At 39.9% G+C, this 205195-nt stretch overlaps 1 protein-coding gene across 3 annotated transcripts; it reads right to left on the reverse strand.

Moving 5' to 3' along the window:
* Positions 1–1740: 1740 nt before the first annotated feature.
* On the reverse strand, positions 1741–203327 carry NR3C2 (nuclear receptor subfamily 3 group C member 2). 3 transcript variants are annotated; one of them, XM_085222172.1, is made up of 9 exons: positions 202654–203327; positions 197861–199622; positions 90145–90284; positions 56984–57100; positions 34272–34610; positions 33721–33865; positions 18088–18218; positions 14106–14263; positions 1741–5409 (listed from the first exon to the last, which is right to left on the reverse strand). In XM_085222172.1, exons 2-9 carry the CDS (start codon positions 199618–199620, stop codon positions 5254–5256), a joined length of 2946 nt encoding a protein of 981 aa, XP_085078298.1. In that variant the 5' UTR covers positions 199621–199622; positions 202654–203327; the 3' UTR covers positions 1741–5253. The 3 variants fall into 3 exon arrangements, with proteins under 3 accessions (XP_085078298.1, XP_085078297.1, XP_010707848.1); XM_085222171.1 differs by lacking the exon at positions 202654–203327 and adding an exon at positions 201618–201807; XM_010709546.4 differs by lacking the exon at positions 202654–203327 and having other exon boundaries at positions 197861–199635.
* Between the last annotated feature and the right edge of the window lie 1868 nt (positions 203328–205195).

The raw sequence follows: 205195 nt of genomic DNA on the forward strand, positions 1-205195 counted from the left end.
GGACTGAAGTCTAACATGTGCTTGCGGAATAATTGATGGAAAAGCTGAGCCTCCAGCCCACTTGGGCTAAGTAGGAATGTGCAGTATGTATTACTCAGTGGCCGGCATTCGGCTCTACTCCTTGCTGAGCGGCACTTTCACTTTGCTGTTCTCCCTGGGGCTTTCAGGCTGTTGAGTGTTGTTAACCATTGTCCTCCCTGATGGTCACGGCAGGTTTCCTGCTGGTGCCCAGTCCTTCACTGCGTTAAGAGAAAAATCTCACAACTGATTTATCTGCCCTGTAATGAAAACAAGCAGTTCTGCTACATTGCTTACAACTTTTGCTAGCTGAGCCTTTGTAATTCATTGCGTCATAGAAAAGTCTCGGGGAGAAATTTCAATTTCATTGTTCTGTTCCTTCATTTCTTTCTTTTAAGCATTTCACAATTCTTACCTGGTTTTGAATTGAATGAGCAAATTCCATCCACTGCTGACAGGGTTTATGGCAGCCTGTAAATGTACCAAAGCTGTGTACAGGGTAATTGGGAAGCCTTCCTTGGAGTCACACCTTGTTGGTTCAATATACCTCAGGCAAAGTTCTCTCCAGCAGAATTCATTCACATGCCTTCATCTGCACTTGCAGTAACCACAGGTAAGCAACAAATAATAAATCTAATTCTATTGATATCTGTAGTTAAAAGGTAGTTTTAACACTTTGCCGGATGGCATGTTTTACCTATCAAACATCTTTGAAATGAAAGGGTATTTTTCACTATTTTCTATCTTAGCAATACTACTGTATTTAACATGAAGTCCTGTTCCCTGTAGATACCTCAGAGAAAGCAGTGTCCCAGCTTGAGGCCAGAGAAAAAGTTTTGTTTTGTTTTTAAGTAGCGATAGCATTTTCTTATTTCTAGAACTGCATATGACAGATACATCTGCTTCCAAGCAGATGGGCAATTTTTCTGACAATTCAGCAAACAGAAGGCAGGTGCAAGGATTTTTGGCAATAGAAAGTTTGCACGACTTGTTACTATTAAAAGAAACAAAAAGCAAAGTGCAGTTAAATGGTGGTCTTGCATCGCAGCCCGAGCTTCATGCTGAGCTCTGTGATAAATATTTAGGGGAGCACAGAACAAACCAGCATAGCAAGAGCTGTTTCCCCTTCTGCATTTCTTAGCATAATTGGAAGAGGCTCAACTCTTGAGAAGGCTGTTTATTAACTTGAGAAAGCTTATGTATGTAGAACAGTGACTCCCTATTTCCACAAAGGAAAAAAACAACTGATCAGTGGGGACAGCAGCCCTAGGATAGCTCAAGCTGGACGCCGGGTTCACTCAGCTATTGAAGGTTGCGGGGTCTGCTTTGTTGAGCAGGATGTGGTTGGTGTCAGCGTCACCACTTCTTCCTCGGGAAACACAAAGACCCCAATTAATTAAGGGAACCAAACTCCTCAAAGTTGAGCATTTCTTATTATACCCTGAGCACAGCCACAGTCTGGCTGAAATAGACAGAGCTGGACAAACGCAAATCGCTAGGTGGATGAAGACAGATGTTAGATTGCACTGTTAGTTACTGTGTTGTTTGATACTGTTTCCAAATGCGCAGAAGCTTCTTTCTAAGGTTACCACTGCACCAGCAGCTATCTGAGATTCAAATGCAAGAAGTACTTGCAATCAAACCAGTTTAATTCATGTACATTTGTACAATTTGTATTAAAAAAAAGAAAGAAAAAAAAATAGGTACTTGCAGACATTAACATAAAGACCAAACAATATTTTCTATTTATTTAAAAAGCTTTAAACATACAGAAGCAAACCCCTAATTATAAATGCATCATTATGCATAGATGTTACTGTTTACACCATACTGCTGGCTGCTTGTATTTTTCCATCCAGGAATCTAGTTAAACTCCAAGAGTGCTTATACATTCCTCTGAGCTTCCTGGCCTCAGAACTGCTTGCTATCTTATCAAGTCATTGACCTCCAGCTGAAAACATTGCTCTAAAAAAAGAAAGTCAAATCTTTAATAAACAATTAAAAGTGCATTAACTGTAGAATTGTTTAATTTCATAAATGCTTAAACAAGTCAGTGAAAAACACCACCCTGTGAATTAGCTTTTTGCATTATTGATTGTAAAGTATCGTTTTAATAAGATTTTGCTACTGCAAACTTTAGTCTATTTTATTTTGTGCAACCTGTTGGTTGCATGGTGTGTAGTATTCCTGAAATACCCACTGCAGTACATTGACACTATTTTACATTTTTAACTGCGTATACAATGCTCTTGCTGTATATCCCCGTCCCTTCTTACAACAAAATAATTTAGCTCAGTGAACAGAAGCCCACTCTTAAAGGATGTTTTCGTTTGTCTTGTATTTTGCAGGAGACAAATGCCTATTTCATTCTAAACAAATTCAAAATAACATAACTTCGTGGTAGCTAAAAACCAAAGGTTTTGTTTTCTGCTGTACGCAGGTTTAGATAAGAAAAAAAAGTGATGGCTATTCTGCTTGTGTCCTCGATAAGAGAATACTGCCTCTTACAACATCTATATCCAATTGTATCTATTACTGCAATGAGCTCTAGCAAAAAAATAATAATCAATGAATGGTTTCATAAACAACAGGTGATTAAAGTAAAGGATTTATTATAATCTGCTTACAGTTGTTTGCAAAGACAGACATACGTTTTTGCATAAAGATATAAATTGCTCTTTAAAACTAATTTAGTGTGTTTAATTATATGAAGTTTCTGTGAATTATGAATTGTACCAAACCAAGATTAAAAGTAATAAGGTACAAAAATAGGAGCAAACAGACAACAATTTGGACTGGGACAGGCATTTAACAGTGAAGTGTAGAATATGGCTTTGCTATTTTAATCAAGCAAAGTTACTCTGAGACAGAAAAGGAGGCAGTAACTTTGTTAATATAAAAAGCTGCTGCAGACTGTATTCACCCAGAACCTGGCTTTGAAATTTTCTATTTTAGACTCAAAAAATTAATTAAAAAAAAAAAAAAAAAGGTGAAAAGATGGATGTATGACTGTTTCTTTACTGTAAACAACCAGTCTGCATGCTGTGTATCTCACGCTGGAAGTTTGGCTTTCATATTGCTGTGCAGGTCAGTATTTAAAGATCTGCCTATGAATTAGACTTCCAAAATGCAAATAATATATGTATGTATATATTTATATATAAAAAACCTCTCTGAATACAGTCTTTACAGGTTACCCATTGCATAAGGCAGGTGTCATTTAAAAAGACAAGTAGCACTGACTGTCTTCAGTGCACCAAAGCACACCTCAAAATTTGGAATCAGAAAGGGTACGTAACTCCTATTGGACCACTGTTTCAAAGAAATGCTACATTCTGACTGGTCAAGGGACAAATCATAGCTCAAAAACATCAGTGTCACCCAGAGAGAACACTACAGATTAGGACTCAGAAAAAACTATTCTATTTAAATTAGCATATGGTAACAACAGTTGAGCCTCAGAAAAGTTCATCTGTCCTCTATTCTACACCAAAATTTTGTATTCATTTATAAATTGTGAAATATAGTGTAAATCACCTCAAAAAGGTTTTGTTCACAGTCTCGTTCTAGAGAAAATTTTTGAGACAAAATCAGACCGAGCTGAACTTGTAGCGTCAACAGTTTTCTTTTCCGTGTGTTCTGATTATTACAAAAATTCATACAAAATTAAACGCGCTTTGAGTTTACCACTAAAAATTCTACTCTGCTAATCTGCCCATATCAATACCTTGCCATCCCTCTTGCTGGTACTTACTGTCATGATCTGCATGTTCCCTTCCTCATAATCAGAAATCGTTCTCCTCAATCTGAAATAATAATCTGACCTTCAAAGATGTTTCATATATCCGGTATTCGAAGGGAAAAAAAAAAACCAACACAATTTGGGAAACATTAATTAAAAATAGGAAAATCATTTAACGGCTTATCTGCCTCTCCTCCCCTGGGAGACAAAGGGAGTAGGGGGCAGGAACTCACGCTATCATTATGCTGGCAAAAGCTTTGGAGAGACTGTAATTTGTCTTGTTAAATGAAACCTTCGTAAGTGGCAAACACAAAAAAGTGTTGTTTCGTACAGAAACATGAAGCAGGATTTCCAAGATGTGCTCATCACGTACACTTGCAAGCGAGACAAAAGAGAGAAAAATATGGAGGAAAATAGAAAGGCTTAAATACAACTGAAAAGGTTAAGTGTGGTTATTTACAACAGATACTATAGGATGGTAAATTAGATATGATGCTAAAAAAGGCACAGCTTTCCCTTTCTTAAATACACTGTAAACGGTTCATTATGCATGCAGAACATTTCACTTTACAAAAAAATTACCTTGTTTGTTTAGACAAAGATAGTACTTAAATAGTCTCCAGCAAAATAGAGTTCTTTCAAAAATACTTTCCCATTCATCCTATTAACCATTAAAGATTTGTTTGTCTCATTTACAAAAGTTCCTTACACCTTATTTCAGGTCCTTCACAATTTATACATACAGCAATGTACAGTACAGCAAAAGACTGCAAAAAATTATTTGTAAAGCCAGCACAATAGATACTATAAATTGATACCAGGGCATTTGTTTTCACATCTTATCCTTCTTAATTAAATAGTAAATGGACACTTAACACAGTGTATATCATCTAGGGTGGGATAACATGGGATAACAAATGCCACAGGTGGGGATAACAGAGTATTCCACACCAAATGTTCTGTTATTACTTTACACAGTAGGGTTTTTTTTTTTTTGTGTGTGTGTATATATGTATATATATAGAGTTTTTGTTTGTTTTTTTTTTTTTTTTACAAGAAAAGAATATTAATGCCCCATATTGACTTTACGTTTTATGTGCAAACCAAGGGTAAGCTTTAAAAAGTTCTCATTAGTTCTTGAACCCTTTTAAAACAAGCAAACGATACCAGAAACTACATGGCATATTTAAAACTCCATCTGTTAAAATATCAAAATCAAAGAGTTATTGACTAGATATGGCTTTTCATCCAGAGGAACAGGAACATTTTCTAAGTGTTTTAGGGTTATGGGGTAATTTCCAAACATCTAGGTCTTGCCAAATCCAGGTCAACCGTTCTCCATTCCCCAAACCCTTCATATGATTTTAGACTATTCAGAGACTGCAGAACAAGTGTAAATAGCATGTTTAAAATATGGTTTCTTGGGTCCTTCATGGGTGTGGAATAACACAGGGAAACTTAAGGCAAAGTTCTTCCGTTTAAGACATGTTCTATCACTTCCTGTGAAAGTACAGGGGCTTGGCATTCCCAGATTCCACCTTTGGTAGCTGGTCACTGATGATTTCCACCAGCATGGCTGGAAACTCTACTTTCAGTGCCTGAGACTCTCGGAAGGTGTAGAAACAGAATTCCAATAAGTCACTAACAAGCTGAAATACAGAAAGAAACAAATTTTAGGAAAAGTGCAGAGAATTTTGTATCCAAACAAGAGCTTGTTGACAATGAGAGATTATTACTAAGAAAACAGTATCTTACTCTGACTTGGATAGTCCATTTGCAAGCAACGAAGCGACAGGCAAATAAAAGTTCTCAAATCTCCAAGTGCTGCTTCACTGTTCAATTAAACAGCATTACCACCGCCGAGCTCATTTTTCAACACTATTACACTTTTCATTTCACTAAGAGGTAACTGGCCACTATGAAAACTGTTGGTGCTCCACACGTCTATGAAAGTAAAGGCTTCTGCCCCCAGGGAAAAGATCAGCCATATCCTACAGTATCTTTACATCCCTGCTGAACGTGGAGGTGTTGAGCTGATAAAACATTTGTATTCATGTGTCAATACCTTTGTGATACACGCACACACCAGCCACACTTTTTGTTTTCTTCTCATTAAGCTTCCAGAGGCACCATTTAGCTAAGTATTAGTTCTTTTCAAAAATAAAGTTCTCTATTTTTGGTAACAGCGCACTAAGCACAATGTGTAGAATGTGAAAGATGAGATAAAAATTTCTAAGGAGTCCCACAATGACAGAAAAAGAAATTTATATGATACCTCAAGTACCGAGTTACTCAATATAGGACCACCACAGATCCCATGTGCACCTTATGCTCAGCAGCAGCAATCCTTTAGCTGGCAAAAGTTTTCATCGATGAAATCCTATCACAGTTCTCCCACCTGGCAAAGGGCTGCAAGTTAAAATCCTAAATGGCAGACAGATACCATCAGCTTTCTGAATTTTGGAGAAAAAAACAGTACATGTCTTAAAAGCACCAATAAATTTAGTCTGGATTCTATCTTGTCTTAAGTTTTGTTCTTTTCATTTGTCAGCTGCTGAGCTTCATTTTGCTGTGTACCTTATAGGAAATGGACCACACTACATGAATTACAGCTTTTTTTATCTGTCTCCACACAAAATTGCAGGCTGTTTACAAAGTCAAAAATTATGCGCATTCAACTTTGGTGTCTTCTGTCTTTACAAAAGATTTACACATTTCTCCTTGTGCCGTTATCAAATACAAGTTTGTTGTTCCAGTTCTCAACACAGAGAGTTGTACTCTTCAGTAAGGGCTCAGCTAAAGAGGCAGGAAATAGAAGGGTACTCCAGCAAGACTGAAAAATAACCTCATACAGGCAATGTTGGACAGCCCTCCTGCAGCACTATACTATACCAGACATTTTCAGGACTTTCACAGCTGTTCTTGCAAACATATAAGCAATTTATGAACACTGAGGAAACGCTGGGATCACTGAGACACATAACTTGTTGCTGTTGAGCACTATGACAGTCTGTTTGCCGTTGCTTAGTTCATTCCTGATCATCTGGCATGTCATGAGGTAATGCTAATTAATTAAAACAGATGCATGCTAAAGAAGTAGTGTAGACAGAATTTGGTTTTCAAGGAAAAAATGCTCATGTTCAAAACTTTAACTTCGGCCATTAGGAGGAGATTGTTCCTGCCTACGCCATACACAGAAAACATGTTATGACGTTGGCTCTTGGCAAACAGACACCATCCTACTGCCTCTGTCATCAAACAGCAGCAAATCAGCAAGCCAACCCTTACAAACCAAGCCCTGCCTGGACACCAAACACAAGTACTCGCACACTGCTGAATGGAAGAGAGGGCTGGGACATCTCTGCCAGCCCTTGCCACCCAACTGACCATGTCATACTAGTGACTCACTGCTGCAAAATTTAAGCTAATTCCTGCCTCATTATGCCAATCTTACAGTTTTATTGTTTTGCTATTTTTTTTTTAAAGTAATGACTTCAAATGCAGTGAACTAGGTATCACAGAAAAATATACTCAAACTATTAATTCTGTCTTCATAGCTAGCTTTTAGTCATATTAAGTATACATAAGTATGTGGACATGTAGAATAAAGAGGAACTGAAAAATATGAATATTCATGAAAAGAGCGTAATCTATTCTATACAATAAATGAGGTAACAGTCGAGTAGGAAAAGCAAGAGGTGATCACGGCTGCTGTCATAACACAGCACATCATAAGTGCCACCACTCATGCCAAGGGAGAAGAAAAGTTAAATTTACCCAGCAAGTAAAAAAATATCATCCAGAACTCTAAAACTACTTGGTTTTGGAGCCTTAATATGTTCTATACCAAGTCAGTGCTCTCAAATGTTTGGCTCTCTTATTCCTTTCTTAAGCCAAGTTACCAACTTCAACATATTCAACAACAATCAGTCACTGTAATATAGCAACAGCATTCAGAGCTTAGAGTTGAAACGCACATACCACATGTGTAATAAGGACCACTGCACTAACATTAAATAACTAGCTTTAAAAGCTGCATTGTTAGGGGCCCTAGTTCTAGTATTTTTTGTGTGTGTGTGTATATATATATATATATATGTATATATATATGTATATTTTTAACAAAGGAATCGACATAGGAGAATCAGAAGCACTAAAATGTGAACAATATGGTAAGGTCAGCTAGCGAAGGCTGCAGAAATAACTGATGGGAGGGAGAAGGAAGGCTGAGAACTAAGCAGTGAGCAGTGCTCTTCTCTACACATGGTTCACACGTGCTCAAATGCTTCCCAGTGGCCTTGCACAAAGGAATGAGAAATTCAGGTTCCATAGGCACTGTTAGTTTAGAAACCTGAGTCCTGCTTCTGCAACCCAAGCAGCATTCATCTGATATTACAGCACACCAGTTCACTTGATTTATAAGTGGTAAGTAAATTAGCTAGACCTTTGGATTAGAAGAGAAACTCCCTCTCCAGTAAGGAAATTAAAAGCTTGCTTTCTTTTTGAAGATACAAGCTCTGTCCTTGTGGTGACAGTGATTGATACACCACAGGCTACAAGTGATCTCTAAATGAGAAAGATAACACATCTCCATGTTTGCCTCAAGATTTTTCTCCACCAAACAGACTGCTGGATAGAATTCTGCAGGCAGGGATGTCCTGTGGTCTGGAACCCTTCACCACGTCAGTCCGTAACTGCTCATCCTTCTCTCATCACTGCCCGCAGAGCTGCATTTAAACATTCTCAAGGCTACCGCCCTCCTAGTAGTCCTCAGATTTTGTCTTAATCAATCTTTACATCTGTATGCTGTATTAAACGCCTCTGGGAAAGAGGACGAATAATCAAACTTCATTTTCTGTTATTAGGGTGGGTTTTTTCATTAAATGGACTTTTTCTACCCATTCTGCTCTTCATAATTAGAAAAATGAATCTCTTAATGAAGTCTCTGAAGTTAATACAGTTACCATGACCTCTGAGCACTGATAATTTTTTTGACAGCAAAAAGCATCGCTTTCAGTTTGGCAATCACAGCACGCCTGGTGCTGCCAGAAGTGCCTGGAGCGGTCTCTCTCGTGCAGGGCTGCATGCTCCTGTGCTAAGCTAGTTATCTCACGTGGGAATCTCCCATGACCTGTGTGCGTGGTGTGGAAGTCCACGGACACTGCTCTGTCAGAAGCACGTTTGTAATGAAGCCTCCTGATCAGCAATTAAGGCAGCAGTAGGGTAACAATGCAACACCAAGTAACATTTTGTTACTGTTAAGTTGCAGCTATCACCGACAAAACCTCAGCATTCTCACACCACAATGACAGTCCAAAAACTTTCTTTTTTAACTTAATGGAATGAGTCTGTGCCTGTTTCTTATGGAGCTGGAGTGGTTGCGTTGGCAGGAGGCAGCTCCCTTACATGCAGTATATACTCTACCTCAGAACCACCATGAAAAATGATCACGAACCAAGTCTCAGCTATTCCATTACAACCATAGCCCCTTTTGCTTCCAGTTCTATGAAATTCCCAGGATGCAACTCAGCGATTCTCCTGAGGGCTTCAGCAAGCTGAACACGGCACTCCAGGATGGCTCAGGCAGATTCTCAGAGGTACATGCGGCCTCAGTGGCTATCTCCTGGATGCTCTGTTCCTTCCCTATGAAATCTGGGACTGTAAATACAAAGACTGAAGTTTCCCACAGAACACAGGGGAAAAGAGGCAAGGAAAGAAGATTCTGAATCCAGCCATGCTGTGCATTTACCTCATGGCAGCATGGAGTGAAAGACAGATAGGAAGCATATGGATTAGGCACAAAAGCATCTAACCAGTGCAAACAGTGAACCCAGTTCTGCCTGGACAGGTGCATTTATCTCACTTAGGAACTGCACTCATTCCACCCCTCCTTCCATAAACATATGCACACAGAAACCACAGCACTGCAGGTAGCCTAGATCTTGACAGCTGGACATGCCACGGAGGAACCTGAGTTGAACTCTGTGTACTCAGAGGATGCATGCAAACTCAGAGGCACACACCACTGAAGTATCCTTAGCCCTTGGCCAGGATAAGCATTGGGCAAGGCCTGCCTTGTCCTGTTGGGAATGGGGAGCTCTGCTGTCCTCCAACAAACACCTTGTACCGTAACAGAGGATACCCAACCACAGCAAAGGGAGCAAGATGAGCTTTAAAGCAGCCCACTGTCTGCATCAGGGAGCTGGGATCTGATTTCTCACTTCACAGACACGTATTAACTACTACATGCGCATTGCTGTAGTTTCTGCAGTGGCTGCAGAAGGATGAGGGGTTAATATTGCCTCTCTGTGCACACTGAAATGCCTCTCCACAGAATTTGGGTGCTGGGAATACACAGCTCACCAGCAGTGGGATACAGCCTTGGCGCATCAAGAGCAGCAGTGAGTGCACCCAGAGGTGCTGGCAACAGCTGAGGGGCCCATCTGCTGCTCTGCATTTGCAGAATCGAGTACATGCAGAAAAACACTTGCATCCACTGCAGCGTGCCTTGCAGATCTGCCCCTGGAGGAGTTGTGCCTTCTTCCCACTGTCAGCTTTTTCAGCGAGTGTAATCCTGGCTCTCTCAGCCCACGGAAAGATCCACCTCAGCTATAAAGTATTCCCTTCAGGAACCATAAAAAATTAATTATTCAGCAGCATGAGCCTTAAAGAATTTATTTTTGTTTGGCAGAAAATATCAACAAGCAAATGACAGAGCAGCGCACTGCCTTGCCAAGACAAGGGGAAGGTTCACATTAGGGTTTAATGTCATGGCATCAAAACAAAAGCCCTCTTAACTCAAAATCTGTTTAGTATCAGCCAGATTGAAACCAAACTCAGCTTTTGTTGTGCAAAGCTCCTAACCATACCCTAAGCTCTGTATATGAAATGAGGCTTGCCATACGAGATACAGTGCTTCCTGCCAAAGCCAACAGGAGATGCTGAGGAGGCTCCAAATGAAGTTTTTGATACCATGTGCAGCACATCTGTTTCTAATATTCCTGTGTGCCGTTCGCCCAATTACACAGCACTGTTCACCTATGACCAGGCACCACATATACCTGTGACTGACATGCCCAGGCCAATCTCTGGGCACGAGCCTGAACCAATTTCCCTTCTGGGCACACGTGGGCTGTCCCTGTGACATGGTGGCTCTCAGCATGTAATGCTGTCATGAGACGAGGAAAGCAGGCTAGACTTGAGACAAAAAATATAGCCCCTACACCAAGGAAAATCTGTGGATCGTATTGCTTCCCACAATGCTCCTAGAAGCTACCCATGCTGCCATGCAAAGACATGGCAAGCAGCTCACCTCCACTGTCTCACTGAGGCAGAGGAGGGGCACACCACATCACTGTGCTGACAGTCTACAAGCACCGGCTGCTGTTGCTGCAGCCACCACTTCCATGCAGCACCACGCAGACACAGAGCGCTGCTGCAGCACACAGTGACCCATGGGCACGGACCCGCGTTTGCCTTGTCTGCTAGGGATGGATTTCCATCTCTTAGCTTTCTGGGTTGTGCTTGGTGCTCAGAGGCTTTATGGATTGTTAAGTAAAGCTGCTGATTTTTCCAAATAGTTCAAGTGCCTACCTGGCCTTCTTGAAAATTCTCCTTTTTCCCCACCTCGGCACTTTCTTACCTGCACATATGTTGTTCACTCTGTGGCTGAATGATTTAGAACACAGAGCGATGTAAAACCATACTGTTTTTTGTTGTTGTTGTTGTTGTTGTTGTTTTTTTCTTCCTCACGTTATATAAGCTAAGCAGCCTGTAACCTGATATTCCCACATGGTTTATATCATGTAGCCCTCAGAAAGCCTATTTAAAAATCAGGTCGATAAAAGGAAGCATGAAGGTGCAAAGCAGCAATATTCCTTTATTCCTGGCTGCCATGCTCAGGTAAAGTGAACTCCACAATGGCGAGAAGCTGCTCTGCTCTGATGCAAAAGCTGGAGGCAGCACAGGGACTGAATAATCATCAACTGTACACAAATCCCTTTGGGCTTGTGCTGTAAATGCCATTGCTGTAGCTACGGCAGCATACAAACAGGGAACTTCAGCTCCAGTTAGACTGCTCAGCACCAAATATACTCTGATCCTCTAAAATTATAATGGAGTAAGTTAAAAATACACAGGTGGCAGCTGAAAAAGTGTTCCTCACAAGGAAAGAACTGAGCAGAAAATTTGCATTTCCGTGGATGGAGCAGAGAAATCCTGCACTACCTGAGAGTGGGGGTAAAGGAGCAGCTCTCAGGTCTCATTAATATTATCACCATTCTGCATTTGTTCCGATGGATTTCAAAAACTGAAAACCGAAAAAAATCCATTTTAAACCAGAAAAAAAAGCAAGTGTCTTTGCTGAACATCTTAGATAACACCTCTGAAAGGAAGCGCTGTACAAGTGGTCTTTGAGGAGGGGAATGCCAGCAATATGACTTTCTTTATGAAGTCTCCTTTCATAACAAATGGCTCTATTAAATGAAAAGTGACATAAAAATAGCTTAATTAAAAATGAAATAAAACATAAGAGCAGTCTGAGGGAGCTCCTCCTCTGGTTAGCTCAGCTTCCAGTGGTTAGTGCTGTGTTTTGGAAAATGTTTGTAGGATACTGTGGCATTCCCAGCAAGCGTGATCCTGCCACCCGGCCAGTCAAACCATGCAAACACATCCACTTAAAAACCACTGATAGTGTCGGTTCTCCAAAGGGTCAGAAAACCATCTAAACACAGGGGTTTGTGAGTTGTCCTGAGGTTCAGAAGTGAACATCTTGCGAATGATTTTATCGCCCACCCCCTTTTTTTCCACTAAAACACTACAACTTCCTTTGCTGGCACGGAGCAAGTGAAACCTGATCTCCAAAGAATGAGCTGTTACTGCAGTACTAATAATACTCTCCCTGCCTCCCACTAAGATTTTCAATGTTTTAATGAACAACAGAACAATATTTGAAAAATAATTCCATATGTACATTCTGTAAACAGACCTCGGGCTCTTATACAGATTTGACCTGAAGTGCACTGTACTGTACTGTCTCCACAAAACTGAAATTTAAGTCAAGTACAAAGAAGTACATTTAAATTCAGGCTCTGAAAGCAAGAGTTATAGTTTCTTTGTGCAGCACGTTTACCTTCCTGCCCGCCTAGGGTGAAATAGGACAGTTTTCATCTTCCCTGCAGTTTACCAGTTGGTACTGGGAGGTCATCCCTGAGTGCTACTGTGTTCCAGCCCTGCCTGTGGGATAACACCTCCATAGCACCCAAACCTGGCAAAACTCACTCTTTGACCTCAGGAGCCCTCAGTCATTTGCTGACCATGACAGCTTCAGAGAGAAGGGGTGCAAGCCCGGCAAGACCCAGTGCCCTGAGCAACTGTGGGGTACTGGAAACCCCCAGGCTGGGGAGAGCATCACGGCTGGTCCACCTATATCCTCACAGGGGGTCTCACCTGAGAGAGACCGTGGGATGTGAGAGCTGCAATCAGCAGTGAAGGGTATGAGCTGTATCCCTGCCTTGGGATTCTGCCATGGAGAGCGTACAGGTACAGCCCTACTGCTGCTCAGAGGGCCAAAACTGCTGCGTTTACCACTTCATCAGCCAGAACCAGCTTATTTATTCCCAGCCCGATGTTACAGACACCTGCTCTGAAATCATGAGCTGCTCCTGTGCACCAGGCACTCACCACAACCCTTCTGAGTTGTTTGGAGTTGAGCCACCCACAGCCTGGGCGTTTTGTGATTAAATACTTTTATTTTCCTACCGTCATCCATGACATCTCGCCCCTGATGCACACAAAACAAGCACTGGAGGGAGACAGGATAGAAAGAACAACCTAACAACATAGCAAATTTTATACTTTAAAAAACCCAGTTAAAGCTTCAAATAACCAAAATGGTTCCAAAGTCTTAAAAAGTCAAAAATAAACTTAAAAAAAAAAACAAAAAACACCCACCTGTAAAAGATCAGCAAATCAATTCATCATTTATCAGCAGATGCCCTGCATGGTGTATGTGCACTGCAGCTAACCGAGGACCACAGCTAACATCATTTTTGCAGTTGAAGAACCTCTGATCTTAAAGGAATCACTGGAGAACACACTACCATTTAAAAGAGGAGAAGGCAGCAGAACCCAGCCCTTAATGACTTACGTTCTCACATTTTACTTGACAACTGACCTTGAATTAGTCTGTTAACAACTTTTCCCGGACATTTCTTTAAAAATGTGCTGTGATTTCTTTTCTATTTTTTTTTCTTCCTATGAATTAGCATAATTAAAAACTACAAGTTTACCTTAACGGAGAGAATTTTACTCAACTTGTCTGCACTCCTTGAGGAGTTATACTTACATCATGCATGGAGTCAAGAAGTTTAGTCAGTTGGTAGAATCTCTGCCAGCTTTGCCCAGAGTTACTTGGACATTTAGTTACCATCTTCTTTAGTTCTTTAATGTAATTTGCCCTCATTTCTTCAAATGCAGCTTGGCTTTTGAGACCATCCTTGGGAACTGTCATTAAAAAGACAGTCTTACATTAATATTAACTGCATTGCTTAATTCTTCTGTTGTGCATACTTAAAAAGTTACACTAGTCAATGGATGAAAGAATTAAAACTTTTAAGAAACATCCACAATTTTACAGACAATGCTATAGAATCAATCAGCACACAGATTTTCAAGTGATTCAAGCGGCCTCTCTTCCTCTCCAGATCCGCAAGTGCAGACCATATGGCTGAGGCAGAGGACAAAATACCATCTCACAAATACGACACATACTACCCTCGTGCTGAAACTGTTTTTAATACAAACCCAACCACACACACACCGAGAAAGGCAGATGTATCATGAATACTTCTTTAGAATCTGAAGATGTGATTTATCATTCCTGAATGATTTCCCACACTTCAGAGAGGAGAAGAAATATAGAATTACAGCTGTGATGTGCAGAAATGCTAAAAAGTGGCATCAAGTAACATCTAACATTTCTTTGAACGATACTGAGCATCTGCAAAACACCTAGAACAGAGGGTCTTTATTCCATGTGTAACAAGACTCTTTCCCAAATAGGCATTCTGATCCAGGGTTTGACCAAAGCACAGTTGCAGCCTTTAATGAAAGCATTTCTACTGTCCTATCGAAGTTGTCATCTGCCAAAGGAATCATTTCACAAATGGGCTAAAAGTGGAGTTTTGACATGTTCTACTGCAGCTGACTTCAACAATGCTAATTACAAAAGCAAATACAAAGTTTCTTTACAGGCTGTAAGTACTTCTGCACTCTAGTGAGCTCTGCAAAGAAACAGGAATTACTTACTGATCAGGTCTCTGGGAAACTCCTGAAGAGGTTATTAACAATATCACACAAAATGTTTTCATGTTTTAATAACTGGATTGATTGATTATCGCTTAACCGTCAGGTATTTCTATATTTTAAATGTTAGTCTACAGAAGAAAAACAAAATACTACACTGCACAGGATTGAGCTTATTTTCTAAGCGAGTTGGAAAGCTATGTCAGTAAGTTGAATGTGAAGTTACTTATTAAAAAAGAAAAAGGGGTGATCTTCCAATGTAGCTTACTCTGATTTAACGTCTTGACAGAAATTGTCTTGTTCATCCATCCCCTTGTCTTTGAAATCCTGTAAACTGCCTTCTACCTCAGTGTAATCACTTAATAAGCACATAACAACCACCTAAAGTGCTCAAGCACAGACCTTAAGAAAAAGCACTTGTTATCTTCTATCACCAGAATCAACCAGAGCAATTTTGTAATGGAAAACAAGGAGGACTTCTGCCACCATGTGAGCAGCAAGAACTTGGGACCACCAAGTGCTCCAAGGGGGCACGAGAAGGAATCTTTGGAAGCAGACTAGGAGGTAAGAGCTCCAACCTGCCTACCACTTGGTAAATACTGCTCTTTTCTATTTAAATTTTAAATTGTAGATGCCAAATATTTCCATCACTCAGCTGACAGAAAAAATAAACTGTCTGAAACAGATGTGCCAATTCAGTTAAAGCCAAATGAATATAGGGACATCAGTCAAGATGAGTAAAGCTATTAGAGCATACTGTGGCCCCTGCATAAAATGCACAGGCTTTATAGTTCCTTTACCCCAGTTCTGTCTTCCTAAGCTCTGCTTAAGCCACACTTTTTTGGTCTCCTAGTACGTATTTTAGTGTTCTGTCTGAAAATTATTATACCGTCACCCCAGCCAGATTATTAAGACAGAAAGAGAGACCACAAATAAAAAGAACTGAAGCAAAACATGAAATTCTGGAGGTTTGCCCAGTGTTTCTGATTCTACTTATTACACGCAGCAAAGCTTTTGGCAAGTTCCCAAAATCTATGGTCTGTGGAAAGCAAAAAAACAATTGAGTTGTAATGTGTGGTTTCTTCCACATGTAAATGGAGTGAAACTTCCTTGATGTGGTCATCACGAAAGTTTCAAAATAACTTGCACTCCACTCATTACAGGGTTCAATAAAGAACTTAAATGAAAATGAACCTGGTGTTTTCTGCCGTAATGTTGTATCAAGGTGCAAACATTGGAAACTAGGTTTGCTGCTCTTCCAATGACACTTTCTAGGTTTTACCACTGTGTTCATTTCCTTTTTCTTCTCTCTTTCCCTCAACATAAGTATCTTGATTCTCCCAAAACACATTAATTTTAGTAGGTATTCTAGTGACCATGGTGTGCATTTCAAAGGGACTCAGCTAGCTGGAGTTAACTGGTGAGGCTGATCTCACCTAGCAGAGATATAATACGCACATAATATTAAAAATACCAATCTTAAAGAAAGGATGTCACATTTTTAGAATGTCTTTCGGCTCTTTTTCTAAATTTTCTCCCTTTCTAGCGTTGGTTAAAATGTAGGAGGACCACCTTGCCCATCTAGACATGCTCTGAAGAACAGTCTGAGAACTAAATCCCCCAAGCACAAAACGCTGCTAGCTGCTTCCTGAAAGACTGCAAGGTCCTCATGATCCCACTTTCCCCAGCAGAGAATCCCCTCAACTCTTCAGGGGAGCTGGAGGCCAGACCCTGTCTCTCTCCTGCAGGCACTGCCCCACTCCTGAGAGCTGGACGACTTCAGCAGGAGGGAAGGAGGAAGCGAGACAGCCAAGCCCAAAAACTTACAGCCCTGGGAAGTTTCTGTTAGATCCAAATCCCTTCCAGCAGGGATGAGAACTGCAGCTTCATGTCCTCTTTCATAGGCAAGAACTCTAATGTGCTACTGGCTGGGCGGGGTGGGTGAGTTCAGAAGGAAGGGCACTGCAGACAGAGTGCAAGTGTCTGTCCTACCACCATACCTGGAAGGGCTGTCAATGGCCTTGACTGGATGCTGCAAATCCCTTTTGTAGGCACCCTACCTGGCCTGCAGCAACCGTGCCTGTGCCACTGCTGGGGATTCAGCAAACTCCTGGGAGTCCTAACCAGCTGTTGACAGCACTCCCTGGGGCAGGCCTCCTGCTGCTTGCAACTGAAAGCAAGGAGCAGCCCCCTTGGATCTCCTGCTTCTTCCTTCCTCAGTCAGGGCCACATCCAACCCCTTTTTGCCAGGGCATTCCTGTCTGGTGAGTTCACTGAAGTGACATCACGAGTGTTCATTAATCAGACTGATTCATTATCTCACTGAGAGGTCACCGAGTGAATCTCACAAAAAAAAAACATGAACATACATAGAAAAGTTTGTTTACAGGTATATGGCTTTTTCATCAAGACTGATAGGAAAGCACAAACTGCCTCTGCATTTATACAATTGTACTGGGACAGGAAAATTTTCAGTAGTTTTAGCAGGAGAATATCAACTGATCTGCTAATTGGTACATAGTGCTATAATGAACACTGAGGTTTTCTATCTTAAAAAACAACACAAAGCATGACACAAGAGAAAAATAAAGTTTCCATTGTCAATTATTAAACTTTCAGAGTACTGCAAAAGGGCTTACTGTGCTCAGTTGGGTGCATCTTTTGATCTCGGAGGTACTGTTAAGTCACCCAAACCAGTGGCTTTCAGCATTGAGTCAGGGTTTATCTCAAATCCCCAGAGTGCAAGACAATGCAGTAGTTGCATTTTCTTGGCATGCCTGACTGACTCCAGCTGTTACTAAACTGAGAGAGGGACCAAAGCCCCTTGCCCTACCACTTAATCTGAAGTATCGAGACAACTCCCATGGTAATGGAAAGTGAGACCTACTGATAAATCCTATAACATACAAAGAGGCTTTTCCAGGTCGACTGGAAATAGTTGGGCTCTTTTGTTTTACCAGTTCAAATCACTGCACCTATTTGCAATTTAGAATATTTTCCATGTACCCATGAATTTAACTTACCTGTACTCAGCAGCAGCAAAACTTTCATGATGGTGTACTCCTCAAAGCTGAGCTGCAAGCGAACGAACTGCAGACTGATCTGATGCATCCCCTGGCACAGTTCAAACATTGCAGACTGGCGCATCCGTTCCCTGGAGCGAGAAAAAAAAAACCCAGAGGATAAGCACATGAGGACACAAAGGGTGCAAGGCAGTCTGAGCAGTAGGAAAGTGAGACGCAACCTGGAAATCAAACACAGAGGTCAGTGAGAGAAACTGCAGCTGCCAAGCTCAGGTTGGGTGAGGGAGCTGAGGATGTGGCCGGGATCCTACCATCTCCAGAGAGATGCCCTGTCTCCCTGCTCTCCACTGGCAGAAAAGCCACCACGTGCAGCTGAAAGGTGTCTGAATCATCAGTGTTTATTCAGCTCCACCATGGCAGCTAACATCGTGACTCTCATCATCCCAAGTAATGCAGCCCTGCAAAGACATAGCTGGCAGGTCTGGAGAGTGAGAAAGTGCTTTAACAAAAAGCATAGCACAATGTTTGACTTCATGTTATTGCCTTCACGTGCACTGAGGAGTTTGAAGTCAAAAAATCAATGGGGACAGCCAGTGCATCAGGCAGAAGCACTCATACAATCTTTCCCAAGCAATCTCCATTTCCAAATCTCCATATCTTTTCCTGAAAATACAAAAGGTCTAGCTTTAAGGACACGTAGGAAGAACAAGGGAAAATGATTTTCCAGCCACTGAAGATCTTGTTAATGTGCAACACTGGACCTCCTAGTGGGAACTATTAGGCAAAATTATTGCTGTGGTTTCATGTTCCAACTCTAAAGTGTATTAAAAATTGTGTATGATTTTCCCAAAATAATCATCTGAGATAGCCCATAGTGAAGGAGTGCATAATAAGATTGTTCATTAATACAGATTTTTGAATGTCACTTGTAAAATACTAAAAATGCATGAGTTGTTCTCAGTTCACTTTTCTTCCTTCCCATACACTTTAATACATTTAGCCTCAGATTCTCTGTTCTCACAAGCAGCCCCAGGCTAACCTATCCAGAACAAGCTGCAGGCAGAATTTGTGGGTTTTTTTTTTTTTTGCTGCTCTTTTAAACATGCTATCCCAAACCACAGAAGTTAAAGCAGAGTCACTGTGAATTGCCTGTCTCATTCTGAAAGTAAGATATATATGTGGGTATTTAGATGAGGTGCTATAATTGCTCAGAGACCGCTACTTTTTTTTATTATTTTAAATGCTCAACAACAATTGTCTGTATTTCTTCAAACACTTTTTCACATAATTGAGGAACTGGATCAAGTTCAGCTAATTATTTTAACCAAGCAACAGGCTTTTCAAATATACAAATTGGCCAGTGAATGAGAAGAATCATACTGTGTGCAAACAAAGACTTACGTAATCTTCCTGGTGTTCTATTTCACCACTGCCAGAGCAGATTTTATTTTCCTCCTCCATACCAATAAAACGGACTCCCCATTGTTATATGGGCTCTACACTTCTCCCCTGCTCCACCCTTGTCTTGGGACTAAGAACTTCCAGATTTTTTTTTTTTCTTCAATAGTAGTAGTAAATGTCTTGTTTGTTTATTTTTATTATCCATCACGGACTGCAGGGAAGTAAACAAATAGAAGAAAATAACCTTTGAATGTTGACTAGAATACCACTCGGTTGGGCCTTTCAGCAGAGTAGTGACTGCAGCTGCTTCCACAGAGCACTGGAGGCAACGAGGGGTTGCCTGTTCCACAGGCAACACTTGCACTCTTAACACCACTGCTTGCTCTGAAAACAGGTGAGACTCCGAAAGACCCCAGAGGACAATTTCTCTCCTCCTGCTCCCCTCACTCAGCTCGAAATAACGGAATCCTGCTCTAGGATGGAGATGCTGTGCCTCTTGACTGGCACTGAAGTTGAAAGGCAAAAGCTAGAGGGACTGTATTTTATGAGTACGTAAAAATTTACACCTCAGAAGTCTATCAAATAGCAGGACTCAAAGAAAGACCAGTGCAATATGTTCATTATTACCTCCCTGGGGCACAAAAGACAGTCTCCTCAGGCTGAGAACATCATGCAGTTTTCAGCACCACTGCCTGCGTTTGACCTCCACAGACACAGGAAGTGCCAGAGCTTTCATCTGATACCACAAGCCACATAGCAAATAAAATGAAACATTTTGAGGTTTTGTCTCAGGTTTCGTATGCTTTCACTAAACAGTGTGGCAAAACACTCTCTGTGGCAGCTAACCTAGAAGTCTCCTGACTCAAGACCTTCTTTTCTCCTGCTTTGTAGATTTCGTGACATTTTACATTTGATCACAGAAGTTCTTCTGTGTGATGGTTTTGCTTTCATGGATGATGACAGCCTAAATAGAAGAATTTTAGTATATGTCAGTTTTTGCTTGTATTTTAACTATTTATTCCTTTATCTACTTGAAATGCCTGATGATATTTTATCAGATAGGTAAAATGATATACAGCACTAGTTACAAAGCAGATTGATTCAGTGTACAACAAAGCAGGAATTTTAAATTAGTTTCCTTCCTGAAAATCAGTTGATTTATTATTTATTTAGAAGTTATTGCTAACTACAAATTATGCCAGTTTATGACTGTTTAATATAAGATAAGCATTTTATGGGAGTTTACAGTATTCATCTTTGCACTAGATTTTAATACACACACTGTAAAATAAGAGAATGCAGAGCTATTGGAAAATTCAGATGCTAACATCAAGTGTCCTAATACAGTGAGAATAACAACAAAAGCCACAGGAACAGTTCATTTATTGAAATTGGTAGGTAACACTCAATTCAGGGCTTGCTGATATAACATGAGCCAAGCTATTTCTTCCTTACTCAATGCCTTATCTAAGAATAAAGACCACCACAGATGCCATTATAGCCATAGGGAGAAAGCGAGGTAGAGTTCCATGCTGCCCAATTTTAATATATACATATATATTAATATATATACACACATATATATATATATACACACACACACATTTACTTATTTAAGGAAAAAAAATAACAAAAACAGATCTATGTCTTACACAGAATATTCACTCCTTGACATAGAAAACCAAGAGTGTGAAGATCTGGAATATAATGGCATGTATCTTTATGGGAATATTTAAGAAGGTAAGTACATTTAAGTAATAAAAGGCATGGAACCAAAGCTCTGAACCTGCTGTGTGGCTACTCATTCAAAAGTGGTGTCATTAGCTCAGTTTAGCTTAATCCTCCTTCATAATAATATGATTTAAACTTTACACCTTTAGTTAATCCATCTTAAGTTCCCTGAGTGTCTCCTTACAGGCTTAACGTAATGCCAGGATCACATCCTGCCTGACCCCTCCTGAGACCTCAGCAGTGGAGGCAGTGAGAGTGGCCAAGCACAACCACAGCAATTCCCCTCATCTACTGCAATTTCAACCTGCCTGTGTAGAGCTTCTTTCACCATCAATCTCCTTTACTAACTGGTCACTAAGTAACTTACCACGTCCCTGCTGGAAACAGAGAGCAGCATCCTTCCCTTCCTTTCCATTGGAGGAAGATAGGGCAGGTGCCACGACTGCTGAAATCCCAACAGCACGGCAAGGGCCTTGGCAGAAGAGCAGGGTGCTGCTGTTGTTGGGTTTCTCTCAGTGAACCGCAGCAAATACACTTTTACCTAATCAAGAAAGTGCTAGATACTTGCCTCAATATCTTCCCATTCTATCCTGTCCTAAGCCCATGCCATCAAGGTACCAGCTCAACACGTAAGCCTGTTTCATCCTCAGCATCTACTCAGAAAGAGTTGAAGACGTGAAGGAGAACATAGCAAACCAACCCAGCACTCCTTCTGTTCCCCTATTCCATGCAAGCAGCTGCACTTTTACATAGAGGTAAATGACGAGGTAAATGACTCGAGCAGCTGGCACACAAACAGGACAGGTGCCCCAAATGACCACAGGATGAGTCACTCAGCTTCAGCAGAGACACAGGCTTTGAGCAGTCACACTGAAGGAACTCACAGGTTTACTCAAGCATCCTAAATACTAAACTAGCCACATCTCATCTTCACAGAAACCCAACAGCCACAGCAAGACTTGTACAGCATGCCGGTAGTTGCACAGACAGAACTTGTCATGAATAAATACATTTTAATTTATGAAATCATAAAGTTGAGTACTGTAAAGCTCATTAGGTATGGAGACTGTAACTCTGTAACCAAACAGAGAAACCCGCACATCAAAAAATATTCACTCAAAGGCGAAACACAGCCCCAAAGCAAACCATGTTTTATAGACTTTCTCACCGATACTATTCAAAGCCACTGCACGTCTTCCCAGTCAGGGAAAGAAGAAAGGGGAACCTGTGGTGCGTTTTGAAGATTCATCTGTGCCCAAGTGGCATGCTGATAAAGCTGAGAAAAACTGGACAAAGACAGCCTTTTCCACAGCACCTCAAAGGACACACAGGCATCTGAGCCAGTCCCTTGGCCTTTGCAGCTCAGAAAAGACTTAGGAAAAGACCTTGTATCGCTTGTAGCAAAGAAACACTTTTATGTCAAAGACAAACTTCGCACTTCCTGATTTTACTTTTATTCCCTGTAACAACTGTTTCCAATTTTTATAATCAACAGTCTTTTCTTGCTAGCCTAAAATCTACTCATTTCAAAGTCGTACATCACCCAAAATGGATTCACACAGTAACAAAAGCAAGCAAACAAACAAACAAAAGAAATCCAAGAAGAAAATCTGCCAAAAGCTTAGAAGTCGAAACAAGTTTGGAAACATCAGAAAACAAGGTATACTTTCCACTATGCCAGAAGGAGTTTGGCAGAGAGGAGTGAAACATCATCATACACCCTTCTGGCAAGGCAGCCAAACTGCAGATTAGAGGGAAAAAGACCAGGAATATGATATCACAGTCACTCATTCAGCTGCTCAAGACATCTGATCAGAAATGCCTGTGGCCTGAATCATCTTACCTGCTCTAGAAGGGGTTCACTTCTCCGGAAAAAGTTTTGAGATTCTTGGGTTAAGATGAAAAGAAGCTTATTATTATAACAGCAACTTACTCTTTCTTGATGGACAATTTTACTTCAACTTCATCACGAGATATAGTGGAAAAACATGACACTACATAGCAAAAACTGAACCTATTCTTCAATGTAAAGGGAATATCACTGCACTGCTTTGTGTGTGGTAACACTGAGGAAAAAAAACAACTGTGCATCATTGTGCTCGATTGACTGTGCCCAGACACCTGTTTCCCATCTTGAGGCCATTATAAATGCAACCAAAGTCAGCAGTGCTGGAACAGCATCATTAAGTTACTGCACTGATCAAAATCCAAGACAAAACACATGCAGAATTCAGACAAAATTCAATCATGAATTTTCATTCGGAACTTATTCAGCATTTTCCAGCCTCTGCTCATTCTGCAAGCCCCAGCAGGAAGAGAGGAAAACACATTTCCTTCAACATACTGCCTTCAACCCTTAAAGCTTTAGAGCCTTCCTTTCAAGAAGGAAAAAGTACGTTACCTTGCATCAATGGCAAACGCAGGCACCAACCCTCTCAAAATTAATGGTATTTCTGTCATCAGTTTTAACTACAGAGAAATTTGGGGTATGCCCATTTTCCCTCTAACTTTGGCAGTTAACCAAAAAAAAAAACAACCCCACAAACACCGAGCACCCCAACTTAGGCACCACGACGAGAAGTCACTCTCACCTAAACAGTAAGGGATGGGAAATTCAACTACTCCCCTGCAGGTGGCTAAACTGGCTATGGATAAATGTAGGCTGGGAATTGGGTGGTTCAACCAGGGAAGCACTAGCCTACAGGCAGCATAAAGGTGACTTAGTCAGCCAACCGTCCTTCCTACTGCCTTACACAAGCTGAGGTGAATTCTAGCCAGGTTACAACATCACAGCCCCTGGCTGATGGCTCTGTTTTGCTGCTGGAAACCACTATCTCCTGCCAGGTCCGTGGGAAAAAATGGAAACAGAAAGTGCCATTACCTCAGTCCCTAGTGACAACAGCCTGTGTTTTCAGCATGCTCCTCTACCTTCCCAGGTACTTCGACTGATACCACTCAAGCGCCTTGTGCAGCTTTTGCCCATGTACACATTTCTTCACACAGAGGTAGGCAAATGCCCTCTCATCTCTCCTGCCACATGTATCTGAGGAGAACCATTATGCTGAACACTGGTGGACAAGGAAGCTTACCTTAAGTTATAACAGCTCTAAAGACATGGCTAGCCAGGCACATCAACTTGCCATTTTTTAAATTGAAAAGAGCCCTCCTGACATTCCTGGAGAATGAGACCCCATGTAACTGACACTAAGAAGTTTACAGATGCTTTAAAGTTTCCAGCTAAGCCTTGCAAGTATATGCCCAACTTGCAAAGGAACTGGCAATAGCTTCATTTGCAACAATTACTGCAAAGGAAGAGCTTCAACCCCCCAGACAGTAACAGAAAACTCATGTTAAAATCTAACCTAATAATCACCATACAATTCCAAGCACATTAACAGCAAAAGAAGCCCCAAGTATCTGCTGCAATTAACAGTTAATTATGTAGTTAATAGAACGCTGATACCAAATACTCTCTTTTGGTTTGCATCTGCATTCTGAAAGATGCAAATCACAATTTAAATGAGCAAATACATAATTATGCCTTTACCAAAATTCTTTTTAAATACTTCATTCAATAATAAACGATGATAACGTACACGACAATAAATATTCCTTTAAAGTTCATCAGAGAAAGTTATCGTTAGGCAGAAATGGAACTAATTGGGTATCATTTTATACACATTATGCAAGGGATTGTTGTCATTTGCAGTGGTTCATCAGCAAAATTGCTATTATACTCCACATGCTGCAACAGTTCTCCTCTTGTACCAAAAACGCCTCAGAAATCAAGACTTTGCTCAAGCTGTCATGCAAAGCCTAGCACTCAGAAGAAGTCAGCCAAGACATGTCTTCCTCTCATACCAGTTTATACAATCTACTTCCGAAGTTTCCCTTTCATCTGGAAGATAAATATTTAACTCCACTGGGAAAGTGATGAAGGGAAGTACTATGAATGTGAAAGGCATTTAGAGATACCACAGAACAACTCACCAACTCACAGAAAGATTAAAGCAGCATCACGTTCAAACATAAATTTGAAAGGGACAAACCTCCTCTTTATCCTAACCCTTCGTGCCAAGGACCTCGAGGGAAGTGGAAAGAGACATCCTCCCAAAAGCCCTCTGGATGTCCTGGAGTCATGCAGAGACAAGACTGAGAGAGAGCATAATTATGCCAAGTTAAATGTAAAATCATTGGGCAAATCTTTGCGCTAAAGTCATAAAAACTAATAATCAAACCCTTTCAAATGCATCACAAGCTGGAAACCTGCCAGAACATCCACTGAGCCATGAGATGATCAGATGAAAATGAAGTATTTGAGAAAGATCAGGGCATAGCAGAAAAGTTAAATAAAACCTTTGCATCAGTGCTCTCCATAAAGGAGTCCAGGGAGGCTCTGCACTTGCCTCCTTTTTCAGCAAGTGAGAGAATTAGTTTCAGACTGAAGCGTGCATAGAACAAAGGCTAGGAAAAAAATACAGTAAAATGAATAGTAATAAATCATCAAGACCAGATGGCATCCATCCACAAGTTGTAAAGTAACTTTAATAGAGAAGCGCTGTACTACTAACCGTGATGCACAGCTTATTGCTTAAATTGCCCTTATAAAAAGCATGCAAGGTGACAAATGTGACTGATTTCTTAAAATGGGCTTTGGAGTAGGGAGAGAGCACTCAAGAGAGCAGAGGCTAGAATCACAGAATTAGAATCACAGAATGGCTTGGGTTGGAAGGGACCTCAAGGAACATCAAGCTACAACAACCCCCCTGCCACATGCAGGGCTGCCAACCTCCATATCTAACACTAGACCAGGCTGCCCAAGACCCCATCCAACCTGCCTATGAACACCTTCAGGGATGGGGCATCCACAACCTCTCTGGGCAGCCTGTTCCACCATCTCACCATCCCCTCTGTAAAGAACTTCCCCAGTATCTAACCTAAATCTTCCCTCCTTCAACTTAAAGCCATTTCCCCTTGTCCTGTCATTATCTACCATTGTGAAGAGTTGATTTCCCTCCTGTTTGTAGGCTCCCTTTAGGTACTGGAAGGTTGCAATGAGGTCACTCCGCAGCCTTCTTTTCTCCGGGCTAAACAAGCCCAGCTCCCTCAGCCTGTCTTCACAGGGGGGGCTCTCCAGCCTTCTGACCATCTCTGTGGTCTTACTCTGGACCCTCTCCAACAGCTCTCTGTCTTTCTTGTATTGAGAGCCCCAGACCTAGATACAGTACTCCAGATGGGGGCTTGGAAGGCAGAATAGAGAGGAACAATCACCTCTTTTGTCCCTGCTGGAAATGGGAAGGCTAAGAAGTATTATTCCTGTATCTAGCAAAATGACTGAAGAAGGAACATTAGCAAGTAAATAAATATGCTATAATAGAAGCAAGTCAATGCAGCTTTGATAAAGAGAGGTCACGTCTTACTCATCTGCATGAGCTCTGACAACAGCACAAGGGTGCCCGGCTTGGTGCAAGCAACGCCTGCTTGATGGGAATGCTTTGCACACGCCAGGCCTAGCTGCATCCCACATCCATATGGGATAAGAACAAAGCATGAACCAGCCCTCTCCTCCCTTCTCTTCTTTGCCCTGGTTTCCACAGAAAGGAAACTGGGGCATGCAGCTTGGGCACAAGCTGCAGTACCTACTGTCTGCCAGCGTGCCGGCACAAGGAATGACGGGTCTAGGACCTCCTGCACACTGTGCTCTGCAGCAGGAGGCAACTGGGATGCAGACAGGGCAGAGCTGGATTTTAAAGCTATTAAAGAGATCTCCTGAAAGCTCTTAAAGAGAGCTTAGGGGTAAGGAGGACGGCTCTTCATGGATTATTGGCAGCTTAAAAATAGAAGTCAGAGGATAATAACAAATGGATGTTTCTCAAAAGTACTGGAGGCTACCAGGCAAGTATTGCAGAGCTCTGCACTGAAGCTTGTGCTGTGAACTGTACTCATACATCATATGAAAAAAAAAAATCAGATCAGTGCAAGTGACAGAGTTTGCTGATGACTCCAGACAATGAAATCAGGAACTGCCCGTGAAAGACTGCAGAAAAATCTTGCAAAATGTGAGGCTGGCTGACAGAATTGAAGGTGAAAATCATTAATTGCAAGACAATGCAGAAAGTATGATCAGCTCTCACTATACATATAATAATTGGCTGTAATTAACAAACATCACACAATAAAGAGAGACCTAGGCGTAATTTGGAGCAGGTTTTTTCAGCTTCCGTCCTTTGAAAATTCTTGCTTGGTGTTTATTAGTGGTCAAAACGAAAGCAATGGGTGAGAGAAGAAGAACTGAAAGCAAACAGAAATCATAATTTTGCCACCACATAAATCCAATGCATTCTGAATTATGTGTCATTCTGGTCTGTTTCCAAAATTAACACAGGGGCTAAGCAAAACCACTGCAGGGGAAGATGAACATGGCCAGGAGTAGCAAGCAACTGACACACAAAGGGAGATTAAACTGACTAGCTGATTCTTCTACTTGTAGAATAACCAACAGGATCTGACGGAGATCTATAAATGATAAATGGCATACACGGGATGAAAGGAAATATATCCATATTTCCACAAACACAAGAATGAAGTGGTACTCCATTAAATTATCAAGTATCTGCTTTAAAAACATCTCTAACAAACAAATATGCGTAAGTAAATTGCAGAAGTGATTGTCACAGAACACTTCATGTGCTGGAGTTATAAATTCAGAAAGGCATTAGAGGAATTCACAGGAGATACAGAAGGCTTATGAAGCACAACTGAATGCAGTCTCTCATTCAGAAAGTACCTAAGCCACTAACTGCTGGAACGAGCAAATGAAAAAATATTTTATCCCTGTCCTGATCCCACACCTTCTTTGCAACTGGCCTGTTAAGAGCATGAGAAACTGCGCTAGAAGGACCTTCCTTCGGTCTGTTTTTCATTCCCACGGATCTCTTAAAATCACCTGACAGATTAGACTGTATGAGTGAAGCATTTTTGTTCTAAATAATATACGTAAGCAGAAAACGTACACTAAGTAATATCATGCATGTGCCTGCTGACCTTTTAACAAGACCTGTGGCACATACTTTACCAGCGAAGAACGAACACGGACAACTCATACCAACAATCGCTGCAGCAATACTAATTAAAAATGAGGGATTTGGAGACTGCTAGATCAGAAAGATTACAAAAATCGACCTAAATTTAGACAGGATTAACAAGAGTGCAAAAAAGACCAAAATCAGTACCATTAGAGTTAACAGCCATCATCCTGCAAAATGAGAAAACTTATCTTTTACATAATAATAAAAGTTATTGGCTCTCTCACCATACACAGATGACCTGAAGAATCATCCCCCTGGAGGTATGTAGGGTTAAAAACCCCCGCAGCTCTTAGACATACAGGTTATTTTATTAGATTTCTCTTCCTGGTGTGACTACAGAAATTGGAACACCTGAAAGATTTAAGGGCTTTGGCGCTGAAAGGTCACAGAGAGACAGCTGTATCCTTGCTCTGCGTTACGCAACACCAAATCCTAGCCGTCAGCTTCCACAAGAATATTATGAGAGGAATCTAATGAGAAGACAACATGCTATTTACTAATGAAATAGCTATTCAGCCAAGCTACACCTGCATTTCCAATTTAAGTCTACGACTTCCCTCAACCTTACAAAATCCTCTGCCTGTCCACATCCCAAGACAACAGCAGTGCCAGATCTTCACAGAATCCCCACATCCTAAAGCTGCTTTTCTGCCCCTCTCTCCCTCATTTGCTATACATCAATGCTCTCATTTGAAATATATATTCTCTATTTTTTCCTCTGCTGCTAGCATCAACCTCTCTCTGCTTTTAAATTTTTAAACTTCACAGTTGGGGGAATTACCAAAGGCATGGCATGAAAGAGCCCTCCAATATCATATTTTTATTTTATCGAAAGTTACATTTCCTGCATTAAATGAAGGATTTATATTGTTTTGTAATAGACTTTGTTAGTTTGTTAAAGTGCATTACATACACAGCTCTCAGTTACATAAACTGGGTTATTTAAAATATCTGGAGTTGATGTTTTAATTTTACAATTAAAGTAGCCATTAGTAACACAATTGCCCCAAATGACATTAATAAAAGAAATGACAGTCATTTATCAGCTTAAAATCCATAACATGAAATTTTTCCTTATTATTTACAAGTACCAGACAATATATCAACCAGTGTACTTTGCTCTTAATATTTTTAATTATTATTCAATAGGCTGCTGGCTCTACTAATTTTTTTTTTATTGTTAAGGATTGAGACAAGTCTCAATTCCATATCATTTCAGAGAGGAACTGGGGGGAAAGACAGAGCTGATCTAAATGTTCATAAAAACTGCTTTCAATTTTTAGATTTGATTTTTTCAAATTCACTTCATGCAGTGCACTGCACTATTTTTAATTAGGCAAGGATTGAAGTCCTTGAGACATGTAAAAAATCTCTATAAAAATCTTATGATGGTTACAACAAAGTAAAACGGATAGAAAATTCAGAACCTGCACACTTAGGCACTTGTGAGTTATTCCTGGGCTGCAAATGACAAACCAAGAAAAATCAAAGGAGGAAGAAAACACACAACATTAATCATTCAGTGCATTTGCAAAATACTGTAGAAATATTGATGCTGCACTTCAATGTACTAAAATGTTTCCTCATGATGTTTCAGTGTTACTGTACTCTTTCGATTACAACTACTGTGCTATGAAGGAAGCGGGTTAAAAGCCTACATACTGTAACTTACACAGAACCACAGAATTGCAGGGGTTGGAAAGGACTTCAAGAGGTTGCGGAGTCCAACCCCCCCTGCAGGTACCCTACAATAGGTCGCACAGATAGGTGTCCAGACAGGTCTTGAATATTTCCATATGAAACTCCACAACCTTTCTGGGCAACCTGCTCCAGTGCTCCATCACCCTTATCATAAAGAAGTACTTTCACATGTTTGTATGGACCATCCTACGTTCTGGTTTTAGGCCATTCTCCATTCTCCTTTTCCTACATATCACTGAGAAGAACCTGGCCTCATCCATTTGCCTCCCACCTCCCCTTAGATATTTATAAATACTGATCAGATCCTCCCTCAGTCTTCTTTTCCCCAAGCTGAAAAGACCCAAGTTACACAGCCTTTCCTCATTGGGGAGATGCTCCAGGCCCTTTATCATCTTTCTGGCCCTCCACTGGATTCCTTCTAGGAGATCACATTTTTTTGAACTGGGGAGCCTAGAACTGGATACAGTATTTTAAATGTGGCCTCATCAATGCAAAGTAGAGGTGGATGATCACTTCCCTCAACCTGCTGGCCACTCTCGTTTTAATTCACCCCATAATACCACTGGCCACAAATGCACACTGCTGGCTCATGGCCACCCTGTTGTCCGCAAGAACACCCAGGTCCTTCTCCGCACAGACAACATACACATAGTTTGTCATTTCTGCAGTGACATGCAGAGTGACTGGCTGGTTGTGCGGCCATTTTCTTATCCTCAGTTCACAACTTGGCATATACTTAAGCTCAGTTAAAGCAATGGAACGCATGCTTGATCCACGAAGACCAACAGTACACTTAATTAGACATATAACTAAATGTGGGTGGCCAAGTATTCCCAGCCTTGCATACTCCTAGCAGAAAGTCAAACTATGTATTTACTAGAAGGTATTTTACTCTGTATTTACACAATCAGAGGTGCTTTAATGCCTATGTGCAGCATAGGTTTTCATTTATTATTCGTCTTGTTTACAGGCCTTCGGAATAAGAAATAAAACAATATCATATATCATGGCCTTCCAGAAGCATTACGACTTCCTCTTATTCACAGCAGTTGAGAGTAAACGGAAAATTCATTTAATGCAAAACAAAGCAACATAATTCTGCTAATGCCAACCTCTACTTTCACTCATTCTTAACTGCTCATTGAAGAAAAATGTTGAACCCTCTGGGCAGCATACTGGCAAGGGCCCCTACTAATTACTTCTTGCCCAAGGACAGGAAACGACCTCTCCAGACAAAATATGAAGAAATATCAAGAAAATCTTGGCCTGGCGTTAATAGAACATGACTTTCTCAAGCCAGCAAAAGGAAAAGTCATTTTCAAGCATCTCCTTTTCATTTTATATGGACTAATCTATCTCTTAAAGTGCCAAAGGGAATAAAAAATTTTTAAAGTTACATCGAATGAACCTTTGTGAAGTTTGATAAACCTCATGCCATAGAAATGAAAGCCTGTGTTTTTAAGTACATACATTTCCAAGTTCGCAGTACTCAAAAAATAAAGGCAGAATCAGGATTCAGCGATTCTGGAGAAAAGTTTCAAACCAGTACAGTTCCATAAACAGGAATAGATGTAAAATGAAGCATTAAGGTTAAACTCTACTACAGACAGACACACAAGGGAAATGCTATAAGAAAAATGAAGCAACCTGCTTTCTGATGTAGTGATACTGAAGATGCAACAATACTAAATGAAGCAAGGGCACTGAAAAATCTACTGCACTAGAACTGTACTGGAATTACATCATTAACTGCTTATGCTTTTGGTCCCGCTTGTTTGAGTAACAGTTCTTAGATTTAATCGTGTTTTACAGTTTGCTTGATTCAATCTCAATTTTTTTCACTTGAGATATTAACCAGACAAAATGACCTTCATTTCCATACACAAACATTGATATGTATATATAATTTAATACTACACCAGACTTTTTTTCTGAATCTTCAGTCTTCCAGAACTGTTTATTATGTTTTGTTCTTACCCAAAAGTTTTTTATGCTGTAATGTATTGGTTGATTTGTACAATTTGAGTAATTCACCTCTGAGATCTTATGTCAAAATTGGGAAAGAGTTGCTTTTACTAAACCAAAAATCACAGAGTAATTTATGTTGAGACCTTTGGAGGTCTCCACAGCAGGGCTAACACGAAAGCTAGAGCTTGCTGCTCAGGGCCCAGTCAAGGTTAGTACATCTCCAAAATGAGATTCCGGAGCCTGTGAGCACCTGCACTGCTATCTCAACATTCCATTATGAAATTTCTTTCTTTCTGTCCTTTTCCCAACTAGATCCTCATCTTCGCCTCAAAATAATTTCTGCATGCACTGGCTTCAAGACTTGCAGCACAAAATTCACGAGTAGTCCTGAATTCTGGAAGCCGCTTCTAACTGCAGCATCAAGACTGCTAGCAATTCATGTATACTTACATTTGCCAGTTAGACTGATTGCCCTGTCCAATAAATTTTGACCCCCTTGACTGACTTATTTCAGATGAGGGAAAGTTACTTCTGTGTTCAAACTTATAGGTCTGCATTTGAATTACATTCATTACAGTTCATGTTTTCAGTTAGCTTTAGCAACAGACGCTTTTTCAGTGGTAACTCTTTAATGTCCCGAGTCATAGTGGAGGTACTTTCAACAAGGAAAATGGCCAGCAGTTCACTTTCAATCACATGCGGTGAATCACCAGATTCTTCTCTCAGGGGGAAGAAAAAAACAGCCCACAAATGATCCTCCTTTCATACTGCTCATGCTTTGGGACCAGATCTCATATGCATTATTTAGGAATCCTTAAATCAAATTAAAAATACTAAGATGACAGTGACAAAGCATCTTTTCCAAGAAAAAAGCTTTTAAGCATTTCAGAAGATTTCAGGAGATTGGGTGCTAAGTTACTTTTTGTTAATTCTTCTCCCATTTTTTTTTTCCTTCTGTTTTTATTCCACCTTCAGAAGCATCCATATCCTATTGATTACCTCTCATTTTTACCTCCAGAAAAAAATACTTTCTGAGATAAGTACATGACATGACCACAGTTTGCTTGTGTATTCAAGTTTTGACTTCGCTGGCTTGGAATAAACACCAGGCGAATGGAACAGAAATCAAATTATACTCCTCAAAGGCAAAGCACTAAAACACAAATTTAAAACACGAAGGAATATACATATGCAGAAGGAATGGTTCCTTGGTTGATCCTTCTTTTTCTCTAAACGCATCATAAAAAAGTTATGCTTCATTACTGAAAAAACATTTTTGCTTCTTTCATGATTGCAAAGAAGGGTAATTAAAGACTGTCAAGAACACACATTGAACAGCTGTATATTCTTAACAAAAGCACTATTATATGACTGCTCTTAAGAAAAAAAAAAAAAAAAACAAACAACAGCAAAAAACCTGGCAATTTACATGTTCACATTTCCTAGAAGTCATATACTTCTCCAAGCTCCAGTAGATACCAAAAAGTGCTTCTTTATAAATCTCAGTTGTGAATCAGTTATATATCAAGCCAGCAGCTTGTTCCCAATTTGTGAACACATCCACATACACAAGGAGAAATGGATGGCAGTAGCAAAGCTTCACTATGTGAAAACTGAGGCACAGAAAAATGTTTCTAGCTACTTCTCAAACTGGGATTAGCTGAAATTTTCTTAGACTGAAAACCAAATAAAGACAGAGTAATCCTTCCAGCTTGAACTGAAAAGGACCATTAAGAATACTTACTCATCAAAAATCAAGTCTGGAGCAAAGTAGAGGAACTGGCTGTTTGTATGTTTATATGATCTCCAACTCAAGGCAAATGATGACAGACACATCCACGAATACTGAATTAAAGTAATTTGGTCCTCGAGAGGCAAGTTTCTAAATCCTAGAGAACAAAACAGAAAATGCACAAGAGCTATGTTGTGCCCTTCAAGGGTTGGCAAATACATCACTCATTATTTTTCTGGTATTATGGTCAAGAACAAGAGCAACACTCCCAAAAAGTACATTTCTGAAGAAGCAAAACCATAATTTTTTATTCTAGTGACAAAACATGTTTTCTTCTGCAGAGGCTATTATTCAAAATGAAAGCTTTTTAAATATCTATCACAAACACATGAAACAAACATGACACAAATCAAAAAACAACCATCTTCTATCAGGCATTCATCCTGCTTCCCTTATGAGCATTTTCAACTCAGCCCATAGTTGAAAGATGCAATGAATCAGGCAAATAGTTGATATATCTAGAAGGCTGACCAGAAATTTCACCAAATGCCTCATGATCCTACCTGGAAGTATCTTTGCCCACTTTACCACCTGAATCATCTGCTTGCCGGCCAGGCGGTTTAAGGTGGAAAGCAGGTACTCGGCTGTGTCTGGTTTTGAGCTGTCGTATCCTGCGTACACGATCTCTGGTTCAATGCTTTCAAGGATCTTAACAGGAGAGGGAGTAAGTGCTGGTGAGATGGCAGACATGTGGGGGACAAGTGCTGTGTTTACAGGGGGCTCAGTTACTGGAGCAATGTACGTCGTCCCTTCCTCAGGGCTTTGGGGTGGCGGCTGCTGCCGCTGCTGTGGCTGTTCCTCGTGCATCCCTTTCAATTTGCCCAGTTTTTTGGACTTCCGGGCTGTGAAGACAAAAAGCACAAAAACCAAGTCAGTAGAGGAAAGCGTGAAAAGCTGGCATAAGCCTGGCTTTACAGAAAATCAAAGCAGAAGTAGCATCATAAAACTTCGCAAGTGAAACAAACGCTGAAATCACCAGGACCCTAAGAAATACTTTGCCTGCAGCACTGTTAGAGTGGGAAAATGAACAGAAAAAACATTTAAGTTCAAATTTTGTTGCTTCAGTGTGCATCTACAAGCATCAGTGTCCAGTAATTTGCGTTTCTATGTCTCTATACAGACCTGCATAAAACATCTTAGTTCCAGCAGCAGGTGCCTGCAGGTAAGCATTTCAGTTTATTTGTACTATAGTTTAGATGGATCACTTATCACCTACAGGTTTGTAATTCATGTTCTGCACTGCATTTTGTAATGAAAAGAATCCTCTCTGGCAATGCCTAAAATTAGCAGACCTGAAGCCTTTCTAAGCTTGTGAGTCCTTGTACACACCCTGACTGTGCCTCAACTCGAAAGGCAATCAATCCACTCTGAACAGCCTAATCTATTCAAATCCCCTTGGGTTTGCTGCTTTGATCCTTCCTTAAGAGCCTCCTCCTCTCCCAGTGAGTTCTGAAAAAATACTATGAATAGGTACCCAGTTAGGCAAAAAACACTAAGCCTCACATAACACTTCTCCCTCACGTCTATCAGCTCTTGGTGATCAGCTTTCCTCCATTCTATTTATTTTTTGCTTTAATGCTAACCTCCCTACTTTCTTTTACTAAATGTTCTTGGATGACAAGAACACTAGAGTGCTTTCACTCCTCACAGAGAAGCCAGCCGTACTCTGTGGGATTCATTCCCAACATTGCCATGTGAAGGATGGATATTTAAGTAGGTAGTAAGCCCTGCTCGCACACCAGCAAAATTAGCCTACAGTGTGCTGAAAGAACGGGAAATAGAAAGCAAGAAGATTAAGTAAACAAACACACAAAACACCAAGGAGCACAAAGAAAGCCCATCCTTTCTTGCAGTAGCTCATTACTATTCTCAATTTTTGAGCTCTAAGCAGTGTTTTCCACTGATACCTGAACATGGAGAAATAAACTATTTATTCATTTTGTGTTCCAAACTCAAGTTTTAAGGTTAAAAATCTGTCTAAGTAAAGCTGTATTTCAACACAATGTTCCTCTCCTGTTCAGTGTACAATATATCCAGAGGAGGCAGTGCAGGCTTGTTTCCTGTCATCTACCCTGTTCCAGTTACTCCTTCTATCTGCAACTGATGTCAATTGCAGGATCTAAGCTCACTTTAGTGGCATTGCATTACACGGGAACAAAGTCCCTTTTTGACTTAGGCTAGTTTTGCATGCCCAGACTTCACCTGTGGAGAAACTAAAGCTGGTAGTGGAGTTACACACTGAGGAACAGGAATCTTTTATCTCTGCTCCCATGTCGAATGGGAGAAAACAGAGAAGGTGCTCAGCATGGAAGCACAGCCCAGAGTCCTGTGATTGCGTGATGCCTTAAAACCAGTATGGGTCAGATACATCATTTCCACAATGAACACAGTGCAAAGTAGAGGCAAAATAGCAATCTCAAATTTAAAACCCTACGTAAAGCATCAGTTAGCTGAAAGCTTCCCCTGTGCTCTGCTACACATACAGATTGACTGAATGTGAGGCAATGACTGGAAAAAGTAAAATAATCTTTACAAACAACAAGCTAAATGTAAATATTCACAGTTCTTTCAGAGCAGCTTCTCTCAAATCTATTCTTTTCTGATATGTCTGTACACATCTAAAACTCTTGTCTTTACTCGTATCTCCTTCCAGTTATAACATCGCTTTTTCTGCCATCAGTAAGTTCATCTGTAAGTGTACAAGAGATCCACAGAACTGCCTCAGTACTCTTTTAAAAACTCTTAAAATCTAGAACTTGAGAAAAATCTCCTGAACAGATGTGCTGCCTTTGTCCTGAGACTACTACTGGCGATGGGGCCAAGTAGTGCTTGCCTGTTTCCTTGAAACTAGGGCTGCCTGCCCAGACCCACAGGCTGTGGACACACTGCAAGGCAGGATACAGCTGCCAGCACTCAGAACAACATGCGTCCCAATGCAACAACAGCCTGCTGCTGCCAGCACTTCCTTACGGCACAGTACCTTGACCCCTCAGGATCTTGGGATAAGCTAGCTCCAGGAGCAAACTTGTTTGTTAGGGAAATCCCAGGAGATTGTGACATAAAATAGCAGTGGTACCACTCACATGCAACATCTCAAAGGTCAAATAGGCACTCTTGGACTATCGTCTTAAAAACTCATAATTCACTGCTATCACAGTACATATTGAACGTAGCAGGAAGGGCAAAATCTGAGCATCAGATTGGTGTCATTTCCATCAGCCACAAAATAAAGCTTCTCCTGACTGATTGCTGCATCAACAATGCCAGGAGATCTGCGGAGAACGTCAGAGATCTTTGTGCAACATTTCTAACTTCCTCTTTGGAGAGTCAAACACCATTTCATTAACTCATTTGCAGCACGAATTTCTGTTTTCAATCATCTCCTCATTTCTCTGTGCCTGCAAATATCCAGACCAACTGATGCAGGTTAAATTTTTTAATAAAAGGATGAGATAGGCAAATAAAAAATGTGCTGGCATTAATAAAATTTAAAATTATGTTGTCCAACTATCACAGATACTGTACAAAAACTTCCTAATTACCAGAAGTATTAGCATGGATTACATGGAGAAACACAGGAGTTGCCATAGTTGGAGGTAATACGGAAGATGTGAGACAAATGTTAGTCAGGAGAGGTTTCACTGCAATGGATTCTGTTTCAAGAGACAGACAAATAAGCTGACCCTTCAACCTCCCTTCCAATACTATTTCTTACTTTTCTTTTACTAAGCAAAAATGCTCATTCAGACAACAAAGCACAACTGAAGGATATTTTTCATCCTCTGGTGCCCCAAGTTACATGGATGCTGGCACTCATTCTTCAAGATGCAATTTCTGTTCTTAGTGTCCAAAAAGCCATTTTACAAAGCTGCAGCTGATCAGACATTTTGTTAAAAAAGCTTTTTACTTACTCTGCAAAATAAAGTGGAGGGCGTTACGGAAAGGCAGTGCAGACAACTGTTAAATTTAATTCTGAAAAGTAAGTGAAAATGCTGTTTTTCCCCATTTGGAGCAGTTGCACCTACAGGATGACGTACTGGTGAGATCACCGCGAGCATTAAATATAGTTCACATTTATTTTGGAAAGGCAAAGCTGAACTTCCGCATTTTTCAAAAAAAAAAAAAAGAAAATAAAAATAAAAAAATAAATAAATAAAAATAAAAAAGATCCCCAAAGCGAAGCAAGAACGGCCAAGTTCAGCAGAACATTGGATGATGAGTTGCCAGAGCTATCAGTCACTGAAAAGAGAGTTTGAAAATAAGCCTGGAGGAATGGATAGAGATTAATGCTTGCTGCTGTTATTCATTAAATTTTATCAGGCATTGGTTTTTTTTTGTTATCAAAATAGAACTAAAAATAAAGAACTCTACATATCTTTCATGTTTGCAGAGACCAAAAATGCATTCTTACCATAACACTACCAGAATAAGAAATCAATTGCTTTAACAACTCTATCAGGTACCTAGAGATACCTCATCACATATTTTTAATAACATAATTCCGCATGTTCTATTCACTGAAATCTTCATTAAGAGAATAGAGAAATAGCATTCTTCCATGTATAATACTGGCATAAAAATGTGTTTTAGTTTCATTTTGTTCTGTTATAATGCCTTTAAAATGAAGCTGAGAAAAACATTACTGCTTGACAGTCATGTTTACAGTGAAGAAAACTGTATTTTTCATTTGGCTTCATGCCAGCGCTCTAGCTCAACTGGTTTGGTAACTCCCACAGAAACCAACAACTAACGATTAAATACAAGCACAGAGAAGTACATACTTCGAGCCTGTCTTTTAGAAGTGTTTTGCATGTTTGCTCTCTAATTGGAAAACCAACCACAAAACCACCTCCGAATCTGTGAGAACAAGCCAAACTTAGCAGAATACCCATGTGGAAATGTTGGCAAAGCCACACGGTCACCATGCAGACCAGGGGGCAGGGCAAGTAAGAGGCTTTCAGGCCTCAGACGAAGCCTAACAAGCACTAAGGATGAGGACAGGACCATCACCAAGATGGTAGCACCGTCACGAGTTTCTTGCCCCTCCTGCTCTGTGCTATTGCAGCCAAGATATCATATTACAATCCCTGTATTTTTAAATAACTGAAGATTGGGTAAGAGCTGAAGAAAAACAAATAGTGAAAGATGCACTGCAGGTATACCTGAAGTTAACACACAAAACATCTACCATGTTTTCTGTTAAGTATTTTAGGAGGTCTTGCACACTGCAGTAAAAACAAATATTGAAATAAGGTGAAGTAGCTGAAAAGTTGTAAAGTTGCACTTTGAACCGGCATGCCCAACAGACCTCCCCCATAGCTCTAGCAATAAATCATACAACAGAGAATAAACAACACATCTGACTAAGTCTGTTTCCCTGGAAGAGACAGACAAAAGTTGGGCAGCCCTTTGCCCAACAAGTTCAAAGGACAGCCTTCAAGCTCTATAAAACTACATATTGTTCTACGTGCTTGAAGATCTCAGCAAGAGCAACCTTCACAAACAAGCACAGCTGCTTATAGCCCTCAGCAAAAAGACTGGACTTCACCGTTTGAGAGCAGCTAGTGACTGGAGAATAGGGTGGACTATATTTGGACAATGGACTCCTCAGAACTAATGCTTCCTCTGTTAGACTGCTGGCAGAAAGCCACAACTGGGAGCCCTCTGGTTTTATAATTGCAAGTTTTCACGTGATCTGCTACGCAAGCTGGATCCAGAGGGGACTGATCTATATTCCACCCATTCCCAAGGAGTAAACATGAAGTAAACACAGCCTCAAAACTGGGAACTATTTTTCATAGGCTCAAAATCAGTAATTTTCATCAGCATTATTGTTAAAGAAATGGGGTCCAAAATGCCAAAGAACAAAATGCTATCAATAGTAGACAAAAGAGCGCATAAATATTATGATTCAGTGCCGCAATTTTGTAACACAGTAATATCTAACTTGCAGAATTGTATTATTGTTTAACTTCAGCATACAAACAATCCAAAATGATCCTGCAGTTAATTCAAACTCGCATTCAGTGCTCCAAAGAAAATCAGAAGTTCATAAAACTATCTAAACTTTTGTGTAGGTATATGTGAATTGCAATGCTTGCAATTGATAATGTCCAGAAATACGAATTTTTCTTTAAAATATGATGTTCAGAGCTTGCCTGTTGCCTACCAAAATCAACAATTTATATTCACATATAGGTCTATCAGAGCCGGGACTCATCAGGACTGATCCTGATTCAACAGATCTTAATTTCACCCATGCCGCAGAATATATTTGAGTAAGTGATATCAAGTGCACATTATACAAACATAGGCTATCTCTGGTAGAACGCAGAGAATACTAGCAAAAGAAAATGAGAAACCAAACAGACATAAAAGAACATAGCACAGGAAAAGATAATGGTTTAAAAAAAAAAAAAAAGGCAGTAGGTAAAGGAGAAGAAGAAAAAAGAGCCATTTCAGTAATAGATTCAAAAGACAACTGGAAAAAAAAATAAAAATCACATGCACTTCAAACAACGTAAGAGATGCTGCAATAGAAACACACTTTAAATATCAACAAAAACCTCCTCCCCATTCAAGCTCATCTATGACTGCCTTTGAGCCTACGCTGCATGCCTTGCCAGCAGTACCTGCATTTCAAACACCTGAACTCCTCCACCCAGGTCCCATCCTCACTTGCTAAAGCTCTGCACCTGAGCTACAACCACTGCCTCCTTCCAGCCTTAAAACTTGTCAACTTTGCTCCTTAGATCCTCCACAAAGAGCCTCAGAGCTTTCCTGCATACCCCTCCTCTGCTGCCTGCAGATGTGACCTAGGGCACCTCACTGTGCCAGCCACTGAAGGACTGAACTGCTGAGTCTCCCCTTGATGCAAACACAATAGCCTTTAGGTAGACCTTCCTAAGTCCTCAACAATCAGATATGTTTTCTCACTTCCTTCCAATTTTGCATAGATAAATGCTCCATCATATTGCCACTTTTTTCTCCTTCGAACCTGTCCATCATGTTTGCCTGGTGTCTCCGTCTCACTTGCTTCAGTGAGCTGACATCTGTTCTAATTAGCTATTTTACTGCTACCACAAACAGTGCATCCCTTCCCCCAGTCTGTTCTTGACATACACGAAAATTTTGAGCTATCTTGGTACAGACACTTCTTTCACTTAAGTGTCTAGCACAATGGGTATAAGATTTTGCTGAGAAATTTCTAGATAATAATATAGACATTTTACATATATACACACACACAGAATAAAGTGAAAAGCAATAAAGCAAGTGAAATCTTAGAGCATTAGTCCTACAAAGTGCATTCAGGCATGCACCTTTTACTCTTCAGGAAATGCAGAAGGAGACAGGAAAGACAGGATCCTAATGCTCCCTTAAACTCATTATCGACTTTGGGAAGTGTACTGCAATTATTCAATTAGACCTGTGGTAGGTGAAGAACCTCCAAACATGAACCTGGGTGTTGTCCTAAACATAAGCAGAAGTCCTGGGTACAAATCTTTGAGATGCATATGCCCAAGCAGACTCACCAGTTCAACTGGACAGATCAAGAACAGAAAGTTAATGGAAAACAACAACACTGGCAAGGGACAAGTTTTACAGGAACTTAAAAGAACACAAAATTACTTAAATTTATCAATGTGTGACAGTGCCACAAGGACATTACACTTGCAAAGCAGTGGCCCTCCAAGAGTGGTTTCTGCAGTAGCATTTGGGATGCACTGTATAGACCATACAGTTCATCTAAATACACAAAGAAAGACCACAGCTGGAGAAAAACAAAATAATCATCCCACCTTTTACCTTTTAAAAACTAATACTGTCAGCTCTGTCCCCAAGGAGACAGAAAGTGATAGAAAACTTTATCACTTGATGCGAGCCTGAGGTATCACAGGTAGTAATTTTAATTTAATTAAAAAAGCAATGAAAATTTCCTTTTTTTTTTTTTTTTTACTCTCTATCAGTAAAGCAAACTTTTAGCAGAGAATAAGATCACAGCCGATGACTAAATTCAGCAGAATGAAGTGGTAAGCATAATGGAAATAATGACATAGTTTGGCACTGCCAACATCATTAGCAACTGCTTACTAATTAATAAGTAACACTTGAATCTGTCAGGATTGGACGGCTTAAAGACAAGGAATAAACATGCATGAAGTCTGATCTATGGACATGTCACGTTTTCTTTCCTTTTGGCCAGACCCTGCAAACATCCAAGCACATCTACAAATGCCAGTCTCTCTCTCATACACCCAAAGGAAGGCATGGTACAGGACAACGAGAAAGTTCCTAAAGTATATTTTAATCTACATAAATGCACACTTTCATAATCGTGTTCATTAAACATATTCTGAATGTTTATTCTAGTTTGATCTAAACTACAAATAAAACTGATTATAGCTTAATGAAAATGTATGCCGCCCCAAAAGTAATGCTTCCTATTTATTGCCATGGAAACTACAATAGATACAAAGAGCACAACAACACTAACTGATAGAGCAAATTCTCAGCTACAAAATACTATTTTTCAACACAGTCACCACCATTAGCTAGGCATTTTTGCCAGTGATGAACAAGAGCCTGCATGCTGTGTTTGTAAAAATCTGCACCAGCAGAGGTGACCCACCCTTTCACAGCTGCTACAATTATATCACTGTTAGGAAAACGTTGTCCATGCAGTCCATTTTTCATTGGCCTGAACAGATGGAAATCAGATGGTACCAAATATGGACTATACACTGGGTGTGGCAGCTCAGCCAAGACTGGCAAAATGCTTGGTCTTCAAACTGGTAGGGGGTTTGATGTAGCCATGTTTCAAGAGAAAGGTTGTCTTGTTTGATCTGAGTTTCAGCCTTCAGTTTAGTCCAAGTTATGATGTGGCAGTCAGAGTTGAGGTTTGTCTGGGTTCCAGGAAATCCAGAAGGATCACTACTTTCCTATCCCTAATGACACTGCACATCACTTTACAAACTGAGGGCTGCATCTTGAACTTTTTCTTTGATGGGAAATTCACGTGTTGACACTCCAGGGACTGCCCTTTTGACTTCAGCTCATAGTGGTAACACCGTGTCTTGTTACTGATAACAATGTAATCCAGGAAACTGTCACCTTCCGCCTCATATTCAAACCGACCTGACAAACATGCATGCAGTACTCTTTCTGTTCCTTTGTGGGCATTTGTGGGACCAGGCACAAACTTTGTGATATTCCAGTGGTGTCACCACAGTTTACAATGCATTAAATCAGATATTCAGCTCCTTACAGAGTTCTCTGGTCATAACCTGCTGATGAGCCAATCAAGACACTCTTCATTTTGCAGTTGTGCATGGCCATCCAGAACGTGGCTTGTCTTTCACACTGCTCTCGCCACTGCTGAAATGCACCACTCACCACTTCACTGTGCTCACATCCACTGTTTCATCTCCGTAAACGTTCAGCAAGCGTTAACAACTGTCAATGAGTGCAATTTTTTTCTACATGAAGGAATGCACTGACGCACCTTTGACAAAATGGTATCTGAAGAGCATTTGAAGCAGACTGCCCCACTGCTGACATCTGCCAGAGCAATAAAATGTAATGGAATACTGGCTGGAAGATTCAACTTCTACTGCCATGCCACCACCATCCACTCTGTTGCTGTGGGCCCATATAATAAAATAAGAGTCATTGCTTTTGGACAAGCTCTTGTACTTACTGCTTTTTACCTTGCTCTCTTATAAAACAATTTCAGAAATGCTTGCATTTTGCTTTGTATGGAACAGATTCCAATATACAGTGCAGTGCAACGCTGCTCCAATACAGCACTGCAGAGCACAGATACAAAGTATGTGAAGCAGTTTATCCACTTGCTACTTGCTTTGAGCAGCATCAACTACACTTTGCTGATGCACTGTGCTATTAATCTCCAACAGTGGGAATTCCACAGTACCCTCCATCTTTCTCCAATATTTAATTACTCAATTTTTCCCCAAAAACTCTTGGATCATTCTTTTTCTGTAGCAAAGTTGATTTCTCTTTATTGTTCCCACAGTGGCCATAAAGAGCAACTTATCTTTCCTGTCTCCCTTTTTATACCATTTTTTTGAACTGCAAAACTGGTATCACATCTTTCCTAAAATGCTTCTGTCTTCTACACTAAAAAAAATGAAGTTTTTTCAACTCTTCCTTACAGATCCACATAAGCTTCTTATCCTTGTTCTTCCTTGGCTTCGGAGAAGCAGTTTACTCCAGTGAGAATGCAGAAGCCCTGTGGAAATATCTTGAGAGACAAGACAGTTGGGCAATCACCAAGCACAAGAAATTTAGCAAGTGTTGCGTGCTACATTTGGGATGGGGCAACACTGCATGTATATACAGACTGAGGAACAAGAGCCTGGAGAGCAGACACATGGAAAGGTACCTGGAAGATCTGTTTGACAGCAAGTTGAACGTGAGTCAACAGCGTGCCATGGCAGCCAGAAAAGCCAACCCCACACACTGGGGTGCACCAGGCCAGGCATTCTGCTCTGTGCAGCCTCACCTCGAGCACTATGCAGTTCTGGGCACCGCAAAATAAGGACATAAAGCTATTAGAGAGTATCCAAAGGAAGACTATGAGTAAGGTAAAGGGTCTAAAGAGCACACTGTATGAGGAACAGCTGAGGTCCCCTGGCTTGTTGAGCCCTAAGTAGAGGCTGAGGAGAGGCCTGATGGCAGCCTAAAGCTCCTTAGAGGGAGCAGAGAACCAGTGCTGGGCTCTACTCTGGTAACAGCGATGCAGCCGGAAGGAACGGCATGGAACTGCGCCAGGGGAGGATCTGGTTAAGGTTAGGAGAAGGTTCTTCAACAGAGGGTGGTGGACATGAGATGGGCACCCCAGCCCCAAGCTGTCCAAGTTCAAGGGGCGTGTGCACAATACTCTTAGAGACACGGGTTTGAATACTGAGTGGCCCTACGTGAAGCCAGGAGTTGGACTCAATGATACTTGTAAGTCCCTTTCATCACTTGTTATGTGATCGTATGATTCTAAATTTCAAGAAACAGGATTCAGTTTTGATGGAAGTGAAACCTTTTAAATGTAAAGCTCTGTAAAAAACTCAAGCAGATTATTAATGGGAACAGAAGAGACTCCCAAACTGGAAATCTTAAAAAGAGACCTTGACCAGCAGTACTGAAAGTTATCAGGCCCACACTTGCCAGGTTTGATGAAAATGGAGTGATATCTTCATATCAAATTAGATTTGCTTACATTTGCAATAATTTAACTTTATTGGCTCGTATTTAATGTTATGCAACCACAGCGCTTTCTTTTCAGCAGTTCCCAAAACAGCTGCTTTGAGCTATTTCATAACTACACACCTGAGATTTCCATTCTCAGTGTAACCCTCTGCACTTTACTGAAAATGACATCACGTTGATTTCAGGGGTACTGAAAATACTTCCAAATTCTGACTCTGTTTACAGAGGAGAAACTCCAAATCTGCAATTTCATGTTTACTTTGTATTTTGTTATCCAAGTAATTACGGAAACCAGAACTGACCCTCAATAAGACCTTACTTTAGATGCGCTTCCAGCATGCCAGTAAACCATTCACAGTTGCTTTCAGAGAACACTATTTCAAATAATTATGTGCGTACAAATGAGAATTCCTCTCAAAGTTTAATGAGAATTCTGCATTTCCTCTAGAAATGCAGAGAAAATGAAGAGAAATGCAGGCTAGAGAAACTGAGCAGTGAAATACAAATATCTACAAGGAGGTGGCACTTTGTTACAGCGTTTGCATGCATCCTGTGGAAGAGACACACATTCCTCAGTGGCTCAATGCTTTCCGCATGCTGGATTCAGGATTGTGGATCCACACCCACAGAGATGTGCTTGCAGGAATGGCCTTTGGAGCACTAATGAAAGAAGCAGCTTTGCAAAGACAGCACAGAAGCTATCATAGGTTCCTCTTAGAAAAAATAAACTGAAAGCCCAGATCAAATCTTTCAAGCTTCAAGGTTTGACTTAATGATGAAGCTCGGGTTATGTACTTGTCTGATGAGCAGGACAGTGATGTTGCTCCCAGCCATCAAGAAGGAAAAGCACAAGGGAAGCTTTAGGAAGAGACAGGAGGAATTAATCCCTTCTTAAGACATGCTGAGCTACAGGGTATGCATTCATGAAGAGATAATGGAGGAAAGTGACAAAAGAAAGCTGAGTTCCAAAGTGCATGTTACAGGAATATTTAGGTTGTCAGGGAAAATGTCTAACACATTTGCTTGTTTCGCAGCAATCCTCAAAGTGATAATTAATTGAAAAATAACAGTTTCATGGGGGTACTCCTCCCCGTGTGGGAACAACTTTTACCAAATGCCAATTAGTGGTTTCCTGTTAAAATCAAATCAAGCTGGTTTTGAAAAAACTTTTTAATGAGAAATGGCTGAAGTACGAAAATTTCCCCCACGTATATTTCAGATAAAATCCCAAACTGACATAATACAGTCACACAGCTAATGCTTTGGTATATTAAACTCCTTTTTTGTGCTTCTTCATTAATTTCAAAAGAAATGTATATACTAAACATTTAAGTCAATCGATAAACAAAGCCTTAAAAAAGCTTAGAAAAGAAAACTATAATTTTGATTAAAGCCTATCTTAATTAGTCCTTTTCAAATGCTCCAATAACTCATATTTTATTATTATTCACTCTCAAATGGATGGCAAATTCAATGATTTTTCAGCTAAGCAGTGTCTACTAAATGCATCACTAGTTTTGACTACTCATCAAATGTATTTACAGACTAGCAGCAGAACGCCAACAAAGAATGCAAAGAGCAGGTCACCTACAATTCCAGCACTTGACATCTCCAACTCTAAAACACCTCCAGCAACAATGCAGTAGCAGCTTGTGCTGCTGGCATTCCTAATAATTTGGTTAAAAACTAAGTTAGGGAAACTTTGAAGAACAGATTTTGAAACCTTCCACTGTACAAGACTGAATGCTCTTGGCTATGAAAGCTAGTTTCTGCCTTGTGCCAAGTGACAACCCCTCTCCCAAGACACCCATTCTCATCCAACCTTCTGCAAGCGTTCCTTGTCTAAGTCTTCTCTCCTTCTTTTTACTTGGGTTAATACCCAATGCTAAGCCTGTTCTGTGATTTATGCGCTCTTCATTCTGATTATAACACTAGGCCATCTTGATTACCTCTGATAAAATCATAAAGACATTTACTGTGTGTCAAATACCCAGTTTGCATCTACACTGAAGACACAGCCACTCAGTTTTTCAAAATCATCAATAAGTAAACGCTTCCGCAGTACCTCTTCATTCTATATTTAAGTGCTCATGCTTCCACTTATTGCTAAAGAGCAAGTCCTATTTTGAATTCTTCCTTTCTGTCCTTACAATATTATTACTGGAACCCAATTTGGTAAGTGCCACACTTCCCTTTGCGCTCAGTACTTTGCTACAACCACACCACCACTAGTATTTTTCCCAAGTAACAAAACTTTTGAGATGCATCTCCTCATCTGCATAATTTCTGTATCCTTTGTTTTCATCAACTCTGGTTTCTCTCAAGTGACTTTATTTCTAATACATTCTACTGCAGTTGGTCTGTCCTTCATCCTCTAGAAACCATTTGCCTTGCTTACCAGAACAGCAACACTATCTGTGAAATATACGCTGGCTGTTTATCTTCTGCAGTTTTTCATCATCCAGTTCATGATTAGTCATTAAAAAAATAGTAATAATAACCATGCTAATCTCCTGCTTTGATAAATCACCCTAAACATTATTAAAATACCCCATATGTACTACTTTGTGATATAAACCACCCGTCAGCAAAAACAACTCTGTAATATTAACCATATATGCAATCTGGATCACAAGACCTGAATATCACTCTTTCCAGTACAACAAAGGCATGGCTTTGAAGGCACAAGGATCACCTCAAATCAGCATCTCCTTGTTTGTACTGATAGATTGCCTTACCAAGGATGGATTGTTCTCCTGAACTCATGTCTCAGGATGTTTTCCTTTTCTTGCACCTCTTGCTGGGATGTTATCCAGGGAAGCTTTCTATTACTAAAACATTATTGCATTAGAAGAAGGTGGAGATAGCAAAGAGCTACCCAAGCTTACACCATGAGCACACAATCACCCACATCAGTTTGCAGGAAGCTGGGTGGTACTGGGTGGTTCACAAACACCCTGGCTGATGCTGCTACTTGGATTTCCTTCATTGAACTCCACCTTCTTGCCACCTGTGTACTGCTAAGTCTTAAATTTGCTCAATTGTTCCTTCAAAACCTGCTGTGCATTGTTCCTTTTATTAATACTAACTCCACAGTCCGCTTTTTGAGATAGGTAGCCTTGTCACTTCTCACACTTACTTCAGCAAAACACAGACACTAAAAATTGAAAGACACGCACTTAGAAAAAAAAAGAAGGCAACATGATTCAAAACAAAACACAGGCCACTAAGGTAGTTCTGATGCAAAATACATATGTGAGAACAAGGAGAAAGAACAACAAGTTCACGTGCTAAGGCACAATCTGCAACTGAATATTTTTTCCTTGTGACATTACCAGAGTAAACACAGCTCAGAGTCAAGTTAAAACCTGTGAAGTGCCAAAGTAGCAGACAAGCAAAAAATCCCAACACATCAGAAAAGAGCACGTGATACGCAGAGTTGCATCACTGCTTCTTCAAAATGTACTGCCACACAGAAGACAGAGATACAGGATTGCTCGTTCAGTTAAGATCACTGATGTCAAAATCCTAAATGTCTTTTTGTCACGTGGAAGTAACATTTTCATATTTCTTTGATTTTGCAGACAAATTGCAGACTTATATCCCCTTACCTAGTATTAAACATAGTCTGGAACAAAACAGACTAGGGGACAAATGTAAAACCATTTTCTTGTTCAGACCAGAACCAACTGCAGCTATATCACTTCTGACAAATGCTAACCTTAACTAATCTCTAAGATGTCTAGTGATAGACCTCACATCTTCCCCAGATCAACTATGCTAGGTTTTGATTTCCTCACTTCAATCTTTCTGGCTGCTTGCTACTTCTTGCTTTGCCGTTCACAGACACAGAAAGAAATCACCTCCTCCTCTTCTTCAGAAATGCATCACATTTTAGAAGACACCTCTAACCTCCAGAATTCTCTTCATGTCTTCCTCCAGTCTTTCTTTGAACCAAGCATTACCAAGCAACATTCAACCTGTTTCCTCCAGACAGGTTTTTAAGACTGCTAATCACACTCATTGTTTTACTCTAGGCTCTTCCAAACCAGCCCACAACATTCCTGCAGGCAACTAGTGAGGGTTTTAACAAAAACTGCTTATCAGCACAGGAAGCCAACTATAATATGTCCAAAGTCGTGTCAGAAACGGCAAGTCAAACCTTCGTATATTCTTACTCAGGTGGAAACTCTCTGAAGCAATAGCTAAGCCAAAGCTAAAAGGACAAGTTCCTCTTGCTTCTACAGCTTTCTGCACTGAAAGGGAAGTGAGTAACGGAAACACAACACCACAGACCGCAGAGAGAGGTTTCAGAAGGGCTCTGGTGATAACCAGCAGCTCTGGAAAGAGGAAGGGGAGACATGGGCATACTTCATAGCCTGGACTACTGTTTCACTGTGGGGAACAGTGAAAAGGAAATGGACTCAGAACACTGTGGAAGGAAACACAGTAATTTGGTGATTCAGGAAAAAACAAAACGACAAAAGCTGCGTGTCAAGAATTTTGGAAACACCAAGTGATTCTGGCCTGCTATGGCATGATGAGACAAAGCAGTGAACAAAGGTGTAATGAGCCTGCTTGTTTTTATGCATCTTCATGAGCAAAAAAGCCACCAACAACCCAGCAACTCATTTCAGGATCCTTGGGAGAACTGCTTGTTAAATTTACATGCCCCACAAGGCAGAGAAATGCTGCACAGACATGAAAAGGGAGGTAAACTTCAGTCCTGGGGAACTGGGAGGCCACATATGTCATCTACCCTGGGATTGTCCCAGAGGTGAATGATGGAGCCCTAACAACAGATAGGAAAGTTTAACAGCTCAAGGGCACTACAGATAGGATCCACATAAAAGTGCCAACCATTGCTTAGCAGAAATTTTCTGTTTATAACCAAATCCAAAGCATACAGTATGGTCAGCAAGGGACAAAGCACCCTCTGAGCTCAGACAGCAAGAGCTGCATGCTACTGAAACCAGACAAAACATTGGAGAGCCTGCATGCACAGTGTCGCCGCATGATGCCGGGCAGGCTGGGGCACGTAATCCCAGCAGGAAACTTGAAAAGTTGCAACTCCTTTGCAAAGCTGGCAACCCAAGCTGTTGTGCCATGAATGGCAGGATGGAACATCTAGCAGATGAAACAGGGAAGTCTGGAGTTCAGCTGGTCCTTGCCAAAAGCCTGAAAGGCTGTTCCTGGAGAAAAGACAAACGAAGCTGGCAGCTGGACGCGAGTCAGAAGGCAGAGCTGAAACTAGCGAAACTTGAAAAAACAAAGAACCTGAATTATGAATCTGATTAAGGATCACTGCGTATGAGTCGCGGTGTTTTTGGACTGCTGCAGTGCGCCTTCTTGAGCTGACGTCATGTTTGAAATAAAATTGTCAGCAAAAACGTGAAGTGCAAGGGCAGAATTTCAATACCAGTTTTTAATCAATACCCAGGAGATTACTAGCCCTCTTCAAAATTCTGCACTTTTTTCATTATTCCCAAATAGTTTCTTAATAGCTTTTTCAAGTGACTGTTCAGATAGTTATCTAAACTATTCCTGTGGATGGCTCAGATGAAACGTTAGTGCGTCACAGCAGGAGCACAGCAAGAGCACTATTTTGTACCAGAACAGAAACAGAAGTAGGAAAAGTTAATTCCCAAACAAATTAGTTCCTAGAGAAACCTGAAGAAGACAACTGAATTTATTTCGTTCTTATTTTTGTTTACTAACTTCACCAAGCGCAGAGTGGAGAGGTGATGTAGCAACGGCACTGCCTTAAGCAGAACTGGCACTTCGTCAAAATGAAGGATTCCTCTTCTAAGGAGACTCTAACATGGACTCCCTGCAGCAACTTGGGTTTCCCTATTGATCCATCTTGTCAGTACAACAAAAATTTACAAAACCTAACAAAATTACAGCACAAGGCACCATGGTTCCTCCCATGTTCTGTTATTGACTTGGCCTCGATACACCATATACTGCAAAAGAAGCAGGCATAAATGGCACATCATAAATTGATGGATTTGTATCCAACACAAATGCTTCCTTAAATTCTAACACCTAAAAAAAAAAAAAGAATGTTCTCTGAAACAACACTAATGATATCTGAAACAAGAGTAGGTACCACAACTAGGCTGACCAGCTATAATCAAAGCAAAACTGACAGGAGGTTTTGCTTTACAAAAACCACAGACAACTTCATTAAACTGCTGTATATGCTATATTGGTGAAACTCAAAGAAGAACTGACACAAATCCAGCTAAGAAAAAAAATTGCCGTGTTTCTCTAAAAAGAAAATGCTACATAATAAACACAAATAAAAATGTAGTTAAAGTTAACTGGCATTTAAAAATGGTTAAAATGAAATATAAAAGTAAACCATATATGTACCCAAAATTCCTTTGCAGTTTCTTATGCACGTTATGTTTTCCTTTCAGATTTATGAAATCTTGGCTAGTAGTAAATTGCTAGACATTTTTAAATAAAACCTCTGTTTTCTACATCACCAAGAGGTGCTGTATTTAAGAGTTTCTTAGTTTCCAGTTGTTTTTTTAATACTTCTGTTCTTTTCCTTTTTTTTCTTATTTCTTTCTTTTTCTTGAAAAGATTTAAAAAATTACAATATGTACACATAAGCTAAAGTAACCGAAAATAGTACCACAATTTTAAATCATTACTAGTATGAGTTATTAAACAGAAAATGGAAAACTGGGCAAAAAGGTGAAGTGCTGTCTCTTAGTACCAATTCATTTAATCTATTTTTCAGATTACTGAAATACTTTAATGTATAAAAAAGGAGATGTGCAAGCACACACAGCATCTTGTACGTGAAGTCTTACATATGTAAATGTATGCAAAACCAAGACTCGCATTTCACAAACAGTTTCTGCAGACTGAGTGATGAACTATGCAATTTGCAAGGTGAAATCTATTTTATTTCCCTACAATATCTGAAGGGTACTTCAGCAAGCTGCTGCTTACTGTTGTGGGAAAGAACAGCTGATAAGCCTCAGAATGCTCTATACAGGAGCTGAAGCAGGAAAGGATCAGAACCCTACACCCCACAGCCTTCTAAGGACCTTTTTTTTGCCCTCTAAGCATATGACATATCATACAGCATAAGAGGGACCTTCAGTACTCACAAAGCAGCAGTGCAGATGCTTGGTCACCGAGTCGCACCACAGGAGCAATGACTAACCTATCAGTGAGACGTCGTGGTGGCAGAAGCCCCCTCAAGCCGCCCCAAACCAAACACGTCCCTTCTGTAGGATTCAGCACAGAGCACAGCATGCAGCAAGAGTGAGACCTGGAGGGTCTAAGCCACCCTGGCTGAAATGCAGCACCCCAGGCACTGCCACAAGCCTCTAGCTGCATGCAACTGATGGTGTACGGGGCACTGAGCACCTGCGTGTGGCTAAGGGTACTGCGTGTGACCCCCTACTACTGCCATGCAACGGGTACAACAAAAGAACAGCAGCATGAGGTGGAAGGAGAATGAAAACGTCCTGTGTGGAAGTGAGAGACTCGACAAATCTGATTGCTGGAAGAAACTTCACAACTCATGAAGTCATTCTAGTCCATAATTAACTGAAAATTAATTAAGAATCTTCAAAAGAGCATAAACCAAAAATGGGCCAGCATACCTTCATATTGCAGTTGCTCACTCTGAATCTCTTCCAATAATTAAGTCTAGCATATGGTACCGGAGGTTTTTTGTTCTTTTTTTTTTTTTTTTTTCTCTTTTAAACACAACAAACAAACTGTGATTCCCAAAAAAGTTGTAGAGTCCTGCTTGCTGAAGGGCTATGTCTGTCTGCAGTGCACAGGCACACTTTCTAGAAACAAGGAGGATGAGTTAATTTGATATTTGGCAACTTTAGCTTTGCAGAAATTACAGGTTGCAGATGCTTCTTGTAAAATTAAAATAAAAATGGAGAAAAGAATGTAATTAGGTAAATTAGTTACTGGCTTGATGAATAATTCTCTGAAGTCTATTAGAGGATGAGAGCAATGAGAACTCTAGAATTTTTCAACAAACAAAAGAAGGTAAACAATAAAACTGCAACATTAATTTTGTTGAGCATTCATGAAAAAGTGTAGATGTATTTCTGAATTACAAGCATTTCTGTAAAAGGTGCTTAAAGTATGGCATGCTGCCACACATCAAAATGTTTTTTTTTTTTTTTTTTCCCAAGAAAAAATTGTCAGCATGCTGGGAAGTCAAAGATAACTGATCAAAACAAATGAGTATTTTGACACAGCCAATGGAAGAAAGAGCATTTAAAAAAAAATATATGAAAAAGAATATAATAAAAAAAAAAAAAACCAACCCAAAACACAGAGAACAGTAGATTAATCATGGACTGAGCAAAAATGTGTTGCAGGAAGCATGGAAAAATCCTTCTTATCTCCTGTTTCCACTACAGAAATCAGTATCTTCACAGTAATAGTACAATCAGAAGTTTTCACATTACAAATGCGAGGTCCAGAGGGGCAGCCTCTGCATAGAAAGGGAGGGATACAAAAAAAAGTCAACTTCTTTTCCAGTCACATGGGAGACAGAATCTTGTTATCTACAGCAACATTTCTTCCACATCAACTGTTGTGCCTTCTTTCTTGTTCTTTTCAAGTGAGTGAATAAGTTGTTATAATTAAGTTCAAGTAGAAAATAAACATCCATACCTTCAGCAACTTGCCCAGTCTTCAGCCTTAAGCCCTTCTGCATATCTTGCTATCTTTCCCATGAACTAAACACATAAGTATCTTCAATGCAATTTGTTTTTTCTGTTTACCTTTGCTTCCATTTGGAGGGTGAGAGCTTAAATTACATCTACAGCATGAAGAGCACAGAACCGTGCAGTGTGACTCAGCTATAGAGAGTACTGTGCTGAAAATGGGATTTAAACTAAACTGCATTTATAAATTCATTTTCCTCCAGCTCAGAATGCTTAAGAAAATACTTGAGCATTTTGCTTGTAAGTCCAAGGTAGAAAAAGGTATAAGTCGAAAAGTATATATATTTCCACTTTCCTTTTTCATGATGAACTCCATCATCTCAGAAACCCCTGTAACAGGACACAGAAGTTCCCAAAATTAAGTCTGAGATGCTACGTTGCTCTTCTGAAGATGTCCAATGCAAAGTTTGCTACTGGAAAAGCTTAAATCCATTGGCTGCTGAGGCTGCTATGATTTCCTGCAAGACTTGGGACATCTCAGAGACTGAAAGCTCTCTTAGTATAGTTTGGCAGCCACTGGGATCTTCTGAATGGTAAATACTGTCTCCAGGCTGCAGGCACCTTAATTCTGTCAGTCTTCCCCACTGTCTCCAAATCACCTTTCTCTACTGGACCATGCACAAGGCACTATACTGCATCTTATATCCACAGCTGTTTCCGTACTATCTGCTGCAGTGATGGAAAGACTGTTTTATAACTCTTAGTTTCTTTGTATGGCATAAAGGAATTGAATCAGGAACAAAAATTTCATCAAGAAATTTCATTGAGACTTAGAGGTCTTGATGAACAAAAAACTGGACATGAGCCAGCACTGTGCTCGTGCAGCCTGAAAGGCCAGTGGTATCTTGGGCTGCATCAAAAAAAGGCTGAGTAGCAGGGAGAAGCAGGTGATGGTTCCCCTCTTCTCTGCCCTTGTGAGGCGCCATCTGGAGTGTTGCATCCAGGCCTGGGGCCCCAGTGCAAGACGGATGTGGAGCTGTTGGAACAAGGTTTAGAGAAGAGCCACAAAGATGATCAAAGGGCAGGAGCACCTCTCCTACTGATGAAAGGTTGAGGGAGTTGGGACTGTTTAGCTGGGATAAGTGAAGGCTCCAGGGAGACCCCACTGCGATCTTCCCATTCTTGAAAGGAGCTTACAAGCAGGAGGGGGGCTGACTTCTTATAAAGGTAGACAGTGACAGGACGAAGGCAAATGGATATAACCAGAAAGAAGGGAGGCTTAGGTTAGATGTTAGGAATGGATTCTTCACTCAGAGGGTGGTGAAGCACTGGAACAAGCTGCCCCGAGAAGCAGTCGATGCCCCATCCCTGTAAGTGTTTCAGGCCAGGCTTGAGAGGTTCCTGGTCAGTCTGATCTAGTGGCTGGCAAACCTGCTCTCAGCAGGGGGGTTGGAACTAGATGATCTTCCAACACAAGCCATTCTGTGATCTTTTTCTAAGAGAGGAAAATCACCAGAACAGCTCAACTGCATGCCTCTACAACTGTATTGTAGATGTAGGCTCTGCCTTCTAGGTCATTAAACAAAGATCACTATTTGCAAGCAAATTCCAGTAGATTACCAAAATCTAACACAAAAGAAGACTTTTCAGTGCATTCCTTAAGTACAGCACTCTGCTGAGTGGAAACAGGACTCCTAGCTAAGTTTACCCCCAATCCTGTTTTTTTTTTTTTGTTTGTTTGTTTTTGTTTTTTTGTAGATGACTATGTGTGAACACAGTTTGAAGCACATCAGGAAAAGTCAGAGATGCACTCGTAACACCAGAGACAAATCACAAGTTCCTATAGAAGATTATCAAGAAGGATGGTAGTCCTATACCTTGCTAGAATACAACGCACATATGCTTGTCAAAGAAGGCATGCTTGCAGAAGCTCTGTTTGCACTGTGCAGGATGAAGCAATAGAAAAGCTCATGAACTGCATGAATACTGCAGCACAATTTTTAGCAATCCAGAAATCTGGGCTTCCTGCTCCACACACTTTTAGACTAGGAGCTCCCTTCTTTGAAGAAAAGAAGTTGCTGCTACCAGTGAGCCCCTGATTCATCAAACAAAGCTGATGGTCTGCTTCCCTTGCTAGATTCAACAGAGTAGACCAAAATCAGGGGAGATGTCAGCTCCCAGTACACCATGATTTGTTCCCGTTTTCTTCAGGGAAAGAGAAACAAGGAGCGTAGGAGTTAATGCAGCCTGTCAAAATTGCAAGAAGATGTGAAAAAGGTCCTAACGGGGAAAAAAAAGTGAGGTCACTCTCCCAGAAAAGTGAGGAATGTTGTCCTTGAGCATTCTGCCAGGCAGTAGGGCAGAAAAGGATGGCGAGATAGAAAACGTATCAGGCAGCAGACAGGAACCTGGAGTTTGCACAGATCTTATTAACGACAAGCAGCTAAATGTGTCTGTAGAACTAAACTACCAGGAAAAGGAGTCCAGGTAGATAAAAAAACAAATTGAGATAGAGGAAATAATTCGTAGGAAATATGTGACCACGTTACGATTTTCTGGAACAGTGAAAACATTTAAAGAAAAGAGTCACTCCCTGCATCAGGGAAAAGACCTGTAGCAGTACCAAAAGCCCCAGTTGTAGACACTATGATAAACCTGAGAGCTGGGGGGAAGAAGTGATTTATAATACAATTTGCTCAGGGAGATGACTCGTAACATGGTACTTACTGAAGCACAGCCAGAATTATGTAGATGTTGTAATTGAAGAATTAAAACAATGACAAAGCTATTATAAGTTGTGTTAAAATACAGTTTTTAAAACACTTTTGATAATTATTAAGAAAAGTTTTTGCCTTTTTGTTCTATGAATAACAGAGTAACATCATCAAAATAATTGCATATACATACAGTTGCAGAAATAGATCAATATAAATGTTAAATAAGCAACAACAAAAAGCTAAGAGATTTCACTGTGTGTACATTTGCTTTTCATGATGGCATAGAAACATTTTTCAGTAGTCTACAGAATGCTTATTACAAAAAAAATTATGCAAGCTTTGAAGCCTTAACACTTTTACCTATATGAGATTCCAGGAAAATTACTGTCATCATAAAACACCCACTTTCCTTTTTTCTGAGCCATAAAATACATATCTCCAAAAGCTGATTTAGAATGACAATAGAGTTTATTAGCTATTAAGCACTTCTTCAGGATAATTCCACCTTAAACTTTTGAGATTGCGCAGCTGCCAGAACTATAAAAAGGCTGCACATTTCCAATATTTTTGCCTAATCAAATTAAGAGACCAAACTATTAATATTCTACTTACCTCCTAGATTCATTCCAGCTTGCAGACATTTCTGTAATCGACAGGCTGGGCAGTTCTTCCTCCGAATCTTATCAATTATGCAGTCATTCCTTCCCGCACACAGATAATTATGCTGTCCTGAATGAACCAAAACCAAAATGCATTATTAGACTATGTATTTAAATAATTCCAATTTCTTTTCCTCTCATTTTGCAGTCATTTTGGGTTTTCACTAATGCAAAAATTCCCAATCCCATTCTTCAACCTTCCCAATAACCTTGGTAATTTGCCACAAGCCTTACTAGGAGCTTTTCTTCTTTTTAATTTAGGAAAACAGGACTTCACTTGCTTATTTTTTTTTTCCTTTTGTCCAGGCCACAAATGATTGATATGAGATTTTTTCAAATATCCTTACATGCACAGGTATCACAAATCAGCCAAACAACTCTTAGTTTTGGTACAAAACCAAGGGCTAGTCTCAATGCTAAAGAAGTTCATAACCTGACGCAGGAATGAAAAGTAGAGGTAAAGTTTCCGAACATATTCCGTATTTCTTTAAGCAGCTCAATGAGTAGTTGATTTCTGATTAAATACCTTATATATTACAGAATTCTGAAGGTTAATCAAGGCAAGCTTAAATCAAAATAGGTTACTTCAGTTCCGTAAAGCCCAAAGAAGCACTCATGAAGAGACAGCAGGGATACAACACACAGCATTTAGAAGAAAGGAAATACATGGGCAAGAAGGAAAACAGGTTGGCATTTTATAAACTTGAAGATTCAAGTTTTGCTTTATGGTATGAATGTAGGTAGAGCCATCGGATGTGGTTTTTCAGACAAGGGCACTACCATGTGGACTTCTCAAATAAGGTGCTTGAACAGGGTGTGGGAGAAAGGAAGCCTCAAGGGGTTAGTTCAGCATGACAGAGAATGGAAAAGATTTGTTGAGCTGCCTGAATCCAGGGGTGGCTGCCAGGACCTAGGGAGGCCACAGTCAGTTTGTAAGAGATAGGGCAAAAAGCCATACAAAGGGTTTCCAAAGTAAAGACAAAAGGAAAGGACACAGCTCACAGAAGTACAATGCCGCAGGGTTTGCCAGCATCCAAAATTTGAGAAGTGCAATGTAAAATACAACAGTATGCTGCAGCTTTACATAGATGGCACTGTAAGAACTACCAAGCCTCAGGGAGAGGCATTTAAGAAAAAAGCAAGAAACTCATTACTCTGTAAACTAAATGCAAGTTGGTAACAATGATGTCTGAAACAAAAGAGAAAGGAAAAAAAAAAAAAATAGGACTGCAACTGCAATAACACCAACTGACAGCTAAGCAGAAAGACTCCTGAGCTGTCTGCCAATGAAGGAGATGAAACACAAAGAAAACCAGTAGTGGATAACCAACATTAGCGTCGATACCAAAAACTGGTGCAAGCAATGGAGGCTGAGAGGGTAAGAAACACCTGGCAAGGCCCAAAAGCGGAGCTGTGATTCGATGCTTAGGCAGCTGGGGAGTACAATGGGAGCAAAAGTGCAGGAAAGGTACTGCTGCAGCTCTGTTCTCAAGAATGGAACAGAGTTGCAGCAGAACAAGAGGTCTAAGATATTCTGCCAAGACATTTTTCACAATGCACAGATGCCTCCTCAGGAAAAGTCAAAGAGAATATTCATGAGACACAGGAGACCTGGCTTCTATTTTGAGTTCTTCCAGAAGTTTGCCTTAAATCTTCAGGATAAGTCATTTTGTATCTCCATATCTGACTTTCTTCGACCCTCAGCCAACATTATCCATTCAGACATAGAACTGAAGTTTGGGCTGTTTCTTGCATCTCTGCAGTGAGCATGTCACACGATTGCTTCGATCCTATTTGAGTAAGCAGCGTGTTACTGCTACACCACAAAGATACTGTCATCTAGTTAATGCTGTGGAGGTCTAACCACTAAGCAGAGTGGCAAACGACAGTTTTTATTGAGGGATTTTACATACCACCGTGACCCTGCAGAGTAAGAACAGAAGTTGAGCAAGAGAATTTGTGAAGTTCATAAAGTTATGCCAGACAAGTTCAGCATGACCGATATCATCGTGACAGCATCAACGTGCACGAGCTGATCTTTAATAAGGCCTTCTAAAAACAATAAAAAGATTAAATTCTCAGCTAATCACAGAATGAAAACCTATTTATCACAAACTGTTAAATGTATGGAGTGATCTGTGCAAAAAACAGATTCATCTCTTGTGTATGTACTTAATTCCTATTTGCATTTTTGCTCAGTACTGAACACATCTAAAGAAGCAGCAGCATGAAAGTGAAATTGAAGTAGAAAACAGCAGTGTTTAAAATAATGACGTACTGACTGGAGGTGGTTATACACCTTTACAAACATTGGTATCTGGACTTTTATGCTATTTTTCGTGGAGAGAAGGGAAGAATTGGTATTTTCTGCAGTGAATCCAAGTACGATTGTTCAGTGCTCATACAATGTCCTTTGTACATCACAGTACTGCAATACCATTTTTAGTCTTTCACAGGCGGGTGCAGGCTATTAATAAAAGTCAGCTTTAATGCTGTGAAATGAACCCCATTGCAGAACATCCCTGAAGGCAGTTTGTTCTATGAAACTGTACACCCATAAAGTCAATATTTTTCAGTACCACTTTCAGAAGCAAATGACTTTAATAGAAAGAGGTTAACATTTATGTACTCCAGCATAATCACTTGGGCCACATTTGTAAATATTGTAGAGACTTTTTTTTTATCCGATCGCTGTCAAACAGTGACTCCATAAGAAATTCTCCTACTGCAGCAGAGTACTTACATGTCAACCCCACAAATGATTTAGGTAGCTTGAAATTATTACTTTATAGCCTATCACAGAATCATAGAATTGCTCAGGTTGGAAAGAACTTTAAAGATCACTGAGTCCAACCACAACCTAACCGTACTACCCTAACTCTAATAATTCTTCACTAGATCATGTCCCTGTGCACCACATCCAAATGGTTTTTAAACACATCCAGGGATGGTGACTCAACCACCTCCCTGGGGAGCCTATTCCAGTGCTTAACAACCCTTTCTGTAAAGAAGTAAAGAGCTATCAAATAGTTCCGGAAAGCATAACTTAGTAAAGGTTCACCATTTTTTCTATCGTGCATCTCCAAATACTAACATATGGTACAAAATCTGTAAGTAGTTCCAGTAAGCAAGGGAGAAGTTTTCTATTTAGCAAATGTCTACTGTAAATCAAAGAGATTGTCAAGTTTTTCTTTCTTAAAAAAAAAAAAAAATCAAATAACCATGGCCATCTTAAAACTTACATTTATTAAAATAACTTGAAAACTTAAACAACAGAAGAAATCAGCACTTGGGTAGATTTTCTATATATAGTGTAGCTACCAAAAAAAAAATGTTCAGTTGCAAATCTGCTGTATCATCTATTACGAGACAAGTGACACATCTGAAATTAAACTGATTTTGTAAAGTAAGTTAGTAATGCAAAGACTCTCATAATGAATCAGACTCCTCCATTAGTGTAGCATGATCCTCACTGATGCCCCTGAACTTCAAAATCAACCCAAAAACCTATACATCTGAGACTGATGTGACTCTCAGCACCTCTGGAGCTTTTCAGATCTCAATGAGGTGATGGAGATCATCCTGCAAGGAGGCTTGCAGTGGTTAGACCTCTAACATTTTCAAGAAGCATATCTGTGCTTAGCTTAACCCAGTTTTTCTTTTTATCCAGTTTAATCACCTGCAAGTGGGCTGGAAAGTGACAGAGTGGATATCAGATACTCATCTCATATATGGTAATGCATTAAGATGAAAGTAATTTTTATATATGCCCTTATTAAGTGCATTTATACAATGTAATTCCTGTTCCATCTATAATACAGAATAACAAAGGATGCCAGGAAAGTTTTCTGCTCAAAATAAATAATTAATACATACTACAGTGCTACATACTAGGAGGCTATAAAACTCTGTCATAGCTACGGCTGAGCTAAAAGAGTATTTGAGTTTGCACTTTTCATACATCACAGAATGACACATATTGAAGTACGCACAAAAATACTTAATAAGGGAGAGAACTGAAAAGCAGTTAAAAACTCTTTAATCCTCTAAATTTATAAGATTATGAAATAAAACAAAACGGATGCGCTCATAAAATCTTTCTTATTTTCTTGAACAAGCAAAGTTCAGCAGGAAAAGCGGGAAGGAAAAAAAACATTTCTTATCTGGCCAATGAGTTACTGCCCAAATAAGGTTGCAGCAGAAATCTGCAGCATCAGTTGTGCCATTTCCCATTCCAAAACTCCAGCACAACGACTGCCCGACCAGCCCCAGAGCCTGACGCGCTCAGCTGTGCTCGTGTCCATGGGCTGAGCTCTTCGTGATACTTTAAGGCACTCAAGTCTGCAGTAGGAAGGAGTCTAGATATTTCTTGCCAGTAATATTTCTGTTACCGCCTAAGGCAAAAGTAGAAAATTACAGAACTCTGTGAAATATTCCACATTCTCTCTCCATTTTATTTTATTTTTTAAATTTTTTTGTAAAGTCTAAATTAGGAGCTCGCTTGTTGAAGAAGCAACTACTATGATCAAGTGTTAAACATTGGAAAAAAAAAAAAGAAAGAAAGAAAGAAAAGGAAAGGAAAGGAAGATGAAAGAAAACAGTGCTGGAAGAGGATCCAAAGCCTGTTTAATTCAAGGCCATTCATGGAAGCAAGATAAGGCTAGCTTCATAGTTCAGGCAGATTTTTTTTTTCCACCCATCTAAATTTGCCAACAAACCTTCTGAGGAAAGGTTTCCTGCAGCTTCCCTACACAGCATTTGATCAGGCCAGTGCCTGGCTAGCCTTTAGGGTGTAATTTTTTTCCCTTCACATTTTACACGATGAGGAATATTTTGCAACAGAAAGAGATTTTAGCACTCCCCACAAGATACACGGCGTAATAGTCTGCCACCTTCCTTACAACAATCTCATGCTTATCGAAAAATGCATGTTCCACATCTCTTTGCTAGACTAAACAAATTCAGTTCTCTCAATCTTCCCTCACAGGTCATGTTTCCTAAATCTGTCACCATTTTTCTTATTCTTCCCTGCTTTCTTTCGTACATGCAGCACCCAAAACCGGACACATTTTTCTTGCTAAGTTCCACCGCTGCTAAGCACAATGAAATGGTTACTTCCCGCACCTTGCACATTGCATTCTGCTAACACAATCCTGCACCCAATCTGTCTTCTGGCAATTGCCTGGCATTGTTGACTCATGCTTGTGGTGCTCTGCTCTGACACCCAGTGCTTTCCTGCAGCCCCACTGTGTGCTTCTACATGTGGAGCCGGCACTCCCGTCCCCAGATGGGGCCACGCAGCCATGCAGCATCCACAAGTCTCACCGGCACAGACTCTGAGACAGCAGTGAGCTCTGGGGTCCAAAACAAAGATGTGATTGAGAAAGCCTTGCAAAAGGAGAGGAATGTGAGAAAATAAGAGCTGCAGCTAAGGAGCAAATAAAGCAGAACAAGCTTTAAAAAAACCCTCAACTTTTAAAATAGCATCTCACTGGAGCATATCAAAATGCATGTGAAATTCACAAACTTTCCTTCTCTCTGCAAAAAGAGAATTAATATGTTAACTCATAAAACTGTGGGCGGAGCTGCCTGCTCCTACAGACAATAGCCCAGCCAAGCCTCCTTGGATGCTGGAGAGGCCAGCATTCACCTGCAGCCCCACTGGCTGGAGCTGCATGTCAGTGCTCTGACCCCTTCAGAGTCCCCAGGCGAGCAGCAGGGCCTGCCTCTCCCCACATTCCCCACGTGGGAAGTGCATCACCACGACAACAGTGATGCACATCAAAGTCCCATGGCTGAGAGTGCTGACCAGCACCTGCTGAGTAGGTGCAGGGATGTTGTTACCTGTCTTCCTTAGCACAAGGGAGGGGAAGAGAAAAAAAAATCAGGGTTTTATGGCTCTACACCACAACCTGTACAGAATCAGGAGACCTATTTCTTGTTCAGTTCCGTCCTTCCCCTCCGCCCACCAGCTCCCTGATGGCACAAGCATGGCCACTGCAGCCACTGCCAGGGGCTGCAGTTTTCCCCTACCGCAGGAAACACAAGTAAAACCTGCTGCAGAACATCAGCAGGAGGAAGAGATGCCTCTCACCTCAGCCAGAGTTGTCCACAGTACACAGAACTCTGGGCTGGGATTGCTTGCTTGCTGCTGTAGCCCTTATGAAGGGGGCTGCCTTCTATAACACATTCTGCTCACCCCAGCCACCCCCTCTGCACTTTCTGAGGTACATGACAGGCTCTTTTCACCCAGCTCTGGGACCCTCACATATTTTATGAAACTGATGTTACCACCATAAGCCTCATATGCTCTTCTAATTAATACAAATAAACATTTTCTATCTTTTTATAGACCAGAATATAAATAGAACTACTGCTAAAAGAATCGTTTCCCACATGCAAAAAAAGGATTTTCTATTTCACAGGAGTTATGTTTCACCTTCAGGAAACAAACTGCATGTAATATCTAAGGATTTTATTTCACAATCTGACATACAAACTCTCAAATCAGCATGTTCAGTAAGATAAGATGAATCTCTTCAAAATCTCAGTTTTCATACAGCCTCTATTCCTTGCAATTAAAAAAAAAAAAAAAGCCAAACGCTAGTCAACAGAAATCAGAACTGCATTCTCATTTAAAAGGTCCATTTGTTACACAGTTGAGGGGTTGGGTTGTTTTTTTTTTTTTTTTTAGCAGTTGACAACTGCCCAGCAACAGCAGCCTATGTTTGCAGTCACTATTTTAGGCTGCATCACATGTCAATTACATAACCTTGTTTTACTGCTCTTGAACTGGTTCGAACAACCTGGGAAGCAGATCAGGGCCGTCGCTCCTGAGCTACAAGCCTGGAGCAAATGCAGCCCCCCCCCCACTGCAGCCATGGCACTGCCAGTGCAGGGACACACTGCCCATTAACCAGCCCACCCCAATCATCATAAACTAACAAGGCTGGGTCATCACGCTTTATGAGTAATGTGGAATCAGCTTACAAATGCCACAAATGAGGCGCAGAACTAGGTATGAATATTGCCTCTTCGTTTTATACAGCAAACGCTCAGTTTGTATTTTAGATAATCAATCTAAGGGTTTGAAAAATGTGGTCCCACTTTCACATCATCTCCTCTGCCACTCCACAGCCCTACTCACCCGGCCCTACCAATCCCAGACCATGGGATTTCCAGCTGCAGGTAAAGGTCCTATCTGCCAAGCACTCAAGACAGTATTCATCTAGTACTATAATTATTACAGGGAGCACCTATTGCATAGGTATAATCTAAATCTTTCTCTGAAGCAAGAATTTCTAGGCTTCCTTCCATTAAAGACTTAATTTGTTCTGATGTTTGGAAAACTATTCTCCACATTTAGGGTATTTCTGGCTTGCTTCTCATCTTGATCACCTCCAGCTAGTTCCAGATCCCAAAGCATCGTTTGATTTCTTTAGTATTTTACATTAATGGATCAACTCGTCTAAGATTGTTATGCTTTTCTAATTCTACTTTCTTTCTACTTCCTCCCACCACTTTTTTCTTTCCTTCAGTAAAATTTAGTTTTTTACCTGGCCTTCTTCCTTCTACTTCCATTTTCAGGGCTCTACCCCTCTCGTTTTACATTTTTTTTTCCCGTCTTTATTTTTTTATTTTTTTATTTTATTTCCTTGCAAATGCATCACTTCCTCCGTTTAGCCAGTACTATTATCTCATCAGGCACTTTTACACCTCTTTCCAAGGTTGCAACTCATTCTGCACACCCAAACAAAGCACTATAACACCAGCTGGGATGTGGATAAAAGCACAGTCTCAACAGCATTGTTCTCTATAGGGTCTACAGAGCCCAGCTAGGGTTCTTAACTTCCACAACACACATTTTTCCTAAATTTCCACAAGCATTAGACTTTGTGTTTAACTGTTATTTCTCTTTAATGTATCATACGTGCTACCAACTGAAATACATGCTAGTAATTCTTCCCAGATATCCCAAAGAAAGAGCTAGAGGATGTTCTCAGGGATTACATTACGATCAAACACTCTGTGCATGAACTAGCGCATTTCCTTCCAAAAACTGAAGTCTGAAGGCAGAGGTGAAGTACCAGTGCCTCCACCATTGGTGACTGTGCATTTAAAGCCAATTCCCTTTCTTTCTGAAAGCGGAGCAGGGAGTGCTGCATCCCCTCTAGCTCTTATACAGTATCACAGTTGCCTACCATTAATAACTACATACAAATGCCTACTTGAAATCTCTTTGCTCAGGATTAAGCCATCAGTGAATAGCTAATACAACAGCTCAGGAAATACAATACGTGAAAGTTTTCATATTGCCATATGACTGTTCTCACTGTACACATCAAAGAGCGCAGATTGCAGTGATCTACCCACTTCAGTATAGCCACAGCCTGCTGCTGGAAACCTGCTTTCACCATGGACTAAGACCAGGTTAACAAAAACAATTGGTGCAGTCTGGTGATCCTGGCAAAAGATATGAGAAGATATAAAAAATTGTTCTCACTCACTATTTTAAGCAGAGCGAAAGGGCACCAATGAGAGGGATCAAGGAGAGAGGAAATTTGGCAAGGGAGCATGCGATGTAGCCTAAAAGAGGCCACTGTGCTCTGCAGTAGAAACCATCCAGCAGGGATGAAACCAATTAACAACAGTCAGTCAAGGGAGCAAGAAAATATACATAAATATCTAATATTTGAGACACGTGCCTTTTCTTCCATCATGCTCAAAACATGCTGCACAATTCTGAAAAGCTTCTCAAAGACTGTACCTGGGGGATCCAGCTGTCCTATTACCCAGGGCACTGAACCACCAGTACAAGATACACTCCAAGCTGGAACCTGGAGAAAACCTGAGCTGAAACCATCCCTGGGGCTCCAGCTGCAGTGTCCCACTTTCATCTCCAAAACAGAGGTAGAATTTGCACCAGGCAAACAGTTGGTCAAGGAGGGCAGCTGGGGCCTCCTGAAGCTTGGAGCAGCTAACATAGCTCTTGGTTCAGTATGCTGAAGTTTAAATCTAGCCTTGACTATGTGGTAATTCTCATGTAGTCAAAGGAATGTTGAATCATACTAAATTGCACAGAAAAGGAAGAGGAGAAAATAAATTTCAGGGGACAACGATCTGATTTTCGCAAAGCATTTCAGATTCAGTGAAATCACACTGAATTGGAAATATGGTTAGGATGAAAACCAATGAAAAACATCTACAAACACCTAAATAATCTGTTAGAGAGCTAAATGATTTTTTTCTGTTTTGAAGCCAGTTTTCTGTTCAATTGTTTTTTATCTTAACTTCCATTGAACACAGTAAGACAAAGAGTCAGAATTAGAGCTCTGAATGATATTGTTTTGACAAACTCAGATATCTAATGTTTTACAGTATTTTCTTCTGCAGCAACTTCCAAATTTTTCTTCTTGGTTTAAATTTTAAATGCAGGCCGATTTTGAAGTCTATGAATTGTGTTATCTACAGAGCAGTATGCATGATAGATTTACAAGAGATCATGTTGCACGCATGATGCTTACTTCTGCTTTCCCATGCTAAAAATCTGATAAGGCATTCTTAACATAGCACAAAATGTAAAGCACTTTACTGGAAAATTTCAATATACAAGACATGTTCCAGAAGGACTGCAAATATTTCTTGCATTATGTTTATTTGAAAATATTTGTGATATAAGCATATACGTAGCAGAAGCTTGTTAGACAAATGGAGAGATTATACTTCAGACTACTCAGCCTGCCCTGCCATCCAGCTGATATACTCAGGCACGTGCCCAACCATGCTCATAAATTATCATTTGAAACAAGCAAACTAAGAAAGAAATTGTACTCTTGCAGGACAGAAGGGGAAATCAAGGTGCACAGTGTTAATACTGGGTTTGTCAATTCCATTTTGTAATTTGCAGTGCTAGGCAGACACACTCAATATGATTCATGGTATTTCTTTAAGGTACAGAAAAGCAGATATCTTGTTTTGCACAGTAAAACTTTTTCCAACTCTTGATGTCAATAAAAATGCTGTTAACTTTTTATTTATTTCATTAGTAACTCTTAGTTTTTTGTTTTTTTTTTTTCCAAATAATTTGAACTTCAAGCCTGTATGTTCTTGCACGTTCAGCAGATTATAAATTTTATTCTGTGTGAATGACACATTATCTTCAAAGCATATTTTTCTCTTCCCTTTTTCATTTCTCTCTTACAGTTTACTACAGCTCAGATTGAAAATATGCTAACCCCATAAAACTGAATATTATTAGGAATAATAGCATCAATTTAAAAATATGATCTGCACATATGTTGACATATTTTCCTCTGGAATTCTGGTCACTAGTAACTTTTTTTTTTTGAAGGATGCAAAAAATACAATCACAACAGAAACTTTTAGCAGAATCTCAAGATCCTGCTCAAGTGAACTTAGTCCATTTTTCACTTCTGAAATATGTAAATGTGTATCTGTTTAGGTTCTTCATTTATCTATGCATGTATTTATTACAACCAGGAATCTCAGCTCAGTGCTCTTCCAGGTAAATCTGAAGAAACAATCGGAAGGAAGATGAGGGATATCAGAAGATCTCTTGATTTTAATGAGATTCTCAAACACACTTGTTGTTAAAATACTGTAATAACTTAAAATAAGTTAAAGTAGGTTAAAAGGGTATTACACTGATCACAATACCTGTTTTAATCTTAACAGACATGACTAGGTCTCTGCAAGCCCCTCCTGAAAACACTGCAGGATTTCCGTGCTACTGTACTGGACAGCCATGAGTCCAATGCCTCCTTCCCCTGAATTTAGGTCAAGCTTGCCGAGCAGCCTTGTCTACAGTCATCATTCACAACTCCTGAAAAGCAGCTTCTGAATGGATCATGGCAATCCTCCCATGCCCCTGGAAACTGCTGCTTCACCCTCTGCTTATTCATCCCAATGCAAGAGGCTGAGCAAGAATAATTCATCAGCAAACACACAGACAAAGCTTTGCTTTGCAGTTATCCCAAACTTTAGCACAGCTGCCTTCATCTTGCTGGTGATGTTCTCAGTCTCATTCAGCCAGGAATGCTGGATTTGAGCCCCTCAGCCAGGGCAACCAGAGACATTTCACTCAGGAATCATCCCAGGACTTAAACAGCTAACAACATGGATAGCTCGTGCTGTGTCATTTTCAATGCCTATAAAGTCATCACTGGGTGTTAATGAAAAAAGTCATCTATTAAAGCATACCAAATTTTTCAGACAAATTGCATACCTCCTAGCATAGGACTTAAAAGGGATCATGCCTTTCCTGCACAATAAGAAAATGGATATTTAGCTAAAGACAAGTACACCATTTCAGCCTGAAAGACAGTGGCCACTGAAAACAAAACTGACAAAACAGACCTAGAACAACCAGAAAAAAGTCATCCCAGGGCATAATTACAGCGTCACCAAGGCATAAACTGAATTATTTCATTCTACTTTCAAAGATCATTCTGCCTAATTGACATAATTACTGTTGCAAAATTTGTTTTGCTTAGTAAAAACTGAAGACCAATTATGATTTAATTTATATCCAAGAATTCACCCCTGAATTAGGGTAGCTGCTCCTTCATGGTATATATTCTCATTCCTTGCATTCATATTTAAGAAAAATAAAATAAAACTCCTCAGTATATTCACATTTAACCTCACACAAAACATGTCTAAATGCAGACTTCTTCAGTCCTAATTCAATTTTCATAATTAAAATTCTGGGAGTACTAAGCAGATTGAATTAATTTTAGTTTCTTGCAAGCAGCTATTTAATAAAAACTCACGTGAACTAAAATGTCATTGCTTACAAGAAGAGTACGAATGGCATGAACATCCTCTGGGTTAACCTTAATGAAATACAGCAATTTTCTTATTACAATGAGATAAAGGTTCGATTTTGCCAAAATCAAATCTCTTTTCAGCAATAACCATATTATCAAGCCCATAAGTGAGATCAACAGAGCAAATGGACGATATAGGGTGGTGGTCACTTAGTACAAAGCCTTTGTGCAGCCTTATCTCAGTTTCACTTGTCTGACAATGTATTTTTATATGTACTAAGTGGTAGGTTTCACTACTGGCATCAAAAGCAGTTGCTGAATCTTTGAAGAACGATAATAACTGAAGGCAAAACTCCACTTGTCTAGAGCATGCATTAAAAGTAAAGGTGATAAAATATGAAATTAAAACAAAATTGGAAGTTCTGAAAAGGTCACTATCATCAAAAATCTGATCTACTTTCTACTCATGTGAGATTTCAGTATAATATAGTCCACCCCAATTTCTAGTTTCAAGTGCACAGTCCAGTCCTCTACTTTTTCTAACACATCCTGAGTTTCCTAGCTCCATTTTGCCATCTTTGGAAGTAACTTCGAAACTGACAAGAAGCAGAGCAGGCAGTCTTCCTGAGAAGGTATGCCTGCGCCTGAAAACACACAAAGATAAAAATGAAAATTAAAAGCAGATGCACTTTATAAACTGAAAGTTTTTTCCACTTCGATAAGTGCATAATAATGAAGTGTGGCACCATGTTTCATACAACGTCTTTATCCAGTCCTATTTATTTTCACTCCAAAGCAGCACAATGATTTCAAATTTGGAGCACAGAAAAAAGTCACAGGCAGAAGTAATTAAGGAATTACGTTGAGAGATTGATCATTGTCAAGTTTTGGGGTTTTCCAAGAGGAAAACTGACTTTTGGCTACCAGGAGACCTGAGTTAAAGCAGTTCTAATAAAAGATCAAGTAAAGAAGTGAACTAGTTTTTGAAACAAAATAGATGCTAAAAAAAAGATAACTTGAGGATGACTTAAGCCTGCCATGACTACTCTTCTAAGTCTGGAGAAGTTGGTAGAGAAAAATTCTTTTCACCAAATGTTACCAGGGAACACTCATTTTTCCAGACAGCATCTATGCCTTGGTCTTGATTTTACCTCACAAGGTACATAACCCAACAAACACAGTAAGAGAATAAAACTGGTAATGTCTTAGAAGCATGGGAAGCATGAGTTCAAGGAAGACACAGGAAAGTGTATGCTCCTGTAAAGTGGAGCATGTTGGTGATGTTTAGGAGAGCCCATAATTAGCTGACGCCTCCACTGCGGTTCTCCAGCCACTGAGAGACGTGCACCATCAACCCCATGGCTTTCTTAGACTGCTCTAAGGCCCATGCTTTCTCCTATGTTGAGAGCTTTTGGTAATGCAGAGCTGAAATTATCTCAAGAATACAAAATCATTTGTAAATGTAAAATACAAGCTTAAGGCTCTGAAGAATAGGAATGACAGCGCTTAATCTCTAATTTGTCCAAGTGTAATTGTCTGCACAAAGAAAAAGGGGAGACAGGGCCACAAGTGTAAAAAAAATCTGCTATTTCTCTGCAGAAAAAAGTAGTGCTGGTTGGCAGTTCCCTCCGGGCACAGCATCTTCTTTCTGCTCCTAGGAGCACTGGCACCCCTGTTCCTTCCAAGGTTATAGTCCCTGAAGATGTTGAGCCAGCCAGCAGCTCAGGCATGCTTACTTCAGAGGGTGATATACACAGATATGGAAATACTGTTAGCGATGCAGTCATGCAAAAAATGTATTTTATTTATTCGCCAATGAACAATGCCCTGTTCATTTTATCCCCTACATTTCTCATCCACTAAACTCTAATTCCTCACCTGAAAAAAAAGTATTTATATATTAAGCAAGAAATTGAAAATCCAGTTAATTGTTATTACTTGGCAAGGTTTACTTGATGAGAAGACTCTAAATCAGCTCTGCCATTAAAAATTTCTACAGCCAGTTCCTCCTGAGGATAAGACACCACCAAATGCTAATAGTTTATCACGCTGAGAAGATATTCTGTGGAGTATCAGAGGGAGTTGTGCTTATTTTGATCTCTTCACTGGAAGTAGGATGAAAGAAGGAGGAATTATCAATGTAAGCATGGATAAAGAAATAATACAAAAGGATATAGAGAAATTAGAAGCAAAGACAGGAAACAAGCAATAAAATTGCAGTTAGAAAAATGTTACTGCGTGTACCCAGGGAATAATTTAAAATAAACAGTAAACAATAAAGCAGAATTTGGAAAGCAGTAATGTCAAGAGACGTCTTGATAACAGGACAATTGAGATGTAAGAAGTAACATAGCATAGGAGGATCTAAACACCAGTTATGTCTCTGGTTCCTTCTGCAGGAGAATTACACAACATGGTAGGTTGGCACAGCAGAGCTGCCTTTATGTATTTCTTCAGCAGCCACACCTGGAATACTGTATGCAGTTCAGGCACTTCATTACTGGAAGATATAAACAAACTGGAGGAAGTCCAGAGAAGTGGAACGGAAATGATTAGAAGCTGGAGGGAGTGATTTACTGAGAAAATCTAAAGTAGTCCTTTATCCATCTATAACTTTTCTTATAATTAAAGACGGGAAATGATAACGGCCTAGTTCAAGTCTTCAGTCACATGCCATAACACTATGCCTTCGGCACTTAAGCATGTGCCTAGTTTTAAGAATAAAGAGCACGCGAAGATTTTGACCTCTTGTAGAGAATAAGATTAAGCAAAGGAAAAGAAAAAAAAAAATGAGGTTACATCCTCCCAAGAATGAATTATGCCTAGCAACTACTATAAAAGAAAGAGGTTGTATTACTTGTGATTTTGTTTTATTACTAATAATGGAAAGACTTATTCACATGTACAAAGTTTATTTTTCTGCAAGATAACTGGACTTTGCAAAATGAACAGTTATTCACATATGTCTTAGCAGCCTTTGTCCCCACTGTGTAGGTAGCATCAAGTCATCCTGTCAAGGATTAAGGTAAAGGACATAACAAGTAAGCAAATCCTTTTTCCCCACACCATGTAAATGACTTGGAACGGTTCCGGAAAATGAAGAACGATATCCCAGCAGGAAAGAAACTGGATTCTCCTAGCTCTTCACACACTGACATTGCTGGGAAGTGATTTTTAGAAAGGCAACATTTTATATAACTGTAGAGCTGTCAGCAGGGCTCTACTAAAAGACACTTTAAAAGTCATGTAGACACTGTCAGAGGCTGATCGAGGGAACGGTGATTACCATCCACACAGGTTTTGCATGCAATCTCTACAAAAACACCCCAGGCCCCAGCTGCAGGAAGCCTGAAAACAAGCTCTATTAGATGCAGCTTGCTATCTAACTCCCAGACAACACGCTAGGTCAACAGGAATGCCTGGGCACATAGGATTCCCTAGCCCCTGAATTTACAGGCTCAACCTTCTGCAAGTGGGATCTCAAGAGAACCATGTGCCGTCCCAAATCCAGTCCTCTTCACCCTGAGCACAAGCTTAACATCATTTCTTGTTGGTGCCTCAAATAATCAAATGTTAGGGTTCCAGTCCAGACAAATACTCCTGACAGATTTTACCTCATAGCTAGGAGAAAAACGGTGGAACCTGGAGACCTGGAACAAGACAGAAGTCTACACTGTTTACTGGGAAGTCGACATTTATTACTAAAATTATTAGATATGCAAATCCAAATGGAATGCTGTCTGAGGCTTTTGTTGACGCAAGCTTTGTTACAATTTCTGCAATATTTTCGTAATTCAACATTTACCTGGAACCTACATTTAGATTTATGAGAATGAGATAAGAACTGGCACAAAGTCAACGGCTCTCAGCCTCAGTGCCTTCATTTTATATTACTATTTTTATGGACTTTCAGCAGTGCAGTTTTAAAGGTTTGGCAGAAGGTAAAATGACTGCATGGTTGAACATTGCTTTCGCTACTTGTAAGGTGGTATCTATGAGCCTGAGAGCCCTACTCCAGGGACTTTTTTTTTTTTCTTTTCCTTTTCTTTGTATAGTATATGTCAAAATGAATCTGCAAATTGGATGAAATCTGCCAAAAAACAGATTATCATCAGTGGGTCTTGTAGGACTACATATAGTTAAGGTTGCCTGACACTTCTCATTTTAAGACCTCATTTTCTGTTGCTTATAACTTTACCACACAGTAACAGTTAGGGTTGAGATTTTCAAGGCTGGATGTCTGCCTCGGGCTGAATTTTATTTTGTGAGTGTAAGAAAGTATCAGCAAGAAGTACCAAGCTCAGTGCAAACTAAGTTCGTGAATAAGGGTAGAGAGAAACATGTTGGTTTTTCCCCAGTGTTACATTTGTCAAAGACATATTTAAGAAGCTCAAGAGCCTTCACACTTTGAGACAGGCCCTTTGAAGCATCACTACTCTGATACCACAGATGTGCCTTTTGCCATCTCATACATTATCACTTAAAATTAAAATGGATCACAGTATAAAGCACTGAAAAGTTGCAGTTTGTACGTGATATGATTCTCAAAGGTTCTGGCAAAGACAGTCTGCCAACCTCCAAAGTTTCCTTCTGCAAAGAGCACGATCAGGGCAGAAGGTCTGCGCAGAGCTTGTGCTCCAGCTCTCTCTACTAGGCAATGCCTTGACATGGGGACTCTGCACAGAAAACCTCCGTCGTGCTCCCAGGTACATGGCAAAGAAAGCTCAGAGGGAAGGGTAACAAGGCACAGGTTGGAAAAGCAAAGAGAGAAGAGAGTCACTAGGAGCTTGAAGAGTAATGAGGACAAGAGTTCAGGGAGTTAGTAGATTTAAAAGGAGAGAGGCTCGTCAAAAACTGTGGCCAGCAGAGGGATGGAAGGAGGCACAGGCAGTGGGACAGCGGAGAATGGCCAGGAGAGCCTGACAGCACAGAAGCTGACGACTAAAAGACAAGTTTAAAGGGAGGGGGGAAAAAGGTACAGAGGCATGTGCTGGCCAGAAACCAAAGGGGCAGGGAACACAGATGGTTGGTAACCAGACAAGGAGAAGCAGGGGAGAAGAAAATTACTTGGGGGCAGAAAGTCAAGCATATCTCTCCCTCTACACTGTTAAAGAGAAACCCAGAAATGCCTGGCCTGCTTGTGCAAGGGGCAGCTTCTGCCTACCTTGGTGTGGGTGCCCAGTGGCCAACCAGGAAACCATGTTGGCTGCTAGCATGACTTCCTCGTGTGGAGCTCACAATTCTCAGAAAGGACAGGGACTCCTGCATCATTACAGAAATGTTTTGTCTGGGGTGCTCCAATAAGGCAGCCATACATCACAGCTCCCTTATGTCTGTAACTACATGCTCCTAAAACAGACTGTGCTAAACCCAACAATGCCCTCCCACACATACAATTAGATTGACTTAATTAGCTAACTGGTTCAGTGGTTTTGGCTGTTTCGGCTGGGTACACCTGTGACACAGACTGATCTACGCAGATGAACGTTAAGATAAGCATTCATGCTCTGTGGTAGAAAGGACATATGTTGCTGCCCCAGAACTGGGGGCAGACAGACATTTTTCTGAACCATGGTGGGTTTCACACAAGCTGCAAGAGAGGTTCTCACTGCTTGACCTGGAATTGCTGACCTCTGCCTCTCCTTGTTAGTAGGAAGTGGTCAGTTCACCCTATAATTGAGCCATAAAGCATGACAGAGAGATGGGATTAATGCACTGCTCACAAATACAATCAGGCACGAGGAGAAAACCACAGCAGCAGGCTTCTGGCACTTGTAAATGGCCATTAGTTTTAGTTGTGCAAAATGAAATTAACCCAGCTAATCAAGCACTGAGAAACCATAGTTCTGCTGAGGGCAAAGGGTTCCCAGCAAACAGAAGGTACAATATTGCTTACGCGCCATTAAAAAAAAGGGTAAGAATAAATAAATAAATAAATAAATAAATCTGACCAAACAGTGAATAAACACAGTATCTGCAGTGCATATATTAAGAGAGAAAAAGTTCATATCTTAAAGAAAGGGAAGCAACAGATTGACTTCAGTCAACACCAAGTTTATGAGCAGTCTACTAAAACATGCCACAAAATAGCTGTTGCACTGCTGCAGATGACACTATCCCCCAAATTCTTTTTGACTGCCCTCTTTTGGAGACAGGTTTTCTATTTTTACCCCTTCGCAGATCCAGCCACATGGCTCCCTGTGTCCCTCAGACTGAATTTTGGCAGTGCCTGGCTTATCACACATATTCCTCACATTCTCAGATGGGTTTGCTATTTGTAAACCTTTCTCCTGCTAGACCCTTCAAGCCAGAAAGCTGAGGAAACGTGCAGAGAAAATGGTAAAAAGCGTAAGAGAAAAACACAAGCAAAACACACAATGCCAGCACCTTCTGTGATGGTTCAAACACAGGAGCTTTTCTGAACAAGAATTCTCCACTTACTTTAAACCTAATCTTCCTTTATCGGCCTCATCAAATCTCACTTTAAGAAGTCACTTCCATCTCCAGGAGAAACAAGGGAGATTGGAGAAACATTTTCCTGCAGCCTGTTCTGTGCCCCCTTTCTGGATTACAGGAGGCTAATCTCCTTTCTCTAGCTTTAGTTGACATCTTAGTTTGTCCCACATCTGCGTGGAAATAGTTCAACATTAAGTATATCCCTCACTTCCTCAATTGACAAACAACCTTCATTTTAAGTGATGCCTTCCTGGAATTCACATATGTACTGATTTTAGATTACGGATTTAAGATCTCTACTGTACTCTTCAGCACTGTCTTTACCTACTGAATCTAAGCAGGCACTTTTCCTTGTAAAAACACAGAGCATTTTCTTTCTTGGTGGCTTACTGTTCTTGCATGATGAATATTTTACTGAAGACTTCAAGTATGGAAAGAATGGTGACAGTAACAAATATTACCATCAATTCTTAGTAGAGTGGCAATTAAAAATATAATAAGTGAGACAACAGCAATATCCAGAGCTGAAATGAAAGTCAAACCATAACCATGATGTTATCCTTTGGTTCTCTATTTCAACATTTTCTAACTCCATGGAAAAGAGGATGCTGAAGTAAGCATCTCCAAACACTGTACAAAAACCCTATTCTGTCTTATCACAAAACTATATGAGCATATACTAGTACATACATTTTGCTTATGCTTTTACGTTCTTCACTTTTTCTTACCCTTTCCATGAATGATATTTTATTATTACACAGTCAGAGATCTCCTTGCCATATTTCCTGTTCCGGCTATGAATGAATTATTAACGTGGAATAATCGGTGGGCATTCTTTCTAGACTTCTTTCATGGGAGTGGATTATTATTATTATTATTTTTTTTTTGGTGCACAATAGCAGTGCAAGAAGAAGAGATGCAGCTCAGAATTATCAGTATCTTCCAACATCCTAGTTTATATTATAAAGTTGTATGCAATGCTGTTGCATGAAAATATTCTCAGAACTGTATGTGCCACACATATCTACCATATTTGACAGATTGCCTGCTGCCCTACATTCAGCACAGAGTACCTGCATGATGACACTGCAGAAGTATGAGAATATTAAATATCATTTCTAGTTCCTAAGGCTCTATAAAACACTTGAATATCTGGAATTCAGCTACCTGACAGTATGTACCTTGTATACAGACAAATCAATCTGCAGTGTTGGATAGTTTCATTCAGGAATATGATGCCATTGTGGCAGGGATAATGCCTTACTGTTACTTGAAAAACTGTAATAAATATCTTCAAATAGGGTAGTATCTTTTTAAAATTTTATAAATAGTTTAGCATGCTAATACACACAACCTAAGGAGCACTTATTCATATCATTATCATTCTGTTGTATTAGAGAAAATTAGCACCTATCACATAATTTCAATCAGTATTGTTAAGGATGGAATTTGCATGCATGATATGGTGTATAGGCTAACGTAAGTCCATTTCCTAAGTCCATGTGGTAAAATGGATGAATAAATAATTGAATGCTTAGCACCAAATATATAATTACTTGTAGGAAAAAAAAATAGAGCACAAGTCTGTGAAAATGCATATAATAATACTCATCTACAGATAAACACAGACAAAAAATCCCCTTTCTGAAATGGAATAATATAGTTAGGTTCTTAAAATGTTTATAAAAAACTTTCATAAAAGCCTGAGTTTTGAAAGGACAGAACCATTGCAATTCCTCCTGATAGTCATCAGGTTTAAATTACAACGGTTGTCCCAGCTCAATGAAGAAAAAGCTTAGCTGAGCACTTAGCAGAGCATACAAAAGGTCTGTAAACCTTCAAACTGCTGTTTAAATTGTTCCTGTTAGAAGAAGTTACAGCTCTGTTCCTCTGATCTGTTCCCCCACACCATATCATACAGCAACATTATCGTTTTTAATATCATCCATCACCCTGCTCTGTAATAAGCAGTGCTGTTCTGATGTTGCAAGAGCTGTTTGCCATATGTCTACTTCTAGCACAGCTTTCCATCCCAATACATGCGTTGCATTATTTATTTGTTACGTGTAAAGAAATAAGGGAGTGGGTTTTGCAACACTTAAATACAAAACATCAAGTCCAGTTCTGTTTTGTACTAAAAACGCAACATCAATCAATTTTGAGATGAAGTAAAATGAATAGCTAGATACAAATGAGAAAACTACACTCTTGTTCTCGTGCTTGGGAATAGACTGACTGCAAATGATTGGAAATGAGTGGATATAGATTTCAGGAAGAATCAGAAAGAACTGCAGGCAAAATAAAAGGTAGAAATCTGATACAAGTGCATTAATGCTGATTTTTATGTATATACATATATTACATTGTAAGAATCCACAAAATTCTGTTTCTAAAAACAGTCATAAATTCACAAGTAACTACTCTTGTTGCAAGAACAGTACCAAATGCTTCAAAGAATCCTAATTTTTCCTCTAATCCAATCTTATACTCTTTTTCTGCTTTGTGGACATCAGGCTATGTTTTAAACCAATGCATCTGCCTTCATATTGCAGAGGTTATTTCCATTTTGGTGTTTTTTTCTCCCCCTCTGACTTTAAAATCAGCCTACATTCTACTTGTAAAATAAATTTCAAGAATATAACCTTCCCACGTTTATCTTCTAAAGCATTTATTTAGTACTCAATTACTTTAGATACTCTTCTGCAGGAAAGAGTTTTTGAACAGCTTGAATAAACATAAAAACCTACCGCCTAAATCAGTAATTTCATTATACTTTTCTGCTCTTATTACTCATCAGCTGGCACACCATTGAAGAAAATCCGTATATATATATTTTTTTTTAAATCAGAAAAAAATAATCTGTTAGGAGACATGAGTTACTCTTGAGACTCAGAATATCACTCAAATTTGATAAAGCCATTGGTTATTTCCTCTCTTTTGCATGCGCTTAATAATCAGCAGCATGAACCAGTTCATCCAATCCATACAGAAGTCTGAGCTCCTATTACAGTTATCCAGGGTAACACTGCTCTCCTGCACTCTTTTCTTCTGGGTTGAGATTACTTATTTTTCCACAACTAGTCTGTAATGTCCATCAACAAAAAGCGAGACAATTTGGCAAAGCAGAAAACCTTCAGTCAGGGACATTTTCTAGATAAGAATCAAATAATTCCAAAGCAGATTCTTTAACTTTGAAAAGCAACAGTGGAGGGAAAGTCTAGAACAAGGCAGGCTTACTCTGCAAGGACTATGATCATCCTAAGGAACATTTTAAGAATTCGGACATCACAGACTGCACACACAAGTGTGAAGAGAATTTGCTGATATCATTAAGAGGTGATTCTTGATTAAATTTGACAGATGATGACAATCAAATGATGCTCGCAAGGAATGGAAGGGTACAAATATCATTTCTGTCTTCTGCAGCTCTTTTTTTATGGTGAGTGTGACCAAACAGTATATAGATGGTCCAGAAGGATTATGGCGTCTTAATCCTGAAAGACACACAAGACTCAAATAGACACAAAGCAGAGCCACCTGCCCTGAGCAGCAGATTTGGACCAAAGAGTCTCCAGTGTTATTGTCCAAACTTAGCGATTCCACGATTATTTAAGAATGCTCTCTAATCTGCAAAATGTTAATCCACACAAAATGCTGCTCATTTCATAAACTTTAGCACGGACTGTGAAAGTCCCAACAGCATGTAGTGATCGAGGGCCACCTTCTATATCAAATAAACACGACACCCAGCATTTAAGGATAACTTACACCAGAAAAAGAGAATACCCTGTACAGCTTCTAAAAACAAAAATGATACTGTGAAGCATCTGCAACATATTCAGAAAAGATCATACACTGACCACATCATACTACCACGTTTCAGTAATTTGTGCAAGCAGCTTATACAATGTCAAGGTTCGAACTGAAATTCTAAGCATGATAGGATATACTGTATGAACCAAGAAGATAAGGAAGGATTAATCTTGAGGAACCCTAATAAACTCCCTCTAATGAAAGTTTCAGTATGTACTAGAGAACCTGGATTATATCTTCCCAAAATCACTTCCTTCAAGCAGTTTTGCACAGTTCCTAAAAGCCTGAGGCAACTTGCCACTATTAAGCTGCACACAGCTTTCCCCAGAAAGAACCACCATCACTGACCCTTCTTGCACAAGATCACCATATAAGAACCTCACTCAGGCCACAATGCTAAAAGGGCAAGAAATTCCAGACTTCTGAACTCTCCAGAACATGGATTTCAATTGCCAGAATAAATCAATAGAAGCTTCTAAGTATATTATGCCTTATGTTAACATCATTAAGTTCCCCTCCCTTACAAGACCTCCAGCTTATCCTGTGGACAATGTGAATGATGATTTAGGATGACTATGAACCACTAAGTTAAAAAGCCTGCTGCACTTACAATACATGTTCATTTGCTACCAAAAGGAAAATAAAGTACATAAGGGATTACAAGAGAGAGATGAGAGGAAGTCGATACTTCAGGCAGTTGAATGGTGCCCTGGAGAACTGGACTGCATCTCCTTCTATGCCATAGATTTTATAATAATAAGCAAGAAAACCATTAATTATATCATCCTTGTTTCCTGAATATCCAACTTGAGTTCCAGAGTCTGATTTGCAACAGTTTAAGCAATCACAGCTGCAAGTAAAATCAATGGGAATTGCACTTTGGACATATTAAGTGCTATAAAATGCCAAGTACTTCTGCCCCCTGTGGTCCTAGATATCATAAATCAGGAACACCAGATCAGTGGTTACGTATGGGCTTAATCTGTATCTCAACTCCTTGACTGTAAAACAGAAGTAATAACCAAACATCTCATCTGGCATTGCAAGGACAAATAAAACAATGTTTGTAAAGCACCTGGTTATCGAAGCACTTTCTATGGTGATGAGCACCAGAGAAAAGCACTGTAAGAAATGAGTAATTAAGTCTTCTCAGCAAGGGATGAATACCAAGCAGCAGTGAAGGCACAAGACTATACATTGAGCAATGAGAAGAATACAAAATATTGAAAAGCTGCTCATTAATTGAATGCTATCCAATCTGTTCAATACGCAAAGCACAGGTCTCGTTGAAAACGTTGTATGTGATCATGTCATTAAGGCTGACTTAGAAAGCATTACATATGGTGCAGATGAACAAAGATGAACAAAGACCACGCATGCTACCAGTATTCATTATTCTCACATTTAGTTGCAATTTCGTAACCTTGGTTATTGCTTTTTTTTTTTTCTTCTCCCGACACATTTTTTAAAAGATTATTAAAAAAATTAAGTGGCTCAAAATGCAGAAATCCACCATTAAACCTCATATAAAAACCCACACAGAGCAGAAGGAAGTGGTAGTAGAGGACAGAGCAACCTCCTGGAACTCTGGCATACCAAAACCTGACACAGGAGGAGAAAGGGTCTGCCCTTAGCTCCCAGCCTCATTCAATCAGCAATTGAAGAACAGCAAAGACAGGGGAACTCCTATCAAATCCTGTGTGTATAAAACACCTTCAGTAACCCAGCTCATGCACCATGTTTATTAACACATGCGTCACAACGGAAAGAGAATACACAGGAACTACTAGTCCAGAATTTCAAAGTTCTACTTATTTTCCTTCTTCGTACCATGGACTTTAGGCTTTAACTACACCTACTCTGCAGACACAAGCATAATTGCAGGTGATGCACCCACTAGGTCACACACCAGCTACTTCAAAGGTTGCACAAAGCTCTGCAACTCTGCAGCAAGTTCAGAGCTTCCTATTACAGAGCAGGTAGCTCTCAGCATTCTTTCTCCAGAAGACTGAATGCAAGACTGCTCATTTATGCCTGCTCTTCTAGGAGGGACAAGGTGATGCAAAAGCCTCACATCATGATCCCCCCTTGGATCCCATCTTTCCTAGGTGGAAGCAACCCATCTGCCTCACATTCTTTTTCTAGAATGCTGTGTTTGGCAACTCATTAAAGACAGGACCAAACAATTGCATAGATTAAAGCCAGCTAATAATTCTGTCTTACAGAATTTTGTCTCAAACGATAAACAGCTATGGACTTCAAAGCTGACCACAAGCCATTACGGTTTCTAAAAATCTGACAAAACTGCCTCAGACTAAGTCCATACTTCAAACTCAGGAGAGGCACTCCTGATCTTCAACAGACTAAAACTGTGCTGTAAAAAAAAAAGGCTGAAATGCTGGCTTCTTTTAAGGCAGTGGGAGACTTGCCATTACCTTTTCCCACTCTATTTATATCCAAGATTCTAACAGATGCCTTGTTCCCTCTGTCTATATCAGACAGATCTGTACGTACATTTTATTTCATTTTTTGTCTGGAAATTGTTTCCTCAGCCTCTTACTTAGAATGGGATCAGGAGATACAAAGAGATATTTTCTCTCACTATATGCATTATATATTTTGTGGTTTTATTTGTTTTGAATTTCTTTTAGCCACAACACTGTCAAATTCCTTATTTCTAAGATTACATTTCTGTAGGTACACTTTGCAGAATTATCCCTCCTTTTGACTCTTATCTACTAAACATGATCCTGGTAGACTTCCTTCAGGCTCTACAAAATTTCTGAACTTTAAGAGTTGCAGAAGAAAAGTACTATTTGCTACTGAAAGTGCAAATTTTAACATTGCTTTGAAGGCCTGACAGGTATCCCTTAAGAAGCACTACTGTAGCTGTAAGGAGCTAACGCATCTGATTTATATTTTATATGCTTTATGGTGTTCGACACAGAGAATCCTATACGCTTATTTACATCCCACTGCAAATTCCAATTTGACCAGTTTGTTATACATTCACAGTTGTATTGTACTTGGGGTTGCAAGAACCAGCAGTACAATATCTAAGTCAGACCAATCATAGTTCAATGACAGATTTCCCAAGAGTCAGACTCTCTCAGGAGAGAATTACGAGCAAATATCACCCAGCATGAGGGCACTTCATGAGGTCCACAGGTACCTGCAGAAGCCAATCTGGATAGCACAGCTATTTCAGAAGGACTTGTGAGCTTGTTTGTAAATCAAAAATAAGAAATGCCATCTCAGGAGACAGATGTTCATCTGCTGCTACAACTAAAAACCAACTGTCTCATGCAGGATCTGAGCATCTCATGCCAGTTCTTGTGAACTGGAGTCCTGTATCCCAGTTAGAACGTGGGTATCCATTATCATTACAAGTAGAATATCCTTAAACATATTAATTGGTTCATCCTTTCCTTTACTATTCCCATTTCCTTAAGTTGGATCAATTCTAGCCTTATCAGGACACAACAGAAACTAGAAGAGGCTTGTTGGTTTTTGGCTTACCCAGACTACCAAAGATCATATTATACTATTAGTTACTTCTCTTACACACCGTTTCAAAGCAGGTACTTCAATCCCACCATCTCCATTCAGGAGAATGTCCCTAAATGTACCTCTTTTTGATAGTTTGCAGCCTTCTCAAAATATCAAACCAGACAATGTCAATTTTACCCATTTGCTGTTATTTCAGTACAGATCTTAGTTCAAAATAAATTCTTCTCCCTCTGACTTGTGAAATATTTATAGACCGCAATCATGTCCCAACTCAGACTCTTTTTGGGTAAGCTAAAATAAGCTAGAAGCATTTAGTCACCTGACTTAAGATAAATTTTTATTCCCCCGATCATTTCAGAAGCTCTCCTGATGTGTTTTATCTGACTCTGAAGCAAACTGTTTAATGTGCTGCTGACCAGAAGAATACATAGTGCTCCATCATTCATACAATGATGACGTGAATATTACAAAATGCAGATTTTGAACAAATGTGCTACAGAAATGGCTCAGCTGTCTTGAGACTACTACCTGCATGACTATTTCCAAGCAGAACCCTGTCTACCTTCCCCATACAATACACAGTAGAAATCAATATATATATATATATACATATATATATATTTTTTTTTAAGAAAAGGAAGCTGAAGTATTCAAGAAGGCAAGAAATGCATTGAAGTATTCAGGCTAATGGCTATGACATTTGATCTTTCGCTAGTCAAAATATTTCTGGTTATATTAAGTCAGCATGCCTTCACAGAGCTGTCCCACCTCACTCTTAGGGAAGACTCTGATCTGTGAGAATGTTACCTTCCGATATGTTAAAATAAACAATAAATAATTAATACTCTTACTCAGTTCCTTATTACATGGTAAGAATGCAAAAATTCCCTCTCTCCTATGAAAATACAGAAATTTAAGTGTTTGAAAGACTTCCTGATGTTTGGATTTGTGACAGAAGGCCATTACCTAAGATAAATCAGTCTTGCCATGGCAAATGTTTTCTGTTTACTGAAGATTCTGCCCATGGAGGCTTGTCATAACCTCCTGAACGTTATCTTATAGATGAAACAGTCCAGAGATCAGTATTCATAAAACAAAGAATAGAGGACAAATGAAATAGTGGAGGGCTAAAAAAGTTGCAAGCACATTTCCTTGCATTGTGCAAGCATTTTTCAATGCTAGACAGCAGCTGATATTTAAAATTTTCATCCATCTCCTTGCTTCTCCTTCTCTACAGCAAAAAAGAATTTTTGGAAAAGAGTTCAGTGCAGATTTTTTAGCATTCCTTGTTGTAAAATATTTTTTCAAAACATTTAAGAAGCCATTAACCATCTTGCAGTTCTTTGTGGCACTACACCTGTTAACCTCACTGTTTTAAAACCAGGACGCTGTATCACCTAGATGGTTCCCAAACCTCTCATCTTTCTGAAATGCTACTGGAATATGCTTGCTCTCTTGCCATAATGCTCCCCATTCAAAATATCTCCAGCACTTATTTTTCAGCTCCAATCAGCCTGTCACACAGCCTGCAAATTCTGAGAACCAAAACGAAAGCATTTCTTCCCATTCTGCCTGTCCCTGATTTTCAAATATTCCACTATTACGCATGCTCCATCCTTAACTAATCTTTCCATTTTTTTTTTTTCCTGGTCACACTTCCCGCTGCTTGCTTTTTGCCCCTTTGTGGGGTCCCAATGCAAAAATTTTTAGTTCTTTTCTTTTACCAACATTCTTAACTCAGAGTTTTTAGTTACTAAAGCCAACCAAAGGAGTAGGAAATCATATTCCACTTCACTGAGCAATACTGCCTGCCAGAGTGAAAAACAGTACAAGTCCTTCTGATATCTACGAAAGGATGGAAGGCTAGTGGCAGCTTCAAACCTATGACAATTATTTAAATTCTGTTTTACACCTATTAAGCATAGTATAAGTAGAGAAGTAGCTGCTACATGAATTTGACCAGCTCACTTGCCCTCAGCAGATCACCCATCTGCTTGCTCTTCACCTAATAGTTTCGTTTGATAGGTTGTAAAACAGAATCTTGCAACAGGTCAGGAACGGAGTCAACTTCAAATCCCACTTAGAAATTACTATGAAAACATATGGACATCTATACTGAGTGATGTTGAATTTAGAGAGGTCACTGACCTTATGAAAGTGGATAAAAAGGAAAATTGCAGGCTGTGATGGAAAAACACTGACTTCATTACAGTGAATGAACAGAAGAGCGGAGAGTGAAGAACTGTATGTATAATTAATTCTAGTGACACAAACCTACAAAATTCATGAGATCGCTGTAAAATAGTGTGGAAAATATCTTTTTACAATGTATCAAATTCAGCTTCTACAGCATAAAAATATTCTTCTTCTTATGATCAATAAGAAAGCCTTTCCTATTCACCAGAAATATTGTATAAATCTTTAAGTTCTGCTAATTAAGCAAATTATTGAAGAGCTATGCATTCTCTCATTCCAGATTGGATGGGGCCCTGGGCAGCCTGGTCTAGTATTAAATGGGGAGGTTGGTGGCCCTGCATGAAGCAGGGGGGTTGGAGATTCATGATCCTTGAAATCCCTTCCAACCCTGGCAATTCTTTGATTCTGTGACATTTTTTCCACCTTGAATCAAATCAGAAATTTTAGAAGATGCACAGAGTGTGTTCAGGGTCTTCTACTTGGAAACATTGAGCTTTGGGAAGTTCTTTCATGCACAGTGAATGGAAGAACCAAAGAAAGACTACCTGTTTTTGTAAAAAACGTATTTACCATAATCTATCACTTTCTTTCTTGTGTGACCTTCTGGAAACAGAAACTATGGAGTATTCCCCAAACAAACAAAAAATATACATATATAAAAATCCTTGGGATATTACACATCTGACCCACTGCTAAATGGCTGCACAGTACCTTCGCTTGCCAAAGAACAAAAATAATCTACCACTGAATTTTTAGGCTGTTCACAGCTGAGTCTGTATAAGCTGCTGGATCACAGTGCTTGTAGCAGAAAAGACCAGACTCAGTAAATGCTACAGCACTCAGAGCTACCCCAGGGGACCACTGGGCTGCACCTTGGATCCTGTGGCCCCCATCATTTTGTACTGGACTTTCAAAGCAGCTTGGCACAAAGGGAGATGAATACCACTTCTTTTCTGTAAACTCTAGCTTTGAGGCGATCTCAGTTTCCACAGCTGTGCAGTCTTTACAGACTGCTGCATACAAAATTTCATCCTTCCCCCTGTGGAAACAAAGTCTTGCCTAACCTGCTGTTCAAATACAGGATGAAGGGAGGGTCTCTGAGTTGCTACACTGCTTGCTGAGGCAGTGCTCACTACAGTCAGCTGGCATTCAAATAAGATAGCATCAGATTAGACTTGAAAAAAATTCCTTTAGCCAATTTTCTCCTTCCTTTAAATAGACAAATGATAAGTGATCAAGTGAAAAACAAATGGAATCCTAGAAAATTCTGTAGCCATGATAACGTTTCTCCCTCTGAGGTGGGAAGAGATCTACTTTTCTGACCTCAAACAGCAGAACTAGCTCTAAGGCAAACCTGCTGGACAAGAAAATCTGAAAACAACTGAGGATCATATCACTGTATTTTAAAAAAAGACAAGCTTATTATTTGTTAATTTTTCCACTTTATTTTAAATAGCCAAAAGTCTCATAGCAAATATGCAAAGTAACTGGAAGAGAGCAGTCCTTCTTTGCTGTAGCCTTCATCACTATTAGGAGATGAAAAATGCCTTCCTTTTTTCTTATATCCAAGCCAAAAGAAGAATGAAAGATTAACCTTAGCAACTTAAGAAGCAATATAATTTTGATTTAGGACAGATTACCTCATACTTGTCTGGAACTTGAACAAATGAAGACTGAAAATCGCGTGAGCAGCTGTGATTTCTGACATCAAGCCTTTTACTCTCCTTAGAGAAAGCTGGTTCAGTGGAAAATTAGAAGAGAAGACCGCCAGGTGCTTTAGGCTCCCTCACAGTAGAGTATATATTCAGCAAATAACTCCAATAATGAATATAAATTCAAGCTTAAATAATTATGATAGCCCATATCTTTAATGTAGAAAATCATACTATATAGTTACCCCATATATAAAAATGTACTGTAAGTACAAATGTCTCAACTTTCACAACAACACAACTTATCAGTATTTTTATTATAAGTAAGGGGTTTTACTATATGTAAAGCAGATCAAATTTATGTTAATGACACAGTCACATTTCTTCGTACCAGGCTCCTGTTCATCAAGTCAGTCAGTAAAAAAAAGTCATCACTAAGTGATACCAAAAGTTTGTTCTTCCATAATTTACGTCCCCCTAATGAATTCCATCTGAAATTTGGAATCTTAATCAACAATCTTTTTTTTTTTTTTGGCTACAGATTTTCTTCTCTTACATCGATTGAGCATTTTCTTCTTCCCAAATAAGACCCACTGGGAATGTGACTACCAGAAGTACAACTGGAAATGTGAGCTCTAGTCTCTTTGTTGCTGTGGACTTCCTTGTTTTTTATTTCAAGGCAGTTGTTTTTGTTTTGATTATCCTTTTTTTCTGTCACAACCCCTCTCTTTCATAGTATTTCCACAGAGCACAAAGCAATTGGTACACAAGAGCTGTTCAAAGCAAACTCAAAACACTCTAGCAATTCCAGCTGAGACCAGAAAAACTGGATGGTTTTCCACAACCACTTTCTCCAAAGGTTCCTTCTGTTTCCATACTTCTTTTTGACATTTTTTGTCTCCCAGCTTGTTCTTCCATTTGAACACCAGTTGGTCACCGCCATAATTTCCAACCCACTATATCATTTGAATGCAACTTTTAGATCAAATCTAGATAATTAGAAAAAAAAAAAATATGCCTGTTTGTACACACATATGAATGTAAAATCTGTAGAAAAGTACTCAAAAGTTTTAGTATGATTTTAGGGAAATGATGAATGAAACTTGAGGGATCTCTCCTGTTAAATCTCTTAGAGAAGAACAATTCATTTTTACTCAAATAAATTAGCCACTGTATTTGTAAATCCCCTCCCAAAATTGTTTCTATGTTCACAATGGTAGCATTACTGTTTTCTTTGTAATTAAGGCAAGGATACAGACACTTAAGTAAAGAATACACTTGTAGCCCAGAGCTGAGATAGATATGCCCAAGATCTATTCTTCAGGTAGTGTTTTCACCTTGAATTATACTGTGCACTGAATTAACACCGTTTTGAAATTATTCTCACAAACATCTGATACAACAAAGAAATTATCATAAATACTTCAATTGTAATAAGAACCCTCAAGATGAGTGATTTCATTGGTTGTGCACTCAACCAAAGAATTTAGGATGACTACCAACCATTTGCTTTGCTACAAACCTACCCACACAAATTTGTACTCGCACGGATAGTTTCAGGATGTTTACAGCCAAAATACATACTATGTTTTTTGCTACGACCTACTCTGGCTATTACTGTACTATGCACTTTTATATAAACAAATAAAGCACAAGCCAAACTTTCACTGTTTGCATAACATTACTGGTAGCAGCAAGAGCTCACAATCATGTGCATACCAAGCAGGAGCCTAGACAATGTTCTGACACCACATGTAAGAACCCGTATGTTAATGTAATCACTCTAAAAATAGTTCTTATGATAATTCAAAAACCACCATCTTTACTGTTCAGAACAACCCTGTGGTCTTTTTTTTTTAAGCTCTTTTTGCGTAATTGGCAAACTTTCAGTTATTACTGGTAACTACATTTTTTAAATATGTTTTATGCCTGTTTCCAGATCGATTACTTCCTAATAATCTTGGCTTTTTCATCTTGAAGATGAAAGCTTGCTGCTTTGTTGACTCCTAAAGGAAATCCTCCATAATTTTTCATAAATTTCTGTGAAACAGGATCTAATTATGACAGAAAAGACATCAAAAGTGAAGATATGGTAAATGCAGATACACAATACCTATAAATTACAATGACTTAAGACAAGGAAAAAAGTTCTCTTGGAAGGTGGGGAAGGAGAAGGAAGATAATAAGAGGTGCTACCAGTTCACACAGTAGATGTGTGCACATGCTAAAAAAGGCCACCGCCACCTCAAGAGTAACAACAAAAAGCCCTCATGGTTTAGATTTCATCAACAAGGCCAGCTCAGACTTGGATGTACAAATGTCTATGCGTGATGTTATGTGGAAGTATATGGGGGGGTGTACTGAAGTGCTACAAAAAGGAGCTGAAACCTCAAAGTCGGGGAATGAAGGCAACTACTGCACAACAATAAGAGAAGAACTTAGCAGAAGTGAGGAAATCTTTTCCAGGTTGTTACAGCTTTGGGAAGCTTAATTCAATTAAATTGGCAGTTTTTGATGATAGACAGATAAACAGATTGATACAGAGATATTACATGAGGTATTGACTTCAATGATGCACAAGCTCTCAAGGTCAACTTGAGAAGCTATATCTTTATAGCCACCAGTAGCAGACTGAGTGGCCACAGGAGATATTAATCACATAACACACTGCCTCACTCTTCTCAGGGTACAAACTGGACACCCGTTTAAGGGATTATTTTCTTCCAAGTTTTTCTTTACCAAAATAAATCAGTAAGTAAATGCAGCTTGTTTCATCAGTGGTTATAAGAACACCCCACTGGTAATGATTTATTTTGCATGCCATGAATCAGGTACTAAAAACTTACTTCATATCACTTGAGGCAGTTGCTTACTAAGTCTTTCAAGATCAAACATACCCTAACAACCCAAGCCACTGAGACGCAGCACCTACCAAAGATCCTGCAGCAATCTGAATGATACTAACTTCTTTCTAGCAAGATATACAGGAAAGATGAGCTATACCATAAACAGTATAAAATAAGGAAATGTCAGTTGAGCACTCTTATGATGGCAAAGCTATCAAAACACAGACCGTATGAAAATCCTAGTCTTTAATGAAGAAAAAGAGCATTACAATATCAAAGAAATGCACAGTGATCAATTTATGCACCCTCATCAATCTTTCACAGTACTGTAAAGCCATTTTTCTTTCGCTAAAATACAGATGACGCACTACTGTGCCCAAAGACCTGAAGGTAGCTGCAAAGCAGACAACTGACCTAAGTAAGTTGTACTGTCATATAAGATGTCAAAATGATGAGACAACCTTACTCAACCTCCAGTACAGAAGCAGCACTATGCTTACAACAACTGTATTCACATCCAATTGAAATTACTAACAGCACCTTGGAAAGCTGGAGGAGCTGAAGTCTAATTCAGTAGTAGCATAAGGTACAGCAGTGCATTCTTTTTAAAAAAAGAAAAGGTTCCAATAAGAATGACAACCTAGAACCTTCCACTTAAATTTTATAATGCGTAATTGGAAGCCATTCAACAAAGGTGTTTTCACTTTTTTTTCCAGATTAACAGAACTTTACCAACAGGAGAAAACAGATGAAAAACATGTGTGCATGTACCTATTACTACATTTTTAAAAAAATGCACAAATTCCACCTTGTCTTTTTCGCTGATATTTTTTCTTTGTTTTGTATTCTTACCTTCTACTGCTCTCTTGAAGAAAACTTTACAGCTGCCACATGTAACTACCCCGTAATGACATCCAGATGCCTCATCTCCACATACCAAACACACTTTGGAAGGCCTCGAAGAACCAGATGATACACTTCTCAATGAAGAGCTAGAGAAAAACAAAGCAAAACAAAAGTTATGAATATTTCAAATCACACTGGCCACAACACAAAGTTCAATTAAGAATTTATAACAGGTATATTGCTCAAGGCACCTAACAATTAGGAAACCACTACTCTTTCTGGCATTGCCTTGTTCAACATATGTGTTGCTTTAATTAGTAGAAGAAATATTTTATTGTCCTCTTTAAAACACTTATAATGTATCAATGTTAATGCGAGAAATTACCACAAGGGCAGACGAATTTATTGGTAGCAGATGACTAAAACTGAAAATAAACAAACAAACCACTCTGGCAGTGTCCAGAAAACTATAAATTCCCTGGATTTTTCTGTTTTTTTTTAATTTTTTTATTTTTGTCTCAAGCCCTTACAGGCAAAGTACACCTGTAATAAAGCTGCTAAGACCATTTCATGAAACCATACAGCACAGTGGTAACTTCTCTTCCCTTATTCATGGGCCCGCCTATCACTAGAGTGGCCCTTGAGTTTATAACTTTTCCGTAATTTTCTATAATGTTTCTATAATTTCTGTAATTGAACAGCTTGCTTCCAAGAATAGTGAATTTGAAGCCTTTTTGCATTCAGCAAATGTAGAATATTCTTTTATATTACAGTAAGTGCCAGGAGAGCAGCCCAAATATTTTAGAAAACATTCTGAAGTTTTGCAGGTTGATGCATCTTGCAAACTCAACCTCAACTTAAAACATAGGGTATTTTATGTTGCTGGTTTTTTGTTGCTGTTGTTGTTGTTTTAGGTTTTTGGTTTTTTTTTTTTTTTGAACCGTGACTTTCAGAATATCTCTTTAATTAGTATTTTCTATTGACAGCTCTAAAAGACAGTGCTCTTCAAAAACCAACCCCATTTCATAACGCAGAGAGTCTCCTCCCTCCCTTCTTCCCTGGGGAACTGGAAATGCCACCCTGATGTATAATTGGCACGTTCAGTGAAACGCGTCAGATAGCACAGGAGGAGAGAGCTTTGGATCCCACCCACACCTGCAAAGGACCGGGGACAATCTTCCCCTTGATACTGTCTCCCTTCTCCAGGTAAACATGACCACTTGCATGTCTTCACACCTTATCTCTCTGAATCCTGTCAAGCAACTACAAAAACAACCCTGGAAAACTTTACAGCAGTGGTGAAACAGTCTGATAGTTCAAAATACAAATCAGAAGCTATTTGTCAGTCAGGTATTGGGCAACAAAGTTCACAGGTACGCTTAATTCAAATGTAAGATAAGCAGCTGATTAAGAAATTCCAGGGATGCACTCCTTGCCTTTTGCAGTCTGTATCTTCCTTTAAAGAGGTACACAGAGGCCAAATGATTTATCCAGGGGCATGGCAGGAATGTCACTCCAGATCAAGGACCACGAGTCCCCTTGCCTGCAGCTTCGCTGCAACATTCAAACTAAACATCTTTTTAAGTGGTAACGTTCAGATGTTAACCAAAAATGTTCCCAATAATATTCCTGTTCTTGTCTACTCGCTAGTCTGTTAGATTTAATAGTTTTATTCCCTGTGCTATTTATACTTTCATTACATAACGTAACACTGCTTGATAATTGCTGGGTGATGGCATTAGCTCATCTGCCAGTGAGACAAAAGAAAGCCTCCCCAGACCTAAGTCAGAAAGTTTGATTTGCTCAAGTCACAGACAGGCACGGATATGCACACTGGGTGAGCAGAGCTGTAAGGTAGCTACTTTGGGATTTACCAAGACTATGCTGCTATTCAGCACTGCATTTCAGCTCTGCACTTCGATTTGTTCAGGAAATGAATGCGACTAGGGTAGAAACCTCTTTTTCCCTGCATCACATTGCAGACTGTGTGAAAAAAAAAATTAAAAAAAAAAAATCAAGCTTCTCATTAAACAATTTCTTCAGAAGGTGTCTGCTTTCTAGAGAAAATGTCAGCAACCTGAAAAATTACCGAGTTGAAAATTCATGTTTTGCTTTCTCACTGCAAACTGCAGTATTTTGTCTGAAAAAGGAAACATTTCAGTTCTGACACACCACCAAAAATGTCTCAGGGCATTTGTAATTTCGGTGCCGCATGTCCCCATTTCTTCACAAGACACAGAAATTCTCCTACTGTACGACTACTGTAGTGCATAGTCTTTCTACACTGAGAAAGGTCACTGTACTTTTTTAATATCTAAAAAGGTAATTCTGGTAGAGAACTCTTACTGTGCTGAAATGGAGGATCTCACAGCAGTGTGTACATACAGACACGGCTGTGTACATACACAGAGATATGCTCTTTTTAGTTGAAAATAAATTGTCATGCAGCATTTGCAGAAGGTGGGAGAGCCTTTTTTAGATATTAACTACCCTTTAAAATTCCACTTACATGAATTAGTGGGTTAAAAAAAAAGCTGGTAACGACACATTGAGACACTGTTTGATCCATAACTATTATTAAATGCCCACCTAAACTGTTATCTTTAGCATATTTTATACAGTGCTTATCAAGATAAAGGGCTTGAACAGAGCTAAATGGCAAACGTAGAGCTTGAATGCAAAGCATGTATTCAGCTATTCAGCCATAGCAGCACAGGCGGAAGCGTAACATTCTGGAATAAAATTTAATTAATTCCCATACATCCTTTTAATCAGATTAAAAGTGGAACAGGTTAAAACATAAATGAGATATTTTCATTTTTTAATAACGGTATCCAACATGGAGCAATTCTCAAATACTCTGCTCCAAAGAAACGCTGATATTAGCTGTTGGTACTTAAATCTCCTCCAATTTGTGTCAGTTTAAGCTGTGATTGCCTTTTAATGTTTTGCTTGTTTGGTTTTAAGATGACCTATGTTCTCTTTCACCTACGCTACACTAAAGTACTTTCTAATTTAAAATGCTGTTACGTTACTTCATACAGGAGTTATAGTGGTGCTCGTCCACACCTGCAAATAATAAAATGCCAAGTTCCAAAAATATGCTCAAATCATATTGCTAAGCTTCAAATTAATCCATTCCCTCCATGGGAATTCTGCTCTCTACAAGGGATGAATGGATGGCTACATCTTTTCTTCATAAATCTTTTTTACATTCACACCGTCATTCCTTTCTTAGAAACTTGACCATGGTGAATAAGATTTGTATCAAGGCCAGTTTGGTGAACAAACTTCTCTGTCCTCAATTCGAGACCAGATATCCAGCTTGTATGACACAAACACACTTGATCTATTCATTACTTGCAGTAAACCAACTAGTTACTTCATCAGTATAATTACATAACCTATACGTATAGGCAGAAACACTACAGTAAAATACTCCCCTCTTTGAAAAAGCTTCTTTCATGCGTGTTGTTTTCAGTTAAACACTTCCCTTTTCATTATTTTTGCCACTGAAACATCCCATAAATTTTTATTAAATAATCCTAACCTAAATTGGTATTTGGGAAAAATACTGTTACTGGGAATAACAATAAAATCTAAATTTTGATTATACCAAATACACAAATTAATTCAGTTCGAATTTTTTTTTTAGTGTACTCAGTCTGATTCGTAGCACCATATCAAAAGCTTAGTTAAACTTCCGATCACTCTGGTAGTATACTATTCTCTTGTTTAAAACATTACAACAGTTGGTCCCAATAAGAAAAGATGCTATAAATTCAGACCACATAAAACCTGACTCCTTGGACAGCAATTCGCTCAGTGCCAAACATCTATTTCAAAGACACCCTAAACCTAACAATATCCATAGGCCACAGCAGCAGGATAGAGTCTTAAAATGCTTAGTACAAGTGAAAACACTGCTTTTACACATTTGCAGAAGTCCAAACTAGAGCAACAAGTATTGCTCTGTTATCCACAGGTTTTTTGTTTTTGTTTTTTTTTAAAGTTTTGGACAGTGGGTTAAATACTGACCTGGAATTTTTCTGTGGACAGCAATCTACTTTCAACCTTCTAACTGAAAGTACAAGAAAGACAGGATGAGATGCCACAGAGATTGGCTACTCATCATTGCTTTTATAAGCCAGTGGTTTTCAGTCTTATTAAAGGTTATCATTTTCATGCCTCTGTCACATTTCCAATGTAAAGAAAAATAAATAAACAAGAAAACATCCATACTACAGGATGCAAAGAGAAATGATCTAACACAGCATACATATTTTATCACAGCAACATTACAGCCAGGGGCAGCATGGAGCAGTTTAACAATGTCAAATGTATCTTCTAAATGATTTGTAAAATTGTCGCTTAGATGGCTCCACTCACATTTGTCACATTGTAGGGTGTGTGATGAGGAATAAGCCTGATTTATTAACCTCAACAGTGCAAATGTTGGCAGTTAAATACTGACCTTGACCAGCCATTGCCATCAAATTCATTTGTGCTTCCATAAGTTGCTTTTAGTAATAGTTATATGGAGAATTAATTAGAAATAACAGATTTTGTAAAGAAGAGTCAATAAACCCACAGATAATCCAGCGTTTTAAAAGCTGATTACATAGGTTATTATGCTTCTCAAACCAGATGTCATACAGGAGCACCTTTCTGATGATAAAACAACACACTTCAAAGAAGCACAAGGCACATATGAATCCTAAAGTTGTTCGTTCTAAATACTTTCATTAATATGAGAGCTGGATGAGTCCTCTTTAAATTCCAAATAATTGACTTTTTCATGCAGAAGTTTCCCCATTGTAAAAAAATCAGAAGGAATCTGGTTTCCTCAATAAATACATTATGAAAAAGTAAAGGTAAAAAGTTGAGATTGGCAACAGGGTTTATTTGGTTTGCTGAAAACGTGGGAGGAAGAATAACCAGGAGCTGCCACAAGATGCACAAACTGTCATGACCTCCAGCAGTGGCATGTACCATTTCCCTGATCTCGCTCCACGCCGCTAGTTTTATTGTCAATGCTGAGGTCTTACTCATGTAAGTTCTGCCTCGTGCAGCCCAACTTTCTTAAAAAGTTTCACTGCAGGACTGTACTCTGGTTCTCTACTCTAACTACACGCATAAAGCAGATTAGCAGACTGGAAAATGGTATTTCTTAAATGTCAGACTACATAAACCAATCTTCTTGTCAGCAGACCAAGAAGGCATAGAGATGTGAAAAGGTAGAGAGATGAAGTGATTGGATTTTAGGAGGGGAAGGCAGTCACATGAGACTCCTGAATGCAGAGTTAAAGAAGCAATGCTGAAACCGTATCAAAAAAAAGCCTCAGAAACAAGACTCAGAGCAACATTTACCCTCTAACGCTTGGCACAGGGGCACACGAATTGCCAAATAACCTAGCAGCACATTCTGTTGACTGAGTTTCCTGGGGCTTTATCCCACTCCTACAAAGATGAAGACAGACATAACAGAAGCGGCTATGTTTCCTTGACTAAAACAATCGGACCTGGACTATGACCTCTACCAACCCCAACACCTAAAGGCTTAAAATTAACCTTAAAGCCTTAGCTTTTAAAAACAAAAACAAATATCCTTTAAGAATCAGAGATCTAAATATTTTAGGAAAGCTAACTGTATTTTAGTGTATTTGAGGGATGACACAGGCACCAACTTAGTATCTGAGCCGGTGTATGCTTATTCTGCCATGTGAAGTACTCTATCAGTCTGTAAGTAATGTGAGCAGCTAGGGAAAGACTTTTCTTTAAATGTTTTCTCTTTACTAGAATAACAGAACATAACAGAAATATTTCTCCACTCCAGTGAAGTATTCAGGAAATGCAATTAAGGAAAAAAAAAAACAACAACGTGTAATCTAGTACCTTCTAGTCCCATAAATCTGTTACTGCAGAAACATCCCAGAATTCAGAATCTTGAGCTTTTGTATGGATTATCATTTATGCACATTTGCTTTGGTTTAGTTAATGATGAAGAACTCATGCTATCCTTTGCTGTTTGCTATAAATAAAAAAAAAGTAATCAGTATCTTACCAAAATAAATGCATTTTGTCACCCATGGACCGGAAGATGTCTTTTTAAGAAACATTTTTAAAAATACCTTCAGCAGACAAATGCAGTAGCTGTTATGCTACACTTAATTTAACAGTTAGTTTCAATCTCCTTTCTCTCCACAATTTCAATTTTCAACTGCTTAAATTCAAATACTGCAGCACTAATACCAAAGTATACATTTAAACAAAAATTAAGCCAGCATTTATACTTTTTATTCCCCACTTTAAACACTTACTATGATGAAACACGTAGAGAAAAACGTAGAGGAAAAGCACATGCTGTTAAGAAAGATCTATGAGATCATATGGTTTCTTTCCTCAGCAGCTGCAGCTTTCACATCAAGTTACTTTATTTAGCAATGCTTAAGGATCATATACAGCACTTTTATACCTGGATATTAATTACGCTAAGAAGTGAGCTCTGATGTACAGTGATAGAAGAAAAGGCTCCGCCCTCAAGCTCCCCAAGTCTAAGAAAAGTTACTTATTATTTAAAAAGAAACATTTAAATTGCAATATTTATTCTGAAGACAGAAGCTGATGGGCTGTCTTTGCTGTAGCCACCAGTAAATAGGTTCCTGTATTTATTTTAACCTTAAGGTATGTGTTGATTTTACAGAACGAAGCAAGTATACTAAGCTCCTTCAGCTTCCATTTCCCTTAGTGGACGTTGATAGCAGAACCCAGCATTTTCCCGAATCCAGCTGTAAGCCTTGACTTTTCCTTGACCTTCTCCACCAGAATCTTTTGGTAGCGGCTACAGTCTGCTATCACATTTTTACCTTAAAGTTATCCATTGTCTACACAAAAATAAAAACTAAACCATCAATAAAGGTGTGTTATGATGGCCTGAAACTGGTAGCGCTTATCTCCTAGGGGAATAAATGTGCTTCCAGCCCACTAACCCAGAGAAGCATAACGTCCTGCATATAGTCTTCTGAAAGGCACTTCTCCTCAGCTACTGCCGTAGTGTAACAAAATCTTATGTCCCAAAGAGAAATAAGATTCACTAGTTCTGCAGTTTTTTTAGTATATAAATATAGTTATCAGTTGAAAATGAATGGTTGATGTATGTAGGAAGTTTACTACTAAGAGCTTTGGAACTCACAGAGCAACAGTAAGCTTAGCAACACATTTGCTCTAACTTATCATATTAGGCCCACTTATAGAATTAGTGCAGTTTAAATGCATGCAGTGTTGGTTATTTTTCTGTTGATAATAAATTGCAATGTGCTGTATGGAAAGATAAGGCAGAAATACTTTATCTGGAACATAATCTAGTTAATTATTGCAAATCTAGGGGGAGAAGGGTGGAGGAGGGAGCAAGCAGGGGATATTTAACTCTCTCTTTGCCTCCACCAGCTTACCTGTTGTGACTAAAGAGAAAAGGGCAGCTTTGAAAAGCCCATTTTGCCTAGCACCACTGAAAAAAATATTTCAGCTCATTATGCATCCTGATCACTGCTGTAGGAGAGCACAGTAGTGTTTACTTAGTGAGGCTCTGCTGCCTTCTTGGTTCAACAGTTTGTGAACTGCACAAAATGCAATGATTTGAGGGAGTTCCTCCTGCTCTTGGTCACACCGATGGAAGAACATTGCTGTAAGGCATTACTGGTAAGACATGACAGTTATGCTCTTCTACTGAGGACTCTTAAGACAAAAAAAGGAATGGAGAGTACTCTTACAAGTCCAATGCAAGGAGATGCTACCAGTAACAAGAATATCTCCCTCTTCATGAAGTCTCCCATTTACAAAATGAAGCTCACTTCTTTTTTTGCATATCCTTCCTTCAGAGTCTAACCAAGCAATTCCCACAAACGCTTTCCTTGGCCTGGAAACCTTATTAAATGAAATCCTTATTAAAGCAATCTGAAATGGCATTAAAGAGCAAAGTACTGACCATTTTCAACCTAAAGAAATGTCATTCTGTCGCCAAGCCAGAAATCTGACTGATGTGCCTGCCAAGGGCTTGGCACTGCAACTCCTAAAAGAACACAAGTCCTAAAAAATTTTATCAGAAAAATTAGTCTAAAACAAAAACAGCGTGGTCCAATCAGATCAACTTTCCTATTAGAAGCTACGTGCTTTACCTTCTAAGTGCACACTACATTTATTGAGAGAGTCACCACAGCATTAATGCCCTAGTCAGACAATAAAAATAAAGTTTATAAAAGAGTTCCATATTGAAATAAAAGAGAAAAATTAAAATACTTCAGAATAGCAAAAAGTAAACTGAACTGCCATCCCAGACTAATGGGGATTAAAATACCACAAGAGAAAAACCTCCAGAGCAACCATGAAGCCATAGGGAAAAAATGCACCAAAGCACAAAAAGGGTTACCATGGGAACAAAGGCTATTTTCCAACTTGTCAAATAAAAGCCCCAGTATGGCAGACCTTTACTCATAAGAGCAATTCTGCAGGCTTCTAAAGGCAACATGTATAATTATTACACGAGCTGAAAGACGTTAATGGGGGGTGGGAGGATTTTGCCCTTTCAACTCCCTTTTGCCCCCACATCCAACAAGACAAAATTAGTATGTATGTCAAAAGCGTATTGGCATTCAGTGCCTGTGTGCGTTATAGTGTAATTCCACACAGGAACAGAAAACAGAGGTACGAAATCTTGCACGGTAATCTAAATTTTATAACACGACCTAGGGGAAATGAAAGGCACCAGGCAGCTCACAGCACTGTTTAGTATGAATTAACACACAGAACCAAGTAAAAGGACTGAAGCCCAAAACCATACCAGAGGAGATCCTGACATGACCGGCCTTCACGTGCCCTATGTGGATTTGTCAAAGGAAGGCTGGGAAAAGATAAAGCCCTCTGAAGACAATCTTACTAATTGAAAGGTAATAATCCTCAATACGGTTCTGCTCGATGCTTTATGTTTTACTGGAAGCAGCCAGCATGGCACCTGCTTCAGGCATTACAGTAAAAGCAGAACTCCAACTTTACCACCGTCTCTGATTAACAGGTGCTTTAAGTCATATTATTTTGAAATAGATTCTGCCATATCTAAAAACACTGTTTGAAATAATGAAGGCTTCATTTTATCAAATTATTTTTCTATTTTAAGAAATTCAAGCTGTTCAACGCTTGAATGCATGTAATTCTTATTTGATAAAAGAAATGCAATGGCTTGCAGTTAGGAAACGACACAGCTGTAGGGGTAGTTTCTACCTTCCTAGTCCTGTAACCGCAATAAAGCATCTTCTCTTGCTACGTAAACGTGAAAAAGCCAGGGTGATTTCGCCTTCTGCCTCCTTTACTATTCTCCCCTTGACACTTCTGCAGGCTTTTGCTAACTTTTGACAGTGCAAAGAATTTGGAGGAAAGTACAATCATTATGGGGAGAAGAGCATGCCTGCATCGTAGGGAATACAAGGCAGGCATCTAGGGGACTCACACCTGTCAGCTTCTTTCCTTTCTTCTTCCCAACTCCAAAAGGTAAGTTGGACAACTTCAAGAGAAAGAGAAGCTGTGAGCCACTCATCTTTCTAGGACCATCCACTCTTCACTGTGCTCACTTGCAGAAGAGCTTGTTTTGAAATGGATGTAGAGAAAAAGATGCTTTAAACTTAACACCATCACCAGCTGGAAAGACATCTGGGACAACAGTATAGCTAAAGCACCTGACATCATATTCCAGCATGCATGTAACCTGCCTGTAAATGCACAAACTATGCTCATGCAGTACAGCCTTACAGTGATTCAGTTTTTAACTTTACATACCTTGGATTCATATGGACTTGTAACTTTTTTAGACACGGGAATGGCTCACGTCAAGAAGCGACATCAGAGCTCAGACTTCTGAGTAGAAGTACTACTCGATATTGGAAGATACAGGTTACAGTTACTAAGTACACAGCTAACTTTCAAGAATCCTTTTAAAATCCTCAATAATTACACAACAGGAAATCTCTGTTCCCATTAAACTGAGTAAGAATTCTATTGATAGTAGAGGCAGCAGAAAAAAAAATAATCAATTCCAAACGTAGTTTTAAAATATTCCCCAGTAGAAGTGCTTTCAATTCCCCATTTTCACAGCAAGAGTAAGAGCTGACATGTAATACAGTTACACTGTATTAAATAACTGTAGTTTTTACTTTTAAATCAATTAAAATATCCCTCCATTATATGTCAAAGTGACAAGTAATAGCCTGCTGAGTGCCATGGAAAATTTTGGTCAAATAGCAGATGAGGGTTGCAATCACTGACTGATACCTAAAGCAAAGACTTTTGGTAATTCTCCCACAAGCAATCGCAAATGCTGACAAAGTTCAAATTTGTCTTGACAGGATTGTCAAGGCAAACTAGAAATGTTCCCAATTGCAAGTCAAAGAATTCATTTTTATTCAACTGAAATTCATTCTACTGCTCCCATACTAATGATACGCAACACTGTACCGACCTATCTCTCTGGCTGAAAAGCTGAAACTCATACAGCAAAGATTAAAAGAAAATGGTAGTGTTAAACAAAACAGAGACCAAGGAAGTTATGCTCTGCAACAAACACAACCACAGTTTGTTTCTTAAATCCTCTGTTGTATATTGCCAAAGCTCTCTACCAGTACATAGTAGGTCTCGATTTCAGAAGGCAGTTTACATTTAACTTCAGTGGGAATTATAGTTTCTACAATAATTAAAAATACCACCATTACTCCCTTCTCAAGAAAACTATGTTTAACTGTTTATGTACAGAAACACGTTACTGTAGAGGCAAACTGACAGTTGAGTGCTTGTAATCATGTGTTTATGCATGAATTTACAGAATTTACATAGTAATCAAGGTATACAGCAGATGGAGCAGCATTACTCCCTAAGCCATCACCCCTCAGATCCTACTCACAGAGCCTACATGTGACACAGGCTTTCCATTCTCTATAGCAAGGACTGCAGTATTCAATTCATTGTTGAACTACAGCATCACATAGACACAACAGGTTCCACACAGAGCGCAATTAAAACCAAGCAGAAAGAACCTGACGACACACATTCTTTGCTTCATTAAGCATTTTCTGCCTGTTCTCAAACAATCTTTTTTTTTTTTTCCTCCTTCCCCTGCAGCCACTGAAATAGTTTCTGCTATGAACAGGTGTACAATGTGCAGAATAAGCACATACGAAAGAAAGAAGACAACTCAACAAAGAACTTCACAGTTTCAAACATAGCAGCAATAGCAATACAGGAAAACTTTATAACGTTGCTGAAGGAGCCCAGAATCCCCTACTGCAATCCCTCTGCACCCCGTTCCCATCCATGCAGTTCCTGGTTCAAGAGCCCACAGCTCTGCACTGCTCGCAAAGCGTTACAAGACTTAAAATGATTCCTTGCTTACATATCTGCTTTCCATATTCCCAATTAACATACACAAAAGATAGTCAGCGCTAAGCTCCAAAGTGTATAAAAATGGTTATACTATGCTTTTTTAACAAAAGATTAGCTGTTATTTGTGAAATCAGTGAGTAGTGAAACAGTTTCCTAAAACTTCCTCCTTCATGTCTAGTATCTGCAATGCTTAGTAGGAGAAAAATGCACATAGTACTTTTTTCTCTTTATTTTTTTTAGCAAGGACTCTAACTGGACACTTACTGCAATGGAAGGTATAAAAGATAACCACCCGAACTGGAACAGGTAGTAGCTATCCACTGTCAAATCTAGATTAACTTGGATGTCAATCAAAGCTTTTTAGGTGGTGAATGTGTAGACAGCCCAGTTACATAAAACTGGATTTCCTTAGGAAGCTAACCTCTGCCTCAGGTTGTGCTGGACCCACTGTTGTGGTCAACAACTTGCAAGAAAAAGGAGCCAAAAAAGCTATAATCCCTTTTAAGCTTTGGTCCCTCACACATACTCGTTTATTCAAAAAGCGTTATTTCTGCCATTGAAGTACACAGCCCCGCAGCATCTACCCTCCACACATCCATGCAGGCAGAGACCCAAAGCCTGAAGTCTCTCAAGCCTCACATCAGTTAGATCAGTTCATGCAGGCACTGATACTCCTCTCTTCAAAGCCAGCAGAAGACTGTGGTCCAAATGGATCAGGTACAAAGCCAAACACTGCTTTGTTTCAAATATATATTTCAAATTAAAATAGCTAAAGCAAATTAGCTATTTCCTCTAAAATGGTTGTACACAAGAGAGCAGGCCAGTCACACTGTACATTAGAAGTGTCACTATCAATTACTTTTACACATCTTAGAAAGTCTTTTGCATACCTCTGGCAAGAGGAGTTCCCATTTCAATGACAAATTAAGTCATATTATTCAGTGTAGGAAGAGTTAGCATTTTATGACTTCAGTTGGCAAGATGTTAATCCCATTTTTGCAGCACATTAACAGTTACAGATAGCCCATCTGATTTCACTTATTTTTTATTTGGTTGTTTTCCCTGGGTAATTCATTTTGGTTTTGCATATACCTATATAAGTCTGACTATTGAATCTGCGAAACTTCACCACAGTAGACAGCAGATCCTTCTACAGCTGTCTTCTTTCGTGTGGTTTTAGACTCCATATGTGGATGATCACTGAAGACACACTTGCAGCATTTCTTGAGCTTGCACCAGGAAATGAATCCATGCAAAGTGGCTTTAGGCATCACACTGTCCACCCTGTGAAAATCTGCATCAGTGCTTTTGCACCTACAGAAACTACATTTCTAACCTGAGTATTTTTTTTACCTTTAAGAATGCCATACCTAAAACCTTTTCTAGGCCTTTTATACTAGCAAGAGAACACTCTAAGGCTGCCCAAGAGGAACTGAGTAGTGTTTGGAAGAAACAAGGCTGTTACCCAAATTTCATAGTCACACAGAAGAATGTTAATAAAAGTAAATTCACACCAAGCATTTGTTTGAAGTTCAGCATTTTTTTTTTTTTCATTTCAGAAACTGCTTTAATCTCAGAAATGCTGCTCTGCCTTTTGTTATCCCCTCTCATGACTGAGTTGTCAAGCACAGCATCCAGACAACTTCATGCAGAAATCATCTACAAACAGCAAGCTCGTGCTGCTCACATTCATGTTTTCCTCAAAGAGGCTGAAGCAGAGCCTCAGTTTTCCTTACAGAAAAATCAGCTTAGCTTAGCAGAATGATGAGGGGAGTGGATCCACTCTTGGCTCTCAGACAATGGGGAATCAACTTGCAGGCCCTGGTAGAAAGCAAGTTGCAGGTTATCAGACCTTTGATTTGATGCAAAAATTGCTGAAAGATGAAAGTTTCACCAATCTCACAGCATCACAGGCAGTTTCTCGTCACAGACTCTAGACATGCCATGAAGCAACTCTGGCTACGTGATACCAAGGCTGATCGGGGTGGAGATGAAGCTCTGCTCTGTGGCCTTCTGACCACCAAAAGCTCTGATGTTCTCCCTCAACTGAAAACACCTGCCAGAGCTGCCAATTCATGAGTCTACCCAAACAGCTCAGGTTTTGTTTTAAGCTTAAAGAAACCCTTAATATTATAGTATTACAGGCTTTGGTTTATTTAACAGAGATGATACACAGGCCTTCATTCAAATTTCCTTGGCCATAAGATTCCATTAACTGTTCGTCAAGCAAAACAAACCACTGTGTCTTCTGGCCCTGTGTCCAAAAGTAGAAGTTCCTTTTTCCCTTCAAAAAGCAACAGATGACTTCCAAAGTGTGAGCTGTAACCTTCTTGTAGAGTTGAAAGTGTGAATCCTTGAATTTCTTGGTGACCATAAGCAGCTGTGCCTTTGAGAGGCCAGGTAGTGCTCTCTGCCTAAACATTCCAGCAGAAGCATCACGAGTTCCTACTGCCCCTCTCTGTGCTAGTTACAGCACAGACACAAGTTTTCATGCCAGATGCTCTTGGGTAGGCAGCTGGAGAACTTCATTTAATGCTTGGGCAGAGATACCAGATGGGCATTTCAATAAACTGGAGAGATGCGTAAGCTAATGATTTAGGATTTACATGTGGTTGGCTCTCAATGTTTCACCATCTTGATTGTGGACTCCTGCAACACCACCACAGAATTTAAAGCGACAGACTTGTACTAAGCTGTCACAGAAGCCTGAGTAAGTTCTTGTGCCTTTTCCTGCCATCAGTGACAGTTTAAACCGATTGCGCATCCCCTACATTTCTGCATGAACTGGTCTTGCAGTCACAGCACATTCATTGTGGCCACGGCCAAAGCACAACTGACGAACTCCTACCATGCACCCACAAACATCAGCCCCATGGGCTGCCTGTAGCCACTTGGGACAACTCCTAGAACCGCTGATCCCAAGTGGCAGGAGGGGTTGTAACAATTAAATAAAAACGCACTGAAAGTGTAGAATAAAAAGAGCTATCACAAATACTGTAGATACTAGTTCGTATCTACTCAAATAAATAATAGCATTGGCTGAGACTCAGCTTCTCAGAGAATCACAGAATGGCCCAGGTTGGAAGGGACCTCAAGGATCATGAATCTCCAATCCCCCTGCCACATGCAGGGCCACCAACCTCCCCACTTAATACTAGACCAGGCTGCCCAGGGCCCCATCCAATCTTGAACACCTCCAGGGAGGGGGCATCCACAACTGCTCTGGGCAGCCGGTTCCTTCTCAAGGCATTCACTAGCTACCTTTAAGGTACTATGATTGCATGAAAAAAGAAATCATGATGTGAAAAGAGTCTAAGAAGTTTATGAATGAATATTGATAAACTGCTGATGGTGATGTGCTGCACTTATTCTTAGAGCATGAGGTCACAATTCAAAATTATGAAATTGCTGAAATAATATTTTTGAAGTTTCATCTTTCCCTTATGCATAAAAATCTCTGCAAAGCCTGCAAAATGCTAACCTCAAATGTAAGGACATTATGCTACTTTAATAAATTACACAGAAGGCTTGACTTGTGATCAAGAAAATATTAAGGATCAGGCTATTGTACTTCACATTATTTCTTTACTAAACCTGAAGAGTCTTAATTAAAAACAGAGTAATTCAATTCACTACCACATAATTGACAGAACACAACAAATGTATTTCGGTTCCAATGCTGTGGAAGAGATGACCGGGATAAACTATAAACTGAACAGCTGAAATACAAACAAGGCAAAATAAACATACAAATCAAAGGCTTTAACACAGTAACTTAAAACCACATTTATTTTGTTATCATGTCCTACAGAAATCTGGATTACTTTGGATACTTCTGTTTTAAGCAAATAAGCCCCAGATTTATACTTCATCAGAATAAGATTGGAAAGCCTGTAGGTAACTCCCATCCCTCTTCAAAATCTGACATGTTGTTCCTAATAAAGCTGCCGTGCACCTGTGGGCACGATTGAGAAGCTCTCCATGAAGACGGTTACTCAAGTGCACAAGTATGGTTATCCTTCTCGTTAACTATTTATGAATTGTTCCACTGCTACAGAAAATGTGCACTGCTATCAGAAAAGAACAGCTCATTAGAAACCAGCCTGTTAAGGTATTTTTAAATTTAACAGTGCAATTTCAATAGACAGACATTATTTTTTAAGCAGAAAATGAACAGAAGCGTTTCACTCTGGAGTCGAGCGTTCTAAAATTTTAATGAAGTAAGTATTTAAGGCTGTATTATAGGAAACAACGCCTTATTGACAGAAATGAAGCTAGAATAGTCCTGTAGATCTTTTCAATCTCTTATTGCTGTGATTATGTACCCAACACATGCATATCCTTTCCACTTGCTTTTCCTACAGTAACGGGGTGCAATCTGAAGGCTGGGAGAGAAACACAACTGGATACTGCACATCAAGTGGCCAGAACGTCTGCCAAAACCCTCCTATACATCCAGAATACTGTGGGGAATAAGTTGGTACTTGAAATTTGAATTCCACCTCCCCTCTTCCTTTTTTCCCACTTTTCCCGAATGAAGGAAAAAACACATTATTTAAGACAAAATGATTTTCCACTGATTGCACTAAGCAGATTGCTAAATAAGTGGGCAGGAGGGGGGGAAGGGGAAAGGGGGCGACAAGGGCAGGTTGCAAACATATTCTGAATCATCTTTATTAGCAAGCCAGTGCTCTTGACTATTTACTGATAATATAAAAATTACAGGGACTAATTTTCTATTACTTGTAGCCCTCAAGTATTTAAAGAAATTTCCATCTGTGAGTAAAACAATCACTTTTCCTTGAAGCAGTTTTGCACAAGTTCTTTATGAGAAGCATCTAAAAAAACATCTTATCTGATGCTGTACTCAGTGACATTTTGGACAAAGCATAAAAACATTTCATAACAAAATTATCAGATTGATGAGCAACAACAAAGCACTACCTGTCAAATGGTTACTGAACCTCACCTTCTAAATTCTTGTTTCACATGCATGCAGTTCTGTTAGTCCAAATGAGCCTGTTGCTTAAAATACTACTGCATCCCACACACTTGTTCCTGGAAGATAGTGCAACAGAGCCCATCTGAAACACCGTCTGGCATGCTTACCTGTCTCAAGCCCTCACTTCACTCTGCAGCATTCTCTCCTGCTGGGCGTTCATCAGAACAACATTTCCTTGCAACAGAGCACGTGATTAATTATGATCTACATGAGGATAGATTACCCAAGAACCTTGTAAGCACAAAACCTTATTATAAAATCACCAATAGTCAGATATTCATGTTTATCAGTCACACTTGATCTTCACATTTCCCCACTCACATGTCCACCTCTTTGAGAATGACTCTAGAGATCCAATTCTCCTCCAGCCTTCCATACATTCAGGCAGTTAGTCCAGCAGCCCTTCTTTCTCTCTTTACCTGCCTTCTTTTCTCGATGCCCTCACACAGAATGCCACCTAAAATTGAATCGATGTGCAAGAATAGGAAAGATTCAGCCCAATATAAGAACCAACGTATAATGTTTTTAGCTGATGCCTGTTGCTCATTCCTATCCTGTTGGGGCCAATCTGCTTCAAACCTATCTCTGATTAGATGCAGAAACACAGCTCTGAGCTGCTATGGGGTTTCATGGAAGGCTGCTGCCAGCTTGAGAAGCAAAGGTAACTGATGAGAGGACAGCTGAGCTGTGTAAAGAAGGAAAAGCCTCCTCCACCTCCCATCACATATCACACTAATTCAGGAGGAGTGCCTAGAAATACAGGAACAATGAAATAGAGAATAGATAATAGAGACTTCTACTAAAAGAAAATTCACTCTCTTATGGTTTTCTCAGTACAACAAAACTAGTGCTAAGATATGCCATAAACTCCCTAACATGTTACCAGATGGTTTATTTATATAGTTATTCTCTCCCCGTATTTTCAGATAACTTCCCCCCTTCTAACCTTTTTCCTTTCAGATGAAGGCAATTGCTTCACATTTTATGCACCACAAAGGCAGAATGAGTATCAGTGTTTAACAATGACTCCCTCCAAACTCTTGAGAAAGGGGAACTGCAAAATGGGGAAGACAGGAACTGGGAGCATATTTACTCCCAGCTTGTCACTTCACAAAAACATGGAGGGGAAAGGGAAAAAGAGAAAGTCTAATTTAGTGGTCTGAATGCTATACTGGAAGCTCTACAGGCTTCCAAAGCAACTTCTAATGAAAGTTTTGTGCATATGCAAGTCTGTTCACGGAAAGGTAACATATGCTTATACTCATTTATCCTTTATACAATGAGTACTTCACAAAATTTGTATGGTCTCTCTTTTTCTTTTTTTTTTTTTTTTTCCTCCTTAACAGTGAGATTCACAGATCCGCAAGGATGCTGAATACTAAATCTGTAAAAGTTCATGACAGTTTATGGCAAAACTCCTATTGAGTTTGGACTAAATTTATTTGGTGCAATTCCAAACGCATGTTGGAAGTGCACAGATGGGGCTGTTGGCTTCATAGTCTACAGGAAGTGGGAGAGACCATTGGTGCCCTACTGAGACCCCTGTGTACAGATCAGCAACGGTGCTACCCTGACACACACAGTGCTTCTTCAAGTGCTAAAATCTGAATGTCTCTGCTCAGCTGAGAAAGGGACCAAATGTCCCACACAAAAGTTGAAAAGCAGTTCAATTACTGCTTGCAAATTTTATTGTAAATCTGTGTATGAATTGGAAGACATAAAAAAGCCATTCTCTTTACTGGAGTTTTACTAGTTTTATAACTAATTTTTAGACTATTTGAGCAGAATTAACAGATTGCATATTATCTGTTGCTCTGTTTCCTTCTCCCTGTCTTCGTGGCTAAGAAGCCACTTCTCTCTGTACTCTTCAGTCAACATTCATTAATCACTTTATATTGAGCTGTCCTTTCTGCAACGTTATACCATAATGCAAGTTTTATACTTCACTATGTTAAAGAGAGTAGAAGAATTGCACACAGTTTTTACTTCTAAGCTTTTACTTCAAGAGGTTTTCCCTTGTGACTGCCTTAGTTTGTATTCCCTTCCTTATTTCCTCAACCTTTTATCTTAAGATTCAGAGGTTTTTCTCCTACTTTTCTGCATGTTAAACACACATTTAGGATTCAAGCGGCTCAGATGTCAGGTATGCAAACTATTTTTCCTTTAAGACCAGAACTGGCACATTAATCTATTCCAAAGATAAATGTATTTGTAGCGGAGACTCACCTTCAAGTTTTGTTCCCCTCCATTAGCAATGGCAATGTGATGATGTCAAGATACGGTGAAATTAAAACTACTGTATTCAATGGATTAAAAAAATGCTTTGCTATAGTGTGTTATCCTGAAGTCTGAATATGCTACATTCTCATATTTTTTTTTTCTGAAGAATTCCACAGATTTAATCTAGAATTCTTCATAGTGTAATATGCGCAACAGGTAACCTGGCACCAATTCTTCCCATCAGTCAGAAATCATACACACAATGCTTGCACCGAAGTGGGAAAAAAAAATAAAAATGTCTTGGGTGTTTGTGGTACCCAAAAATAATATGAAGCATTTTATCCTGGACTTTTATTCAAACTAAAGTGTCTGTGTAATCATCCATAATTCAGAACTAGCACCTGTTGAGCTTGTGTTAATAACTTGATACTTAAGTAAAAAGAACTCTTCACAGCTAGAGCTGGCAAAAGTGTCCTGTACTTGCAAAGTGCTACACTGATGGAACTCAAACTGGTTTCAGTCAATTATACCAATGCTTTTGTTTTCAATTAAAAAAAAAAAAGAAAAAGAAAAAGATTCTCAATGCAGACTAACCAAAAGTTAAAGATCAAAGATATGCACAGAAAAATTAGGACACCAGTTTTCTGAAAAGTGAGAATGAACTCCTGCCCTCTACTATTTTTTCCTTTTTCTAAATACATGCATTTTTAAAATCCCAACAGAGTACCCCAAAAACTCATCTGCTCACCATGGTGGGCACTGTTTGTCATGCAACCAGGCAACAGTATTTCTACGGATGCACAATATTCAATACAGTGTCAGTTCTTCTCCATTCACATCTTTAAATGTTAAAAGCAAATGTGTTGACGTATGCATGCCTCAAAAGAACAGCTTGGATAGTCAGCCATTGTTTTATTTGGGAATGAAGGCTGACAGCTCAGTTTTTTGACACAAATCAAGGTCAGAATTCTGCACACTCATATACTAAAAAGCAGTACGCAGATTCAGAAAACTAGATAAATGAGTTCTGATGTCACCACGACAACCTTGTTTTCATTATGCTAAAATACAGCTTATTGGCTACAGAGCACTTAGATTAATTACCACACATTGCAGCAAAGACTGAACATTCTGAAGAATTGTTAGACAGATTTTCCAAGTGCTTTTCATATGCAATGAGGAAGGCAAGGTAAGTTTTAATGTAATTTCTAATCACAAATTGAAGTAATTTCAAGCCTGCTGTGAATTACAGCAATTTATAACGCCGTCCCAGAAGTACAGGAGCCCAGGCTGGAAGTAGGCACCAGGATGGCTTTATATTATCAGCCACATGGGTTGTGAAATGGTTCCAGTGCCTGGGCTATCATGCTCAGACTTAAAAATGCATGACTGAAATAAATACCATTATGATTATTAACACAATAAATAAATATGTATAGAAAAGATACGTACAGTACTGTTTTATTCTAGGTATCAATTCAGTTAGAAAAATATAGAAAAATATATATTTTTTTTAAAAAAGGACTTAAGGAGACAGTTGGGACACAGCACTATTTCCTTTCTAGTATTCATTTCCTTGGAGACAGATAGCGGACACAATCAACTAGAACATAATTCTACTCTATTTATAAATTTAATTATTCTCTTTCAGAATAATATAAAAAAAATAATCACATTAATTGGTTATAAAATATATGTCTGTTTCCTTCCTCTATTTCTTAATCCTCTATCTCGAGGTAGAATGCCATGACATCAAACACAGAGATAGCACCAAAATGTTACTTCAAGATTGCAGACGTCTATTTGCATGGAAACGATTATGCTACGACTATGGGAAGAATTAATCTTCCCAAGACACGTGTCAGGGAGCTGGATTACCTCACCAAATATTAAAACAAAAATAATTAAAAAATAATATTTTGTAAAAAATCAATAGGGTCTCACACTGGCTGTTTCAAAGATGATGGCATTAAGAGAAGAATCAACAAGGAAGAATGTTGGAGAAGTCAAAGAAGGTTTTCCTATTTAAGAGGAGATACCACAGGATCAGCCCTCAACCCTCAGGACCAACTCATTCAAAAAAAGTAGAAAAAAAGTCAGAAAGCATACACTTATTCTATATCACCTATTATTCTGCCCCAGTCAATGTATTTCTCGCAAAACCTGAAACAAAGAACACATTCAGTGGCAAACACAGCCCAGATGCTGTAAGAAAGCCACCTCATTTGGCCCCTCCCTGACAAGTTCCTGGACAGACAGAAAGTAAAACCAGAAAGCCAAAGCAATTGCAGGTTGGAGAATGGTTCTGCCTCATGAAGCACTTGCGAATTCTGAAGGAAATATGCTCTTCTGTGTCCAAACATGCATCATTCTTGCCTTTGAGATTGATTTAGTTAAAAAGAGAAAGAGAATCCCAAGTCATTTATTCTGTAACCATACTAGAAATTATTTACATATATACATTTACATATATAATCAGAAGCTAAAGGAGTTGACAATCTCATGTGTACCCACTAACATTTGCAACTTGTAATAATTCATAAAAGATAATTCAATAAAAGTTTGGTTACAACTAAGCTGAATATTTCATACAGCATTAAACACCAAAGATTTCACATTTATGGGACCATTAGCACTAGCAAGCCCAAAGCCTGCTTATTACAAGAGGAAAGTGAGCTGATGATGAAAAGCCAAAAATTTATACAAAAAACTTCTGATAGAAGAAGGAAAAGTACAAAGGAATACGAAAAATCAGTTTCATTGAATTTGGCAAGCTGAGAGTATTAACATCTTGCTCTGATAGTCTTAAATAAGATCTGAGTCTCATTGAGATCAATTATAAAGTTTCTACTGATTTTAACATGGGCTGAAAATTCACTTCAAATTCCTACAGTAAGCCAGACCAGCTGCTGACCTGAGTTACAAAGAATCCTATAATATAGGCAATTCACAGAACATTTAGCTGCAAAGCCAGAGAACGAGCCTCAGCATCATTCAGTCAAGCAGTTAGGAGGTACGTGAGCTACAGACAGAAGTTTTCTGTGTGATCCAAGCACGGAGCTTCCTCTACACCTTTTGGCTATCTAGGAAAGCTATCTCCAACAAATATAGGGCTGCTTCTTCATCCCTTTGCACAACCTCAACTGGAGGGTGTCCACACAAAACAACGTTTTTGCAATAAAAAAGAACTCAACAAATCAAGCTTCAAAACATTAAATGTTAGTGAACTATGCAAAGCTGTCAAGATAAAGGGAAGACAAGAAAAGATTAATACGACGTGGTTAGGGTTTTTTCTTGCTTTGTTTTGTTGTAGTTGAATTTTCAGTTACACTCCCTCTTCCATGTGATCTTTTTTTTCTGTTCTAGACTTGGAAAATGAAAATAAAACCAAAACCAAATCAAGCCTGAATCAGCTTCAGGATACAGGTTTCTCCAAAGCACAAACTTCAATGCAACTTGAAGCTAGAGAATAGTTAAGCTGTGATAAGAACTTAAAGTACAAAGAGTGGTAATAACTGTATATCTAGGCAGTGAATGAATAAAGGCCAGGGAATGTTTTATGCTATCTATTCCACACCCCTCAAGGGCATGGCAGCTTGCATTAGAGGAGCATTAGAGGACAGTGGCAAAGCAAGCACTTGCAGCATGCCAAAGTTTGGACATGAACTGCATGTAAACACTTGTATGTTTGTATACATATGTATGTATCCACACAGAGATACATCACCAAATAAACAGTCACTGAACATACAGGCTGTCATCACTAGAAGGTAAAGGCAATTGGTGCTCAGATGCCACCAACAACTCACCAAGGTGGTCCTACTGCCTGAGAATTAAGTAATGCTAGTGGAACAACACAGATTGTATTACAGTCACCCCTGCTGAATAGGCAGTCCCTGCAGTTGCCCTGTGCAGCTGACTGCCCTCCTGTGGGCAGTGTACAATACATTAGGGTCAACTGAAAAGGCTGCAAAGGGAAAGAAACAACCTCCAGGAAAACTAACATCTGGTATGCGTTCAGGATGGATACTGCTACAACGGCAGAATACCACTGGCCTCAGAGCCAAAAGTGGTGCCTCTTCAACCTGGGGAAAATCCATCTAACCAACTCCCTAACAGCACTGTTTGCATGCACTCGCTAGAGGTTTGTGGTATTCGCAACAGCATTCTTCTTCACATTTTATCTAACTGTTCAAACTGTAGATGGGAGTTGAACAAAGTTCATACTTCTCCCTTCCTCCCTCTGTACAGTTGCTCATTCTTCTGTTGTGAACTTTTGCACCTGATTATAGACTAAGAACATGTGTCGCTGCTGCAAGTAATGGAAAGGAAAGGCAGGTCCCAACCCAAACACAAAGGGATCAGGATGCAAGGAGTGCACTCAAAAGTAGTGCTGCAAGGACAAGGTGAGAATATGCCAACTGAGGCAAAGGCCAGAGACAGAAGGACTACTGGGAAGAGTAGAAAAAGGGCTGCAGTAATGTGGGTCAAAATACAGAGTTACCTAGACCCGAGTATGGAATTAGACACAGAGGCGAAGACTCCAGGACAGCGTGCATGTCTTCTTGTGCTTTACTACTTCAAACTTCTTTCTGCAGTGAGCCATTTAAAAATAGACCTTGTTCCTTTTGCTAAGGTTCAACAAGCTACATGCATGTCAATGCTGCTCTGTGAAATGGAATTTATTTCTACCACCCTTTTAAGAGATCCCAGAAGCATTTGTATATTTTTGTAATTGTGTGCATTTTTCTGTACTACAACTCTGACTCCTGTGCAGGAGGAGCAAAATACTGGAATAGAACCATTTCAGTTGGAGGGGACTTAAAAGATCATTGAGTCCAACTGTAGCAGCAACGGAGGAACAGCAAATTCAAGTCTATCCTACAACTGAGACATATGTAATTATGGAGGAGACCATGCGTTCCTCACTTCAGGAACCTGAACAGAGCCATTTAGTTTGGATAAAAAAAAAAATGATTTGAGTTGAAAAAGTAGTGTCAGTACGTAGAACTGAATTTAACCTATCGCATGCTATATATCAGATTTTTTTTTCATAAAAACACACACTTTTGCCAAAGCTTTCTCAAACTATGTGGAGTTTAAAAGGATTTGCAGCTTGCTTGCAACACCCCATGTTGTTGAAATTATTCTGGACTGCAGTTTCTTTCGTTCTTACTCATATGTTAAAGGAGAGGCAAAAACAGAGCAGGCCAAAATAAATATGCTGTCTACCATGGAGGCAGGGCTAGGCCCCTGAACATCAGAGCACGCAAACTCTGTGCATCCATACGATCTGCCCTCAAACAGGCACGCTTACAAGGTGGTTGTTCATTTCCACAGATGTGGCAACATTCGCTACAAAGAAATACAGAAGGGCGATGGAAGTGGGAGGAGAAAGACTGCTACTGCCTTCCAAAGAAAATTCAGCTTGTTCATTTCCCCTATCCTCTTGAAAGTTCAAAAGCACACTTAGTGCTTTGTAAGGACAAGGCGGCCTCTTCTATCTGTTAAATCCATCAATACAGACCTTGTAAAAAAGACTCTAATGCGTTAATGCCAAGACTTTATACATATAGAATTTTTAAAATCTTTTAAATACTTACAAGATTCCCCACTGGACCTCTGGGTCTGTACCTTCAGAATTATGAAATATAAAATTAAGTTCACAATCTAGTATTTTTGTCATGGGAATGATTCTCAAGTTCCTAGGCTTAGCAGATGGTCGATAACAGATTTCACTATTTCCTGTTTTTCCCCCATTTTCTTGGATTTCAGCAACAGAATAGATCTTTTCCTGAGCAATCTGTTCAGTTTGATTGCGTGCCTTTTCTGAATCATATCCAGTACTTATTTGTCTTTTGTAGTCTCCCCCCCATCACGTCCCTTATCTGAACACTGAAAGTTTTCTCTGTGGTTTGTAGTTGCTGGACAAAAATAAAAGCAAATCTCAGATGATGTGAGTAAAATGCACGTTAGCTGTTCTGTTGCTTTTCTCAAGTTGTTTTTATTACATAAATAACTCCCAACAAGTCACAAACACGTACTCTTTAACCTGTAGTTTTGTTTTCGCATTATCATAATTCACTTCCCTTGGTCTTGGCTCCACCACATTTTCCAGCTTTAGGATTCCTCTGCAGAATCACTACTAATTATCTTCATATGCACACGTGCCACTGCAGAGAGTGCCCTGTTCCTACGTAACTAATTTCAAAAAGTCTTAAATTCAGAACAAACCTACCCACTTGTCTTGAAACCACCTCCACCCCCTAGACAGAGGACTGACATGTTTTTCCCCATCTTTCACAATTCTCACTTGACGTCAAGTATGTCTCCACTCCATGGTTCACTTCTGCTGTTCTGTACTACACAATCTAAACGTGGTAGAGCAAAATACATTCAGCAGATTTATAGAAGGTTTGAATTGCTCTCAAGAACAGAGTCATATGCTGGCCTCCCTGCTGCCATAAAGGGAAATACTTAGAGCGAAGAAGAGAGGAAAATCCCAGGTTTGCTAGCTCTTTAAGCCAGTGCCATAAATCAAGAGTTACATAAGTTTTTTTCCTCCTAAAAATACATCCTTAGCTTGAAATATAATTATTAAGACTGAAAAATTGAAGTGATGTTTCCATGGCTCTACCAGCTCTCAGGATGAAACATGGAGGCTCTCACAAGAAAGCTACTCTTGGGAAGCAGGAAGGGAACACAAGCAGCAGTGTACCACTATGAAGAGCCAACTACCATACAAACCAGTACTCTGGCCCCTACGTGAAATCCTGCTAGGATAGAAGTCACCCCGTGGGAGGTTTTAGCCTCCCTGGGTTGGCATGAGCAGCACACACAGCCCCAGATAAAGTGCAAGAAGGTGACAATGCCAATCCTGCAGTCAGGTTTCTTCCAGTTGTCTTCCAAGGAAGGCATCATCTCCCTGACTGCCAGTGGCTGATGAAAGCTGGTGGCAGCCCACGTGCAGAAGGTTCTTTGTGGCTAATTCAGGCTGCTGGCAGACCACCTGGGAAGGGGTGCAGCTCCAAACGACAAGGGGGCACCATGCTACTTCATGCCCAACCCAGTCACTGTAAGACCCAACCCTGCCAGGTCACACAAGAGCCTGAACACTGCCTGGAACTGGCAAGGCCAGCCTCCAGCAGCACAAAGCTGGACCTCCTTCATCTACAGCACGGCAGAAATCTTGAGGGTCTGTTTCTTGGATCAGGAGAGCTGTAATCTTTTTATAACTAGTTAAATGATGTCATACGCTCATTAGCTTTCCAGGCTCTATTTGGAAGGTAATTTTTTTTCTTCTCTTGATCTCTTTTTTTTTTTTTTTTTCCTCCTTGACTGCTTAGTTTTTATTCAGCACAAGTGCTCTGCTCTGAAAATTCTGCCAAAGGTTTTCTACATTCTCTCTCTGCACAGCCCTTCAACTGCACTGCAGAAAAATAGGACTCATATACACACATTCAACCTTATTCCTCAAATATCTTTACAAGTTCCCTCTTTATAATTCAAGTTGCTACTGGAAAAAAATAAGTTGATAATCTACCCAGAAATACAATTCTGCATGTTCCTGCACTCAGCCAAAAACCACAGAATTTACTGCTACAGCAAATAGAAGTAAAATGTACGAAAAGAATCCATCATTTTTTCCTCCATCTATGCTAGGTCATCGCAGCAATCCAGAAAAAGAAATCTTCTGAATCAAAACTTTAGCACTGGATTCAGCTAAGTTGCTTCAAAACATACGTAGTTTCTACTCACACAGCAAAAATTAGAAGCGATTACAAAATGAGATAGAACCTACCTTATTCAGTCTGGGATTAAAAGTATTAATCTTAAGTAGGAAGCATAGAAAGAAAATAAGAACAACTACTGGTCCACTTGAAAATTCTATTTAACCTTTTAATGGGATGGCTGTAAGGTTGTCCAGTATGGCCATTTGAAGTGCTTTATTCTATAGTTTCCAAGTTGCATTTAGACATAACAGGACACAAACAAACTCTGATGTTTTTTACAATGAATTGATTTGTCCCAACAGTGTTAAAATATCCCTGAATTTTTATTTATTTATTTATTTTAAATAAACAAAGCAGCTATTTCTCTCACTGAGAAGTAAGAGATTCAATGACAAGTCTGAGCTTCACCTTTTCCCTTTTTTGTACCAGAACTAAAGGAAACAGTGACCGCTTTTTTGGTACAGCACTGAAGTTCTTTCACGCTCAGCAGTCCTGGCTGTAAGACTGGATGAGACTCCATGGTTTGACTGGTCCTCCAGCTTATATGGTAACCCCCTGCCTACATTGAGGAATCCTGCTTTCACAAAGGCGTTTTTGTATGGTGTAACAGCATCCCAAGTCTTTGTTTTTCACATCTTCATTACGGTAGTAATATCCCACTAAAACATGCAGTGCAGTGGATTATCCTCTCCACACAAAAGGATCAGAATCACGCGTAGGCACTAGATACCTAATTACAGAAGTGGGACGATGCCCAGCTGTACTGTCAGAAACATAAGATCATGTATTTAGACGTTCTTGACTTTTAGCTGTTGACCTAAGCTTGGGCAGTTAACGGCTAACAAGCATCCTCTAGCACAACTGATTTGTGTTCCCCTTGAGACAGCATTAATTCAACACCTTAACTTATTTTTTCCTCTCTACTTTAGCGTCATATTTTCTGCTTGCCATTCTACCAATGGCTTCACTGAAACCTTAGTCTGGTAGAGTTTACAGGCAAACATTTTATTTTAGCTGCTTCGCATTTACTTTCTTTTCTGACAAACATTCTCAAAATATACTATTTCTCAGGTTTTAATATTTCCCAGTAAAGGTTACCTACATTTGTAAATGAAATAAGCCTCCAAAGAAACATGAAGCCTCTGTCCTCAATCTGGGACTGAATCAAAGAACCACATCTACAGATTTTGGCACATCACAAAGGCCAGCCACAACTCCTAAAGCTTTGTCAGTACAAATGAAAGAACCATTTTAGGAATTACCACAGTTAATATTTTGTTACTTCCTCAAATTAAAGTTTCATCCCCTGGAACTTCTGCCTCCAAAGAAGCTTAGCAATAAAGACTTTTTTTTGGAGATTACCTAAAAGCATACATTTGCAACTGTTTCAACTGTTACTGACCCAAGCAAGGATTTTTTTTTATTCTGTTCTCCACTGAATAAAAAAAACATATCTGTGAATCACACAGGAATTACTTACACAGCTAGATGCATTTTTTTCCTCCTGTCTCCCCCCGCCAGATGCAAATATATAACGTACCAGGGTTTGAAATCAGAATGAAAAACCATTGCAGGAAACAAGTTTTCAGACAGTGAATTCTGAACAGATGGTTTTCTAGTTCATACAAATAACTGTGCTCATATGTCTTAAGAGATATGCAGCAATATACATTATGCTCACGAAAAGATGCAGTAAAAGATTCTATCACTTGACTGACTAAATTAACTCATGTCTGAGATTTGTTTACAAGCACTCAAACATTATTAACAATTGAAAATTAACAATGGCAGTATATGAGCAGCACTATCTGAATTTTTAGTTTTCCACACAGGATGGAACTCTCAGCAGCAGAAACCTCTCTTTGCTTCAAACATAAGTACTCTCACTTCCTATTTGGCACAGACTTTTATTCTTCATGTTATGTTTATGTTAAAAATATACTAGAAATTGGATAAAACAATTGTAAGAAATGAACAGGAACACAAGATATGAAGAAGGAAAATGTGGAAGCAGTAACGTACTGCAAAAGCCTCGCCAAAATAATTCAATTCTCTATCAAAACTAAGAAAGCCCATAGATCTGGTGTGTATAAAAAGCTGCATTACCTCATTCAGAAGCAATGAAAGCAAGAACAAATTTGAGAGAAAGCAACTCTCCTTTCTTAGCAAACTTAATGAACTTCCACCGTGGACATCCATCACTCACTGCACAGACATGAAACAGCCAAGTCTGCCTGGGCAATGAGCAGTCCAAACAGCATGGGATACATGCTGCTTCATCTTTACAGTAGGTTTTAAACGAAGGGCAGCAAGGAAGTTCCTTTCTGAACAAGGGAAACGACTATGGCCAATAATACATTTCAAGGCAAACAGCTCATACAGCAGACTAATTATATACACGTGACCTCTGTATCTTGGAAGTGTCAGGATTTCTGTTAGATTCAGACAAGCAACATTATACTCTGCTTTTTAGAAGTCAAAAGCTATTTCCTGAACTATTAAAAGCAAATATTTATGCTTCTTTGGGAAAGTCTCTGCAATAATCTGGAAAAAAAATAAATAAATAATAATCAAAACTGAATTCATGAATAAACTACAGTTCCTGAAGAGGCTCATTCCTCTTCCCTTCTTCAACTAGTTTTTATGATCAGATTTGTAACAGGATGATTTGGCATTTTTTAGTATAAAATATTATAATCATCTCCTTCTTTCTATCATCCACCACTATCACCTTGATAGTGATGAGAGACCATCACTTTGGAGACTACTCTATCATAAGAGCCACATTTGAAAATCTGTACCAGATAAAATGAAGGTCATCCAAACAGGAACAATGTCATTTAGACTTCTCAATCTTTACAGAGAGCACATAAATTGTGTCTTAAGTATAAGAAAAATGTATTGAAAACCAAGATTGCATGAGAAGTGCTTTAAGTCAGTGTGATTTGGGATAAAATTAGTAAGAATAGTATCTCTGCCAACTGCTATAAAATGATGATGCAATAATTTTACCCTTTCAAGTTTGCACACGCATGGAAGTGATTAAAATGTTTCTTTTTAAAAAATTAAAAATGAAAACCGCAACAGAGGATATCAAAAAACTTAAGGGTAGGCATGGAAAAAAGCAATACAAATGCAATCACTTATAGCTCATAGATGAAGAGAAGGAGTGAGGTCTACTGCCTTTCTTTACTGAAATCCATAGTCAAATATTTCATGTTGAAGTACAACATGCATTTTCTGCATGCATCTCCAATATCACGAAGTCCCTCAAGTACCCAGTAAGTTGCCTAGCCTGAAGGACAACATCCTGAAGACAACAACTGTGGTATCACCAATGCACGTGACACACAAAACAACACTGTAAGAAGTGTCAGAACTCTCCCTTCCCCATACATTCCCCAATCATTTACACACCAGACACAAGAACGTGGCTAAAAGAGAAAACCAAATGAAAATCCTTGCTTTAGAGAAGTTCTGATACAAACAACATTACTGACACACAGTGGGACAACTCACATGCTCAAAGAACTTCTGAAGATATCGGTTCTATCTTTCCTGAACAGATTATGAGATACGTGCAGTATTTTATGTGAAACTTGAATTTCTGTTTAGCAGATGTGAATGAGTCAATTCCTTGATTTCACACTTAGACAGATCAGCCTGCTAACTAACTTCATGCAGCAAAGAGGGGGTACTGAGAATGAAATTACATTCATCTGACTGACAACTTTGTAGCCTCCCATATAAAGATACTACAGGGAGAGGTAAGTTGGGAAGAGGCTGCCAATAAACTCACTGGTGATAACATCCCTTCAGTACTTGTAGTTCTGCAGCTACACATGCCCAGACAATGCGAAACCACTCAATCCTAATAACACATTTCCCCCTTTAATGCAGGTATAATGGTCAGCCTAGGAAAACCCTCCAGAACTTGTGAGGCTTTCTCCAGCACCATGCTCATGGCAGCAGTGCCAGGGCTCAAGCAAGAGATGAAGAACCAGCTTGAGATTAGCTACACAGGGACTCCAACCCACATCTCTGCTCTGCAAAATAAAGCTTCTGGACTTCGGGTAAAAGCCCATCATCATCTAGAAACAAACAACAGGCCATGCAGAAAAATGAAGGATATCCAGGATAATGAATTGGAAATTCATTAGGAAAAATAAAGACGCTGGCCAATTTTCCCCACGTGATACAGTTTATGACCAATACAGGCAACAAGATTAAGCCCAAGAAAATCTTAAAAGCAGGGAACAAAAGTTATCTGCTCGGTAACTTTATTAACAACCTCGCACAGAAGAAATACTCAACAAAAAGCAGCAGATTACTTAGATTCAAAATGAGAGGTTTGCTTCATGGGAGGGTGATTAATAATTTCCAGCCCATTGGTTGTTTAAACATCCTTCTAATTTACATCTATTAGGGATATGCATATTTAGATTAGCAAGACTGAGTAGGCTGTAACAAGCTCATTTTCAGGAATTTGATTGAATGAGAGATCTTTAAAAACTATGTTCTTCAGGCCAGAAGTTCTGGAAAAAGCCATTGAAAGCAAAGAAATGTACTGAAACCCTTTCAGACTGTTGGGAAGACAAGCCTCAAAATACATACACACCATTACCAACATAGGCTGAGCTGTACTGACAAAAGGTCACATGCAACATGGAGGTGAAATTTCTGCTCTTTTTTTTTCTTCTTATTCTTGAAGATATAAAGTTAGACTACATGTATATAAACCACTAGAAAACAGACTGCAAAAAGTCTGCCATCTCAGTGAGAGGCTGCAGGTGAGAAAGTGGTGTTGCATCTGGCTCTGCACCAGTCAGTTCCATGCCTGATATACTGTATTTACTTCCAAATCACTAATGCTCTTCTGAAGACTTCATCAGCAATGAATTTCAAGACTGGCAAAGGGATAAGCAGTAGTATGGCAGAGCCTGGGACTGGTAAGCCCATTCAGCAAACGCCTTTTTAAAAAAAACTGCCTTTTGAAGCTTATCTGGAAAAAATTTCAAGCCTATGGGACAATCTCTCCTGTAATGCTATACTGCTTTTTCTAGAGTGGCTACATTGGGATGAAGCACACGTGCAGATTAATGAGAACGTACCACAAACTGCAGGATAACATAAACCAAGATGGCCCTAAATGAATTGATTTTCAGTATTGTGTTATGAAGTGATTGAAAGCAAACTAATCTTCAATACACACGTGGAAGATACCTTAGATAAAGAAGTTATGTTTCATACAAACATCCAGCACTGAGTTCAGTTAAGACCTACTTAAGTCCTGCTTCAAATGCCTTCCGCTGGCAAACTGAAGTTCACCATCTTGCTTCAGAAAGTTGAATTCTGCTGGGCTTATAACACTGTTTAATACCACTGAGGCAATAGAAATCTTTAAAAGTTCACACTATACTACTGTCCCCTCATGACTTTTACTCGATTCCCCAAATTGTCACAACAATTCTTTATAGCAACTGCTGAGGCAGTTGTTTCATTGAAAAATGTATGGTGTACGTGCAACAGCTCTTCTCGCTGAACAACAGGCATTTCATGCAGTTGTGCTCAGAACAGTCACTAGCTTGCAACCATGCCTGTCAGCCACTCATATCCATATGCAAATCCCTACTTTGTAAGCATCTTACAGAAAATGGAATCAATAGACAAATATTATCCCATTAGGATAGATCGTTAAGCAGGAGTCCCCAAGCTTTTCACAACAGCTTTTCCTTTCCTCCACAGCGTATCAATAGCTGCTGCAAACTGCAGTGGGTTAATATCCTTCACTGCCTGCTTGAGATCTGCTGGTGTTAGCAAATCAGTAAGGTACTTGCAGCCAGTGCATAGCTATTGCTGTAGAAGGAATATTCAACCGTTAACCTTCAATTTAAAACTAACACTTTCTCAAAATAAAGCACATTCATATGCATTCAAATGTAATACAGTCTCAAAAAAGTTTCACTTAAGGAAAAAAACACTTTGAACTCGGTTTCCTGAGTGCAGCACAAATGACATCACTCAACTCTACGTGGTTGTTCAACCTTTTGGCTTGACTCCTATGCAAGGAGTAAAGAGGAATTGCCTCGGGCTGCATATTCCTAGGTTGCTCCAAAAGAAATGCCTCCTGTTATTTCCATGGAAACTACAGCCAATACAAAGCTCACAATAACACTATATGGTCTAGCAAATCCTCAGCTACAAAACACTATTTTTGAACATAGTAAAAATGCATAGCTAATACTGGTGACTACTGATGAACAAGGGCCTACATGCCTTGCTTGTAAAAATGTGCACCAGTGGAGTTAACCACTGTACCACTACTGAAATGCACCATCCACCACCTCACCATGCACACATTTGTTTGGTCTCCATAAACATTCTGAAAACCTCAATGAATGTCCATGGGTGCTTTTTTTTAATTCCCCGCATGAAGAAATTTAGTGACACTAGTGAGATATTTGACGTTGTTTTTGTGAAACCAGTGGATCAATGTTTGATGGCAGGTTGCAATTCTTAGTGAGTTCTCAAGGTGATCATCCGAGATTTTTCATGAAGCTTTACTATTCCTGCGCTTCACTCTTGAAAACGCTTGTTCACAAATGTATGTACTGCCAAAAAGTGAATACATACCTTTCTCAGGTAAGAAAGGTTTTATAAAAAAGTCTCATTAACAGATACAATCAAATTCTTAGTTGAATATCTGATTGATACACATTCCATTCAAAAATCCACAGGTAACTTATTTTTTTTGACTGAAAATGGAGTAGCAAATATACAAAAAAAAAAAATTGATGATTTTATTCACAATCTTGAAAACTCTTCTCAAATTCCCTTATCAAAACAGAAAGCCTGGCTGCTTATTTTTCACTCTTCATGACTGCATTTAGCCAGCGTATCAAAATGCATATAATTATTTGTCACCACTTCTTTTGGCATTGCACTACACTTTCCCCATGCCCCACAGACAGCGTTAGTAGCACACTGACATTTGGTTGTTGCTGACTGATGGGTGTGCACCCAGAGCTGGGCCAGCCTGCATGCTAGAACTGAGCTGCCACCATGATGGTGTGGGGCCACATTGCTGCCTGCACTACTAGATTGAGAAAAATAACACTCCCAGATAAACCTTCTCTTGTCTTCTGGTTGGCCAACGCCACTCCAGGACACTGAATGACTCTCACATAAAGAAATTTGCTCATCTTGTGCCAGGTACTGGTGAAATGCAAAGAAATTGAGCAGCAGGGAAGCACGTCTGGGCTCGGCCAGTATGACAAAAGAGCAGAGGGCTACACAGATGTAGTTCAGGATAAGGTTCTCCAGAACCTGCATTTCCAATGAAGCAGCACAAATTGCAGGAAGGAAACCTGACTTTTTAACCTCCAAATCAGATCACAGCAAGTGAAAAAATGAAATAGGGGAAAAAAAAACAAAAAACAAACAAACAAAAACCAACTAGCTTAAGTTAGTGGAAGCAAAATGAAATAAACAACAAACATTGTGCAGTTTTTCTGGTCATTTCAGAAGATAGATTACACTGGATTTTCATAGTGTTTCCATCCTTTTACGAAGTAAGACTTAAAAAAAAAAACCCTTAAGTGTTAAAGCTAGCCTACAACATAACAACAAAGCTCTTGGAGCACGTAAAGCATGATCTACAGTTGGCACTGCACCAGAAGGGGCACAGGGTGGGAAGCCCAGGCCACGAGCAAGCAGCCAGCCAGGCCATTGTGGGGCAATGGCCTCTGCTTTGGTCTTGTGCAGTGCAGATGAGAACATACCCATGAGTTTAAAACGCTAAAAATTCTGGTTTGAAACAGTGAGAATCCCTGGCCTTCACCTTAAATTACATCTTTGCTCAGTAATCTGCAAGTTACATCACCACTGAGCTCCGAGTCATGATGCCGACAGGTCATCTCAGGTAACAGCAGCAACAGAAAAAGAAGATAGACATGTTTCTCTTTTTGTGTGTGAGTCTTTGTTTTTTTAGAGGAAAATGCATAAACGTTCACAAAAAGGTTTCAGTTTGGACACTTTATTTGAAAGCGGTCTTTTATACAATAAGCATTCCCATTGTTTAAAATTAAAAAAGTTTTTTGAAAAGTTACTAGTTGTACCTTTTCATTTGTCATCTTCAGCCACTGAGTCTGGGAATGGAGAAATATAGGTCACTTAGATATGTCTCAATGGCTTAAGGAGAACTTACTGTAGGAAAGATCAGAATGATGAAAATGTCTCTCAAAAGTACAGAGGCATTTAAGGAGATCAATCATTAAATGAGAGAATTGTTATTTTGATATATACCATAAATAATTTACATTCAAATCCTTCTATTGAGATCTGGTCTAAACGTTATACTGCTTCAAGCCTAAGTTATTCCTTATTGCACAATATAAGAAGTCTTGAACATTTGCTGTAGGTATACATTTTGTTATTTATGAGAAATTCAATTGATTGGTATTCTGCCTAACCACTGTACACATGAGATATATTGACACAGCACCTTGGGAAGCTGAGAAAGCTCAGGACAGCAGTGATGCTCTCCTCAGAGCCATAAAAATCTTTTAAGTAAAACAAGTCTAAGTTTCGGCTGTGCCAGCAAATATGCTCCAGAGATGCATGGTTAGCAGAAGCAGACACGTCCCAAAGCACCACCCTAAAACTTCAGAGGTTACAGCTGCCCGCCTGCTTAGCAGGGTGATTACACAGCTCTTATGCCAGCCAGATATGGGAAACAAATCCTCACTATTAACTAAGATAATTAATATATTATCTACTCCTTTAATATACTTAACATTAGCATTAACCAAGATTGCAAAAGACACTTCCCCAGTCTTACAGCATTTCTCAATCAGCTTTCACCAGCACTTCAACCTTACCCCAGAGCACCTACTCCTTGCACAGCCCTTCAACTCCAATGGTAGGGGTCCCAGCTGAAGCAGGTAGTTTATATGGAAAATCTTGCTCAGATTTCAGAACAGAGACCTTGCAAATAATGGATGACGAAACAAGACATTGCACAATGTCAGCCATTGCTTTGTGGCACCCTCTTGGATTTCTGCAGTAGTTTTAGTGAAAGAATTGCAGCAACTTACAAGGGTTTGTCAGAATCTGGATTGCAAGTGACTGCACCACTATGAATAGCACTCAACAGACACACAACAGCTATGTCTGCAACTCAGTTGAATTCTCCATTAGTTTCTCCATTTGGAATTACAAATTCTCCATTTTTAAACTTAATTAAAAAGCATCAAATGAAGGTGTCAACCAATTTCTAGCCTACTTCAAAGTTTTGTTTTTAGTAGTATAAAATTCAAAAGTTTGAGAGCTATTAAGGAGCATTTAAAGCATCTATTTCCACATACAGATAGACAACAATATCTGTAAAAAAATATTATCCAGGGATTTACTGCTTTCTACACTTAAAGAAAATGGCCTATGAACCCACGAAAAAGACAAAAGCACCAGAATGTATATGTATACACACACACACAACCACAATTCTTTACTAACCAGGTTGTCAAGTAGCTCCCATCATCCTGAGTCTTAATCCTTATATATTCTAAAGAAGTGCACAATTATACTTTACCAGATCCAGTTCTGTAAATCTTAGAATCCTTCTGAGACAAACAAATTGAAAAAAATAAACAAAGATGCAGATGATAACTTGGGTAAAAAAAAATTTACTCAACATAGCAGGAAAAGCAGCTCCAAACTATGTGCCTCGAACCCATCTGCCCTGGTAAATTTACGGGAAAAACTGAAGGAAACAAAGTTTGATTAATTAAAAATGTTAAAAGATAAGAAAGGCAAAGTACTAACCATCCTCACTATAAACAAAGTAACAAAAAGGCATGTTAAATTGTACTGTAACAAGAAAAAAATGTATCAATTATCATTAAAATAGTGAAATTGCTGCTAATAATTAAAAAAAAAAATTGAGATGTACTGCAGAAATTTTTGTTCTGTATATGAAAAGTCAGATAACACTTACTAACATTTCACTACTTAAGATTGCTCGGTCCAAATCACTACTAATAAAAGTAACAAAAAAGCACTGAAGGGCTTTAATTAAGGTTAATAACATTCCTTTTCCCTAAGTCCTGTAACACTCATGAAGCTCCAAAATCCTGGAAATAGAACCGGAATGTGGCAATACATAAAATGAGTAACTGGGGAGATTAACTTTATGATAGCCTGTCACCTAGATATTGAGCCCATACAACTAATGAAAAGTAGGTTTTAGAATTTTATTAATAAAGACTTCAATTAATAAGCATCAAGTAATTTAAAGCAATTAATATCAAACAAGCTTCATGGAAAGTAAGTCTGTCAAACTAATTAGTTTTTTTGACAGAGCTTTGGTTTTTTATTTGTTTTTAGTTGCTAAGACAAGCATTGATGAGATCTGCTACTTCTGTACAGAATTTGACTCAGTTCTGCACAGTATCTCGATTAACAAACTAGAAAGATTAAGAAAACATCAGCAAACAGAGCAGGGTAGGAAGCAGACTGGAAGATGATGGGTGAGCCTGAGCACTGCAAAGGAGGCCAGTGGGCCTGTTTCTAGAGGTCTGTATAGAACTGGTCATTGGCCTAATCTTAATGCAAGAAATCAAAAAAGGAAAAAAAAAACCAAAACAATTAATTCCTAAGCTAATAGTTAGGCAAGGCAATAGGAAGCATTACCTGTTAAGAGACTGAATCAGACAGATCCAGGCATCTCGTGGACCTTTCCATTTGGATGTAATGAAATGTACAACTTTAGGAATAGAAAATAAGAGAAACTAGAAGACCAGGACAAAGAAATCAACAGTGTGAGAGAGCACTTGTCTCACTGCAGCAACTGAGATCACAGTCAAAATACCTAGTCCTGATATGGCATCTACAGTTGAAACACTTATTACCAAAGAAAGGACTATAATTTGGAAGGAGGCCACAACTATAATGAAGCACAGGGATGAGGCTTTCCACCCAGTGCTCAGTCTATCTCAGCACCAAAGCAGCTTTGTCTTTCCCCAAGTACCCACGAAAGGAGGTTAACTTTGATTACATAGGTTTTTTGCTTTTTTATGTGTAGCAAAAATCAGCGTCTTGAAAGTGGGAAATAACGCAGAGTAAAATTGAACCAATTCTAGCTTTCCTTCAAAACGCTTGTGACAAGATGCTTCTTGTATGCTCATATAATCATAACCAAGGTGAGCATAGCTACTACAGCCTTTTCTCTGCAGGTTTTTTGTTGTTGTTCTTCATTTTCTTGACTACAGTGCTCAAGTTTTGCCTAAAAAACACAATTTACAAAAAAAGCTGAATATAAAACCGAAGAACAATTCTTTTTTGCTTCTGCAACCTCATGCAACTGCTATTCTCATTTTCATAATTTCCTCCCAGCATACCTCAAAAGAAAACACTGCCTGAATTTAATATTAAATACCCAACTGGATCATCAGAAAAAAAAAAACTTAAAAAAAATTCTTCCTCCTCTGTTCATTTTGTCTTGCATCTTGACTTTCACATCTCCCTGAGAAGTAATCTTCCTGATGGATAAAGCTTGCTTACACTTTAGTATCCAGTAAGACAAATAGTACCATCCTATAATCTTGCTCTTGCAATGATTTTAAGGCCTCTGTCCCTCAGAGAGCATTTGGAAATAGAGATATAATTTCTTCAGTTGTAAACCTTCTATCTCTTCTCTGCTCTCTTCCCCAGTAAGTAAAATCAAAGCCCAAACGTAACAGGAGGATGGGGGTGCTGGACATAAAAACAAAGCCAAAAATGGACTTTCACAATTTACCTAACTCGTGATTTTCAAGCAGCAAGATGCTGACGTTCAACCAAGAAGATTAAACACTGAAGCAAAACTAACAGAAACTGAAAAGAAGAAGTGGTCAGAACTAAGGCAGAAATTATACGGCAAAGATTCAGAAGAAGCTCAAGGAACCTGTATATAAAATTACTGCATGGAGGTTAAAACAAAGCAAATGAGACCCTCTGGTTTTGTAACTCTATGCTCACTACCTTGTATGTAAGTGTACGTCTGTCTTTCTGTAATTTTGAGTGCCAAAAGCATAACTAAATACCAATACAAATAGTAGCAAATTATACACTGTCAGGGTGTCTAAGCAGTATAATAGAGCCCCCGCTAACACACAACCTGCTCAGACTTTTGCTTTATTATTATTCTTCATTATGCATATTTTTGAAGTTAAAAATCTCAAGTAATAACAGAATTGGTTTTAACGCATTAAAAAAAACAAACATGCATCATAGGTATGCTCATGACACTTACAGCAATCCTGTGTATAACACTTTTCTAACACGAAATGATACCTTGGAAAAGGAGGTCTAAGTACTCTTCAGTCATCTTGAGAACTACTGCAGGAAGTAGAAATATAAAAGATTTCTTTCTTTCCTGCACAGTGAATTGTACACAGTAAAGCCCACTCAACCTTTTCACACTTTTATTTCAAGGCGGAAGTGAAACTAAATCATAATGCCAAAAATAATTATAACTTCACATCCTTTGGCTAAACCTACAGGTGCTATAGAAACATACTGACATTACCATTTCAACAAGCACTTGCATTATGCATAGGCAATTATTTTTGAAGGAGAGCAAATCAAAAAGTTAAATGAGAGGAGTAAATCATCAATGGCTACCCCAAGTTACTGCCTTTTTTCAAGATCTCAAAAGCTCTGTTCTTTCACATGTTACTTAGCCTTTTAAGATACTCTTATTTATACCTTCCATTAATTTGCAAAGAAGCTAAATGGAGTTGAACATACAAAAGTCAGTCCTTCGAAACAGAACTAACTTGCAGAAAGTAGAATTCCGGCATTGGTGATTGTAAGAGAATAAATAGAGGGGTAACGAGCACAGAAAGCAGAAACTTTCTGAAGATACAAAAGCTGACATAAATTAATAAATTATTATTTAAATTAATAATAAAAGGCCAAGGACAAACTGGAGATAAGCTGTAGAATAATTATTTGTGAAGGTAACCTACCCCCCCTTTTTTTTTTTTGGTATCAATAAGGCACCAGGAGAGATTCAGACTGATTGTTAAGAATCCAAAAGAGTGGTCAAGCACTGGAACGGGCTGCCAAGGTGGTGCAGTCACCAACCCCGGAGGTGTTCAAGGAACCTTTAGATGTTGTGTTGAGAGACATGGCTTAGTGAGAAGTACTGGTAATAAGACTGAATGATCTCGTAGATCTTTACCAACCTTGGTGATTCTATGACGCTAAGGAACACAGACTTTCTGTCAGATGAAACAAAAGCTTGAATAAAATACCTGTGCCTTCAGAGATGTCACAACAAAAATAACTTTCAACATGGAAATAAAAGCAATTGCATGTTTTGTTTCCATTTTTAATCCTTCTCTTTGTTTTGGCTTTGATGAAGACTGCTGCTCTGCTGCTGGCCTATTAAGTAAATAAAAAAAAGTCAATCCTGAATTCATTACTCAAAAATTCATGCTTTTTTCTTCAAAACTTCCTTTGTAACATGGAACAAATGCAGAAGCTCTCCAACTTCAGCCAGTATTAAGTGATAAGCCTTATTAGTACTGAACTACCATTTCAGTTATCCTACAACTATTCTCATGATCAGAAAGCCATGGAGATACACTCTCTGCAGGGGCAAAAGTATCACTTCTAATTGCTATCCACTTGGCCTCCCAATCATAATTACACCTTGCAGCTAGCAGTACCAAGCACAAAGACCGTAAGTGGAAACATGAGTTGGACCTGGCCAGGTCCCACCTGCGGTTCCACTGAGCCCAGGCAGCACCAGGGGATGCAGCAGGAGGTCCCCAGGGGACTGAAACACTGCAAGGAACTGCAGAAGCATGGGGAAGTAGAGGGACCATGATTTGATTCATCATCTTTAGAGATGACCTTCCTGCAATACCCAAAAGCTTAATGCCTGACTCTTGTCCTCAGCATTGTATAAACATCCCTATGCAACATGTTTCTACACCCTGCATGCATAACAATGCACTTCTATTACACAATTGTAATAAAATTTCACCCCTCGTGCCAGGCTGTTTTTTTGTTTGTTTGTTTTTTGTTTTGCTGATACTGCTACTGGAATCCCCTAAGGATGATAAAAAGACAGACAAAGACTTTGTGTGTTACTCCAGCTTTCACTTAACCTTTTTGAATTCAATGACTCAGCAGCAGGATTAACTTCCCTCAGCAGAAAAGTAGGGTCCTTGAGAAATTTCAGCCACTCCACACCAAGGGAGTTGTGGTGCTAGTAAGCCATAGAAAGAAGCAAAAAACTAATGCTGCTTGTTGGCAAGTCCTGCCAAGGTCACTCTCTGGGAAGCAGAATAGCAAAGCAGTGTAGGCTCACAGTATCCTGACGGCCCTCAAGAGCAGGACAGTCCCCACAGGGTAGTCAAGATACAGGAAACAGGAGGCTCAGTGCCCCCAGATGCAAGCATATCTGCCTGGCTTTGCACACTGGTAGCAGCACCAAACAAGTCTGGCCAGGAGGCTCTTCCCTTGCACCCACACTGAATCCAAGCAACCACCGTGTCCCACAACAGGAGTACATCAGTGCCATTCTGGAAGCCTTCAACCCCCATGCTGACACAGCAGACCCGGCTTGTCCAACAGAGCTCCACTGCTCCCACTGAGCAGCAGCAGCAAAACCCTTAGGCCCTGGCTTTGGCACTATAACATGCACTTAAAGCAATGACTCAAATCAAAATTTTTAAAAAGCCTTAGGGCTCCAAATGAAAGTTTAACTTACTTTCACCTGCAGTTTTTCCTATTGGATTTGAAGTTGTTTTTAAAATGCCAGGTATAAAACAAAAAGTAATCAAGAAGCCCAGGAGCTCTGCAGCAGACATTCAGAAACAGTTTGTCAGACACGAATGTGAAAGATGTTTTTCCAAACTTTGAGCAGAAAAATGATAAAAAGTGGTTGTAATCCAGAAACACATCCAAGAAAGCTGGTCTCATCCTGGATGCTCTCACACCTCCAGCAGATACAGGCCCACCCCTGCAGGTTAACATAAGGAGCAAGCAATATCTGATCAGTTTCCAATAGTCCAAAAATAGACGTAGTGATCAGATCTTTTTTAGCTACATTCCTTCTGCAGCACTATGGACTGTTCTGCTCAAAATCATTTTGTAGGACATAGGCAGCAAACGAGACTACAACTCCTTGCCCAAACCCCAGTTTAGCACCCATGTAGGGCCAGGTTTCTTAAGGATTACAACTGTCCAAAGACACTGAGCTCATAATTTTAACATACCACTGCCTCTGCTTAAAGTCGAGAAAGAAAAGTTAAAAAAAAAAAAAAAAAAAGGAAAAAAAAGGAAAATTACTTAAGATATTGTGAGTCAACTGACAAACACGGTAATTGTACATGCACACTCTTTAACTTAAGTGACCCTGCTTTTGCCAGGGGCTAATAACGCACATACAATTACCACAAATAGCTGATGAACTGTAACTTGTTTGTGCATCTGAAACAGTGGGTGTTTCTGGAAATCCTATCATATGTGGAATTACATGCTCAGGCACTTTAATTACTTTTTCAACCCTAGTAATACTCACCTGTTTTCTCCCACTCTTGGACAGCAGTGATAAGGTCCTGTGACCTATACTACTTCCACATGCTCCATCACCCAGAGAAGTCCACAAGCACTACCAAGAAGCAGCATCAGCTGCATCTGAATCTCATGAGCCAAGCAGCCCCCAAATGCCCTCATCATATCAATTTGTTAGAATCAGTAGCACGCTTCTGAGAAGTGCACTGTATTCTCACGGTACAGGCTCCTGCAGACCCTTAAAAGAAATATGTTTGTTTCTCCTGGTCAGGCTACAAGACTAAAAGCTCCTCAAAGTCCCATGCTCTTGTATTAGTAACCAGGCTTTCTCATCTAATTACACTTACGAACATTCCTCCCTCTGCTTTCATACCAGTTTCTGGCTGGCTGCTTTCCAGAGCACACCAAGTTTTGTTTCAGCAAAGTCCAGGCAGGATTCCCAGTACCACGTTAGACACTTACCCTTTAGCTCTATATCACTATGAGAAGCAAGGCTGGGACCACAAATGCAGGAAAAACAGATTAGAGATGGAAGATACTACACATTATATATGCTAACAGTCCCCAAAGCGTTCCTGTACATTCACACATGATTTTTTCCACTATTAAATCTAAAAATACTGCAATGAGAAAAAAAATCTTTTGCCATTTTAAGAACTGACCTCTAGCCAGGAGGACAGGACTAAACACTCACCCAGACGTAAGACATATCACATGCAACACCACCAGCTCTAGCCAAGTTGCCTTTGCAAGTTTTCACAGTGATTTAAAGCCCTGAATAGGTGTCACGCACTTTTTAAGCCCTTTATTATAAACTGTGTCAAGAGACAAATGTTACTCCATGACTCCAGTTCTATCTAGACTGTCTACCGAGACGCTCTGCAATAGCTGCACTGACACGTCAGCTGTCGCAGGATGGACTCACGGAGAACAACTGGATGGGCTGACTCGCAGCCCCAACACAATTTATTGAATTGATGACAGGTTGTAGTGAAACAAACAGTTATCAATTTAAACCCCTGAGAAGCAGCACCATCCTTCAAACAACAAAGAGAAGCAACTATCAACTAAATTCCTGGTGTAAAAATCTTTTAAACTAGTGTGCTGCTTTCAATGTAATATTCCAAATGATGAGGATTATTAACTGCTTTGATGAGTCAAAAACCTGCAGATGCCAACGGGTTCCTTGTTTTTGGCTTAGGGAGAACTTTTTGGATCTATTGCAACATAGTATAAATCATATTTACAAACTGAAAGATGGGAGTAGTCTCATATGTCACATTGTAATGATTTACAGATACTTAACATATTTGTGCTTTTTAAAGTATGTCATTAAGTGTCTCAGCTCTGAGTAAGAAATACAAAGAGACAGATAACATACCAAAGAGCATATTTCTCTTTATTTCCACTTTAAGTGCCGGACATACAGAGTAGATATTCTCATTCATCTCCACATTAGTAGCTTTTCCTGGGTTTTCAATCTCCCTTTTTTCAACATGCCAGGATACAATTAAAAAAACAAACACTACATTTACAGCTACCTCAACCAGTATAGTAGTGGTACTGTAGGAGGGATGTTACACAAAGCTGTGAGCAGCCTGAGCAGTGTGAGATTAATTTCCTTGCATAAAAATCATGCTTTTAGATTCACACATTCTTTGCATAAGGATGCATGCAAGGAACACGTGAATTTAAAAAAAAAAACAACAAAAAACAAAAACACAAGATATCAAATGGCACCTCCAAACTGTCATCACCAATGGAAAGCGGAAAGAACATTCAAGGTTACTCTGTGCAGATCACAAAGAAATAGTAGCTTCAATGAAAATTCTGACTTGAAGAAGAATTTGCACTCTCTGCAGGTACTGCCCTGAGGCCGCCTGCACTCCCCAGGCAGCTCAGCTTGCAGTGACTTGCTCTAAGCCAAGACAGACCCGCATTTCTTGCCTAGTGTCAGCTCATTGCAGTAGATCCAGCAATGGAATGGCTCTTGCCAGCAAGGCACATATGATAACTGAGCTGCTCCTCACCAGCATGCAAAACAGATAAAGGGAAGAAATTAAAAAGGAAAATGAAAGACCCAGTTGATGATCAGTGTTTAACATTTAGGCACTGGGGATGTAACAAATCAAAATTCACCAAGCTGAGTGACACAGCTAAAGGGAAGGGATGCCATCCAGAGGAACCTGGACAGGCTTGAGAGGTGGGCTCATGCCAACCTCATGAAGTTCAACAAGGCCAAGTGCAAGGTACTGCACCTGGGTCAGGGCAATCCCAAGCACAAATACAGGCTAGGAGGAAAATGGCTTGACTACAGCCATGAAGAGAAGGATGTGAGGATATCGATCAGTGAAAGAGTTAACATGAGCCAGCAATGTGCACTTGCAGCCCAAAAGACCAACTGTACCCTGGATTTCAACAAGAGAAGTGTGGCCAGCAGACTAAGAGAGGTGATTCTGCTCCTCTACTCTGCCCTCATGAGACCCCACCTGGAGTACTGCGTCCAGTTCTGGGGCCCCCAGTACAAGAAGGACACGGAGCTGTTGGAGCCAGTCCAGACAAGGGCCACAATAATGATCATATAGCTGGAGCACCTCCCCTAAGAGAACAGGCTGAAAAGTCAAGGCTCTTCAGCCTGGAGCAAAGACGGCTCTGGGAGGACCTTATAGTAGACTTCCAGTTCCTGAAGGGAGGCCTACCGGAAAGCTAGGGAGGGACTTTTTATAAGAGCACATAGTGACAGGACAAAGGGAAATGGCTTTAAACTGGAAGAAGGTAGATTTACGCTAGGTGCTAGGAAGAAATTCTTTACTGTGAGAGTGGCGAGACACGGGAACAGGTTCCAGATGTCCCCTCCCTGGAAGCATTCAAGGACAGACTTTGAACAACCTGGTCCAGTGGGAGGTGCCTCTGCCTATAGCAGTGGGGCTGGAACAACATAATCTTCAAGGCTTCTTCCAACCCAAACCATTCTATGAAATGCAAAGACTAACAGGTATGGGTGATGGCAGATGCATCTTATTAGTCATCATACACAGCTACAGAGGATTTAAAATTAAAGGGAGGCATAGCACACATGTGGTATGAGAGTTGGAAAAAAAAGACACCATCACAGATGTGCCACAGAGGCCCCAACATCACAATTCAAGTATCTCTTCTTCTGAAACATCAGTAACCAAGAACTTCTCCTGGTATACCTGTGAGTAAATCAGGAGGACCAGGACTGTTCTTACTCCAAACCCACTGCCCTCAGTCAGCCTGGGGCTGATGTAGTGGCGGGAACGACACAAAATGGAGGAAAGAGCACAGCAGCACAGACAGAATGCAATAACTGCAGCTGTTTCCATTATTTAATCACAGCTCGAAAAACCTGAAGTGATTTGGGAAAGTTTTACACAGATAGATGAAAGTCTTTTTGCTACATGAGGTGTCCATGCTAACAATTAAGTATGCTTATGTTTCATCATTTAAAACTTTCAACAGATTTTAACAGAAAATCATAAGGTATCTCTAATTCAAAAAAATACAAGTTAAAAATTTCATTATTGAAAAAGCTGGTAGAGAACAATAAAGAGGTTTTTTTCTTCTGTCAAGTTACCAGAATACACCGACTTTCAAGTGCTATTTGTAATACAGTACAGCCTGAGGCCCCCAAGTGAACTCTGTGCTATATTATGCCACATTTGATTTTGATTTTCTATCTAAGAGCTTATTTATAAAAAAAAATTCTCTTACCATTCTGTATCTTGAACTCCCAACCAAAATAAAATGCTAACATAAAAGTACAGAAGTACAAAGCAGTTCAGCAGGCAGGGAGCAAGCCTCACGCTACCATTCAGCACTGCAGACCCAGGGGCAATTTCTTTCACCTTTTGCTTAGCTTCCCCATAGCATTTGCTGGGTTGATCAATGCATGAATGTACTCATTCCTTAAACTGCTAAAAAAAAAAACCAAAAAAACCATAAAGGCAATGTAATACTGGAAGAAGGGAAAGGTCTTCTGAAAGGAGACCACACTATCTTCCACCTCAGGGGAACAACAGCCACCTTAGCGAGGGTGGGCTTGCTGTAACTCTCCATACAGACCAGGTGTTTCAACAACTGTGCTCAGCATGCCCAACTCTGACTAAAAATCCCAAATCATCTCAACGTTTTCTTTCAGAAATCAAGCCACTAACCTGATTCCAGCTCTCCGTCACTCAACTACACCACAGGTACCTGTTTCGCTCCGAGGCCCTGGGAACACTGCTCCTTCTTCAGGAGCTGAAGTAACTGATCTCATGGCCACCTTCCTCCCACCTGCAGTGGGCAATCAGGCAGGCTTGGCCCACCCCTCCCAGGGCACACAGACACTGCAGCAAGGCATTGAGGACGTGTCTGCAGTGCCTTCAAGTTGAAGGAAAAGCCCACTGTGGAGAAGTGAAGGACGCCCATGAACATGCTCCAGGAAAAAGTTATCTGATGGAGAATGTAGGCTAAAATCACAAAATATTACATTTAAGTGGTTTCATTAGTTGCACAATGTTGCATATAAATGAAAAAAGACAGTAATTAAGAGCCTAAATTAGGCTTAATTTCTAATTATGAGTATGTATTTACCACCTGAGCATTAGACATGAAATTTTTTAACCAGCAGTAATCTGTTATTTTGAGACCTTTTTTTTCTTCTCCAGTTAATAAATACAAAGATTGAAGCACATTAACCCTGAAGTTGTCCAACCACTGAAATACAATTTCTCATAATAAAGCTATCTGGGGATGTAAAATACATTCACATCAGAGAATCTGAATGACAGTTTTTAAAAATGAATTAATGAACTTTGAGATAACCCAGTTGCATTAGCAGAGAGGTTGAAAATGAGTTAGTGAGTATGATAATCTTAAAAAAAAAAAAAAAAAAAAAAAAAGAATGTCTTCAGCTTTATTTACAAGAAAAAATAGGTGAAAATTTAGTTTGGAATGTTTCCAAATTATTCTAAATTTAAAACTAAATAAGTACAGCTGAATTTACTTACTTACTCTCTCTGCCTACATCACCACTGAGGTTTTTATCATTTCCTGCCTCCATTCATACAACTTATTTCTTTCAGTTTGTCCCTCAGCCCCAGTGACTTAAAACCTTAAGGACTGAGCTTTCATCCTTCCAGAGAATAATACAATGTAACTGCCATAATTATGTCACTTTGACACAGTAAATGTCTGAATCCCATTTATATTTAGCATCCTGTTTTTTTCAAAAACTCCTCTTGGCCCCACTCCACCCTGACTCTAATCTCGTGTCCATCATCCAATTACTGCCCACTCATGCATTCCTCACCATCCCATCCTCATGATCACGCAGCTGGGGTTGCCCTTCAGCCTGTGCTGCCTCATCTCTCTGGAATTCCCTTTCTCCAGCCTGCTTCTCTTCTCAATTCTTACTTTTATGAGTGAGTTTACAGTCACCCTAAATTCCATGAACCTCTTCTTTTTCCATTATTTACTGCTTTTATTATCTATTGGTTTCTATCCTACTCTTAATGAAATTATCACTGACTACAATAAACTTTTTCACTTTTGATTTTCATTTCTATTTTCCTTTATCCCATTGCTGATTTTTTAATTATTTATTTATTTATTTTTTGCCTCCAAGGTAGTTTTCACACGTCTTTATATTACACTTACATTAACCTGATGTCCACATTTTGCAACACTGTATACCATACCAAATTCAGTAATTTCAAACATATTCCCCTAACACTGAATCAGACACTCTGATATCATATCACAATGGTAGGACAACGATGCTCTTAATAATACCACTGTATTGCTCCATTCTCACTCTAATTCTTCTGCTGCTGAGCCCATATGAGAAGAGTACTCCATGCTGCCAAGTTGTCCTTGCTGCTTAGCTCTCTACTTTTACCAATAAAAAAAAAAAAAAAAAAAAAAAAAAAATCCAAAGGATTTGCAGAAACCACCTTGACACTTTTTTTTCCCCAACAACTACTACATTCTGTAAAGCACAGAGATCCCACAGTAAGCAGACAAGGGCAGCTAAATACAAAGCAGAGCAACGAAAAGCTTGCAGTTAGTCTCAGAGGCATACAAGGTGAATCTCTGACTGGAAGAAAAAGGAAGATGTTCTTTGCTTAAATTTTCTTCACTACACAACTTATTTAGAATGTAATGATTACAGTTTTCTATAGAGTGCTTGCGATAGGAGATGAACCTTCCCTGGCTTCTTATACGCTTATTATGAATTCTTTTTACTTATAGCTTGTTGAACTCTACACTCAAAAGAAAGAACCATTCCGTTAGCTGTTGCCCCTTCTGTTTCATAAAACCAAGATTGAAGCAACTAAGTGTCCCCTCTTTAGTATTGTTAGAATAGAATCAATTTTGGTATTTGTCTTTAGAAGACTGAATAACCTTTCAAAATCAAGCAGCTTTTCATTAGTGCATATTGAATAGGCACATTAGTGAGTAAGATGAAAAATGTTGAATTCATTTCTTCTATACCTCCTAAACCTTCAGCACACTCTGTGCTTTTTTGGTCATTTTCTTCTCTTTTTATTGAAGTGACTCCTGTAGCCGTGAGCTTAATTGGCATCACTTAAAGTAGTCGGGGAAATTTCATACAGCTAAAGTGAACATGTTACTATTGTATCTGATTGAGATCTAAATAAATTCCACATTCAGCCCCATGAAATAAGAGAGGCAAGATCTGAACGTGTACTAGGAGAAAAAGAAAAACAGTATTCTACATACTATTAAAGTAATAGATAAAAACAGATTCCCTTCCGTGTGACCCCTTGCTATACTTCACACAACAGTAATTTTCTGGCTAATTTTCCTTAGGCAAATTAAGCCTTAGATAGCTACCAGATAAATAAAACTTACTTCTGCGTGGAATATTATCTTAATTTATAAGATGTGTAAGAGAAACAGAGTTACATGACATGCAAATATTAAAGTCAAAGAGCATGGCTATGTAATAAAATCAGCAACATTTCTTCATACTTGCTCATTAGTGTTTTGTTCTGTTTATTTTAATCAAGACACCATTTGCCTTCTGTAGGTCCTCACAACATAAAGAAAACAAAAATATTCATTAAGGATCTTCCACAAATTAAACATTATTATAGGGATATATGAACAGTATCATCATGGTTTCGCTGACAGAATTCTTCAAAATGCCCTCTTACAATCTGGGACACCCTCTCAGGGTCTATCAAATGCTTGTATGATTTCCTGTGCACTACTTAGTCTGCACTAAAATCACAGTAAGTGAAGGCATTCGTGTCCTGCAAAAGGCCTCTGCTGTAACTTGTGACAAATGTACAAACACACCAGCCAGTAAGGCATGTTGAGCCTAGAAGGATCTCCTTAGCTGAAGCATGGTGAACTTGACAAAAAGGCAGGGAAAATACATGGCTGGCATCTGTCCCAAGGGTGTAATTGCCATATTTTAATCAAACCAGGAACTTTAATCTTTCAAACACTACATATCTTTTTCATTACTGCATTATCACCAAAGTTAAGGAAGCCACAAAACTACAGAATGAGTACAATGAATTTGAAACCCTAAATAACTGCACTGTTTGCTAAGTCCTAAAATCACTGCATGCTTTAAGTGTAAACACACTGCTTCCAGCTACACATATATCTTCATACTAAAAATCAAAATGTTTCATCTATCTTAAATATCCTTAACTTTGAATTTGCTCCTCGTATTACAAGAAATAGCAGTTGCATACAGAAAATTCATCACTGCCTATTTATCAAAGTTCCCCAAAGAGTCCAAGCTACCATCCGTTTGTACCCATGATTTCTAACTTATAACATACAAGGAAGTGAGAACTCATCTAGAAATAACCTATTTATTCAACTTGCACAGACACTCTCTTTTTCCCATGGAAGACTGTAGGAAAGCTTTGCTCATCCTAATATCAATTCAAGTAACTGGTCAAGTTTTGAAAGCACTTCAGGTTCTTGAACAGACAAAGAGACTGCTGCAAAAAGAATATAAACTGTAATGGGTAAGAGAAAAAAACTGCTACCTAACACCTTGCAATACAGTTTACATGGCTTGAATTCCTCTATTGTGTAACAGTTAAATGAGTTACCAGGAATGTTATTCTACATTACACTGTACTACTTACCATGCTCTTTCTTCCCATCTGAGCCACGCTTTCAAAATTACATTGAACACAGTGCCTTCAGGACTGTCAAATGCTGGGGAAGGATGGCATAGCCTAGAGGAATCTGAAGGAGCAGGCAAGAACTGGGAGCACAACTCATATCTCCTGACCCCAGACTTCCTTGAAATTTTTATTACCTCACTTTCTCTCTTCACATTGCCTCAGCATTCTTTTATTGTACACTGTAAAATAGTCTGATGATAATTATTATATTGCTAGACTACTTACGTCATCATTTCTTTTACTAACCTACCTCATTTTCAGATACGTTAAAGTGGACTGGAAGAATTTGCTTTGTGCTTGCATTCCTAACAGTAGTTTACAGGATCTATCGAGGCTGCAAAAATATACGTAAGGACAGAATTGGTCCAAAATGTTTAAACTGGCTCCTATGAGATATTATTAAAATTACTGTTTGCATTTTTTCCGGTATGGAACTTAACATGAGCCGAAAAGTTGCATAAGCTTGATTAATCTATTAACCTAGCCAGTCCTCCTTAAATTGCTTCTTCAATTCATCTGATATTAGCAGGGTTTTTTTTGTTGTTGTTGCTGTTGGGTTTTTTTTTTATAATTTATTTCTTATATGTACCTAATCACCAGCAATTAGATAAGGAATGTTAGATTAGGGACACTATGAAGTAAAAGCCATTAAAAAGGTCTTTGTTTTCAGACAGAGAAGGTAAAAGCATTCCTTGATGCAATAAAAAGTGAGTATTTACATACTATACCCTAATTAAGATTTTTTTTTCTTTATTTCTATTGGCTGCCCTGGAAGAGCCATAAACATTTAGTAAAATAATCTCAATTTATACTGCTTTGTTCTATGCCTTCAAGTACTGTACATGGCTGTACTCCAGATCAAGTAGTTGTCCTCAAATGACTTCCAATGAGTCCTGCCAGATTCTGTGGTTCAGAAGTAATTTAAAGGCAGAAAGCTGTAGCAAATGAGACCTAATGGAAAACAGAGAATGCTTTACTTCATCTTAACTGTTTGCAGAAGAGAAATGGAAAACCACAAAGAAAGAAAGGAAAAAGAAAAGGAAGTGCCAAAATGTTCTATTTTTCTCTACCAATGAAGCTAATGAATCACCAACATCATTATATAGCATCTACTTGCATTTTATTAGTTTGTGAAATTTACGATAAAAACTTGAAATAGAAAAAATACTGCCATTGTGGAACCATAACTTCACTTTTTAAACGTTTTTTTTCCCCACTTTTCTTTTTCCTCTTCCTTTAACAATCGTGTGCTTTTTTTTCAGTTTCAATCACCTGCATTGAATAAACTAATTCTACTTGTTGGAGCAGAAAACATCAACCACTGGTTGTTAAATGCAGCCAATTGTTTGCAGTTCCAGCAGATGGTTCTCCTCTGTTGGCCAACAGAAACTTCATGGTGCTTTTCCTAATTTTTCTCAAGAGATACAGAAATTCTTTATTTAGAAAGCAATCACTCCTGCAAAACAGTGCCTCCCCTGTGCGGTCTATTTTCAGTTAGCCACGCTTTTTTTCCCCCTCCTTTTCTAAGTACACTGACAACATCAAATAAAAATAGCCTGACATCAGACCTGATCTAAAGCCATCAGGTGTAACAACAAGTCTTTTCATTCCTGCCATGTATCCTGAGCTTCCCTTCCTTTAGCCTAATTAACCCCAAAACATGCACTCTCAGCTGTCTGGGGAAAGGGTGGAGTCAGTGTATTCACTGTCCCCACAGGTGTTTCTAAGATGTGTGGATGCGGCACTAAGTGACATGGCTTACTGAAAGGATTTAGTAGGTCAGGCTGATGGTTGCACTGATGATCTTAAAGGTCTTTTCCAGCCTAGACGGTTCCATGATTCTATTCATATTCTGTCCGTTACTCGGGGCACTGATGTGGTGTGGCTAGGCCTGGCGGAACTATCAAAAACATCTGTTTTCCAAAGAGCCTAAGTCCCATGGAAATCAATGGCACACTTCTTGACCACAGAAGGTCTTAAAACCAAGTCCTAAAACCTAAAACTGGTTCACACATACTAAGTAACAAACAACAACAAAACACAAAAAGCCAAACAACAAAATATGTGTACTTATGTCCAATTAATGACTGGATTTCCCTTAGGTTCCTGTAAGTTTTCCTGCGTTCTCTCACGGCAGCACACAAAACAAGAAATACTCATGGTGAATTGTCTTCCCTCACTACACTCAGGCCAAACAAGGTGGGATAAGTTCATTTTAAATCCATGCTAGGCAAAATGCTATACCCAATCCTGACCTGTTCTAAAGACTGGAAATAGGATGGGATGATGGTCTTTCCTAACACAGCTTCTAGAGAGCCTCCATAGTGTGTAACGAATCACCACCGCTGTGCTCCATCTCCGTCCCAGCTTTTCCCATGAAGTTTTCACTAACATCGTTAGAAAATAAAATCGATTACTTATTTACAGAATGCTTAAACACATTTTTTTCAACCTTCCCCAAATAATTATTTCTTGGGATGAATGCAAGCATAACAGTTTTCAAACTGAAAAGAATTCATCTGGCAAAGTATAAAGAAAAACAGTTACAGAGCTATTAAAAACACAGTTGAACAACATATGCCTCAAACACACAGGAATACACAAGCATTTTAATAACAACTTAAAAGCAAGATATTATCTAGCTGAGCTACTTCTGCTTGCCAAATGAAGTTTTTGTAGGGTATCTTTTACGACTTCTTGTGACGCAGCTTTTAAGGATAACTGTGAATTATGACTTATTCAAGGTTCTGGTGTAACATGCACGATTTGGGAGAATGTACTGTTTAAAAAGAAGACTGTTTTATATGTTGCATTTAAGTTACTGATGCACACATCAAAACAGTAGCTCTATGCTCAGCTAAAGCAGATGAACTAAAGTGTAATGTTTCCAGTTATCTATCTTGCTGATGATTTGGTAGTTTATTAAACCCTTCGTAAGATTTTAGGCAGCTAATATCTTTTATGTTATTTATGTCTGATCAACCATGGAAAACCTACGCAATCCCTGTAGACAAACAAAGGAACCAAATGATGACAGAATAATTTTCTGAAGTATGATAAAGATCTTGGGGCTGATGATTTAAAGGCTACTAGTAGCCAAGAACAGTAGCCTGATGAACTCCTACAGTTCAAAGTAAGTCATAGTCAGAACTAGCTGTTCCAGTAATTCTCAATACTAAGCGTAGAGCATGATTTAGTTACACTGATCCTTAACATACAGGAAGGGTTCTGTTCAGAAGAGAGTAAGCCCTACTTCAAGAGGCTCAGTCCTGAAGAAGATACTGCAATAGCTATAATTTGGTTAACTGAACTAAGAGAAGTAGAAAGGAAAATTATGTATTTTCAAGAAAGCAAGCTACGTAGCTTCTCTCCTCAACCTTAATGAGAATGCAGTTCTCAAATCTTCTGGGGAAAGGGAAAAAAGCCACGCTCCTTAGTATTCCCCTATGAACTGGGGCTCCTCTTCTGTCCCAGTTTCTGCTTCAAGGTAGATGGACACATACGCTCTAAGCTTCTGAGAAGAAAGGCTCCCAATTCAAAATAATCTTTGGTAATGTTTTCATTTGAAAGTCCTTGTTAATGCTTCCAAGGCTCTTTTGTTGATACTGCTCTGTGGGTTCCTAGTGTGAGGATGCTCTTTAGAGAATGGGAAGCACAACTGCAAGTGGAACAAGAAAGGATCCTCAGCACTATAAAAAAGAAGGTGTGCCACCAGAAAATTGCTGAAGGATTCAATGGTGCAGAAAAGGAGGAAAACTAAAACACCCAGGAACACATCTCAAACTTCTTTAGGAATTGCAGAATCATGTCTTTTCAAAAGTAAATAACAAAAAAGCATTTTATTTAAATACAACTTTTCTCCATATTACTATATGAAAGCAATTGGTACTTCCAAACAATGTGACAGAGATCAAAACACAGACAACAGGAAATACATTGTAGGCAGCAAAACTGAGTCTCCCTGCTGACACTGAGACCAAGAATCAACTGTTAAAATGTATTGCTGTATAGTAGCATGATGTCGACAGTCCTCTCACACCGTCACAACGAAGACTTCTGCAAAAAGGCACATGTAGGTGCTCATCTTTACATAGATATACGCACAAATACATTCATTTCTGTATAAAACAAACATGAAGGGAAAGCAAAACAACAGTCATACCACAAAACTGACAACAATTCTTGGCTAGATGGTTGCTGGAATACATCTGTCAAAGAGAGAAGTCAGATAAAATCAGAAGGCTGAGCTTCTCTCACAGTCCAAGCCTGGTGGTTTAATCGTGCCAAGGTCATTTTCTCTTAATAGAGCTCATTTTTTAAGTATGCATCAATTGCTCCATAAATAGACTTCTAGTAACAGATAAAAATGCAGAAACACCACTGTAAGTGTTAGAGCTGCTAATGAAATCCATTCAGGTTCTGTGGTGTTACAGGTGCTTACTGCAGGTCAGGCTCTGATTGGCTGGCATGGGACTGATGGGTGCGCAGCTCCCTCCCTGCTCTAGCACTGCATGCAGCAGTGTGATCCCAGACCTGAAGCTGGTCACACACCCCTACCATCCCTCTGCCCTGTCACAGGACACAAACATCACGGTCTGGAGACGTTTGGTAAAAGGTAACCTTCTGAAGAGATGCACTCTTTTATACAAAGCAAATGAAGCACAAATTTCCATTATTCCACTAGCTGGATACTTCTAGTTGGATACTTTTGCTTTATTTTAAAAATTTTGGTAAAAATACAGTAGCTCTCAGTCAAAAGTAGTGGGCAAAGACATGAAGATATTTGGTCTCAGTGGAAAGAGTAGTTTTTACAGCTTTTAAAATGAATTTAATTCAGTTAAGCCCTTTAAATATATATATATATCTCTGCAAATATTGTCAACTCAGTGACCTATCTGCAAAACAGTAAAGCTGAAATTCTGAATTCCACCAAACATGTGATTGTCAGTACTATGCAACTGCTATAGAGACTCGAGGATTTCATACAGTTGTCACAAAAAAAGAAAACAAGAAAGAAAAAAAACAACAAAACAAACAAAAAACACAGCACACACTTGAAATATTTACCAAACTGATCACCTTCGCACTAACATATTTCGTCAGACAACACCACTAACAAGAAGCATCCCAACAACAAAATCCTATTAACTGTAACCAAAGAGTTATATTTGGATGCTGCAAATATACTACTAACAACAGCCACCTTACTGTTGCTTTTTCCTACTGTGATGTAGCAAACAAAGAGAAAATAGAGAACGTATTGTTTTTGTTTGACAAAATCTTGCACACTGCCATAATATGTAGAGAAATTCCATTAAATTAGTTTGCCATAAACTCCTTAACACTCAAGCAAGATTTTATCAGCAGTGAAAGCAGTGTTTATAGATGTCAATCTCAAATTTACGTAGCTTGTTGAAATGGAGAAAAGATGAAGGTCATAATCAGCTAATTTGTTTATCATGAACTCTTACTTTCTCTTTACAGATATGATTATCATTCAATAAATGGAAAAGCTCTAACTAAGCAACATGATATTTATCTGAAATATTGTCATAATAATAATGAACACTAATATCTCACATTTAAAGTTATTTTACTTTTATCAATAGCTTAACAGCCTAATTCTCTACATTCTAACACGTATTTATCAAATTTATTTACACAAATGCAAATATTATTTGTCTCAAGGGCTCCTAATGTAATCAGCCTTCCAATCACTCAGTACAGATGTTAACAATAAAATTTGAATGGATTAGCACATCAGCATAAAAACCTATGAGACTTTTAGCAAACAGTTTCTACTTTTATTTTCATTGTGTGATTGATAAAACACTGCTATCTGTACAGCAGATCTACTTTGAAATCCAACCAAAATAACTCCACAGTTTTTTTAAGCTACTTCTGAAGTTCACTAAGATTAATACTAGTTGAAGTTAACACTGCATGTTTATTTATATTTCTATGCTGCCAGAGAAATGCATTTAAATATTGCCTCAGAAAAGGTTTACAGCATTCAGCATCTACTGCAAACCAAATTCACTTGGAAACACTGATGTGGCAGACTTGAAACCACAAAAATACATGCATTATGACTCATCAGGGCTGTTTTCCTAAATGTTTGTAAAAACAAATAGGTAAAAGTCCTCCAAAACTAAAACAAGCTGGTACTTATCTGTTTCTAAAACATCAATATTAACTAATTCTAAAATGTTACCAGTAATTAATGCTTCCAATAAGGACACAGATGAAGCTGGGCATTCTGTGAAGCATAATCTTTACATTAAGGTCCTAATCCTAAAGTTCATTTCAGACAGGCAACTGCACTTAGACCCCATTAATTGATTAAGAATTATTCACATGCTTTAAGTTACAAATGTGTTTAACTACGTATCGAATTAAGACCAGACTGGGGTAAACTATTAATCAAATTCAATAGCAACTCATGGTTTCCCAATTAAGTTAATGTTGATATTAAAACACCCATTTCATACAGAGATTAATCTAGCCATCCATCTAAAACAAAGCCAAATAGATTGGGAGGCACAAAGACTGATGCAGCTCCTCATGGGAAATGAACAATCAAATACACATTGGTTAGACGGTTTAACATGGTCCTACAACACCAGGCCTCTTAGGCTGTATTTTCAGGTTTTGTTATACACAGCATTAGCTAGATTAATAAGAACATTTATGCGGATCAGATGCCTAGTTATTAATAAGCCCATCTAGTCTGCATATGTACTTATAAAAAGTTAGACCAGGAAATCACTGTCATCTGCAACTACTGACCTTGAAAATCTAGATGCTGTGGTTTCATTCTGAATACAGTGGTGATGAAAATGGCTGCGGAAGCAACATGGAATGGCAGAGTGAAGAAGTTCAGCTACCTGAACTGGGCACATACTGAGCAATATACTCCAGAAAAAATATATATATATTGTCTTGTTATTGTCTTAAGTTTCTCCTTCTCATGTGGAAAAAAAAAAGTTTAATCATGTTAACAAAAATAGTTAGCATGCCCACATTAAAACATATTTCACAGCTAGTGCTTAACAAGTTCTTAATTGATACTTTCTAATCCATGGTGCAGAAGAGGGAACTGTCCTACCTGTGATTAACTCACCAGACGCTCCCAGGACAGTCTGCGAATGTGACTCATCTTTTGCTCTATGACACATGGATCACACTAAAACTTGCACTATCTTCCTCCTGGTCCAAGAACACACCTGGACAAAGCCACTCTACATGTCTGTAAGTCGCTTTCCTCTGGTTTGGGTATATACAACTAGGAATGGAGCACCTACTTATTCCCTCTTCCTGGCACAGAGGAGCTGCCCCATCCATTACTGGTTGAATTGTGCAACCACCATGTAATAGCAGATTATTTCATTTATTGGTTTTGTCCAACTTGCTGTATTTTGTCGTGTAGCTATCATTTTTTCAGAAAAAGCAAAAGAAGAATTATGACCAATGTGAGGCAGATCACAATGTTTTGGGAGCCTGGGTACAGAACCTTCCTAAAGGCTGCCATCAGCCCGAAACTGCAGTCCTTAATTTCAAAGTTAAGAGGCTCCTACTAAATGCATCATGGCAGTGGCATACTTTAAATGAAGGAAAACACCTTCTCATGGTGACTTGCCATTTTAAGTTCCCTACATCTGTTGTGCTAGAGGCTTGTAATGGAATACAGTGTCAAGATATTAAAGAGAAAAGAATCCTTATTTCAATATAAAATATTAGCACTGGAGTTTCAGGAATACTGCTATGGATACGCATGTTCTGTTACTCCTATAAATGCAAATTTTTGTCTAAATATAAAATAACTAATTTGAAAGTCAACAACTTGACCTATTATAACATGTCCTCTTTCTCCTTATTATTAATAGATTGCTTTGTAATTCTTATTTATGGTATTTTAAAAAAAATCTTTTATACAACTGATTTATTAATTAACAATTTGTTCTATTTTCTCCTTAAGCCATGAAAATAAATTCAAGAATGTGATCTTCATATTCAAACAAGTCTTTATTGGTGAGGTATGTGCTTTACAAATAGATTTACTATAATTTTTAGTGTGTGCATTCTCACATACTCGCTGTTGAAGGCAGTGGTATTATATTCTGCCACTAAGCGTAATTGTGAGTTGTAATTTCTTGGCCCATTTGCAATAATTAAACACAGGGTTAACAATGTCTAAGAAAATGCGGATGCCCCCACCTGCCTCCCATCAAGGCTTGAGAAACAAACAAACTTTACTACCAATTCTATGTCACATCTCAAGGGATTAGGCAGAGAAAACAGCACGAAAAATGAAAATACTTCACGAGTATTTGAATCACACTTTAGAAAACAAATTAGCAATACTAGCCAGAGTAGACCTATCTGTATGCTTATCAAATGTCATACTATTCTGTATTTTATATCCATGATCATATTTTTGAATTAAGTATTTAACACAGCACAAACCAAAACACATTAAGGTGTCTTGCTTTCTACACATTTCTATTGATAAATACACATGAAGGGCATATCTTAAGCTCGCCCTTCCAAAATGCGTGCTTCCTTTGAAAGATTAAAATAAAACAACTAAAAACTAAGCTAACACACATTGGTTTTGGGGTTTTTTTTGAGTTTTTTTTTTTTCTTCAGATTTTGAAGACTGACCTCCAATTTCTTCCTACTATGAGTTTGCATAGAACTTAACAGCTGGGACTCAGATTTAGCCAAGGAGCATTATTATTTTGCCAGCACCTTCTCCTGTGATGGTATATTGAACTTTTATGGCTTTCATCACAGCTGCAAGTAACACTGAACATTATTTAGAAGAGGTGAAGACTCAACTATAGCAAAACCTGAACTACAAATAAACGGATGTACACTGAAATAACTCGTATGAAACCTAAAAATGGTGGTCGGTCCTTTATTTGTCAAAACATTTTTTCAACTTCAGCTTCTGCCATGAAAAGATCAGTCTCCAAGTAAATCTTATACACCCTCTGCTATATGGAAAAAAAAAAAAGTCAGATTCTATTAAAAAGGCTTGTACTGAAATCAGAAAGAGTAAAACTGCATTTTTCTTCATATTAAGTTCAAGACTAGCTCTTTCCATTTTCTCATTGTCAAAGGATATCTGAGATCATATAATGTAAAAACAACCCATGAACCAACATGTTATATCTTCAAGCACAAAAAAATTAATGACAGAATTCATTAACTTCACTAATCATTATGTGCAGTTCTTTTTCTCAAAAACTTGAACAGTTCTTACATTCACAATACTTGTTGTGAAAATACAACAGCTGAAATAATAGTTTTTCATATTTTGTTGTAAAAAGGTGGTGGTTCACAATTGAAGAACACAAATACTTTGTTACTCAAAACAGCAGTATTTCTGATAATCTTGACTGTGCACCATTTTTATGCATTTTTATTTTGTAATTTTAATGTTTAATAGGATAAAGAAGGAATATGATAAACTAATCCAAAATGAATTCATTATTAAGATCAACGTTTTTGTCAATATTATGGACTTTTAAAACTTAATTCTAATTCCACTGAAACAAAAAATTGTACAAATGTTGCTTAAAAGTTATAAGATACCTATTTTATGTGCATGGCAGTATTACATAATATATTTCTCCCTTTATTTGATGAACTAGACTGTTTATTCTTTACTGTGAAATGCATTACTGTCCAGACATGCAGAGATGGGATTAGGAAAGCCAAGGCACTGAACTCTGCAAGGGATGTTAAAAACAAGAAGAGATTCTATAGGCACGTGAATTGGAAGAGACAGGCTAAAGAGAGTGCACCTCCTCTGCTAAATGAGAAAGGAGAACTGGCTACAACAGTTATGGAGAAGGCTGAGGTACTCAATGAGTTCAATGAGTACTTTGCTTCTTTGCTTTAGTCTTCACTGGCGGCCAGGATTCTCCTATTTCTCACATCCTTGAACCTCCTGGTGAGAACTAGGGGGAGCAAACTCCCCCTCATTCTAAGTGCAGAGCAAGTTTGAGACTGCCTCATGAGTCTGAATGTAGACAATGCCGTAGGGGTGAACAACATACAACCCAGGGTCCCTAGGGAGATGGCTAACAAGACTGTTGAGCTGCCCTCCATCATATTTGAAAAGTCATGGCTGTTAAAGTCCCTGGGGACTGGAAAAGGGAAACATCACTCTCATTTCCAAGAAAGGGAGAGGAAAGGGCCCAGGGACAGCAAGCCTTACCTCTGCACGTGGAAAGATCACAGAACAGATCTTCTTGAAAGACATGAGGGATGAGCAGGTGATCTGAGACAGACAGCAAGATCACCAAACGACAGGCCTGACCAATCTGGTGGCCTTCTATGATGGAGCAACAGCATCAATGACAAAGGGAAAGCAAATGATGTCATCTACCTGGACTTCTGCAAGGCCTTTGATATGGTCCCCCACTACACCCTTATCACTAATTGGAGAAAGATGGATTTGAAGGATAAACTACTCAGTGGATAAGGAATTGCTTGAAAGGTCACAGTCAAAGCCACTGCAATCAATGGCTCTATATCCAGCTGGTGATGAGTGGTGTCCCACAAGGGTCTGTCTTGGGACTGGAACTCTTTAACATTCTAATCAATGACACAGATGATGAGATTGAGTACACTCTCAGCAAGTTTACTGATAACATGAAGCTGAGTGGTGTAGTTGATGCAGCAGAAGGATGGGAAGACATCCAACAGGACTTGATAAACTCAAAAGGTGAGCCCATGTGAACCTAATGAGGTTCAACAAAGCAAAGTGCAAGATTTTGTACCTGAGTCAGGGTAATCCCAGGTATGTACACAAACTGGGAGAACTACTTGAGAGTAGCCTTGTTGAGAAGGACTTAGGGCTCCTGGAAGACGAAAAACTTAACACAAGCCAGCAGTGCGCTTTTGCAGCCTGGAAGGCCAACAGTATCCCGGCTGCATTAGAGAGAGGTGGCCAGCAGAGCAAGGGAGGCGATCGTCCCTCTCTACTCTCCCCTCGTGAGGTCCCACCTGGAATATTGTGTCCAGATCTGGAGCCTCTCAATATAGGAAAAATGTTGACCTTTTGGATCAGGTCCAGAGAAGGGCCACAAAGATACTCAGAAGGCTGGAGCACCGCTCTTATGAAGACAGGAACAACTGTGCTTGCTCAATCTAGAGAAAAGGCTGAGGAAAGACCTCATTACTGCCTTGAAGTATTTAAAGTGAGATTATAAACAGGAGGAAAAACAACTTTTTATGTGGGTAGATAACAACAGGACAAGGGGGAGTAGTTTTAAACTAAAAAAAGGAAAATTTAGATTAGATGACAAAAAAAGTTTTTCCACTGAGAGAGCAGTGAAGTGTTGGAACAGGCTGCTCAGAAAAATTGTGGACGCTCTGTCCCTGGAGGTGTTCAAGGTTGCATGGGCCCCTGGGCAACTCAGTCTAGTACATGACTTAGTGGTTGGCAACTCCGTCTGCAGCAGGGGGGCTGGAACTTGATGATCATTAAAGTCCCTTCCAACTCAAGCCACTCTGTGATTCCATGCTCATCATTTAAAATGTACATTAGCAAAATTGGAACAAAAATATGTATGAATATATTAAGAATATGAATCACACTAAAAAAAAGTTTTAAAACAGCACAAAAAACCTCCAACCTACAGCATTCAAAATAGTTTTGTTTTGTTTTTTGAAAACTTCAAGGCAAAACACAGTTCCTAACTGCTCTCCATAAATGAAATGAAAAATAAATGCGTGAAAACAAAATTGAAGTCCCTAAGGTAAAAAATAAAACTTGTATTTGTGGGAAGTATCACTTTCATAGCAAAGTTTCATTTTTCTCTTCGAAATTTACATCCTGAAGTACAACAAACCTAGCAGAAACATACCCAATAAACTTTCAGAGTTCTGTGCATCTTGTCTTTCACTGACTCATCAAAGAATAAACTCTAGGAGGAAATACACATTCCTGGAAAATGAGTAAAGTAAAAAACCGTATTTTAAAAGTTTCAAACCTCTTACTATGTAGAGTAAGGCGCAATTAAGCTTTATTTCTACTGGCTGTTATCTAATTTAGTTCTCTTTTTTTCATCTTCCAAGTCATCCTTCTCTCACTGGCAAGTCTTTATTGAATATCTACTGTGACACTGAGTTTCAAACTAACATGGACAGAATATTTGGACAAACAGATGGAAAATGGCCTTCCTACATATTTGAACATATTATCTTTTCAATAAAGTCATTAAAGTTTTTTCACTAATGCCAAGTGTACACCAATATGGTGGCAGACAGGTAACAGTCAAAACTCTGCTATTTTCCTTTCCAAATCGAAACGCTTCTGATGTCCTTTCCCCAGTTATAACACTTGCCAGTGACAATACAAACTTGCTTCACAAAAGTGGGTTACCTTCCTCCCCTAGCTAGAAACAGTAAGACCAGATGGGATCTTTCAGGTAATCAACCCTGACCTGTCAGCCCTTCTATAAAACCAGATAAAACTATACCTTCAAAAACATCAAGTCTTCTGCCTCCCTGCCTACCGTGAGGCTACATTAAAGCCTTAACAGTTACAAAACAACTGACAAACTTTTGCTCTTCCATTATGCAACAGCCCTTTCTACCCTTAGCATCGATCTTAAGAAGTCATATGAGAAACTACAGACTTCTGCCCAACAGCTTTGTAATTAATCATATGACAGGCTCCTCTGCTCATTTGTCAAACTGCATCACCTGAGAACAGCCCCCTCTTGCTGCTTCCATTGATAAAATTATAAGTAATTACAGAAATGTAGTCAGATAGAAACCTGGGTATTGTAGTCAGATAGAAACCTGGGTATTGAGACTGCTATAATAAATAACAGGCAGCATAAGGAGAGCATTACTTACACCTGCATTTCTTGGGTATTTCAAGGTAGTGGATGATGACAAAAGGTAGGCTTCATTAACCTGCTCATTTAGTTACACGGTAAGTGTATTTGTAAGGAGCGAAAAAGGACAATCTACTAAATCCATAAAGATAACTTTAGGTTTCCACCAAAGTGCTGAAGCAACATTATTTATGTAGCCTGTGAAATGGCTCTTCAGCTGCTCAACTCTCAAGAATCCACCTGTGCTTTGTAGCCTGACTCTGCTAACACATCCATCCATAATGACTACCTTAAACTATGGTGTCCCCTCAAACGAGAAGCATCATGTAAGGCTTACAGTTAGCATACGCTGACATTGGATTTACCACCTGATAAAAGCAAAGCCATTTACAGACTTCTGTAATGTGAAACATGTTAAAAAAATAACACTGAAAACCAGTATTCATTTTCAGAAAGAGCAGCAAAATTGCAGTAGTCATATTACCAGTTTCATACAGTCAGGTTAATAGAGTACACTGCCAACAAAGCAATCGGGAGAGACGTTGTTCCTAAAAGCCACTATTTCCAAACTAACACTAAACTATTTGGAAACTAATATCTCTCCTTACATTGGTATCTGCCTGAAGTTTCTATTCTATTCATACTTAAGTTTCCAAGAGCCATATGGCCACATGCTACTGATAATATCTAGTAGCAATAAAGAGAAACCCTACCGGTCTTATAAACTGTGTGGAGGAAGACTGGACAGTAAGAAAATGGATCACAATCAAATCTTTCCATCAGTTGCCAGAGAGCAGCAAAATACAGACTTAAACTGTATACTAGCACATCTGAATCTACTTCACATCTTGAGTGAAGAAGCTCTGTGTGGAAACAAATTTGGCACTTAGTTTTCAAGGAGCAGCAGCAGAATTCCAGACTCAGTTCATTAGTACATGACAAGGATGCAAAAGCGAAGCTGTGCTGGTTGTAGATACAAAACAGTGCAAGATGCCAACCCGACAGTCACACCATCAAAACTCTAAGGAAAAACAACAGGATGAGAACCACATCCTACACAGAATAGGCTGTGACTGAGCAAACCTCTCTGGAGATAGGATGCCAAGCCCCACTGCTGAAAAGATTATGGTACTTAGAAACTAAAAAGGAAGAGAAGGGATTTGCTCTTGATAATGAATGCCTGCACTGAAATGAGAAATAGAGGCACCAGCAAAGTACCTTCTGGCAGCACCTCTCTACTTCCGTGCGTTATAGATAGAGTCAACAACAGCTGCACTGCTGGCCTGCATGCCTTTAGTTCAAAACTCCATCAGTGCAACAAACACTAACCTTTAACATTCAACATAAACATATATGTGTTACACACAGGGTTAAATCAATCTCTGTCCATTCTGGTATGGGGACAGGGATAAAACCAAGAAAATCCCTCCTGCCCCAAACAAAAAGCTCACGGGTACCTGTAAATTCCTCTAAATCTGTATGTTGTGATTCACTTTTTGCTAAGCTCAGACTCAAACAAGTATTACTGTTTCTTAGCAGTGATGAAAAAGTGTCATGCAAGATCCTCTTTTACTGGAATGCTACTTTTATGAAACATACAACAGTTTTAGTGCACCTTGTGTTATGCATAATCAAATACAAACACCACTCACAAACTTTTTCCTCCCCTTTGGTTAAATGCTGTGCCTGAGCTTCACTGCTCAGAAAATGTCCGAAGTTAGGAAATGAACAATGAATGTATAATTAGTGAAATTAAAAAACTCAATTCTCTTAAAAAGATAAAAGCAAAATCTTTCAAATAAATGAAGGTCTCATTTGGTTAATTATCAAATTCACTCTGTGTTTGATACTAAAAATTTTGCTATACCAAGAAACATTCTAGGTGAGTATTCATGTGTGAGCAGTGATTAGCTAAGAGTTTCAGACAGGCTGGTGGGCTGAAAGATGAGATCATCAACTTGAGTTCCTCAGCTCATTACCTTTGCCACTATCCAAACCATTAAGTCGCAACTGGAAATGTATACCATTCGTAATATAAAGGAGTTGCACTTGAGATTACTTGAAAATGACAGAAGACAGAAAAACAATGGATCTACGGACCATTTGCTCACTGCTGAGTTATGAATATGAGACAATTTAAAAAAAAAATAGTAATAATCCCATCACAATTCAAGTACTCCAACCAGAAAAAAAAAAAAAGAAATAAAATCACATACAGAATTAGCAAAATATTAAGACTGAAGGTAGCATGGAGCAGTTTAGAATCATTCAAAGTCCTGCAGTCTTGCATGCTTTGGCTTCATTTCATGTCTGATTTTTTTCCATGACTAATAGTAAATTCTACACAGCACGATAGCCAGCGCCAAACAGATCACACCATGGCCACAGTCTCATTTTGCCTTTCTAATGAAACGTAGAAGTAATTAACCATTAACATTGATACGGTGCAGAAATTACAAGTACCTATTAACTAAACAGAAAATAAAACATTCAATTAGTCTCTGAGACTTCAAATAGCTGTGCAGATCTACAAGCATCTCCTGAAAGACCAGCACTACTCTTGTAAAGGCTGGTAAATATATTCATTTAGGCACAGTGCGCAAATACCCTCCCTTAGATCCACTGATGAGAAATGTGCTATTCTATGCCAAATGACCCCAGTAGTGCAACAGGTAACTTCAGTTTCTGAAACAGATGTCTCTTGAGTCCAGTCCTCATCCCTTCCCAGGTGACTAGGTTGGGTGCCTATTGTTCCCCTAACTGCCCTTCATGTCAAAGAACTCCTGCACTGCTCCTTTATTCATCATGAAGACCATACCAGGAATAGTGTCAACTCTCATAGAATCACAGAATTGTAGGGGTTGGAAGGGACCTCTAGAGATCATCGAGAACAACCCCCCTGCCAAAGCAGGTTCCCTACACCAGGTCGCACAGGTAGGCGTCCAGGCGAGACTTGAATGTCTCCAGAGAAGCAGACTCCACAACCTCCCTGGGCAGCCTGTTCCAGTGCTCCGTCACCCTCACCGTGAAGAAGTTCTTACGCACATTCGTGCGAAACTTCCTGTGCTGCAGCTTATGTCCGTTTCCCCTCGTCCTGTCTCCACGTACCACTGAAAAGAGACTGGCCTCACCCCTATGGCCGCCACACCTCAGATATTTATAAACCTGGATCAGGTCCCCTCTCAGTCTTCTTTTCTCAAGGCTAAACAGACCCAGTTCACTTAGCCTTTCTTCATAGGGGAGATGCTCCAGGCCCTTCACCATCTTTGTGGCCCTCCGCTGGACTCTTTCCAAGAGATCCCTGTCTTTTTTGTACTGGGGAGCCCAGAACTGGACACAGTACTCCAGATGAGGCCTTACCAGGGCAGAGTAGAGGGGGAGGATCACCTCCCTCGACCTGCTGGACACGCTCTTCTTAATGCGCTCCAGAATGCCATTGGCCTTTTTGGCCACGAGGGCACACTGCTGGCTCATGGCCAACCTGTCGTCCACCAGGACGCCCAGGTCCCTCTCTGCAGAGCTCCTCTCCAGCAGCTCATCCCCCAGCCTGTATTGGTGCATGCAATTATTCCTCCCTAGGTGTAAGACCCTACACCTGCTTTTGTTGAACCTCATCCAGTTTCTTACTGCCCAGCTCTCCAGCCTGTCCAGGTCTCGCTGAATGGCAGCACAGTCTTCAGGCGTATCAGCCAATCCTCCCAACTTCGTATCATCAGCAAACTTGCTCTTCCCTTTCCCTCTTCCCTTTCCCTATTCCCATGAATAATTTTATAGATAATAATGCACTTACCATCCTCCTCCACTCAGGGCGCTTGAAAAATCTAAAACCTTAGCAGCTCTTGACTTTCACTCTAAATGCTACATTTACGGAGTTTATCAGAGCCAATGGAGAGCCACATGCTGTTCCTGTAGGCCCTCTGCTCTTTTACTGAGACATCTAATTCCAAGCTCCGCACAGTGCCCATCTCCATGCACACTGGTTGGGAACAGATGGCGTTGCCTGACAAATTCTAGTGGCTTTGCTGAAGTTCACTCTGTCTTGCCCAGTCCTTTCTCCGAGATTTCAATTTAGAAAACTATCTTCTGCTACACTCTTCTGCTCTAGGTTGGTCACAAACCTCCCTTTTTTTCAGCTCACAGTTTCCTCAGTAGCCTCCTCTACCTGAACTAATAAGCAGTTCAAAATCATTTATTTTCCCTCCCTTTCTGTCCATATCCATTGCTTTAACATAGAGGACATACTAGAACTGCAGTTCTGCGAGGGCTTGCCCCAGACTCCCATGAGACATTCCCCCTTGCCTTTCTGCTGGTACCTGTTATTTGGAGATGACTTAGAGCCAAGGACTTGGACTGCATCCTGCTTTCCTGCAATTTATCATCACTAACTTACCAGCAGCGTGTGAAATTATGGTATATAACATGGCAACTCATTTTACCTCATCCCTTTGAGAAACAAAGCTTGCAGGTATCTATAAATCTGTCTCCTTACAGACACCACGACCTCAGCCTTCATATATCCCACTTCACCCTCAGATAGGGGAGTTCACAATATCCCCCTCTTCCTGCAACTTCTAGGATTCTTTCTTGGATAGTCATTCACAATCCAAACACCCTTATTCTCCTCTTAACTCACCACTGCTTACAGGGAGGTCTATTACCAAGTCTCTCAGCAAAGGGCATGTTACCAATATTACAGAAAATAAGAGATGTGTTAACACCGGAATAGGACTAAGACAGCCTGAGTTCATTTCCTAACTTGATAAGCTTCATACTCGAAATGGAACAAATCACTGCAACTTCTAGCACCGCAATTCTTAGCCTACAAAATCTACTTTTTTTTCCCCCCCCCATTTCCAAGGAACATACAATAATTAAAAAAAAAAAAAAAAAAAAAAAATCACTTTTTTGGCCAGGTCACTCAGATATTAATGTAGGTCACAAAATACGTAGATAAGAATTGATTATGAAAAGCAGGAAGTGAAAACAGTCCATATGTAGCTAATATTGCTACTGAAGCCTATACTTCTGCACTTCCTGCCATTGTGACTATAATTATGAAATGCTAATGTTACAGTAAGATAACTGCCATGTTTAGTTTCCTAGTTGTCTTTAAAGGAAATATTAAGGAGACTAAAAAACAACACACACACACACAAAACAGCTACAGCAATAAAAATAATAATGAGAACACGCAATTCAGGTTTTGCATGTTCCTTCAACTCATCAGTGACTTCTGGAAAGACGTTCACTCACAGACTTCCCTGAGTTCTGCTCTGGATCCTTGCTACCGGAAGCTCAACAGCACAGAAAGTTGATGAAACACCCCGAAGTTGCCACCAAGTCTATCCAGTTTTTTCCTGGAATAAACCAAACTATCCTGTTTGAAAAGAAAATATGGCAGAGACCTGGCCCAGAATTTGTACAGAGCAGAAAAGTTACTGCAGGGAAGAAGGAGAAAAAAAAAAATAAAAAAATAAAAAAAGAGAGAAAACAAAGAAGAGAAAACAAAAAGCAAAAACCCTCCTTCTTCCCCCCCCCCCCCACTAAATACCCACCACAAACAAAACAAAAAACTGTATCAATAAAAACAATAAATAAATCAATCCCTATGTACACGTATATTTTTGCTTACGTGCTTGTCATGGAAAAGGTTAGGTAGATGATCCTCTGGCTGGAAACATCAGTGACAGAAATCACTGGAGATAAGCAAGCAAAATGAAAGGTTATTGCAAGTGTGAGATGGTGTTCCCTCAAGCTCTGCAGGAACTCACGTATGCATAGATGAGCTATTACAGTTCACGTTAATCCTATTTAAACTGATCTCTGTAGCAGGAAAAATGAGAGATAGCAAACAATATCAATTTCTTAATAAGTCTCCCAGAGGGATCCACAGAACTACACAACAATTAATTTGGTGTACACATTGAACAAATTGATAGGAACTGCTAGGAAGAACTGAATTCTTTAAATAATGAGCTAGATGCAACATGAGCCAGATTCAAAGCAGCATTTGTAGAATTGCCTCATAAATCTATCAGCATTGCTGGCTAATCAATGTATGTGAAGACAAGCATGATCAATAAATAAATCTGATCACCAAACAAGCAAATAACAGTGTGGAAATAAAAGACAGTATCACACATTCAAGTTTCTTAATGAAAGCTGGTCAACATTGGTGTTCCGCAGGAGTTTTGATGGTACATATTTGAATAAATGGATTGGAAAAGACGGAAGAAAGCTGGACAGAAAAAGTCTGCTGTTGGTATTAAAGTTACAGTAATACAAACAAAAGTTGATGGATATAACTGTGAACAATCTCAGATAAGAAGGGACTAGATAGTAAAAGCAGAAGACAAATCAGTGTTGACAGGTAACAGAACTGCAGGGAGTGGTGGTCAGGATGGGTGGGAAGGAAAACAACCCTAATGCTATGTTTACAATACAGGCTGTGGATGAGCTTTCACCACTAGAGAACTGTATGCACTTTAAAGGGCCATATTTGTGAAAACATCAGTGTTTCAACAGCAGTTGAAATATCAAAAACTGTTTGAAATCATCAGGACCACAGAACACCACAAAACACAGCACCGTGATAGCATGTAACCAACAGACACTGTATGCTACATTATTTATTTTGCACGCAGTACTCCAGACTCAAACTAAGATATTACAGAACTAGGAATGGCAGAGAGGAGCAAGGATGATCAAAGGCATGAAAAGGCTCCTGTATGAGGAACTAAATAGACATGGATATTTCCAACCTGGAAGACAAGTGATCAAGGTGGTATCAAAGCAATCTTTGATAAACAGAGCAGTGTAACAGCAGTGGATAAGGACTCATTTGTCTCATACAAGAACAAAGAAGCATCAAATGAAATTATCAGGTAGTAAATTCAAAACAAAAGCAAGCACTTCTAACACGTATATTGTTCCGCTGCAGAACTTGCTGCACAGGATATTGTGAATGATAAAAGCGCATATGGATTTTAAAGCAATCAGAAAAACTAATGGAAGAAAAAAATCTATCAAGGGTTATAAAACCCAAGATATCATCTCTGTTTCAGGAAGTTTGTGAAATGCAGATTGCTGAAAGCTGGGAAAATATACTGGGAAAGCACTACCATGTACATGCCTTTTACAGATTTCCCTAGACATATGCTGCTGGTCACTGGCAGAGATTGGATGGGCTGGGACAACAGCAGCATGGTGCTTTAGGAGTCAATGCCAAGGGCAAAACACAAGGTTTTGGGGGCCCAGGATCCACATTTCACTGAGTTATTTTCACCTTCGGTTCAAGCCAGTGTGGGCATTACCAAGGCCAAAACATCTTTTGTTGTAGCATCACTCCAAAAGCAGCCTATTTCTGCACAGAGAGTTCGCTCTGCAAGGCATGCACATCAGCAGGAAGCTGTGGCAATGAGCAGGTCTGCTGCAGCAGAGGTATATGAGAAACTTCACTGAAATTCTCCCATCACAACAGCACGATTCTTACAACATACTTAATCAGTATTGTAGTTAAATAGTAGTATTAACATTGCTTATTTTTTTCATGGCAAATGCTACTTCTGTGACAGTATACTCTCTTTAATATAAAGGCACCTTATAAATGAGATGACAAGCTGATTTTGCAGGCTTTATACCTGCTCAAAGCATACTCTCCTAAAATGAGCAACACACTAAGCAAACAAACAAGTAAAAAAAATCCACTAAGGGAAGCCTCAAAACGCATCTGATCCTGACTTTTGTTATTTAATTTTCCATCTCAAATTATGTAACATGGAAAGCCTCAACCGAGCATTGAATGAAATGTCTTCACATGTATGAAAAGCCTTTTGATTTACCCTGAATTCTTAATTCCACCAACTTAATCTTTCGTAGAAGTCTTTTCGAAAGTAGACCACTACTTCCTTAAACAAAAGGTTATGAGTTTGTTTTTGAAGTCCAGTAACACTTTTGACCTTGACAGAGAATGCAAAATTGAAAGCAAAAGTCACTACAGAAACTTCCAAAAGATTACCATGAAAGAGCTGAATTCTTGAGTTACCTGCAACCTAATTCAAAAGAGCAAGTCCCATCCCAAAAACCTTTGTGCAGGGTGCTTATTACAATGTATTAAGTAAAGTTCTGCATAACAGGACCCAATGGCAGGAGAACTGCTTTTTTTTCTGAATCAGAAACTAACAATACAGGACCAGAATTTTCCCTTCAGAAAACCAAACAACTATTAAGGTACTTTAAAAAAGAGGTGTAAATACATATCAGTCTTGCTTCATTTAAACTGGATCTGGGAAAGAAATAAAATTTTTCCTCATCTTGGTCTGTCTTGTATGGACTAAAATAAAATTAACTGCCCCATGGAAAAGCCTTGTAAAGAAAACACATAGATCCTATTTATTCATCCATTTTTCATCTTGCTAGAGAAAGAAAAGAACAGGCAATTTCGTCAGTGTCAGACGGTAAAAGAAATGTAACAATCACCATTCTTCAACCCTGTTGACTATATTTACTGTACTGAAGATGAAACAGTATCTACCAATTCACAAAATTATTGGACTTTTTGATTACTGTAATTAAAAAACATTACATTCCATCAACAATCATCCATAGTGCCAAGCCATGTGTGTAGTCTTCCAAAACAACATAGAAGGAGAATGAAAACTTCACTGTAAGATCCTCCCCATGTTTACCAAGCTCAGTGGAAAGAGTTTTATGTTTGCCAATAGAAAAATGCTGAGAATGGATCTTGTCTTTCCTGTATCTGGCAATAAAGCTTATCTTCCACTTAGGGTCCACATTTTACCCAACAACTAATGCCTGTCAAATATATGAATGGTCTTTAAAACAGGAACTGGAATGCATAAATCACCTTCCTCCATGGATGGAATGAGCCTCCGTCTTTGCCTGAGATAAACAAAGGTTGACCAGGTCCAAAAAGATTTCCATAAAGTGTACTGAGTGTGCACTTGCTTTAGTATTGACTCTAGCCCCTGGACACTCACCTATGAAAAGATGTTTGAATACTGTAAAGCAAAAGCTTGACTTTATAACTGGACCTTGGGTCCCAATTACTCTGCAACAGTTCTTACTGTAGTGTAGATAGGTAACATATTGACATCCATTCCCTCCTATATGTTTGTGTGGAATCCAATCCAATGGACACGATAATTGGACATGAGCAACTCTCAGAAAAACAAAAACAAAAATTAACTGTTAGCAGACAGAAGGAACAAGGATTTACACACTGACAACAAAAACCCAGAAAACAGAACTACCTCTATTGTGTCTATTGTGTCATCTAGAATCTGGCAGGAAACTAATCCATCATTTTAGATCTCATTTTTATCCTTCTGCCCTCAAGTCCTACCTGCGTTCTACAAAAAATTCCTATTCTGTTTATGTTTTCCACCTAGGCTTGCAGTCTTCACTCTTTTTCCATGACATTCCTATACAGCTTCAAAGCTAGGACAAGAAGGACAGCAGAGACTCACTGGCATTCGTTATTAGCTCACCTGCTCTGAAGGCAGCTCATGCACAGCCAGTACCTGTGCTCGATGCATATACTTGAACAGTGTTAGTGTACAACAAAAAAGCGGGTTTTACACATAATTAAACATAGTCACACCTATAATAAACATAATAATCAACTAATATCTTTGCCACTTAAGTGTCAGAAAGTGAACATCACACTGAAGAAAAGAACTCCCAAATTATTTAAAGATTTCAAGCCATTGCAACCATACATGCTGCTCCTTTTCGCAGGGAAAAAAATTGTTACATTGTTTGCAACACAAGCAAACATCACTGAGCTTTGATAGATTCCTTTAGCCAATGTATCTGGCACCATTTTATTAAATAACTTTTGTGACTATCTTCCAAAAGTAGTTACATTACTTTGCACTAAGAACACTGAAACATTTTTTATGAATGACATTACCAACAACAATAAATTTCCGTTTCTGTGCAAAAGTCAGAAAAATGTTCACCTCTATATGATTTAAAGAAACTTAATTAATGGTATTTGATACCAATTGTCAGATGGGATGTTACCCAATCCTGACAAAACGATGTAGATACTAGTATGTTTCCCCACCCAGAATTAAGCACAGAATAGCACTTAGGGTACAGAACAGTCTCCCAGGGATGCCTCTAATAGTTCAGGATGACTTAACTCAAGCCAAATTCTTCATAGCCAGGGAAGAATTTGTTAAGACACTGGGTCATGAGAGGCTAACAGCACTGCAGCACACCTACTAAACCTTAATGCAATAAAGAAAATCCCCTACCCACCGTCATGCCACAGGTGTGGTGGCAGGGCCAATGAGGAGAGAGAAGTGAGGGAGCTGAAGAGGACCTGAGCTCGTCTCTGCCCAAAGCAAAGCCGAGCTCAGGAAAGGGAAGAAGGAGCCAGCTAGGACTGTGGTTGGTCTGACTCCTGTTACAAAGGAGAAAAGGGGATGTGACCTGGCAAAAGCAGCAAAATAGAGAATGCAATGCTACGCAGCCTTGCCGGGGGGATAAAACAGGCAGCAGCTTATGCTGTGATCTGTGGGGAGAAAGAAAGAGACACACCTTGTCAGGCCAAGGAGCTAGGGAACAAAGGTGGAAGACCTGCTGGGAAGGACAAATGCATTCATACTGAAGGGAAGGAGGAAAAAGCTTTTTTCTCCACTCTTCCTCCAACATACGTGGTTTTATAATTCAGAAATAATCCTTGTTAGGATGAGAAAAAGAGCAAGATGCCAGCGCTACTTTTTGTTTTCAGGAGGGGCAGACACTTAAATGGTCAGTCTTGCTACCAATCTGGACACGAGCCATTGCTGGGGATTTTACTAGTAATTCTCACTGACGTTAATTCACAGACTGGCTCCCTGATCAGAAAAGGTCCTGCTCTGGTCTGACCCATAACGAGGATCCTCGGGCGGAGGGTTCATCTGACTCATGATAATTGCCTTACTGGCATATCGGATAAAGGGCAGCCTCTGAGGCACCGGGGCTACATTCAGGCACAGAACCTGCAAGCACAAAGGAAAGTCGTTACTGTAAGGACTGAGACTGTCAGTAAGAAGCAAGTGATAAAGCAGTCTTCTGCTTCTTCCAAATATATATTTAAAGCAAGTAAGAAGCCTAGCTTTTCAGATCCCTGTAAGAAATACCTGCATGTGCTGAGTGCAATATACTGTTCTTTGTTAAGCAAGTCACTGTAGTATTTGTATCAAACACTTATTCCTGTGTTTAAAAATGCATGCTGAAATTTGCTAACTATTCAAGATAATCTGCTCAAAGTATCGAAGAAGAAAATGTTCCTAGGTGACACAGACACCCTGTAACTCAAACTCTATAGAGATATTTCTTTATTTTCCTCCAAAAAATGAGGATATTATTGTCACTTCCACTTAAAATAAACAATCACATTTACCAAAGACAAAATCAGTTTGTAAATCATGAGTGAAAATAAAATCATCAGCAAGTTGTTCTCCTTCTAATGTCAGAGATGCTTAAAGAATGAATTCTAGTTTTCCATGCAGGACGCTCCACTGAAAGGGCAGCAAATCCAAAATGGTGCTCTGGATAACTGTGAGTCCCATCCAGCAATCTTAAAATGGCAGCAAATTTGAGATAGCTTTACAGTTCCAAGACAAAATAAAAAGTCAGAATGAGGGAAGATCTCTGGGGGCTAACACTGAGATAGAAGGCTATTTTCTGACCCATGCTTTTGCAAGGGAGCCTTTTACATTACTGTAAATATATATATATATAATACTCAATTGCTGAGAAAAAAAAATGCTGCTACTATTTGGATCATCTCTCAAATTTATTAACCTTAGAACAGTTCAATTATTCTTTATTTTTTATTTACAAGTTATCTATGAAAATATCTATAAAAACGTGTCATTGCTTTCATATTTCTAAGACTTACTTGAGGAATCAAGACTTGTCCCACAGAGTTTGAAAAAAACAATCGTAACTAAAGAAAGGAAGGAACTAAAGGAAGGAAACTTGTAAACTACTAAACTTCCTGCATAAATACTTTCTGTATCCCTCACTGGGGCATTGCAAACTGGGAATTAAGCCTCAGATGTGCTCTGCTTCTACAAGAACGTATTCCAAACATTCAAGTTAATGCAGTTTTTCAATCTTTCTTTCACATGAATCGTTAATGTGAATACTTATACCAAAATCATTAAGTATCACTGCACTGTCTCTCAAACATTCACAAATTCATCTTTACCATACTGCCATCTTTTAAGGGAACAAGATTATCTCCATTTTATGGATGAGTAACTCGGGAAAATAAAAGTGACGACTTAACCAAATTATTTCAAGAAACCTGGCAGATCTCAAAACCAAATCCGGATTTTTCCAGTCACAATCCGTCACTTTAAAAACAAAAATATTCCTTTTAATTTCCAGAAGCCTTAACTTCCAATTAGCCATAATTATATTTGTAGAAGGTAAAAAATATAAATCCATGTTTTCTTTCAAAAAATGCTTTGAGCAGAGCTGTGCCTACATGACCTAGACGGTACAGTACGCTCTATACTTCGTCAAGTCAGAAACAGATATATGTTGGTATTAACAAATGTTTGATAGATTTTAAGGAAAATAGACAGACTTTTGAATGAAACACTGTACATTTAGGGGTTTAAAACGGTAGGCTGCATTTTCACATTTAATCTGTATTTAACAACAGCAGTAATTTATAAGATTCATTTGACCTGTGTATCATTAATGTAGGTAAGTATTTTTCTCCATGTAAGTCATTAAAATGTGCACAATCTATATATCTTCATAATTACTTAACTTAAGCAAGGACAACTTTGCCAATAATTTAGCAATGCGATTGTCAGAAAAGCAATAATGTTAATTATCTTTCCAACATGAAAGCAAAGCAGCTTTAAAGGCACGTCTTGCGTTTGAAAAGCAGCAGAAGGAACTCCACACTCCTCTACCATTTTTACACATAAGAGCAAAACAAAAAAAACTCAGCAGCTACTTCAAGAAGCTTAGTTATATGAATAAGAAAATACTTACAAGCAGAGGCTGGGGTACACTTTACAAAAAAAGCATTTTCTAGAGACAAAGTACTCATTATTAACAGGAGTTTGGAAGAAATGGGGAGGAAGTACATCTAAGGATCAAATCAGCAGCAGCCCTGTGGATTATTTTAAACTGCGCACGATGGATGCATTCTGCTCTGTCCTCATTTCAAACTCTGCACAGACTTTTCACTGCTATAATCTGTTCCAGATGAAGCAACTAATATTTCCAGTTCCACCAAAAAGAAATGGGAAAAGGAGGCAAAAGAAAAACAAACTGATAACTCTTTGTTATTCAACGATTAATCAATATGAAACCTTCACTCAACATTTAACTTTCTCTTATTTACTGAACTCTTTAATACAGAAGGGAAAGTAAATAAAGGGAAGAACGGCAATTCTTGATTTCTTGCCAGTTTACAGTATTAAAAAAAGAATCTGTGCCGCGGCTTGGCAGCCGGCCATATTTACAGTAAGCTATCTACTGTTTCACCCGGCAGGAAGGACAAAGGATTCAGTGTGGGGCTGCTGCTTTTCTCTGTGTCAAGCGTACCCTTCAAAACAGAGCACAGGAATATTAAACTGCGTGCAATTAAGACTGTATTTCTCATGGTTTCTTTCGGTGGATGTTTTTAAAAGCCCTTGAGCGTGTTCAGAAAGAAAGCACAGAGAGAAAATGGACGTGTTAGAGTCACAGCGTTAACATTTTAACTTATTAAATCAAGTTGCTCCAGCAGAAATATAAGGTACTAGGTTAAGTACTTCAGTTCATATTTCTATTTGTTCGTGACACGACTGCACACACCCTGTTTCTCACTGGTTAGAGCTGTAGGGAAGCCAGCACCCACTTATACAGGAAGGCTTCAACAAGAGTGTGGGGATTTGTACTCCCTCCCTCACCCCCCCGGCCCATGTCTTCCAGGGGCTCATTTCTAAGGCTTAATACTATATGGAGGCAGTGGTTTGTCAGCAAGTCGCAATGAGAAAATCTGAAATCTGTATTGACTAAGGCTACGTTTCTTTGTGCATTTCTGTACTGCACACTACAGATGGGTGTTGTGCAAAATTCCCACACCTTCATCACTCGAAACCATCTGACCCAGCGGTAGGAGGCAGGAAGGAAAGAGGAGCAGGAGGAGGGGGGAACTCAGCACTAGGGAGAAAAGGAAGGACAGAGTAAAAGAAAGCAACAAGAGAGAAACAGAGTAGGCTGGAGTTAACAGAGCCAAAAGGAAGTGAAAGAAAGCATGAATGAAGAGGAAACAAGTTGTTAAAAGACAAAGAAAATAGCACGCATATTTAAATAGAGAGAATATGGAGGAGAGTCAAAGATCAGCAACTAAGTTCAGCCTGAGTGATCCTTCCATAATTGAAAGAAAACGAAAATAAATAAAAACAACAATAAAATAAAAATAAAAATAAAAGGAACGCCAACATATCAATATAAAGCTTACATCCAGATGATTTGTTTTCATTTTATTATGTAGTCATGCAACCTACTGGGGACTTCTGACTGTTTCTACCCTGCCTAGGTTATGTTGCAAGCAAGCTATTAACTGCAGAGGCTTCAGAACATCTTCTCAAATAATTATTCTTTCAGAAAAGGCTTCTCTTTTTTTCCAAACTACTGTACTTTTTGACTTTTTATCCTTTACATCCAATTTTCAAAAATTCAACACTTTCAGATTTATATTTGACAGTGTTCAAGCAGTTAAACTTTGATACACTGCAGCCACTCGAGTCTTAAACTGTATTTTCAACTTACATACAAGAGAACGGTGGGATTTGTACCTTCCCACTGAACAAGCAGCTTTTGCTTCCAGTCCTGGAAGTCCTTGAAACATTCAATTTTCCCTCCCTTAAGTAAGTAAAATTGTCCAGAGTAACTACCACAAGTCAGTAACAGCCATGTTTAAATGACCTTCGCATCTGACTGAACTTTCCACGCAGAATCTCATTTTTCAGTGAAACCAGTGAAGGCTGTGCTTATACATGCAGCTTGCCTAGACTCAACAAGATCCTAAGATCACTGACATGCATCTTGCTTTACAAAGTCCTTTACTTTGGCAAATCTAGCACGCTTCCCTTTCACACAAAAAAAGAATTAGGAAACTAACAGGAAAACTGCTTTAATATGGAGCATATCATATGCCCAATTCCCTCCCAGACCGCACAGGCAGACAATAATTAAGAAATATTCCAGAACAAACAATCCCTGGCAAGGGTAAAGTCCAAGCACCACTTTCCCCAAAAGGATTTCTGAGCAGAGAACCAGACCCGCCTGGCTCTGCATTGTCCTGGGGCAGACGCAGTGAGATCAGACACGAGTGCGCATGGGCTGCGGATTCATTTCTGCTTCTAGTCTGCTGCTCAGCCCAGCAAAACCATTCCTGTCTCCATGACTGTGTTCACAAAACCGGAAAAAACAAGATAGCTTCCTTCCTGGAAGTATCATGTAAACAAAATATCTGAGGTTTTCAGATGTTCCATACCAATTTACAAGCACAGCTTTCAGAGGAGGTCAGTTATCACCTTTCTGATCATCATCTATTCCATAGCTTACAGCACAAATTTGAGCTTGTTTACACACTCTTGGGAGAATTTTTCTCCAAAACGAAGTTATCGACACTGTGATAACAAATTTATTGAAAATAAAAATCAAGAGGTAGTAATTGCTTTAAAAAGCATTATTCCCTATTTCTGTCTCATGTTTTCCTAAGGTCCCACAAATACTTTAACTTGAGGTACAAAATGCAGCAAGCCATGGTTGCTTTCACAAGATACGAGGGGGAAAAAAAAAGTCAACCTACGAAGAGAATTAAAGCAGTAACAAATTGTTAAGCTCAGCAGAAGCACTCCTGTATTTATTTTTTAAATGAGATAATAGAGCGTAGGAGAGAAAGAAAAATCAAGAGTAAAAGTTACACTTCCTACTTAAATTCTAAACATAAATGGAAGATTTGATTACAAGTTCTGATTATACCTAAATAAAGTAAAAGCATCAAAAATAAAAAGCACACGCATTAAGAGTTTGCAACAACTAGCTCCAACTGCAAAACTCTGAAGCACCCACCAACTTGAAGGAATGCAGATATGTGACTACCATTTGCAAAAAAAAGTGTTAACTTCAGCACTGGAAATATTTATCTTTCCTAATCTGATTCTCCTCCCTAACAATTATAAAGCAATTACAGGAGATTGGAACATATTTCTAGGCAGAATTTTTACATATTTTGATTATCGGATCCAATTACTAGTTTCCCTCACTGCTGAAATGAAAAATAAAATAAATCTTGCAAAGACTTCTTTTTAAAAATTAATTCTTCTCACACAGCGCTTCAGCATCTTCAACAAAGAAAGGAATTCACTGGAGCTCTGATCCAAAACATAACAGAAGTTAACAGCCTACTTCCAGTTAACTTCAGTGCACTTCTGACCAGGCTGTCAGAAAGCTGCCCTGTGTAGCCTTGAGAACTGTGCAGTAATTCATGGAAACACGTGGAACTGGAGGGTTTTTTTTAGGGTTTTTTTTTTTTTTTTTTTTCCTCTTGCTAGTCTTTTCAAGGTCAAGATTCTTTAAAATGCCACCAGCTGGAGTAACACATTATTGTTTAAACCAACAAATGACCTACAAAACGCACGCCTAATCTTGAAAGCCTGCAATTTTCATTAACCTGCAACAGGTTAAGCACTTCTCTTTTTGCCAGAGACTTTTGCCAATTAAATGAAAGTGAAACATTTTTTTAACAGACAAAACCTGAAGATTTTTGTTCTATCAAAATTTCAAGCACTCTGTATTCTCTATGGAAGAAGACTTCAACTTCTTAAGCTTTCTATCTATACTTTGAAACATAAAAAAAAACCTGTGTTAACAAAAGTTGGTTTTAAAAAAAGTTCCTCTAACCTGATAATCTTTGTTCATAGCATTCCAAAAAGAAATGTTTGAATTCATTTTAAAAATAGGATCTGGAAAACCTACAGAATTTGCACACTATCACAAAACTGCTATTCCACAGTACAGTTGCTAGCACAGAGCAGCTTAATTATACTACAGACAACTATTAAACAACAAAAATACATTTCTTAAAGCATCGCATCTTTTACTACATCACCAAATATTTCCATTCATTAGGTAATTTTTGAAACGCCATTGATTTCACTTTAGGTAATTAATTGCTTTCAGTAGAATTTTCCATGTTTTTAGTTAAACATACTCACCAGGTTCTCAATCTAATTTAAGTCTATGAATATGTTGCACAGTACCTGCAGCAACTACATAAAGTAGTTCTGTTATTTAAAAACTCTTGTGCATTATCAACATTTTAATGCAATAGCTGCCACGTCTTCTTGTCACTGAAGCTTCAAAAGCCCTTCCAAATGGAGGTCAAGCTCCAGTTGGGTCTGTGGAGGAAGAGCAGGCCTGCCCAAAGCCATCCATCTCCCTGTGGGGAAGGAGAGAGCTCCTGCTCTCACCTGGACCTTGCTGCCTGCCAGCATCCAGTGCAGTGCAGAAAATAATGGGGTTTAAACAAACAAAACAAAACAAAACAAAAAAAAAAAAAAAAAGAAGAAGAAGAAGAAATAAAGAAATAAAGCAGCAGTGGGAGCATCACCATCCAACACAATTTCCACATCTTGGAGAGGAAGGATGTCAAGCGCACAGGACAGACACTCAGCTCTACTGCTATGAAAAAAAAAAAAAAATAACTCAAACATTTGTTGCAGCCGTTTACTCTCAGAGACCCTTGCTCCTCGTCTCCTCCTCATATCCCCTTTCCAAAGAGTATCCTCCTGGACCTGACACTGCTCCCCACAGCTGCATAGCTCACACAGACGGCGCAGCTCTTCTGGGCCAGCAGCCATGCGCTGCATTTCTCTGTCTGGAAAGGCCCCTAAGAAAATACTGACCCCAACCATATTCCTCACTGATTGCCTCTGGCACGAAAAGCAAAACATGTTGGAAACGCGTTGCCAATCGAGTGGAGCATACTTCCACCCTGAGGAGAGGTCGAGGCGCTGACACCAGGACACTCAGCTGGCCAGGGACGGGGCTCAGCAGTGTGGGAGACTGCAGCACTAGGGGACCCCACAGGACGCCGACCAGAGCCGGCATCTCAAAGCCACCGGACGCCATTTCCAGCAGGAGCAAGTACTGACAACAGGAGGTTTTGTGTGGTCTCCTCGCCAGGCTGGCTCCTCCTGGAGCATGTGGGCATTATTCCAGCTACGGGAGGCAAATGGCCCTGAAGGCAGGGACAGTGTCATTCCCCTACACATCTCTTCTCCTGTGATTGTGGTGAAGATGCTCGGGGACCTGTGGCCAAAGCACAGGATGCAGGCCTGACTATTGCCCAGCTAAAGGAGGTTGGCTGAGGTAGGAATGAGCCCAACCGATTAAAAAAAATAAGCTATCCCATATCATAGGGCTCTCTCAAGCACCCCCGCTGCCAAGAGAGATGTATTTCATCTTGGCATCAAGCCAGCCTTCAGACATCCCATTTCAATTCCTGATACTTACGGCATTTGCTCTACCTACAATCACTTTAACACTACAAGCAAGGCAGGGGAAAAAAAAAAAAAAAAAATCATTCAATCATTGACCTTGTGCAAACACCCGAGGTTCAAAAAAAAACAAAAAAAAAAAAAAAAGGGTATGCAAGCAATGGGGAATCGGCAATTTTGTGAAGAATTTGCTGTGCAGGCTACTTGCACACTGGAGAAATTCAAGTACGTGCTCTGCGCTCCAGAGAGGCAGTGGTTCCTTCCCTTGTCATGCTGCATTTTGTCTTTGATTTATTAGAAGAAAGCACTATTGGATTACACAAACAAGGAACAAATACATACTGAAAAAAGTTTAAAATGCTACAGTTCATAGACACACACAGATACTGGATATATATATATATATACACACATATGTACACACGTCTGCACGTACGTATGTAAGTAAACACTAAGATAGTTAATTTCACTTTACAAGCACAAGCAATAAACTGTTTGCAAAAACCAGTAAAAGGGGATTATGGTTACATCCTCTCTAAAAAATTTCTATTCCCTTGTTAGACTGCAGCCACAAATTAAGCTAATTCCTCATTAAGAGAACGTGGGGACAGAGCTCCAAGGGTGGGTGGTAAGGAACCACAAAGCTTGCAAGACAAATATAAGGGAAAACTGTCCTACAATGCCACAGGCAGAGAACATTTTCTAAATTACATTTAGTAAACCAGATAGTGTGTAACAGGCCCAACTGACAAATTTCTTCCCGTTATATGAATACTTTAATGCAAATTAATTGTACTGTGCTAAATCACAGTTCTAATTTAGCAATATTTTTTGCAGCATTTGAGAAATAAATGCAAAACAGAAGAGAATGTCAATGCCATAAAACTGTGAACAATTTCACATGTAAAGTGCATATTGTACATGTCAGTAGGACGTATCTGCAATTGTTGACTGCTTTCTGAAGTCTCAGATGACATTTACTGTATTTTGGGTTTAATTTTTTAAGTTTTTTTTTTTAAATAATAATTTTACTTTTGCCTCTGAATAAATTCAGCAACATGGAATTTCATAGCTATAAAGCGTGCTTGAAGTTAAGCAACAATTAGATCCATCCAAGTTCTCTACTATATAAGAACTCAGAATGAATTATTATCTTTATGCTTCTGGATTGTTTCAGTAATATATTTCCTGCAAGTAATAAAGTATCTGGCAGTGTATTTAAATTCTCCATTCTAGTAGGACTTGATTAACAGCGCTTCCTCTTAAGGAGTTAATACTATTTTTAATCCAACGATAGCTTTGATAATTATCATCATTAGTTCTAATCTACTGTTTTGCAGAGAATATAACATGGTAAGACAATGCCTAATTTTCCCTAAGCTCTGAAACCACATTCCTGGTGATTCCTTCAGTTCATCATCGTTACGGATGCTGTGCAATGCAGTATCTTTCTCACTCGATTTGAAGAAGTACATTTCCAGAATATGTTATTCAAACACTTGATTAATTTGTGTTCAAAGTCACAAGTGTCTTCGAAGTCAGCATTTGGCTTCTTCTAAGGTAAATGTTCTCAAAAGAATATTTTTTTGATGGACTCAGACATCCTCGTTTGAGCGTAACAACAAATAATAGATAGAGCATATTGATATCATTGCCAGTGTTAATCTCTCCTTTGTCAAAGACCCCTGTAATTAACTGTGCTCACTTTGATAAGCCTTATTTCATCTTCAAATCCTGTCAATAATTTTGATTGTCAAAAGAATTAGTTCCCCTTCTGGACATAAAGAAGTTCAAAATGTCTATTTAACCTTTCTGACATACACTTAAGTGAGAAATAACTAAACAAAAGGCAGCTTAATAAAATGTACATGTTCAGACCAATTTCTTTTACAGCTACATTGGAAAACTCCAGCTGTGCTTCTCACCTGTGGCCCATGTCCCATACACTCACTCAAACACTGTTTGCTCCAAGAAGATTTTAAAAAGGGGCAGGACAGGAGTAGCTACTCCAACTTTGGGCAAGCAGAGGGGCCCACCACTGCCAGGGGAATCATTGGCTAGTTTGAGGGTTTATTTTCTCCATGTTCATGCTGCTGAATACACATCTGTGGTGCAATAGCCACACTGGCAGACTACTCTAGGTCCCCCTGACGAACACCACGTCACCAAGCTGCATTGTTCCCTCAGTCACCTCAGAGGCTTACATCATTATTCCAAAGATAACGAGCTAATGTTAAAACATGTGATGGGTACCATCACAAGGCTTCTGGAATGGTCTGAAGTAATATTTGAGGGAAAATGTTATAACTTTTCTTTCACTCAGATCAGGGCAAGCTGGAGAGCTGGGCAGAAAGGAACATTATGAGGTTAATGGAGTGCAAGCATAGTCTTACATCAGTACAGGTTAGGGGATGACCTGCTGGAAAGGAACTCTGTGAAGAAGAACAAGGGTGTTCTGGTGGATTACAGGTTGAGTCAGCAGTGTGTCTTCGTGGCAAACAAGGCCAACTGTATCCTGGGACGCATTAAAAAGAGTGTAGCCATAAGGTAGAAGGAGGATCTTCCACCTCTACTGTGCCCTGGGGAGGCCAGAATACTGCATCCAGTTCTGGGCTTCTCAGTCAAAAAAAGACAGGGAAGATTAATATCAGGAATCCAGCAGAGGGTGACAAAGATGATTAGGGGCCCGGAGCATTCCCTTGCGAGGAAAGGGAGAGATCTGGATTTGCTCAGCCTGGAGAAAAGACGGCTGAAAGGGGATCTTTTATCAACACTTAGAAATATCTAAAGGACAGGAGTCAAGTGAATGTTGCCAGGCACTTTTCAATAACATTCAGTGACAGAACAAAGGGCAATGGGAACAAGCCAGAACACAAAAAGTGACAGATGGACAAAAGAAAAAAGTATTTTACTGTGAGAGTTACACCACACTGGAACAAGCTGCCCAGAGAGGCTGTGGAATTTCTTTGTCTGGAGATACTAAAAACCCACCTGGATGCTTTCCTGTATAATCTACTGTTCTGCCATTTATTGACTTGGAAAGGGAGCTCCCTACAGAATGCAGCATTCACTCACGAGCATGAGTGACAGATTTGATGCTGCTATCTCTTTGCAAGGAAACAGAAAATGACAGGCTGGATTTTCAATCATAGAAGACTAAAGGAAAAATATTTTTTAGTGAAAATTACTGGATCTACAGATTAATCTAGGACAAATTAATGCAATTCACAGAAATGACTTTTTTTTTTTAAATATCAATTCCACAAACTAGAGCTATCCATGCAGCTCAATAAGAGGACACATCAGACCCAAAGAAATTGGGACAGCTGGGCCAGCACACTCTGCTCCCTGCCAGGGCTCTTCCCTGACGTGCAATAGCCCGAACACAAGCACGTGCCTGGTGAAGGCCCACCAAGGGAAACCCTGCCTAGAGGCAGCGATGCATCTTCTGCAGCTGCCTTCCCATCCTGGAGCCCTCTCTCTCTCTCCCCTGCTAGTTGCTGGCTCTCATCCCTCTTATCTGTCCATCAGAGTACATGCTCTGCTCATGGCCCTTCCTCATTTCCTTCCACCCTTTCCTTAGGAACTTGCTGACCAGATCCAGGAGTCACTCTGCAGACTGCTAGCAAGAGGTGAGCTGCATCTCGGAGCCTCTACTCCACATCCATGCATCTGCAGGCTTTTCTCTTTGGATTGTAAGCAGTGCAAGGTAGAATTTACCGTAAGAATTATTTATAGACTTCCTGTGAGTGACTGCCTATAGCACAGATTAGCACAAGACAATAGCTTTGCTCATCTCCCATCAGCAACAATGTGAGCAATAAACATTTCAATCAGCAATTTGTACAAACAACTGATCACATATATCTTAAACCAGACAAATAACAATGGCAAGTAAGCTTAAGGGAAAGAAGCAATACTCTGGCTTGTTCCTCTGCACCACCGTTCAAATCTGAGCAGGCGTATCTACTGTCTGACAAAAAGCTGAGTAATAATACATCCACATGGAGAAAATTTCAACTAAAACTTTCAAACTTAAATCCTAACAGTATTTGCTATTTGCCCAATACATATTTTTAGTACCTACCTATGCAAACACTAAAATAGTAAAACGGAGTTACAGTATAAAACCAGCAAAATTTAGTAACACTTAATGCCTTGAATAGAGGTCCCAGAGCCTCAGACACCACAGAGGTTCCCTTCAGCAGGGGGGAGCCTACAGGCTCCTATGTAGATGCTTTCATGAACCAAGCAAACGAGAAAAGCCGTTGTTTGTTCTTGGTATATACAAATATTACCAGGAGCCAAAAAATCATACCAAGACTTTACAGTAATACTCTTTTTTTTTTTAATTACAAATCAAAACCTGCCACAAACATCTCACAGAAAAAACTGCTGACATTTGCTACTGTACTACCTATGGCACTGTCTGCAAGATTACAGCAGAATTGCTCTTTTAAGATACGATCTAAAAATAATAATAATCACTAAATACGGAGAACAAATTCTAAGAAAACAAACTCTTACTACATCAGCATTCTATAATATTAGGAAACTATTTGCATCATGCGGCTTGTGCTAAAATGCTTAATGATCTCATCCTTACCATAACAAATTATCTGCCAGAAAAAGACCTTGAAGGTCAACACTGGCAACAATTAAAAAGTAATGAAAAACATTCATCCCTTAGGCAGAGTTACAATTTCTAAGTTTGAAGCAATGTGCTGTATATTTTATTAGACATCATTTGTTAAATTATTCATTGGAGCTCCTCTTATGCTCCATACAGCCAACTCACATAGTTAGGATTTCCATTTGAATGCTATTATCAACTCAAGGACACATCTCGTCTAAACTTTGACTTTTGTTTGTGTTTTCCAAAACATAAATTATGTTCATGAACTAATGGCTCTGTCACGCATATTATTTTCAATTCTGTTCATGCTATCTTCATCCTGGGACGCCACCCACCATCTCTCTCTACATTCATCTACTCCAGCATACACAAGATTTTGACCAACTGCATCCCTTTCTTAGCCAACCAGAGTAATTTTTATTCCCACCTCATTTGCAGTAGCGACTCACTCTAGCAGAGTATTTCCTTAAATAAACTCACAGAGTTCAATTAAGGAGATAGCACCATGAAATAACTTTTATGCTGTAACTGGCATTTAATTACACTTCCTGAATCCCTAACAAGTAAATAAAATCATTCCTGAGGTTTAATGGAGAAGCATGGAGTCATAAGGACAAGCTTAGATTGGTGTTATCTACAGTTCTTAATTTACCCTTCTACGGGATCATATACATTTATGTCCTGCTACGTACTTGCAGCAAACACAAGAGAAGTTACCTAGCATAATTCATTGAGGCTCCTTTACTATCTTCGGTCAACAACTTGAGATAAATTCCACATTTAAAATTTCCTTAGTGGAAGTACTTATGTGAACTGTACTGAAATGGTGGAAAAGAACAGCAATAATACAGAACAACAGATCTAGTAAGATCTAATTTTTGCTCTGTATAAAGCCATTTTGGAAATGGAAAATGACATGAAAATTGAAGTTAACTATCTTTCCACCTTTCTCGTCCACCTTTCAAAAACACACTCTGGTTATCAATGAAAGTTTGTTACCTACAATGCCAAGACTTAGACAAGTTAAAAAAATGGAAGACTTTATGGCAGCAATGAGACGAGGAGGAAAAGACTATATATTGAAAATGCATGTTAATTTTCATGTACTTTGAGTTTATAACACACAGTAACTTAGAAAAAAAATATAATCAAAACGAGCATGCATTTTCATATCATGAATAGTCAAACTCTATCTTTTACTTTCAGTAGTTATGATTTGGCTAAATCAAATCTAGCAACTCCTAAAAGAAAAAGACAACGCTACTCTCTAACAGACCTTGATAGGAGCGAAAACACACTTTGATCACCAAGGAAAAGATCAAAAATTACCATGCAAAAAACTTTCTACTATCACTCCAGCTTCATTTTGTGACACTTTCACTATCGCCGGGAAAGGGCCAAGTAGAACTGTTTATATAATGGGAAAAATTATTTGCAAATATTACTAGAGTAACTTTATATAAATAAAGCTGGAGGTAAAAACAATCTTATCCAATTCTAACTTACAACTAAGTCTTAGGATTAAACAAATTTTGGCTTTCTGATCTAACTAGGTCTCCTTATTTGGACACAGAGGTTGTTGTCACCACCTTAAAACTTCCATTTGCCACGTCTGGGAGAACGCCAGGCTAACAGAGACAGAAATGGAGCACTAATCCTGGAGCTCTTTTGCAGAAAGGGATATTGAGGGGATGAACTCCCAGACCAACCCTGCCAACAAGATAGATAGGAACGTCTCTCAAAGACATACACACATTTCAGAGTGGAACCTCTTGGTAAATAATCACATTTTTGTACACAGAACTTTTTGTTGACTGTAAAGGCTTGGAGAAACTACAGTTTTAAGGCTGGTGGGAGACTTCTGTTTGCTTTACTAGTAGAGAACATTCTAGGTCTGAAACACACTGCAGAAGCGTGCGGAAATTAGCTGCAGTTAGATCATGCCAAAACTATTTAATTGCATCTCATCCTCCTTTCTAATGGGTGATGGTAGATGGGACACACTGAGAACACTGAGGACACAAAATCCAGCAAAATGCCCCAAGGAGATCTCATAGACTTTTTGGTGAATTAGTGTGCTCTGCCGATGCTGCTGCTAAAACAATTAAATGTACAGAAGCTTTGCTGCAGAGAAAGTATTTCAAAGCCTTCCTGATGAGACCAGAAAATCTGGACAGACCTGTTCTTTGTTGGTTTTATTAAAAGCCCATCAGGATGTTAATCCAACAGTGAAACTTGAAGAAACACATGCAGGAACACATACAATCTTAACTGGAGATGACAACACAGGGACAGCATTCACAAAGGTTGTACTTGGCCAAGAGTCCCTTTGCATTCCTCCTTCACACAGTAGAAGACACAGGCTCCTCCTGAGAGCAATTCTCATCACAATTAAAATTCTGCTACAAACAGCCCTCTTTTCCTCCTTCCCTCTACTGTTCTGAAAGAGATCAGCTCCCCTATAATAAAAATAGATTTTTGAATAGTTCCTGCTGGCTTCTTTCAGGTGCACTTCTCTTTCAGGTGCACTTGTCATTCAGGTGACAGAGCCCACACTGAGCCTCTCCAGCAAACGCTCTTCCTCTAAATACAGAGGCTGCGAATGGCTCCTTGGCTGAACAACACATAATGGCAGCAGAGTTGGCACTCAAGGGCTTCTGCCCAATTTCTGAAATTCTGATCCCCATCTGGGTTGAAGAATGCAAGAATACTTGGGCACAGGAACTCTACAGCAGTGTCAAAAATCAAATGGCAGTCAATCACAACTGCTTTTAATAGGGGGGAGGAAGAGTGAAATCCACACAAAGAGACAGGGATGAGAAGTAGATTTCCAGGGTATAGATTATGAACTTGCTAGTGAGAATGCACCATCTACTTCTAAATTTCCTGCAGGACTGCTAAGTGGTAGGCATTTGAAAATGGAACCAGAAAACAACCACCCTTCACAGCGCAATTTTAACACCTCTTCCTCATTTCCCCAAATGGAAGATTTTGACTTCTTTGAAGCAAACTTCAACCATTTCCACCTTGTCTTTTAGCTTCCTCTCTGCAATTGTCTTAGTTGCAAATCTCACGTAACTGCTGGATCTTCAGGACTCATACAAGCAGTGATGCTCTCCAAGCTCCCAAGATAAACTGACAACTGACAGCCACATACAACTTGCTTTTTTGCAGTCTACCAAACTTGCTTTACATTTGTGTTGGTGTTTAAAGCCGTTTAAACACTCCAGAGTAGGTCACTGAAAACAGGAAAATATTTACTGAATTAGGTACAGGGGAACACCAATGCTAAAAATACCACTGACAGTACACTTGTTTTTGTTATTAATCACTAACTACCAGAGTTTTAATTTCTTGTCTGGTTTAACTGCTGAAGAGGTAGATACATGAAACCAGTTCCTTTAATATTTGCATTACAGGCAGCAGGACTTTGTGAGAAATGAAACCTTTCTGCATATCCACCTAACTACTGCAACAGTTTTAAATGAACAAATGCTGAAAAACGACAAACAAGCTATATAAGCTACAGCATCCTAAAACTGCTTTAAAACTTTCTGTTAACATTAACAAAATCATAGAAATACGGACAAAAATACTGTTACCCACAGAAGCCAGTAGTAGGAGTTTTTCATAATGTAGCTTTCACAAATGAAGTGAAGAGCTGATTTGATCTAGTACACCACAGTAATTTGCTGCGCAGCTTCAGGAAACTGCTACAAATAGCATTACAGCCAAAACTCAATTGTTGCTGAAACACATTCAGTAGAATGGAAAATATAGAGACATAAAATACAGTAATTGTCTCTCAACCTACATTATATATTATGTTTCCAAATTATATAGTATTATATTCTCGAGTTTTTAATATAGTCTCCCATTGAGGAATTGACAACACAAGAGACTTCTGACCTTTTTTTCTCTGGATACCTAAACAATATACCGCACAGACTTATTTGGTTTATAAGACGCTAGCCTTTTATTACATCCCAAGGGACAGAATCTGTTTTAAAAAAAAAAACACCGCATGTAGCTATGCATAAAACAGCTAATGCAAAGTGCTTTCCTTGCTATGCTATTTCTCCCCCGAATCACAATTTTCTCCTATATAGCAACACTTATGTAGTTTATGAATTTACATGCGTCTGAAAGACAAAAATTGGACTTCCAGCAATAGAAAATCCGTATGGAACACCCTAATAAAATAACAGACAATACAAGCTATGATCCTGCACACCCACTGATTTGTACTTAATGGATTCAACGCTCAGTGCTGCTGTCTCTTGAAAGGTTTGACCCGAGCAACGGACAAAATAACTTATCAAGCTTTCTATTCCCCAGACATTGCAGAAAGTATTTCATGGATTTGTTCCAAATTTAGGAGGATGTTAAAAACCACACAGCCACCAGATAAGTAATTTGTGGGGCAGCTAAATCAAAAGCTAGGCAGATCCTTTAAAAGAGGCCTTTCGGGGATTTTGATTTGATAATGTCTGTACCTCTATAATTAATCACATAATAACGAAGGATTCAAGGCATCACAGTCATCATTCGGAAGTGTGAAAAGATGCATGCTCTGCATGACACGAATCAAAGTGTCAGAACAAGACAGGAAAGAGAGCGTAATATAAAACAGCTGATGTTGATGTACGTTAGAAAAATTGAAAACTTCCAACCTGCAGAGGTTTAAGCAAAGCATTTTTATATCGTCAATCCCACTGACTCTAACAGGACCACCATCAAAAAGCCATCAGGTCTCCAACTGAGGGAAGATCAAATCCTCAGTCTAAAGGTACAAATCTGAAACTTTGAGCAGACACTATTTCAGAAATACAGATTACAAAGCACTGTTCAATTCAGAACCATTGCTTTTGGGAAGGCTAGGGCAGGTAGTGGTATATGACATATTTTGAATGTACTACTTTGAAAAGAAGCAAAACATCCATTGCCACGGAACTTATTCACAATCATCATTTTAGAGCTACTTTAGGACTCTGTTCTGAGCTCACTCAAAAACCAATTTACAAATAGGTTTGCATAACCTAAATCATAAAGTGGCACAGTGAACATTTAACACAAATTTTGAGCTGCTTCCTCAAACAAAATGAATATTTCAGTAATGATCTGAAATGTAAAGTGATCTGAAAAAGAAATAAAATCTTAATAAGTTGCTTATCTTCCTTTTCCAATACTTGGTGTTTTGACAAACGGATTTGATGAAATATTCCTGAAGCCTTAATGACACTCATAGTTGATACTGTTTTGAAGGCTTTTTTCCTATTTTTTTGTTTTTTGTTTTTTTCTCCCCCAAACTTGGTGCATTATTTCAAATTAAATCTACCTTGGCTGTATGTAAGTTTATTTTCCCCTCTTCCTGCTACAGACGAGCTGTTCCTTAACATTTCTCCAAGGCAACACACATAGCCAGAATGAATTAGAGTTTTAGTTCTCACAGCCATCCTCTGGTGAAATACCTAGTGAAATGCTGGCCTAAAGGAAAGCAAGTAGAGAATGGTCATCAATTCAAACGGATATGAATTTCAACCCTATGACAGACTTTTCTCTTTTTTCATTCAAATGTTTTTTTTGTTTGGTTTGATTTGTTTTTTGTTTTGGTTTGGTTTTTTTTTTTGTTTTGTTTTTTTGGAGGGGGAGAGGAGGAGGGAGATTTTTTTCCCACATGTTAATGAGATAAAATAGATGTTTTTTTTTTTCCACAGAAAGATGGTGACAGGACAAAGGGAAATGATTTTAAACTAAAGGAGGCGATATTAAAATTAGACATCGGGAAAGAATTCTTTACACAGAGGGTGGTGAGATGATGGAACAGATTGCCGAGAGAGGTTGTAGATTCCCCATCCCTTAGAGGGGCTTAAGGCCAGGTTGGATGGGGTTCTGGACAGCCTGATCTGGTGAGGAGCAACCCTGCCCACAGCAGGAGGTTGTAAGTGGGTGATCTTAAAGGTACTTTCCAACCCAAACCATTCTATGAGCCTATGATTCTCCAACATTTCACCCAGTTGTCTTCAAGGACTGTCAATAACAAGATATTTTTCAGTATTTCCTTAAAAGCTAAATGCTTCTTTTGTTGTGCCTAAAGAAAGTTCTACTTATTGCTTGCCCATTTACCTCACTCATGAATGTCTGAAATTATTCTACTGTTATTAATATTTAATCAATAAAAAAATTGGACAGCTGAGGACATCAGTTACTGCAAGATCCTACTCCTAAAAAAAAAAAAACAACAACAAAATGTTAATACCAGTTTGATTTTTTTTTAATCTACTATTTATGGAAATCTCATAGAAGCAATTAAGCAACTCTCTAGTACGCCATGTCTACAGACAGTAGGAAAGCCTACGAAGAGCTGACAACGCTCTATCCCTTCTTCTCCTGACATCAACATTCAATAGAACCACTTTTTACAGTATCTGAAAAATGATGAACTAAAACCGAGTTGCCAGCAAAGCCTAAAAGTTGTCAGAAATGCATTTATTTTCAAGCTATTTTCTTCTGGTGTTAGGTCAGTACTAGAAAAGCTCACTTAACACAATTTCAGCTCCTATGAACTCTGACATGAATAGATGCTCATCTGAGTACTCTGGTTCAATTCACATGCACAAAGCTATTCATTTGACTACTTACAGTACAAAGAATCATCCTTCTGTAGTTATTGGGTGGGGAAAGAAGAAAAAGTTCTGCTGAAAAGTTTTGGTTTTCTTTTTTTTCCGTAAAAGCAAAATCTTTCTAAAATACAAAACTATCTAGTTCTTTATTCTGTAGTCATACAATTTAACCTCAATTCACAATATTTTTCAAGTATATAATTTATGTTTCCTAGAAAACGCCTTAAGTGTTTGAAAAGCTCATCATGACTCCTTTAAATGCCTATTTCTGGTATCATAATGTATTGAATGAGTTTGCACATAAAATTATCAGCAAGACATTTCTCTTTCATTACTTAAAAAAAGTCACAACTGATGTGATAACCTTATTAACTTAAAATTCAACTTTTGCTCGCATTTCACTGTTTCCCTTGATGCAATACTGGACTTTAACTGGGCCTGCTGAGCTTGGAGAAGAGAAGGCTCTGGGGAGACCTCATTGTGGCCTTCCAGTACTTGAAAGGAGCATATAAACAGGAGGGGGAATGGCTGTTTACAAGGGTAGATAATGATAGGACAAGGGGGAATGGTCTCAAACTGAGGCAGGGGAAATGTAGGTTAAATATTAAGAGGAAGTTTTTCCACACAGAATATGGTGTCACACTGGAACAGGTTGCCCAAGGAGGCTGTGGATGCCCCATCCCTGGAGGCATTCAAGGCCAGGCTGGATGTGGCTCTGGGCAGCCTGGTCTCGTAGTTGGTGACCCTGCACATAGCAGGAGATTGAAACTACATGATTACTGTGGTCCTTTTCAACCCAGGTCATTCTATGATTCTGTGAACGCACCTAACCCAGAGAGAGGACTGCCCAGGTCAACCAGCACAGCACAAGGATCAAGTCAAACACATCACCTACTGAGATTTCAGTTCCTGTACTCCAGGCCCAACTTAGCTGCATGTGGTGCAGACCCTCTGCATTCTCCTGGCCAATGGCTATGGGCAAGAAGGTGGGCTGGTTACAAACAAGCTGACCCTGGCCAAAAAAAAAAACAAAAAAAAACAACACAACAAAAACAAACTGAAGCCTAAATGTGGGAGTCTTCCAATTTCTTGATTTCACTGGTGTCACTTGGTAGATTTTCAATAGGCCTCCTATCATACTTTTTTTTTCCCTCCTTATTCTGGGAGCACAGCCAATCCCCGGCACAGCAGCTGACTTTCCCCAGAACTAACTAGAAATATTCTGATAGACTCTATTTATAGATTCAAAAACTTAGGACTGGAAGCAGCCAACCAAATTTTTCCATTCCTCGCTCCCCTCTGCTATCTATCTATCTGTCCTGGGCTAACCTAAATTCCAGGCCTGCATGTATCTCCAGGAGAAATTATTCTATCCAGAATAGGTCTACCTTAGGCGAGTACGCATCTTAAAAACCTAGAGCACCTCTAGAGATCCTTGCATGCAATTTACTGAACAGGCTGAAAGAATGTGAATCCTCCATTTCCACGTCACATGAGGAAACATTCATGCTGACCTTCTCTCCTGTCATTTTAACTCCAGTTTGGACCTGTAAGTCGTGTGTTTGTTTACTTTGACAAAGCCCACAATAAATAACTTTTTTCAGCAGACTTGAGCAGTGCAAGTGGCATTTATTTATACTATTTTATTTATACACGCATATATATAGCTAATACTTGCAGAACTCATGTCAGCTTAAACCCTATTAGTTTGGGAACAGTACAAATAGACAACAAAAGAAAATCTATGTTCCAAATTAATAACAATACTTCTAATGACTTATGTCTTCACAATGTTTTCAGATTTTGTTGAGCACTTCATATTGCAGGTAAGGTATTAAAAGTATAAATTTTGAAACAAAATTCAGAAGAGTGCTCTAGAAGCAGTACCTGGCAAATTTGATTTTTACTTAACCTTGCAATTGTTGCTAGGAAACTCTACTCAATATTTACCTCAATTCATAGTGCTACCGGTGAAAGCACTGAGGACTTGGCGGAGAATTCCAACCTAAATTTACTCTTGCCATCTCACTTAACTAATCCACTGCCCTAACATAATATAGGACATAATTAAGATGAGGATATGTAGCTACCTTGCATTTGAATGTTCCATGCAGTACAGACAAGGAATCAGAGAAAAACAGAAAGTTCTTCTCTGCTGTTTGTTGTTAATGAAGAAAAAAAAAAAAAACAACCACAAACATTAATATGAAGTTTTCTACAAATTGTAGACGACTGTTACATTTCTGTCCTTTGAACACTGGGCATTTTAATATATTCCATCATCAATGTTCATATCCAGTGTGGGGCATTTAACCAGTCCATGTGAAATGTCAGACAAAGGCAAGATGGTTCTACATGTGCAATATTTCTGTATTTACTACTGTTCTTCAACTTGATTACACGAAATATATCTGTAAAATTGATCAAATTATTTCATTTAAGCTGAAGCAGTGAGATGTTGCATATTCTCCATTTTTAGTGCTGGTGGACAAAACCACAACCTTTACCAGGATCTGGTGCACTGCATTAAACTTACATCACCCAGTACCAATGCCTGCTCTTTTCCTAGCTGCTATAATCTCACTCTTTCATTAAATCCTATTTCTTACATTTCCGCATTCCTGATCTCAAGTTCATTCCTGTTCTGTCCCAAATACCTTCTGCTCAGCATGAAAACTGCATTCGTTTCTACTGACTTACTGATTTAAGCCACGCTAAACCCCTTGTCACCTGAGAGCCTGGGGTACTCTGTGTGATGTAAAAAAAGCTAATACCTATCCCAGTCAAGCAGGAAGCCTGACTGAGGACAGAGACTGATAGGGCTGGTGTGGAGAAGTCTCCAGGAACACCCACCAACTCCATCTCTCCACCTTAGTGGCCTTACTAGGAGTTTCTTATAATAAAGCGTAACAGCAGGTGTATGTGCTGAAGCAATTAGAACCTGAAATATCTTTAGAGCACGGAAAGAGCTAAGACCAGAGGATGGAAGACAGGGATCAGCACTGAAGGACATGAAGGAATTGGTCACAGTAAAAAGTATGAAAATAAGAAAAAAAAAAAAAAACACAGAAAGAAGATCCACTTAGTAGTAAGTGAATTAGCTCAGAACTCATCTAGGTCCTGGAGTTATGGTACTGGGTCATTGAATAACACAGGTTAAGGCTTAAAACACTTTTTTTCTAATATCTGTCTTCATAAATAGAGTTAATGGCTATAGGTCATTTACAAGCCATTAATACATACCTATCTGACTCGGTTAGCATCATATTAAAATCAATGCATCAGGTACCTGCAACATATAATTAGCTGTAAAGCAACAAGCTTGCTTTACAAAAATGTATTTTTCCTGACACCATAACTGTAAGTCATTATATTAGTTTGCAAAAGTTACAGCTATTTGGAAATACTTATTTAAGCTGCCTGCAATAAAAAACAATCCCGTTTCTCTTTGCAGATTAGTATTATTATATATGAGAATATTTGTAAACCTTATCTAGATTTTCCAACTAGTTCAAAAGAAGTTCATTAACAACAACAAAAAAAATTTAAAAAAAAAAAAAAAAAAAAAAAAAAAAACAGGATACAGCCTATTTGTCACTTCAGTCTCATTTCCTGCTTCCAGGGTTTCATTTGTTTGTTTTCAAGAATTCTGGATTGCTGTGGAGGAAGAATAAGTAGGTACTCTGGTAATTCTGGATATAGCTTATAAACACGAATACATGGGCACAAAGTCGTGCCTCCAGTTCTTCTCAGGAATCATTTCTTCTGCCTGTAATTCCCCCTTTTTTTTTTCCTTCCTTTTTTTTTTTCAATTACAAATGTTTCAGCTGAAAACCACAATAAACACACTGCCAGCAGTAGCAAGCAGTACAGTGCAATGCAGAGATGGCTGGGGCTGGAGACCCACACTACTCGTGTCCCAGGGGCTAGGCCTCAGTGCAGCTCCAAAAAGGTCCCATGGACCAAAGCCATTAGAGGCTGGAGTACTGTAGGTACAGTAGGTACTCCTAAAGCACTTCTGTCATGCGCTGCTTTCTAAGAAGCATCTCCTTTTTCACTCCACAGCCACCCCACAATAAACAGAGGCAGCGCGAAGACTCACTCCAAAAACATCTTACTGATGCAAGTACAAATGCTAACACAAACTTAGCAAAGAAGTTAGCAGCCTCGAGCACACAATTAACTCTTCTTTACATTAGGAAGAAAACACAGGACCATTTGCAGTTTTGGTCCCAGAAGGCAAGACAATACAATAAATCAGCAACTCCATCTTTTCACTTCATACTTAAGTGTAATTCAGCCCCTTTAATTTTTTCCCTCTTTTTAGAATTATACATCCATCCAAAACACTCGTCCTTCCTGCTTCTTCCCCCAAACGAGTTTAATATGAAATAAGTAACGGTCTTTTATCTTATCTGCACGTGCAGTTTGAAGTTGTCATTACCACAGATCAGTCAAAAATTTCAGTGCCTTATCTACTTCTTACTGTAAAAATCTTAAAAAAAAAAAAAAAAAAAAACTAAATTCCAAAATCTCAAGAAACATAAAGATTAGTTGGGAAACAAGTGCAAATCAAGTGCATTGTTTCATTGCAACATTATCTTATGTCATTAGTTGGCAGAAGCCATAAAGCTCTGGATCGTTTCCAATATTTACTTCCATACACTGAGTAGAAGCTGACACATCTAACCTCTACTTTGTTCATCTTCCAGTAGTTTATACGAATTCAGATTAAAATAAGAAACTAAAAATTCTAATTGAGTCCACTTAGATGATTCAATTTCCCTACTGTGAATCAGAAGTAAGAGTATGGTAACTTCCTATGGGGCTTGCAGAGCTCATCCTGCAGAAATGCTGTTCTACTTAGTGAGTTTTACAAAGGATACGCTATTACAAAGGTTCGGTGCTGAATTTTGACAAGCTAGTAACATTTAGTAACTTTATACAACGCTTATTGGCCAATATTTGCTTTTAATTATTAACTTAAGAAAGACTTGGTGCCTAGAGATAAACCAACTTAAAGCAAAAGCTGAAAAGCAAAACATGCCACAAACTTTCTCCATCCTAAAGCCAAGCAGACAGGCAAGCAACAAAGGAGCAGTCCAGCAGTCCTCAACAACCAAACGATGATCCTCATAGAACCAGGGGCACCCTCCATGTGCTCTGGTACCCGTGCATCCATACGAGCAGCTTCAGAGGGCAAATGTGCTGCCAAATCTTTCTCATACGTAACATAGGGCCATGCCCAGCTCTGGGACACTGTCTTCTGCCAGCTACAGAAAGACACCTGCACTGACCCAGAAGCACACATTCCCAGCCCAATGGGCCAGGACTGGTGACGTGTGTTTATTTTCTATTCAGAATTTAAAAAGACCTTGATCTTTAAGCATGGCAAACATAAGGTTATATTTGTTGTCTTCAAATGGGACTTTTTTTCCTGAAAGTTTTCACACATCCTAGGATGAACAGCTGTGTAAGTCTTAGTACTTCAGGATTTGTTCTATTTTGTGGCTTTTTTTTTTTTTGTTTGTTTGTTTTGTTTTTAATTTCTCCAAACAACTTTGGAAAGTAACAAAGTCAGAGCCAGTAAAGAGGATCTGAACATAGCATTGGACAAGCAGCTCACCGACCGATCTCATCTACTGTACACAAATTTCATTTACTTTAAAATACTGTACTGAAGCAGACAAGTCAAACAGCCTTACTGGAAGCATTCCAAGTCCATCCCCCCCCACCTTCGTATGCAAAGTCCTTGGAATACAGGCTTCAGAACTCCTGAAGTGCATGGCAGTTTCTTGGAGACCAGCCCTCCGCAGTGCTGAATGTGGCACCTTCAGTCTTCTGGAGCAACTGCCTGAACCCACACCCCTCATCCCAAAGGACCATTCCCAAAAAAATGCTTCTAGAAGCAATACTCGATTTGAGGGCAGTAGTTTGAGGACCTCCTTGAGGCCTTCCTTTCTCTGGACAAGAGGACACACTGATAGAGGGAGCACAGCTAAGCCAAGACCCCTATCCCACTCCTTGACCCGCAGCCGTATCAGCGGAGAGCCACGTACACAAACAATCGATTTTCCTCAACCAGACACTGCCAGAGTAAACCGGGACACACGGGTTGTGAAACCTGAGCTCCCCAAGGGCTCTGAGAGCACAGGTCTGGGTGAGGACACGCAGCGGGGTGACGCAGTCATGCAGGTACACGGACACAGCCAGATTGTGCAAGCTCTAGGGGATGCACTGGAATACGCAGCCGCCTGCTGAGGCAGGGCAGCACTTAACCTGCCACCAGGGAGCAAGGCACAGCCTAAAGGTTATCAGCAGGGCAACGCTCTGCCTGCTCACACTGATCAGGGGACTGTGGCTTCACCTTGAGCGCCGCATGCAGTTCCGAGTGCCACAAAGTAAGAAGGACATAAAGCTGTAAGAGAGAACCCAAAGGAGGGCTATGAAGACGGTGAAGGGCCTGGAGGGCAAGCTCTATCAAGAACAGCTGAGGTCCCTTGGTTTGCTCAGCCCAGAGAGGAGGCTGAGGGGGGCGTCCTACAGCTCCACACAACTGGTGGGGAAGTGGTTTATAAAGCCACCACTTTTTCCGAGCTTGGGATAGCAGCAAAAAAGCAGAGAGAGAAAGAAAAACAGAATAGAATAGATTAATCTGAGTCTGAAAGTCCATTCAAAAAACTCATTACACCTCCAGATGCAAATAAAAAGCATTGTTTAGCAGGGAGAATGTAATTAAGTGAAACGATACAAAAATCATCAGCAACATTCAGCAATTAGTCTGAAATTTACTTTTCGACCTCAGGGATAAAAATCTTTGATCTATTATTAATTATCACTAACCACAATCAGTAGGGTTCCCATGCATCCACAGAGCATACGAAGTCCTATAAGCCATTTTACAGACAATGGATTCAATTTCTGTTCAGATGTTCCAACTGAGTATACTTTTTTTTTTTTTTAGGAAGTATCTTTCCGAGTTACTCCACTTCCAAATAAAAAATTCAATCTACTTTTTTTTTTCCCTGAAAATAATTCACAGCATTGCAGCTTACAAACAGCAGATTTATAGAGATGTAATTTAGCAAGCAGCTAACAACACATTCTAATGTAATTGCAGAAGCTTAATTCACAGTTTAAGACCAAGAAATAAAATTCAAGTCATTCTCTTGTGACCTAACTACAGTTTGGGAACTTCTGTCACAGCACAATTCAGGGAAGAAACACTGCCTGCAAAATATTTGTTCGTGTATTGAGTAGATAGGACCGATGTTAGATATCCTTTCAAGAATACAGAATCGTTTACCTTATTTGACATCTTGCAGCAACCATTTCAATAAAGCCAGAGGGAGAATACTGAGATCGTATCCTTTCAGAAAACATGTTAATTTTTGTTAATAAACTTTAACTACAAAAATAAATGAAACAATAAAATAAAGAAAGTAGAAGCTTTTTTAATTTAAAAAGACAAGCTATTCAAAAACCTCACCAAGAAAGTACATTAACTTTTTAAATTTTCTAAAAACTCAGGAGTTCCTGAGCAGAAGCATGCATATTATTACTGGTGTGCACACACTGCTTCAGAGCATTACAGATAGCCCTGAAACAACTCCTAAGCACGTGCAGAGACCAACACAAAGACAAGAGCTGCTGCTGTTGCTTGTGACAGTAGCAGTACTGGAGCAGACCACGCCAGGATATGCTAGCATGGATAAGTAGGGACTTCCTGGCCTACAAGCCATCTCCCTGTGGCATAAATAAGTAACAACAAAAAAATACACCTTCCACCAAGGTCAGCGTGTCTCCTCCAACAGCAAAAGCAAGGCATCTCCAGCAGGAAAAGGAAGAAGGAAACTGTAATGCAGTCCCAGTGAGCAGTGACTCCAAGCACCATGCACTACCAGGACAGCACAGTCATGCAAGGGGCTGTTTAGGCATTCAAACATGCCCAGCAACTGCTGTAGCCACTTGGGCAGCTGCATGCAATTGAAGTAGTTCTCATTTTTTCTACACAGATCTCTTTCACCTGGAAGAGACTGCAGCTGAAGTAAGGTAATTCATATGCTGAGCACCAAGAACTAAGTAGCAACCGGCTGCATGTCAGTGCAGGGATAAAATTACTAAACTTAGACATACTTAATATTTGCTTTTCACACACCCTTGTATCACTCTTATATAGACCACATTTCAAATGTATTTGCCAGAGAACAAGTCAAGGTCTTATGTTCATCGTACACCACAGTATTTTCTGACCTCTCAGAGCTTAAATCTGAAATCACAGCACTCCACTGTTCACTGAGGGATTTTGATTGAAATCAGTCCATTATTAACTCCAGCTTCCACAACTATGTTCAAACATGTTAATACGTACAGATACCTACAGTTAGAAAATAGAAGCTGTCTTTGAAAAGTATACCCTGAAAATATAGCTGCCGAGACTACAGCTTGATGACACACTGAGCAGCAACGCACACTTGTGATATTTCAGAGGCACTTTTACCTCTCACGTTGCTCACAGAGTAGCACTGGTGGACAGTTAAAAACTAAAAAGACCTTCAAAGTGAGCTGGATCAGGAAGCCAATCTGGCTCTCACATGTAACACCTACAAGACACCCAAACCAATGGCAGAAACAGTGTCAAACCAGACACCAGGGCATTGCCCAACAGCACGTTTCGTCACTGAAAACAATATATTGGTCAACTGCAGACGGCATCCAACAGCAATCTCTACACAAGCTGCAGCTCAATAAAGCACCCATACAATCTGAGTCACCCGGGCAGAGCACTTGAGAGCACGTTTAGGTTCCATTAATGCTAAGTGCTTGTTGAATAAGGACAAGTTATCAAACCAGAACTTAACAATTTACTCCCTGTGCAGATAACAGGAGTACTGCATGATTAGTGATACCCCTGCAATCCATACGGATGCTCACTGGCATAACTGCCACGCACATCCCATAAAATAGAATGGGAACATTTCCGCACAGCACATATTTCAGACATCAGTGTCTTCCTGTCCTCATTAAGGGGAATGAATCTATACTGTCAAAATATGGGTAATCAAAATTTATTCTGCTTATTTATTTTAAAATCTGTGCACTAAGATGAGCCTGACTTCCCTATCCCAGAGAATAGTCAGACAAAGGTATCACAGTGAAATTCTGTATCACCACATGATATAAAAGCTAGGAAACAGTTACTGGCTATTATCAAAATAAACTATGGCAAGCCAATTTGTAACAACCAAGTTTCATACAGTTTAGCAATATCAACTGGCCACATAAATGCTTCAGTGCCACAGGACACGACTTACGCTTCCACACAAAGAAAAAAACAATCCCCAGATACAGGTACAGGGATTGAGAAAGGAGCTGTTATTTCCACAGTTTTCAAAGCTCCACTCATTCATGGAATGCGTTTTCCAGCAAGGAGGACTTCTCCCTCTCACAGGACTCAATTTTCACGTGTAATTTAAAGGGAAAAAATTAAGCATCCCTAGGAGCCTTAAAAGGCTTTTTCTTTATAAAAAGATACTTAGTAGAGATTTTCAATGCCCCAATCAAATTAGCAGAACAAAACAGAGCACCCTCAACAAAATAACGTTAAGCAAAACCAGGAAGTACAAGGCTGTGAAATGCATGCTGGTATGCCAAGGAGAACCTTTGGACCTTCTACATGCAGAAATGCAAGCTGATAATCTTTAAAGTGAGAAATAAAGACACATGTTGAGGATCCTGTTATATATCAAGATTATATCCAGAAATATTAAAAAGTACACTTGTTTTTTGTAGTTCCATGTGTAATTTCACATATTAATTTCCAAATTGAGAAAAAAAAAGTACAAATTTAAGGCTATAGCACGCAACATAAGAGAATTGCTGTCCAGCCTTTTCAATGGTGAACTTATGGGAAACTAATGGCAAAAACAATCCCACCAAAGCACAGAGAAAATTTTAAACAGCTTGGCCTTCTTCATATGAAGTCCATAAAAAAAACAAACAGAGGTGAAGGTCAATCATAAATTCTAAAAATAATATTTACCAGACCTTTATCTCCCTGGCAGGTATCATTCAGATAAGCGACTATTCTAGATAATTTTTAACACAACGTTATTGACAGAAAATAATTGCAATAGCCTGAAATCAGATTTTAAACCAGATCACCCATTCACTTCAAGGAGGGTTACCCATAAATGAAGCCCATGTTGTTGTTATTATCAGCATTTTTTGGAGGGGGGGGGGACTACTATGAGCAGGGTCAGAAGGATGGACAGGGACATCCTGGTGCTCTGGGAAACTGGGATATATCACCCAGTTCAGCCTGCAGGTTCTGGGCTGCACATCAAAGCAATGTCCTGATTTATGCAAATTTTTCGTGGACAGGTATAAGAAGTCCCTAAACACTGTCGACTTGACCATAAACCTAAGAAGTGAATGACAGCCTTTCAAGCAATTTTAGCATATCTACATTGGACTCTAAAACATGATGACGAAATGTTCTGAAATTTTCCCAGTCGGTAAACAATTAAAATGTAATTACTAGTAGGGAGAAATAACTCTCGTTAAAATAGTAAACTTATTTAATGATAGCAACACGTTGTAACTTCGTGAATTCATCCCACACAGCCAGGGAAACTTTGCTGAAATGGTACCGCTTCACGACTCACCACTATATACAGGCTAACAGACAGAAAGAACTATCCAGGAACCTGTATCATTTGTACCTTAAATTCCTTTAAGGCTACCCATGTTCCAAAAGAACAGTTATTCACATGCTTAAATTTGTACATTCAATCCAACTCTTCGATGTGTTTACAATCTAAGACATGCAGTTACGCATCATCATCACAGAAAAACAGGTTTGAGGGTACTGTTTAGTTTCTAAATCAAGATCAAGGGGGAAAAGGAGATTTTTTTAACATTAAAAATAATAAAGGCACAAGCAAGCCATACACCAGCTCAGCAGTTGGTACAACACTCCTTACACTCACTGGGAAAAAAATAAAATGCAACCTGAAAGTTTAAAAAAGTTTTGAGCAAAACTGCTGCCGAATCTAGAATCTGGGAAACTAGAACTGCATCTGAGTGCTTTTTTTCTGTCACCTGTCACAGAAAGCAACACCTGCACCTATTCATCATCATCCACACAGGGAAAAAGTCTGAACATGGATCTTTACCCCAGACCTCTATGGCATGGACGTGTGCCATCCCCAGGGGTCTTCTCTCCCTTTGGGAGCAACTTTGCACCTGTTCCCAGCCTGGGAAGAAAGCAGCTTTGGGGGAAACACTTGGCAAGGAAATGCAAGGACGTGTTACCAGGTAATGGAACCAAACAGTATGACTTTTAGCCAAATTTGAAAACTATCCAATTGCAACTGTTTGGAAAAAATGCACAGTAGGCACATCAGCCCTTTGTTTCCACCGCAACTGCTGAGAACAGCGAGTATGCACATGTACATACAAGAGTTAACATGGAAATTAGAGGGAAAAGGCACATTTGCAGAAAAAGCTTTAGGTAAGAGCTAACACAGCAGAAAGGTCAACCTCCTCAATTTTTACTGTTGTTTCAAGCAACTCTGACATTTTCCTAGGCCATTTTGAAAATTACATAATTGGCACGATCATGAGTCTTAGGCTCATACCCCAATTCAGATGAGCAATCACCTTAAAGCAGATTTCCATCAATGACATCACTCCACCTCACATACCTTATTTTCCAAGCCCACTTTGCTATTATTTGTTTAAAATCTGCTATTTCTTAGAAATGTCATTCATTGAAAGGGGGTCTACACGAAGACACACAGGCATGATTCACCCTCTATTAAAAATAATGCAGGCTCAATCTTTCAAAGGTATGTTCTGCATGCATATTAACAGAAACAGCATTTCAAAGGAAATAGGCAAACGTTTTTTCACTTAAGAAGTTCTCCTTCCCCAAATCCTGCAGATTGTAATCTTGTAGACAAAGTTCCCACCATCCACATTAAAGATAACCATAACTGTCCATTATCAAATAAAAATAACTAAAAGAAAAAAAGAGAATGTTGCAGTTGACAGTGGGCACTTGGTCAATCAGACAGCAAAGTATTTCGCATGCCTAAGCTATGCTTATTTGATACTGTCAGCAATTGTAACTGACTCAAAGAACCAATTTAATAAAAGGTGATATTTGAATAGGAAAGGAAAATCATTTCTAAGAACATTCTACACATTCCCCCTGTGAAAAGCCTTCTTCACTCCTGGTCACTCGGTCCTTTCCACAGTGTAAGCTTCATATCAAAGAGGGTACAGCATTGAAGTTCAGATTATAATGCTGTCAAAACAAGATCTACTCAATGCAAATCATCTACCAACTTCAAAGAATCACGTAGCCTCTTTTTCACCTTCATTTTAGTCTTTTCTTACGGCAGCTTATAATATAAAATATACTTCAGGAAAAATAAAGACGAAATGGAAGACTTAAAACACCAGGAACTTCATACTGCAAGCTACGAAGGGTTAATCACATGTTTTAACAACATGAAGGAGGAGAGATTTTGTCATTCCAACACCCTCTTGACATAGGAAAGATAAAATGCCCTTTGGGACACAGCTTTAAACTATGTTTTATTAAAGTGCTTTGGAGGATGAACAAACTTAATCATGATTTTCTCTGCTTTAGCTGGAATGTGGCACAGAAATTGAGGATAAAGGTGAGGATGGATTTGAGGCTCATTAGGAAGATTGAGCTTTTACAAATCTTTGATTTGTCTCGTCAGCAGACAAATATCTGTATGGGCACCTATGCGTTCAAATCTGACTGCTAAGATGACCTCTACATTAATTTATTTTGAAACTTGAAAGGCCTTCGCACAGGTCCCCTGCTGCATCTGTTAGTACAAAGTCATTGCCAGACAGATTAACAGTAACATTTAGTTAAACAATGAGGCTGAGATAGAGATTTGAAATGATGGCACGTGTCCTAATCTGAAACACAGATCAGGTTGTCTGAAGTGTTGCAACCTTGCAGATCTCTACCACCTAAACAGAATTTTGCACGTGCATAATTGCTCTGAGAGGCAAAAACGTCAGAATTTCAATCATGTAAAGCAACAGCTACACTCAGATGCATACCTTACTAAGATATCAGCTTAGAAAACAAAGGAAAGCACAGTCACATCGCCCCTGATGACAGATGATTCATTTATGGGTCGAGAGGCGCAGGTGAGAAGAGCTACCATGAAATAACGTCAGAACAGAAGATACTCCTTCAAAAGCCTTAAGCAAAACTGTCATAAAAACATAACTATGGATGACCACGCTCCTGAACAGCATTTCCCTCTTTTCTGCTCAGCGGATCACATCCTGCAGCAGATGACAACCTTGACTCAATGTGAGCAGCATTTACTCACACAAGAAGTCTCACGGGCCGCAGGAGCCAGCTCCCAAGTAACAGCGCTCAAACACAAAGACAAGTAAGTATTGGGCCTTTGTTTGCAGACAGCCTATCACTCTTCTGGTGAACTTTTCCCGATGTGTAAATAATGCATTTTATGAACATTCATCTGGCAAAATAACTAGGAGACAGTAACTTCATCTCCTTTGATCCAGGAAGTACATTTGATCCAAGCAGAGATGATGACAAACATACAGCTATGTGCAAAGTTCAGCAAGAAGGTGGGGTATAGACTTTTCAATATGAGCAAGATGTATTAAAAAAAGTGTGCTCTCTACAAACAATATTTGAAATAGACAAAGAAAAAGTCAAGTATGGAGTTTGAACTATTCAAGTAGACTGCAGAGGTACTGGACAGGTCTGAGAATAAAATGCAGATATTTCAAGTGTTTCCTCCCCCTCCCAAACTCTAAGTCCACAGATTGTCTTCCCAAAAGCACAGTTAATTTAGCCATTATGTCTTTCTCATTGAAAGACCATTGTTTTCCAGAAATATTTTGAGTCATACAAGTATTGAGAACAGTACACATTCTCTTCACTCCAATCCAAGGATATAGTAGAAGCTGTGCATCTTTTGATGAGGAAAAGACCAGCTTTATACAGGTAAATGCAAATTGTTAACAGCTATTTTGCTGAAAGCATAAACCTGGGGTCAGCCAGTTTGATGGATAAGGAGGCTTTGTAGCTACTCTAACTCAGTCACATTGCCAGATGCATTTAACAATTTGTAAAACTGACTATGCAACTAGACAGCTTATGTAAGTATGCATCCTTCATAAAACACACGAACACCTGTTTGTGGAAGAAGTATGCACTTCCATGGATTGACCAGTACAAATGCTTAAGACACTTGCATATTTCCCTCACTAAGAGTTAGGACATCAGTTCATCCATTTTTCCGTTTCAAATGCGTCAAGTTTTAACAGCCCTCCTCCTTCTGGAGGCATTTTTCTATATATACAAACCAAATGTTCCTACAGTTACAATACAGAAATAATATGTTGCCACAGGCTTGTAAGGTTCAGTTTTCAAATTTAACCAGTTGTAGCCCAGTGCAAAATTAGAGCCACGCATCTCTACAGAAATGGATTCCTGACATTACTGTCTTATCCTCATCTCAACATTTCACCTTAGTTACAACATATTCGAGCACCAGCTAAGGAAGAATACCCTTTATTGGACACACAAGAGCAATTTTACTAACCTTTCATTATGGGAAAGACAACGTTTGTAGTAGTAAGAGCTCATGAACATAATAAAGCAACACTTTCAAATCTAATACCAATAGAATATACTATGCTCTTTTTAAATATTAAAGCGAACACTTGGTTTTATTAAGTGCACAGCAAACTACAGCAAACAACCAGCAAATCTAACAGCAAGAACTGAAATGCAAGCACAGAATTACACATCAACTTGAGAAATACCACTCCAGACCTCATTTTAATCCACATCTCGTGGAAAAGGGAGGGGAAAAAAAGTAGCAGTTTGCTCACTTACCTGGACACGTTTTCTGGAATGTACTCTAGAACTGGATACCCATCACTTCTTCTGGACGCCAGCTCCGAATGCGATTTCCAGGTCTCCACTAGCGTGCTGACGGGAGGGAAGGAGCTCAAGTGCTGAAATGCTTGCTCTCTAGCAACGGGTCGTGACAGAGATATCGTGCCCTGGGCACCGATCCTGTAGTGAAATGACTGTCCACCTGAATTTACACCAACAATGGCAGAGGATGGTATGCTACTGTCTTGGTAATAGCTGCCATCGTCAGGCTCCTGCTTAATCCCCACAGGGAGGCCTGGATTTGGAAAACCGCTACCTTCACAACTGCTATCAAAGGAAGAAACAGGTGGTCCTAAAATCCCAGAAAGAGAGTAGTAGTCTTTGTCATCCATGAAAGAAAAATATGAGCCATCTGTAAATGGAAAAGGATTTACTGCTTGATTCCCTTTAAAAGTGGCACCGGAACAAGGATGTTTAGCTGACTCTTGCTTCACTGGTACCGAAAAGGGGCAATCAGAACTTATTTTACTGTTTTCACCAATGCACGCGCTACCGAATGAACCGTCTGGTTCGGGCTTTATGAACTGAACGAGGTTCATCTGGCTGTTGTTTGAGATGGCATTCTCCATTTCCTCCATTTTGGGAAACGGGATTTCTTGAGCACCCTTGTCTTTTGTTTCTGGACTGGGAATAGTATCTTGGCTTCTGCTAGGTCCAGCCGGCGTGCTGGAAGCAGGGAATCCTAGTGAGCTGTTGACAGGGCTACAGATCGAAGATCCCCCCACAGTGCTAACCGCTGGGCTGGAGCGAGTGGACCTGTTGTTGGCATTGGAAGGGCTGGCAATAGAGCTTCTTGAGTTCAGGTTTGCAGGGCTGGACACAGAAGACCGCATAGTGATATTGTTAGGACTGGAGACGGGAGATTTCACGCTGCAGTGACTGGGAGGACTAGAAATCGGTGATTTCATGCTACTTATAGGGCTAGAAAGTGGAGACCCTACGTTGCTAACATGAGCGGGGCTGTGCAACATGGACCCTCGGCTCTCAACGTTGGGTGATCGTGATAAGGGAGTTCCCTGCCCGATGGGGCTGTGCATAGCAAAGTTCCCAAAGTTAGCAGTAGTTGAGGACACTGAGTTAACACCAGCAGGACTACACACTGAGGAAGCCATGTTCTGAGGACTGCAGCCTGAGGGACTTTTTTCTTGACACACGATTGGGCTTTTGACAACAGCATGCATGGCACCGCCATTCATGGCGCTTCCCGTGTCCGCCATCAGGGACCGCAGGGGCCTGCTGGGGCTGTGCAGGGGAGAGGAACAGTGGCCGTTCTCCTTGTAGAGCTTCACCAGCTGCTCCACGTTCTGGTAGATCTTACTGGGGCTCCCCTGGTTCTGCTGGTCATATGGGTAGTCGGCGTCTCGGATCGAATCCATATACAAACCCATGGATTCAGCCACCGTCGCTGACAGTTCCTTCGACTCTGTTTCAGTTTTGATGTCAGAGGGCAGAACAGTGGGATGGCTGCTGTCCTGCTGCAGGCAGGAGAGAAGCTCAGGTTTTTCCTTGTTTCCTGGAGCGCTGCTATTTGCAAAGGTGCCGGCAGCACAGCTCACATTCACAATCTCCATATAGTTACTGGCATCAGCCTGCTCTCCAGGACCTAGGGAAGAATACTCCACAGACTGAGGAACTTGACCCCACCGTCTCTCCATATCTATGCCTTCAGGGTAGCTGTGGTATCCTTTTGTCTCCATAACTAGTAAAGACATACACACACACAAAAAAAGTGAAATTAATAAGTGGCAGGACAGAGCAATTTACTAAGGAAATTTCCTAATTTCCTAAGGAAACAAGGCATATCCGCTCACTCTGTCTATCCCTGTCTGTCTGCTTGCCAGCCCCGCTTCCCGCCCCATCAGTCTCTTCTCAATCATGCCATGGGAAAAGGTCTCACAGATAAGACAGTCCGACAGACTCTCACACAGAGGTGACCAGCCATCAAAAAACACCCAAATTCTTGCCTGAAAACTCATGCTGGACAGTGCCAGCCCAACCCTGCAGCACCACCAAAGACCTCATGCTGCCGTGCTACAGGGACAGCCAAGCAGCAGGGGCTGGTGCTCTGCAAAGGTTTCTCTTGATTTTCCAGTGCTGTAAGCGATGCTTTAAAGGAAAGCTGACATTATATGGGGCTGGAAGCCAAGCTTTCAGAGCCCCATAGCGGGATATGGAAGGACAAGCTGAACGAGGAGAGAAGCCGCACAGAAGTTCCTGCACAGAAGGAGGGGATGATGAAGGGCTGTAGGGTCTGCAACGCCACCAACCTCCACGGTAGGCAGCAAGAGGAATGCGTAAAGGAAAGTGAACCTCCTTCTAAGAAGCGGCTCTACAAAGCCTCCCATCAGCGTGGCACTCTCCCTAAGCATGGCTGCTTTCTGAGTGGTCACGCATGCATTATTCTGGAAGAATTCTGTTTTTCTGAAAATCACGTATAGGTAGCAGCAACATTTTGAAGAACAGGCTCATCATCTTGTCAGAACTGTAGAAAGTCAAGTGCCAATACTTATAGTATCAGTATTACATAAAGATCTTTTTCCCCCTTTCAAAATGCACTAGTTTTGCAGTGCTTACCACCGTGCTTAACTGCCTCATTTAGCACTGCTTAAGAACCATCATTTTTTTAAGCAACTCTGTAAAAACAAGAATAAAACAAACAAAAAAACCTTCAAGGGAAAGGCTCGAATACTACTTTGCCCTTCCTCAGGGCTACGGCCCTACGCCTGCATCCTTGTCGGGCACAAAGGCTGTGAGAACATCATCCTGTGGACCCAATCCCATTCCTACAGTCGAAAATCTCCAACCAGAAGTGCTCGCTTTCACACAAAGTCACTTCTAGATCATCACTTACCCCTCACGTTAAGTGCTGAGCAAGCCTAATTCCTACAGAAATCAATGGCGGCCGCCACTGACCGCCACTTCGGAACCCCGGGGGTTTAGGGAGGGTCAGCGCCGGGATGGCAGAGCCCTGCAGCCCCCGCAGGCAGCGGCACGGTGCGGGGCCGCTCCGACACAGGCCAGGAGCTGCGGGAGCGCTGTAGCGGTGGCTTAAGCGATCCTTCGCAACAGCAAACCTCAAAACTTCGTACAGAATCAATAGGCTAACGTGCTTCAGAACTTTAACGGATAGAAATCTGGGTCACTCCACGGGGGAAAAAAAAATAATAATTAAAAAAAAAAAATTAAAAAAAAATCCCCCTTCCCCGGTCCTGCGCTACCGGAGAGAGAGAGATCCTGCGCGGCTCGGGGAACGGCAGGGCGCCGGGCTCCAAGCAGCACGGCGGATCGCGGCGGGGGAGGCGGCAGGCGGCGCGGTGCTGGCGGCGGGACCACCTCGCGGCGCGGCCCCTCTCCCTCAGCGCCGGCCTCTCCTCGCCGCCCCGTGCGCGGCCATTTGCGATCCCCCCCCCCCCCCCCACGCGCACCGCGACCCGCCGGCGTGAAACGGGGCTCGCGGCAACTGCGAAATAGAAGGACCAATCAAAGAACCGAGAGCCGCCGCATGGAGGTCCCGCTCCCCCCGAGGGTCACCCAGCCCCGAGCGAGACCAGCGCTAAGTTTCGCACCCGGCCCCCCGCAGCCGTCGCCTTTCACGGCGCTCGTTTTGCCGCCGCCCGCACGGCGGAGCATCCCTGCGTCCCCCCCAAGCCCGCTCCTCCCGGGGGCCCCGGGGCCGCGCCCCCGCCCGCGGTACCTGTTGCCGCCGAGGGAGGGAAAAAGAGGAGGAGGAGGAGGAGGGAAGAGGAGGGAGGAAGGGAGGGCGGGCGGAGCGGCGCGGGGCGGCCCCCCGGCCCCTGCCCGCCCGCCCGAGGCGCGCCGCGCCGCCCGGTGTCACGGCGCGGCACCCGGGAGGGGACGGGAAAAGGTGCCAAGTCCTTTAAAAACATGTCACATGCCCGCAAGTTCAAGTTTACGTCCCGGCGCCGCGCGCTCCCATTGGCCGAACGGCGCGCGGCGGGGGCCAGGCCGGCGCCCCATTGGCCGAGCGGCGCCGTCACTCAGCCGCCGGGCGACATGACTGATACAAAGTTGCTGCGACACAGGCGGCAGCCGCAGCTCCTTAAAGCCGCAGGGCGCCGCGCCCCGGGACGGCGCGGGGCCGGGCCGGGCCGCGGGGGGCGGCTCGGGGTGGGGGGGGGGGGAGACGGGAGGTGCGTTCGCCCTGGGCTCGGGGACCGCGGCGGGGCGGCGGGGCCGAGCGTCAGCCCCGCGCCGGCCCTGGTTTTCTGCGTTTCGGCGGCGCGTGGATCCGAGCGCCGCCGATGCAAGGATGGGTTAAAAAAAAAAATAATAATAAAGAAATAAATAAAAAACGGGGAAGAGGGGGAAAAAAAAAATAAAAAAAAAAAAGCGGCGGTGGCGGCAGAGCGCGCCGAGCCTCAAGGACTCGTCCTCTGCTCGCCGCTGCCGCGCGCATCCCACCCGGCGCTGCTTTTTCCCAAGGAGACGAGAGGAGAGCAAAGTTTGAGCCCTGCGCTGCCCCCCGCCCCGCGTCCGACGTCCCCCATCCGTCCTTCCCCAGCGCCCGCCGCCCCCCGCCCCGCGTCCCGCCCGGGAGAGGCCGTCGGGGCGCCGCGCACCTCCCGCCCGCAGCCGCGTCCTCCGCGCTGCGCTCATCCGCGCGCGCTGCCCGGAGCCGCCGCCGTCACACGGCCGCGTCCCTCCTCCCCGCGAAGTTTTCGGGCTGCGGCCGTGACCTGGATACCGCGCGGAGTCCGCGCTGCACTCACCTTTCTACGACATGGTGGTGGTGGTGGTGGTGGCGGCGGCAGGAGGAGGCGCGGCCCCCGGCTGCTGCCAGCGAACCATCCGACAGCGAGCGCGTACCGGCTCCGGGAGGGGGGAAAAAAAAATAGAGGGGATTTGGGGAGTGCGCGGCGGAGCGGGCGCGGAGGGGCTGCGGCGCGGCGGGCGGACAGCTCCCACCATGGACGCCTGAGGTGGGTGGGTGTTCCCGCGGGTCACACCCTCGCCCGGCGGCGAAGGGGAGCGGGGGGTGGATCCAGGAGCGGGGAGGGGGTGAAGAGGGAGAAAGCGGGGGGAGGGGGGGAAAAAGAGAGACACCCTCAAAAAAAAATAAAAAAAAGCCACGGGAATAATAATAATAATAATAATTTAAAAAAATAAAAGCAACAAACTTATGTCATTCCAGGTAAAACTCCCATCTGCGCCACCAAGGAGCGGGAGGGAGGGGAGCGCTGAGGGTGTAAACTTTTTCCTCCCCCCGGTGCCGCCCGGCCCCTCGCAGCGCCCCGCGGCCGCGCCGCCCCCTCCCGCGCCGCCCCGGCGCTCCCGGCGGCACCCGGCGGCGCGGCGCCGCGGGGTTCCTCACGCACGGAGCCGCCGCCGCCGCGGTTCCTGGTTCGCGGAGCCGCCGGAGGAAGGGAAGGAGGGCGGGAGGCAGGGCGGGCGGCACCGGGGGAGGAGTGTCTCCGCGCCCTTCCCCCGGCGGAGCTGCTTTCCCGGCCCTGGCGGCGGCACGGAGCCCCCCGGCGGGCTGCGGGTTGCGGGCGCTGCGCTCCACGGGGCAGGGAAGTGCGGGAGACGGCACTGCACAGCACCGCACCGCACCACGGAGTCGAGCGGGCGCGGGGCTCAGCGCTCACATCGCTGCGGGGCTTTGGCTTTGCATTCATATTCCCGTCGTGGCTGAGATGTTTCCACGCGGATTATTGGGAAGTTCGGGGCGTTGCACGTTTCTTCCTTTAAACATCCTAAAAAAAATAAAAGGAAGCGGCGGAGGGAGGGAGGGAGGGAGGGAAGCGGCCGCGCTGTGCTCCCGGGCGGGGGGCTGCCCGCCCCTACCTGCGGCGCAGGGCCTGGGCCGGCGGCGCTCCATCCGCTGCCGTCCGCAGCTGTCAAACTTTGCGGGAACTTGATCGATGCGGAATGGGGCGGCACGCGGTGCTGCCGGAGCTGGGCTGCGAGATATCAGCGCGCTCGGGAGCTTAATTTCACAATTAGTTTGCCGTATTATTGGAAGCAAATCATATTTCACTGTGCCTACACCAGCGCGCTATTTTTAGCCAGAATGTCGCTAAAAAGGAGGAACCTAGCGAGATGTATTATCGCGCAGAACGCGAACAATTCCCTCTCCCTTCCCTCGCTCCGTGCCACGCAGCTGCTACGGAGCTCGGATCGCTCCCAACCCGTCGCCGGTGCTCTCCGGGGCAGAGGGCAGCGCCCGCCCGCAGGGACCCCCGGCAGCGCCAACCCGCTCCGTGCCGTGCACAGCAGCGGAGCGCTGGGCCGAGGGTCGCGCTGCTTTGTCTCACTCTTCCTGCCATTCTTGTGGGGTTTATTTTTATTTTTCAGGGCAAAGGTGTAAATACAAACAGCAGCTGGAATGCTTGGAGGTACTCTCAACCTTCGTGGTGCATTAACTATGATTATTACAGTTGAGCAGATAGAGTTGAGGTAACGTTCCTAATGCCTTGGTACCAAATGGTTGGTTTTGTTTTTTTTCCCCATTTTTCCCCATCCCAGCAGCGACATGGCAGCTGGAGGGGCAGAGTGCCTGCCTGGCACGTGCAGGATGCTTGCAGACTTTGTGCAGATTCAGTGCAAACCTCATTTGTTTTCTGCCCGCAGTTCGCAGGAGCACTCCGCTTTTTAGTGGTTGACACTGCAGCTATTTTTAGCGGCATTTTAACAGCTGTCACTAACAACCAAGATCTCATCTTGAGCGGGGAAGGGAGATTATCTGTTTTATTTAAAAAAAAAAATAAAATCAAACGATATAATTGCCAGATTATAAAATGAAATTTAGATCTTTATCTGTCAAGAGAAAAGGCTATCTGTTCCAATTATGCCAGTCCCATAAAAAAAGTTCCTACGGTGGGCTTGATAAAATAATGACTAGGGTCTACCAGACTGGGAAATACTGCTGTTCTGTATACACACATACAAACGTATAAACAGAGCTTGCAAATTCTACTTGGAGTGGCCCTGTGGCCGCTCCTGCTGCTGTGTCACAGCTTGGGGATGGGCAATGTTCTCCAGGTGGTCCAGGGAGCAGCGAACTCTCGCAGGACAGCTCCCTACCCCAGCTCTGGATGGAGGTCAGCCTATGTCAGACACATAGCAGGGAGCAGCGGGCACACTGGGGTAAGCCACACTGTGGCAGATGTCATCCCTGCTCCAAAGATAGTGGCAAATTTGCCCTGGATAATGCAATGCTGAAAAAGATAACTTGGCGAGCGCCAAGCATTACCTCCTCCCCTGCTCGCAAAGCCAGCGACTTTGCACTGTGAAAGCAGCCTACTGTACTGC

This window comes from Meleagris gallopavo, chromosome 4 (genome assembly GCF_905368555.1).
Source record: "Meleagris gallopavo chromosome 4, MGAL_WU_HG_1.1, whole genome shotgun sequence".
Lineage (NCBI taxonomy): Eukaryota > Metazoa > Chordata > Aves > Galliformes > Phasianidae > Meleagris > Meleagris gallopavo.

Bases quoted from the DNA above. Each gene is read 5' to 3' on its own strand.
- NR3C2 (XM_010709546.4), bottom strand. From the start codon at position 199,635: ATGTCTTTACTAGTTATGGAGACAAAAGGATACCACAGCTACCCTGAA. The intron at 14,264-18,087 runs GTAAGTTAAATT...TTTTAATGACAG, and splicing joins TTTGCTGCTGCTGAGTACAG to TTCCCAAGGATGGTCTCAAA. The intron at 5,410-14,105 runs GTAAGTATAACT...TCTGTATTTCAG, and splicing joins TTCTTGACTCCATGCATGAT to CTTGTTAGTGACTTATTGGA.